Consider the following 243,888-nt stretch of genomic DNA (forward strand, 5'->3'; position numbering starts at 1 on the left):
AAATTAAATTCACTCACCTGAGGCAGACTGACAAACTGACGGCTGGCCAGCTTCGATTCTTTGTTGGAAACGGAAGCCACTGCGCATGCGCAGGCAGCGCAGCAATGTCATTCCGGCAGTCCTAGTTGTTTTCCCCCAGACTTGTTAAAATGCGATATTCACATTTGCAACGTGATAAATAAATCCAATAGTTAAAGTTGCCACCACCCATTGACTATTTGCAACAGAAAAGATGCCTTTAATGTAAACATACTACTAAATGGGTTTTAGACAGTAGGCCTAATTGTGTAAACAGTTGAACACTATATTTACACATCATGTGTCTGTAGTAACACAAAATGTGTTACGAATCTTTTAACACAAATTCTGTGTTCATTTTTAACACATAATTTTTAAGAGTGTAGCGCCGTTTAAATGAGTGCCTGTAGCTGTGAGCTGAGCTCTGAGTGTAATCTCCCATCCCCCATGCGTGGGTTCAAAACATGCGGAAATGGCTCCCTCTGCTGGCTGTAGTCTTTAGCCTCTGGCCAAACATTCCTCCTATGATGCAAATATCGTCAATTTGCATCATAGGAGGAATTTCCAGAAATAAAATGCATGAATATCTTGTCCCAGGGGGATATGAGGGGGGAAGCACAATCATTTGAATTATACTCCAGGGTTTCTACTGATGCAAAGCCATATGCTAATCGCTGAAGTAACCCTTTAAGGTGATATGGAGGATATTAGAAGGATAAACGGTAAAAGGAAACTGGCTTTACCAAACGGAAAGGCTGTAGTCAAACTGGCACTGTAACGAACGCTATCGGCAGTTTCAAAAAAGGGAAGGAGCTGCTAAAAGCTGGAGCTTTTTCAGGGGAAATCACGTCAACACATTGAATAATGCGTGCGTTTCACGGCACTTCAGTGGGCCTTTAAAGTTCTGCATAAGGGAGGGGCCCCTTTGAGAGACAGGTGGATTGCCGTTTGTCCGCTGTCTGTTAGTCATCACATCATCTCAACTCCGCCCACATCCCGACTCTTTGCCTATTTTCTGTTCACGGTGACGCTTTGCCAAGATGGCAACGGCCAGCTCGACCCTACTGATTCGCTTCACATTCACTGCTCTTCAGAATCCTATGGGTGACATCACAGACACTATGTCCATATTTATTTTACAGTCTATGGTTGCAACCGCAGGCGGTGAGTAAAACTCCTTCAAATGTTTGTCTGTATGTTGTTGGCTATTGGCACGTAAGTTCACATCAATTAAAAAACATGATCACGAATAGTTAATTTATCAATGGAGCATGCGATGTGGACTCCCCACAAGTAACGTTACACCTTTTAAAACAAAATTTTAAAAAAATACAACAATTTAACAAAAGTAGATTTTTTTTTATAATATTGTGTACGAATCAATTATTTGTACATCACCATGGAGACTTTAAAGGGGTGATGAATTGAGAAATCAACTTTCCCTTGAGGTTTTGATATATAAAAGGTCATGTAATATAAGAATATCCTGTAAGTTTCAGAGCTGAAAACTGCCTTGTTAGTCAAAGAAGAGCTTTTATAGACACCAGGCCCAAAAAAACAATCGATTTCAGAATGTGCCTCATCCTGACATCATCGTGTGGCGAAACACCGCCTCTACAGAATAATAAGCACGTGTAATTCATTAGCCCCGCCCACCGACTCATGGAGCCGTTCGGATTGCGCTATAGACAGCAGCAATAAACATCCCAAGGATAGCAAGATATTGCATTATTCCTGGTTGTGGAAAAACAAAGTACACATAAGATTCCTTAATATTAGTAATATGTAGTATTATCACAGCAGAAGCATTTGTAAACAAGTATCAGGTTGATGCTGGATTTGCAGACATACTGAGATTAAAACACAATGCCGTGCCTTCTATATTTGGATTTGACAGGAATGGTGCACACACATATGTGAGTAAAACGTGTTTTTATATGTGATAGTATTGCATTGTTACAGATCGTGTATAACAGAAAATACACTCTAAAAATTCTGGGTAAAAAAACATATGGAATAGCCAAGTTATTGGGTTGTCTTAAGCAAATATTTAACCCAACCACAGGGTTAAAACAACCCAATCACTGAGTTAAAACAATCCAATTGCTGGGTTAGTCCATATTTGACCCAACATTGGGTTAAAACAACCCAGCATTTTTTAGAGTGTACCTTAGCACAGGCTGGAGAATACTTTATTTGTTGGTTCATTGTGATTTGGGATTTGACTCAGACATGGCCAGGGCTCGCAAAGCCCTAAATCCAGACTGGCTACTAAAACAGAAGCCCGTCGGCAGGCTGGTGAATCTTAAATAATGAAATAACATTCCTTTCTGGATCTATGTTGTTCACTCTCTTGACTTCGTATTTGAAGGTCGCGCACGCGTGTGTGTGTGTGTGTGTGTGTGTGTGTGTGTGTGTGTGTGTGTGTGTGTGTGTGTGTGTGTGTGTGTGTGGTTCGCACTTATATCCAGCAATCGGGCATGCCAAGTAATACAAAAATAATATTCCAATCAATCGTAGGTAGATGAGAAATAAATCATTGTGTTAGCCCTGTGTGAGAATCATTCCGGTTGCCCCTTTCAAAACGACCTCTCCCTCATGTGAACTAAACTGACAGCGGAGCTGAAGCTCATTAAATATGCAAATCTTATCCAATCCTAGCCATGGGCATTTACTTTAGAGTCTACAGTGCGGCACGGCCATCAACACAGAGCATTCTACAAACCTGTGTAGAAAATAGCTTATTACTTATTCATTATGATGTTTTGGAGTGTAAAAACCATGTGAACGTCATTAGTTGACCTCAGACAACAGTATAATTTTTTTAAAAAGCCAGTTTATGACAACTTTAATATATTCTTTCAAAACTGCTGCATCATTAAAGAAGAAAAAATCTAATATTAAGTTGTAATTCATGCTGTCTTCATTAGAGCCAGTTGCCTATAGTCTTAAATGTGATTTTCTCAATATTAAAGTCTTGTTTGTTGAACTTCAGCATCATGTTACACAAATGTGTTTTTTAAAATGTATTTATTTATTTATTTATTTATTGTTTTACATATAATACCATACTTGCTTGTGATGCTGCTTGTCACATATTACAATCATCAGAATTAATAATTACAAGCCATCTCCAATTTTATTTATTGCAATCTATCTAAAATGTGCCTTTCCATGATCAGAGATCTAATATTTCCTTAATGTTGAGGTAATTTTAGAAAAGTCCCCTGGTTTGTGTTGATGTAGTAGCTTATTTATAAGTTCACTGTGCCTGCTCCCGTTAGCCATTTATTAAAAAGCAATTGGGAGGCACAACATATCTCGTCCTTTGGGCATATGCTTCATTTAGTCACCGAAACCTTTTACTCTTAAAAATAAAGCTCCCTTCTTTCACTCTTCTGTTTCCATCCAATCACCTAAAAATCGGATTTCAGTTCTCAGTGAAACTGGATCAGGGCCAGAGGTGCTTGAGGCAGATCTCGGTAATGGGAACTTGTTGCCAAGTCATTCCTTCCTAATTCCCTGCCTCATTACATGGGAGACTAACAAGACAAAAACAATGAGAGCAAAAAGGTCTAGACACCTGGACACCCGTAACTGAGGTGAGACCCTATATGGACATAAAGGGTGAACCCAAAATAATGAGCCACGCGGGAAGCAAAGTTAGCACAAATAAGTCCAGCTTCTGAAATATCAATGCAGTTGATGTAGAAAGTGAAAAATCATTTTGTAATTTAAAGGATTTGTCTTTTTGGCTCAGCATTTAGACTCACCTTTTTATTTCAAAGCAAATCTGAGACATCTAATCAAAAATGGACAGTGGGCATCTCATTTTCTCTGCCTCCTTCTACTTTCATCTCCTTTTATATAACACTATGGTACTCTTATTTTTCATTTCTCTAACTCCTTCTGTTTATCTTTGTTTTGTAGGAAATACTTAAGTTCAGAAACACAATATTCAAATATATTTCTAGATATATTCAGCAAATCTAGTTTGCCACGAGTGTCGTCTAGCAACTCTCAATACACTTCTGAACTGTAAAAACCAAACTCTGGTCAGGCCAATCACATTGTGTATAGAGTCGGTGGGCGGGGCTTAACATGATGACGGCAGAGTTGAGCTTGCGTGCTTGTAGTAAACACAGAAACTGGAGAACGGCGGTCTTTCGAATCAGCTTTGACCGCGACTCTGGAAGACTTGGAGTTAAGCTTTTCTCTGAGAAAAGAACGGCACTGAAGTCATTCTTAAAAGGGAAGATGTGTTCTGAGTTTTGCTGACCGGATACAGCAAATGTTTAAACTATCAACGAGCTCCGCTTCACGTTGCTCTGGTTGGTTGTAGCTCTATCGCGTGCAGAGTGAGTTTGAAAGACAACCGTTTATCCCGCCCCTCGGATTGAGCCCTGTCAATGGTGAGTTTCCAGACCAAACATCTTGATGTGGGTCTGGCTTATCAGGCTAATTATTAGGTACAATGACATATACAGTATTTCTGTAATTTAATTCAGACCGGCTCATGCACCATCCCATTAACTACAAGTGCAGAAAAACATTCACATGACCCATTGAATAAAATATTTATCTTCAGAAAGGTTTATAGCCAAATGTGTGGTCTTCATGAAATTGATATAAAAAAAAAAAACTGATTCTTACAGATATATTCCACTCACTTCCTGTGCTCTGACACATAAAAAAGATTCATCTGATCAGCAATGAAACCACATCTACTCTCCTCACCTACCTCTTGTAAATGTCACAGAAAGGATTCAGGCTGTAGAATTCTCATCACGGTCAGGCCATGCTGTATGAAACTAAACTAAAGGGAAGTAGAACAGGTGGATTTGTTGCTTTTGTGTGAGCTCTAGAGAATTCTGGATTAACCCCTTTATTATATATTCAAACACACACCACTGCTCTGCCAGCTAAAATGACGCAGTAAATATCCATACCCCCTTTTGCTGCCATGTGCTGTGGTATCTGGCACCAAGATGTTAGCAGCAGATCATTTAAGTCCTTTAAGTTTCAAGGTGGGGCCTCCATAGATCGGACTTGTTTGTTCGGCACATCCCACAGATGCTCGATTGGATAGAGAACTGGGGAATTTGAAGGCGAAGTCAACACCTCAAACTTGTCCTCCACAAACCATTCCTGAACTGTTTTTGCTTTGTGATTGGGTGCATTGTCCTGCTGAAAGAGACCACAGCCACCAGGAAATACAGTTTCTATGAAAGGGTGCACATGGTCTGCAACAATGCTTAGGTAGGTGGTACATGTCAAAGTAACATCCACATGGATGACAGGACCCAAGGTTTCCCAGCAGAACATTGCCTAAAGCATCACACCGCCTCTGCCAGCTTGCCTTCTTCCCATAGCGCATCCTAGTGCCATGTGTTCCCCAGGTAAGCAAATCACACGCACCCATCCATCCACTTGATGTAAAAGAAAAATGTGAGTCATCAGACCAGGCCACCTTCTTCCATTCCTCCGTGGTCCAGTTCTGATGCTCACGTGCCCACTGTTGGAGCTTTCGGTGGTGGACAGGGGTCAGCATGGGCACCCTGACTGGTCTGCAGCTATGGAGCCTTGTACGCAACAAACTGCGATACACTGTGTATTCTGACACCTTTCCATCAGAACCAGCAATAAATTCTTGAGCAATTTGAACTACAGTAGCTCATTTATTTGGTCGGGCCACACAGGCCATGGTTCACCACTGTTCTTCCCTTGGACCACTTTTGATAGATACTGACCACTGCAGACCAGAAGCACCCCACAAAAGCTACATTTTTGGAGATGCTCTGACCCAGTCATCTAGCCCTCACAAATTGTTCGTTGTCAAACTCTCATATCCTTACACTAGCCCATTTTTCCTGCTTCTAACACATCAACTTGGAGGACAAAATGTTCACTTACTGTCTAATATATCTCACCCACTAACAGGTGCCGTGATGAAGAGATAATCAGTTGTGTTCACCTGCCATAATGTTATGCCTGATCAATGTATATACCGTACAAACATTTAGGCTCTGTAAGTTAGTTATCATGTTTTCGCAAGTCTTATGCTAACTAAGGCTCATTTATTTAATCAAAAAGACAGTAAAAAATGTAATATTGTTAAAAAATAAAAAGAGCATTTTTGTTACATTTGTTTTTTTGTTCACGTTTTGTGTTCTTAGTCGTGTTTCCTGTTTGTCATGTGATTCCCTTGCTTTATTATGCCATGTTTCCCTTGTCTGTGTGTCATGTTCTGATTGGTTGTTCAAGTCATGTGTCCCATATTCTCATTGGTTTATTGTTTGGTTGTAAACAGGTGTTTAGTCATTATTCGCTATATATAGCCCTCATGAATCCTATATTCTCTTGTCTAGCTTTGTTCCCTGGACTTGAACTTCCAGAAAACCGCAGAGTATTGGTCTAGATTTAAACAGTCGATTCAGTGTCACATGTAACATCACTATCAAGGAGTATGTGGAGGAATCTTGTGGACTGTGCTGCCAGGTGGACTTAAATGATTTTGCCTTAAAGGGTGTTTTTCTTAATGGACTAAATGATTTTCTTAATTACCTTATGCCTGACAGTACTCACTGGACTCAGAGTCAATACATTGACTTTGCTTTGCTGCTAAATGGATCACCATTTACTGTGGGTGAAGTTGAGAAAAAGCGCTGATCTACCATTCCACTTCCTTATTTATACCCGCGCTGCGGGGCGGAGCGTGGAATGTGTGGATCGCATGCCAATCTCCATTGGCTCGTTTTGACAAACTCGAAGTAGGATTGGTCTCTGAAGTCAGATCCCAATTCGTCGGTCGGTTTCGACGTACGTCTCCGTCTCCGTGTTTACAGCTCTTCAAAAGCCTTTAGTTTTAACAACAAGAGTCTCGGGTGCATCATGAGACCATTAGCCAAGCCTCATGGGAAGTTTGGTCCACACTGACTAAGCATAATCCCCTTTATGTTTTTTTATTTTTATTTTTTATTAAATTTTAAGAGTCAGAAATAAGACACAGACATCTGAAATTCTGTGATAAAATATTCCCCTGAAATACCCCTAAAAATGCCACACACACAAGGAAAGACTATACTGGTGCTCCTCGGGTGCTGATTATATTTTATACCCTTAAAGGAGAAAATATTTTATGCATCCTAAGGAATGTTGTCCATAACTGATAAACATTGAGTACCTCCACTTATTGGTACACTGTAAAAAAAAAAAAAGTTGGTTTTTGTTGGTTTAACTTGAAAAAGTAAGTAACCTGGTTACCTTAGAGTTTATTGAAATTAAAAATTTGAGTTAATACAATGAAGGAAATTTGTTTAATAAATAGAAACTCAAAATATTTTTGTATCTGAACCACATAAAACATTTGTGGTAAAATTGAGTTTACATAGAAAATAGCACTATTTGGCATAGTTTCATTGCGTCATCAGAAATAAAACACACAATTACCCAATATACTTACAAAATCTTTTAATAATATCTTAATAAAGGTTGTCGAATCTCAATTTTCATTGTAACTCAATTTTAATTTCAATGAAATAAATTTTTTAAGGCATATTTATCACTGTAAATATTTTTTTACAGTGTAAATAAAAGCAAAAGAGGGCCAATAGCAGAGTCTCTCAAACTAAACCCCATCATAAGCCTAAACTGTCCATAGACGGTGATGATAAAATTCTAAAATATTTATCCATTGACTTTCACCCATTTTTTTTATTTTGTTTTTGCCATTGATTTTTTCCCATGAATTGAATCAAATGTTGCAATGTTGTGATTCATTTTAGAGCTGGTTGGTTTTGGTTCAAGGCTATAAACTTATTTGAAGAAAATAAATTGGGAAAAGTATTGGGTAAAGGGGACAGTGTCATGCAGAAAGCACTATAGGTCTCATATTTCTAATTATATTTGTGAGGGTATGACTTTTTTCCCCACTTAAATGTGAAGAGAATAAATGCCCATATTCAACTATAACCTGTATTTATTTACTGCATGAGGACACGGCCCTCAGCAAATAAGATTTGAAAGTAAGCTAACCAAAAGGACATCGGATCCATTACCTTTTGGGATTTTTTTTGCTCATTTGTTTCCCAGAAAACATGGATATATGGATTTGGAGACTACATGACATTTAGTGTTTCAAAGAAAGAGCACAAGACAGAATTCTACTTAACACATGGCAGTAAATCCGCTAAATCTCGTGACATTAAATAAGCAAAGTTGTAAATAAGGGGCGAGCTGGCATTGAAATGAGAGCTCTGCTTGAAGGGGAAACGGCTCTCAGTGGTAAACACACAGCGCTGGCTGTTTTCCCCTCACACACTCTACAGCCTTCATATGCTGCTGTGACAAATTTCCCAACAGCCCAGATGGGTCATCTCATCGCTACATTAGCAGTTTAACAGAGGCGATTTAAATTATTCACATCCTTCTTGAGAACATGTTGAAATTTGAGGGCTATATTTGCATAGGACATTCAAAAAAACATTTGATTTGGTCAGCATGCTGAAACCAGTGGAGACCAAAGAGAATTTAAGTAGGCTATATTCTGCAGTGCTGATGACAAACATTCCAAATGACAGCTGCATGGAGCGCCACGGCAATCAACACAGAATTGAGTGCTATAATGTTTGAGCGATATTGTAATCAAGACGCCAGTTTCCTTGCATACTGCTTTTTTTAAAATTTCAAATAAGTTCAATAATTGCTGGCTAATGCACAGATAAAGCCAAAAAACTAAATAGAAGACATGTCAAAGACAACAAAAAGGATGTTCCAATTGTTTTCGGCTATAAAGTGAATGTCAGTGGGTCAAAAACAGACCTTTAATAAAATATGTTTTGTTCCACAGAATTTGAAGTCTTGTGGGTTATAGTAAATTATGTCAGAATTTAAATTTTTTTGGGGTGTAGTATCAATTTAATACACTTAATAGTATTGTACTGTTAAAGGAAGTCTATGTAAGATTGTGGCCAAAACTGGTACTGCAATCACTTTCAAATTACTGTAGAGCGGTGTATCCCCTCTCCCCCTCCCCCTGACTTGAGGTTGCCAGATAGGCTGCCGGATCCAGCAGGAACGTTTGTAGCGCTAGCTGTGGTACCTAGAGCAGATCTGGCAACCTGGATGAAGAAACACTACTAACTTCGTGATTGGTCGATAGGTGGAGGGCGGAGCTTCAGGCCAAAACACAACATGTCAACATCAACATCAGTTGAGGGCTTCAACAACAACTTTTACATGACAATATCCTGGCCAGACTACTATTGTCAGTGATATAATTATTTGAAATTAACATGATTTCTTAATGTCTAGTGACATATCAGGGCCATTTTATGATTAATCGAAATACATTTCTTACATACAGTTCCTTTAAAGGACAACTCCGGTGAGAAATGAACCTAGGGGTAATTAACAGATGGTTACAGAGTAGATCGTTCTCTGGGATGCGTTTTCTTGAAAATCGAATGTAAACAGTTTTATCTCTAAAAACAGATTAGCTTATAATGCTTGTCTATGGGGCACAGGGTAGACACAGGGTGGTAAAATTAAATCGCTAGTTAATACCACTAACAAGGCTCAAAATAGCCTCACACTAACCCGGTAGCATAATGAGGGTCCCTACATGCAAACCGAAGCATTGAGAACTTTGTAAGAGTACAAACAGTTTAATAAGAAGATACGTTGTAAACATAGTGCCTTACGGACAGGCACCATCTCAAAAACAGTCTCGATGAATCGATCTACGAGCGCTGTTCTAAGTGAGCTGGTCGATAGGAATTAAGTTTGTGAAATGTAATAACATGGACATTTTTATTTTTATTTATTTATTTTCTCTGTTGTGTTCAGTGTTTTCTTCCGGAAACTACGGACCATATGAGATTCCAAGTCACAGTTCATCACTTAGCAGAGCTCTCGTCGCTCGATGAGTCAAGACTGTTTTCCAAGATGGCGCCTGTCCGTGAACGCATAATGCAGTATGTCTATAAACTGTCTTCTTATTAAACTGTTTGTACTCTTACAAAGATCTCAATGCTTCGGTTTGCATGTAGGGACCCTCATTATGCTACTGTGTTAGTGTGAGGCTATTTTTAGCCTTGTTAGTGGTATTAACTAGCGATTTAATTTCACTACTCTGTGCCCCATAGACAAGTGTTATAAGCTAATCTGTTTTTAAAGATAAAACTCTTTACATTCGAGTTCCATGAAAACGCATCCCAGAGAACGATCTACTCTGTAACCATCTGTTAATTACCCCTAGGTTCATTTCTCACCGGAGTTGTTCTTTAAGGTACCTTTATGGAACCCTGAACATGACTTGCCGGGAAAAACTAGTAGGCAAAATCATGTGTATGATCAACTTTGTACCCTCGATTTGCTAAAATGTGCTCAGGATTTATTAATTAGTACCCTCGATTTGCCAAATCATGCACACATTTTATAAATTGAGGGAACGAATTCGCAAATCGTGTGGACGATTTAGCAAATTAACAGAACAAATTACTAAATTGTGTGCACAATTAACTTTTTTTCTTAGATGTCTTTTGTGGGGCTCCAAACCTTTAAAAGAAATTAGTCTCAGAACATCTTTTTTAAGACATTAAAGGGTCAGTTTACCCAAAAATTAACATTCTGTCATTAATTACTCATCCTCATGCCGTTCCAAACCCGTAAGACCTTTGCTCATCTTAGGAACACAAATAAAAATATTTTTGTTGAAATCCGATGGCTCAGAAAGTCCTCCATTGGTAGTGATGACGTCCTCTCTCAAGACCCATAAAAGGCACTAAAGACAGTGGTTCTACAATCATTTTATGAAACGACGAGAAGTTTTGTGCGACAAAAATAATAATAATCAAAATAACATTATTCTTGTCTTCCATCTGGGCCGCTGACCAGAACTAACGAAGTGATGTTTTTGGTCTTGGCGTAGTGCTCAAAATGGTGCTAAAGTGTGCATTTCCTGGATGATCGAATGCCGGCTCTACGTCTATGTTCTACCTTATATGGGTGTTGAGAGAGAGGATGTCATCACTGCCAATGGAGGCCTTTCCGAGCCATCGAATTTCAACAAAAATATCTTAACTTGTGTTCCGAAGATGAGCAAAGGTCTTACGGGTTTGGAACGACATGATGGAGGGTAATTAATGACATAATTTTCATTTTTGGGACCAAGACAATATTAGGAAGATGGTCATAAAGTTATGCCTGATTGGTGTATGTACACTCACACACACACACACACACACACACACACACACACACACACACACACACACACACACACACACACACACACACACACACACACACACACACACACACACACAAAACTGTGGCTCACTGTATATTTACTCTTTTTTTGGACCATTCTCTGTCAATGGCTGTCTGGTTTCTGAAATACTCAGAACAGTTACCATGCCCCATTCAAAGTCACTTAAAGAGCAGTTGAACTGGTGTACCTAATGAAGTGGCTAGTGTTTGACACTGACATCACTTTCCAACCGGAACGCCCCCTTAGAAGAGCCCGCTGCATGACAGGATTTAATAGGGGAAACTGTGAAAATGTGAGTGAAACAAGCGATTATCAGTTTAAACAAGATGTTACTCTGTATTGTTCCTTACAACTTACCAAAGATCCATTGATCCATGGATATGGACATGCAGTCAGGAATCGTGTTTCCTGACATTTATATGTGCCTGATTTTGATGCCAGGGAAATGCATAAAGCAAATTTGCCTGTTAATGCTTTATATAAATATAATATAGGTCTAAAACTGGATGATCACTTATATCAATGTTATATTGTCATATCGTCCAGCCCAAAAACTATAGTATATGTAGTTTTTGTCAGTGTTTATTTAAAAACAACTAATTATGTAGAATATAAGTTTGTGAAATTGATAAGTTGCCAATACAATATATAACAATATATAGGGTATGATTTTACTGCGAAATGCAACATATTGACACAAAATAATAACTGCAAATCCACGTTTCGCTGCCTGGAGTCTCTTTTTTTGTAGTTTTCGGCGGTCTTTAAAAGGTCTGTTTTGTGTTTGTCACTTGTCTGGCTATCACCAGACCAAACTCAATTTAAAATTTAACATTGGTCTGGGGAGTCTGCTCTGTATTTTCTACTGCACAAGAAGCGTGATCAACGAGCATTATTCAAATGCTATAAGCAATTGGATAGTCCTTCAACCAATCAGACCACAACGGGCAACGACCCACTGCATCCGTCACCGTGTTAAACCCGCCAATAGCGGATAAGCCAGTCTGTGAGTGGTTCCCGCAAAAGTGTAACAGAAGCAGTAGAAGTGAATGTACGGGTTTCCAGACTGAGTTCCCGGGCGAAATCAAATTGCCGACAGATCAGGCTGGGTTCACCTTGTCTAGTTTGTAACAGCCGTTACACTGAAAACAATAGTCTGCCACTCAGTGGGCGTAACCGGTTGGCAGTGACATGATGTGCATACCTCAAACACAATACGTGACTTGATATGTGATGGAAATTACACTAATGCGGTAGAAACGTTCATCACATTTTTTTTGGGGGGGGGGAATTAAACGTTCTCCTGATATATATTTTGGACAAAAAAAGCTTGTGAGAGGGTAAAATTTGTACAATTTTGTGAAAGTCCACAGGTAATAAAAAACCCATGTAATTGAAGAAACACCCACATACAGCTGTGGGACCAGGTTCTTCCATGTCTCGCTCTCAAAGCACACCTTTCTCTTTTAGCCAGGGAAATAAAATAAGCTCTTAAGAAGCTGAAGTAACCATGAGCTCCTCGAACGGCTTGCTTACAATGCTTGGCGGAGCTGAGGGGTACAGAATGACTCTGTCAAGGTGAGGGAATGAGTTTCCATACGATGATTGGAGTGTGTGTGGGGGTAAGGAACTGTTTCTCCCTCTTGTGAGCAGGAACAGCTGAAGTAGAACAATCTTCAAAGAGGAAGTGCTGAGAGGTAGTTGTAATTGTTATCAGTGCCGCTTCGTCTCTCTCTCTGTCTCTCTCTCTCCATCCTAAGACGATGATACTTAGATGGGTCTTATCTGCATCACATGGTCTAAATGATTTAACTAGATAGAAATCAAGCATTCTCTGCATTCACAACAGTATGCCAGTGGAATGCTGATTATTCATTTTTTTATTTTTTTTGGTCGATTTATTTATTTATTTGAGTTTTAAAGGCTAGAATATTTCCTCTTTAAGATTCTGTGGATGTTTCCAGAATGTTAAATCCTGGGAGACGTCTGTGAGGGTCACAGAGAGGGCAGCTTTACTCTCCCGTAACAAGGAATGAAAATAAGCCGCTGTGCAGGGGAAAGGTGTTTATAAAGTTTTAGATTGCACTGTAAAGCAGAAGGGAGGCACACGTGCAGGGAGTGAGATCGAAGGCATCAAGTAAATGGTGTGAGGCTGTATGAACACGGCTAATCTGATCTTTCTGGCCAGCTCGAATTACAAAACAATAACTTTGCTGACAGCTGCTGGATGTACAGCAGGCCACACTGTGCAGATTAACTGAGAATGAGCCATGTTTGGTAACAGGTGGGATGATGACAAAGATCACGTGTTTTCTGTTTCTACAGGTCCTTCTCAAACAATTAGCATATGTGATAAAAGTTCATTATTTTCCATAATGTAATAATAAAAATTTAACTTTGATATATTTTAGATTCATTGCACACCAACTGAAATATTTCAGGTCTTTTATTGTTTTAATACTGATGATTTTGGCATACCGCTCATGAAAACCCAAAATTCCTATCTCAAAAAATTAGCATATCATGAAAAGGTTCTCTAAACGAGCTATTAACCTAATCATCTGAATCAACTAATTAACTCGAAACACCTGCAAAAGATTCCTGAGGCTTTTAAAAACTCCCAGCCTGGTTCATTACTCAAAACCGCAATCATGGGTAAGACTGCCGACCCGACCCTGTCCAGAAGGCCATCATTGACACCCTCAAGAGAGAGGGTAAGACACAGAAATACATTTCTGAACGAATAGGCTGTTCCCAGAGTGCTGTATCAAGGCACCTCAGTGGGAAGTCTGTGGCAAAAAACGCTGCACAACGAGAAGAGGTGACCGGACCCTGAGGAAGATTGTGGAGAAGGACCGATTCCAGACCTTGGGGGACCTGCGGAAGCAGTGGACTGAGTCTGGAGTAGAAACATCCAGAGCCACCGTGCACAGGCGTGTACAGGAAATGGGCTACAGGTGCCGCATTCCCCAGGTCAAGCCACTTTGGGGCTACAGAGAAGCAGCACTGGACTGTTGCTCAAATTTTGCGATGTCATTCGGAAATCACGGTGCCAGAGTCTGGAGGAAGACTGGGGAGAAGGAAATGCCAAAATGCCTGAAGTCCAGTGTCAAGTGCCCACAGTCAGTGATGGTCTGGGGTGCCATGTCAGCTGCTGGTGTTGGTCCACTGTGTTTTATCAAGGGCAGGGTCAATGCAGCTAGCTATCAGGAGATTTTGGAGCACTTCATGCTTCCATCTGCTGAAAAGCTTTATGGAGATGAAGATTTCGTTTTTCAGCATGACCTGGCACCTGCTCACAGTGCCAAAACCACTGGTAAATGGTTTACTGACCATGGTATTACTGTGCTCAATTGGCCTGCCAACTCTCCTGACCTGAACCCCGTAGAGAATCTGTGGGATATTGTGAAGAGAAAGTTGAGAGACGCAAGACCCAACACTCTGGATGAGCTTAAGGTCGCTATCGAAGCATCCTGGGCCTCCATAACACCTCAGCAGTGCCACAGGCTGATCGCCTCCATGCCACGCCGCATTGAAGCAGTCAAGTATTGAGTGCATAACTGAACATAATTATTTGAAGGTTGACTTTTTTTTCTGTGGTTCTGTGGTTATTGACAAAAATTGTCACATATGTCAATTGCACTTAACTTGTATTGAACCCAGAACACTCCTTTATTTTAAAAAGCACTAAATCTCAAGCATTTATAAGCCAGACGATGAAGTCATCAGACCAGGCCACCATCTTCCATTCGTCCGTGGTCCAGTTCTGATGCTCACGTGCTCACTGTTGGCGCTTTCGGCGATGGATAGGGGTCTGCATGGACACCCTGACTGGTCTTTAAGGAATAAACTATACTGTAGCATTTTTTTTAACCAGAATTTTGGAAGATGTTCTCTAAATGCATTGTATTAATAGTAAATGAGAAAAAAAATAGATTATTATATATAATAGATTAAGGACAGTATGTAGAAACCTAACAAAGAGGCTGAAAAATGGTCATACATGTGAATGACTTTTTTTGACTGAACTTTTTTTAATGAAGTATACAGGTCAAAATCTTTTATAACAAACAACAAATACTTCAAATTCAGACTCCTTTTATAAGCTTACAATAATACAAAAAAGTAAATGTCATCACATAAACATACCACAAATATACCTCCGGTCCACGAGCTTGTGTTGAGATTGATGCAAACAAAATCTTGCCCTTAGGACATAAAGGGCAGAAAAGAACAGTAGACATTTTTCAGTCCATTGCAGAGCATTACATTTTTTCTGCATTTCCTCTCCCGTTGATCTCGAACTGACACGATTGTTCTGATGGAGGACCTTTGCAGCTGGAAGCTCTTCTAGTTAGGTTTGGTCAGGAACTGAGTGGAGAACTCATACAGATCTTTATTGATCTTCTTCAGGGTCCTCACCTCCTCCTCTAGTTCAGACACTCGTACTTTAGTGTTCTCCCCATCACCAAACACGCTCTGACAACACCACATAGAGAGAGAGAGAGAGAGAGAGAGAGAGAGAGAGAGAGAGAGAGAGAGAGAGAGAGAGAGAGAGAGAGAGAGAGAGAGAGAGAGAGAGAGAGAGAGAGAGAGAGAGAGAGAGAGAGAAACAATAGTGTTATGACATATATTTTTGACAGACACAGAGTTCGAACACTTTTTTTTACAATGACTTTTCATGACTTTACATGCCCTTTCCAGTCATTCACAACTACAGGAGAAGGATTTTTTTTTTAGCAATTGCTAGGACGGACAGTCATTTGTATGCGAGACTGTAATCTATGTTATGAATGGATTTAAACAAACATAATATTGTACAAATATCTCCAATAACACTCTCACCAGACAAATTGATGTTACCATGGCAGGGGTATAGGCACGGAGGGTATAACATATCACTCAAACAACATTTTATGGCAACATTTGGTAATTTTGTGGCAGGAGCGACCACATTCTGTTGTTATGTTATATTATTGACTGCAATAACCACAGCTCATTATTGTACAGTAGTGAGGATATTTGCACAATATTTGCCTTTTAATGCCACTTCAGGTTCTATTAAAAAATTGAAATATGAATATGTTAAATCAGGAAAAATAATATACTAATCTTGGTTTAGGTATTTAAATGACAAAACACTTTGTCAAGAAAGCAAGCTCCAGCAAATTATTAAATATGAGGTTTATTGTATTATGCAAAACAGGCATAGAAAAACAGAGATCACAGGAAATAAAGCATACTTTTACTACTTGTCAGTTTCCCCGCCAGCATTTTTTTCCTTCTTCTTCTTCTTTTTTAGTTGACAACCACTGCAGCATTTTTGATAATTTTCACAAAACTTTTATGGCCCCCAGAATATTTTTTGTTTTATGAATATCTGAACATGCAACAGATCAAAAGAAAGAACAGAGCTTTTGCTTTTAGTCAACAACAAACCCGTTTTATGTGGCTAGCTTCATGCATTCTTTTTTATCAGCACTTGAATGTGGGAAAGTTTCATAAAAAAAGCAAAAGTTTGAACAAAAATCTGCACAAAAAAAAGAAGAAAAAAAAAATCACCTTTTTTAAAGAATACAAAATGCATAAGCAATACTTTTATCGCTTGTTTCTGTTTCAGTTACAGTGTTCCTAAAACAGTGAAACAGAAATCCTGGGTGGGGAAGCATCTCATTAAAGGACAACTCCGGTGAGAAATGACCCTAGGGGTAATTAACAGATGGTTACCGAGTAGATCGTTCTCTGGGATGCGTTTTCTTGAAAATCGAATGTAAAGAGTTTTATCTCTAAAAACAGATTAGCTTATAACGCTTGTCTATGGGGCAAAGGGTAAGTGAAATTAAATCTCTAGGAGCCATCTTGGAAAACGGTCTCGACACAAACCACGAACACTGTGCTAAGTGATGAACTGTGACTTGGAATCTCATATGTTCCGTTGTTTCTGGAAGAAAGCACTGAACGCAACAGAGAAAAATAAATAAATAAAAATAAACGTGTCCATGTAATTAGATTTCACAAACTTAATTCCTATTGACCAGCTCACTTAGAACAGCGTTCGTTTTCCAAGATGGCTGCTGTCGGTAAAGGTGTAATGTACTGTCTTTATAAAGTATCTTCTTATTAAACTGTTTGTACACTTACAAAGTTCTCAATGCTTCGGTTTGCATGTAGGGACCCTCATTATGTCACTGTGTTAGTGTGAGGCTATTTCAAGGACAATATCTTTGTGAGTACAGTCTACAGGGTTCTGGGCATTAACTGTAATAACTCCGTGTTGCAAGTACTAATCCGGTTCGGTTTTTTTTCTATAGACTGTACTCACAAAGATATAACGATTAAGATGAACTTACAAATTCGCCGGAGTTGTCCTTTAAGCCTTGTTAGTTGTATTAACTAGAGATTTAATTTCACTTACCCTGTGCCCCATAGACAAGCGCTATAAGCTAATCTGTTTTTAGAGATAAAACTCTTTACATTCGATTTTCATGAAAACGCATCCCAGAGAACGATCTACTCGGTAACCATCTGTTAATAATCATTTCTCACCGGAGTTGTCCTTTAATGACAGAAAAATCTGTTAATGTGGGGAAAGAGTTAGCATTTTTTAAACTTTGCGTACGGGCCATGCTTAATTTCTTTCCAACCCTCTTTAAGTTCTTCCCAAAGTTGAGCTTCATTGAAAGACCTGCGTTACTTATTGCAATTGTGGTTTATAATTTCCAAAAGATTTTTAATGGATATAAGCTCAGGGGACTTAGGAGGCCACTTAAACACTTTCATTATGCATAACTTTGTTCCATGCGTGGTTTGTTTGGGATCTCCAAACAGATTGTCCATACTTAGCTAGATCATGTTCAGCAGGATTCCAATTATTGCTCAAGTGCCATTAACTTTGTGGATTCCCAGCAAAATTGGTCAAGTGTCATCAACACTTGCTGCAGACATGCATCCCAAATACTATGATGTTTTCCCTGCCATGCTTAATGGTGCCACACATGCATTTGAAATGAAAAAATTACAACTGTCTCCTACTAAAGTATCTGAAAAGGTACGGCTGTAATCGCCCACATTTCAGTCCTTATGTTCTTTGGCAAGTGCAAGGTGTTTTTGCAATAGATAAAACCAATAAATGGTTTCTTTACTAGTACACAACCTCTCAATCCAGCCTCTCATAGCCATTGGCTTACAGTTCAAGAATAAATTGGAGGTTGGAGGTCTCATTCAGGTCTTTAGAAGCTGCTTTGAGATGGTCCCACATGATTTTCATCCACCTGTCAAACTGCTGACTGGTCTTCCTTGACCAGCCACAGCTGGAAAGAGTCTGCATTAAAGTGCTCTGGTGGTGCTTTAAAATAATTCTGTGGACATTGTGACCAGTCACATCCAGTACATGAGCAATATCCAAAACCGGTGGCTTGGATTTGGATATTGGATATTTGGATACCGGTGGAAGTCTTGGTTGCAGACTGCTCCTTCCATCTGGACATTTTCATGAGAACCCACAAAAAACATCCAGCAATACCTAAGCTAATGTAGTATTTTACTGAATAAAAGGCTGGTAATTTTGAGTGCAAGATTAGTAAAACCACTTGGGCTGAAAATGACGTCTTCACTTTGGTATGTTTTATTGCATAATGACAAATGATACAACTGAAATGTGGAACAGGTAAATTTGTTTAACCACTACAATAACAATACATTAATAAATATTTAAAGCTACACTATATAACTTTTCTGTATGCTAGATGGTGCCTATTCAAAACAAAGGTGTAGTTTGATGATGCCAGGTTTGAGCGCAGAATCTTTGGACATGTGGTCTTCACCTCACAGCCGGTGGAAAAGAATCGGGATAGGACTTGGGCAGAGATCACGGGTAACACTTTACAATACGACTCCCTCAGATGTCATAACATAACAATACAGGTGCACTAATATTCATTAATTCATGCACAGATAATCATGAGTTAATGTATCACTAATGGTGAACTAACCCATTTATTAATGATTACTGCATCAGCAACTAATGAAGATTCTACATGATTAATAGATTAAGTAATCATTACATTGTTATTAGTTAAATGTCATAATGTATTAATTCCTTAATAACATATTATATTAACTAATAATGTAAATTAATGTGTTAATTAACACAATGGGTCAAAGCCATGCATTTCAACTTCGAGTTGTCTGCTTTAATTATTCATTAGCTAATGATTTATAAAGGTGTCATTATGTTATGAATTGTAATTCAGGTTATGGGTTTTGAATTATTTTTGTATTAGTTAATAGTCATGTGCCCCAACAAGTAAAATCATACTGATATCTTTATAAATCATTAGCTAATGATTAATTAAAGCAGACATCTGGAAGTTGAGATGCATGGCTTTGACCCATTATTTATAATATGTTATAAAGGAATTAATACAATATGACACACTTAACTAATAACAATTTAATGATTACTTAATCTATTAATCATGTAGAATGTTCATTAGTTGCTAATGCAGTAATCATTAATAAATGGGTTAGTTCACCATTAGTAATACATTAACTCATGATTATCTGTGCATTAGTTAAGCATGAATTAATGCATATTAGTGCACCTGTATTGTAAAGTGTTACCAAATCATGTTGATGGATGCGGTTATTAACTGTAGTATAAAGCAGAACAGGGCCGAGTGTTGAAGGAGCTAAGCAAGGCCACTGGAGCGATTGTTACGAAACACACGGCTCGCAAGCAGTGGGACTTTTATTATGACGGGACACAGTTGTCGGCGCCATTTCTGCTTTTCCGGTCATGAGTATGAGGTAACACAGCTCTGTTTGTCATATTAGATACATTTAAGCGTGGTAAAAATGATGGTATGACGTTATTAGGGTTAGGGTTAGGGTTAGGGGTTAGGGTTAGGATGCTGTGACACTTGTTACACTGGTAAGAGTAAAGCTTTATGCCAAATTAAACCGGAAACCGAGGGTAACGCAGATATGAAGCAATTGACAGGCGACTTCCTCAGACGCCCCGGCTCCTTGGTTAAAATAGCAATTTTCTCACAAAAATAGTTGAAAACATTTAGGATACTGTAAAAACTCAACTTAACAAAACACTGGCCTGGTGGTTTTTGGATATTTTACAGCAAAAATACTACATAGTGCATCTTTAATAACAAGTTAAAAGACAAATATCCTAAGCCCACTTTTGGCACTGCATCATAGCACAACACACCCGAACCCAACATAACCCAACATAACCCAACATAACCCAACAAAACCCAACACAACACAACACAACACAACACAACACAACACAACACAACATAACATAACATAACATAACATAACATAACATAACATAACATAACATAACATAACATAACATAACATAACATAACATAACATAACATAACATAACATAACATAACACAACACAACACAACACAACACAACACAACACAACACAACACAACACAACACAACACACAACATAACATAACATAACAACAACATACAACACAACACAACACAACACAAGTTCTTCAACTTGACTATAACTATAAAACCGATTTGTTTTTAATATTTAGGTGAAAAGTCAAATTATTTTCTGTGGTTATTGACAAAAAATGTCACATATGTCAATTGCACTTAACTTGTATTGAACCCAGAACAATCCTTTATTTTAAAAAGCACTAAATCTCAAGCATTTATAAGCCAGACGATGAACTGTGTGTAAATGAGGAGATGAGTTTTTTTTCATGTGAAATAAACCCTGCACCTGGGTTTAGGATTCAAGTTCCATCATAGATTTTTGCCGAGGTCATCAAATCCCGTTTTAGAACATCCCTAATCTAGCGGAGAAAATATTGACATTCCCTTTGTGCTCGATTCCTCCATGCAGGCAAACGCCGAGTGACAGCGATGCACATTTCCTCTAGATTAAGTGGGTGGGGGATGGCTGGTGAGGGGTAAAAAAAAAAAAAAAAATCTCTCGCTCTCCAGTTATATATTTATTTACATACATCTCCTGAATAAACACAGCGGGCTCTGAGCTTGCCGGCAGGATCCAACTCCCTTTTGAGTGAGTGAAACTAATCCACTTAATGGTCCTGCCAGAGCCGGACTCAGTTTAAAAGCGTCAGGAGATCCATGAGGATGAGGGAACAACCTCTATGGTGACCTGAACGTGTTCATAGATGGATAATAGCAACAAACCCCAAAACACCCCTCAGTCCCTCCAGATGGACGGGACTGCGGGGACCATCTGGACTCACAGTACTTTGACATTTTAAAGAGCCTAAAATAATGTATTTGGACAGAGTTATGAGCCACGCAGCCTGTGCTTCGCTTGCAGCTCCCTGTAACTAATTCCCTAAACAACTGATGTTCAATAGGCTGAAAGCATGCCGACACCCTCTTCTAATTAAGGGGCCGCATAAAACTAAGTACACCGCAATTCAGTCTCCCATTTTCAGTAGAATGAGGTACCAAAGATCCCCCCACTACTCTAAAGGCTTCCTATTTATGAGTGTTGACTTCAATAAAAATAAACTCTTAGGCTTTATGTGTTAATCAGTTCAGCTTCAAGCCCAGGGTGATCATGTTCTCCTCCGCTGGCTCTCAAATACCTCTTGACTACACTTTCAACATCCATAGAGAGTCCGAACTCTCAGATAAGAACGGCCCAGTGGAGCTGCTCTATCAGCAGTATAAATCAGTGGAGACTCTGACAGAGGTGTGCAAGTGGCTCATTTCCTGTAGAAGGAAGTGAGTGAGATGCTCTATATAAAAGATTATAGTATTGAATCAATCACATCTGTAAATCACAGCATGGGGTGTCAAATATTTAGCATAATTGATTGTTGACAAAGGAAACCCATTCCTAAATCTCTGCAGTTCCTTCTCCCATAATGAGTCAAAGTCATTATTCATTCATTCTACATTATTATATTAATTCAATGTTGTTATGTTACGTTATGGATAATGTACATTCGGACCGGACAACCACCTAGATTGACATTATCCCACTTATCACACAGCTACTTGTCACATAAGTAAATAATTAGATAATTAGTTGAACTATTTTATTAGGTCTTTAAAATGCAAAGCTTCGGCAAAGTAAGCATTTGCTAGAAACCGGCAATCTAGACGGACACTTAAGGGGCACGTTACAGTCACACCACTTATTACATGACATTTCGCCATTAAATAAGAAGTTTTAAGGAGTTGTTTAAAGTAAAAATGTTCTTGTTTCCTTGTTTCTTTCATTTCAATATAAAAGTCTTTGATAAAGATCTTATCCCATCTTATGGTGCAATAATGCATCTATACTTTAAATGAAGTCGAAATCACAACCACAAACAAACCCTTTCTTAATACCAAATATGGCATGTTATTTATATAAAATATTACTTACTGATCAATAATATTTAAATAAACAATATCAGCAATTATAAAAGTGTGTGTATATATATATATATATATATATATATATATAAATACACACACACATATATATATACACATACATACATTTTTTATAAATTTTATAAATAAATAGAAGCTTGTACAATAGGAAATAAACACAAGCAAACATTTCATTCAAAAGAACAAAAGCAGCTTTATAATATCCTACAGATTAATTAGTTAAATGAAAATATAAAGTTATGAACTATGCCATTATTCAAATAATTTGCTCTGGAACAAGTAATAGATTAATAAGACCAAAGATTGCCAGATTGATATACTCCAGTCCAAATTAATTATATCTCATGTTAAACCACATCTACACACAAGCCAGTGGCAGATGAAACGGATAAAACCGTTCTCTGCGGGCACGAGCGCTGACGACTTGGCACATCTGCGACAGCATCTTAACAAATTGTAAAATAGGCGCTATGTTTATATGAGTCATATATTTTTAGGTTTAAAGAACTACATTCACGACAGTCGTCGCAAGCGCAGTGATACAAATGGTGAAACGGTACCAGACCTGACACTGGGAGAATATCGCACGGCTGAATAAGATTCGAAAACCAGAAAGAACTATTATATTATATTATATTATAAATTTTGTCAAAATTTAGTCATATTTAGTATATTTTAACTGTCAAAAATAACACGTTAATTTTTGCAATTAATATTTTCTGTTTATAACATTAAAAAATATATATTTAATACAAAATGCAGCATACGTTTTTTCCAGTATACAGTACAGTATATTATCTGGATTCCACTCACCATCTCGTAATCTCAGCACGTGCTCTCAGACTGAATCCAGACACACGTGAGCCAAGTTTGGTGAAAATATCTCATTACCTTTAAAGTAGAAATTAAGCAGTCTAGTTTTCATTATTAAGTTGAAATAATATAAGCATTTATTTACTTTTTTAACACACACGTATTTTGAAATGGAGGAAGACTTAATTGAAAAGACTGAAGCCACACAAGCCACACACTGTGCGAGGTGGTCTCGGCCCGATAGCAAACGAACTCTGGGGCAGTTCACTTTTGGTATGAAACCAATCTGACCCAACGGATCAAATGGTATAATAATTCATTATGGGAAATGTGAAATGTGCTATATAAAAAGCAGTAGAGTCTGGATTTTTATCACAGTTAAAAACCAAAACAGCACCTCTTTATCTTAAAACGTTGTAATTGCGCTTCTCTGTGCCAGAATGCTGTCTCGATGAAGCCTTCATTTCTGCTCTGGCTGTATTATAACATTCATATAGTGTTTGCGTGTGTCTTGACACAGTTAACATCTAGACAGCGCTGGGGGATCAAGAGAGAGCGTGTTTGAATTTGCTGCACTAATATGTAGTATATAATTTATAGTATAGTGTTTGCATATCTCGACAGTTACACATAAAGCCACAATAAGCTCATGGAGCAAACTTGGTGATCATCTTGATGGATGACGCAGGAGAAACCATGCAAGTAACGTGAGTAAAACTGTCCTCTTGTAGGTCAGAAGCTCATTTTGTCACGCCTAGAAAGGTTGCCTTGTGAAAGCGAATCAAACCGAAGAAAAAAAGCAACACTGTATCAAATGAAGTCCCTGTTCTGGAACAAAGCAAATGATCTATAGGTGTGAAAGCACTGTAAGATGCCACATGAACGATATTGTATTAAGTGTTATAAAAAAGATGTTTGGGATACCACAAACAAAACTTTGTGATGCACAGTTTGATGTTGGATATTCATCCAAATTATAACTGGACGTTCCAGTGTTTCCGCTCGGACATCTTTAAGAGAAAGGATTCCCACGTCCAACATGTCCACCTCCCGGCACAGTGTGCTAAAATGAACGCATCATGGTGAAGATACAATACATGGTCCAGATTAGCCTCCGGACAGCAGGTGGACTCTGGGCATCAGTGTACATCATCCATACTTACACCAGGTAATGTGTCCAAACCGCTCACCTCAAACCAGCACGTTCACAACTTCTTCCACCCATAACAGTAGTACTGCCCGGTCCCCTGGCTGTATCGGCTCAAATGCAGAAGCAATTTAAAGTATTATGGGCTCAACAGTCCTTTCAATTTCATCTTCCTCCATTTCAAAACAAAAAGTTAAGAAATTTTTATATTATTTTTATATATTAAAATATTGTAAGTATTGCAAGGTATTGCAAGATGGTTGCGCCTTTGCTCCAAAAGCTATAACAAAACACCCTTTTTCTTTAAAATGGTCACATTAATCGTCACATTTTTTATTAAAGTGAAAATTTGTTTACTAAATAATAGGGGTGTGACAAGACACTAATCTCAAGAGACGAGAGATCAGGTTCACGAGAACGAGACGAGAGTTTTACATATTATTTTAAGAAATCCTCGATGAAATACATGACTAGAAAAATAGTTTGCAGGTGCATTTGAAATGTTTAAACTGGTAATGAATGTCATTTCTTATCATATGCAGTAAAAGACAACAAGCACTGTAAAGGTTTTTCCAAAAACTCAACTGACTGGCTTCTCTCCTGTATGATTGTCTTTTCAGACCTCAGTGCACATGAGCTTCTGTTGACCTCCTAACTGAACTCCTTTTTTCACAAATTGATTATGGATATAAAGTGCAAATACAGAAAGGCCATTAAAACTGCCAGATCTGCTTACTTCTCGACTCTCTTAGAAGAAAACAAACACAACCCTAGGTATTTATTCGATACAGTGGCTAAATTAACCAAAAATAAAGATTCAACTTCTGACGTTTGTAAACAGCACAGCAGTAATGATTTTACGAACTTCTTTACTAGTAAGATTGATAATATTAGGAATAAAATTAAAACCATGCAGCCGTCTACTACAGTATCACTTCAGATAGAGCGCTGTAGTGTCACTGAGGAAAAAATACACTCATTCGCTGCTATAGGAGAAGAAGAATTGGCTAAACTTGTTAAATCATCAAAATCAACAAGATGTATGCTTGACCCTATAGCGACTAGGATATTAAAAGAGAGCTCATTCTGCTCATTCATGACGGTGAATGTACTCTGACTCCTGCAGCGTTTGTGCCGTGACACTCGCTCGGGAACTCGTCAGTATTTAATTGTACTGCATGTTCTCCAACTGAACTGATTTTATGAAAATGAACGTGATGGGAAAGTGATCCAGTAATTCAGTAGCGATGGCTTTGGGAGTGGCCTTGTATGGCAGCGAAGCAATGCTTTCTGGAAAATGTTGCCTTTCATCCCCATGAGACAAAAATACATTTTCTGTCTTTTCTCAGTCTAGAAGGCACCAGTTTTAAAATAATTTCACATGTCTACTAAATTAATGACCCAGTTTAAATGCAGATTCATCTTTTCAGCGCTGAAGTACCCCTTTAAGAGTTACAGCCATTTAAGTGAAAGTGGCCCCATGTGGCAAACGTAAATTGCTGAATATTTAAGCCATGTTTTATTTAAATTTGTCTGTTAAGTTCTGTTAATTACCCAGGTGGGCAAAGTTATTAGCCATCTTGAAATGGCAGTTATGGGTCGATTACTCTGCTTGGCCAAGCACTAGTCTTGTGACGATTGCTCCGTCTCCTCTCTCTTCATGCTGATCATTAAAAGAATCAAAGCCAACAGGCTACAAACAGTCTCCACCGTGAAAGCCTTTCTAAAATTCAGCTCACAGTAATGACTGAATTCCGACAGCAGCAGCAAGCTTCCCCTGCTTACCTTGTCTGTGACGGCACTCATCAGAGAGTAGAGCTCCTTTGCTTTATCCAAATACGTCCCCTCCGGCTCCTGAGAGTGTGAAAAGACAAAGCAAAACTCTTTAAACATTAACACAATAGCATGTTAAGCCACAATAATGATTTAGCGTGCCAATACGGTATTTGTGTGTAGGCATTTCCCATGACGCAAGTGTCATGAAGAGGCTGTGCCAACCGTGAGAGGGTCAGTTACCAACAAGGTCTAATCATGGCTGTCACCTGCAGGCTGATCACTACTGACATTGAGTAAGTGGCCGGGGGTTTGTGGAGAGGATGACATTGTTCCAAGGGTCCAACGAGATTATTAAGGCTGACAATGAAAATCCCAGCAAGGTCAATCTCTTTTTAACAGCCCTTCCCAGATTCTGCCATCTAACTCTGCTGATTTACAGATCATCAGTGCCAGTCTGCGGAAATTTACTATTCTGCCTCGATGGATACAGTGAGTCTGCTGATTTCACAGGAAGAGGAGTAAAGCTGATGTACTCACAACGATTCCCACAACACTCACAAATGTGAAACATTGTACTCATAACATTGTAATGGTACATAATTTCTTAATATGGAGGCTTTTCTTTATTAAAAATATACGGTCAGAAAGATTTATTTAAAATAAATTCAAACTTATCAGCAGGGATGCATTACAGTTATAAAAAGTGAGAGTAAATACATTTACATTATTACAAAAGATTCCGATTTCAAATAAATGCTTAGCATTAAAGGGTTAGTTCACCCGAAAATGAATTGATGTCATTAATGACTCACCCTAATGCCGTTAGGCACCCACACCTGTAAGACCTCTGTTCATCTTCAGACACAGTTTAAGATATTTTATATTTTAGTCCCAGAGCATATGCAGTCTATGCACACTATACTGTCCATGTCCAGAAAGCTAATAAAAACATCATCAAAGTCAATATGTGACATCAGTTGGTTAATTAGAATCTCTTGAAGCATCAAAAATACATTTTGGTCCAAAAATATTAAAAACTATGACTTTATTTAGCATGTCTTCTCTTCTATTTTCCTCAAATAAAGATTCAAACGATTATAAATCAGTGAATCGATCAATGGATTGGATCGCCAATGTCATGTGATTTCAGCAGTTTGACATGTGATCTAAACTGCTAAAATCACGTGACATTGGCGATCCGAAAAAATTATCTTTTCACTGATTTATAACCGTTTGAATCTTTATTTGAGGAACACGGAAGAGAACAACTAGCCCTTTAACATTTTCAACATTGATGATAATAAGAAATGTTTCTAGAGCACCAAATCAGCATATTATAATGATTAATAAATAATCACATTACTCTGAAGACTGGGGTAATGGCTGGTGAAAAGTCAGATTTTATATTACTGGTTTTACTGTATTTTGATCAAATGCATGCAGCCTGGGTGAGGCATTCAAAAACATCTTATGTATGAATGTAAATAAATAAAAAAGTATTTCTTGTTATTTCTTCATTATACGGTATATAGATCACATTGAAATGGTCTTGTCATGACTTCAACGTCATGTTTGTTATTTAATATGAATATCAGGGCTCGACATTAAGCATGTCCACATGCTTTTCCTTCAGACAAGTAAATCAGTCATTCACTTGTCTGAGTAAAAAATGTGCTTGTCTGGAAAAAAGTCAGATTTTTGTGTTTGTGTATGTTGTAAATATAACTTATTCAGAAGCAATATTCTTACCAGTGTTCAATCAGCTTTGACATATTTAAATCTGCATATTTGTGACTATTTGTGATTTTTACGTTTCATAAAGGGCATTTTGTCCTCTAATCTTAGTAAATATAGGCTATTCTTCAGGTTTCATTTTATATTGTTAAATTTGATCTATACATTCAATTAAACCAATAAAATTAAATAATTTACACTGAAAAAATTGAGATTTGTAGTTTTGAATGGACAAATAAGATGTGGGAATGCATTTTAAAACATGAAAATAAACCTCCAGTAGGTGGCAGCAGGTGACCGACTCATGAGTGAGTCATTGAGTCGTTCATTCAAACGAATCATTCAAACGCTGACTCGTTCAGTAACACACTTGTTGCTGTGAGAGGCGTTACGGTTCTGCTGTGAACGATTTTCACGTTCATGAATGCGGTTATTAACGTTACTGTAGTGTGAAGCAGAGCAGGACAGTGTTGTGGAGCTGAGCACGGCCGCTGGAGAGATTGTTACACAAACACACGGCTAGCGAACACCGGGACTTTTATTATGACGGGACAGGACACATTTGCCGGGCGCCTGAACTGATCCGCTCTTCCGGTCATGATTATGAGGTAAAGCAGCTCTGTTTATCATATTAGATACATTTAAGTGTGTTGAAAATGATGTTATGACATTACTCCGTGCGTTCACTTCTTCACACTGCTAAGAGTCATGCGCTCCTGCCAAATAAAACGCAAAACCGAGAGTAGCGCAGATATGAGGCAATTGACAGGCGACTTCCTCAGATGCTATGCTGAAATGTCCCTGTCCTTAGTTAAAATAGCAATTTTCTCACAATTTACAAATAGTTGGAAACATTTGAGATATTGTAGATACTCAACTGAAAAAAATATATAACACTGGCCTAGTGGTTTTTGGATATTTCACTGCAAAAAAAACTCCATAGTGCACCTTTAACTATTTTTTTTTTTACTGTTCCTGTGGTGTTGAAAAACTACAATTTCTGTTAATCCTATAATTTTCTATTATAATTTATTTAAAGTGAATAAATTGTAATGAAAAATAAATAAAGTAAAATAGCTTAAGTAAATCGTAAGTGGAAGCGCATCTGTCAATTCATTGAATGTTCAAAATATGTTCAAAATACACATTGGTTGGCCTATTCATGAACACACTTTAGCAATTACACGTTTAGGGGAATAGGGCATTATTAATATACCATGGTGGGTGCTATGTGGTAGAAATGGGTAATCCGCTATCTGCCCGTCTGCCCGTGGGTCACTTCAAAACTATTTGAGATGAGGTGAAAACACACCGTGGTGGTACATTGTGAGTGGATATATTAAATCAACTTAGAATGAGTGTGACAAGTGTGTTTTCTAAATGTCCACGGGGCCAAAAGGCAACATCCATTAAAGAAACATCCAATCACATAAAACGGAGTGATTTACAATTGAGTTCAAGTGCAACTAAAAGCATTAGTTGCTTTTAAATCGAGAATTTTTTTTCTCAAAAAATTTGCTATGAAAGCCAAGCGGTCAACCTCTGCAGAGCCTTAGCCCACCACCATGAGCTGCCTAATTCAGGTCCAAATATAAGCATTCCTATATTTATGCAAAGCTAAGGACCATAACCCATCAACTCTCAAGCTTCACTTAATTAGCACATGGTGGAGCAGATCTGATGAAACCATACTGCTGACCTCCATCGGAATTTAGTCAGCCAGGCTGTTAATAGACACCCCCAACCCCACAGGTCACAATTCTTTTCGGGGTCACATGGATAAAGTCAGGACGAGTTTCGCAGTGTGCCCCACACAGCGGGGTCGTCAATTCGCCTTCGAAAATAACAACGGAAACAATTCCGAAAGAAGAAATTAATTTTCTCAGAGCAGCTTTAATTTACACGCTGTGTGGCACACCAGTCACTCCGAATGTGTGATGTTGTGTGCAGCCTCTGGGTCGCAGTCAGAATGTGTTATTTTGGTTCATGATAGAAGTATTAATGCACTTATCACAACATTTGTTTTAGGTTCCCTCTCGCTGTGCAGAGGTGAAAGAAACGTGTTTTCCAGATAGGATGTGCTCTCCCAGAGGCTGGAAGATTAGCCGCTCTGTAAACAAGCTAAGGGGGAAGGGGAGGAAGCGGAGAACAGCAGATAGGCAGAAAGAGGGAAAGATAAAAAAGCCAAAGGTTGGAGCCACAGAGCAGGTGGTGGGCAAATTTAAGACTTTGTATAAGCATTTCATTTCTATGTCTATAATTGATTTTGACAGGGGAGGAATTACAGTCACGCGCTAACAGCTGTAAACATTCATCATGTTTGAATACTGCTGGTAGTGTTATGGACCGATCCATATGTGCAACTTGCATTAAACATCTTTGACCCAATCATATCACTCACATGCAGCTGTTACGCCTTATAGGAGTGTCATTTTAACTAAAACATCTTAACTTAAGAAAAAAGACACCCACCTACTTGCCCATTCAAAGATGGTATACAGTAGGGCTGAATGACTGAATTTCATGATCGATTTACAATGTTTGTGTTGCCAATTTTAATGTGATGTATTTTCATGTACATTTAGTAGACTAAAGTGAGTCTTCTAAAGAATGTGTCATTAGGCTATCTTTGAATCTTATCGAAAAGAAATAAATGTTGGACGGGGACTTGGTTGGATTCATTGGTTGTTGACTGAATGGAGTCAGATCTGAATGCAAGCTTGTGACTGTATGAAAAGAGCAGGTTTTAAGAAGACTAAATGAAACATACCAATGGTTGAATCATTCATAATAAAAATCAATAACCTGCATTTATAAAACAGGGTGACTTTTCATTTCATGTCGAATTTAAGATGGACGTCTCTGATTTAATAATAAAAATCAATAAATAAAAATCAATAAAATAAATAAAAATAAGCAACACAATGGTATTCAACTGTGATGATAAAAGGAAATGCTTCTAGAGCTCCAAATCCAGATCACCTCTAGAATCTGCTGAATATTCAGCTTTGCCATAACATGAATAAATCACATTTGAAAGGACATTTAAATAGAAAACACAAATTTTGAATTGTAACATTATTTCACTGTCTGTCTGTCCATCCGTCTGTCTGTATAAAAATGTGTTTTTTTATTTAACTGTCCTTTAAAACTTAAATTATTTCTGTTATGGCAAAGCTGAATATTCATATAACCTGAAACGTAAAATTAAATTTATGATTGGAAAAGTCTGGCATGTGTCTAGCACACGCTTCAACTGAATTTTGCCAAATGAAACATGAATGGTTGAAGAATTCGTAATAAAAATCAATTACCTGCATTTACAAAATAGGGTGACTTTTCATTTCATGTCGAATTAAAGATGGATTTAAATCTCAGCAGTACAAAAAAAAGAGGAGAGGTGTACTAAACTGCTTCAGTGAATCAATTAAAAAAACAATATATAAGTAAATACTGCTATCACTGTATCTTTAAGACATTTATACGTAAATGTCTTTGTCAAACTTTGCATGTGACCTTTTGCATTTATCAGGGTATGCCGAGATGCTGCATACTGAATATGAATTGATAAGTAAATGTAATACCACTGCTCTAAATGAGCAATTCTGGCATTTTATAAAAAGTCTCAGAGGACCTGATCTATTTTCGCTTATATACCCCTTTTAAAATGGCCTAGAATTACCTGTGTGTTGGCTCCCAGTCTCAGACACATGCCTCCAGTGGCCGTGCCGTCACCCTGCTCGGAGGGGTTCAGGTGGCGACTGAACCGTGGCAGTGGGACGGCTGGACGACTGTCAGAAAGGAACATGTTGGCAGGTGCTGGTATGATAGCAGCATTGGTCACAGGACCTGTTGGGGAGACAAAGTGGAAAAAATATCAGTTCTCTCTGAAAACATTTTCAGTTTAGTAAAGGTCTGTGAATACTGAAATTATGAAATAAAAAAATGGTCCATTTTAACACAAAGCATTTTCTCAGCTAGTCCTGAAAACAATGTGCAAGGACATTGTGTTGTGAAAAAGCTAAACAAATCCCTCTGCAAATACTCTGCATTTCTTACATGTGTTCACACAATCAGAGGTTGCAAAAGAAGGCCAAATTAATCATTTTAATGACAAAAGAAAATATATACACATTTTCAAAGTAATAATAATAATATTCTTAATACTGCATATATACTGTATCACGACGTTATCACATTACAAACGATTTCTATTCCAAAAAAAAAAGAAAAAAAGAATAGAAGTTTCTGCTTATGTATACTTTCTCAAGTCCTCAATAAAATAAATAGAATTAAAAAAAAAAAAAATAAGCAGCACAACTGTGATACTAAAAGGAAATCCTTCTAGAGCTCCAAATCCAAATTGCCTCAGAATAACTTCGGAAGGAATCTGCTGAATATTCAGCTTTGCCATAACATGAATAAATCTCATTTTAAAGGACATTTAAATAGAAAACACAAATTTTGAATTTTCATATTATTTCACTGTCTGTCTGTCTGTCTGTTTTTTTTATTTAACTGTCCTTTAAAATGTAAATTATTGCTGTTATGGCAAAGCTGAATATTCATATAACGTGAAACGTAAAATTATATTTATATATAACACATTTATATTTATTAAAAAGATAAATGATATAAATATATAAACAGCATAAACATGAATACATTTCTTAAATAAATACATAAAAGTGTGTGTTTATACATACATACATACCAAACAGGCATAGCATTATGACCACCGTCCCAACATTGTGTTGGTCCCCCATTTTGCTGCCAAAACAGCTTTAATCATTCGAGGCATGGACTCCACTAGACCCCTTGAGTTGTGCTGTGGTATCTGGCACCAAGATATTAGCAGCAGATCTTTTAAGTTCTGTAAGTTGCGAGGTAGGGCCTCCATGGATAGGACTTGTTTGTTTAGCACATCCCAAAGATGCTCGATTGGATTGAGATCTGAAGAATTTGGATGCCAAGTCAACACCACAAACCATTTCTGAACCATTGTTGCTGGTTGTGTGCATTATTCTGCTGAAAGAGACCACAGCCACCAGGGAATACTGCTTCAATGAAAGGGTGTACATGGTCTGCAACAATGCTTTGGAAGGAGGTACGTGACAAGGTAACATCCACATGGTTGGCAGGACCAAAGTTTTCCAGCAAAACATTGCCCAAAGTATCACACTGCCTCTGCTGGCTTGCCTTCTTCCCATAGTGCATCCTGGCGCCATGTGTTCCCCAAATAAGCGATGCATACACCCGGCCATCCACATGATGTAAAATAAAGCGTGAATCATCAGACCAGGCCACCTTCTTCCATTGCTCCGTGGTCCAGTTCTGATGCTCTCATGCCCACTATTAGGGGTGGGCAGGGGTCAGCATGGGCACCCTGACTGGTAAAAAACTGTAATGCACTGTGTAACCCTTCTATCAGAACCAGCATTAACTTCTTGAGCTCATCTGTTTGATCTGACCACGCAAATCGTTACGTAAAATCCAAATTTTTCCTGCTTTTAATCAACTTTAAATGTTTACTTGCTCCCTAGTATTTCACAGCCACTAACAGGTGCCGTGATGAAGAGATAATCAGTTTTACTTCACCTGTCAGTGGTCATAATGCTATGCTTGATCTGTGTACACACACACAAACACGCAAACTCGCACGCACGCACACGCATAGATATTTACACACTTATAAAATAATTTTGTCATCATTTGCTATAATCAGGAAAGTAAACAATCAGATTGAAGTATGATTCTCACAATTTTCTGCAAGCTTTTTTCTAAGTAAATGTATGTGCCTTTTTATATATAAAAAGGACACTTGGAGACTCCAAAAGGACACCAAACAACAACTGATATAAGGAGTCCATATAATTAAAAAAAAATGCACACCAAAGCATATTAGAGAAGAAAAAAAAAAGTTTTTTCTCCTGCAGAGAAACTTTTTACATTACGTATAACCAGCATCAGCAGTGGGATGTTTTGAGGTTCCATTCAGTCTGTATTTCACATATAGGACTTGCAATCTTCAGAAACTATCACAGAATATGACATAGTTAGAGCTTGTGGTCTGTGTTTGTTGGGCGACTAAATCCAGAAAATCTCCAAGTTATGAAATGATTTTCCTACTTCAGTTCTCCCTCCTACTGAGTGCAATTGGATTGGAAACTGAGGAGATAAAACAGCAGATAATCTTTTACAACTCCAGCACTCTAAAGCACTACAGATCTCTTTACCTTCCCGCTTACAATGTCTGACATTTTTATTTGCTCATTACTGTCAGTGTAGAACATACTACCACCAAATCACTGAAACCATCCATCTGCCTGAAGCCTCTTTCATACTGACCAAAACTCAGTAGCAGGAGAAAGTTTGTTTGTTTTCATTGAGCTGACGTGGTGTCTACACACTCTCAGGAATATAACAATGTTCCCGCAGCTCACCGGAGATTAATTAACAACAACCAGGTCCAACTGAGCTTCTGGCATCTGCTGTCTACTGTCCTCTTTAAAAGAGCTGAAAACAAATCATCTGCACCAGTGAGAACTGTGGCAGACTCAAATGAACTACATGAGCTTGTGTATGAAACATGCCTTGACTGAGGGATTCAAACAAAATCTAGTGTAAACTGTTTATAGACTTTATTATAGACTGTTCCGAACTTCAGAGTTATTAAAATGCATTGGAAATGCATCAATTTACACAGCACGCACACAGTTACAACATTTTCAATTTTGTAATTGCTCTCAGCTGTTTTCAACATTGACAATGAAGGTTTTTTTGGCACCACGTCAGCATATTAGAATGATTTCTGACGGATCATGTGACACTGAAGACTGGAGTAATGATGATGAAAATTCAGCTTGAGTAAATCTGAAAATATATATTTTAATTATACATAATACATTAGTTAAAACATTAATGTTGTGAGATATTAATGTTTTGACTAACGTATTATGTAATTAATATAAAGCTGTATTTTTGGTCAAATAAATACATCCTTGGTTAGCATGAGACTTCTTTCAAAAACAAAACAAAAAACGTATTTTAACGATTGCCAAGTGCCAAGAGTGATGCCAAGTGATCCCAATTTATTTGGATAGTGTATATTTTATTGAGTATTATTATATAAATGTATATAATATAAAAATAGATATCTTTCAGGATAAATTATATTATAAACAAATTTAAGTTAAAAAAAAATTAACTGAAAAATGAAATATTTTGAAATAAATAAAATATGCAAAATGCCAAATAGAAGCAAAAGTCTAGCCAAAAATAGATGCAATAGAAGCATTTTACAGCAAAATCCTAAAACTACTGCCAGGATCTGTAGGCCTGGATTTAATTGTGAATCCTAAATTTCCAATATGGCCCTTTGGAGAGGACAAATGTTTTTTTTGTTTTTTTTTGATAACTTGCCAATGGTAATGCTAACTGCCTAAATTTTGCCACAGGTGTGTATTTTTATTGGAATTTTAATATTTAACCACCGTTTTTACTATTTTGCACTATACACAAATTACTTACACTCAGGCCCTTTTGGAAAAAAAATTCCATATTGAAACTGTTATTTTTAATCCTGTTGCTATTTAACTATAACATTATGCAATCTTTGTTAATAGGCTTTTATTCTTTTGGCAAGGCTTAATTTTTTTATTTTTTATTTTACCAGATGGTGCTTTTTGTTTTAGGTTTGGCGTATAAAGCAAATACTCACTTTATTCCTGTTTTTTGTTTATGCATATTTGCACCCAAAAAAAATCTTACTGAAAGCTAATTTTATGAGAAATCAACCTCAAATTTGAAACATAGCTTTTTTTAGATTAAGTTTTAGAGCTCAACATGCATATATATATATATATATATATATATATATATATATATATATATATATATATTTGTTTATTTTACAAAATATTATTCATAAATCATTTTCATAAACTTTAACTACTCTAACTTTTTTTTCTTCACTTTTCTTCACTTTTTTGACTTCAACAATATTCTGCCAAGAGTCTTCTTTAAAATGAGACCAAATGCCTGTGCTCCCAAGATTCATTTTTTATGACAGTTTTTCGAAATTTTTGTCCTCTATGGACCTATGTGCAACTTTTTTTAAATGATGCACAAGGGTTAAGGAAAATAAGATACATAAAAACAGAATCATGCCACCGTAAGATCTGTCATGCACCAATAAGAGCTCAAACGTTTCCATAAAAGCCCAGAAAATGCCAGTGATTTTCCATCAGAAACAGATGAAACCCCAGAAAACATAATTAAGGTAAGTATCCACACTTCAAAGACGCTGTGGAGTAACTGTTTTCAACAGCACAATTTTGTCCTGTCACCATGATATTCTCTAAAGATTAATCATTGCATAATTTCACAGAAAGAGACAGTGTGAGGAGATATATCACACAGAAGAGTTGGTTGGCAGATTAGATTAGACTCATAAACTGTGTTGGCGTTTTATAGAAAAATTAAAAAATGAGCTCCATCACTCACACGGTCTAAGACATTCTAGACGCTGATGATATCAAAAGTTAAAACTGGCCACGCAGGAAGTATCTCGCCAGACTGGAATTGTTTGTTAAGGGGTTTTTCAGTTCCCCTGGCAAAAGATGCAGGACATCATTAGATAAAAATAAGATAATAAAATAATAATAATTAAAGAAATAAAATGCATGAGTGTGTGCCCATGTGGTCTAATTAAAAGCTGGGCTCTGCTGTAAGCATGAAAACCGAAATGGAGATCAACTGCGTTCATTTGCCTTCATTTTTGTTTTGCAGCCATTAAAAAAAGTCACTTGCCTTCCCTATTTCCTCTCAAGACTTTTGGATTTAGAATTGTTGATTTATTGAGGCCAGTCAAATTAACACAAAGGCACTTTCAAAATCTGAGCTTCTGAGGTGGCCCTGTGCTTTCCGTAAAAAAAGAAAAGACGGTGATAAATAGGTTTCTTGCAGAGCAGTGGCTCAGTGAACTGTGTGTACATTAATCCCCGTTTCTCAACGATGCCAAAACAATTATGATAAAACAGGTAAGCAGTGATGCAGCGGCAGACGCCCAGAGGATGTGCTGGTCTCTCGGCAGTGCGGATTTGGCGGGAGAAACAGGCCGCTCCTCTCCAAATGCAATTAAATTATATGGGTCTTTTCATCAATTCAACCTCAACCAGAATTGTTTGGAGAGGATGCAGAGCTGTTTTATGCAAGCCTTCTTTCAGGCCTACGATACCAACATCTTGCTTTTCCACTAACTAGGCCCAAATTAAATCTTTACCTTCTTTTGCAATTTCTGCCCTTTTTGGGATATTATGTGGAATGGATTTAAGTTAGAATGTGCACGCTACACTGACATTGTTATGCTACAATAATAATAATAATAATAATAATAATAATAATAATAATAATAATAATAATAATGATAATGATAATAATAATATATTAGGGCTGGGCAAGTTAACGCGTTATTATCGCGTTAACGCATTAATTAATTAACACCGACAATTATTTTATCGCACATTAAAGTAGTTATTCATTATTATATTGAAAGACCTTTGCTCACTGCCTCTGAATACACATACAGACAAACCATTGGTCACAGGAGAATACAGTGCTGTCTCTAAGCCAAGGGCTTGACATTCTTTGTCTGGGACAAATGGGACAAATAAAATATTAAAATAACCAGAAACGCGAGAATGATTCAGATTTTTGTTTTTGTTTTTATTATATTCAATGTAAAGAGCGATTGATGGCCTACGTATAAAATAAAGCCCTAGGGTGAATATCACAAATATGCAGATTTAAGTAGGCCTATGTGAAAGCTGACAAAACACTGATGAGAATATTACTTCAGAATCAATATATGTATTCCACGCAATATGGCTTCCGTCGGATGCATTCCGTGCATCAGGGATGGAAATTAACTTGTTTGTTCACCGGCCACTGTGGCTGATGGATTTCAAAATCTACCAGCCACTCAATGTTTTAACCAGCCAGTTTCTTGTTTTTAACTGACAATGTGTAACTGCATGTGAAAATTAATACTACAAGCTCTACAATACTTAAGCTGTTTATTTAATCTCAAGTCTCAATGAAATGCTAAAATTTTCTCTTATACATAAAACCATGAACTGATATACATTTCATTAAATGAGTAGGGGTCTGTGCGTTTTTTTTTTTTTTCTGGATGTGGCATTTGGAAGATTCGTGGTCTTTTATGGCTTCCAGTTTTAGGTTTTTAGTCCCAACAATGAAACTATTAGTTTTGGCATCTTCTGAAGCGTGTTGATGACATATCGAGCAGAACATTGTCAGTAGGGATGTATTATATAATCTCTATATACAGTATATTTTGTCACTTCACATATATATTATCTTATAAAAACTTAGTACACATAAATTATATAATAACTATGAATGATGGAGTTCAATCTGGATGAAAATCTTTGGGTGCAGATTCCACGTCAGTCTGCTAAGAGCATAACAAATGAATGCAATAAATTTCACTAGCCGACAGAAATTCCACAGAAGGTGTGCATAATATGCTGTGAGTTTGCTGTAATGACAGCAGTCCTCTGAAATGTAATGATGACACGCATTTAAAATCAAGTAAATCCCCTTTGAAAGACCCCTGTGAAAACTTTTGGCATATTTTGAAAGTACTGAAATATAGTGCAGCTCCGCGTTCGTTGGGTTTTTCAGACTTGCAATGATTTGTTCAGATGGGATTTGTGAAAAATGATTGATTCCCTTCAAATTTTAATTATTAATTTGTTTGAGACTTTAGTCCGCTCCCCTATTTGCATCTCTTGTGTGTAATCAGAAGAGGAAAATGTACTCCAAAAAGATTTTCTCAGTATCTGTACAAAAAGAAATGGCAAGAATCAAGTTAAAAAGAAACCACTGATACTTATGATAAAAATAAAAGCAAACACAGGTTTAAATCTTCTTTCCCCCCCACCCCCCCCCCCCCCCACACACACACACACACAATCAAATAAAGACTACAGTATGTGTGTGTGTGTGTGTGTTGGGATAATGTGCCAACACACACACATACTGCAGTCTTTATTTGATTGCATGTGTGATTTAAACCGAACAGGAGTACAATCAAATGTGTATGAGAGATAATGTCATGATCTAAAGATGAAATGAACGATTTTCAGCTAGAGATTTTGCTGGCACGTTCAATTAACATTGGATTAATATTTTAAAATATCAATACTAGAGATGAAAAAGATTGTTTGGTGCAGCCCACATCTTGTGTCACGCTGAATTATGTTCAGTGTCACTCTTCTGGATCAAGGCTAAAAGATAACATGCAGAAGACATTTCAAACCAAGCGTCTTACACACAGGGTGAGCCTGGCTGATACTTCATTATTTGGTGTTAGAGTATGCGGGAGGCATAACATGAATGTTAATGAAGGTTTTAAGACCTAGTAGTAAAATTAAGGATGCCTGCGGGTGGATTTACAGCACTCAAACGTGGAAATGGTGAGGGAACTCCCCACATCAAACCAGGCATTCTGAGTTGATGCATTTAATGGACGTGGTAATAATTAACAGAAAAAAGACCGGTCATGTAAAAAACACAAAACTTCTGCCTACATCATGTGAGCAGCCTGCCCATACAGGCTATTTTGAACAAATGTGCACATTTTTAAATCAAATAAAAATAAATATTCTAAATGTGCATAGATTATATACAGAAAGCAAGAAAAGAGTGCTCCCTTTATAATGACTGAAGTTATCAATCACTTCATTTGCAGAGCGAGTGGCTACGATGCTCAACGCTGCAAATGGCATTGTAATTAAAAACCTTTGACAGTCTTCAGACTATGGAGCTTGAACAAAAATTAGCATGGGACCGTTTAAAATCAGCTGCCTATCAGTGGATTACCGACCATTTCCGATTACCGACCGCTGCAATTAATTACCGACCCGCACCGCAAATGATAATATTAAAACAAAGTAAATATTATTCCACCTGTTGTGTGATGATTGTGTGCTAAGCTTTAGAATGCGGCGCTGAACTTTTAGTTTCATTGGCGTCAGTTTTCGCGTCGGCTTGATGAAGAGATACTCATCTACTCATCTGCGGAGGGTAGCTGAGTATCAACAGAACTCAATTGCATGCAAGCTGGAAGAAGTAGAAGAAAGCGAGTGTACAACCAATGATTTATATAGAGATCAGTGGTGTAAACGATCTTTGCCGTTTTTAGAAACAGGGCTTATTAAACTTCTTTCTTACATTAAAATATGTGGGCAAATACATTTTTGTCTTAGTGCATGCATTGTTTTAGTTTCAGCAGGGTCCCCGCTAGCTTAGCTTAGCATAATGAATAGAATCCTATGTTGCCAGCTAGCATGTACCGAGTAAAAGTGATCAAAAAAACAAAAAAACAACACCACCTAATTACTTCCTGTGGCCTGCGTATTCACAACAAGTTCAAATAGCGTTGCAGATATCGACTAGGCGATTTCCGAGGCAGATATTGACTTGGGACTATATTATGGGGAAGCACAGGCGAAGCACTGCTACTTGGGCGCAGAGATATCACGCAACACATTGTGATCGCTCAACAGCCGGAGGACGTGAGGATGAGAGCTGTGATATCTCAGCGCACAAGTAACAGTGCTTCGCCTATATTGTAAGTCTTTTCGAGAGTGCTCTAGATTAAGTTTGATTTGTTTTTTATTCTTTAATTGTACTTATTTAGTCATTTAACAGTATTACATTATCAGCACAGTCTAGTATTTTTTCTATCTACTGTTTTTTTTACCTTTTAAAATGTACTGTATCCAAAACAATTAATTTTACATAAAATTACAAAAAAATTACATTAATGATAATGCACAAAACACACACACAAAAAAAGTATCTTACACGATTAAGAAAATGTTAAATGTTATTTGCATCAATAGGGGCATACATTTTTGGTCCAGATCTTGTATTGAAAATAAGAGTCGAGCACTCTGTAAAGTCTCCTCCAGCACATCCCAAAGTCTTTCAATGAATTTAAGGTCTGGGCTCAGATGTGCCAATTCATATGTGAAAATGATTCTTCAAGCTTCCTCCCAACCATTCTTTCACAATTTGAGCCTGATGAATCCTCAAATTTTTTTCCTGTTTGAAAAACAAAACAACAACAAACAAAAAAACAGCACATGCTAGATAGGTATGTTTGAAGCATGACAGCTGTTTTTAGCGGGTCCTCCTTAGCTGGTCATAAGCTGGTTTCAACTGCTGATAGCTCCAGCTTAGGACCAGCTCAAACCAGCTTAAACCAGCTGCCATGCTTAAAAACATACCTAACCAGCATATGCTGGTTTTCTCAACAAGGATGTGTCTTCCTACATGGCTGTTTAGGAAATGAAAAGCTACACACCACATCAATCAGGGTTACAAGAACTGTTGCCAAACATATACCATGCTAGAAACATACAGTATAATCACTGCAATAAATGATCCAATCATAGACTCTTAAGCATTTGCCTATTTAAATCGAAAAATCTACTTTTTTTTCAGACAGGCAGTGTAAAATTTTATAATTAAGTCATATGGTATAAATATATGACTCAGTTATTATAATGTATACCATATTAACTGATAATCTTGCTCTCCATTAACTGGTTCAATCAATGATTTTGAGTGTATTGTGAACAAATCATTCAGAATTTTCAGATTTACAATGACAACAACGAGGTGGCAGCACAATGAGCAGCACCACAGCAGGGGTCTGAACACGTGAACGGCCTCAGCCCAATTTATGAAGCATTTTGTGAATTATACACACCACTGAAGACAAGATGGCAATGTCTGTTCACGGCCTTGTATAATGCACTGCATTATGCTACTAGCCATTCAGCCATGCAGTTAAGTTTCATCTGCCTGAATGCAGTGTGAAATGATTTTTAAGAAAAACACCTGGAAGCAGGTTAACCGAACACTGCGTGGCGAGGCAACTTTGTAAGTAATGCCATAAACGTCTGTCTCGGGGAACGTGCCAGACTGGAAGTGACATTTCAAAGAATCTTCGAAGGTTGTCGTTTAGCAAAATGAGAGAGAAATATATCACTGCTACAAAAGCATGAACGTTTTTATAACATTTTAAACTCCATCAAATGGCGACCGGTGAAAAGTACCCAACCTCCACAAAACTGCTTACCGCCGCTAGATCTGAAGAATCAAGATAAATGTGCCAATTTGCTGGGGGGGGTTTTGACAAGGGAGTTGAATAATGCATCCAAATCAGGAGGAATCTCAAGTAGAACAAAAATATATTTTTTGTTTGTTTGTGTGTGTGGTAGAAAAAGAAAAGAGAGGAATGAGAGAAAAAGACAATGGAAAATAAGTTATGCAGATATGCACATCTACGTAATATGCTTCGATCAGTCTAGCACAAAGGTTGTTTTTGTTGTGCTAATAAATGTAAAAAAGTATTTGAAGAACAAATAGCTAATAAATAATAATGAACTCAGGGCGAAAGTAGCTCTGTTCCAAATAAGAATAAAGGCACACAACGCAAATTTAGTCAGTTTTTAAATATTTTAAAAACTTGTTTTGAAAAATATAAATATCTATATTGAATGAGTTATTTAAAAATTTAAAAATATTCATCTCACTTTGTCTGGGATTTGTTTCACTTCATCTAAGTGCATTCTGGGATTGCCTTCCTTGCAAAGAATCCATAGTGCTTTAGAATTCACTAGGGGTGTCCCCGACTAAGGATTTACATAATAAAATGTATGTATGTTACTAATTAAAATGTATACAAATTGTTTGGAATGAATAAACCTAAAAAAAATAACAAAAATAACTGCAAAAAGGCCACACTGCATTGATTTTGCATTTCACATGTCGGCGATTCTAATTAAATTGGCTAAATTGGCTGTGTGAGCACGTGCTAACATTGATGTACTGAAAAAACTATTAAAAATTAATTTACTGAATTACATTAGAACATAATACAGATATACCTTTCTAATAAAATAAAATAAAATAAAATAATAAAAAAAAAGTAAGAATCAAAACACAAGGTAGAGAACAAAAGTATGCAAAAGTGCAGGGGGATATATATTTTAAAACACAAGCCACAAATAGTACAATTAGATAACCCTGAGTGATCAATACATAAAATAAAAATAAAGAAATTATTAAAATAACGAAAGAATAGATTTGAATTGTAAACTTTGTCTTTTAACTGCAGAGACAACAAATAAACACTACACTGGAGTGGCAGTCTTTTTTGCTAAACATGTCCATCCAAAAATCTAATTACAACCGTCTGAAACGTTCCCTACCTGTTTAGAAAAAGAAAAAAAAAGAGCGCAGACATTAGCCCATTTCGCACAACAAATCCTGGGGAACTGCCGGGAAATTACCAGAATGATTTTACAGGTAAATACATTAAAAAAAAAAGCCTATGGTGTTCACACAACTAATGGCTTTTTACTGGCAAGAGACTGCTCACACATCAGCACCAAAATGCCAGTAAATGATGTAAGGTCATCTTTAAACGCTGCACCGTTGTCTTCATTCACCCGCATGAGAAGAGCTTGAGTTTCACTATCGGTTAAATTTGACAACATATTTTGACGTCTGAGAGAAAGGCATAATGGGGTGATCAAACAACACATTTTTGCGCTTTAAAACACGAGAAGTGCATAATAGTATCCAACTGAAGAGCTGTAGCGCTGATAAACGGAAAAGAAGGCTGAGTCTCCAGCGTAGCACATTTAAAAAGCTGCGAGATGTGCCGCAACAGTCAAAGATTGCGATTAAAAAGCTTACTGCAAACAGTGCAGAGTAATCAAGTAATCTCCATAAACTCCATTGAGCACCCTCAGCCTCAGTATGATCCTCGTCTCATAACGCCTCTGTAAAGATTCGACTGTGAAATGTGTTGAATTAGTCTCCTCCTATCAAAGCATCGATCTTTCAAACTTTAGTTAGCGTGTAATGTTGCTGTTAGAGCATAAATAATACCTGTAAAATTATAAAGCTCAAAGTTCAATGCCAAGCGAGATATTTTATTTAACAGAAGTTCCCTTTCAAAGCCTACAGTGAACGGCCGGTTTGGACTACAGCAGGAAGTGCAGGGATGTAATGACGTCACTAGAACCGTTTGTTGACTAACCCTCCGCCCACAAGAACACGCAAAATAGGGGGCGTGGTCTTGTTGCTCTCCCACGTGGAGAAGAGCGCGCATTCAGTGCTTGCATCTCCCCGTTATGGTAAGAGGCGGGACAATTCCGTGCAAAGTGCGCTAAGATGATATGTTGCACACTGTAAACATAATCAAAGCTTCGAAACACGCGAAGAACGGGACCTTTAAAGGTCAGCAAAACATGCCTTGAGTTTGGTCCGGCATACCGTTACACTGTCCTGTGACTCCGGCCAGGCTACATGCCTAAAGTTCTCATTACTCCTTTTAGGGACTAAGTGGTGAACTTACAAGCGCTGCTTCTGAAAGAAAAAGACCCAGTCAGTCTCTGCCACCAGTCACTGTGTGACCCCTATGCTGAAGTGACTGACAGATGGGGAATGATGAAGGGAAGGAATAGAGACGTGGTGTCCCTCCTGCTACATCACTGAACTGCCCTCTAAAATGGTTCCTTCACACAAACCTGAATAAGAGGATGCATGCCGGTTCCTTTTATACCCGTAAGTCCAGGGAGTGAAAATTTCACTAATTGTCAATGAGGTGATTGGGGCTCCTAAGTATGACTCCTAGGATCAGTCATCCACACTACATCTCATTTCTTCATATCAGGGAATGAAGGTTACAATAGTAAACAAAACGGCTCTCTAAGCCAAACTTAATATCCTAATCAGCTGAATAAGAGAGTGATGTTTAATGCAGGGTGATGTCTACTGTTGCAGGACTGATATTAGTCTCGCTCACTCCGAAAAGCAAAAGCAAAGTATACTATGGGCTTCAGATACGCACCTAAACGGTCAAACAGCCTACACACAAATATGCCGAAATGCTGTTTTGGTAAGTATCCTTTGGTAAGTATCCTCGTAAGTGTATAGAATGAATAACTTATTATAACTTATGTAGTTTTAAACCTTAAAGATTTTTGGGGCGCCTGACGTGCCTTTAATTTTCTTGTTTTTCTCACCCATTCTAGCAGTTAGCATCAAGTGCTATATATATATTGTTTTAAACAGGAGAACCTGAAGTTTCCATCTAGCTCATTTGATGTCCCAATTTTACATGTATTTATTCTGAGAATGGATTTAATTAATTTTTTTTATTTTTAAACGGCAACAAAAATGTGGTATTTTTTACTGTGAACTCAAACAGGACTTCATAAAGTTTGTATTTTTATTTTCCCTTTAGAAAGTTAGACTTGGTTGTTTTACACTTCCAGATGAAATTTACTACATGTAACAATCCCTCTAGCCTAAGCCAGACCCACATCAAGATGTCTGGTCTGGAAACTCACCATAGACAGGGCTCAATCCGAGGGACGGGATAAACGGTTGTCTTTCAAACTCCCTCTGCACGCGATAGGATAGCGCTACACCAACCAGAGCAACGAAGGTGAAGCAGAGCTCGTTGATAGATTAAACATTCGCCGTATCCGGTCGGCAAAACTCAGAACACATCTTCCCTTTTTAAGAATGACTTCAGTGCCGTTCTTTGTCCTTTTCTCAGAGAAAAGCTTAACTCCGAGTCTTCCAGAGTCGCGGTCAAAGCTGATTCGTAAGACCGGCGTTCGCCAGTTTCTGTGTTTACTAGAAGCACGCAAACGCAACTCTGCCGTCATCATGTTAAGCCCCGCCCACCGACTCTATACACGATGCGATTGGCCCGGCAAGTTAGGGGAATACAGCTCAGAAGGTGTGTTGCTAGACGACACTTGCGGGCAGATTCAATTTGCTGCCGCTAGGGTGTGTCTAGATTTCTAGGCTACAATCCCTCAGCAAGTTATAGCCATTTATCATAACATTATGATAGGTGTATTTTATTTACTGACAATGTGTCCTAAAAAGTTCAAGTAGTAAAGTAAATAGAAATATTGTTATATAATAACACAGGAACAAACATTTTGATAAAAAAATATTTTCTGTTTGGCTCAGAGAGGACCAACCCACGTGCGTTTCCTTGACAAATTAATACTGCATATTTTGATGACGCATCCATGCTGACTACGGAGCCTCCGAATGATCAATCACGAGAAAAACTTATGGAAAGTGGAGGTTCTCCTCTTTACGATGCAGTTTACAGAATACAGAATGGATTTAAAAGTTAGAACGATGGTTATTTTTAGCCATGGGCGGCTGTCTCTGTCGCTGTCTACAGATTGTGAAACTAAAGTACATCTATCCAGGTAGATAAAGTAAACATTACAACAATTAATTACTAATACCTTATTTAAATGTAAAAGTTAGTTAACATTTGTTAATGCACTATCAACTAACTTGGGGAAAAAAGAAGGAAAAAAAGATTTTTATTATCAAACATTAACAAAGATTAATACATGCTGTAAAAAACAGTGTTTATTATTTTATGTTAGATAATGCATTAACTAATGTTAACAAATTATTTTACAGTGAAGTGTTACCATAAAATCTAACATAAAATAGTTTTTAGCATAGCAGGATGCTAATGCTTAACAAATGAATTGATGCGCTTTTCCCGAGCAGCATAATTTGTTCCAAACCAGTCACTTAATTTCTGTTCAACCGTTAGAATGCTGCCTTAGAAGTCAGCTCACTATGTTTTGGAGCAATAAACACCACCGAATTAAACTTCACTGAGTCATGAAATGTAGTTTGTGTGCTGCGAACTTAGTCGAAAAGTATTTTTCTTTGTTGTGGGCAATCAGAACTGGCTAATTATCTCCCACTCAATCACATCAATTGATTCACGGGATACTGGCTCCACTCCTAGAATTACACTAATGGTGCAGGCTACTCCGACACGCGGTCATAAATCCTGTGTGCCGGCTTCCCGGGTCACATAACGCGGCGGTTGGGAGTGACAGAGAGAGGCGCAGGGAGGTGGGTAACATGCACGCTCTGCCAGCTCACTGCAGAGTCTCCTGGCATTATGGCACCCCAGAGGGAATGAGGCGCAATGGATGTAAAATTTGTGGCTCTAATTCTGCCAAATGTCCAAAGGTCTCCCTTCCAAAGACTTTGAGCTTTTTCTTTACTCTTGTTTTATACCAACCTGATATGAATGGTACTTTTCAAACTCCATTGCCATTACTATAACAGGCCTTTTTACACAACTCGCATTCAAACCTTCCCAATGGAAAAGATATATTTAAAAAAAAAAAAAAAAAAAAGCATAAATTGCCAGCTATTCATGTTAGAAGTAGGGAAACAGAAAGGAATAGCAAAAAGCCAATTGAAGAACTGAGTAAATTTTGACAGAAACAGAAACCAGGGCTCAACAATAAGGATGGACTGGGGCCAGTGTGAACGATGCACGGGACAGTTGACAGAATTGTCAATTACCTGATTGGCCCAGTATTGGCACATCCTTTTAAGCCTTGCCAATTTAAATATCAAAACACAACAAGATGCAGAGGAGAAATCAATTCAGCACTCACAAGCTGTGTGAGAAATGTTCTGTGCGCACACATCCGAAGAGCTTGCGTAGAAATCCACTCTATTTAAGTGACAACAGCCTAATATGTCTGCTTCTGTCTGTCTGTCTTGTTTGTTTTTTTGTCCGTTTTTTATGTTGACCGGCACGTCGTCCTCAATAAACCCTTCTCCGGGGTGACGACTCCGATCTTTCAAATATTCATATTCTTGTGTAATCGACGCGCCATCCTCAATAAACCCGTCTCTTGTGTGATACCCAGAAATTTTGAATATTCAGATCTTATATGATTTCTGACCTGTAAGGTTGCCAGAATAATAATCATACACTGTTTGATAATAGGCCAGAGGAGAACTGGCACCCCGACTGAGTCTGGTTTCTCCCAAGGTTTATTTTTCTCCATCATGCCCGAGTTTTGGTTCCTTGCCACTGTCGCCTTTGGCTTGACTTGCTCAGTTGGGGAAACTAAAATTATGATCCAAGTTATTCAACTAATTATACAAATTAATAAAATTAGGTCTTATTTAATTCTATAAACTATAATACTGATCTGCCAACATTGTCGCTATATGATAAATTAAAATAAGCTGATAACATCACTGTTTTCTCCAGAACGAATGTACAGCCAAATCAATTTTTTTGCAATATTGTCCTGTTTGACACTGTGAAGCTGCTTTGAAACAATCTTCATTGTAAAAGCGCTATATAAATAAAGTTGATTGATTGAAGTTAATCAAACAACAAAAGAAAAAGAAAAATCACTTACTGTTTTTGTAACTTTAATAAGGATTAAACTACATTTAATTTATACAGTGAAGAAGGCTATGTTGTGTTATTTTACATATGATTACTTTATTTAATTTCTATAACTGAAGAGTGTAATTTCAGTGGTATCTAAAATATTGGTGTCATAACCTTATTTATTACAATATAAGGTTACATGGGTCAAAAAGAACAAAAACAATAAAATCTGCAAGCAGTGATGAAAGGGCCTTTGCACCCGGGGCCACCGCCACCCGGCCTCAGGAAAATAGAGGGCGACATTCATTTAAAGGGTTACTTCAGCAATTAGCATTAAGCTATTTATCAGTAGAAACCCAGGAGTATATTCGAATGATCATGCTTTCCCCTCTCATATTCCCCTGAGACGAGAGATTTGTGTATTTAATGTCTGGAAAAAAGCCTCCAGTGATGCAAATATTGTCATTTTGCGTCATCTGAGGCTTTTTGCCCAGAGGCTAGAGACTACAGCAAATAGTAGGAGCCATTTCCACACCATTATTTTATATAGTAATAATATTTCACAATATTAGCTTTTCTGATATATTTTGATCAAATATATATATCAATATACTTTTCAAAAACATTAAAAAATAGTAATGTTTCCACACTTTTGACCGGTACTATCAGCAGGTCAGAAAACATGAACTCAATTTAAGGCCATCTCTAATAAATTTGAAAAGAACATCTCATCTGATAATCCAGTGCCAGTCAGACGGCCAGAGAGCAGGAGACGGGATGGGAATGGAGCTGTTCTGACATCTCCAGTAGGTATTAGCCATCTGAGTCTTCTCTAAACCCTCTTTTCTTTCAGAGTGCTCTTGTGTTTAGGTCAGATGGGATTAAGAGATTAGATTAGTAGTAGTTAATTGCCAGTGCTGTGTAATTAACACAGGGGTCAAAAAACCTGACCTCTTCAGCATGACAACAACTTTTGAACTAATCAATCGATGCCTGGGAAGTAACTTCCGTGTGATATTTCTAGTTGATCTAGCTACTTTTTACAACACAGTGGGGTGTAGTATGACAAAACACAGAGTTCACATTGTGTTCACAAAACTAGGATGCCCCTGCATGGCATTAAAACCTACTGTTGTTTGTCATTTTATTAAAGTAAAAATCATTATTATTATACTACTGTATATCATTACGATTGTTAAAACATTTGGGGTTGAAGATTTTTGTGTCTTATGTTTACCAGGGTTGCATTTATTTGATCAGTAATATTGTAGCCTGGATGCCAGCCGAACTTAGCCCCGCTCACAACATTTGAGGTTGGGAAGTTTGGTTTGGACTTGATCCGTTGTGGAGCAACTTTGCTCGGACCAGAGCTGTTCAGACCAATCCAATTGTCAGGGCGAGCTTTATATGATAACGGACAGATGATCTACAGTAATGTCACTTAAGAGTGCTTGTGTTGAAGTTGTTCTAATTCTAAATGGAGCACTTGTTCGTATTATGCACTCACCTTTATTATTTCTCTCAAAAATGATGATTGTGTTGGTAAGTACTCTGTGTATCCTAAAAAAAATCTTTTTACAACACAGGCAAAGATCATTTACACTCATCTTCTACTTCTTCCAGCGTGCGTGCAGTTAAGTTCTGTTGACAACTGTGTGTCGCAGTCGCTCAAGTCAACATATGTCACTTACTCCGTTGCTCTGATTGGTTGTAGGTCTATCCAATTAAGTGCAGAGGCATTTTCTTTCCTGGTTTGGTTGAAACCAATGTTATCCAATAAACCAATTTTATTTTAACATCAAATTTATATAGCAAAGCTACATTTTCAGCAGCCATTACTCCAGTCTTCAGTGTCACATGATATTAAAGAAATCATTTTAATATTCTGATTTGCTGCTTAAGTAACATTTCTTTTTATTATCAATGTTGGATACAGCTGATTAATTTTTGTGGAAACCATAACACATTTTTTTTTCAGAATTCTATAGAAAGCAGCATTTACTTGAACAGCATTTATTTGAAAAATATGTTTTATTCTAAATGTCTTCACATTTGATCAATTTGAAGGAATTCTTGCTGAATAAAAGCATTATTAATCCTTTTCAGTTGGCCAAGATATCTAAAAATCCTTTCTTTGTATTGGTCTTAAGTAATATTCTAATTTTCTCAGATACTGAGCTTGAGATTTTCCTTAGTTGTCAGTTATAATCATTAAAATTAAAAAAAATAAACATTTGAATTATATCAGTTGTGTGTAATGAATTAATATAATATACAAGGTTCACTTTTTTAACAGAATTAATGAAATAAATCAACTTTTTGATGATATTCTAATTATATGACCAGCACCTGTACATTACTAACTAACAATGAAAAATATTTCTAAAGCATATTAATCTTAGTTAATTTCAATATTTCCTTAAAAATGTACTTATTAAGTTTAAAACACTTTATCTAATAAGAACATTTAATGGAACTTAGCCAACATGAACAAGCAATGAACATTTGTATTTGAATTAACAAACATTAAGAAAAATAAATAAATACTATACAAACGTATCACTCATTGTTCGTCATGTTAGTTACTTTATTAAAAAATTACCAACCACAAACTTTTGAATGGTAATGGGGGAAAACAGATGGTGAGTGGACAGAAAAGAAACAAAAGTGTACTACCCAAGTTGCACAATGCATAAGAGCTTGGTCTGGCTATCACCAGACCAAGCTCAATTTAAAATTGAACATTGGGGAGTCTGGGGAGTCTGCTCTGTATTATCTACTGCACAAGAGGCATGATCAACTGGCATTATTCAAATAACTCTGTATGTAATTGGATAGTCCTTCAACCAATCAGACCACAAGAGGCATGATCAACGGGCAACGACCCATCGTTTCTCTATCCGTCATCGTGTTAAACCCGTTAACAGTGTATCAGGTGTATAAACCAGTCTGTGAGTGGTTCCCACAAAAGTGTATCAGAAGCAGTAGAAAACAATGTACAGCTTTCCAGACTGAGTTGCAGGGCAAAATCGAATCGCCGGCAGATAAGGCTGGGTTTACCCAGTCTACATAAGAGCACTAAATACTTCAATTAAGTCATAAGCAAATCATTGCGTGCTAGGATTGCTGTGTCAAGTTGTTTGGCAGATTGCTGGCACTGTTTAATGAGGTTTAGAGCAATTTATCGGCAGGATACAAATTTTTCTGTAATATTCTCATCTGTAAGTGATAGAAAGTCAAAGTAACGTCAGTGTTTCCATTATGCAAAACAGCTCGACTTAACGATTAAATGTCATAGCCTTCAAATACTTCAAGAAATCAAAACTCCTTGAAGCCAAAAACCTGGCAAGAGCTTGGCAAAATCCAGTAATTATTTTACTCGACATGGTAGCTAGCAAACCCAACATTGTTTCATGAAGGACTGAAAAAAGCCTTGTGCTCTCTTACTCCCAAAAATTCAGAAAAACTATCTACTCATGGTCTAGCTTCAATAATGGAATGCATTCAGCAATATGCATCAGACAGCAAGTTAATTGACTTTGGGTGCCAACTCCAAACTTACCGTCTTACAATCATGTCTAACAAACAGGGCCAGTTGAATCTGTTGAGGCAATTTTCACAATAGAAAGTTCCCCAAAACTTATTACAAGGGAAAGCCCCGTGAAGCAGCCTGAGATAAGTGCCTTTCTCAAGGGCGCAATAGTTAGCCTCATGGCTCGCTCCTTGCAGGTGTCAAACCAGCAGCCCTTCAATTACCTTCTGCGCCTTAACTACTACAACAGCCCACATTCACAACAGTAAGCTAGATAATAAAGGCTAAATAAAAAAATAAAACATTCCTGCATGATACTAAATGTTGTCCATCTTTAATTTTATTCTGGAGATAACATAAACTGAACATTTATGCCCTTCAGCCTTCTGAACATGAAATGTCTGTAAATGACACTTCAGTTCTAGCAGTTTTGGCTAAGCCGTTTGTTTGGGTCGTTCTCTTTTCGTTCTGTCATTTGACAGGCCGCCTGCTGGCTTTAATGAAGACAGATAAAAGAAGGAGTGGGGTATCATCTGCGTCTGGGGACGAGGCGTGAAACCGGGTTTAATTGCCTTCATGATCAAGAGCCTTGAGGAGAGATTCGTTGCCCCTCGTCCAGCTACTGCGAGTACACAGCACCCACTTCGAGACTCATCTCCTTGTGAAGTTCAGTCGACATCCTTGCACCCTGTCCTGGACGCTAACAGACCCAGGAGAGTGGATCTGCCACAAACTCAAATAAAGAGTCTTGACTAAAATGCAAGCAACTTATGGCGAAATGCAACAGAAACAGTGTTTTAAATTCATATAAATTACTAGAATTAACCCAATAACTGGTTTGACCTAAAAAAATGTAATCAACATTAACACTTCCTATTTCTTACACTGCTTTTATGCACTGAATGGTAGCATCTATAATCTATAATACCACTATTCCTCATAATTGTTAACAGTTCGTAAATATTACTTTTGCCCATTAATTATGGCATCTAAAAGTGTGTATCAAATTAGTACATTTGCATTCTTGCGCTCTAGCGGTTACTAAACTGAAGTGCATGCGTCTTGCAGAAGAACATTGTAGCCGGAAATACTCTCTCTGTTTATGTCTATGGCGAACCACGCAGGGGCTGTGCTCCTCCACAGCGGTACCTACCAGTCTGGCCTGAAATAGTCCCAATATAAACACTAATTATAAGTGTATTATAATTATTCAGGGTACGACAAAAACACGGTTTGGAAAACGGATTCATTTTGTACATTCTCATTATATCATTTTTGTAAACACAAAAAAAATGTACAGACAGCAGCGTTAATGCAGAGCAAATTTCACATAGAATTAAATAAACTCAAATTAACTAAGTTAAGTACAATTAACAAAGAAAATAAGTAACTTTAACTTAGCAAGTAAAAGGTTGAGTAATTTCTTTGTGAATCATTAATGACTTCAATTTCATTTTTGGTTGAACTAACCCTTTAAAGCTACACTATATAACTTTTCCGTCCGCTAGAGCAGGGGTTTTCAAACTTTTTGTGTGTGTGGACCACTATTTGTAATCAAAAAATTTTGCGGACCACCTCATAACACATAATAAAATACGTCTACACACAGTCCTGCCTGAATTAATCCGCACCACTGAATATGCTTACTAGGCTATTTTAGTAGTTGCACAATAACTTGGAATAAAATAATCGGGATAGGTCTTGGGTAGAAATCATGTTTGTTGATGTAATTATTAATGTTACTGTAGTATAAAGCAGAGCAGGACCGAGTGTTGTGGAGCTGAGCAAGGCCGCTGGAGTGATTGTTACACAAACACACAGCACGCAAGCAGTGGGACTTTTATTATGAAGGGAGTCACTGGCACCTTTGACAGGCAACTCCCTCAGATGTCCCAGCTACGTTAAAATAGCAATTTTCTCACAATTTACAAATAGTTGGAAACATTTGGGATATTGTAACACTGGCCTGGTGGTTATTGGATATTTTACTGCAAAAATACTACATAGCGCACCTTTAAATACTTGGTGCCATCAAAAACAGTGCTTCAAAATGTATGCACAATAGCAGATATTTGTCCAGTAGTTTTTACTGCTATATGGTACCAATTAAAACAGTGTTTCAAATTCATACATATTAGTACAGATAGACCGATATTAACCAATTAATAGTGTTAACTGGTAACGCCGGATGCACCATTTACAACCGTTTCTGGTCAGACTGTATGATATTCTTCTAGTAAGATGTACATTGGCTGGTTTCACAGTTCACCTCATCCCAATGAGACACGCTTCTTACATAAGAAAGTGTTCAAAAATAGCTAGATTGGACTACTCAATACTAGAACTACAAGATTGGACAAATACTCGATTAGTCCACCATCATGGTCCAAGGGATTTGGGTGGATTTATAACAAAATGCACAAAACTCTTGATCCACCATGAGATCTGTCTATTTCTAATTAATACAAAAATTCTCAGAATCGGAGAGTCAGTCTGACACATAGCACATTGCTTATTAACTAAGAACCTTTAAACCTCCCAGAGCTGTTTAATTATAGCAGGTATTTGATCAAAGGCCCTCAAAGTCAACGGGGTAATTTAGCCTGCATCAATCTGAGGATATATAAACAATACCCGCTGTAACCCCACAGCCTAACTCTCTCTCACTCTCTCTCTTTCTCTGAGTTGAGAGGACAGATAATGAACTAGAGGCTAAGGGTTATCACAATAATTTGGTTCTAATTTGTTCAAATCAAGAGAACTAAATTGCCTTTAAAATCTCTAGCCTGCTCAAAGGGCTCTGACATCTGTGGTCCTTTAGCCCTCATTGACCACCAGGGCAACAATGGCAAGAATGAAAACTAATTCATCAGCTTGATTTTTTTCTCACTGCAATACTGCTTGCCCTTCGCCTCTACATCTGACAAATTACCTTAGAGTTTTCCAGCGATGGATTTTTTTCCTTCGCACAAAATAAGTAATCAAGTAAAGGAAAGCATAGAGCATTAAGCAATTGCGTTCAAAAACAGTTCGATAACAATAGTGAAAATTAGAGATGCACCGGTCGACTGACCATAAATTGGAACTCACTGGATTTTAGTTGTATTTCGGCCGATCACTATTCTGGACTTGCAGACCAACTGCATTGCAATGATATTCCAAAATGTAATTTGTGTGGAAATATTATAAGTCTGTAAACAGGACATTAACACAGGCCAGAGACACTCTGAAGATGGATAAAAAGAAGAGAACACAGGTATGTATGTTTGGATCGTGAAATGCAGTGATTGCCTTTTTTTGTTTTAGGCCAGTTTTCCTGTTATAGAGCAAACAAACAAAACATGCATTTGTTGTAATCTTCCATGAAAAATCATGAACGGTGCATCACTACTGGAAATAACACGTGTTAAGGACTGCTGGCCATGCAATGTAATCTGGCAATGTGAGTTTCTCTGGAGTCTGCCGGAATGAAATTAATGGAAAAATTCTTTCATCCTCCCGCCCGTAACCCAGGACGACCAAAGCTCATCTGTATGTTGAAAGAGTGAAGCGAGCTAATTAGTGATTTCACCTCACGGGAGAAAAATGAGAGAGAATTCAGTAGTCCATCAGAACTGCCAAGGTCTTCACACTGACTCATTAAAAGGCTGAAGGATATTTGGAGTACTGAAGGGTTGTTACTGATACAGGATCAGGAATACAGATTCAGACAATTTTTCAGTTATTAACGTCAAAATATAAGAATTTAAAGTCAACATGAAATAGCATTTGCGTTAAATGACATTTCTTAGTGACCCGGGTATTAAGCAATAGAAACAACTGTAGAGCAGGATTTTTTGGAGCATTTATTTAGCAACATTTATTATTTATCACGTATATTCAATTATAGCATCTGTTTTGGATATATTCAAACATTGTATTTGTATATATCATGAGCATAAGTGTCAGTGACATGATGTAATTTTTGGTCCATTTGTAATTTATTAAAAAATATATTAAGGCAATTCATGCATACAATGAATACACTTGTTATATGATGAATATCCTGTTCTGAATTCAAAAATAATTTAAATAATGTTTTGGGGGCATAAAGTTACATTTTTACATATTTTATACATTTAAATTTTTTTAATTAAATTTTTTTTTTTTTTTTTTTTAATCTTTTATACTTTTAAATGTTATCAACCTATTAAAAAATCCCTAAATGCCTATTGAGTTGTTTCCCAATTCTGTTCTTGGAGGCACATCGACAGTGCACATTTTGGATGTCTCCCATATCGGACCCATCTATTTCTGAATCAGGTGTGTTTGATTAGGAAGAGTTTAAAAATATAGTGTTGGGGTTTCTCCAAGAACAGGATTGGGGAAAAAACACTGACCAACTAGGCATTAGCCAAGTATCAGCTGAAAAGAAACACTGTCTCAGGCAGTGTTCATTTTGACAGCAAATTTGGATTTAGTTTTATTCATAGTCTTTTGACTAAAATGCCATTTAGTTTGAGTCATATTTTAGTCACCTGAATTAATTGTAGTTTTAATCTAGTTTTTGTCGACTAAATATCCTAAGATTTTTAGCTCAATTGTAATGCACTGAGCATGTAAGCATTACATAACCGGCTTACATGAATACATTTCAAAAGGTACATTTTGACATAATTGTGTTTTTGACCGTTGAAGTGCAAAAAAACACAAAAGAGAGCTCAATCCACTTTTTTGCTTGCTTTTTAAAAAACACCTATATAGTTTTTTATAATTTTGTATTTCTGTTTTAGTTGGTATGTCAGTTTAAGCTAAAGCTTCAAACAAGTTTAAGTTTATTTTATTTTTTTAATTCAGTTAATAATTAATTCATACATAATAAATAATTTTTATTATTAATGGTTTTAGTTAACTATTTTAACTTTGATACTTTACTGGATGATATGTCAAATACTGTTCTTAGACTTTCCAGACTATGAATTAAACGGGAATGAATTCATGAATTAAATACAGTTTATTGTGTAGCCAAAAATGAATATATAATGACTATAAATTACTTTTAATTATAAACAAGCTCAAAATACACATTATTTACTCTTAATACTCTTATTTTGAAATGTCTGTGCCTGCACCTTTTTAATATATTACTGTATTAACATCATAAAATAAACATTGTCATTATACCTCATACATCAGTTCATAAACAATCACCTGGCATGAATGTGGGTTATTCATTGATTGAGCCGCTCTGAAGCTCTGTTGCGTGAGCCAATAGAATGCGCAACAGCGCCGCATTTCCCCGCGGTTAGATCAGCCCATTACAAATCAAATGTGAGCATCTATTACACACAGGACATCAGTTCTGACTGGATCTCTTCCCTAAAGGCCTTACTCCGCAAGAACGGAGAAAAATGTCTTACTCCCAGGGTCATTTTGTTCTCGTAACCCTGGTTTAGGAGTTCTTGTAGCTTGTTCTTATAGAAGCCCATTTCCGCCACTAAATAAAACAATTTAAATAGTAATTGCGAGTTATAACATAACAATCCTGTGATATAAAGTCAGAATTATGTAATATACAGCTCTGGAAAAAATTAAGAGACCATTTTTTCAATGTTAAGTGGTCCTTAATTTTTTTTCCCAGAGCTGTGAAGTCAGAATTCTGAGATATAAACTCTTAACTGTGTAATATAAAGTCAGAATTGTGACTATATAATGCAATAGCGAGTTTCTACCTCAAAATTTAAATTGCACCATTGCGAGTTTACATCTCAGAATTCTGACTTTATAACTTGTGAGAAAAAAAGTCGGAATTCTGTGATAAAAAGTGGCGATTACTCTATTAATTTTTTTATTTGGTGGCGGAAACGGGCTTCCAAATGTATGATTGGTCAGAAATGTAAAGTGGGCGGGGTTTATGCTGAGAAACTGAGATGTTTGGCACCTGCCTTTCTTATGAAGTAACGAACTTTGTTCTTGTTCTTGCCGCCTCGAGAAAACAAACTTATTTCTTTGTTCTTGCAGAGTATCCCAAGCTTAATTGTCCCTTTCTAACATGTCTCATTTTTATTCGTTGACAAAAATGACAGTAGATTTGTGTCATAGTTATTGTCATCCAAAACCGGTTTTTATTTAGTTATCGTCTCGTTTTCATCAGTGAAAAAAGGTTGTTGAAAATTTTCATCAGTGAAATTAACACTGGTCTCAGGGAAAGAAGCTTATTTTTCATTTGGAAGAAGTGATGTGCACTGGTGAACCGTGCACAAGACGACGTGTTAATAAAGAATGTTCTCGCCTACATTGGTTATACAAGTGTCCTAGAACTCCTCCATATTCCATATTTCCATACCTGACAGAAAGAAGAGAGAGAAAAATCTAACCCAGGGAAGCCAAACAGGAAAATGAGGTTGTTTTGTGTTCCGTGGAGGGTGAACTACTGTCAAACCCAAGCAGCGCTGACAGAACGCATTCACGGATCAGAACCACAACAGAGCACGCTGTGTCACTATCACTGCAGAATCTTATCATTCCTGTGCTACCGCCAGCCAGTCACGGCCAACGTGCGAGAGACCAGACACCTGGGCAAGCAGACTGGTCAAGCTGCCAGGGAGGAAAGAAGAGTCAGCAAGCCTGGCTGAGCACTGAAGGATGCTGGGGTGGTTGAGGGGTGATTGTATATAGGAGCAGATATTGCCTGTAGACAAGGAAATCAAGCTGAGAGAAAGAGAGCGAGCGAGAGCTTGTTGCTTACCCTTGTGGTTGATGGACCATATGCACTGCTTGCTCTGAACGTCCCACATTCTGACAGTCTCGTCATTGGAGCCAGACAGCAGGAGTGTGCCGTCCATGGACACAGACAGACATGTCACCAGATTTCTGTCCAGGAGGAGAAAGACTGTTATAGTGAAAAGTCTATGTGCAGATTTATGCAGGTTTTATATGCTCTACATGCCTGCTTATGTTTTTTAAAAATAATAATGCAGTCATAATATGGTAGTTAACATAAATGCTCCAGACATGGTGCTCGTATAGGAAAAGCAGGTTCCAATCAAACACAAAAAATGTACATTTAAAATCCTTCAATTAAAAGTTTAAGGCTGTTTATGAAAGGAGTGTAGTATGACCAAGGCTGCATTTATTTGATCAAAAATACATTAAAAACAGTAATATTGAGGAAAAACTTGATTTATTCTTGTCAAGCCTGTGAAGGAAAAGCCACAGTACATTTTCAACATCATTACTTCAGTCGTCAGTGTCACATAATACCTCAGAAATAATTAGAATATGCTGATTTGTTGCTCAGTTATCATCAATTAATATTGATACTCAACTACTAAAGTGATAGTTCACGCAAAAATGTATCTGTTTATGTTTATCTGATGTTTGTCATGAGCTACAGGGTTTAATGTAGATTTGTCTGTGCATGTTCTTTTGTTTTTTGTTTTACTCTCAGAGATTGTGTTACCATTCACATGCATTATACAACTGACAGACAGCAACGGTTGGAGTTAAAAATCTTCAATTGTGTTCTTCTGAAGAAACAAAGTCTCTCATATCTTGGAAGCCCAGGGAGTAAGAATATAAACATATATAATTTGAATTTGTGGGTGAACCTTTAATAATGGTTCTTTTTATTATTATCAATGTTGAAGAAAAAAAACAGTTGTGGCTGCCTGAAATCTGTGTGAAAACTTTGATTAAAAAAAAAAAAAAAAATCAGGATTCTTTGTGCATAAACTTCTAAACAACAGCATTTAGTTGAAATAGAAAACACAGTTGTAACATTATAAATGTCTTTCCTGTCACTTTTAATCATTTGAATGCATCTTTATTTGACAAATTATTCCTTTTTTTCCAACAGAAATATTAAGCAGAATAAAATAGTTTTCAACATTGATAATAATAAGAAATGTTTCTTGATCACTAAATCAGCATGTTAGAATGATTTCTGAATGATCACGTGATAAGACATATGCACTACTGGTCAAAAGTTTTGTATAATTATCTTATTTAAAATAGATTATTTATTTATCTTATATAAAAATATTAATAAGAGTATTTAAACTTAGTCAAAGCCACAATAAAATGTTTATCCTCTAATAAATGAACATGTGTTTGTTAAAGATACAAAGTTTTACGCCAAATGACACCCTTTCTGCCACCAGCCGCTGCCAATTCTGCAATTCTCGCTGTGTGTAACCTGAAAACCGCACAGCAAATAGAGGCTGTGATTATACCTCCTGCCTGCACCATCTTACAGGCAGAGCTTCAGCACAAAGGACAGAAAGAAGGAATTTAATCCAAAATGAGACCGCTCCAGAGAAGAAGCCAGAAACTTTCACCTTTCTTCCTTCTACTGACTGAACTTTGTGCTCCAGCAAAAAAACGCAAGACTTTTCCTGAAGTAATGACTGAGGGCAGACACATGGGTCACACAAAAGAGCAGAAAACCTCACCCGTGTCCTTTGAACACCTGATTCCCGTCGCTGTCTGACTGGAAGGTTTTATCCCGGCTTAAACTCTGCCAAGCAGGAAAGAAGGAAAGAAAAAGAACAAAGGGGAAGGAGAAACATTAATGTTTAATGTGGAGAGAACCATCCATATGCGATCATGGGTTGATAATAACGACAGCCTGCTGGCTTGGGGTCACTGTTAGAGTTACAGGTCTCGCTACATCTTACACTCGTTTATCATGTACATGTTTTTATGCCGACTGGGGCAACTGAAACAAAATAACCTTATAGTTGAGCACTGGCTAAGAATTTGTTTCATTCGAATCAATTAGCGTACAGTCTTGGTACACACACAATCACGCTCCGTCCTCCAGCCTCCATTAGGTACAAGGGGATTTAGCCCCGACTGTCTCCTAAACGGTCTGATCGATTAACTTAATGGCATTAATTAAGGAAGAGGCTGTAGGAGAAGTATGGTGGCCTGGACTGGACCATTGCTGACTCAAATCATTACATCACCTCTTTAAAGACTGGCAATAAGGAGCATCAATAATACATGACAGGAAGAGTTAAAGCCAGGAGGAGATCTCGAGACATTCTGGAAGGAAAAGCATGTCTTTCATATTCAGATTTGCACATTAATACAGACAGACATCGCACTGGTCGGAAAATAAAATCCATGTGATTAGGAGGAGGAAATAGTTGAGAGACCTTGTTATAATTCAAATAATAGAGCTGTTCAGTTTCCAGTTCAGTCCTGGAACCCAGAAGAGAATTGGCAATTTCAAGCCATGAGTTCCCTCTGGAATATCTAATGTGTTTTTAGAATAGCAGTTTTTGATTTATGATTAAAAGGAAGTTTGTGGTTTAAATTACTTGAAGAGACTTTCACAATGTGTTCAATAAAGTTAATTAAAAAACATTATACTTTGAACGTTGTACTAAAACATATCTAAAACCAATGTGTGCAATAAAACATAAAAATGTGCTAGAAGCTACCACAAGGATTTGAGTTTATGTGCTTAAAGGGGTTCTATTATGCCTTTTTACGAAGTCTTGATTGAGTTTTTTGGGTGTTCTTGAATCCTGCTTAATTGTTCAAAAAACACATTCCCATGAAGCCCCTCCTTCCGAAATACAAAATGTGCTGTAACTGGTTAGCTGGCCCAGTCTGTTGTGATTGGCACCATGTAGTTGTCTTCGTATCACCAGACCAAGCTCAATTTAATATTGAACATTGGTCTGGGGAGTCTGCTCTGCTTTCTACTGCACAAGAGGCGTGATCAACGGGCATTATTCAAATGACTATGCAATTAGAAAGTCCTTCAACCAATCAGACCACAAGAGGCATGATCAACAGGCAACGACCCATTGTTTCTCTATCCGTCGTGTTAAACCCATCAATAGAGGGCCAGGTTAGATAAGCCAGTCTATGATTGGTTCCTGCAAAAGTGTAACCGAAGCTGTTGAAATTAATGTATAGTTTTCCAGACTGAGTTGCAGGACAAAATCTAATTGCCAGCAAATAAGGCTGGGTTTACCCTGTCTAACCATTTAGAACATGTTCTGGAAATGTCATGCCCCTCACCATAACTGCAAACTCTACTTAGATGTAAACATTAAGACTGGTGTCAATTTCAAACCAATTTAAGCCTGATTCAGACTTAATGGATTGGTTCATCCAAAAATTTTAATTCTGTCATTAATTACTCATCCTCATGTCATTCCAAACCCGTAAGACCTTTCCTAATCTTCGGAGAACACAAATTACAATATTTTAGTTTGAGAGCTTTCTGACTCCACATAGACAACAACACAACGACCACCTACAAGCTCTAAAAAGGTAGAAAATGCATGGCTAAAATGGTCCATATGACTACAGTGGTTCAATCTTAATGTTATGAAGCGACAAGAATACATTTTAAAATTGTGGTATTTTAATGTGACATGATACAACAAGAATATCTAAGGAAAGTCACTGCATTCCTTTCCTTCTGATTAAAGGGGTACTTCAGCGCTGGGAAGATGAATCTGTATTTAAACTGGGTCATTAATGTAGTAGAAATTGTGGGTGTCCGAGAACTATCGGCACCTGCTTTTCTCGTGAAGTATGAATGCACTGGCCAAAACAAACTTTGTTCTCTTTCTTGCCACCTCGAGAAAACGAACAAATTTCTTTGTTCTTGCAGAGTATGTTCCAAGCTTTAAGGCTGCAACATACTCCGCAAGAAAAGTTCTCGCTCCCAGGGCTGCAAGAACAAAATGACATCATTTTGCTCTCGCAGCCCTGGTTTGGGAGTTCTCGCAGCTTTTTCTCGACACATCGCCTGAGCAGAACTTTTTTCTTGCGCGTGTCCAATAACTATTGTGTGATTGGTCAGACATTTAAAGCGGGTGGGGTTAATGCGGAGAAACGCAGATGATCAGCACCTGCTTTTCTCGTGAAGTATGGAATAATAATAATAATAATTCATTACATTTATATAGCGCTTTTCTAGGCACTCAAAGCGCTTTACATAGAAGGGGGAATCTCCTCAACCACCACCAATGTGCAGCATCCACTTGGATGATGCGACGGCAGCCATATTGCGCCAGAACGCTCACCACACACCAGCTGATTGGTGGAGAGGAGACCGAGTGATTAAGCCAATCAGGATAGGGGGAAGATTAGGAGGCCATGATGGACAGAGGCCAGTGGGCAAATTTGGCCAGGATGCCGGGGTTACACCCCTACTCTTTATCGAAGAACATCCTGGGATTTTTAACGACCACAGAGAGTCAGGACCTCGGTTTAACGTCTCATCCGAAGGACGGTGCTCTTTGACAGTACAGTGTCCCCATCACTATACTGGGGTGTTAGGACCCACACAGACCACAGGGTGAGCGCCCCCTGCTGGCCTCACTAACAGCTCTACCAGCAGCTACCTGGTTTTCCCAGTTGGTCTCCCATCCAGGTACTGACCAGGCTCGGCCCTGCTTAGCTTCAGTGGGAAACCAGTCTTGGGCTACAGGGTGATATGGCTGCTGGCTGCTGAATGTACTGTGAGAACGAACTTTGTTCTTGTTCTTGCCACCTCGAGAAAACAAACAAATGTATTTGTTCTTGCAGATTAAGTTGTAAGTAAGTTGTTCCAAGCTTTAACTGTGGGATCTTATATAGACCGGTTGTGTGCCTTTCCTAATCATGTCCAATCAACTGAATTTACCACAGGTGGACTTTTTAAGTTGTAGAAACATCTCAAGGATGATCAGTGGAAACAAGACGCACCTGAGTTGCAATGAATGTCATGGCAACGGCTGTGACTTATGTACATGTGATTTTTCAGATTTACTACAGTGATATTTAATACATCTGTAATATATCTGTAAAAAGAATCAAGTTTTGGGTATTACTCATAGTCTGTTGTAGTAATTTGGTAATGCTTTTACACTTTTAAATTGTCCTTTTAAAAGTGTACAGTACATGTCCTAGTAAAATAATGCAATTTCATTGTAACCCGTTTTTTAAATTTTTTTAAAAAAGCGTATCGCATTCATAAAGCGAAGCTTTTCCTGATTGTTCACAGTTTAACAGAAGTTATTCCCATAATTTGCACAAAGCAGCATGGGGCGTAGGAAAAAGGAAAATAGTTGTTATAGTAACTAAATGTAACGTAACAAAAATAATAATAATAAAGACTTGTTGACACTTATGTACAAATCACCAAACAGAAAGAAAAATAGATAGCATGGCCATGAAATAATAAAATGTTCCCAAGCCTAATTAATTATTTGTTAAATTGTGGTCATGTTATACTAATTAACTAAATTTACAATTGAACTAAAACATAATATCCTGTTCCTTTAATATAAACAACAAATGAAGCATCCTGAATAATATGCTGGTCACTCTTTTCAGTTACAGTGAATGGGAACCGCAAAAAACTTCCACAAGAAAAACCACCACGGATATATATGAGACACGTCCATGGTGCTTTTTCTTCAAATAAAAATAAAAAAGCCCTTTGAGTTTGCAACACCATGAAGATAAATAAATAATGCCAGGATTTTCATTTTGATCGGTTCCTTTTATCTGTTCTTGATGGGGAAAATATATTCTAAAAGCAAATTAAGCAAGCGTTTGTATACAGCAAGGCTGTTCAGAGCATGAGTTTAAGTTAAACAGATGTCTTTCTGAGGCAGAGAGCCTTGACAGGATTAGAGTTTAAAGACCTTCAGCAGTAACACTTTCTCTCTCTGTATTTTTCTCTTTGCATCTCTTAATTTTCCCTCTCTGTCTTTCGTCTTCAAACAGGAAGGGAATTCTAAGCTTTCCAGCCAGAAAGCCCTTTTCCATCTAAATATGACAAATTCAACCCTTATTCATCACAAAAGACAATCGGAAAAACAAGGGGAAGGAATTTGAGCTGAGGAAGCACTTTCAACCCTTGTAGCGGGGTGAAGAGGTCAGTGAAACTGCTGGACTGAGATAAGAAAGGTTAACAGAACTGTATAAGGTCACAACTAAATAAATAAAAAATCATAATTTTTGACATGAAATCTTATACACCATAAGGCACATCATCTAGCCCTGCATGATGAGAAGAATGTTTTGTTTTCCACAAATTTTACTGGCAAGTGATTGTATTTTGTTCAAAGGAAACTGCCTAAGCCAATCAGAACAAGAAAATTGAGGCCAATGTTTTGGAATGAAGTCAGGATGCCACATTTCAAGACTCCTAAGACTTATTGTTAGGGATGTGCAAGAGTTTATTGTGGAATACAGTGAAATGCAAGCCTGACAAGCCAGACCCACATCAAGATGTTTGGTCTGGAAACTCACCATAGACAGGGCTCAATCCGAGGGGCGGGATAAACGGTTGTCTTTCAAACTCCCTCTGCACGCGATAGGATAGCGCTACAACCAACCAGAGCAACGAAGGTGAAACGGAGCTCCTTGATAGATTAAAAATTCACCGTATCCGGTCGGCAAAACTCCGAACACATCTTCCCTTTTTAAGAATGAGCAAACCTTTCTTTGTTCTTTCCTTAGACAAAAGCTTAACTCCGAGTCTTCCAGAGTCGCGGTCAAAGCTGATTCTAAAGGCCGCCGTTCGCCATTTTCTGTGTTTACTAGAAGCACGCAAACACAGCCTGGCTGTCGTCATTATGGCCCCGCCCACCGACTCTATACACGATGTGATTGGCCCGACAAAAGTTTAGTGTTTACAGCTCAGAAGGGTATTGAGAGTTGCTAGACGACACTCGTGAGCAGATTAGATTTGCAGCCGCTAGGGTGCGTCTAGATTTCTAGGCTAGTGAAATGCAAGTTAAGTGTAGGATATGCAGCGCCAAACTGCCATACGTGAGTTTGGTTTACGCTGTGTTCATTTGTTTATTGTAATGGCTTCTGGAATTACTTGATAACGTAGGTGAAAATACAGTGCAAGGTGTGCAGCACCAATCTGCCCTTTACATAACAATAAAAGGAGAATACTATCCACATTATTCATGACGAGCCTACTGAGTTGTGAATTATGGGTGGCACTTCTGGTCTGGGCAGTTTCCATTCAAAAAGACTGAAACTAATCATTTTAAATTATTAGTTCCTCCACACATAACTCACTCATCCATATCTTTAAGGACCTTGCTTATATTGCTTATGAGTTATGATGGAACAGGAAGGGGCCATCCCCAAACTGTTCCCACAATGTTGGGTGTATGAAATTGTCCAAAATGTTTTGGTATGCTAAAGCATTTACAATTTTTTTTCACAGAACCTAAGGAGCAAAGCCCAACCCCCCACACCATAACCCCCCCTCCACCAAACTATACACTTGGCACAATGCAGTCAGGCAAGTACTGTTCTCTTGACTCACCCGCCAAACCCAGACTCGTCCATCATATTGCCAGACCAAAAGGAGTAATTTGTCACTCCAGAGAACACGTCTCCACTGCTCTTGAGTCCAGTAGCAGCATTATTTACACCACTGCATCCGACACTTGGTAATGTAAGGCTTGGATGCAGCTGCTCGGCCATGGACACCCCTTCCATGAAGCTCTCTACACACCATTCTTGAGCTAATCTGAAGGCCACAGGAAGTTTGAAGTTCTATAGCTATTGCAAAAAGTTAGTGACTTCTTCGCGCTGTCCACCTATACATTCGCTAACCCCACTCTGTGATTTTACGTGGCCTACAACTTTGTGGCTAAGTTGCTGTTATTCCCAATTAATTCCACTTTATTATAATACCACTAACAGTTAACCATGGAATATTTAGTAGTGAGGAAATTTCACAAATGGACTTATTGCACAGATGGCAACCTATCACGGTACCACGCTTGAATTCACTGAGCTCCTGAGCAAATCATTCTTTCACACGTTTGTAGAAGCATCTCCATGCCTGGGTGCTTGATTTTATACACCTGTGGCCATGGAAGTGATTGGAACACTTGAATTCAATTATGTGAATTCTCAATGCTTTGGGTGTCCCAACACTTTTAGTGTATATTACACTGATATTTACCCTGTCCCTTACTGCTGCTTCAAGTCACGATTTTGCCATTATTCATGGTCTGTTGATGCCTTGTTTTACTATTTTAAATGTCCTTTTAATGCTCGATGGTTAAAGGATGAGTAGAATAATGTCACCTAATTTTTTTTTTAAATGTATTATTGCGTTTACTGAGGAAGCCTTTCACTGATGTTTACAGCTTAACTGAAGATTGCGCAAATTCACGCAAAGCGTCATGGGGTGTAGGGATAAGGTTGATAGAATGGGAATTCTTACAGACATATCTTTGCCCATGTTGCCGTGTTTCCGCACGTTGTTACGAGAAGAGAACCTTGAAGTTAGACTTTCTGGCTAGTATGCAACTTAATTCAGTTCCTTTTGTGCAGATGCTAGTTGTAATGTTACATTTATGTTGTGTATCAAGGATATCTGATTAATCTCATATATAGATGTGTCATGTAGAACAGGCTTCAGTTTACTGGTGTTTATTCAATCAAAACATTGAGGCATTGATAATCTAGCAGTTCAATTCTTCTAGTCATATTTTAGCATATAATATTTTTAAAGCTACACTGTGTGATATTTCCCCCCATCTAGTGGTGAAAAGGTATATGACATCCAGTGAATATTAGTTTCTGTTCCTCTCAATTCCAATTTCGTTTTAACTCCTACGGTGGCCAATTTAGTCCAAGATTAACATAGCTTCCAGTTCGACCTCGTTCATTAACGCAAAAAGCGAAGCTTTAATTTACGGGTATGTCCCTCTTTGGCTAATGTACTGTCAAGATGGAGGGGCAACATGACGACCGGCATTCGAACCCCTCACCCGTATGTATTTTCAATGGCATATTATATTATAAACTTAAGAGAATACTTTATTACTTGAAAAAAGTAAATATACATTAATGAGCACATATATTTTTGAAAGAACTAAATGTTTTTAGCTAAGAATAAACTGAAAAAGTTACACAGTGAAGCTTTAAGGTCAGATTTATTGAACAGGAAAAATTAAAGTGAGTACCTATAGAGTAGTATTGCATCCTTCATATCTCCGAAAAGTCTTTAGTTTTATTATATTTATAAAAGAAATATAGGCTGTACCGAGTCTTTCCGGGAAAAACCGAGCACCTTTGGCGGAGCTAAAGAATGACGAGAGCGCAAAGTGGTGATGTCCTCAAGCGTGGAGAAACTCATGGCTATCGAGCTCAGCTAATACAGATAATTATCCAGAATCATTCAGAGGCTGAAATAAATTGAACAGAAGAAACGGCTACAGCAGGACTTCCGTCTCTGTGGTATGTACTGTATTTAGTGACCTGTCAACATTTGTGTGTCTTTACTCGCAGTTTATGAGGACATGATTCGCTTTATGGACTATTGTATGCGACTAAACCTTAGCAGTACCAAGCAAAACGGTTTTGCACGTCAGACTAGTGTAACGTTATACATAGAACAACAATGGAGTCCGTTAGCACATTTGAATGACGAAGCACGCGATCGTGTCGTTTACTGATGTTTACTCACGCAACGAGCCAACAACACAGACATTTGAAGCAGTTTTACTCACCGGCTGCTTCCAAAGCAGGACCGAACCTTTATCGCTGGGACCGCTCCGTCAAAAACACACTTCTTTGGTATGATTTGGTGAAGTCCTGACAGCAGTGAACGGTGGAGATCCACTTTTGCGACGCGACTGAAGCGTTGTGAAGCTTCCCGTCATTTCTGCGTTCAAATCGGGTCAAATGCAGCGCTGCCTTCCCGGAATGCTGTGCTGAAGCGTTGAAGTCACCCATAGGAATAAAGTGGAGCGCGGCGCCTGGATCTGCACCTGAGTGTTTACGGGCGTGCATTTCCTCTCTCGCTCTAGTGACGCGCGCGCACACCCTACCGGGAGAAGAGCCCGTACGGCCCATACAAGGACCTTCCGATTTATTAACGTCAAGTTGAGCCATACTCGAAAAAAACTCGCCGAAACGTGTGAGAAACCGGAAGGAGTATTTTTAACACAGAAATACTCCATCAAACGTCCAACATTAGTTTTTGAAACTTTGTCTATGTTTAGGATGGGAATCCAAGTCTTTAACAGTGTAAAAAGCTCAGTATGCATGAAACAGCATTTCACCCCCCCCTTTAAAGAACACAGCTAGATCATTTCCAAAATGGCCACCAATCTACCCAGAGCAGCGGAAATTAGCGCCTGATTTAAGACATGCTTTTGGGGGGGTAAATGGTGCAAAGACAAGTAAACTGATTAGTGTAAACCTTAGGATGATTAATTTAAATACTCTCCCATAAATTTTGCCGGTCAGCCACAAGAAATAACGGTGTCCATGGCTTTTCACACAAATTTTTCACTGAATGTCTTTAGTAAATCCTGACGGTAGCCCTATCGGTAATTCCCATCCCTATTTTTTATATCCCACCAAATAATCTCACTATGAAATCAACTCTAAGACAGTAGACTTTAAATTATTAAATTATTACGAGTGTAAAAAACACCATTAGAAGTCAAAGAGATTCGAGTCTATCAATAAATAGCCTTTGAACATCTTGAAAGGTTTTAGAGACATGAGAAAATAAATAAATCAGGAAACCCTGTAGACTACTAAGGCTGGCTGAGATTCCAGACGCGAGGAACAAAATGAAAAACCAAGAGGCTGAAAAAGCACGTCATTACCAGCTCATTAATGCCCTGATTAAAGTTTAAGAATGATGATGAAGGTATCAGGACAGATTGGGAATGAATCACACACAGTTTCACCCCAGTTTAAAGTTGTTTAGAAACACATGCAGAAATTCATGCTTTCTCTCACACATACATTGGCTAAAAACATGCAAATAGCTAAAACAAACAAACAAAAACAAAAAAGGCCTTAAAGGACAACTCTGGCGAATTTTTACGTTTATCTTGATCGTTAAATCTTTGTGAGTACAGTCTATAGAAGAAAAAAAAAACTAACCGAATTGGTGCTTGCAACACTGAGTTATTACAGTTAATGCCCAGAGCCCCCCTCAGCTAAAACGGCAGCTATGGGGACATAAACGTAACGGGTGTCTTTGTGCCTCTTAACAGACACAAAATGCAATAAAAATGTCTGTCTAACATGAACAAGTCCCTTACATGACAACGAGATGCGTTTAGCCACTTAGCCATTGTTTAAATTCACCTGTTTTAGCCGGGTCGCTGTGTCTCGCGCTGAAGTCCCGTGGGGACTCCGTTGTAGCCGAAAAAAAGGCAAATAGTCCAGTTGGGAAGAGCGTTGTGTGCTCTGCTCATCAGCTCGTCGGTTCTCAGAATTGAAAGTGTCCACAAGAATCGGTTTTCAATTCTGTACTGCTGATCCTGAGGACCGCTGCTCGTTCAGTTACTCGCTCATGCTCAGTATCAGCGGCTCGTGAGTTCATCAGATCTCTCAGCAAAACATGACTCAGTTCAGTGAACGGTTGGAGTTACAACATATAATTCAAGACATTAGTTTATTTCTATTCGGAGGGACTGTCACTCATGTCAGAAAGTGAGCAACTAAAGTAACCTGTGTGGTCAGCGCTGATTTGAGACGCGAACCGTTTAGAACGATTCAGTCCGATATGGTGAACTGGTTCGCCAGGTTCACTAAAAAGAACCGGTTAAAAAGAACGATTCGTTTGTGACTGGACATCAGTGATGATCCGATCGGGCTCACAAGTGAAATAGAAATGGTTCGCGTTTGTGCCTTTCTGAATTATGGCAAAAGAATGTGAAAATTTGCAGCGAACACTTGACACAGATGACTAACTTACACAGACACAACACAGCGGGCAGAAGAAAAATACCATTCCGTGGGCGAAGACGGGTGTAACAACTGTGGAGGTAATGTGAACTTTATTTCATTTGGGCACACATGGCTTGAGGAAAGATGTGCAGTAATAAAATGATCATGCTTTACACACACAACGCTCTTCCCAACTGGAATATTTGCCTTTTTTTCCGGCTACAACAACGTTCCCACTGGACTTCAGCGCGAGATACAAGCCGTCTAATACTGTTTCAATGAATTTAAACAATGGCTAAGTGGCTAAACGCATCTCGTTGTCATGTAAGGGACTTGTTCATGTCGGACAGACATTTGAATTGCATTTTGTGTCTGTTAAGAGGCACAAAGACACCCGTTTATGCCCCCATAGCTGCCGTTTTAGCTGAGGGGGGGCTCTGGGCATTAACTGTAGTAGCTCCGTGCTGCAAGCACCAATCTGATTTGTTTTGTTTTTTTTCTATAAACTGTACTCTCAAAGGTATAACGATCAAAATAAATGTAAAAATTCCCCGGAGTTGTCTTTTAAGGCCCTTTTTCTTTTTCTTTTTTTAGCTCTATATGCATGTTTTAAGCCAATGAATGTGTGAGAGAAAGCATGAATTTCTGCATGTGTTCTGTGTTACTTTAAACTGGGGTGAAACTGTGTGTGATTCATTCCTTATCTGTCCTGATACATTCATCAAGAAAATACACACTTCAAGAAGAAACATGTTTATTCATAAAAAATTCTCTCTTAAGCATCTGTCAGGCTTTTCAATATGAGCTCAGGAATAATTTAATTATAATTTAATTTAATTAATTTAATAATTAATTTATGGCCAGCGCTATAAGATAAATCTTTGTATTAAGTGCTGACTAGGAAAGGATGGGATCTCGCTGCCAAGTGTTGGTTCCTCTAAATGTTTCTTCCTTCCTTCTGCTCTTATCAAGTTTTTTTTTTTTTTTTTTTTATGTCCACAAGGCAAAAATTAAAGGATGTATACGATATATTATATTGGTACCCTATTAGTTATCAGCAAATATTGGAGTTTTTATTATTTTTTTATTAGTCTGTATTGGTCAATAGAGGATATTTAATTGTGCATGCTGATTTTTATTAAATGCAGTTTACAGCAATTAGAAAAATGCTATTTGTTCATTCAGTACATTAATTTTGTGATGCCATAACTTCGCATTTAAAGCATTTGTCAGTTATTGGCCATAAACAGTGTTTAGGAAAGTTACTTTTAAAAATAATGCATTGCAATTTTGCATTACTCCCTTAAAGGTGCCCTAGAATGAAAAATTGATTTAACCTTGCCATAGTGAAATAATAAGAGTTCAGTACATGGACATCACATACTGTGAGTCTCAAACACCATTGTGTCCTATTTCTTATGTAAATCTCGTAAATCAAAAACTCCACGGAAAAAAAAGTGCTTCTCAACATAAATCCAACTGTGACGCAAATGTTTGGGATCTTTTATATGCACGCCCCCAACATTTGCATATGACCAAACAAGCCGAATCTACTGATGGTAAATAAGACACTCGAAGATAGCAAAAACGGCTCTCATGACACATGGTTGAGGTTTATTATAATCAGATACCGCAACAAATCGTCCGTTTGTTCGGCCCATTTCAAGCAAGCTTCACTCAGCATCTTAAACTGAAGAAAGGGGCAATTACAACTGTATTCCTGCAAGCAGTAAGTAGTGATTTATTCACTTATTGACTAGCTGTTTAAACGATTTCTGATTAAATGATGCTAGTAAAGTAACGATAGGAAACTCCAAATGCCATACAGAAACTAAATAGTGTGTCTAATGACAAAGATTAATATTATTTTGTATTACAAAATACAACCGTAGATACTTTGCTAACAGATCGTTCACATGATCCTTCTAGTAAACGTCACCTTTTCCACCATACACGTTAAAACGATAGTCAATGGAGATTGCTAAAATGCAGCTTACTTGTTTATTGGGGTTTTCAGATCATCCGCGCGCAAGAGAGAGCTTGCGTGCATATGGTTGCCAGATTGGACATGTTTAGTTAAAACACTGGATAGTATGTTTTTTGTTACACTGTTTGGGGGATTTAATTACTGAAATCTGGCAACCGCACAAAAGCGAGCTCCTTCTCATGTGCGGATGATCTCAAAACGCCAAAACAAGTAGGCTGCATTTTATCAATCTTCATTTGAGATGTTCTGCTTAAAGTGTCATTTAGTCGGTCTGTGCTCTGTCAGGACGGTGTCAGAACTGCAGTGTGCTGTGAGCTGCTGAAATAATTTAACATATTGTTTCAAATCATTCTAGGGCACCTTTAATCCTCTGAATTCTGAGCTGTTTTAGAGCCCTTTGGAAGTTTTGACATGCTCTGATATTTGTTTTGTTTTTCAGTTGCTTATAAACATATTAATGGCAGTAGTGTCACTACACTGCATTCAGCACAAATCGGACTATCATAATGAGAGCAACATTTATCTACATGCTTGTATTTTTGAGAGAAAAACTTCTATGCCTGGTTTCTGAAAACAAAACTAAATGCAAGACACCAAATTATGGCCACTAAACAGACAATAGAAATGTCTTCAAGACTTTAGACTAATGAGTGATGTTGCCTAGAGTTCTTAAATCAAACTGATGTGAGAATCATTGTGCCTACTTATTCACATAAAGCATATATTGATTTGCATTTTGTAAGACACTTCTATACAAAGGCCATAAATGAAGGGATGTGAATGATCATGAATAATGATGTGATTTACACCTGAGAGAAAAAAAGAACCCATTATGAGCTGCATAATGAGCCACATAATGAATAAGCCTCATATATATTAGATTAAAAAAATAACATTAGGCTATAATATTTAAATATCAATTTGAAACAAAATACATTTTAATGGCTACACATAGCATCTGAGCAGAACTTTGCGAACAAAAGCTTTATTGATGTGACACTAGCTATTTTCAAGTAAATACTTAATAATCTGCCCAAAACAGGCCAAAGAAATCTTGTCTAAAAGATCTAACGTTTATGACATTTTATGCTGCAGCAGGATTCATATTTAAAAGTCTTTTTCTGTTTAATATTCACAGACACACTAACAGAATAAAATGTTATTCAATATGTTAATAAATTGTCTGTTGTATTCTAACAGAATAAAATAACTAACAGATTAAATGCATAAAAATATTTGTTATATTTTAACATTTAATTTTTGGAAGTTTGCGTAGTATTCTGATTGTGCATTTCACAGATATTATATATTTTTTGTAGTGCGATGAGTAAATGCATGCTCACATTTAGTCTAGAACTACTACAATAACCATCATGTTTATGATGATGCACTCCTCTGCGCTTACTGATGATTTCACTCAACATGGTGACAGGAGAGATCAAAGTAAAATATTTAGTTTTAAATGCATTACTTTACTAATTACCTGAAAAAGTAATCTGATTACATAAGTTACTTGCGATGAGTTACACCAACACTGGCCATAATAAAGCGGTACACAAATCACAAGTAACTCATGAGAAGCCATAGTGATAAATGTGAATGAGATTCGAGAGCTGCAACAAAGAAGTCTTTATTAATAAATAAAGAGATTTGTTTCTTCCACAAATCTATCATATGCCTTCATAAAACTTAGAATACAGTGCACAAGTCATATGGACTGTTTTTTGTCACTTTTGAAGCTTGACAGCCCCATGTCAACATTCACTTATATTACATGGAAAACAGCAGCATGAACATTCTACTAAAGTCATTTTATGTTCCACAAAAGAAAGTAAAACAGGTTTGGAACAACATGAGGGTGAGTAAATTACAGAGGTTTCATTTTTTTTGAACTATCCCTTTAAAAACCTTCCACATAAAGAAAAAATCCCAATACCCATGTTCTCCGTAAGCAGATATTTCCGCTGGTTGAGCTCATCCAGGTCCTCATACCCTCTCAAAGCCAAAAGCACCAGCTGGGAAATAACCTACTTCCAATGATCCAACAAAAACTACATGGGCTTTAAGTGAAACTGACAATGGCCATGACACCTGCATACGTTTCATCTGAAATTCCCTTTGAGATGAGTGCTCTGGTGTAAAGGTGAAGTGAGGTGAGAATGTGAGGAAACACATTCGTTTCGCATCCATTTTTGCCTTCCAGCACCGAGTGCTTTCTCTAAGATGCTCTGACCTGGACTGAGACGGACAGCTCAACAGAAAAATAAATAACACTTAAAAATCACTCACTTTAGTTCTCAGCAGTGCTGAGGAGACATTTGAAGGATAAGGACAGGGGATCACAAATATCAGCATATAAACGTTTCTTACCAGCACTGACTTAGTTTACTCTGAGGACTATGCGAAAGAAAAGAAATGAAAATTTGACGGAAAAAGACTCGACACTATTTATATCTAATCGCTGCCAAGCAGGAGTCCAGTTAAAATAACTGTAATCTTCTCCATCTAATGCGGTGAAGATAAGACAGGGTGCATTATTGCTCATGAACCCACAACAGGCTGCTTGTCGATGAGCTATGGGTAAATTAAATGTCTCATAAACAACTTCACAACGGTGTCAAAAACTCTATTACAAAGGTCTCATTGGACATGCTTTCAGAATAAATGCCAACAATCAGGAAATGTCGCGGTTTAAAGTGCTTACCGTGCTGCAGAGAGACACCTGAAAAATATTGCCGTCACTGCCTCCACAGAATAAGAAATACTCGCAGGGGTCGAAGGTCACTGACATGATGCTAACGTCGAAGAGGACGGACAGGAGCATCTCCCCAGAGGAAATTTCCCAAACCTATGACAGGAAGAGAGAGTGAAAGACATCAGGTTAATACAAATAAAGATATCAATGATTATGAAAACAATCTTTTTTTAGGGATGCACAATATATTGGCATATAAAGTCCTAATTCTGAGATATAAACTCGCAATTGCGTGATATAGTCACAATTCAGACTTTTTTTCTCAGTTAGAATTGTGACTTTATATCACGCAATTGCGAGTTTATATCTTAGAATTAGGACTTTGTAACTCGAGAAAAATTTTTCTGAGATAAAAGTCGCAATTACTCTTTTCATTGTTATATTTAGTGGTGGAAACAGGCTTCCATATGTTTACTATTACTGTAATATAAAAAACAAAAAAACACATTAGCGTTATTAATAATAACTAGCACTTTTATTGTTCTCATATTTCCAGCAACAATTTGGTTTAATTAAAATAATTTTCTTGTTGTCCGTGCGGAGGCTTGCACATGCATTTTGATTCTTTATATGCGCGTCTTAAGTAATGCAGTCCAATTTGTTTGATGTCAGACTTGTTTGAATTATGTAGGTAATTATTTTTATTTTTTATTTTTTTTGTACAATAGAATTTTTGGTAACATTTTACAAATAAGGTCACATTTGTTAATGCATTAACTAACACGAACAAACAGAGAGCAATAACCTTTGTTAATGTTAGTAATATAATGTTTGTGCTTATTAACAGTCCATTGCGTTATCTAATGTTAACAGACACACTTTTGTATGTGAAAATGTTGAGATTAACATGAACTAAGATTAATAAATCCTGTAGAAGTATATTGTTTATTCATTGCTGGTTAACTAAAGCTAATAAAAAAATAAGCCTTATTGTAAAGTTTTAGCATTTTTCAATAAAGTAAGTTGGCCATAGAAGTGTAAAATTAATTTGAAAAGGAATCTTCTACAATAAGCTACTGTACTGTATAGGTTTGATTCATGTTGAAAGGTTTGGGACATAGCTTTTGATGATGAGCCTTTTGTTTTTGTAATCAGGCTCTCAGTTAAATCAAATTTGTATTTAGACTTATCGGACAATATATCGACTAACGGCTTTCAAATTTAAAGAATTTTCGGTTATCGGTATCTGCCAAAATGTTCATATAAACCCTTTTTTTAATAAGATTTGCCAAGTTCTAAGAGTTGGTTTATGTTTCTTAAAATGTGTAAATATATATATATATATATATATATATATATATATATATATATATATATATATATATATATATATATATATATATATATATATATATATATATATATATATATACATATATATATATATATACATATATATATATATATATATATATATATATACAGTCTTGTTCAAAATAATAGCAGTACAATGTGACTAAACAGAATAATCAAGGTTTTTAGTATATTTTTTATTGCTACGTGGCAAACAAGTTACCAGTAGGTTCAGTAGATTGTCAGAAAACAAACAAGACCCAGCATTCATGATATGCACGCTCTTAAGGCTGTGCAATTGGGCAATTAGTTGAAGTAGTTGAAAGGGGTGTGTTCAAAAAAATAGCAGTGTCTACCTTTGACTGTACAAACTCAAAACTATTTTGTACAAACATTTTTTTTTTCTGGGATTTAGCAATCCTGTGAATTACTAAACTAATATTTAGTTGTATGACCACAGTTTTTTAAAACTGCTTGACATCTGTGTGGCATGGAGTCAACCAACTTGTGGCACCTCTCAGCTGTTATTTCCACTCCATGATTCTTTAACAACATTCCACAATTCATTCACATTTCTTGGTTTTGCTTCAGAAACAGCATTTTTGATATCACCCCACAAGTTCTCAATTGGATTAAGGTCTGGAGATTGGGCTGGCCACTCCATAACATTAATTTTGTTGGTTTGGAACCAAGACTTTGCCCGTTTACTAGTGTGTTTTGGGTCATTGTCTTGTTGAAACAACCGTTTCAAGGGCATGTCCTCTTCAGCATAGGGCAACATGACCTCTTCAAGTATTTTAACATATGCAAACTGATCCATGATCCCTGGTATGCGATAAATAGGCCCAACACCATAGTAGGAGAAACATGCCCATATCATGATGCTTGCACCTCCGCTTCACTGTCTTCACTGTGTACTGTGGCTTGAATTCAGAGTTTGGGGGTCGTCTCACAAACTGCCTGTGGCCCTTGAACCCAAAAAAAACAATTTTACTCTCATCAGTCCACAAAATGTTCCTCCATTTCTCTTTAGGCCAGTTGATGTGTTCTTTGGCAAATTGTAACCTCTTCTGCACATGCCTTTTTTTTTAACGAAGGAACTTTGCGGGGGATTCTTGAAAATAGATTAGCTTCACACAGACGTCTTCTAACTGTCACAGTACTTACAGGTAACTCCAGACTGTCTTTGATCATCCTGGAGGTGATCATTGGCTGAGCCTTTGCCATTCTGGTTATTCTTCTATCCATTTTGATGGTTGTCTTCCGTTTTCTTCCACGTCTCTCTGGTTTTGCTCTCCATTTTAAGGCATTGGAGATCATTTTAGCTGAACAGTTTATCATTTTTTGCACCTCTTTATAGGTTTTCCCCTCTCTAATCAACTTTTTAATCAAAGTACGCTGTTCTTCTGAACAATGTCTTGAACAACCCATTTTCCTCAGCTTTCAAATGCATGTTCAACAAGTGTTGGCTTCATCCTTAAATAGGGGCCACCTGATTCACACCTGTTTCTTCACAAAATTGATGACCTCAGTGATTGAATGCCACACTGCTATTTTTTTTAACACACCCCTTTCAACTACTTCAACTAATTGCCCAATTGCACAGCCTTAAGAGCGTGCATATCATGAATGCTGGATCTCATTTGTTTTCTGAGAATCTACTGAACCTACTGGTAACTTGTTTGCCACGTAGCAATAAAAAATATACTAAAAACCTTGATTATTCTGGTTAGTCACATCGTACTGCTATTATTTTGAACAAGACTGTATATATATATATATATATATATATATATATATATATATATTTACTTACACCTTAGTGTAACATTAGTTCCACTCCTTTCCATTAGCTATTCAAGCATTTATTCTAATAAAACTACAAGTATAAAACAAATAACATTTTTTTTAATGTTTTTTTTTTTTTTGCTGTATACCATCTACAAATGTTAAACCCACAAATATAATGCTACAACTGCATCTGTCAGAAAAAAAACAGCAGTGATTGAAAGCATTGAAATTAACAATAATAAAATCAATACCCATTTAAAAATAACTTTAATAATGTTTTAGTTCTAACAAGTTAGTCTTTGCTCAAAACTAACCGAAATGAAAAGCAATTTGTTTATAATCCCTGCACAGGAGAAACTTGCTGTTGTTTCCAAACAAAAGGAAAAAAAATGTTGACAGCCTTTGCTATCGACCGAAAGGATTTGAAAAAAGCATACTGGATATAGGCAAAAATCCAATATCATGCATCCCTACTCCGGGACTGCTTTCATGACACAGACTGGCAGCCACCAACAATCATCACAGAAACCTGTAAGAATACACTGAAACAGTCACAGCCTGCATTAATAAGTGCACTGATGATGTGAGTCACAAAGACCATCACCAAACGTGTCAACCAGAAGCTATGGCTGACAGCAGAGGTCTGTGGGCTCCTGAGGACCCGAGATTATGCATTCAAATCAGGTGATAAAGCAGCCCTTGAAACAGCAAGAGCCAATCTGTGTCATGGCATTAAGAAGGCAAAACAATTGTATGCACACACACACACACACACACACACACTCAAATATATACAATTCAACAACCACTTTACCAACAGCACACATGGAGCCTGTGCAAAGCCATTTGGACCATTACTGACTACAAGCCCGTCACAGGCCTGTGATGATGTCGTAGATGCCTTCGTAGATGCACTTCTACGTTTTGAAAAGCAGAATGACAGACCTGGGCAGAAAAAAAAACATAGCTCCCAATGACCAGGTGATCTTTCATTTGACATAAGACCCTATTTTAGGATTAGCTCAGGCGAAGCTAGGGGTCCTCCTGACCACATTCATGGCTCTATACTAAAAGACTGTGCCGAACAGCTGACAGATGTCCTAAAAGACATCTTCAACACCTCACTGAGCCAGGCAGCCATCCCGACATGTCTCATCACCACCACCAGTACCAAAGAAGTCATCCATGGCCTGCCTGAACGACTACCTTCCCGTAGCACTGAACCCGATCATGAAGTGCTTTGAGCGGTTAGTCATGCATCACATCAAGTGCAGTCCCCCTAACACCAAACTGTTCCAGGTTGCTTACCGTCCAAACCGTTCTACGGACATTGCAATACCCTCCCTCCACAACAGCTCATCAATAACCTGAACTTGGCGGCCCTCAACATCTTCCTCTGTATTTGGACCCTGGACTTTTTAATTAGCAGACCTCAGTCAGTTTGTGCCGGCCTCAACACCGCTAGCACTACCATGCTGAGCACAGGTGCCCCACAAGGCTGTGCGCTCAGCCCGGGGCTCTTCACGCTGCTGACACAACTGTGGCAAGCCTCATCAGCAACAATGAACAAACACTCTACAGAGAGGAAGTGGCAAACCTTGTTGAATGGTGTAGTGCAAATAACCTGTCCCTCAATCTATGGAAGAAAAATGAGGTTGCGATTAATTATGGTTGGGCATCGAGAACCGGTTCTAACTTGAAACCTTTTTAAAAAAAACGCTGCCATTGGAATCGTTTAGAAAATTTGTTTTCGATTCAAATCATCGGTTACAAACACGCAACGCATTTGGTTTCAATAGTGGCCACGGGATTTCCTGTAGATGTTCTGTAGCCTATTTTGCCGTCAATACCATAGATCTGTATGGTCAATAGACTACTGCCGCCGTTGTCTTTGCTTTATCAATAGGCAATATATTTACATTTAACATGAAGTATAGGTCTTCCCTGTACATTAATAGCAGCAGCAGTGCCGCGTCAGACACGCTTCTGGTGCGCAAAGGCAGAGAAAACGCCACGCCGACGCCCCGCGGCTGACACGCAACAGAAACGCCACGCTCACACCACGCTTGCAGTGTGTCTCCGGCTTTATCATATAAAGTGATCTCTTCAGAAGATATTTTTGAATGCCTAGACTTTCAATAGACGGACAAAAAAATATATTTTTTATATTATATTATTTTTATTTTTTATATAATTATTTTTTATATAAAAAAATTAAAATTATGATATTATATTATTATATTATATCTATTTGACAGTATATGCAGCGTTTGCACACCCTGCGATGTGACTATCATGGATGCGCATATCGCAATATCAATGCTAAAATGATATATCGTGCAGCCTTAATAGAAACAGTCCGAAATTTAAGAAATGCAATTAAAATCTTGACCTTCGCGGGAGTTCATGAGACGAGTCGCAAATCTAATTTGTGACCGAACTGCTCTTTTCTGTGATTCAGATGTAGGGCTAGACCTGTCACGATAACAAATTCTGCTGGACGATAAATTGGCCAAGAAATTATTGTGATAAGCGATAATATTGTCGTTCTGAGACCATTTTCATCTAAAATAATGATAATGGCACAATAATGAAGGTCATTTTTTTCAAAGATCAATAAACTTTTATTTCTAAAGACTATTTAACACTGAAAACAGAAAACAATTTAAATATCCACAATAAATGCTGGATGAAAAAACTGCAACGGATGAGGTGCATATTAGGGGTGACACGGTTCACAAAACCCAAGGTTTGGTTCGTATCACGGTTTTAGGGTCACGGTTTTCGGTTCTGTATGGTTCTTGTTTTTCTTTTTTTCTTTTAATCGTTAACACTCCAGAAATTTACTTTAGGATACAGTATTAAAATATCATGTAATCATGAACAAACTGAACTTGACTTGACCATCTCTGAGGAAAGCTAGGTGAGATTTTGATACAGCAAGAGAGAAGACATTGATGACATGCTTTTCATTTCTTTGGCAAAAAAAAGTTGAATGTGTGTGCTATCTCTACAGGAACTTATCTGTCTTTTTAGCACAAAGATTGAACTGAAGAATTAACTTGCATTTATCAAACTGCCAACTTCAGTGTAGCTTTAAACCTGGTTTATACTCGACGCGTCCGTACGAGCACATGGCAAAAATGACGTCAACACGGAGTGCATGAGACCCCGTTTCGCTTGGAGGTGTGCACGTCAAATTTTTTTACTCTGCGTGCGGCTCCGCAACCTAAGAAGCACGAGCTTCTGGGGAATATTGAAGACAAATGCAATATGCAATACCTTGTTAAATAATGCGATATTCGACATGCGATACGATATTGCAATTAGTGCGTAAAATCTATTTAAACTGCATTAAAAAAACATTTAAAACCTGAGAAGGATACAATTTATGTTTCACATTCTTTCTGGGAAAAGAAAATATCGCTATAACTTTTGAAAGTGAACAACAGTGTTTTAGCAAAAATGTGTGTCACTATTCGGGCAATATAATTTTAACATCACTGTAAACAAACAAAAAATAATGCAAATGTAATGCAGACATGAAACTGAACTGAAGGGATCACACATTTGAGAGGCGGCTTGTGCGCATGTTTCGGTATGTGTGTCAGACAGCAAACAGAACGAGACCGCAAGTTGTTGATTTTCGCGAGTCATTGCGTTTAATAACTCTTAAACGTCAAGCAAAGTTACATAAGTAACAGTCATGTGCCCAGTCTATTCTCTGCTATATGTGTCACAGCTTCGACCTAAAATGTACACTTCTTCACAATGTTGAAGTAGCCTACTAAAATCATTCCGATATTACGTGCTATTGCGATAAGCATATTGCGATATATACATTTGCGATATTTATATCATTTCGATATATTGCGCAGCCCTATTCAGATGAATACAAAAATGTAAAATCATTAGGTTTTTATGTTTGCAATGATCATTTAATCATGAGAGAGACAGACAGAGAAAAGAATAAAGAGACCGACAAGAGTAAATACAAAAGACAGACTTAACTAGTCAGCACCGTGCTTCTCTCAGAATGATATAACCACAAAGATCTCCATCTCTACAACATTTACACCTTTCTGTTCCAACTTCCAGCGTAATGGTAACACTTTTGCCAAAAAGTCTGATGGTGTCTAATTGGTTCAGGGGTAATGCAGTGTTATCGTCTCAGAGAAAGTGCTGAAGTGGACATTAGACAGCTCAGAAGCTCAGCTCTGGAAAGCTCAAGTTCTCCGCAGTGAGTTTGCTGAGCCAACAACAAAAACTTTTAGTCCAAGTGAAAGGTCTAATCTCGCAGAGCTAGTAGGCAGAGAACAACCATTATTCTCTAATTTACAGTTGATTTTAAAGGATCTTCAATCAATGGAAATATAACATTGAAGTGGAAGTGTTCTACTTAGAGAGCAAGAACACACTGTGTGAGCTTATACAATGAGAATTTAACAGAGGAGCCCCGATACCCTTCCCTGCACGAGTCCAGTGTGATTGATGTCCCATCATAAAGAAGACAAACTGATCGTAAAATAATTTTGGCTGAAAAGGATCAATGCTCACGACCCTGTAATAAAAAGTCAAGAGCCAAAGGAAATGGCCCATTCTCGGATAGTCACTTTTACTGACCGAGAAAAGATATGCAGAACAGAAACCATAAAATTTTATATTTTAATAATTTATGTAATTTTTTTAGGAAAAGCATGGAGATATCTAGAGAGCAGGTAGAGTGGCTGATATGCTATATACTATACAGGAGTATATAGAAATATAAAACTATAACAATTAGTTATATTATTTTAATAATAATATACTTTATTTAAAAATATACAATATTTTAGTTATACTAATTATAGAAACCTTTAAAATATAATTAAAATCCAGTTATTATATTAATTATATGATTCAGATTATAGATTTACACTTATTTATGAGCTGTGTGTGTGTGTGTGTGTGTGTGTGTGTGTGTGTGTGTGTGTGTGTGTGTGTGTGTGTGTGTGTGTGTGTGTGTGTGTGTGTGTGTGTGTGTGTGTGTGTGTGTGTGTGTGTGTGTGTGTATATATATGTGAGATAAATCATAAAATCAAGCACATGCCATTTATCTAATTAAACCCATTCATTTAGTCATCATTTGCTGTATTCAGCAAAGTAAACAATCAGATCAATGATCATTGTAAACCCCAAAAGGACACCAACTAACCAAATATAAAGAGCCCATATAATTAAATGTATACACGCCTAAGCACCTGTGAAAAAAAAAAAAACACACTACAGAAAAAAAAAACATTACAGAATTCACAGTGTGTAGATTGTGTACAGAGCAACATCAGCGTGATTGTTTTTAATTTAGACAAGTCAATCTCTGCTACTGAAGAGGACCACATGGAGACACCAAGAAAACGTCCTAAATCAGCCGCTTTGACTGCATAAACCTACAATTACTAAGGTACACATGACAAATCAAACATTGCCCTTCTCGAGTGCATGGAAACAATGCAAATGAACTCCCAACTTCTAAGATCACCGGACGCAGCTTTACGTACTTCTGTAATTTATTTGCATTAATTGCGTTTAATTATTTTAACGTGTTAAGGAATTGAAATGAATCGCATGCATTAACTTGACTGAGTCCTGACCTCAACCTGATAGTACACCTTTGGGATGAATTAGAGCGGAGACTGCGAGCCAGGCCTTCTTGTCCAACATCAGTGCCTGACCTCACAAATGCACTTCTAGAAGAATGGTCAAAAATTCTCATAAACACACTCCTAAACCTTGATGAGAGCCTTCACAGAAGAGTTGAAGCTGTTATAGCTGCAAAGGGCGGGCCAATTATTAAACCCAACGGATTAAGAAAGGGATGTCAAAAGTTTGTGTGCATGTAGAGTCCCAAAACGTATGAGAATAAAATATTACTTAAAAAAAGGATAGTTCCGGCCCCTGATTCTGATTGGTTGATGCTATGTTTGAAGCCACTGTAAAATTACTGAAAACATACAGCTGACCGCATTACAGTATCGCTGTGCCACTGGGTGGGTGTGTATGTTGTTGTGTTTGTTTGTTGTTTGGAACTGTTTCAAAATGTCATGTTTTGTTGTGAATTTTGATTTATTAGGTGGGCTAAGCGTGAATGAATGATGGAACAATATAGACAGAACAGAGGAAGAGGACAAAAAAGAAAGCAGGCATGCTGAAATTAATGAGAGAGAAATCGAAGAGCTGGAAAAGTAAAGAAATGAAGCTGGTACTGTTAAACAGACCATGTGGGCTGTTCGCTGTTTTCAGTTGTGGTGCGCAAAAAAATATTTGGTTGGAAATAAACACCCAAGTCTTGTGATCCATTATTAAACAATTGCACAATATAAATGTTGATTTAAAAAAATACATGTGTAGTATTTATAAGGATCTACTAAAATAGAATATAATATACATAACCATGTTTTCAGTGGTGTTTAAAGACCTTACATAATGAACCGTTATGTTTTATTTCTATCTACATACACCTCGGGTCCCTTTAAAAGTCGCCATTTTACGGCGTTGTGTTTCTACAGTAGCCCTAAACGTACAAACTTCTCTACAGAGCACTAGTAGTCACTCTCTGCTCTCTCCGACGACGGGGCTGTAGCATCTCCATGTACTTAGAAAGGGGATGGGTGAGCGGTGGAAGATTGCAATTCACAACCTCACTGCAAAATGCTGCTACAATTCACACACCTAACAACAGTTGTTATAAATTCACTGTAATTCACAGCTTCTTAGGGCTTATTGCTTTATTCTAAACATGTAGGGCAAAGGTCAGGTAATGTTCAACCAAATTAACTGACCATAAAAAAATCAGGCTGTCCAATGCTCTGGTCAAAGGTTACGCGGTGTGTGTGGGAAGTTCCTGCCTGAACTCTGGTCTAGTTTGTCAATCCATGCAGATGTCAGACGTTTTTAACCACATCATTAAACACCCAAAAGTGATCGGTCTGCAGTTTGACGCAGAGACACCTCTTCATCCCTCTTGTGCTAACAAGCCAAGCTCTTTGTGCGACGTGACCTCCCAGAATCCCCTCACGGCAACGTCAGACAGAATAATTAATCTATGGTGACTGACAGTCTGTAATCCACTGTAGCTGATGCTATTGAGCTCAGATGACTAATGAACAACAGTGGGACGGATTAAACATTAAAATGATCAACTTGACCGATGGCAATCTGATGGCGACCACTTTGTCTAAAGGGGACAGAACACAAATGGGAGGGAGTGACTAGAGCCAATAAATATCATCAGGGGGAAAAAAACTTGTTTTAACACTGTTTAGGTGGCTTAAAATTATACTCCTGGGCAAAAAAGGGGGGCCATGCCCAAAAAGGCTAAACACTAAACATTTAATCTTAATTTAAGGTGTCAATTTGCACAAATTACCATAATTGAGTCCGTAAAAATAGGGCACAATGTACTGTATATATATGAAGACATTTACAGTTTTACCTGTATTTTAGATTACAAATTGTATTAGTTTGCAGGTCCGCGACAAGTAAGATTTCTTAAAGGAACAAGTGAAAGAGAATTTTACTTGCCCGACGGACAAGAGACTGATTAAAACGCCAATAAAAAAAATAAAAAACTAACAAATCACCAAAATGCAAGAATGATACTGCATTAATTTAGTGTAAGTGGTGATTGCTAGTGGGTATGGATAATATATAATGTAATGAACTGACGTAAACAACACGCTGTTGACGCTCGATGACACTGACACTGATTTCATATGACAGTTCATTTTAGATGCAATATTGAGCATTTTTGTTCTATTTCAGCTGCGAAAATAGTTCCAAACAATGATTCCAAGCAACAAAGTTCTGAACAGCAAAACCATAACGCCTCTCACGTGTTCTGAATGATTCCGTGTTTGAATCAATCGGTTGAATCAAAGATTCAATGACCTGTTTGTAAACGACTACAACATTCTTAAATGAATCAGTCGTTTGAATGAATCGTTGAATTATTGAATTAATGACTCACTCATTAAGACTCACCTGCTGCCACCTACTGGTGGTTAAGTTTCATATACTTTTCAACATTTATTATGTTTATTCAAAAACACAAATCTCATAACATTATTTCATGCATTTGTCATTTTTCTGTGTGCATTTTTTTTATTTGATTGGTAACAGCCCTTTAGTGTCTTATTTTAATTTAGTGTATAGATCAAATTTAAGAATATAATATGAAACCTGAAGTGCAGCTAATATTTAATAAAATTAGGGGGGAATGCACTTTATAAAAGGTAAAATATCACAAATATGCCGATTTAAAATATGCCAAAGCTGACTGAACAATGGTGAGAATATTGCTTCAGAATAAGTTATATTTACAACAAACACCCACACCCACCCTTTTTACAGTGTAAGATATTAAGATATTGTTGGTAATTCAATGTGTTTCTTAAAAAAGAAAAGAAAAAGAAATTAATAATAATAATAATAATAATAATAATAGATAACAGTAATTATTATTAAAAGATATACTACTAGTAATTATACTACCCATAACTATATACAATGCACTAAGGATTGATGAGCTTCTGGGTTCATGAATATGAATCACGTTGTCAGTGATGGTACGGTAATAGATGAGACTGCCGTTTGCACATTCATTTCTCCACTACTGGAGAAACCAGCATATCTTCTGCTTGTTTTTAAAAGCTGAATAATTCCAAATTAACTCCATTATATTGACAGGAAAATACAACAAAAAATATTGATTACATGTAGCGCGGCAAATTCTGCATAGTATTTAAGACTCTTTCTTTTTGCCTGCGTGCAATAAACACAGCGTTCTCAGCAAAGTGACAGCGAGTTGTATGCCTTCACACTACAGTTTACAGTACGTCAAATGCAGGTACGTGGTGCATCCATTGAGCTGAATTGAAATAGTACAGATCACTTGTCAAGCGAAACTCTGAAGTGCGTTCAGTGAGTGAAAATATATCTATGCAAAACCTATACTTAGCCTCTATCTCACACACTAGCAAGTAAAATTAAGAATTTATTAGCCAGTGGTTAATAACAGACATTATTTATTCACCAAGAGTGAAGATTTAGTCGCATATGCAAGTAATTTACTTGCATTGTTGATGCTTATATCTATTAAATTATTACCTAAAATTGATAAATTAATTGTTATCTTCCCTAGGTCATTTAGCAAAAATGTAAGCAAATGCACTTAAAAAGCAATTACTCCTACTTTATTTATCAAACTCCCAATCGACAATACGCAGTAAATCGCAGCAAAAGGTGACGCTACAAATTATTAACTTAAGGGGGCCGAATAATTTTGCACGCCCAATTTTTCAGTTTTTGATTTGTTAAAAAAGTTTGAAATATCCAATACATTTTGTTCCACTTTATGATTGTGTCCAACTTGTTGATTCTTCAAAAAAAATACAGTTTTATATCTTTATGTTTGAAGCCTGAAATGTGGCAAAAGGTTGCAAAGTTCAAGGGGGCCGAATACTTTCGCAAGGCACAGTAGACAAAACTGAGACCCTAAATATTGGAGGTCAAATCTCTGAGAGGGTGATAAAACAGTGGCTTTAAGTGGCCCAAAGAGGGTATCAAGTATATGGGGATCTGTATACCCTACTTATTGCAAGATCTACTTTAAGAAAATTACCCTAAATTAATTAAATGAATCTTTAAAGATATTCAACGAATGTATTTGTCAAGTTAGAATTTCAAGTTTTATTATTGGTCTGCAGAGCTAAAACCAATGAGACATGGTTGAAGGATGTCTAAACATGGCTAAAAAGTCTCTGTCAACAGACCCTGACCTCACTTCCTTTTGTAGATAACCACAATGACAATATGGTAATGGGTAAATGGACAAGAATTACTTTAAAAATATGGAATACGGTACAATCATCACTGAAATGTACTCACGCCATTTCCTCTTTATCTAGTATAAGTACAATAAACACCTTTTTTACCATCTGAATTAGACAGGTTTTTAAAAATGGGCAAATTACATACTCAACTTTATACATCAATTCATTAGAAAAGACCATTTTAAAATCATTCGAACAATTGCAAAGAGAATTTAACTAAGCAAAAACACTGTTATAGGTATCTACAAATTATAGACTTTCTTACTAAACATAAAGATTAGGAGGGGATTATTAACCCCCATTTTTTTTATATGATTATTAAATATACAAATGGGAACACAGATAAGAGGTTTATTTCTAAACTATATCAGAGTATGCTGACAATTAACTGAAGTAATTATTTTGCATGTAAAGAACGATGGGAGGCGGAAACACAGGAGGAAATCATATTGTACAGATATATGCTTGCAGGCTCATAGGGTGTCTAATTCAAATACATGGAGAGAATTTAAATTGAAAATTATTATTAGATATTTCCGCACGCCACAAATTGTGGCATAGATGGGAGCAGGGCTTTCTTGGCGATCCTGGAGGAATTGTGGGGCACAAGGAGGCAACCATTCTCACATCTTCTGGACTTGTCCGAAGTTAAAACCATTGGGAAGATGTTTATAGAGAAATATTTAACACTGATATTCTCTTTGACCCCATTGTGGCTATTTTAGGCGCAATACCTGAGGGGATGAAGGAAAGAAGATTGAATTACCTACTTCAGATACTACTTTCAGCAGCTTTGAAATGTATAGCGTCTAAATGGCTCAAGTAAGAACCCCCCCCACACATGAACAGTAGATCCAAAGAATCAGATATTTATGGAATGGAACGAATAACTTACTCCCTTAGACTTCAGTTGAATATTTTAGAGGCTATAGATGGAGCCCAATTTCAAGAATATTACACGGTTAACAACCCACAGAGGAGTGGGCAGAAATGTACAAACTATTACAAACCTTTGTCTTGTTTGTTGTGCTTGACTTTAGAATGTGAAGATTTGTATTATTATTACAAAAATTATATTAATATTGCCTATTATTGATGTATATTTGTTAAGACATGCTGGTTCTAATAAAAATATAGTTTGAAAATTGCTGTTTCAGAAAAACATCGAAGACATAATGGGGGGGGGGGGGGGTCATTCTGACTTATCTACACTGTTAAAGAGTTGGGTTATCATGCTGAACATAGGCAAATTTTCAAAAAAACGAATTGGATGTATGATGTATGTATTTCTGTTCCAAATGCACTCCTTCAGGATTTGAATAAGTTCCGGTGTTCTGACGGAACACCATACCCATCAGAATGGGATACCTTTGGTTAAAGTGAAATTTGAGGAATTGTGCATGCGTTAAACCATCATTTCAGCATACCTAAGTGGTAAGTGTTGGTGTATTATATATACACATTACCTAATTGCATGCCTTGTACAATCACAAGAAATGTTGACAGATGTTTTCAATATACCCGTATTTTCCGGACTATAAGTCGCTCCGGAGTATACGTCGCATCAGTCAAAAAATGCGTCATGACGCGGAAAAAAACAAATATAAGTCGCACTGGACTATAAGTCGCATTAGGGCAGAGCTGGAGCCGCGCGCATGCGAGCACGCGAGCACCCGCGCGCGCATGCGAGCACCTGCTCGCGTGCACTCGCTCGTGCCCGCTTCACTGCATAACCCGAGCAGAAGAAAGAAAGTTTGAAGTGAGTGAGAAACTTGTAAGGGACAGGCAAAAAGCAGAGGTTACTTTAACTGTGATGAAGAAGAAAAAGAAATCTACTTGCGGACTGTAAGCAAGATGGCCAGAGCTGAAGGAACGAGTCCACAGATGCTTGAACTCTCTGCCGGGAGAGGCTCTGCCGCGCGAGACGAACGCTGTGAGAATCGTTCTCCGCTGCATGTTTTACTACATGCTGTTTGTATTTTGCAGAATAAGATTTTCTTCATGGGGGCATTTTGTTTGTGTTCAGTCTTTCTAAGTTGTTGTCTATGAGTAAATATTAGGCTACAGGAGCAGCATAGAGCGCATTCTCGCGGCTATATGTTTATTCTTGTCAGTCAGTATGAATTAAATTTGATATATAAGTCGCACCTGACTATAAGTCGCAGGACCAGCCAAACTATGAAAAAAAGTGTGACTTATAGTCCGGAAAATACGGTATTATTTTTAGCAAGCAGAGTCGTAAAGTATTGTACAATATGCACCTATTTGAAATTTGTATTAAAAATGTTCAACCAGTCTATAAACAATGAATGTTTTTATAATGTATTTTCTTTTAGTACGATACACAGAAATAGGTTATGAAGGGGTATGCTGGTAAGTGTGAAAAATAACTAAAAAGGATACTGTATTTTTATTTAACCAGGGGCCATCAAAAAAGCATACCGTTCACAAGCACTGGTATGCAGTTTTGACAAAGTAGGCTAAATTGACAGACCCCGCTATAAAACTCAACTTCCGGTATGCTATTCTGACAAAGTATGCTACATCAACAGAACACCGGAACATTTTGTTACACTATGGCCCTGTATGACATCATAAAGGGTGGAATTCCTTGTATGGGCACTTCTCCCGGATGAGCGCATGTGTACACACATCAACCGGAGCGAGAGAATCAACAAGCTTTGCCCGGGGTACAGATGCCATCGGCAACGCTGTCATTTAGTTTTTAAACCACAACATCAATGTCACTAAAGAAGTGTGTTTTTTTGTGATGCGCGAAAGATGAACTTCTTCAGCTTCTTCAACCCAGTGTTAAGGAAAGAGTGGATGCAGTTTGTTCTGTAAGAGTGTGTGAGTGTGAATCTTGTTACTCTTTAGCTCTGCCCACTGCACGCCTGCGGCTGTTTTCAGACAAAATTATCGTTAGCGTATCTTTTTTTTATAAATGTGATCAAACTAAAGTCTCTTCTGACCTTACTCTGTAAGTACTCAAGATTAACACTAGACTGGTAGAAACTTTGTGTTATGTACCCTTTAATTTTTTGCCAGAATATGGAAAGTTTGATTAAGAGTGTTTTAGCAGAGTTGTGTCGAGTGATGAATCACATTGAAACAGGAGTTACATAATGACGCTCCAGAGTGGTGTCTTTGAAAATCTGCTGAGAAATATAATAATAAATGCATCTCTACCACAGAGAAGCATGGAGTTGCTTTGGAGTACAGGAGACCATTGCAAAATGGCTTGCTGTCTAAAGAGGAATGATCGGATGTTATTTTTTTAAAGCTCCTGCTCAAAATTGCAAAGAAAACAAATAATTGGCTTTGAGATCAAGCCCATCAGGCTCATGTTCTGGCCCATGCAGAATCTAGGTTTGAACCCGGTAGTGAATATTAAGTCTGGTATTAAACTGAAACTAATATTTGTACTAGTCATGAAATATTTTAATCCATCAACACTGAATGAAACAACACTGATTCTTCTTCCTGTAAAATATCTACAATATTTGTGCAAGAGACCCTTTTCACAGAACGTGATGACATTTTAATTGTCATTAGCATCATGAATCCTAAAGTTTTTACTTTTTTTTCTTTTTTTTATAAATTTATAATAATAATAATAATAATAATAATAATAATAATAATAATAATAATAATAATAATAATAATACATTTTATTTTTATTGTACTTTACATTTGGAACAAATCTCAAAGTGCTACAGTTAAGATCATTTAAAAATGGGAAAAATATAAATAGATTGAATAGCTAAAAGACATAAGCTCTCCCAAAAAGAAGTGTTTTAAGTCCTTTTTTAAAAAGTCTCAAGAGCTTGAGGTGCCCTCAGATGGTCGGGTGGGCATTCCAAAACCCAGGAGCGGCAGAACAGAAAGCCCTATCACCCATAGTGCTGATGTTAGGGGATCTCATCTTGGGAAGATGAAGGAGGTACATTTTTTACGTACATTTATAATTCCATACTTTGTATTGTATTGCCTTTGCATCAAATCAAATAAAAACTATTTGCTGTGGGGGTGTTTCTAATACAGTAGATGTGGTAGGGAGTTTTTCTTTTGCTATTTGAGCAAATGGGAACACAACATATTTAATGTAGTCTCTCATGCACCGATATGAAAGTTAACCCAACTATTATGACTTCCCCTTCTGAGAAACCCATACATGTGAAAAAAAGTAAATTCATGCTAATTTCCTGACCAGTGATCTGTGATTAAAATGGTTAAGACCATTAAAAGACCACTATGTTTTTTTTGGTTTGGACAAAGTTTTGCCCAACAGTGTACAAATATTGTCATTGATAAGGGATGGCAGGGCATCTCCAGTTTCCACTGAAATGGATTTAATTAAAAAGTGCCCATACCTGAGGAAAAACCCATAAAGAAACAAAAAGCCCATTTACTAGTTGACACGTAAAAAAAAAGTCCTTTAAATTCTGTCATGGCTGCATTTTCAGTCCTATTGCCTAAACTTTTCATATAGCTTATTCATTTCACATACCTTTAGGCAGAATTTATTTATATATAAAATGCAATATACTGCAATGACTCACTCAACCCACTATCCATTATAATGAAGATGAAGTACATTCAAGGCCAGCAGATCTGTATAGCTTGAAGAGCTGAATGAAATCAGTTTCTGCCCTCAAATAAACATATAAAATTCACAAACAGACTCGGTTTAAGCTGAGAAGGAAACCAGGGCAGGTCTCAGTCATTTGACTTGAAAGCAAAACAACTTTGACATTGAACCTGATCAACAAGCTTCACCTCGTCTCTTTCTTACAGTAGATTGTACAAAATGAAAGAGCTGCACGTCCATTCGGAGACATGCCGAAGGAGACACGTGTTTTTAATTTAATATACAAACCTGATTCCCAAAAAGTTTGGACACTGTACAAATTGTGAATAAAAAAAGGAATGCAATATTTTACAAATCTCAAAAACTTATATTTTATTCACAATAGAATATAGATAACATATCAAATGTTGAAAGTGAGACATTTTGAAATGTCATGCCAAATATTGGCTCAATTTGGATTTCATGAGAGCTACACATTATAAAAAAGTTTAGACAGGTAGCAATAAGATAGCCTGGTCTTACCAGACTCTTGTACATTTCATTTGTATATAGAGTCTGGCCACTCTCCATTGACAAGGGTTTATTTCCCCGGGCACTCTGTTGAGTTTTAAAATTATTGGATCTACCCTGAGCCACTCTGGATCTGCAGGAACCAATCGCTAACGTTTGGTCGTGACGCATGTCATGCGCCCTTCGCCTGTTTCACACAAATCCGACAACATAAATGTGCACTTGTGCATGCCACCTCAGAGATAAAATCATAGGATAAAACCTAAAACTCGTGCATTCGGATTGTGATTTATTCACGGTGGATGCGAGAGTTTTGTGATCGGGAACGCGCCACTCACGTGGTCCGTAACATGATTGTATGCTGTAAATAAAATTTCATATGCTTGGTATTATATAATAAATGCTGTTATAAATAACAGACCAATTCAAATGTTTAAGTGATTTTATTTTCATTTGTTTGAGCGGTGATGAAATATATTGCTCTTGTAAATACTTGCCAGCATTTTAAAGAAATACAAGTCTAGAAATGCATCCAAATAACAGCAAAGCAACCGTATGGTGCTCTGAAGTGGTCAAAAATATTCGGACAGATTCGGACAGCTATAACATCACCACACGACCGTGTGTTTGTCAAAAGCAGTAACTCGGCCGAGGATTTTAACATGGGTGGTGAGAGACGGACAGCAATAAAATAACTGACCAGTCCCTCTAACTTAAATGATGGCAATATACCTTCCGACCCCACGAGAAACATTTACCATTCAAATACAGCAACTCCATCACTAAGAGAACGAGCTGGAAAATCAAACTTTTCCTGAATTCCCCCTGTTGGGGAGGAGGGCCACAAAATCATGGCCACCAACAAACCCCAGGAAAGATTGTTAATGATCCGGCTTTAACTTCTGGATATTCGGCAGCGGTGCCACAACGGAATGAATGGTTTTGTTTGCATCTTTCTCCGCCGCCATTACTGAACTACAACTCAAACTAGCACACAACATCAACGTCATTGTTCTCAGCCACTCCCTCTGTTCCCTGATTGGACCGGTAAAAATGTGTTTGGAGGAAACCTAAGAATACACCGCAGTCCCAGACGTAGTCCTGAAGGAAAATGACGATTGAACGGAAGTACGTAGCAATAAGAGGCCGGAAAAGTTAAATGTACATAATAGAGACAGCTGGAGGACCAATTCGCAACTTATTAGGTCAATTGGCAACATGATTGGTTATAAAAAGAGCCTCTCAGAAGACAAGATGGGCAGAGGATCACCAATTCCCCAAATGCTACGGCAAAAACTGTGGAGCAATATCAGAAAGGAGTTTCTCAGAGAAAAATTGCAAAGAGTTTGAAGTTATCATCTACATTGCATAATATCATCCAAAGATTCAGAGAATCTGGAACAATCCCTTTGTGTAAGGGTCAAGGCCGGAAAACCATACTGATGCTTCGGGCCTTTAGACGGCACTGCATCACATATAGGAATGCTACTGTAATGGAAAAATCACAACATGGGCTCAGGAATACTTCCAGAAAACTTCTATGTTGCTGGCTACAATTCTATAGTTCAAAAAAGAAGCCATCTCTAAACATGAGGTAAACATGAAGTACAGCCGTTTTCTCTGGGCCAAGGCTCATTTAAAATGGACTGTGTCAAAGTGGAAAACGATTCTGTGGTCAGACAAATCGAAATTTGACTTTTTTGGGGGGGATCTTTCATCCATAGAAAACATTTAGCGCATCATAAAGAGGAAGATGCGACAAAGAAGACCTAAGACAGCTGAGCAACTAGAAGCCTGTATTAGACAAGAATGGGAGAGCATTCCTATTCCTAAACTTGAGAAACTTATCTCCTCAGTCCACAGACGTTTGCGGACTGTTATAAAAAGAAGAGGGGATGCCATACAGTAGTAAACATGGCCTTGTCCCAACTTTTTTTTAGATGTGTTGATGCCATGAAATTTAAAATCTACTTATTTTCCCCTTAAAATTATACATTTTCTCAGTTTAAACATTTTATATGTCAGTTATGTTGTATTCTGAATAACGTATTGAAATTTGAAACTTTCACATGATTGAATTCTGTTTTATTCACAATTTGTACAGTGTCCCAACCTTTTTGGAATCAGGTTTGTATCTTGAAAAAGAACATTTCTACTTTCAGTTTTTAATTTATAAATTAATAGTTTAATTTATGTTAACAATAAAACAAACTGACAGACATAATAGGCACTCTCAAAGTGTAAGCAATTCATGATAAGCATACAATGACACAAATGAAAGCCAAGTTGGTGCAAGACCACTTCAAGTGCAAACTATCCCAAAATCAAATGAAGGACTATTGCATTTGAACCCTTTCCAGGGAGGTTTTGGCTGCATTTCAATCTAATTTAAAAGGGATCTTCAGTACTCTACGGTTCAGTTAACAGAAAGGTTTCCCTGTCGTTCAGTAAAGTGGTGGACGGGGAAGTATGCAGACAGGACTAAGTGCAGATGACGACGAAGTTCAGCACCTTGCAGCCTTGAGCCTGCTGTGGACTCACTCAGATCATCTGATCCAACACTGAACTGATTTCAGCTGAATAATGACTGTTTACCATTGACTTTTTAGAGTTGAATTGTTCTTGCATCATTGAATCATTCTCCTGTTTATCTCTGTAAAGTTGCTTTGAAACAATCTGTAAAGTGCTATATTAATAAAGGTGTCCAAAAAGTACTCTCTGACACATGGAAAGTAATTGTAAAAACATGAATTCTTGATTCACAATGTAGCATAGGTTCATACCAATGCCACTTAAATGAAACAGTCAACATAAAAATCAAACTATCTTCCCAATGGTCTTCCTTTACTCCTTTATATTTAGAAATCACTTCATTATAATGCATATTATTAACTGCGGATAAATTTAATATACAAATTTGTATACTGAATAAATCAAGAGCCCTTAAAGAGATAATGTTTTTAAAAGGGTTAAATCGTTGCCATAATCTATAGCTATGTTATAGCTAAGTTAGTAGATGGGAAAAAGTCTTTGAATTCTTAGACTTAAAATGTAAATTTGCTGGGTGCTGCCTGTTGGGTCATTTTGTTTGGTTATTTTCAAAGTGTTTGTGTGTAACCCACAGTTGGGTTAAATTTCACTGACTGTAGAAACGATGAGTCCCCTCATAAATTGCCCAGCCTGTATAACCAACTGGTTTGTATACACTTGTGTATAATATTATTACTGTACAGAAAAACAAAAAGCAGAAACCAGTTTTTCTTATGTCAGAAGTACACATAGTTTGCCCCTTTTGCTCCTGTCACTTTCTAAATATTTTATGGTGTTATTAATGTACTTTAGCTCAGCATTTAGTCAATATGAGCAGAGTTTGGGTAAATTGAGCAACCCAATCTGCTGGGTTACATCCAATAACGTGGTCCATCCAATATTTATCTAGCACTGAGTTGCCAAATAGGTTGTTTTTAACCCAGCCATTTTTAGAGTACAAAAACAAAAAAAATTGCAATATTGGTTGATACTCTGACCGATACGTAATATCACCCATCTTTATCCCTTGTCTTTTTTTTTCCACCAAAACTAAAAATGTTTGATATTATCCCTGCATCAAACCTAAAAATAGTGGACATCTTAATAAATCACGAATATAAAATACTGAAAAAACAGTAATAAACAGTAATATTGTGAAACATTATTACAACTTAAAATAATAGTTTTCTATTATAATATATACTTTATTTCTGTGATGCAAAGTTGAATTTTCCTCAGCCATACTCTTTAAAAAATATTTTTAATTTAATGTTGAAATTTTTTCCTTAATTGACACACTCTTTGCACTTCAATTTAAAAAAAAAAAGACTTTATGATATTTGGCATATTTGTTTTTGCTGTAGTTTTTAGGGGGTTATTTTTCCTGTAAAGATATCGAGATATATATCATATATCGAGATATAGCAAAATATTTTGAGATATATTTTTTGCTCCATATCGCCCAGCCCTTATAAATAAGTATATTTATTCATATAATATTCAATTAAATTTATATAAAAAAATAAACTATTAAATCACATTTTGTGTGTAATTTTTCTGTAAAAGCATTTGTGTTTTTAATCATTTTATATTGTAATAATTTCACAGTTACTCTCAAAATGAATGTAGAAACAATTTTATGAATGAAAGTCATTATCACTGATTATAATACAGCTACTGATGTCTCTATGATTTTTTTTCCCTTTATGATAGACATTCAGCATTACAGTATAATCGAAATCTATCAATTTCAACATTAAATTAAAAAAAAATTTTAAAGCCCAATACATTTTATTGGGCTTTAAAAAAATTACTTTTAATTTAAGTGAACTTAAAATAATCTTAAACCCAGTATAATAAATGTCATATTTATCTGTGGCCTTCCACAGGACAGAAATCGAATTATCAAAGTTATCAAACACTGCATAAAATAAGACTTAAATATGGTTGAATTTTTATTTAAGCTACAGTTTGCTCTGTTTCCTTTGTTCTTTGAGTAACTTTAAATGACAGACATCATTAGTGGCTTTAAGATCTGGCGCTGCTGAACATGACCAAGATGTTTGGAAACTGCTGACAGTCCACAATTAGACTAATGAACTACATTACTTGGCAGAAGAAATGTTTATTGTGATTTATTATTTATAAATGCTGGGGGTATTACGCGTATATTTTTGGATGTGTTCACATCCAGCTGTCTAGTCAGACAACGGTTGGCGAATTATGCATCAACGTCAAAATACAGTCAGATGAACCTCTAGCTATCTGCCACGAGTGATTGGAGGCATGAAGCAGCACAGCCGTCTTTGAGTCAATGAGCATCAGCCTTAAACCAGCCATGACAATATCTGCACAGGAAGCCCATGACACAAGCATCATTCAAAACAGCCGAGAGCAGAACGTGTCACAGCCTCGACCCAATTAAACAGTGCGAACCGCATTCCCACGGACACCACAAACAAATTTTTATTCGCTGACTCCTTAGGTATGGCGGCTGATTGATTCTGATACAGATAGGTCCTGAGACCCTGACAGCAGCCACAGCGTTCAAATGGCTTTCGACAGCGTGAGACGTGGCTGATTATACGGGAGCCGCGAGCGCGTTTTGTCAGGACATTCATTCCTACAAACAATCTTGGGGCGTTTGCGGAAACTTCCACATCCTGCAGCCGTGATGCCGTGGCAGTCACGGTCCAGAGAAAGAAAGGGGTGAGTCACCCTGAGGTGAACTCCCCTTTATTATTACCGCAGCCACCCACACCTCGTTCTCCCATATCTCCTCACTAGAGCTCTGCAATGACAGCAACCGGTCCTGCAAAAGCCCCATGGGGGATTGTGGGTAATGAGAGAGTGCACTCAGTGTGACATTGAACGCCTGTGTACCGCGGCGCCGCAGGCACACCTCCAGCTTAAACAAAGACTAAGCAGCCAGTCGTTCATGACAGATCCTCAGAGCATGTAGCCTGTAGATCAGTCATGCCTGTGGCTTCTTTATAATGGGCTTGATTATTGGCATAATCCTGTCAAAGCAATGTCAATGACAACAGGCATAAAGCCTGAACCAAAATCATACCGGAATATCGTTAGACGTGAAAAATAGATCAGCTTTGAAAGCTGAAGTGTTACTTACTCTGGCTTAAAGCGTGAAAGATCAAATAACTCCTCCACTTCTTCAGTGTATCAATATAAAGGGCTGGAAATTATTCAACGCCGAGGTACAATGATCACACAGGAAACACTCAAAGCGAGTCCACAGGGCGATCTCTGGCTGACCTTGGAGGGATGCTGTTGCTGCTACCTCCTTTGATATTTTAATGCTTGAGGTTTGCCGTTTCTCATCTTCGAGTTTGATCTAAAAAGTGCAGTTTATAATCTGGAATTAATCATAAGAAGCTCTGGGAGGGTTCCACCATCCATGTATGATTAAGTTAAAGAGCGATTGATTGGTTCATTCTGAGTAAATATTGTGAACAGGGTTTGAAATTAACACCCGCCAACCCGCCAACTGCGGGTGAAATCAACCGTGTCGGGTAAAGCATATCAACTCACTAGCCAATTTAGCGGCTTATGATTATTAATTAATCGAAATCATCTATACCTTTGCATGCCATCGCTATCAGAGACCTTGCCCTAAAAGGAGCCGTCTGTCCATGGCGGCCAACTATGAGAATCCAGTAAATTACGAAGACTTGTGACAGATGTATGTATGTACAGACTTCGCCTAAGGCTGGAAGATTATGTATCGTACATTTTTCAGATCACCCTCTCTCATTCTGATGCATTGTTTTTTCCTTAATTAGAAATCATTGATTCCATTTTGTTCATTCTTGAACTGAACTTTTGCCTGTATTCACAGTTTTGGACACTTTAAACTTTGAATTTGCACTTTATGAATTTTTCTGGCAAATTTATTTTCTGGCACTTTATGAATTTTACAAAAACAAGGAATCTTGAATGATATATTATATATTCAAGATTCCTTGTTTTTGTAAAATTGGAAATATCTTTACTGTTACTTTCTATCAATTTATCATGTCCTTGCTGAATAGAAATATTAATTTCTGATCAAATATGATCAGATCTAATGATCTAATTTCCACTCTAATCTAATTTCGCTGATTTCTGAAGGAAAACTGAAAACTGGAGTACTGGCTGCTGAAAATCCTCACAGGAATAATATCTTGAATCATATATTTAAATTTTAAAAATATATTTAAATTAAACACTGTTATAACTGTAATACTATTTCACAATATTACGGGTTTTACTGTATTTTTGAGCAAATAAATGCAGCATTTGTGAGCAGAATAAAACTTTTTTCACTTTTTGCTTTTTTAATGTTAAGCTCATTGCTCTTGCCCGAATAACCTTTGGAACTTTAATAAGTATTAATCTAGGTTTTATTTATTAAGACCATGCAGTGTTATTTTACATTTGGTTAGCCTACTTTAATCAATTTCTGTACCTGAAAACTACTGTAAGACCTACCTAGACTTTTTACACTATTTTGTTATCTACAAAGTAAATATGCGTAAAAAAGAAAGAAAATAGGATTGTGAAATGTGCTGTCTCCAGCCTGTTGCCATCCAATTGGTCTTTTACTGATAAAATGAATCAAATTGTACTTTCGCATCCCAAATATTTGTAAAATATTAAGACAAATGAAATTTGTCAGTTTACTACTTACTATTTTCATGAATAATAGGCATTACCATGGGTTTGTACACAGGGCAGCTCATTTATCCTGTATGCAATATTTTTGGATCTATAAAAAAAGATTGGTTGGTACATTAAAATATTTGGTCATATAGCAACAATATGAACATATAGTCAAGCCAACCACGGCATGATGTGGCAAAGCATGCATCTATTTAGATCATTCAAACCAAAAATAAGCTATTTGTTCAAAACCATCGAAAGTATAGAAAGCCACAGAAAGTATCGACATTGAGTCATAAAGTTATAAAATACATTTCCGGCTTTCCGTGTTTTCATGGTTTTATGGTAGGGGGCGCTATTACGCATCTTCTAAAAGAGTACTGAATCTCCTGATCAAAACACATGTGAAGCAGCAGAAGAAAAAAAAATTAAAATACCACGGTCGTCAACATTAAACAGCATATCAATCAAAACTACCAGAATGAAACAGAGAATGAAATTTCGACCCAGGATAAGGCATAGGACTATGCAAGCATTCGGGGTGTTGATGGACCTGATCTACTTGTTCTTCTGATCATCGTTCTGAACATGATCTAGACGTAGTCTTTAACAAAAATATGTTTTTTTCAGCTTTTTAATCAAAATGTATGAAACTTACTCACAGTCAAGTGTTGATAAAATAATAATAGTTTAAGCCAGAATAAAATGTTCTCATTCTTTGTTTAAAAGCAAAATCTCTGTTCTTTCTTTTGATCTGTTGCATGTTAAGATATTCATACTCATGAAATTTTTGCAAAAATGATGAAAAAATGCTGGTAGTGGTTGGCAAAAAAACAACATTAGCAGGAAGAGAGTTAATACCGTCTTAAACTTATATTAGTTAGGCCGTATATTGAAACACCTGGTTTTAGACCACAATAATGTATTAGTATGTGTGTAGGGCCTCCTTTTGTGGCCAATACAGCATCAGTTCGTCTTGGGAATGACTGATACAAGTACTTCACAGTAGCCAGAGGCATTTTGAGCCATTCATCTCCCTATAGTGTGGCCAGGTCAGTATGTGATGCTGGTGGAGGAAAACATGCTCCTCCAAAATAGCTCAAAGTGGCTCCAAAATATTTAGATCTGGTGACTGTGCCGGCCATGGGAGATGATCGGCTTCACTGTCATGTTCATCAAACCATTCTGTCTCAAGTCTTGCTTCTGTGTATTGGTGCATTTTCATCCTAATACACGGCACCTTCAGGGCACAATAATAGAACCATTATGTGCGCATGGTCCTCCAGAATGGTTCGGTAGTCCTTGACAGTAGAGGTCCGTGCGAGACCGCTAGGTTCTATTCCGCACCCACCCATGCCCGCTTAATATTCATTCTGTGTTCTTTCCGCTTAAAATTATTTTCTTCCCAACCCGATCGATCCCGCTAAATTTAGACCTCGTTTCCAGGTTGTAATTTCCCCTAAAGAAAAAGAGTGACTGGGATAACAAATATTAAATGCTGGCTATATAATTTTGTTACTTTTGTCTTATCATGATACTGTCAACAATGTAAAAAATTTGCATTTAGCCTATTTTTATGACCCTCAAAATTATAATTTTTTACATTCATGCAAGAACAGAATGTCGCTGACTGATGTCTCTCCTTCAAAATCCGACCACAAAAGCGGAATGCTCTGAAGGTGCTCTCATGGACGGGGTGACATATTGCCAGACTCAGAAAAGGGAACTAGGAACTGGGCAAACAGAAAGTTTTGTTCACTTTAAAGTGTTAGTTCACCCAAAAAGGAAATTGATGTCATTAATGAGTCACCCTAATGTTGTTCCACACCCGTAAGTTCTTCTTCGGAGCACAGTTTAAGATATTTTATATTTAGTCCGAGAGCTCTTCTGTTCCTTCAATGAAAGTGTATGCACACTGTAGACTATACTGTCCATGTCCAAAGAGGTAATACAAACATCATCAAAGAATCTCTCGGAGCATCGAAAATACATTTTGGTCCAAAAATAACAAAAACTACGACTTTACAAGTTTTTTTTACGACTATTCAGCATTGTCTTCTCTTCCGGGTTTGTATTCAATCCTCAAATAAAGATTAAAACGGTTATTAATCAGTGTGTTGATTCATGATTCGATCATGAATCAATACGCTGATTCATAACAGTTTGAATCTTTATTTGAGGTTTGAAAACAAACCCGGAACAGAAGACAATGCTGAATAAATTCGTAGTTTTTGTTATTTTGGATCAAAATGTATTTTTGATGCTTCAAAAGATTCTAATTAACCAACTGATGTCACATATGGACTACTTTGATGATGTTTTCTGGACATGGACAGTATAGTGGGCATACACTTCCATACGCTCTCGGACTAAAAGAAAAATATCTTAAACTGTGTTCCGAAGATGAACGGAGGTCTTACGGGTGTGGAACGTCATTAGGGTGAGTCATTAATGAAATCAATTTCATTTTTGGGTGAACTAACCCTTTAAGGGTGGTTTCACACTAGCACTTTTGGTGCGCACCCGGGTTCGATTGACGTCAGAGTTTGGTTGGTTTGGATGACTTGAAAGCAGTCTTCTGAACTCAGGTGCGCACCCGTGAACCGTACCCGAGTTGGTGGTCTGGGGTTCATTTCATGTGAACTCCGGTACGGTTCGCTGCTGATTTGAACGCAATCGTACTAAATTGCTAAAAAGTGAACCACTATTAATGACATATGAGTTGATAAAAATGTGTGTTTTGTGTGTGTTCCACTCATTTAACCTGACGAGCGTCACTGACATACTGCAAGCAGAGACCTGTAGATCTCATTACGTCATTTTTTTTGAGCATTTGCAGTGCATTCGCGGCAGATATACGCGAGTGCCATAACGTACAGAAGCTTTAGTAACAAAACCAACGGTTAAAAAAAACTACAATATAAATAAGTGACGGGAGCAGCGCTATGCATTTCGCCGCCTTCACGCGCACTGCCGTTACTAAGCAACCGGGTAAACATCTGGTGCTTTGATAACACAAACGAACCCCAGTTCGGACCCAAAAAAATATAATATGAACACAGTCCAGCGGGGGCAGGGACTGTGTGGCAGGGACAAAATCGAACTCGGGTTTGGTCCAGGCAATCGAAACCAAGTGTGATAGCACCCTGCGTCTGCGTTCAAGCGTGGAAATGTCAGAGGATTTCTGGAGCGGCTGGGCTATTGTTAAACTGCCCGCACCCATCCAAAGTACACCAGAGTTATCGATACGACCATCTTTGATTGGTAACAGCACCTGACCAATAAAGTCTAGAACTTAACTATTCTAATGATTTTTTGTTCGTTTTTTTTTTTTTTTTTTTTAGTTTTTTTAAGTATGAGTACTGTACTCTGTGTACTCCACTAGATTCACTGAGACTTGTTACAGCCCTTGCAGGCTTTCGACCTTGTTTGTTTCGTTGCTTCAATTACTCTACCCATTTGTAAGTCACTTTGGATAAAAGCGTCTGCTAAATGACTAGATGTAAATGTAAATTAAATGTACTCCCGCGCCACAAGAAAACTGATCGGTCCCGCGGGAGAGTGGGAATGCAGACCTCTCTACTTGGCAGTGACGCACCCATCAAGCACAGTGGAAGATGCCATAATATTGCAGCCCAAACCATCACTGATCCACCCTCGTGTTTCACTCTGGGCAGCAACAGTCTGGGTGTTAAGCCTCTTTGGGGCTTCTCCACACCGTAAATGCCACGGATGTGGGAAAGACAGTGAAGGTGGACTCATCAGAGAACAATATGTTTCACATTGTCCACAGCCCAATAATTGCAATGTTGGCGTCAATGAAACTGACATTTGGCATTGACACGAGTGACCAAAGGTTTGACTATAGCAGCCGGACCATAAATATAGTCTCTGTGGAGCTCTCGAAAAACAGTTTTGTTGGAGACAGAAGAGTCAAGGTGCGCATGTAATTCTGCAGTGAGTTGAGCAGATGTGCTTTTATGTTTTTTTTTGTATGCAAGCCAGGTTAGTACCTGGACATTAGGGGTGTGCAATATCACACATTACAATTGTAAATGATTAAAATGTCTCCACACACTCTGCTTTTGAAGAAATATCATTGTGCTACTGTGCATATTCAAAAAGCTTCAGTTCTGGTGCCTCCTTCACAAAATACTGTACAACACAACGTACAGTCACATGTACATTCACCCCGACTGAGCCTGGTTTCTCCCAAGGTTTATTTTTCTCCATCATGCCCTGATGGAGTTTTGGTTCCTTGCCACTGTCACCTTTGGCTTGCTCATTTTGGGACACTAAAACTTCGATCTAAGTTTTCAACTAAACATCCAAATAAAATTAATTACTAAATTAACTGTATCAACTACATTACTGATCTGCCCAAATTGTCGCTATATGATAAATTGAAATAAGTTGATAACATCACAGATTTCTCCAAAGTGACTGTACAGCCAAATCTAATTTTGTTGCAATATTTTCCTGTTTAACACCGTGAAGCTGCTTTGAAACAATCGCCATAGTAAAAGAACCATATAAATACAGGTGACTTGACATCACATGTAAACGCAGGGGTAGGGTTACACTCCTGTGACATTGCATTTATTCATAAATCGCAGAAGTGTATTTTTACATGCATTTTTAAAGCCTTGACGGTTAAACATTGCATTCGCACGCTGTTCTGACATGCGCTTTTCTGTGCCCAAAACGCCCGCACACTAAAATCCCGTCAAACAGTGCGCAAGTACTAAACTAAGTTATCTGTCCATCCATCTTATTGGACTTAAATTGTCAAATACACACAAGGTTTACCTAAACAGTTGGTCATGTCTTAAATGAACGTAACCAGTTGAGAGAAAACATGTCTGTAAATTAGATCAGTCCATAATGTCTTAAAGGTGGGGTAAGTGTTATTTCAAAACCATTTTACAAAACGGACTCGAGCCGAGTCCAATCACAAACTTGTAGCCAATATGCAGGTAAGGGGCGTGTCTACTATTGATGGTGAGAAGAGAGGCTCAGTGCACATCATTATTCAAAACAGACGACACAAATGACGGACATTACCTGAGAACTAATATATACTGGCTTTTGCTTGAATATGCTCATGTAGGATGTTCGCTTGTTTCATCATTTGTGATCGTATTGTCGCTTACTTCAGCGATGATAAAGACACGTTCATTCCACAACGTATGGAGCATCTGAATCTCCTTGCTGTCTGTTTCAAGCATCAGCCCACAAAATGTGTCCCACAAGTAAGATATTAAACTCCTAATATATGTTTGTTTCCTCTTTTCATGATCTATATAACCCTTATTCTGTCATAATTGCAATATGCCGTTAGCTGGACTGTCGCGCTCATGTAGGCTACTATCGAGTTTTCATAAGAACGGTTTGTGTTTTTCGTGATGGAAGGGGTTAGCCTGACGTGGTCATACTCAATTCTAGTCAGAATATGAGTCTGAAACTGCTTCATTGGGCTGTGATTATGGGGTGTGTTTCAACCCAACCAGGAAAGACCTCAATTGGATAGACCTACAACCAATCAGAGCAACGAAGCGACGCATTACGATAGTTGTCAAATGTCAACAGAACTCAACTGCACTGTGTTGCCAAGTCGCGTTTTTTTTTCCCGCGGGTTGTTTTCCATGTCTGCTTGTTGAAGCAACTATTATGTGATATATAGACGCATGAATGCGAATTTTAGCAGGCAACCTTGCCAAAATAGCAAACATTTTACCCCCCAAACGCCATTTTTTTCCCGGAGAACTCCCTCGAGAAGCTATTGCTTAGAGCTGGTAGTTGGCAGGTTTTGTTGTAAAAATTTGGCAACTCTGTCTGCACGCGCGCTGAAATAAACGATCTTTGCCGGTGTTGTAAAAAAAAAAAGAAGAATTTAAGGATACACAGAGAACTTACCAACATGATCATCATTTCAGAGAGAAATAGTGAAGGTGAATGCATATACAAACAAGCTCTCTGTTTAGGATTTGAACAAATATAACCTAAGCCTCTTTGATGACGTGCATGATTACGTTACTGTTGATCATCTGTCCATCATAGTCTGAAGCCCGCCCTGATGATTTCATTGGTCTGAACAGTTTCTGTTCGGGGATAATCACTCCTCTATGGATCGAGTTCAGACCGAACTTCCCGACCTAAAAATGTTGTGAGCGGGGCTGAGTTCGGCTGGCATCCAGGCTAGGAAGGGGTGACTTTCATTGAACAATAATATTCAATCTGTTACACACAGATTCTGCACTTGTCATTGCCTGGATTACGTATGTGTGGAGCGGAGCTATCAAAATAGGGCAGAGACCCTTTTGGGGGTAGGGTTTGTTTTGGTGATTTGAAATATCAACAACGGTTACCAGAAAGCACTTACCCCACCTTTAAAAAGACAGCAGCCTAATAAACTTGCTATCATTAATCATTGTTAATCAAACAAAAAAAGACAAAGGGAAAATCACTTACTGCTCTTCACTGAATAAGAAGAGCGGTTGTTTTGGCTGTACATCAGCGCTAGAAAAAAGTTAGACATGTTCATAAAATGCATGTTTGAGCGGTTTAAACTGAAAGCAACTGTCATATCTTAAAATATGGCACCATTGTTTTGTCTCAGATGCACACCAGTAATGTTCTTTTCTTAGGCATGTTTATAAAAGCTTCTTAAATGTCCTAATTTAACAAAGGCCTAATCCTTGCTTAATCTAAGAGGCTTACCCGGCCATATTGTTTTTACAATATTTTAATATGCTGGCTTTAAAATGATGGTTCAAGGCACAAAATAAACAGAAACCCAAGAAGCAGCCGCCAAAGATGTTCATCTGATTATACAAACCTACATAGAACAATTGTAAAAAACAAACGTGCACAAAATGTGTCTACCAAAAACTGGCAAACTCGAGGGCAAAGTGAATTACCATGGACTGTAGCCCAGTGATTAAGTTTAATGAAATGGAACAAATATATTTTAGAAAAGTAGTTTGTGTAATGTCTATTCAATTATTTACTCATCTGCCACGATAATGTAATGTTTTAAAATGACTTCATTTGTATATTTATTATCCTTTTAACTATCAGTCGACCATTGGACAGATTTAAAATTGTGTGAATGATCAGATACGTCTAATATTGTGAGGATGTCCATCAACAGTTTTGTTTATAGAGCAGGTGGAACAGTTCTTTCCCATACTGTCCATCACACTGGGCTCCAGCTCTCCCTCAGGGACATCATTCTCTCTGGCACTGATCATCACACAGTCTTCTCAGTCAAATCAACCTTGTTGCCTGCAGCCATCCAGGAGAAACAGCCCAGAGCAGTGAACAGCAGCACGGGGACTGCTACTTCCTGCTTATGCAGTAAGCTGGCCAGTTTGCAGTTCGCCCAGACACTCACTGACCCCCATGTCATATTCATTAGCAGGAAAATCAAATTTCAGCAAAGTTTCGAACTTGAGGAAGGTGAAGCATGCATTATTGTACATTTTAAACAAAATTACACCCTTTAAGCGTTTTAGCTGGAAGACAGGATGCTTGTAAATGCCTAACAAGGTATATAAAAAGTGCACATCAACAGAGAACAAACGCAAATGGGATGCAAACTTCCCCTGAATGACAATCCAAGGTCTCATCACAGCAAACATTCATTTAAGAGCATCGTCCGACATTAAACAAGGAAGAAAAGACAGCACATCATCAAGCCAAGTACCCCATTCATGACCCGATTTCTTGATGTTATTATGACAGTTTAGCAAGTTAAATAAGCTACAAACTGGATTACAAGTGAGACCGCTTTAGGTGCATACGGCAGAGAAATATTAATTCATAAATATTTATGCTTTTCAAGTGATTTTTCAAAAACTGAACTGAACGGATGAAGACATCAGCATATTAAATTAGCCTTCTACACAGGATACCAGGCTTCCCATTTAAAAAAAAAAAATGTTGGGAGATGGCATTGGAAAAACAGATGAGTGAGCGCAGATTAAAAAAAGTGACCTGACATTACAGTAAATGTTATTTGGGCACAAATGAAGATATTCATATTTGTTGAAAGCTGATGGCTGAGAAATGCTTCAGATAGGCCTCCATTGGCATTCAGTACATTCCCACTCACAAGACCCATTAAAGGTACTAAACACATCGATACGAAGTCCATCTTACTACAGTGGCTGTACAATAATGTTACAATGCGACGAAATTATTTATTGTGTGCAAAAAAAAAAAAATCAAAATAATGACTATCCACTAGGGATGTCAATTTTTACAAATTCCCATGATCGATCGTCGTTTAAATTAACGATCAATTAATCGATTAATCGTTAACCATAATACTGAAATATGCGTCTACAGCAGTGGCTTACAGCCGACAGCATGACAGTAGGCCTATGTGCAATGCTGCTCAAAACGCCATGTTCTTCACCAAATGAATGAGAAGGATTTTTTTTATCTAAACAAAGGGCTATGGGATTGTAAAATTAGTCGATGTTAGGGCTGGGCGATATGACGAAATATATCGTCTGGACGATAGAAAATGTCTATCGTTTTATATAAGGCTCTATCGCTTACGCCACGATAAGGCGTTTATGGCAGAATTTTACGTCAAGATGCACCTCACGCCACGGCATGCCCATGCACGCTGCAATACATAAACAAACGTGGAGGAAGACGGTAGTAGACGCGGTTCAGACCAGGGTAATTCTCAGAGTAATTATGCCAGAATAGTGGCATAAGCGCTCAAAACAAACTTCAGACACAGACGCTGCAACGGGCTTTTACGCGTGGCACACCATATAGCCATATATTCAAATATTTTAATGGCAGGTGTAGGGATGGCGAAAACTAAACATTTTCTTGACCGACCACCGAGCCTCATTAGCCGGTTGAAACCGGTTAACCGATTAGTTTAAAATATGCTGCGCTATTTGAAATAACAGCCGCGAGCCGCGCTCCCTCTGTCTCTCTCTCGCTCTCACACACACACACACACGCGCGCTGCCGCCTCCCTTCCACTCACGTCACTTTTTTAAAATCCCCCACAGTACGAAACACGAGTCCCGCAAACGCGCCGCAGAGGAGCTTATTTGTAATCAGAGGACAAATGGCTCCTTAGTTTCGAAATGGTATAGTACAAGGTGAGCGCATTGTAAATAAAGGCGTTTGTCCAGCGTTATAATAGCTCATTAGGGTGAGTCATTGCCGCGGCTCATTTAAGAAAATGACCGCTCCGAAGAGACGCCGCTTTAGTTCGAGGTAGTGCTAACAATAATAAAGAAAGACGATCAACACCTTATGTGTTACCACTGAAATGAAGATGTAATATATTTCCAAATGTAAGCCCATCTTAAGCGAAATGCAAGCTTCATACTGTCGTCTGCCCTGACTCTAACCTCGAGTGTTTACTTTTTGCAAACCTTGTGAGCGCGCAAACCCAAATGCTGTGACCTCGCGCCAAATGTTTTTATTGGTTTATTAAGTACAAACAAGCGAAAATTGAGTGCGAGGGATGTTCAATCACACAAAAAGATTTTGGAATGAGACGGCCAACTGTAGTAGCGTTTAGTCCACTGTCTATAATAGCCTAATTTAGAGATCACTTTTTTATTTATTTTAACCAACAACTTTGATCGGTTAACGTTGATACGGTCAGCCATCGGTCAAACGGTCATCGGTTAACATCTCTAGGCAGGTGTTAACTTTACCAACAGTCTTGCTTTAAAAAAAAGGTTCTAAATAAAAATAAAAATAAAAATGTAGTCCATACTACCTTTATTTGTTTTGTATATCATTTCAAACTGCATTTCCACATTGCAATTTTGTATAGACTATTCATAAACTGAATTAACAGAAAAATTGCTATATCGTTATGTATATCGTTATCGGGATATCAAATGAGCTATATCGGGATATGAAATTTTGGCCATATCGCCCAGCCCTAGTCGATGTTATTTATAATTTAATTAAATTACTTATTTAATAACCAAATATAAAATGTAATACAACACGAACGCCGCCTCAGATCTGTTATTCAGAATTTGTGGACGCACTTGCAAGAACAAGGTGCTGAAACGTCACCTAAACCCAGTTAATTCAAAACGATTTATTAAAATATTGTTTTCATTAATGTTATGTAATGTGACAGTCCCAATCATAGTTATTATTAGTCGTGCGTTGCTGTTTGAACTGCGCTTGCTGAAGCCGATGCGCTGAATCAACACTGGTAAGTTACACTGAAACTTTGCTAGCACGTTATTTGACTCAACAAAAAGCTTCCTATATGACATCAATCAGATTTATATAAAGTTAACAAAATATTACAAATTATATATCTTCACAAAATGATGCGAAAGCACAAGTGAACTTGAATTGAGTTGCTGATATTCATATTCAGAATGGGAGACGCGTGGTGTTCACGCGCTCTAGGAACAACGCTCTGAACACGGCACCTAAACCCAATGACTTTACAACCATTTATTAAAATAGTGTTCTCATTTCTGTTATATAATATGACTGTCCCAATCATCGTTATTATGCATTGCTCTGTGTGCGCTAAAGCCGAAGCACTGAATGAAAACCGGTCGCCATCACTGACTGAAGCCATTTGTTAGTGCGTTTTATTTCGCTGAAAGAAACGCATCCTATATGATTGATCACATATATAACGTCACAAAATAAATGTAATATTACAAATTACTTCAGCACAATCTGATGCGAATGCACAAGTGAACTTGAACTAAGTTACATGCGCGAGTCAGAATGCGTGACTCGTGTTGTGCACGCGCTCCTCCTGGATCAACGCAATGAAACACGGCAAATAAACCCAAATAATTAACAATCACAATGGTTTATTACAATAGTGTTCTCATTAATGTTGTGTAATATGACAGTCCCAATCATAGTCATTATTAGTGCTATTGGAGCTGCACGCTGAAGCTGATCACCGCCACGCTTTTACTACCACTCACCTCTAACATTCATTATTAACCAAATGCATCCTTATGAGATAAATCCGCTTAAGATAGGCCTGCACAAAATAAACACAATATTACAACTTACATTTGCACAAAACAAAAGGCTGCGAATGCACATGCAAGTTTGCAGTCATGATGAAGGTGTAACTCCAGCTGTAAAATGGTCTCGGGCACGCTCACATCATTTTTCCTCCCGTTTCCTCACGCACGCGCATGACCCTGCTTAATCGATGATCGATAAGTCTTATCGATCAAATGTCTTATCGACAATTAATTGATCATCGATTATTTGTTGACATCCCTACTATCCACCAAGTTATTGTCTTCCTTGTAGGTCTCGGACGTGAACTCACCTGGAAATCACACGATAGCGGCGCTCCTCCTCTTCCGGGTCATGTATTGAACGACGGATCTGCGTCATATTCTCGCGCATGCGTCAAGTTCATGTCAATAACTTGCCGGAAAAAGTTGTTATTTTGATTTTTGTGCACACAATAACTATTTTCGTCGCATTGCAACATTATTGTACAGCCACTGTAGTGAGATGGACTTCGTATCGATGTGTTTAGTACCTTTAATAGGTCTTGTGAGTGGGAATGTACTGAATGCCAATGGAGGCCTATCTGAAGCCTTTCTCAGCCATCAGCTTTCAACAAATATGAATATCTTTATTTGTGTTCTGAAGATGAACGAAGGTCTTATGGGTGTCCAACGACATGAGGGAGAGTAATTAATTAATTAATTTTCATTTTTGTGTGAACTAACCCTTTAAAAATCTCCATTTTTGTTCTAATGATGAAACAAACACACCTACATGTTGGATGCACTGGTGGTAAGCAGATAAACATCTAAATTTCATTTTTGGGTGAACTAAACATTTAAACATATACAGCTATGTTGAGGCACAGTTCATATATTTTACTCACCTTAACAGTTTGGTCCAGGGATGCGGTGGCAACACGGGCTTGTGGTCCCATCAGGCCGCAGTGGATATCGGTGATGGGGAGGGAGTGGCGGGAAAGAATGTGACGAGGTTCTGGTGTGCGAGATGAATCCAGCTGAACAACACTGAAACACAATACACCATCTTTTATTACCTTGCCATTATGAAGTCTTTATTATAAATGACATGCTCAGGACAACAATAATTAATTGTGAGTGTCATCAATCCTATCGCATTATGTGTGTGATGATGAGTTAATTAAAAATTGATGAATGTGAAATATTAAAATATGATACACTGGGTATAAGTGTAATAAAAAGATTGATATTCGAACTCTCTATGCAAACATCAACGACCTCGTAAGCTTGTGCTGTGACCTTGCAAGTATTCGTTCATTACAACTCTGTATAATGCAAGTAAATCACTTGCATATGTGCCTAATTTTCACACTAAGCAACTAAAAAAAATGTCTTTAATTAGCCAATGGCGAGTAAATTGTACGATTCCACTCGCCTGTGTATGAGTTAGAGGCAAAAAAATAAGTTTAGCGTAGATATTATTGCCTGCTGAGATATATGCAAAGTTGCTTGGCTGAGAGCAGCCTCTGTCGCTTTCTCTCACACACTCAACATGAGAGAAAAAGATACCAATGCAATGTAAAGAGAATTGACACACTTCATCTAAATGCAGGGCTCGACAATAAAGCCAAGAGGTGACAGAACTGTCGTTTTCACGTTTGTGCCACTGCTGCGTCGTTATAAAAAGTTAATCATTTCAATCGTTCAATCAATTTCAATCTTGCCAATTTAAACATAAAAGGTCAGGAACACATAAAATAGAAGTTAATTCAGTACTTGTGCACTGTGACCAGCTTTGTGCGTCCACATCTGACTTAGGGCTGCAACAACTAATCAATTAAAACGATTATTATCAACAACGATAATGATTATCGATTAGTCACGTATGCGCAGTGCCCAGAAACCTTAGCCAGATGCGTTGCTTTACAGTAGTAAATAACCCATTACTATGGACAAAACGCATAGGATAAATAGAGGACACAGGGTGAGCTGCTCCAGGACAGGTACATGATCCCAGTTGTCTGAAACATGAACATTTATATTTAATAGCCCTTCAAACTAAAGCGTTACAGCGTCTTGCCCTGTCGTGCCTTCTGTGTTTACTGCCTCTGCCGTGTTTTCCTCATCACATAAATTATATTTTATTTGTATACCCTTATCTGTAAATGTTAGAAAGTCTTGTGTGTATTTCCATTTGACATATTCTGACAACAAGCAAGTCTTGGTAAACTTCAAAGACTTTAATGAACGACCACCAATAGCCACATGCACGTCAAACTGTAAAAGTGCGCGATGATTCTCTAAAATATGCATTTTGCTAAAATATATGTTTTGTTAAGTGCAAGTGTCAAATTCGACATTAAACAGAAGAAATAATCATGTTAATGAGAGCAGTAAGAGTAAAGCCAGTGTTGCTGAAATAACTCATTAATGTAATAGAATTACTATGTTCAGATGAGTGAAAGTGTGTGTTCTTCATGCCTAGTACAAGTTAACATTTTGTACTTTTGTTTGTTTCTGATTGTAATGTTTGTATTTTAACCCTTTTTTGCTTATAATATACAGCATAGCCGACATTGATACAGTCACTATATTTGTTTTCAAGGGCTTTAAATCACACATTGTTAGGAGGACAGCATTGGCCAGGATGTGGAATAACATTGTTTAGAATAATGGATTAAAATCATCTCGACCTATTCGGTTTCTTTACAAATTTACAAACCTGACAAACGTTGTTTATTTAATTTTGTATGTTTGTTCTTTTGTGATTATTTGTGCTGTTACTTGTAGTTTGATTATTTGTTTTTATTTTATTACAGTCTGTTTACTTGTCTTTAATAATGTTTGAAATGTACACTTACATAGATCATAGATATACATTATGTAGAGGCCTCATTTGACCGATCTGCACAAGCACTAATGAGGAATCAGTATGTGTGTATATATATATATATATATATATATATATATATATATATATATATATATATATATATATATATATATATATATATATATATATATATATATATATATACATAGAATTAATTCATAATGCATAATTGTTTTATTTGCATTGTTCTTTTTTTTTTTTTTTTTTTTTATTGACATACAGACATACAAACCACAATAGTGCAGTAATTGACAATCGAGTAATTACATAATTCTAGAAGTGAAATAAAAGTGTGTTAATGTATAAGGTGTGTGTGGGTGAGTGTAGGTGTGGGTGTGTATTCATAAGCAAAATTACACATTTATTATTTATTATATTATCACTACCATCACTTATCATCATCATACCATCATCATTGTAATAATCAGTGTCCCCTTTTTTTTTTTTTTTCTTTTTTTTTTTCCTATGTAATATTTATCATTGTCACCACTTTCAATGGGTCAATAAATTTCACATAGTATAATAATAATATAAGATAATCCTCCCCCCACATCTTTTCAGTCCCTATACTTTTTATTTTATTTTTTATTTTATTTTTATGTTGTGTGTAGTGTCTAAGGTGCATTAAAAGAAGGGGGACATTGTGCGAGTGTCTCAACTTAGGACAGAGATGCTGTCCTAGAATTTGCATTGTTCTTGCATTCAATGTAAAAAGCCCTGGTGAAAAAAATGTAGCTGCTAGCCAATGGCGACTCGAGCTTCAATTTGTCCATGTAGGGTTTTAAAGGAACACGTGGACTTTTGGGGACTCTAGCTTATTCATCATATCCCCCAGAATTAGAAAAGTCCATAAATACCAATTGTCATCAATTATTGTTATTTTAAGTTACAAAATAAAGCAAACATTTTCCTATTCACATGTTGTGATGTGTATAGTTGTGATTGTGTACTAAGACCGACGGAAAATGAAAAGTTTTGATTTTCTAGACAGATATGGCTAGGAACAATACACCCATTTCCGCGTAATAATCCAGGAACTTTGCTGCTGTACCTGCAGAGGCACAATGATATTGCACAGCCCCTGAAAATAGTCCCCAGGTTGTCACGTTGGTTATGTTGACAGAAGTTAGCCAATTTTCAGGAGCTGTGTAATATCATTGTGCCGCTGCACACATAGTATGGCAGCAAAGTTCCTGGATTATTATGCAGGAATGAGAATACAGTTGAGAGTATAGTATATTTTAGCACATTTTTGAGCTCTTTTTTATCGTTACATGTGTTTCATGAGACTCTGCATCGTAAGTGCAATGCTGTACCAGGTGAGCTTCTAAACAAGTTTACTACTTCAGGAAACAGACATATGGAGGAGGTTATGTGATGGACATGTCAAAATGTATTAGATACAAGTGCACAATGGTGAAAGGGTAAGCGTTTTGGGGTCATAACATGGTATTGTGCAAGGAACTGCATAAAAAATAAGTCTTAATTAATAATCTGCCCCTGTAATCATAATTGTGTGCAAAAAGGAATGAAAGTTGATGTTTTACTGCCTCTGGTGTTTAATTCAGCTATAAACTCAAACTGCTGTGATTTCTATGTACTGGTACATGTTTTGAGTTTTGCAAATGTAAGACTGTTTTGCAAAATGTAAGGCTCCAAGTTTTTTTTCCAACACTGGTTTTTGCTTCTTTCTTTCCTTTACAGTATTGAAAGATTATTTTAAGTGTCTAATAATAATCCAATATGCACGATGAGTTGGCTTTTTTACTTTTAGCTGATTATTTATTTAACTTCAATTTTGCTTTGCAAAAATAAGGCAAACATTTCTTTTAGTAAACTGAACTTGTTAGAACGTACAATGTACTGCTAATGACTGTTGAATGTATCTGGTCAAATGATACACTTAAAGTAAACGGAGATTGCATGAAAGAGATGCAGAGAAGAGAAGAAGATCAAGATGGAAAGAAAAGGACAGAAAAAGTGAGCTGAGACAGAATTGAACCCCATTCTGTCAGCACCACTGCATGACGCAGCACTGCTGGGTAAGCTCAGGGGCCGACCTGTCTTAAACAACATCTGTGATGCACATCTGCGTTTTTATGTGAGAGAGGTTGGATAATTTCAGATCTGTACTGAATTTTACATTTGCATTAATTGAGTCTCATTTTCAAGAGTAAGTGTCAACGTTTCATTTTATCCACAGCTCACTTCTGCCGTTTTCATGCGAGTTATAAAAGCAGTCTAAAGCCCAAAGTATACTTTCCGCACTGTACGTGTAACATAATTTGTCAGCTGTCATCATCAGCAAGGTGCGTAGAACAGTGCATGTGCGCTTGAGTGCTTAAAAACAAAGTCCACTAGGCCGAACGTGTCTTTTCACACTCACTGACAAAGAAATACACTTTTAAAGGCTTGCGCTCTCAATTGTGCGTGAGACGGAGCGGAACATGGAAAATAAAGTTTGCCAGGGCCTTAAAGCAGTGTTTCTCAACTGGGTAGCTGAGGCCTACTAATCTTCCTACACCTACTAATCTAGGTGACAGTATCATTTTAAATTAAATGTAAAAAAAAAAAAAAAAAAAAAAAAAAAAAAATTGTAATCTTAACACTCAAGCATACACTCATCTAAAGGATTATTTGAAACACCATACTAATACTGTGTTTGACCCCCTTTCGCCTTCAGACCTTCCTTAATTCTACATGGCATTGATTTAACAAGGTGCCGAAAGCATTCTTTAGAAATGTTGGCCCATATTGATAGGATAGCATCTTGCAGTTGATGGAGATTTGTGGAATGCACATCCAGGGCATGAAGCTCCGTTTCCACCACATCCCAAAGATGCTCTATTGGGTTGAGATCTGGTGACTGTGGGGGCCATTTTAGTACAGTGAACTCATTGTCATGTTCAAGAAACCAATTTGCAATGATTCGAGCTTTGTGACATGGTGCATTAACTGCTGGAAGTAGCCATCAGAGGATGGGTATATGGTGGTCATAAAGGGATGGACATGGTCAGAAACAATGCTCAGGTAGGCCGTGGCATATAAACAATGCCCAATTGGCACTAATGAGCCTAAAGTGTTCCAAGAAAACATCCCCCACACCATTACACCACCACCAAAAGCCTGCACAGTGGTAACAAGGCACGATGGATCCAAGTTCTCATTCTGTTTACCAAATTCTGACTCTACCATCTGAATGTCTCAATAGAAATTGAGACTCATCAGATCAGGCAACATTTTCCAGTCTTCAACTGTCCAATTTTGGTGAGCTCATGCAAATTGTAGCCTCTTATTCCTATTTGTAGTGGAGATAAGTGGTACCCGGTGGGGTCTTCTGCTGTTGTAGCCCATCCGCCTCAAGGTTGTCCGTGTTGTGGCTTCACAAATGCTTTGCTGTATACCTCGGTTGTAACGAGTGGTTATTTCAGTCAAAGTTGCTCTTCTATCAGCTTGAATCAGTCGGCCCATTCTCCTCTGACCTCTAGCATCAACAAGGCATTTTGACTGCTGCATACTGTATGTTTTTCCCTTTTCACACCATTCTTTGTAAACCCTAGAAATGGTTGTGCAAGAAAATCCCAGTAACTGAGCAGATTGTGAAATACTCAGACCGGCCCATCTGGCACCAACAACCATGCCACGCTCAAAATTGCTTAAATCACATTTCTTTCCCATTCTGACATTCAGTTTGGAGTTCAGGAGATTTGTCTTGACCAGGACCACACACCTAAATGCATTGAAGCAACTGCCATGTGATTGGTTGATTAGATAATTGCATTAATGAGAAATTGAACAGGTGTTCCTAATAATCCTTTAGGTGAGTGTATAGCTGCACTCTTTATTGTACCCAGTTCAACATTTTTGGCTTGAGGTTGTACATTATTCTTAAAGGGTTAGTTCACCCAAAAATGAAATTTCTTTCATTAATGACTCACCCCAATGTTGTTCCACACCCGTAAGACCTCTTTTCATCCTCGGAACACAGTTTTAAGGCGGGCGTACACGGTGCGATTTTTGCTGTCCAACATTGAAAACTCCGGTGTCTGTGTTAGTGTTACACGAAAACGCGTGTGAACGCGGCTGGCTCGTGGTGCAAACAGTCGTGCCGTGTACCAGCTGATTAGATGCGATGATCAAATGAAAAGACTCGTAGCGTCTGCAATATCTCACAACCTTCCGAGTCTCCGAATTCGCACAGTGTACGCCTTCCTTAAGATATTTTATAGTCCGAGGGCTAGACGTTGGTTGGTTGGTTGGTTGGTTGGTTGGTTGGTTGGTTGGTTGGTTGGTTGGTTGGTTGGTTGGTTGGTTGGTTGGTTGGTTGGTTGGTTGGTTGGTTGGTTGGTTGGTTGGTTGGTTGGTTGGTTGGTTGGTTGGTTGGTTGGTTGGTTGGTTGGTTGGTTGGTTGGTTGGTTGGTTGGTTGGTTGGTTGGTTGGTTGGTTGGTTGGTTGGTTGGTTGGGTTGGTTGGTTGGTTGGTTGGTTGGTTGGTTGGTTGGGTTGGTTGGTTGGTTGGTTGGTTGGTTGGTTGGTTGGTTGGTTGGTTGGTTGGTTGGTTGGTTGGTTGGTTGGTTGGTTAGAATTTTTGAAGCGTCGACAATACATTTTGGTCCAAAAATAACAAAAAATACGAATTTATTCAGCATTGTCTTCTCTTCCGTGTCCCACAAATAAAGAATCAAACGGTCATGATTCAAGATTCGGATACGCGTGTCATACTGGCAAACTGTTGATATCACGTGACATGGGTGAACTAACCCTTTAAAGGCGCAGCAAGTACTTTCTTGTAACCAATGTTGATTTTTAAAATCACCAAAACAAACAGGCCCCTACCCCAAGAGTGTCTCGCCCCTATTTTGATAGGACCGCCGCACACATACATACTTAACTCAGGGAACGACTATGGGCGAGAGAAGGGAAGAGAGCGGACAGATGGCTGAAGCCCTTGGCCCCTTAAATGTATCTGATATGATAAAAATAGCTGTTTTTACCTGACCGGAAAAGCGGAAGTGCGGGCACCCGGGGACTGTGTTCCGTCCCGTCATAATAAAAGTCCCGGTACTCGCGAGCCGTTTAGAATAGGTGCCCTCCAGTGGAAGAAAAGTTGCATAGTGCACCTTTAATGTTAAAGTCATCCCTTCCACCCCAAAAACACAGTTCTCATGATAACTCAATAGCACGACAGTCCAGACCTCAACCCGATAGAACACCTTTGGGATGAATTAGAGCAGAGACTGTGAGCGAGGCCAACATCAGCGCCTGACCTCACAAATGTGCTTCTTGAACAATGGTCTTAAATTCCCATAAACACACTTCTAAACCTTGTGGAAAGCCTTCCCAAAAGAGTTGAAGCTGTAAAAGTGTGGGCCAACTCCATATTAAACACAAGGAATTAAGAATGGGATCATCTGTTGTCAAGTTCATGTGCATGTAAAGGCGGATGTCCCAAAATCGTTGTTGATACAGTGTATCATACCAAAAACAATCTAATGAAAACAAAAACGTGAAATTCTCTGTTGTGACTTTGGGTTGACATAAAAGCTTGTAAAAAATGAAAAAAACAGGAAGAGGGTGTGACCACTGCAATCAGTTTAAGCTTTCTCACTCTGTCCTGCGTCTGTTGGTGAGCCCGTGTCCCCCTCTCACAATTTAGATTCCCCTCGTTCTTTACAGCACTTCATTCTTCATGCTGCGCTGCACTTGCCGTTGTTCACTCAGCAGCAAGGTCACAGTCAACACGAGCGACGCAATTCAACTTACACAGAAACCTGAGTGCAAAACAGGGGCGACATTTACGGGCAAACACGATTAAACTGGTGACAACACGGTCTTAAGGAATCAATAAGAGCCTTGACCAGTGTTGCTAAGAATACACATGAATGTCTCCATCACACGACAAAACGTGATCCAAATGAAGTCATGTTGTTCCAGAGATGCATGAGCCAGCTGAACAACTGTCATTGAGTGGGAGAAGCTCTGCCCAGATAGTTGGGCCAATGGCATTTAAACGTGTCCACAATAAAAAAAGAAAGCATGTGCCAAGTTTTGTTTCATATCATAATTTGGAAAACTTGTATATCATGTTTGAGAAAAGTTTAAAAGTTCTTAATCATCATTTAAGGATTGAAAAATCATCACATTAAGTAATTTTAATACATTTTTGGACATTAGTGTTATTTTAGTATTAGTTTTAGTATTATTATATAATGATATTTATTAAATGAATTTATTATTGCACTGTAAAAAAATATTTAGAAAAAAAGTTACCTGGTTGCCTTAAAATTTTGAGTTCATTGAAATTCATATTTTGAGTTAATACAATGACATTTTGAGATTCGACAACCTTTATTAAAATATTATTAAAAGATTTTGTAAGCATATTGGGTAATGTGTGTGTGTGTGTGTGTTTTATTTCTGATGACGCAGTGAAACATGCCAAATAGTGCTATTTTCATGATTTTCATGATTTATGTGGTTCAGATACAATAATATTTTGAGTTTCTATTTATTAAACAAATTTCCTTCATTGTATCAACTCAAATTTTTCATTTCAATAAACTCAAAATTAAGGCAACCAGGTTACTTACTTTTTTAAGTTAAACCAACAAAAACCAACAATTGTTTTTTTACAGTGTGAGAACAAAAGCCTAAATTCAATCTGTTCATCATATAAAGGCAATCATGTCGTTTTAGAAAATTTGGATTTTCCGATTGTGTTCCGAAGATGAAAAAGTCTTATGGGTTTAGAACGACATGAGAGTGAGTAATTAATTTTTGAGTGAACAAAAACTTTTTCCTTTTTTGTTGCATGCTTTTATCATTTTTACTAGTATAGATATATATTCTTGTTTTTAGCTTTATTTTTATTTGAGTTTTAGTCATTATTTTCTTTAAGTTTAAGTTATTATGTTTATCTAAATGAATGAAAACAAATTGTTTTAGTGGTGACACTTTAAAATAATGTCTCACTTGTTAACGTTAATGCATTAGCTAACATGAATAATAATTAGAAATATATTCTCACAGCATTTATTAACCTTTTGTTAATAAAAATGGTCATGTTAGTTCACAGTACATTAACTAATGTAAACAAATAGAAATTGAGATACACTTTTAGTAAATGCTAAGATGAACATGAACTAAAATTAATAAACGGTGAAGAACTGTTGTTCACTATTAGTTCAATATTAAATAAAGTAAAACTAATGTTATCTAATAAACCTTATTGTAAAGTACTACAATTTTAGTTAACAACATCACTGAATGGGTTTTTACAACCTTGCAGTGTCAAAAAAATGTCAAATTATCAGATTAAACTACATGAATTTGAATAATAAAAGAACTACTTAACTACTTAAACTCTTGAAAAGAAAATCATATTAATTCGCCTTTAATAATTGGCTTTTTCTTCATTATGATATCAGGAGAGTTGTATCGACCTGCAGTTTATACCCCTTTAAAATAAGTGAATTTTAATTCAGAAATAAAATCATGCTCCACATAGGGAAAGGGTATATTCACTGTGCGTGGATTGCATTTTTACTGTATGTCAGAATAAATTAGTATTTAGTCATCAAAGGCAGGTTCAATAATGTTCTGTGCATTTGTGGGACATAAAATGCCATCTAGATAGGCAGCTCACTAGGCGAAACATAGCGCAGTAAACTCACACCACATGTCTGGACCTCTCAGCAGCGTGTGAGGGTCAGGGAATGTTGATTATGGTGATGGCTGAGAGGTTATTCTGTCGAGCGATACAGATACAGAATAATAGATGCGCGTCATCTTTCAAAACTCAGAGACAGACGCTGAATTATTCATCCTGGTTTGATGGCTGTGTGGGTCTCTCTTGCCTTCTTTCATATATTGCAGCCCATGGGCCTGGTATACCTTAGCTAATGCCATCAAACAAACATGACGTGCTCTGGACTTTCATTGAGGATCCCTGCGTGCCTGTCACTGAAGGAAAAAAAAGAAGCTGGTCTTCTCCTTCAACCTTCAGTTCAAAATCAGCAGTAAGGGCAGTAAAATACAGCAGGAAGCCTAAAACTGCAAGTCTTCAAAAACATAACACAAGTTTGGGCATCCCTCATTATTGATAATGCTCAGAGAGCTTTGAGGTGAATGTCTTTGCTTATCAGTCTCACCGCTTCAGCTTCAAAGGTATGTTTTTTCAGATCGATAACAATATGCAGCACAGCATAACAGAGATGGACAGATCGGCGGAACACAGAGAGCTTGGAACATCTGAAAGAAGTGCAAATAAACACCTGAGGTTACAGGAAGGAGAGCTGCCGGTTTTTAGATGTTTGAAAGTCATTTTCCACATGTTTTATATCATAATTACTCCGGTTGAGATGTTCTTAAAGCCATTTTGAAACAAAGTGGAGCTGTACGGTTGTTTATCTAGATTTATGTCTCCATCTGCACCTGTTGTAATACATTGAAAACACCCACGCTGCCATCTACTGGCCATGATATGGAAGTGAAAGCAACCTGAAGATAGTGAGGATATCTCTGGGTAAACATATTTTTTCCCCTCAAAAAAAAGTTGTTATTAACGTCATTAACATGTATAACATGGAAATGTAAATTATTAAACCTTTTTTTTTTTTGTCTGAACAGGATTTAATGTCGAGTGTCAAGAACTGTAAACAAACACAATAGTAAAACATACAAAAGCATCACAACAATAAAGATTTTAGGTTAAAATTAATTATTTTTAAATGTTTTGACCAATTTTTGACCTCACTAATTAATTTGAATTGCTGCTCCTGCATTATGACCTTTTTTATATGTACAAATATTCACTTTTCTAATATGAAGTCATAAAAACTAAAATAATTTGTATGTAAATTTACATAATAATAATTTCCATTAATTTGGAATACAGCATGTCACACAGCAGGACAGAATAACTTTCCAAAGGTTTATCATTAAAACTGCGAAGCATGTGACTAGAAGTCATTAAAATAAATTAACCAGCAGGTCTAAATACAGCTTAACTGAAATCATTCAATCTACAGAGAAATAATTAGTCTCAACTATTGGCCAAAGCACTCATTATCTTATTAATGGCAGTGTATGGGAAGACATGGCTATCAGACACACACACACACACACTAACAGGGTTTCATGTTTTATGGGGACATTCCATAGACATAATGACTGTAGAAAATGGATCCCCTAACCCACAACCCTAACAAAGACCTGACCATCATCGAGAAACGGTGGGTTATATTTTAATGTGTTACCATATTGTCCACCCGTTACCCTCTGTACATGAGCATGTCTATGTCTATATGTTTGTATATGAACGTATGTAAACATATTATTGGTCTGCTATTAAACACCATGGTTTCCAGCTAATCACAAATGTTCTAATGTGGTGTGATGTACGCAATACGGAGGAAGTCGCGTTGCATATGTGTACGTGTGTGTAGTCTGTTCTGTGTTTCAGATTCCACATCAAGGAAGATGACGCCCCGGTTCATGCTGCCAAACACCTCACGGCCCCCCATTTAAATACCCATATCTCCTCTGTCCTGCTCATTCTGCTTTTTGCTTGTTTCCGGTTGCTTGTTACTGTTTGTACACTCCCCATTAGCACAGCTTTGTGATTGTTACTGTTATTACAGTCCTTGTATACCGTGTGTTCGTTATTACTGAACCGTTCTTTGTTAGCATTGTGGTTGTAAAGTGTATGGTTGCATTTGTAGTGATCTTTCTTTTAAAGTCGTCCCGTTGTATGTGAGACTGTAAAGGGGGGGAACATGTAAGTAAGTCGCACAAAATACAGTACATTGTGCACCACGTGAAATGCCTGTTGTATTAGACTAATAGGTTAAGGATAGAGTACCACCCCTTGACTGTATGATTTGTTTATCTGGTTAGTAAGAATAGTTAAGTTAGGGCGTTTTTACGCTGAAATACTTTTTTCTTTTGAAATTTAGTTTAACTGATAAAATCTATATATATATATTTTTTTTTTATTATTATTTATTTATTTTGCACCTTCCCACCTTGTTATTGTATTGTTATTTGCTTTTGTCTTTTCACCTTAATGATACAAATCTTTAAAGGGGGGGTGAAATGCTTTTTCATGCATACTGAGCATACTGAGACTTGGATTCCCATCCTAAACATAGACAAAGTTTCAAAAACTAATGTTGGACGTTTGATGGAGTATTTCTGTGTTAAAAATACTCCTTCCGGTTTCTCACAAGTTTCTGAGAGTTTTTTTCGAGTATGGGTCAGCTTGACGTCGATAGATCGGAAGGTCCTTGTATGGGCCGTACGGGCTCTTCTCCCGGTAGGGTGCGCGCGTGTGACTAGAGCGAGAGAGGAAATGCACGCCCCATAAACACTCGCTCAGGTGGAGATCCACTCGTCTGTGCAACATGTCTGTCGCGCCGCGCTCCACTTTATTCCTATGGTTGACGTCAAGCGACTTCAACGCTTCAGCACAGCATTCCGGGAAGGCAGCACAGCATTTGAACCGATTTGAACGCAGAAATGACGGGAAGCTTCACAACATCACTTCAGTTGCGTCGCAAAAGTGGATCTCCACGGTCACTGCTGTCAGGACTTCACCAAATCAACAATTACCAAAGAAGTGTGTTTTTGACGGAGTGGTCCCAGTCGTGCTTTGGAAGCAGTCGGTGAGTAAAACTGCTTCAAATGTCTGTGCTGTTGGCAATCGTCGCGTGAGTAAACATCAGTAAACGACACGATCGTGTATAATGTTAGTTAATTTATCAATGGAGCATGTGATCTATGTGTGTGTTTAAATACATTTGTTTAGCTGACCACTATAGGTGTCAGTTTGTTTATTGGAAAACCACCCAAACATAAACCTAGCGTTCTCACAAAGCGTGCTTCGTCATTCAAATGCGCTAACGGTTACTCCATTGTTGTTCCATGTATAACGTTACACTAGTCTGACGTGTAAAACCGTTTTGCTTGCTACTGCTAATGTTTAGTCGCATACAATAGTCTATAAACCGAATCATGTCCTCATAAACTGCGAGTAAACACACACAAATTTTGACAGGCCACTAAATACAGTTCATACCACAGAGACGGACGTCCTGCTGTTGCTGTTTCTCCTGTTCAATTTATTTCAGCCTCCGGATCTGATTCTGGATCATATATGTATTAGTTGAATCTGGGTAGCGGTTTCTTCTCCACGCTTGACGACGTCACCGTTTTTTCCGCACTCGTCATTCTTTAGCTCCGCCCACACGATACGCCTCCAGGTGCTCAGTTTTTTTTCCGGAAAGACTCGGTACAGCCCATATTTCTTTTATAAATATAATAAAACTAAAGACTTTTCGGAGATATGAAGGATGCAAAACTACTCTATAGGTACTCAAGATTGACATGAGATTGACTGAAACTGAGGGTTTCACCCTCCCTTTAATTTGAGAGCCAAGATACCGTACTAGCATCTGTAAAACCGCACTCTTCAATCTTAAAAATATAAAACGTGCTCTCTTATGCAAAATGTTGAACAGTTAGTTGATGCGCTCATGACCTCAAGGCTTGATTATTGTATTGTTCTATTGGGTGGTTTCCCTGCTAGATTAATAAACAAACTCTAGCTGGTCCAAAACGCAGCCCCTCAAGTTCTCACTAGAGCCAGGAAGTATGACCATATTAGCTCGGTTCTGTCAACACTGCATTGGCTCCCTATTAAACATCTTATACATTTTAAAATCTTGCTTATTACTTACAAAAGCACTAAACAGTTTAGCTCCCCAGTACTTGAGCGAGCTCTTAACACATTATACTCCATCACGTCTATTGCGGTCTCAAAACTCTGGCCAGTTGATAATACCTAGAATATCTAAATCAACTGAGGGCGGTCGATCCTTTTCCTATTTAGCACCTAAACTCTGGAATAGTCTTCCTAGCATTGTTCGGGAAGCAGACACACTCTATCAGTTTAAATCTAGACATCTCTTTACTATGGCACATAAAACATTATCAATTTACATTATTCAAATTAGTTACATGATTGTTAGGCTGCATTAACTAGGTCAGCCGGAACCGGGAACACTTTCCATAACACCTGATGTACTCGTTTAAATCATAAGAAGAATGGCATCTACGATATTATTCTCTCTGTTTATCCCAAGGTTTACTGCAGTCCTCAGGATCCGGGCAATATCCAGATCAGATGGTGGACCTGCGCCCAGACACAACGCAGCCCTGAAGTGTCAACTAGACTCTCCCCTGTGAAACCTCATCGACACGACAGTCAGTGGCACTGATCCTCAACAAACCCGTCTCCGGCATGATGACTCTGATCTTCAACCAAATGGAACTGGACAAATATTCTAAATTTTCCGATCTAATCTGACTTGTAATGCTGCCTGAATGATAATCATGCGCTGATCTTTCGTTGGCCAGGGGAGAAATGGCCCCTGAATTTTTTGTGCATTATTTTCCTGTTATCACTGTAAAGCACTATATAAATAAAGGTGACTTGACTTTGGCATTGTACACAACAGAAAATAAAGTTTTGCCTATATACTTTTCTTTGACCAACCTTTCTTTTAAGATACACTTACACGTATTTTAATGTTATACTTCTGTTTACTCCTAGACAAATATCCACTAAAATGTACAGGATGTAACATTGTTTAACTTAAGCATTTAGGTACACTGTGTAAATTTGAACGTTTCGCCCTCTAGCGGTTAAAAAACAAAACTGCGTTCAAAACATGTTTTAGTAGTACTTCAGCTCTAAGTGACTGTATGAATCAACATGGTACTAAAAGAGAAAGAAAGAAATGATCCTACTGCTCATAAAATATTCACTACTAGGCCATGGGTGGTTCCGTGTTTTTTTTTAAAGGCTTGGTTGTGTTTATGAGGTGCAGTATAACATGTCTTAATACTTCTTGTAATGCTGCATTTTTCTTATATTTTACCTTTGTTCCACACCACTGTCTTCACTGTCCTTTGTCCTCCGAAAAACCCAATGGTCTTAGATTGGTTGGTTGGCCAAATGTAGTTTCATGTATTTTTTTTGGGCTGAAGTCCCAAGCACAGGTTGTCCGGAAACGCCACGCCTCTTACCATTACGGGCAGAAGTCAAGGGGGTAATCTAGCGCTCGGAAAGCGTTCCACCCATAGGTGCGGCCATTGCTAACCAAGCCATCACCTGCTGTTAGCATCCCTTTGGCTCCCATTCATTTTTGAGTCACTTTGACAGTGAATAACTTTACATCTGAGGCGTTTAAAGACTCCATTTGTCCATTGTTTATTTCTAAAGAAACACGACAATGCATAAAAGGCTCCGTTACCTTGTATCTTACACTATCGCCCCGCAGAAGCTGTTTTTGTAAAAATAGGCTAACGATTGCGTCATAACCAACGCGACTCTGTCGCACAGTTGAGAAATTACCGTATAGACCTGAGGAGACGCTCGCAGTCAATCTTTTACTGTCTATGAGACAGTCGGGGGGACGTGGAGACAAAGTCTGATAAAGTCAAGGGGGAAGAATGGGGAGAAGCCCATAGTGAGCCAAAAGCAACGGGAGAAAATATTTAAACAACGTGATTCAGCTTTCACTTTCCACAACTACTAGAAGACCTACAGCTGTCAGACAGGAGGCTCACGTCACATCTACGTCGTCAAGCTCAGTCTGAGCCTGCGCAGTTCGCTCAGCCATCAGGAAGTGAGTGCTCCTATGCTGACATCACTTAACGCCGTAGAAGTCAATGGGATCGCTCTGTCCATTTCTTTTACTGTCTATGGCAGAAGTCACATCTGCGGTGACTAGCAAGGGTTTATGATGTCACCAACCCGGGAAGAAGTTCGTCGTAGTCCAAACTGGACGTTTTTGTAGACAAAAAACTGCCATAACTTTAAAAGACAATATCTCTGTTTGCATTGAACTTTGCAGATACTGTTTATGCTCAAGAAGCAACGTTACACACTAACTAAAGTTAAAAAGTGAAATTGCATGCAACCACCCCTTTAAGAGATGTAACTAGTTTGGATAGAAAAGATCTCAAGCTGAAGACGTTACTATAACTATACCCATTATTAGATGCAGCACTTCCTTCAAATTGGTAACAATAAAAACAACCCATAATTAAAAATGACCCAGCGCATTCGCAATAGATAATGCTTTACAATTAAAGGTGGGATAGGTAGGACTGATCTAAAACACTTTTGTCCAAATTTGTTTAAACTTTCTTTATATGTCAATACATAATTAAAATGTAAGTACTCTGAAAAGGAGAGTATAAAAATCGAGTGACTCTAGACTTTTTAATCTGCAATAAACACCGCTCATTATTTTCGTTCGGGACGAAACAAGTGATTGGCTTGGGCGACTGTCACTCTCTCTCGCTACCATGGCGACCACTGCTTTCGCTACAGGTTCTGCCCACATGCACGCGCTCGTTTGATTTGAGCAGTTCAAGAAGCAAGAAACCAAGGCAAAATAATGGCAGAGAAAGAGCATTCAAAATTCACAGTGCAGGGTTTTACAGTCAGCGAAGGCAAACAATGCAAAAAAGGAAGACAGTACGAGAAAAGGCAATGCACAGAAAGTCTCTGGATAAACAAAGAAATCAAACCGAGTAAATATCTGCGTGGCTTTTCAACGATGGTGAGAACTGAGGGACCTAAAGGAGCTGAAAAACGACTCATTGCTGGCTGTAATTCTGCTGGACAGGTAATCTTTCATTTTGATTATACATTTTTTGGTTTATGTTTCCATGAAGCATGTATCAAGAGCACTTGAAGCTGCCTAATATAGCTAACATAACATTACTTAGCATAAAGTTACAATGTTATACACTTAGCCATTAGTAGAGATGATAAATACTCGATATGTTTAGCTCAAGATGTGTTGAATTTCGCAAAATTTAACTTTAGATAACAAAAGGCATGTGTAAAAGCTAGTACACTGCATCCAGGAACTTTTTTTAGAGCCAAGTTAGCTTTAGGTACTACTGATCAACAATACTTTCATCATGGAAACTCTTACATGCAAAACACAGTAGATGTTATGAATCTTACACGAAATTCATCTTCATTACAATATAACTGATGTTATTGGAAAAACATGATGCTACCCGTTTTTAGCTTTGCCTTATAAATATAACTTTCTCATTACCAAATCAAACAAAAATATATTTTAAACTTTACCAGTACCGGTATTCTAGCTTGATAGTGAGTACTAAAAGACATCTTATTTGTTTATATTCATACTGATAAAGTTCGATTTTTTTTATTACATGTGATTCTGACATTATGTGACTACATGCACACTGCTCGTCTGAGGTAAATAAAGCGTCTTCCAGCTGATAGGCCGGTGTAGCGCGTTCATGTGTTTTAGGGGGCGTGGCTTTGGAAAGAGCCCAGAAGGGAGAAGGTGGAGTGAATGGAAATAATGAGCTGTCTTTAAAACGGGTCGTGAGAGGTCTACAGACACTCATGTTTTATACTTTCTTTTTCAGAGTACTTACATTTTAATTATGTATTGATATAAAAAAAGTTTTTAACCAATTCCTACCTATCCTACCTTTAACTCTGTAGCCCTTTAACTTAGAGGGCTACACATGGCAATTTATCTATTCAATACAATATTCTATTCTATCACCTGTTGAGTAATAAAAACAGCATTTTTTATATGGATTTTACAACATTTCAAATCCCTCCGTTCTCACCATTTCCAAAAAGCCAAGCCAATGTTGGTTCGCGTTCGAGATTTAGCGTCATCCATGTCAAAATTTCTCACCCATTGGGACAAACTAATAGCCTAGAAATCTACACACACCCTAGCGGCAGCAAATTTAATCTGCCCGCGAGTGTCGTCTAGCAACTCTCAATACCCTTCTGAGCTGTATTCGCCTAACTCTTGCCGGGCCAATCACATCGTGTATAGAGTCGGTGGGCGGGGCCATTAATAACGACGGCCGAGTTGCGTTTGCGTGCTTCTAGTAAACACAGAAACTGGCGAACGCGGTCTTTCGAATCAGCTCGGACCGCGACTCTGGAAGACTTGGAGTTAAGCTTTTCTCTGAGAAAAGAACGGCACTGAAGTCATTCTTAAAAAGGGAAGATGTGTTCGGAGTTTTGCTGACCGGAAACGGCGAATGTTTAATCTATCAACAAGCTCTGTTTCACCTTCGTTGCTCTGGTTGGTGTAGCGCTATCCTATCGCGTGCAGAGGGAGTTTGAAAGACAACCGTTTATCCCGCCCCTCGGATTGAGCCCTGTCTATGGTGAGTTTCCAGACCAAACATCTTGATGTGGGTCTGGCTTGTCAGGCTAACAAACTAACTTATGGCACTCCCACACCATATACACACGTAAAAGTAGCCTAAAAAACCTTTCTGTTACAGATATGACGAGACATGCATGAGCGAATGGCATATGTACATATGTATAAGGGTACAACAAATACGTTTAGGATTAACATTTAAATTTTGCAAAAAATGTACATTCAAGTCATTTGATATTATTATTAATAAAAATAATAGTAGTAGTATATGTTCTAATTTAATCCTCTATCTAATTATATAACAAATCGTTTTCTTATAGTTTTTAAAGCCTTTCATTTACAGACAAAGCTACTAAATCATTGATTTGACTTCTGAAACCCTTTGCTTTGAGTTCCATGTATTGTGTTGCATTAATATTCTAGTCTATCTCTCAATATTCCAGAGATTCGGATGGAGTTCCACTACACGCTCCTGCCAAGCACTTAATACGAGAAGACAAGGAGCAATTTAACAATGTCACCTCTAAAACTGAGTCTTTAACTAAATTTATGATGTCGCTTCAAGGGCTGGGGTATTTTGAGAGAAGTATAAATAAATGTATTTATTGGAATTCTCCCCTTTTCTACCAGTTTGCCAAATATTTAAATGTTCATTACTCAAGTCAAAAAAACATACTTCAATGTGACCTCCTGCATGTGTCACATAACTGAGGAAACCTCTGCAGATTTGGTGTCACTTATTGAGATCAAGACTTCACTCATATCCACAATTAACATTGAAAAACAAGAAGGAAAGGATTAGTGAAGCGCTTAACGCACCTGGAAAGATTCCATATGAGCGCCAAATTGTCTTTCCCTCCTGACACAAAATGACTGCTGTCATCAGTGAAATGGATGCAGCTCAGGTCCTGATAGTGTCGACTCAAAATAGCAAGCAAATTTCCTGTTGACACCTATTAGAAAGTATTAAATATTAAAGGTGAATACAATATGACTCCTGTCCCAGCTTAATATGCTGAGACAGATGTAAGCAAGTCACAAGAGACAATGACAAATAAGTGTGTCCACAATAAATCTAGTCTAAAAGACCAATTACTAAATGTGCCAAGTTTAAAGAAATGCTCTGTCTCTTTGCTTTTATGTTGGATTAATATGTTTTTTTGTTTTTTGTTTTTTTAAATAGGCCAGAAAGTTTAATTTAATCTTTTGTTTTTAAATGCCATGTGGCGTAACCAGTATTTTCTTTAGGCCTTATATATATATGTGAGTGCTCAAATCTTAATTATTATTTCCAAAAAGGTTTTTAAATGTATTTTGGTTACACTTTATTTTAAGGTGTCATTGTTACAGTGCAATTACAGTACATGGCAAAAATTTGGACATTACTATTTGTAATATTTTTTTAAAGAAGTTTCTTCTGCTCATCAAGCCTGCATTTATTTGATCAAAAATTCAGGGGAAAAAAATAATATTGTGATATATTACAATTTAAGATAATTGTTTATTTAAATTTATTATACTTTAAATGATCATTTATTTCTGTGATGCAAAGCTGAATTTTCAGGATCATTCCTCCAGTCTTCAGTGTCACATGATCCTTCAGAAATCATTCTAATATGAGGATTCATTTTCAAAATTGGAAACAGTTCTGCTGCTTATTATTTTTTCATAACCTGTGATACTTTTGTATGATACTTTGATTAATAAAAAGTAAAAATTAAAATAAAAAAAGCAAATGTTTTAAAAATAGAAAGCTTTTGTAATAATATATACTACTGGTCAATAATTTGGGGTCAGTCTTTTTATTTTTATTTTTTTAAATAAATCAATAATTTTATTTAGCAAGGATGTGTTAAATTGATAAAAATTGATAGTAAAGGAGATTTATATTATTTGAAAATATGTTTTTATTTTGAATAAATGCAGTTCTTTTGAACCTTTTATTTATCTAAATATATTAGGCAGCAGAACTGTTTCCAACACTCATAATAAATCAGAATATTAGAATGATTTCTGAAGATCATGATCACTGAAGAAGACTGGAGGAATCATCCTGAAAATTCAGCTTTGCATCACAGAAATAAAAGATAATTTAAAGTATAATAAAGTGAAAACCAAATATTTTAAAATGTAATATATCACAATATATGAACTATTTTTTTTTTTTTGATCAAATAAATGTAGGCTTGACGAGCAGAAGAAACTTCTTTCAAAAACATTACAAATAGTAATGTGTCCAAACTTTTGGCCTGTACTGTACAGTCCCTGACAAAAGTCTTGTCGCTTGTGTACAAACTGACCTAAAGTGCCGCTGAAATATATTTCTAATCAATATTTTTTTACAAGAAATGGCTCATTTTAATCCCACCAGCTTTTGTGATAATGTTTCAGTGAAAAACTAAACTTTCAAAAAGTATTCTAATATTCACAGCTTGGTAAAGCCCATTGAGTCAATTTTTGCAAAGACATAAGTGTTGTCACCTTGTCATATGAGCTTCACCTGTGACTAATAATGGATCAATTAGGTCTCAAGTGTGTATAAAAAGAACCCCAGTACGCTAGACCTTCACATCAACTGCAACTAGACCTCTGCAAACATGCCTAAGATTCACCCTGAGACTAAAGTTTTGATTATCAAGAGGCTGAAGACCAGACCCACTGCTGATGTGGCAGACACCTTCAATGTGTCTGAGCATCAAGTACAGAGGATAAAAAAAAGATTTGAAGAGACTGGAGACGTTTTTGACAAGCCCAGGTCAGGCAGACCCCGCAAGACAACTGCTCGAGAGGACCGTTTGTTGGCTCGAAAATCCAAGGCCAGCCCATTTTCCACTGCAGCAGAGCTCCACGAGACCTGGTCACCTGAAGTCCCTGTGTCAACCAGAACAGTTTGTCGGATTCTGTCTCGAAATGGCCTCCATGGTCGAATCAGTGCCCAGAAGCCAGCACTAAACAAAAGACAATTGAAGAACCGTGTGGCATTTGCCAAGGCCCACAGCCTGCTAAAAGGATGGACGCAGGAAAAGTGGCAGAAGGAGGATTTTTCAGATGAATCTTCTGTTGAATTACACCACAGTCGCCGCAAATATTGCACAAGACCTACTGGAGCCAGAATGGATCCGAGATTCACCCAGAAAACCGTGAAGTTTGGTGGCGGAAAAATCATGGTCTGGGGTTACATCCAGTATGGGGGTGTGCGAGAGATCTGCAGGGTGGAAGGCAACATCAATAGTCTAAAATACCAAGAAATCTTAGCTACCTCTTATATTCCCAACCATAAAAGAGGCCAAATTCTGCAGCAGGACGGTGCTCCATCGCATACTTCCATCTCCACATCAAAGTTCCTCAAGGCGAAGAAGATCAAGATGCTCCAGGATTGGCCAGCCCAGTCACCAAACATGAACATCATTGAGCATATGTGGGGTAGGATGAAAGAGGACGCATGGAAGACGAAACCAAAGAATATTGATGATCTCTGGGAGGCATGCAAGACTGCTTTCTTAGCTATTCCTGATGACTTCATCAATAAATTGTATGAATCCTTGCCAAACCACATGGATGCAGTCCTTCAAGCTCATGGAAGTCATACAAGATATTAAATTTGGATCTCACAGCACCACAACTTAATTTGCTGACATATTTTTGTATTTGCAGTAAATTTGTTCCATTTCTGTATAGGCGACAAAACTTTTGTCTTGCCAAAATTTGACCTTTCTGTCTTGATTAAATGATAAATATTTTTTCTATGAAAATTATTCATTTCAGTGCATTAAACATCATTTGGGAGGGTTTTAGCTGTTCATATGAGCTATTTCTAACACCAATTAATTAATTAAAAGTCAGGTTAATATCAGGTATTTCTAGAAAATAGATAAGCGACAAGACTTTTGTCAGGGACTGTATATGTTAAAGAACTGAGTAATATTAATTAAGTAATTAACAAAATGTGCTTACTATAGGGTTTGGTTAAGGATTAGCTGCATGTAGTTTTACATAATTTACAATTATTACTACGGTAAGTACATGTAACAAGGACACTGTAAAAATAAAGTGTTACCTATATTTTCAAGGTAAACATTTTTTAGTTTTTTGTTTCTTTTACAAATAGTTAATTCATTCATAAATATTGAGCACTTTACAATCTGATCTAACATGTCTCTAAATATTTTATATTTATTTTATGACCTTGACACACAATCGCAGTCATTCTTTCTTTTATGATATCAGGACAGTTGCACATTTGTTCATTTATGCCCCAACAGTTTTAACTGAATGAGAACCAAGTCAAACATCAGAATCATGGAGTAAAATTGTGTAATATTCTTTGATAACCAAAACAAATCTCCTTACCTCCCACAGGTATATAGCTTCAGCAATGCCAGCCAGTACATAAAGTCCATTAGGAGATGCACAGAGACACGTAACGATCCCAGGACACACAATCTTCTGCTGAAGCTGGTCCTGAAAGGTAATGATGTGCAGAATCAAAACGGTATTCAGAGCAGAACAGCTTTGTTCTGGGCATTTAGAAAGCTGCTGCAATGTGTTCAATAAGAAATGACCAAACAATGACAAATGACCATCAGAATGTCACGTATTCAGAAGTCATAGCCATTGAAGATAACTATATTTTAGGGTTTATATTTGTTTTTGTTACAAATATTACATATTTGTAACAAAGAGCACATTTCTGGCTGGAGCAAGTTTTCTATTGTTCATATTTTTGGCAGGTCTGACAAGGTTCAATTTTAACTACACAACAGAGAGATGGTAATGGGGAAATATGGGAAAAGTTTATGTCCAGAGTTCATTCATTAAACAAACATATCAATTTAAAACAACTAAACCCTGTCTACATCTGGCTGTCAAATTTCTTATGCTCATGCTTGGTTGATTGGATGTAATCACAGTAGGATTCAAGTGTCAGAAAGATTAGGATTAGGGTCTCAGGTTAAGGATTTTAGGAATAATCTACCCCAAATTTGCATATTAGCAATATGTCGAACATACTAAGTACTTATTGTGTGTGTGTGTGTGTGTGTGTGTGCATGTTTTTGTGACATATGAGGACACAAATGTGTATAATGACATGGGTATGACATAGGCATTACAAGGAGAGGGTGAAATATGAGGAAATGTCCCCCCTTTTCAAAATGCTTATAAATCATACAGGATGCGTTGTTTTTAGAAAGTAAAAATGCAGAATGTTTCCTGTGATGGGTAGGTTTAGGGGCAGGGGCAGTGTAAGGGGATAGAAAATACGGTTTGTACAGTAGAAAATCATTCCGCCTATATGGAATGTCCCCATATTTCACAGAAATAAACGGTGTGTGTGTGTGTGTGTGTGTGTGTGTGTGTGTGTGTGTGTGTGTGTGTGTGTGTGTGTGTGTGTGTGTGTGTCACACTATCTAGATTAATGGCTACTTAATTAATCTTTATACACCGTTATTCTACGACTATGTATTAAATATTTACGCTACTAATTTTATCATGAACTGATATATGTTAATAATGCTAATAAAAAACTGGACTTTATATTTGCACTGGTGACTGCAGTATGTCTTTGACAACAGATTTTGAGTTTTGTAACATTAAGATATTTTTTTTAAAGCAGCACTTGGCAACTTTTGCTCTCGGGGTCCCCCTACAGTTGGGAAAAAATAATGTCCTCAACTACTGTGGTAAGCTCTGTCATCCTACAACAGGGGATGCCATCGCGCGTGCATTTGTTGACATGACTACCCTGATAGCCCTGAACTAATGATGCGCGGGTCGTCTCATAACCCGCGGACCCCGTATGTCTATTTAATGGTCGCGGGTGCGGGCGGGTTGTAAAAATATATACAGTGGTGCGGGGCGGGCCAAATAACTTCATAAAAGCGTCCCCGCGGGTTGGTGCAGCACTAACGTTTACACTGCAGGAGGAGTTCACATACAGGTGTTCTTCTGGCGTCGCGTGTGAAATGTCTTCCCAGGTACAGTCAGTGGCATATGTTTCAGCATGTCATGTGAATATAATTTCATGGGTTTTATTTTTTTTCACAAGCCAGCGTCAATATAGTAGTCTATTGGTTACCGTTTTACAGAATCTATATGATACTTCAATTCAATGTTTGAGTGGTAGGTAACGTTAATCACCATAGCAAGCATGACAGCATCGGTCGGGCACGCCTCCTTCAGCTCACCCCAACGAGCAAACGCTGGCCCAATGTTGATCCTCGTCCTGCCTTTAATCTGATCACTTTTCCGTTTCCTCTTATTGCTTTCCTCCAATAAAACCTTTTCTTATTTGTCTGTGCTGCTTCACGCATGACTATAACATCCAACAAACAAACGATAGTTGGGCTCGCACATCCAAATTTAAGGAAGTGTGGGTCAAGGTTATTATAGTTTTGCTTTTTGAAATTAGTTTTTATTTCAGTATCGTTTTCAATTTTGCTACAAATTTCAGTTTAGTTTTAGTTAGTTTTACAAATGGTTTTGCTAGTTTTAGTTTAGTTTTTATTTTGCAAATACATTTCTATTTAGTTTTTATTTATTTAGTTTCAGTTTTAGTTTTAGTAATTATAGTTTAGCAGAGTTACCATAATGAAGTGTAGAGTTTAATCTTACTAAACATCCTTAAGTGAAATAACTTGATAAACAAGCATTATTGTTTATACCCAGGACGGTCTTACAAAACATGCATAAAGTTGGGTCTTCACCTTTGAGCAAAAAAGCTTGAGTCAAACTATGACCTATACAACCAACGATCTGGAGATTAAAAATGAAATAAATTATATTTTGATATTAAAAAAATTATATTTGATATTTTTGACATAGGCTAATACTCAGAGGATCTATCTTAAAGAACCAAATAAATGCAACGTAAAATATAAAAGTAAAAATTATAAATTCCAGACAAACTCATTCATAACAAAGATGAAATATTGTTAAACTATTAAAAGCTTATTTTAATTTCTTCAGTAGTACAAAGTCATCTGAATACAGCCAACACACACTGTTGTGTGTGTGTGTGTGTGTGTGTGTGTGTGTGTGTGTGTGTGTGTGTTGTTCTATAATTGTAAAGGGGACCAATGTCCTCACTTATCTAGTAAAATATTATGATAACTGACTAGTGAGGACATTTGACTGGTCCTCACTAGTTAAAAAGGCTTATAAATCGGCCAAAACATGTTTTTATTTAAATCTATTATTTTGCACGTTCTTGGGATGGGTAGGTTTGGGGAGAGGGATTGGGTTAGGGGATATAAAATATCATTAACCTGATATAAAATCATTGGAAGTCCATGCAATGTCCTCACTTGTATAGTGAAACAAACGTGTGTGTGTGTGTGTGTGTCCTGGTATTCCCTACTTTGTGGGGAAATGTCTCCACACAGACAATAATATTATTAGTAGTAAATGATTATGATAACACCTTTGAGCCTGTCAATATTATGCAAACATGAAATCTCAAACGCATAGTAGGCTAGTACTTGCTACTATAGTTGCTGACTTTTGCGCCTGCGTCTCTCGTCGCGTAAGAAACTGCATTCTAAAACAGTGAGCTTAAGTTAAAAGAAGTTCAACGTGCATCTCATTACCTTGTGTTATTTCCCCTTTCACTGCCACGGACGTGTTGATTCTTTGTGAACTGCCGTTTAGGACTAGCGATGTGTTGACTGTCTGACTCTGCACGCGTCCGTCACAGGGCAGCGGTTAATCTCCTCAGATCGCTTCACGCGCAGTAGCGCAGTTGCGCAATATACAAACACTCCCTCAACCGCCACAGTCAGATTTTCCACCACATGAAATTGGGCTTATTAATTACGAAAACAAATATTTATTTTTGCTAATTATTATTTTATTTCAGTTAGTTTTTTAGTAAGAGAAGTTAGTTTCGTTTAGTTTTAGTTTTTTATTTATTCAGATTTTTTAATTTTATTTCAGTTTACGAAAATGTTTTTTGACCAATAGTTTTAGTCTTAGTTTCAGTTTTCGTTTACGAAAATAACCTTGGTGTGGGTGGTGGTGGAAGTGACGTATATGCCGTAAAGCAGTCGAATTTTGTAGTTCTTTTTGTTCTCGGGTTACTACCCGAAACCCGAAGTTTAAAAGTATGATTAAAAACGATACAGACCCCGTCAGGCTATGGCAGACGTGTCATTCAACCTAGTGTAAGTCAATGTATCATCACAAGAGTCTTGAAAATATACTATGAAGTTTGAAAAGTTACCTGGTGCTCCTTTAAAATGACCATTATATAAATGAAACAGGTTTGTTTGTTTTTTATAAACAAACGATTATAAACTTAAAATCATTATAGTGTTTTGTTTATTAAAATTTAAATAATCTAAATCATGTCAACTTTTAATAATAGATTATGGATTAGACTCCTTTATTTTTATCATTAATATTTTATGAACTTTTTTTCAAGTGCTCCACAACAGATTTATTAAATTTATTTAATAAATAGAGATATTTATTTAAAAGAGATTTATTGAATTAAAGTGCCCCATTATGGATTTTTGAATATTACCTTTCATGTAGTGCGTAACAGTTCTAAGTGAATGAAAACATCCTGCAGAGTTTAAAATCTGAAAGTGCACCGTATATAAAGTTATTGTCTTTCAAAAGTTGACTCTAAGTCAATTAAACAAATTGTTTTCTAAATGAATCACAAGCCGGTTCGTTGTAAAATCACGACAAAACATTAGCATATTACCCGTACACTTACTGCCCGCGCAGACACAGGGAAAACTTGAACCATCTCAAACACTGCAGCGGAAACTGGATAGCATCATGTGGAGAAGATGCTGTGTGCTCTACAATGTGTTTATTGTGTATCTGGCTAACCAGCTAACTCAACATTATTAATGTCTCACTGAAATACTACTGTAAATCAGCTGTAGGCTGCAGTATTACCTAAAACTGTGTCTATGCAGATTGTCTGTCATTCTTACTACTTTGAATATAGATAAAGGATGTAGCAAGATTTGTTTTGCAAACATTAGTGCTCAGCTAACGTTCTGTATGTGCTGTTATTGATATGGTTCCTGCATTTGCACCGCAATAAATTAGAAACACACACACTGGTGTGTTGACGGATGCATTCTGCAAATTTTCTCGATGGGGGATAGAGATCAGAGATAACGGCCTTGATCTCTGACATTTCCTCCGCTGTACGCAGACGCAGATTAAGGTGGTCAGGGGCAATATGCAAACATGGTGAACTGGCATATACACACACACACACACACACACACACTGAGACAGCCAATACTACAGTGTTTCCTCTACATTGCTTCAAGTGGTGGACCACCACAGTAAAAAAAAATCACCACCACAACACACAGGTAAAATAATAAACTGAACATTACAAACAAAACGCCAATACAAACAAGCACAAGGCCCAGTGCTTAGAAGCAGTCTTTTAACTAATAGAGATGCCACCAAAGCCACAAAACAATTACAAAAGAAATATGTAACTATAAACAGCAAAGCAACAGAATTCCCTGCATTCACAGTTCAACTTCAAGCTAGTCTAGTTATGTTACAGCAATTGCATCAGTGCAGAACACCGTTTTACAGAGCCAAAAATCACAACATCTTTACTGAGACACAAACCACTGTGCAATACACTAAACTAAACTGTGTGTAAAATAAAGCCATAATTAACAAAGCTGACTGGAATTCCTTCCATCCCTGCTGAGGGCGCAGGCGCGGCTGACCCACAAGCAGGTGAACAATGGCTGCTTTTCCACAGTCTGGTCAAACGGTTCTTACGCCCGTTTCTCACACACTCCATTTGCAGTGCGTATGCGGTGCGTATGTTTTTCCGTACCCGTGTTAACGGATTACAGCTTTCGCACTGCACTCGGATGCTGTCCATCCGTTCCAGGCAAGGGCGTAGATTTGGTTTGAACATTGGGGGGGGTTGAAAGTTGGTATGGCAGTTTTTTTTTAAAGAATTTTGAAAAATAATTGTTTGTATGCGTTTTGTTATTGGATAACTTATTTATTCCTATCTTCCAGCTATCTATCTCTCTAATCTATCTCTCTAATCTATCTATCTATCTATCTATCTATCTATCTATCTACACTCTAAAAAATGCTGGGTTAAAAACAACTCAAGTTGGGTTGAAAATGCACTAACCCAACAATTGAGTTGTTTTAACCCAGTGGTTGAGTTGTTTTAACCCAGTGGTTGAGTTGTTTTAACCCAGTGGTTGGGTTAAATGTTGCTTAAGACAACCCAATTGCTGGGTAAGAACAACTCAACCATTGGGTTAAAACAACCCAATTGTTGGGTTAGTGCATTTTCAACCCAACTTGGGTTGTTTTTAACCCAGCATTTTTTAGAGTGTATCTATCTATCTATCTATCCCTGCTGCTGCTATATTTACCTAAAATCTGTTACAAAACATGTTAAGAGATTTATACACCTCATAACTTTATGAAATTTGTGTATAATCATTCGTAAAATTCTAACATAGAGATTATAAAAAGAAAGAAATTAAGTATTGAAACCACCAGTAGGCGCCAGCGATTCACTGTTTTAGTGAGCCACTTAAATCGTTCATTCATCCAATTCGTTCAAAAGTCAGATTAATTTAGGCAGAAAACAACCGATGTGAATACTTTTGTCATTGATAATTACAGACACTATTGAAAAATGAACTAGCAAAACAGACGGCTGCTTTTATAACTTGTTATACTGATAGTTGTTATATATCTAAATACATTGCAATGGATTAGCTAGCTAAAATATATGTGGTGTGTACTTAGCTATTACACAATATTCTCATACCTTATTCTCAGTACATGCTTTAATTATTTTTTGCATCCCTCTCTGACCAGCAGTGAAATATAATCCACTGTGCAGTGTTTCTCTTCATTTTTTGGCGCTAACGTTACACGTGTGCTCTTCCAAACACCACTCGCGTTGTTTTGCTGAAAGTGCGACTCATTGGTTGGGCGTTACCAATCGGTTCAATGGAGGGGGAGTATTTTTTGTCTGATTTACTATGACAAACTCATATTTGATTAGCAACTAAATTATTGTTACAAAATAAATGAATTCTACATATTTTCATTTGATCTACTGTGATTTTCATGTTGAAATATTGGGGGGGTTGTAACTGATGGATTTGAAAACTGAGTGGCTTACCTCCCCCACCCCCCATCCCCCCCATAAACTATGCCCCTGGTTCCAGATGAGCCTACAGCAGTGCTGCGATCGTTTCATACAGATTAATAATAAAATGTAAAGAAATACCTGCTCGCCCTCCATAATGTGTAATAAATAGAACCAGCCTCAAAAGCCGATGCTAGCTGGCAGTCCTCTTGCTGTAAATCTAGTTTTCGACTGAATGAAGACGCAGACTTGAAGTATCCAGTCAGTTTAGGGATTTTTTTACATCTCTAATATGGTGTTGTTTTTTACCTTTGTATTTTCCATTTTTTTGCTCCACTATTGTACTTTCTTTCTGACATTTTTCCATCTTGCCCATCTAGCAATAGAACTGACGTAGCCTAAATGAAAATGACTGACATGATTTGACCAGCATCTGATTTTTGACAGATGTGACCTGAGTCACATCTATCCAATCAGCTGCTTATTTTTTTGTATGTTTCTTATGGGCCAATGATAGTCTTTTTTTTGTTCTGTTCGTGCTGAAGTAAATTTAAAATAATAAAATAAATTGTTATGCCAATCCAGGGCCCCTATAGGCCGCAGCCTACACAAGCCTGCGTCTGTGGGTGATGAAGTTGAGAGTCTAAGCTGTCAAGTGCAAATACATTGTGTATGCGCAGCTAAGATTCTCTGTCTATATTATGTTTTTGACCCAATATTGTAAACTATAAATGTACCCGATATGATAATCGTATGCATTTATACCTTTACAACCTTACACACGCCCAGATGGAAGCTTGACCATGGCAGCCTATGTCCCTGGGGTCACACCGTCTCCTACGTGACCAATTCACAGTCAAAGTATTAACTTTATTTTTCATCTTCAGTCCCCAGAGATTGATGAATATTGTCTGAACCTCTTACTGAGTGAAAGTACATCTTATCAGTATGTTTTGGGAAAGTTTCCTGATTGGAGCTAGAGCTTGAACAAATCCAGCCTTGAAGATGGAAACTGTGTATCTGTGGGTGGGTGCGTCAGACTCAGTACCCGTCGGTTATTGGACCTGACGTTCTGAGATGAACAACTGGCATGTAGGGGAGTTGAAATGACCATCTGATATGACAAACTGAAGCCGAGAAACTCTCACATAATTATGTTTTGTTTTTGTTTTTAAAGCCCAAGTAAGAACTTCCTATCCTAGTAAACAGTTGGTTATGGCTTAAAGGTGCCCTAGAATGAGTTGAAACAATATTTTAAATTCTTCTCTGATATCTGCATAGAGGGTATGTGGCTTATTTAAAGGGGTCATGTAATGGTACACGCACCTTTACAAGTTAATTGTACGTAAATGTGTGTTGGCAGTGCCTGTACACAACCATAAAGATAAAACTCCATCCAGAGGTTTCATTTTAATCTTCTTATACGTTTTCTCCTGTCTCAAATCAAGCCGTTTGACCGTGTGACTTCACCGTGTGACACCCCTCCCACGACTGTTGACTGACAGCAGCGTTTCAACACAGACCTGCCCTGAGCGAGCTCATCTCCGTCCGCCATTGTTGATGCGCTGGAGCAGAATGGCGTCTAAGCGATTGTGGTGTTCTGTTCTTAGGTGTAATAATGAACACAACAGTCATTCTGATGTTCCTAAATCTGAACCGCTGAAGATGCAGTGGTTGAGTTTTGTTTTTGAAGTCGCATGCACTGAAATGGTTTGCTGAAAACAGAGCTGTTTTTGACCAGGTTAAAAAAAAAGGGTTTTCTTGCAATACTAATGAGATTTTTTTTTATTAAAGTATATTACAAAGTTTTAATTTAGACACTAAAGAATCATAACTCTTTTTGGTTTTGCCTTATTTAAAAAAATAAAATAAAAAGTTGTTGTACAGTAATGTGGAGTTCTTCTCTGATTGGAGGTTTCAGTGCTCACAGTGAAAGCAAACACATCTCTACTGTCCAGCATGACAATGGAGAGATTTCCCAACCTTATTTGGGCCTGTTTCTTAGGAAGATGCAGATTTTGAGGAACAGCCAATTGTTTTGATTGGAAATTGATGCTTCTGATTGGCAAGTTTAGTCTTTATTATCAGTAAGAACCTGCAAAATGTAAACATTAGATCAATACTAGAACAGTCTTGATAACCCGAGATCATTTTGTGACAGTGTCATAAATTTTGCAGGATCATCTTACAGTGTGTTTGCTGCTACGACATATATAGTGAATAGCCAATAAAAATGCAGCATGAAATAGCATATTGATCGATGCAACAGTCGTGCTAAAACCATAGACTGTAAACAAATATGGATGTAGTGCCACTGTCTGAATCCCGAAACAAATATATTGGCATTATTGTTAAATAAACTTTTGCCATTGCAGTAATAAAAGCTATTATTTTTTAGCTGTTATCCGGGAGTCACTGCGAGACACTCCCAAATAACAGAAAATGGGCAAAAAGGCGGGACGTGGGCTGAGCTGACGCAATAATTGGCTATCCACCTGTCACTCAAAGTAACCACGCACTTAATTATGCAGAACTTTAAGGCTTTATAAAACATAAATTTTAAGATGGGGCTTAATGAGATTCTGCTCCCTTCTGGAGCCTGTCTCTAGTGGCCAGTGGATGAATTACAGTTTACAGTACTTCGAGAGAGATCGGCTAAAACTTAAATCTATTTACCACAAGGTCAATTTGCATGCCAAGTTGGCCTCTTTTCCCTAGCCATGACGGCCATGTCCATATTCTCCACTTTCGCTTCATCCTCTTTTTTTCTCAGCGTACATAAAAACCACAATTGCCAAAGTGGACATCTTGCTCTATTTTAGGTCTGCAGCTATCAATTATTTTTGTAATCGATTAATCTAGCACTTAATCGGTTGATTAATCAATTAATCAGATAGTAATTACTTTTTCCTTTATTAAAGAGCAATACTAAATATATAAGAGAAAATAAGACGGGTATCTTAAAATTGACATCTAATTTGTTTTCTTTTTAGAAAAATTTTATTAAGTCAGGACGGTGATCCATGTGCAAAGCTGCAAACTCCATCGCGTTCATGTGTTTGGAGTTGCTCGTATCTCCTCAGCTGATGCGTGAACTGCCGCAAATGAAACTTAAATGTTCAGCGTCGCATCCTGAAGCTCCACACACAGTTGTCTATTTACTATTAGAGGGGCAGAATGCCACACAGAAACTTTTTGGCTTTGCACCAGGCAAAATATCAATCATAATCATTACAAAAAGTAAAGATAAAGCGCCTAACAATGTCTGTGTGCGTTCATTCAAATGGCTTTTTCTCTTGTTCTTTTAAAAATGTGCCGCTTTGAGCGCTGTTGAGCGGAATCGTAAACACCTCTGACTGGCCATTGTGCTCACGCGCTCATCAAACAGGTCTGTGATTGGGAGAGAGGACCCAGCTACATTTTTTTTTGCTTCTGACGCCCAAGTCTATAACCTGCGTCGTAGCCTACGATTCATTAGGTTTCATCATCTTACAGTCTACATAATTGTACCCAAGTTTATTAGACTATAATTGTCAAACAGCGTGATTTGTAATGATCTTTTAGGATTGCCAAAATCACAGCCTGTAGCAGACATTAAAGTGACAGCATCCAAATATTCCTAATGCTGTCTGTAATGTTAATCAAACAACAAAAGACAGGGGAAAAAACGTAATGCTTGACTAAAAAACTTGTATAACTTTATTACAGTCTCCATATAAGCTCCAAAACAATAACTAAATTTATATTTAGCAGATATAAGCATTCAAAACTTACAGTCTCTCACTTCATCTAATATGGATTAATAATAAATCATTTGATGACATCACTCTGCACTTGATTTTCTGTCCAATCAATTGCTCTCTGGAATCTAAAGAGTCCCGGCCACCTACATTATAAATAGACGCTGCAGCTGAAATCGGTCACTTGTCCACACATTTAATATTTTCTACATGGTGAATGGCACAACGTGCACTAGGGGATAGTAAACAATTCAGACAGTGTTCATGTGCTTTCCATTTGGGTGAATGAAGTCTGGTTTAAAGTTAGTAGCTTTGTCCTACTGTATTAATTTGTGCTAATGCTTGCATTTGATTTGTTCTTCTTTTTTTTTTTTTTTTTTACTGTTTTGCATTACTATCTTGGAACTGTGAATTTTCAGTGGCAACTATAATGTAGTGTCATTACTGCGGAAGTTTTGCGGAATGCGATTTGAGCTACTTTTGGCAGTGATTGTTGGAGTTTGGGTTTTTGAATATCGATTGGGCTGGATTTGTTAAGACCTGGCAACCCGGCTTGACATGTCAGATGTTCGTTAACATTCTCTCTCACACACACACACACACACAGTTCTTTTTTGAATGTACATTTAAGAAGACTTGTTCTGAACAATTTTGCTTGTATTACCTACTACTTGAGTATAATGCCAGTGGTTTTTATTTTTAGTATATGCTTCAGTTTTACCCACCTTTCTCTGGATCTCCCACACGTTTATGAAGTTCTTGCAGAGTTGAGCTCCTAATATGTATTCTCCGTTCAATACTGTTAAAGATCTGGACGAGGTGTTACCCCCGCGATATGACAAGAACTCTGCCCCGGAATGAGGGTCAAAAACTGCACAGTTAAACATCTGACCCGCTGAATCTGCGGATAAAACTATCTCTGCGGGCGCCGACATGTTGGATAGACAAAGCGCGATTATTTTGGAAGGCGACGAGGGGCGGGTCTTTGCAACGTCATTTCCGATAAAGTAAGGGACTCTGGGTATTGCTGTTTTATAGGCAAAGTCTTAAAAGTCGTGAGTGAAAGGGGATTTTTGCCTTTGTCTGACTCAAATGTAAATTATTTACATTGTTAAGTACAAGACAATTCTTGAAAAGTTTTCTAGAATGTGTGTGTTGGAACATGAGCTAATGAATCGAGGATGTAAAAATGGAATCAGTTTCAGGCTTAGCCTAATGATAATTCTGTTGGGAATTTCATCATTTGTAAACAGAACACATGGAGCAAAAAAGGGGTATAGCAGACAATCAAACCTGCTTTCTCAAAATTTAAATTTCCCAAAATAAAAGTAGATATTATTAATGAACCATTTTGAAAAATCAACCGTTTTGAAAGATATTGTTAGCTGATTCTAACTGGCTAGCTAGCGGATGCTTATGTGATGTAATCAAAAGTTTGGAAGTCCAAATATTTTTATTCATGGGGCATTATACCCCATGGGGGTGTTTTCCCACTAATTTTTATACCTTGATATCACGGCTCCAATCATGGAGGACACCAGGGGCCTATACAATGAAGCCAGTTTAGCTGGCTAGCCAGATTTGTTTAAACTTACTTTGTGCCAATCCTGGGTTTTAGGTACCATTAAAGTGGTTTGGCTTTTAGCTGTGTTAATCGCCATAGTAACTTAGGCTCCACAGCTAACCTGCTCCATGCCAGGTTATGTTCTGAATGAGAGGGTGCTTCCCAATTCTTATTTGTGCATCCTCGTTACCAGTTATTATTAACAACGAATTCCAGTTATTAACTGCTTTTTATTCATTGTATAGTATTAGTTTCTATTTGTTTCTCTATTTGTTTCTTTCATTTTGTTGTGCTTTGATATAATTCTACAACTGTCAGGTGTTGTTATTTGACAAACATTTGTGTTGTAGCCTACATGTAAACATAATAATAATTATGAATAAAGTGTGGCACGATATGAAGCGGGAGGAGAATTAATGCTTGCGTCATGTTTAGTCGATAAAACACTTCCGCAAAGGATACTCCTGTGTATCCTCACTCATGACTCTTCAGGAAGCCTCCTCACTTCTCCCTCCTCGCCTCCTCACGGTGCAATTAGAGAATTGAGATCTCCTACAAGATGGCTGAGCTCCATCGGTTTCCGGGTCATATGATGGAGGACGGAGGAGCAAGGAAACGAGGAGGGATATTGAGAAGCACCCAGAGATCTCAAACTGAAATTGGACCAATCAGCTGTGAGTAAAGTGACATACCTCTAATGCAATAAAGCCACTTCCCCTGTTTCTACTGCAAATTAAAAGTCACTACATAGCAAATGGTTTTTAAAGACTAAAGCGTCTGGCTTTTAACAATGCTTATTTATATTAATATAATAAAAAAATATATTTTGAATGATTTAGATATAATTTATGTAATTATTATACCCTTAATCAATTACACATTTATCATTTTATCAATTATTAATAGGCACTTTGTTAAACTTAATATAAATAGCCTACATAAAGTCATACAAATAAGCTTTAAAATCAATAAATAAAACTATTAAAAAAGAAGCTTACTGAGCTTAAATGTTAAATTTTCTCTATATATCAACTAAACTAACTTCATAACTTGCATTGACGTATAATATTGTTTCTTTAAGTTGTCCTCTTTCACAGACAGCTCTTTTTTTCTGTGTAAATTTTTTTAAATTCTTAAATACATATTTTCAATCTTGTAATATTCTGCAAAAGAGAAATTAATCTCATTGCTTCTCTCACGAGAAGTGAATCTCAGTTCCCCTATACAGCATGTGATTGGCTGTTCACTGCTGATGTAACAGTTAAACTCCTAAACTGATCAAAGCTTCAGCATCATGGTACACTGTAAAAAAATGTTTTGGTTTTTGTTGGTTTAACTTAAAAAAGTAAGTAACCTGATTGCCTTAAAATTTTGAGTTTATTGCAATAAAAAATTTGAGTTGATACAATGATATTTGTTTAATAAATAGAAACTCAAAATATTATTGTATCTGAACCACATAAAAAAAATTATAAATCATGACAATAGTACTATTTGGCATGTTTCACTGCGTCATCAGAAATAAAACACACACAATTACCCAATATGCTTACAAAATCTTTTAATCATAGTATAATAAAGGTTGTCGAATCTCAACATTGTATCAACTAAAAAATTTAATTTCAATGAACTCAAAATTTTAACGCAACCAGGTAACTTTTTTTCTAAATAATTTTTTACAGTGTACCAACAAAGCCTTAATACAGTGGTTTGGTTTTGTCAACTTAAAACTAATCCTGTAACCCTGAGTTTGTTAAACTACCATCATGGTACAGGCCCCAGGTTTATTCTTGCCTATTTATTGTGAAAATCTCACTGTAAAAAAATATTTAGAAAAACAGTTACCTGGTTGCCTTAAAATTTTGAGTTCATTGAAATTAAAATTTTGAGTTAATACAATGAACATTTTTTGAGATTCGACAACCTTTATTTAAAAAATTATTAAAAGATTTTGTAAGCATGTTGGGTAATTGTGTGTGTTTCATTTCTGATTATGCAGTGCAACATGCCAAATAGTGCTATTTACCAGATTTATAAATTTTTTATGTGGTTCAGATACAATAATATTTTGAGTTTCTATTTATTAAACACATTTCCTTCATTGTATCAACTCAAAGTTTTAATTTCAATAAACTCAAAATTTTAAGGAAACCAGGTTACTTACTTTTTTAAGTTAAACCAACAAAAAACAACATTTTTTTTTTACAGTGTAGTGTCACATGCACTGACAACCATATAAACATTTACATCAAATTATCTGCCAATTCTATAATTTCGGTCAAATGCAAGCTATTTTCACTGTGTATAATAAAATATACAATATCGCTTCAAATGATTACTCGTAGGCTATTATGTAAAAATTCACCCCACCACCATGTTTAAAGTTTATGGCACACCCATCTCAGGGAATTTGGGATTAACTTTCTGAACCTCATGAACCAATGACAACATAAGACACGACCAGGGAATCACATGACAAAGAGGAGCGGTCCCCAATGTTTTGCTTTGGTTTCCGGTTGAACGACATGTTTCCTGGAAATGGTGTGCAACAGGGTTTGAGATACATTTTATCTTGTTTAGTGGGTGTGTCAAAAATGTAGGCAACACGTGGTATTAAACCATGTGGTATTGAAAAGACAGCTCGCACAATGTGTCCAAGTAAAGCGAGTGTTTACAATTGTGTCTGCTTCAGCTCAGTATACGCAACAATTGAAGATATAAGAAGACATGTTTGTCTTTTCAGCCTGAAATGCGAGGCAAATGTTGGATCACAATAATTAGGAATTGCAGTTTCCACAAATCCTTCCACTCGATTAGGATGTTCTCTTTTATTCTGGACTGCAAGGGCAGTGACTGTAACATTAAACGTATTTTTCAGTGTTAAACATGTATTTATACAGATTTCTGAAAATTCTTCGAAAATAATATAAGAATGGCCTTCTCAGCTGCCATAGATGCAACTCCTGCGTTATAAGAACATGGTGTTCAACCCACCACCGCTTCCGTTTACAATCAATCACCACAATAACATGAGGCCAAGGAAATCACATGACAAGCCAGGAAACGTGACTGTGACTAATAATAAGGACATGAACATGAAACAAAATCAAAAGTATGCATAACACTTACATGAGGGTTGCTGTGATGAACTTCACGCAAGTTGGATCAGCCTGGAACATTTGTTCTTAACAAATTATAGAATGTAAATAAATAAAGATTTTCAAATTGAATATTTTCATTCACTGAGATCCAATGTGCTTGATGTGAAATTGTAACAGTTCTTGGGCAGCGAATGATGACAAAGTCCACAAAAACACGAGAACAGAAAATAACCCATGTTGTTAACATGAACTTTGGCCACAATTATCATCTTGAACTGCCTATATTCACCATGTAGAGTGAGGACACTCTGAACACTAGATGCGATGGGGATGAGAGTGGCTGTTCTTTTGCTTCTTGTTTCTGTCAGTCTGACTGAAGGTATGTTTGACACTCACTTTTGTCTGTCATGGCTGATGGTATCAGTGCAAACGACACATATAACACCGCAGAGGAAGATGATAGTGAGATAAGCTTGTTTAACTTTGCAGAAGAAATATTTTTTTTTAGATGATGCTGACCTATAGGCACCATTTGGCTAAACCACAATTATAAATCCACAGGATGTAAACAAATTTGAAGAACAGCTCTTTTTTGGTGTTGTTTTTACTTTGACATATATAATTTTCTTAAAATTATGACTTCTTAATGTTTTTTCAAGGTCTCTTTCTCTTACCAAGCCTGTATTTCCTGAGAGATACAGTAAAAACAGTAATATTGTAAAAAAATTCTATTTTTTTTACGTTTCTATTTAAATATATTTAAAATGTATATTTTATCCCCGTGATAACAGAGCTGAATTTTGTCACATAGTGTTTGGGTGGTGGGTTCATGTTTCATGTTTTTAGGTTTTCATGTTCACTCCCTGCATCCCAATTCGCATACTATCCATACTAAATAGTATTCGAAAATAGAATTAGTATGTCCCAAATCGTAGTATTTTGCAAAGAGTATTCCAAAGATACCCGGATGGTTTACTATTTCAAGTCCGAATTTGAAGTATGGATCGATGTGCACTCTAACGGCTAATATTGCCCACAACCCATTGCGAGTTGGACGGGGATTCGATTATAACTACAAACGTGGATAAAAAGCGTTAAAAAACTACAAACATGACGAGATGTGCGAGTCTGACGGTTAAGTAGAGAAGTTTAGATAAAGGGGTTTGAGTGACCAACTAGCAATATTTAGCCTGACAAAAGTATATTATTCAGTGTTGTCCACATTATATTTCACCCGCAGCAGCATTGTGAACTTTTGTAATGATACGTTTGGCTATTAACTTTTAAATGCATCCTTATATTTAAACTGCAAACACATGAGGAGAGTCTCTGCATTAAAGACTAACAAATGGCAGATCAACGAGCGGCTACATTTCTCTCCGATACGGTAGGAGATTAAACTGAATGTGGAGGATTTGAACTGTGACGAATCTGACGATGCCTTACAGGGCAGTTAAACGGTGACGGGATGCACGTAACTAAGCGTCAGAGCAGAGGTGGACTGTAACTAAGTACATTTACTTAAGTACTGTACTTAAGTACACTTTTTGAGTATCTGTACTTTACTTGAGTATTATATTTTCTGGAAACTTATGACTTTTACTTCACTACATCTGAAAGACAAATATCTGACTTTTTACTCCACTACATTTCTATCAAAGTCGAAAGTCATTTCTGTAGCAGCTTTGAAAGTCAGTGGATGATTTTTTTTGTTTGTTTGGGTTTTTGCAGAAAGCCTTTCAGGAATCACTCTTGTAGTAGCCAAGAAATCTAGACGCACCCTTGTGGCAGCAAATCTAATCTGCCGCGAGTGTCATCTAGCAACTCTCAATACAGTTCTGAGCTGTATAAACCAAACTCTGGTCAGGCCAATCACATCGTGTATAGAGTTGGTGGGTGGGGCTTAACATAATGACGGCCGAGTTGCGCTTGCATGCTTCTAGTAAACACAGAAACTGGAGAACGGCGGTCTTTCAAATCAGCTTTGACCGTGACTCTGGAAGACTTGGAGTTAAGCTTTTCTCAGAGAAAAAGAACAAAAACCGGCACTGAAGTCATTCTTAAGAAGGGAAGATGTGTTCGGAGTTTTGCTTACCGGATACGGTGAAAGTTCGATCTACTAGCTCTAATGCACGTTGCTCTGGTTGGTTGTAGCGCTATCCTATCGCGTGCAGAGGAAGTTTGAAAGACAGCCCTTTATCCCGCCCCTTTGGATTGAGCCGTCAATGGGAAGTTTCCAGACCAAACATCTTGATGTGGGTTTGGCTTGTCAGGCTCTTGCAGGGTCACGTGAAGTTCAATAATTTCCCAGCAATTTTTGAACACTGATCAGTTTATAGCAAAATGGAAGAAGACGGATGTCATAATGTTCCTTTTGGCAAGTATTCACATAAACAAAGTTGATTATGTCTTAGGTTAAAGGGTAAGTTCACCCAAAAATGAAATTTATGTCATTAATGACTCTAATGTCGTTCCACACCCGTAAGACCTCCGTTCATCTTCGGAACACAGTTTAAGATATTTTATATTTAGTCTGAGAGCGTATCTAAGTGTACGCACAATATACCGTCCATGTCCAGAAAGGGAATAAAAACATCATCAAAGTAGTCCCTATGAGACATCAGTTGGTTAAATAGAATCACTTGAAGCATCGAAAATACATTTTGGTCCAAAAATAACAAAAACTACTTCTTTATTCAGCATTGTCCTCTCTACCTTGTTTGTGTTCAATCCTCAAATAAAGATACAAACGGTTATGAATCAGTGAATCGATAATGAATATTATTGGAACAAAATGTATTTTTGATGCTTCAAGAGATTCTAATTAACTAACTGATGTCACATATGGACATTTGATGTTTTTATTCCCTTTCTGGACATGGACAGTATAGTGTGCATACATTTGGATATGCTCTCGGACTAAATAAAAAAAAATTAAACTGTGTTCTGAAGATGAACGGAGGTCTTACGGGTGTGGAACGACATTAGGGTGAGGAGTTAATGACATCAATTTCATTTTTGGGTGAACTAACCCTTTAACATATACAGTTGGAGAATATCAGTTGTGTATCAGTGTATAAGATCCGTGCATTCGGCCATAAAGTGACAGCAGCTTTGTAAAGAGCTTTGTAACTTTTATACAAGTTTAAATTAGTTTAAGGTTGCCGTATGCTAGTATGCCGGATGAAACATCACTGACTGGCTTAAACCAAAGGGGGTAATAGCACTTGGAAAGCGTTCCACCCATAGGGGCGGCCATTGCTAACCAAGCCATCACCTAATGTTAGTATTCCATTGACTCCCATTCATTTTTGAGTCACTTTGACAGTGAATAACTTTACATCTGAGGCGTTTAAAGACTCGATTTGCCCATTGTTTATTTCTAAAGAAACACAACAATGCATAAAAGGCTCCATTACCTTGTATCTTACACTATCGCCCCGTAGAAGCTGTTTTTGTAAAAATAGGCTAACGATTGTGTCACAACCAACGCGAATCTGTCGCACAATTAAGAAATTACCGTATAGACAGGAGGAGATGCTCAGAAGCAATCTTTTACTGTCTATGAGGCAGTCGGGGGGACGTTGAATCGTAAAGTCTGATAAAGTCAAGTAAGTGAACCAAAAGCAACGGGAGAAAATATTTAAACAACTTGATTCAGATTTCACTTTCCACTAGATCTACTAGAAGACCTACAACTGTTAGACAGGTTGCTCACGTCACATCTACGTCGTCAAGCTCAGTCTGAGCCTGCGCAGTTCGCTCAGCCATCAGGAAGTGAGTGCCTCTGATTGGCCTCATTTTTCCGCCGTTGAAGTCATTGGGATAGCTCTGTCCATTTCTTTTACTGTCTATGCTTAAACCATGATGGCATAGTTAACATTCATACAACAACAATAAAATAATGCGCTGACATAAAAAAAGAAAAGTACTTTTGATACTTAAGTACTTTTGAAAACAAATACTTCTGTACTTTTACTTAAGTAAAAATCGTTTTTTACAACTTTCACTTGTAACGGAGTGATATTTGACCAGTAGTACTGTTACTTTTACTCAAGTAATGAAGTTATGTACTTTGTCCACCCCTGCGTCAAAGTCTGTTAAAGATGGCAAAGCAGTATGTCCCGAAGCTTGCATACTTTTCTGTTACACACTACAAAAATATATACTTTTTCTTCACAAAAAGAGTACATACTTTTAGGACGTAGTATAAGTAGGCGAATTGGGATGCAGCAACTGTCATGTTCTGTCATGCACTTCCTCGTTTGTCATGTGATCCTGCCATGTGCTCCCTTGTCTTGTGTTCTGTCATGTCATTGGTTGATTGTTTGATCATTGTTCACAGGTGTCCCTTGTCCAGTCATTAGTCTGTGTATTTTAGCCCTCATGTTTGCCATGCGTCTTTGTCTTTTATTGTGTTTGTGAAATCTGCTGTTGGTGAGATTATGTTAAGTCTTTTGTTTGTTTCGCTAAGTCTGTTTCATGGTTTGATTTAAGTTAATAAAACTGCACTTGGGTTCTAAACCTCGCCTCCAGTAGAACTGTGTTACAAATTTTGTCTTCACCGTCATGATTGCTCATAAATCATTCTAATATGCTGATTTGTTGGTCAATTAAAGATGTTTATTATCAATGTTGAAAAGCGTTTTTGCTGCTTAATATTTTTGTTTGTTTACATTTTTCAGGATTATTTAATGACTAGAACTTGTACAAGATCAGCATTTATTTGAAATGGAAATATTTTGTAACATTGTAAATGTCTTTATCTTATGATCGATTTAATCCTTTACTAATATTTCTTCCGGTTAGTCATGTGGTTCTTTCCCTCGTGTTAAGGTGCATTTTATGCCACCTCATAATTCCTGTAATTACGAGATTGTAGCTTGTAAAAAGTGGCACTTCCTCGTGGAGCTTTTAATTACAGTTTGTAGGCTGGGAATTTTTCTTTCTTTTCTTTTTTTTTTCTCTTTTTTTAATTAGAGAAAAAATAATTATAGCAAATTAACAAATTACAGTAGCTTATACAATGCAAGTGATCATAGACATACATACATGTATAGTGGGTAGAAAAACCAAACCATAACAAATAGAGAGGAAAATCAACAAAGAAAACAAAAACCAAAACAATACAATAACAAACAGAGAGGAAAACCATCAGAAAAAAAAACAACAACTGAATATAAATATAGTGATGTATGCAGGTATATTTGGTAAGTTTAAGCAATGGAGTATTAAGGGATAAGGGTAATTTGAGACTGGGAATTTTCTGAGAGTTACGGCTTGTACCACTTGACTGCTGCAGGCAGAAGCGGAAAAATGGCAGCGCTTCCAGCAGTAAAACATAAAAATAAGCAGTTATTTTGTAATATTTTAAAATACCTGAAGTTAACGTTCGCCAGTGTACACTATTTTTAATGCAAAAGTAATGTGAACATAAACAAAGAGATGTGTAACCTGTGTTTTTCCAACCTTCACCCTGTGAAAGTGCAGTGGCATGACCGTTAAACCTGTGACTTCCCATCAGTGAACTCGTACTAGATCGACGTACTCCCAGTTATGATCTCTGACATCACATAGCCTGGGCCACAACAATGGCAGCCCCTACGGATGCCGTGTTTACGAAAGTTGTACATTAAAAACCAAATCATTTATTTTAAAAAAAAGGAATTACTCTAACATTATTCATCAGCAAATGTTATGCATTAGCAGCTTTTCTAGCTTTAGCTAGTTTTCAGTCCATTGGATGCAAGAATAAATTAATACCAAATACATTTCCAAATATACAAATAATGTCTAATAAGAATAAGCTTCTCTTGCCTTATGCGCCATTTTTTTTTCTTTCTTTCCTCCGTTCACCTCAATAAGGAGTAAGCACCTTTGGTGATAAAAATTATTGTAAATGAGCAGTAAGCCCATTACAGTCAGCCATGCTTTGTTTACATCTAGTTACCACAATTCATTGCGCTCAGGCCTGGAACGCTACAAAGTCGTGAGTTTGAAGTTGTAACTTACGGGCTCAAAAACCTGCCTGGAACAGCATAAACCCTTCAGTTTCACTAATGCTCACAAATACATTTTTTTACGTAGTTGCAATGTTTTTTTTTTTTTTATCAAAATAAAACTGATTAAAAAACCGACCCCACTTCCTTGATAGTGTAGGGTTATATGTTGAACTTTATTCTTTATTCTTTATTCTACAAACAGACGCTGTAATAAGCAGTAGGCTACATAGTATTACATGACAATATCTCTTCATCTGTGATGCAAACAGAGTGAGCATAACTACGGGAAGCAGAAAGTGTCGGACTATACTTCTATTGTTTGCAGCTCGCGGCTACTCTCATTGATTGGGTGGAGATAATGTTGAACACACCTGTATTCTCATTGGTTTGTCTTGTCATGTGATACTATCCTCTGTTTGTCATTGGTTTATTGTTTCATTGTTTACAGGTGTGTCTTGTTTAGTCAGTAATTGTGTGTGTGTGTGTGTGTGTGTGTGTGTGTGTGTGTGTGTGTGTGTGTGTGTGTGTGTGTGTGTGTGTGTGTGTGTGTGTGTGTGTGTGTGTGTGTATATAGCCCTCATGTTCCCTTGTCAGTATTGTCCCTTGTACCACTGGTAGTGAGTTTGTCCATGATTAAGCTCTTGCTTTGCCAAGTCAAGTCAATGCTTTGTTTTTGTACTTTGTTCATGTTAAATAAAACTGTACTTGGGTTTACCTATGCCTCCAGTAGATCGGTTACAATGTGAAGACTGAAGAAATTATGCAAATTCATTGAAATTAGAAATTCATGAAAATTCAGCTTTGCTGTCACACAAATATATTACATTTTAAAATCTAAATAGAAATCAAGGATTTCTAAATAGAAATTGTTGTTTAAAATGTAACAGTATCAATATGGCTGTTTTTTACTGTATTTTTATCAAACAAATGTAGCTTTGGTGAGCATAAGAAACTTCTTTAAGAAACATATTTGGTGGGATCAGGTGAGTTCCAATAGTCAAACTTGCAGATTTAGTTTTTTTATGATGTAAATGTTTTTAAAGCAGCAGGATGTATACCTACAACCAGTCCACGGTGTTACAAAAAGTCATCTAACCAGGAGGAGGACTTTATTTGTGAATGGGATAAGAGAAGTCCTGAGGAGAATCAGACACACACTCTTTATATATGGTGAGTAACAAGAACACATCTCATTATCTGTATAGTTATAAAACATTCTAAACCTCAGAGTTAATGTGCCACAAGTTGTGTAACTTTTTACTCCAGTGATTATTTCTTAGGGTGGGATTATTTTTGAAAGATCAAGTTTACTCAAAAAAAACAAAAACAAAATTGTCCATTAAGTTCTCACCCTCATGTCTTTCCAAAGACTTTTTTTCATCTGTGAAACACAAATAAAGATACTATTTTAAATAAAATAGGAGAGATTTCTGTCCCCCCATTGACAGTATACGCAACTACACTTTAATGCTTCAAAAAGTTCATAAAGAGCTTATAAATGTTCACGTGAATCGAGCAGTTTAGTCCAAATTTTCTGAAGAGACTCGATTGCTTTATATGATGAACGGAGATTGAATTGAGTTGCCACAGTGTATCTAGGCTATTTTATACTTAATACTGACTCTCAATTCCTGGTGTGTGCAGGGACAGTGAAAAGAAAAGTTTTTTAATGTGTGCGAACTCTGGCACGCAATCAAAGAGACACATTTCCTTGGAGGAACTAATCATTAGAAGAAAGATGGACATATGGGTACAGACACAAGTGGGCAATCTCACCTGCAATTCTAGCAAAATCTCAGTCATCCTTGAATGCTTGGGTAAGAACACAGACTAAGAGATCTATTTAAACTGCCATTTTCTGACAGTTTAAATGATGGGATTTTTAAAGTAGGTAATAAATAGGTATATTATACATATATTATATTGCATTATAATTTAAATGTATAATAATACATCCTTTTAATAAATAGTTGCATTATATATTACACATTTAATTGCAAATAATGAATTATATTTTCAGCATAACATTTTGCATGGCATGTCGCCCCTAACATGTCACGCTCATGTTGTCAACAGTCAAATACAGTAAACCTCAGATTACCAGCATGAAAAGGACAACTGATGTCCTGACCCTCAAATTGGACAAACCAAAGGATAACAAAGGTGTTATATACGAGATCAGATGGAGGGAGAGAGGCTTCACATGGCAGAATGTAAGCCATTTCAGAAAATCTGATATTTTCATATCCTGAAGTGAATCTGTTATTTTTTTAACACTGTGTGTTCTGCAATTATAGGCGACATTCGAAACTGAGGACAGCACTAGCAAAGGTAGGAGTCCTTATTCTGTTAATACATGGTATACATGCACCGAAATAAAGTCGTTTGAGTCAGGCATTGATTTTTGCTGGTATTTATTTAAAAAAAAAAGTTAATGACTTGTATTAAATGCAATAGGGCCAATTCAAAAAATAAAAGTTTAAACTTTAAAAGATTAAAAGGGGTAATGGCATGAGATATTAAATACTGCTTCTCTTTTTAAATAAAAAAAATTCAGGGGCCTTTGAAAACATTCTGCAATTTTTTTAGAACTAATTTTTTAATGTTGTTAATGGAGCTGTTGAATACTTGATTCTCATTGTTTGGCCTTGACCAAACAAAAGATATATAACGAACTTAATTACCCATGGAAAGCATTCTCTCTTTCTCCCGTTCTCACATACAAATGCACATACAGTTCAGACACAGAAACATGTCAGTATTGCCCTGAGACTTTATCAGTAAAATAGTTTTGCAACTGAAAAGCTAGACAACTTGGTTGCGAGATATAACGTTGCTGTTCTTGAAGCAGTTAAACTTACATCTTGGCTTTGTTTTATTAGTAGAGACTGATTGTAGAGCTTATTTTCTAATGAATCAACTGAAGGTCAAGTGCATTAGATAATGAAATACAACGGACTATACATTGCTGTACTGCACATTTTTACATACAGTATGTAGGCCATAGAGTTATTCTATTCATGAAGAAAATGTGCGTACTAAATAAAGGTATTACAAATATAGTAGGGCAGATAAAGAGTAAAATGTGGGAAAGTTTGTCAAATGTGGATTTGTGTAGCACCTACTGCTCTGCAAATGCTTCCAATGGAGGTCAGTTTTTATGCAGGTTCTGATTCTTTGAGGCTTTAGCAATTTGACGTATACAGTGAGGGTGTTTACATGGACTCTTAAAGGTACAGCAGCAAATAATGGAGATGTTGGAAAATAATAATAAAAAACTAAATTACTTTTATTCATAATAAATACATTGTTTTTGGTGTGGAATGTGTGACCACTTTAAATGATTTGAGCGCAAAACATAAAAACTAACTGAGATGAATATGTCTGTAGATTCCTACAAGCTACATCTAAAGAAACAGACCATCTACCAGATCCAGCTGAGGCGGCAGGCCAAACTGCAGCCACATCTATGTAAAGACTCACTAAATGCTCTCTGGAGTGACTGGAGCCCAGTGGTGGATGTTCCCTTAGGTTTGATTTCAGCTGAATCTATCAATGAATGCTGCAATTTCACAGTGAAGTAAAAGCATTTGAAAATATTTGGTTAACTGATGTAACACCTCTCTGCAGAAATCCACCTCCCACTTGTACGCTGGGAAGAAAAAAATGGACGGATTGTACCAGGCATATTAATCTCAGCTGGGATGTAAGTATAAGAAGAACAGAGGACATCAGAAATGTTTCTGTTTGTTGGTGTGAGATGAATGAAATTTGATTTGAATGATGCTCCAATGTCAGTTTCTTTAGGAACCACCAGCTGAAGAGTCTGTTGGGGGTGTGGAGTACAGGCTGAAAGTCACCGTTTGGCCTTGTGAAAAACCCAAGAGAAAGGAAAAGTCAACTTTGAATCGAACCTATAAAACCTCAATAACCTATTCAGAGGCCAGGATTTCCTTCATTGCAACTAACAAGGTTGGAAGGTCATGTCGACAGGAGATAATAATTCCCGCTGTGGGCAGTAAGTTTGTGCTGCTGGTGTGAACTGGGAGTGTGTGAGCTTGGGTTTTTATGTATTGTATGTTAATGAATGTCAGAGTATTACAGCAGGGAGCAAGCGCAAGGTGTGGGATTTTTAGTGAAGGGGGGTCTTGAAGTGTAAAGTCTTAAATTACTCGTCATGTTACAATTTTTTTAAATTTTCAGACTGTGAAAAGCCCTCTAATATCACTAAGGCTTCTCAAACCTGCTTAGAGTGGTACAAGCTGGAAAACGGTGAAAACCGGACAAGTGCAAAGAGCTTGTTCGCCAAAAAATCATTCAAGGACATTGAAAAAGGTAGAGATAAGTCATTCCTCCAGTGTAGAGCACTATGTTCATGTGTCATATTAGCATGCTGTGTATGCTAACTCGTGTTTTTGGTTTTAATTACAGAGGTGGAGAAGTTTGTACGTCATTATTACTTTCTTTACACCATGAGAAAAAAACGGTTTCAAACTGTTGATATGTGTCCTTTTTACTGAGAACAAGGAGGTACGTTCAGACTAAGGATGCAGCGATAAGGTTCTGTCCGATAACGATAAACTGCTAACTTTTTATGTTATAAATATTTTATGTTATACCAATAAATGGGCGATATGATATTTTCATTCTCTTTTGTCTAAATAAATTCTTTAAAAAAATACTAAAAACTAAAATAAACAATGGTTCAAGCAAATCATTATAATGTGCAGCATTTTTAAGATTTGATCAAATTATATTAAGATTAAAGATTATCTTTAAGTACTGTATATTTTAGATCATGGATAAATATACAATTATGGGAAATTGTATTGGATAATTAAAATATTGGAATTTCAATTACCAATAGTGGACAATATATATTGTCCACTATTGGTAATTTAAATTCCAATATTTGCTAGTTGAAATTCCAACAGTCGCTGGTCATATTATTAGAATATCATCAAATTGATTTATTTCACTAATTCCATTCAAAAAGTGAAACTTGTATATGATATTCATTTATTACACAAAGACTGATATATTTCAAATGTTTATTTCTTGTATAAACGTCTTGGGATGTTTCTTGTCTGATTTATCATCATAAACTCATATTTGATTAGGAACAAAATTGTTACCAAATAAAATGAATTCTATATATTTTTCTTTTGATCTACTGTGATTGATTGATTGATTGTAACTGATGGATTTGAATATTGGGGGGTTACCTCAAGCAACGTGGATTGTGTGCCTCTCCTCTCTTCCTCCAGACTCTGGGACCCTAAATTACAAATGCAAAATTTATTTTTATCAGAGAACATAACTTTAGATCACTCAGCAGTCCTTTTTGTCTTTAGCCAAGGCAACATGCTTCTGACACTGTCTGTTGTTCAAGAGTGGCTTGACCCAAGGAATGCGACAGCTGAAACCCATGTCTTGCATACGTCTGTGCGTAGTGGTTTTTGAAGCATTGACTCCAGCTGCAGTCCACTCTTTTTGAATCTCCCCCACATTTTTAAATGGGTTTTGTTTCACAATCCTCTCCAGGGTGCGGTTATCCCTATGAGTTGAACTTAAACCCCGAATGAACTAACTTCTGAACTAAACTGAAAACCTTGAATAGGTTCAGGTGTGTTTGATTAGGGTTGGAACTAAACTCTGCAGGGCAGTGGCCCGCTAGGACCGGATTTGAGAAACCCTTCCCTAAAGGGACTTGATCAGGGGTCCCCAATCTCGGTCCTGGAGGGCCACTGTCCTGCAGAGTTTAGCTCCAACCCCAATCGAACGCACCTGAAACAGCTAATCAAGGCATTCCCTGCGTCCCAATTCGCATACTATCCATCCTAAATAGTATTCGAAAATAGAATTAGTATGTCCCAAATCGTAGTATGTTGAAAAGAGTATTCCAAAGATTCCCGGATGGTTTACTATTTCCGGTCCGAATTTGAAGTATGAATCGATGGGCACTCTAACGGCTGATATTGCCCACAACCCACTGCGAGGTGTATGGGGATTCGACTAGAACTACAAACGCGGATAAAAAGCGTTAAAAACTACAAACATGACGGATGTGCGAGTTCGACGGTTAAGTAGAGAAGTTTAGATAAAGGGGTTTGAGTGACCAACTATCAATATTTAACCTGACAAAAATATATTTATTCAGTGTTGTCCACATTATATTTCACCTGCAGCAGCATTGTGAACTTTTGTAATGACACGTTTGGCCATTAACTTTTAAATGCATCATTATATTTAAACTGCAAACACATGAGGAGAGTCTCTGCATTAAAGACCCACAAATGGCAGATCAACGAGCGGCTACATTTCTCTCCGATACGGTAAGAGATTAATCTGTATGTGGAGGATTTGAACTGTAACGAATCTGACGATGATTGACAGGGCAGATAAACGGTGACGGGATGCACGTAACTAAGCGACAGAGTCCGTTAAAGATGGCGAAGTAGTATGTCCCGAAGCTTGCATACTTTTCTGCTACACACTCAAAAGTATATACTTTTTCTTCACAAAAAGAGTACATACTTTTAGGACGTAGTATAAGTAGGCGAATTGGGACGCAGCAATTGATTAGCAAGGCATTGATTAGCTGTTTCAGGTGTGTTCGATTGGGGTTGGAGCTAAACTGTGCAGGACATGGCCCTCCAGGACCGAGATTGGGGACCTCTAGACTAGATGATTGAAAAAATAGCATTAACATGGAGCTGGGAATCTGAGGGATCTGGAGAGGTTCTGTATGGAGGAATGGTCTCTGATCTCTTGCCAGGCCTTCTCCAAACTCATCAGGCATTTAGAACAAGACTCAGAGCTGTTATCAGACGTAACATAAATATTTTTACTTTCCAAGGAATTTTATTTTTCAATTATATGTACTTTATCAGTGTTCTTCTTTGGAAACCTTTTACTTCACAACATTCCAAAACATAATATTGTACTTTTTACTGCACTGTGTTTCATATTAAATATAATATAATACAAATTTTACTTGAGTACAAGTAAGAAAGTACTATATTTTTAATGTAATTAAAGTTGTCATGAACTGGCTTTAAAAAATGGATACTGTTATCTGAGGTCAACTAAGGACGTGTCGTTTTTACATGAAAAAACATCACAACTAATAAGAAATAGGCTATTTTCTACACTGGCTTTGAGGCTCTCTCCAAAATGCTGGGTTTTGATGGGCGTGTCGCACTGGAGACTTGGAAGACCATGGCAAGGATTGGAAAAGATTTGCATATTTAATGAGCTTCAGCTCCACTGTCAGTTCAGTTCACTTGAGGGAGGGATTGTTTTGAAAGCGGTTACCGGAATGATTCTCTCGACCACAGGGCTCGTAAACGTCTTTATCAAACAAACACAACAATTTGGGGGCTTTGTGAGCCCTGGCCCGTATGTCTGAGTCCAGCGTGCTAAAGGTATGTTCTGTTAGACACAGCAAAACGATCTATAACAATGTAATACTATTACATATAAAAACACAATTTACTCACAAAAGTGTGCTGCACCATTCCTGTCGGATCCAATATAGTTTGTTACATTTATATAGTGCTTTTCTAGGCACCCAAAGCGCTTTACATATATAAGGGGGAATCTCCTCAACCACCACCAATGTGCAGCACCCACCTGGATGAGGCGATGGCAGCCATATTGTGTCAGAACGCTCACCACACACCAGCTAATGGTGGAGAGGAGACAGAGTGATGAAGCCAATCAGGATAGGGGGAAGATTAGGAGGCCATGATGGACAGGGACCAATGGGCAAATTTTAGCCTGGTTTTACCAGACTCTCCTACAGTTCATTTGTACATAGAGTCTGGCCACTCTCCATTGACAAGGGTTTATTTCCGCGAAGGCGGGCACCCTGTTGAGGTTTAAAACTATTGGATCTGCCCTGAGCCACTCTGGATCTGCAGGAACCAATCGCTAACGTTTGGTCGTGACGTATGTCATGCGCCCTTCGCCTGTAGGTACTGACTCCTAAGTACTGACTCCAGCTGCAGTCCACTTTTTGTGAATCTCCCCCACATTTTAAATGGGTTTTGTTTCACAACCCATTCCAGGGTGCAGTTATCCCTACTGCTTGTACATTTTTTCTACCACTTTTTTCAAGATGTTCTATCTTTTCCTTCCCTTCACCTCTCTATTAATGTGATTGGACACAGCTCTGTGAACAGCCACCCTTTTTGTAATGACCTTTTGTGTCTTGCCCTCCTTGTGCAAGGTGTCAGTGGTAGTCTTTTGGACAGCTGTCAAGTCAGCAGTCTTCCCCATGATTGTGCAGCCTACAGAACTCGACTGAGAGACGATTTAAAGGCCCTTGCAGATGTTTTGAGTTAATTAGCTGATTAGAGTGTGGCACCAGGTGTCTTCAATATTGAACCTTTTCACAATATTCTATTTTTCTAAGATAATGAATTTGTGATTTTCATTAGTTGTCAATTATAATAATCAAAATTAAAATAAAGAAACATTTAAAATATATCCGTCTGTGTGTAATGAATGAATATAATATACAAGTACATTTTTAGTGAAATAAATCAACTTTTTGATAATATACTAATTATATAACCAGCACATGTACACTGATCAGGCATAACATTATGACCACTGACAGGTGAAGTGAATAACACTGATTATCTCTTCATCATAGCACATGTTAGTGGGTGGAAAATATTAGACAGCTAGTAAACATTTTGTCCTCAAAGTTAATGTGTTAGAAATAGGAAAAATTAACAAACTTAGAAGCCTTAAAATAGATTTTTAAAAAAGCCGTTAGATACTCTGTACAAAAGTGATTAACAAATAATTTTGAATATTTTTTATGCATAACAATTTCTTTATTCATATTATTTAATTGCAAAATTCCTGTAGCTTTCTTTCTTTCTTTCTTTATATATATATATATATATATATATATATATATATATATATATATATATATATATATATATATATATATATATATATATATATATATATATATATATATATATATATATATATATATAAGCAATGCTCAGGTAGGCCGTGGCATTTAAACGATGCCCAATTGGCACTAAGGGGCCTAAAGTGTGCCAAGAAAACATCCCCCACACCATTACACCACCACCAGTCTGCACAGTGGTAACAAGGCATGATGGATCCATGCTCTCATTCTGTTTATGCCAAATTCTGAATCTACCATCTGAATGTATCAACAGAAATTGAGACTCATCAGACCAGGAAACATTTTTCCAGTCTTCAACTGTCCAAATTTGGTGAGCTCATGCAAATTGTAGCCTCTTTTTCCTATTTGTAGTGGAGATGAGTGGTACCCGGTGGGGTCTACTGCTGTTGTAGCCCATTCGCCTCAAGGTTGTGCGTGTTGTGGCTTCACAAATGCGTTGCTGCTCACCTCGGTTGTAACGAGTGGTTATTTCAGTCAAAGTTGCTCTTCTATCAGCTTGAATCAGTCGGCCCATTCTCCTCTGACCTCTAGCATCAACAAGGCATTTTCACTCACAGGACTGCCGCATACTGGATGTTTTTCCCTTTTCACACCATTCTTTGTAAATCCTAGAAATGGTTGTGCGTGAAAATCTCAGTAACTGAGCAGATGAGATGCAACTGTCATGTGATTGGTTGATTAGAATCTATTATTATTATATATATATGTAATTTTAAATTTCTTTATTATATATTTTCTATACTTGGATTAATCAAGTTAATAAAAAAAGAATGTGAAATCTCTCTCTCTACATAATCTCCAAACACAGGTACAGAAAGTCTTTGATACTGCCCAGGTTTGGAGTAAACACCTTTTTTGTCTTTATTGTGCTTGAAATAAAATAAAGGTGCTTTAAAAAATCCTTGAATCTGGTGTTCATGAAAGAGTGGAAACTCTGTTGTCTTTATGGTTGTTGTCCACCTATACTTACCTTGCCATAAACCTGTTTAAATAAACTCCTGTACCATTCGTTTTGCAACAACTTTATTGTCATTAGTATCACTTTATTCTCAAAATAGTACAGTTCTTTTCTCATAATGCTACATTACTTTTTTTATAAATGTTTTTTTTTTTCTAAAACAGAAGTATCACTGTCAAACTGCAGAATTTGTGAACAGAAAGACTGAATGCTTCTCCAGAGAAATCCTTTGATTTCAAATATATATAAAAAAAAAGTGTGCTGCTGCACATCCCTGTGTGTGTAATAAGCAGTGTCTGTGCATTGTGTACCTACAGATGCATATTACTAACGCCTTTAAATAACACAACAAATACTGCACTATTGACTTTAAACCAGGTTTCAGTTGGTCAAAGGCGAAGTCGATTTCAGTTAGCAACGCATCAATGCGGCTGAACACACCTTGTTTTCAGACCATGGGCGAACAGATGGGCACAAGTGCATTTGCTATTTAAACATCTGGATGTGAAAATGATAACTGCATCAGGCTGAAACTAGCAATAAAGATTTGTGTTGCGCCTGGCGTCGCATTGCGCCGGGTGTATGATAGGGCCCTTAAAGTGTTACTTCAGCGATTAGCATATGGCTTTGTATTAGTAGAAACCCTGGAGTATAATCAAATGATTGTGCTTCCCCCCCTGATATCCCCCTGAGACGAGAGATTTATGCATTTTATTTCTAGAAAAATTCCTCCCGTGACGCAAATTGACGATATTTGCGTCATCTTTGGAATGTTTGGCCAGAGGCTAAAGACTACAGCCAGCAGAGGGAGCCATTTCCGCATGTTTTGAACCCGCACATGGGGGATGGGAGATCACACTCAGACAGAGCTCAGCTGGCAGCTGCAGCCCTTAATTTAAACGGATGCTGAGCAATGTAAGTGTTTTAACTTCTCAAATTAATTTCTATGAAAGTTAAGCTTCCAAAGGCATGAACTGAAAACGTGTTCTGAATGTATGCTGCGAATGTGGTCGCGGTACCTCAGCTCTCATCAAGAGAGCTCATCAGCTCAATTATGACATTAAATGTAATCTGACTCCTGCAGCGTTAGTGCTGTGAGACTCACGCGGCAACTCGATCATTATATTGAACAGACACGTTCAGTATTTAATTGTACTTTCTGAATTCAGTCACTGTAATCCAGTAGTAATGGCTTTGGGAATGGCCTCACAGGGCAGCAAAGCATTCTGGGAATTGTAGTCTTTCATCCCCATGAGACAAAATACAGTCCCTGACAAAAGTCTTGTCGATTATCTATTTTCTAAAAATACCTGATATTAACCTGACTTTTAATTAATTAATTGGTGTTAGAAATAGCTCATATGAAAAGCTAAAACCCTCCCAAATTATGTTTAATGCACTGAAATAAATAATTTTCATAGAAAAAATATTTATCATTTAATCAAGACAGAAAGGTCAAATTTTGGCAAGACAAAAGTTTTGTCGCCTATACAGAAATTGAACAAATTTACTGCAAATACAAAAATATGTCAGCAAATTAAGTTGTGGTGCTGTGAGATCCAAATGTAATATCTTGTATGACTTCCATGAGCTTGAAGGACTGCATCCATGCGGTTCGGCAAGGATTCATACAATTTATTGATGAAGTCATCAGGAATAGCTAAGAAAGCAGTCTTGCATGCCTCCCAGAGTTCATCAATATTCTTTGGTTTCATCATCCATGCGTCCTCTTTCATCCTACCCCACATATGCTCAATGATGTCTGGTGACTGGGCTGGCCAATCCTGGAGCATCTTGATCTTCTTCGCCTTGAGGAACTTTGATGTGGAGATGGAAGTATGCGATGGAGCACCGTCCTGCTGCAGAATTTGGCCTCTTTTATGGTTGGGAATAAGAGGTAGCTAAGATTTCTTGGTATTTTAGACTATTGATGTTGCCTTCCACCCTGCAGATCTCTCGCACACCCCCATACTGGATGTAACCCCAGACCATGATTTTTCCGCCACCAAACTTCACTGTTTCTGGGTGAATCTCGGATCCATTCTGGCTCCAGTAGGTCTCCTGCAATATTTGCCGCGACTGTGGTGTAATTCAACAGAAGATTCATCTGAAAAATCCACCTTCTGCCACTTTTCCAGCATCCATCCTTTTAGCAGGTTGTGGGCCTTGGCAAATGCCACACGGTTTTTCAATTGTCTTTTGTTTAGTGCTGGCTTCTGGGCACTGATTCGACCATGGAGGCCATTTCGAGACAGAATCCGACAAACTGTTCTGGTTGACACAGGGACTTCAGGTGACCAGGTCTCGTGGAGCTCTGCTGCAGTGGAAAATGGGCTGGCCTTGGATTTTCGAGCCAACAAACGGTCCTCTCGAGCAGTTGTCTTGCGGGTTCTGCCTGACCTGGGCTTGTCAAAAACGTCTCCAGTCTCTTCAAATCTTTTTTTTATCCTCTGTACTTGACACTGAGACACATTGAAGGTGTCTGCCACATCAGCAGTGGATCTGGTCTTCAGCCTCTTGATAATCAAAACGTTAGTCTCAGGGTGAATCTTAGGCATGTTTGCAGAGGTCTAGTTGCAGTTGATGTGAAGGTCTAGCGTACTGGGGTTCTTTTTATACACACTTGAGACCTAATTGATCCATTATTAGTCACAGGTGAAGCTCATGACAAGGTGACAACACTGCCGTGCAAAGGCAAAAGACCTTAACTTCAATTTTGGTCAAAAATGAGTTATTGCCATTTTTGGAACAATGGACATCAGGTTTATCATGTGGAAAAATATCTTGAGTCAATTTTGTTCTTTTCTGCTAAAAATAGGATGTTGTTTTTGCCATAATTTCCAAAAGCAGAGGGAAAGCAAAGGCAGAAAACCTTAACATCAGTTAGAGTCTTTTGGCTTGGTTCCGCTGCACTTTAGAACGCTGGAATTCAGTTACGCTTGAGTTAAGGCACTCTGCCTTTGTTTTACCAAAGTTAAGATTTTTGCCGCGCTGAAGTTACAGTGTTATGCCTAAATGTAATTGAAGCACTTTTGCCACAACCATAAACAACGCGAGTGGGTTGGGCACGCCTCACGACACACCTCTGGCGAGGAGAAAACATTACGCACAGACCAACCCTAGCAGATATAACTTAGATCGCAGCTTACCTTTGTTTTTTTAAACATGGTCAAAATCCATGGAAAACAACATCCACTGAGAAGACAAATCCATTGTTTAAATCCATCATGTGCTGGCGGGCTAGTCTAATCTATCAAAGTGCAAAGTTGTCCGGAGGTTGACCACTATGAAATTGTCCCGATTAAACAGTTAAAATGCTGACAGCTAAACGGTGTAAAAGTGTGACTGTGGGGGATTCCGACAGCGGGACCTAGAACACAGTCTGCCGCTAAAGCTACTGTATGAGCTAAAAGACACAAACTGCTAGCATTGGTCACTCACTGCTGTTGTCGATAAAACAACACAGATGTGAATAAAGGTTGCGTTTACTTAAAACTGGTAAAACTCGTGGTGCATTTATATTTGTTGTAAAATACCCCTTTTGTCGTTTAACATATCATAGCTTTAAAAAAAATATTGAGAATTATTCCATATAAATTATTTTGAATAATTAATGTTGTATGAGTCAAACTAACATTTTTGCACCAGTATTTAATGTTACTAAAAATAAGACAATGAACAGGGGGTACAAATTGTTTTGGTAACACTTTACAATAAGGTTCATTAATGTATTAACTAACATGATCTAACCATGAGCAATATATTTGTTACTGTATTTGTTAATCTTTGTTAACGTTAGTTAATAATATTAAAGCTGTTCATAGTTAGTTCAGTTCACAGTGCATTAACTAATGTTAACAATATTTTATTAAAGTATTAGTAAATGTTGAAATTAACATTAATAAAGATGAATAAATGCTGTATAAACGCAGTTCATTATTATTGTTAACTAATGTTAACTAACAAACTTTATTGTAAAGTGTTACCGATGAAAAGACACCATCTTTTCTATGATGTATTAATACAGAGTTTTTTCATTAATTCTGGAAAACATACACACAATGTCATCAGATATAAGCATATTCCAATACGTTTTGTCAGAAAAGGGCGAATGGTATTTGAGAAAGGACGTCTACATATTACTGGCATAGCCAAATCAAACCTTTTAAATGTAAGAAATATTTGTGGAAGGTTACTTTATTAACCTCTTAAAGTGTTATTTTACTTAAATTAAGTACAATGATACAGTTTTAAAATGATCCAGTACAGTTGTAGCCTTCTCATCATTTTTTTATTTTGTAATATTCTATTGATGTAATATTAAGCCTTACTAGACAGAACTCACTAAATGTTATTTTAAGGCTATCATTGTTATCATATACATATTTTTATAGAGTGATAAAGTCAAAATTATCAATAAATTAGAAGTTAAGGTATTTTGCCTTTGTATGACCCATTATTGTTTTGCAGATAATGCAAAGGCAGAATACAGTAACTTCCGAATAAGGGTCAAAGGTCAAGTTTGAGCTAAAAAATATTAATGTAGATAAATATATTAATTATGATAATATTTATTAAATACACAGCCAATTACTACTTGGCAGATTTTCAGTGTTCTACCTGTCATACAATTGGCTGGACAACAAAAAAACTTTAAAGTCATTTTTCTCAGTTTCACACTCTGGTGAGTTAAGGTCTTTTGCCTTTGTAGGGCAGAACACTTATGTCTTTGCAAAAATTGACTCAATGGGCTTTACCAAGCTGTGAATATTAGAATACTTTTTGAAAGTTTAGTTTTTCACTGAAACATTATCACAAAAGCTGGTGGGATTAAAATGAGCCATTTCTTGTAAAAAAATCTTGATTAGAAATATATTTCAGCGGCACTTTAGGTCAATTTGTACACAAGCGACAAGACTTTTGTCAGGGACTATACATTTTCTGTCTTTTCTCAATCTAGAAAGCACCAAATTCGAAAATAATTTCACATTTCTACTACATTAATGACCCAGTTTAAATACAGATTCATCTTTCCAGCGCTGAAGTTCCCCTTAAAGCATAATCAAAAAGTATAGCTTTCAAGGAAAAAAAAGTCAGGTTGTATGTGTAATTTTAATGATAGTTACCAATTTAGTTACTAAACATAAACAATAGTTAAATGATTATGTTTGGAGGTCAACCGTGTCATCTCTCTCTCTCTCTCTCTCTCTCTCTCTCTCTCTCTCTCTCTCTCTCTCTCTCTCTCTCTCTCTCTCTCGTCAATATGTTATGGTTCTTTCATCAGATTTTAGTGAAAAAGGTTGACAGACATAGTAATGATAATGGAAAAGTTGCTCACAATAAAGACTGTCTTTTATCAAGTCAGAATAAGAGTAAGAGAGTCACCATTGTAAATTTATTTAAAAATATCTTTCAGAAAGTCTCTTAAAAAAAAAAAAAGCATACAGTGGTAAAACAGTGTGATCAAATTTCAAATAGCTTTAACATTTAACATCAATATCTCATTGGCATTGGTTACTCCAAACAAAAATAAATACAATTCTGAAACATCTAGAATGTAAAATCTATATATTTTTCCCTAATAAAAAAAAAAAAAAAAAAAAACACTAAAGAAAAAAGTGATCACCAATAAAGTACAGCATACATTTGTTGAATAAGGTGAATAGTTTGTCCATGTTGTCAACCAATCATTTTAAGTGGCACCGAAAAATTCTGCAACACAACACAAATACTTCATTGACTACATATTATCATCAATTTTGCATCGGCACTTCGTATTCCAAATGTAGATTTAATTGTGCTTCAAGTCCAGGGTTACAAGTGCACCTGAGCAGTGTCCTCAGAACAGTGTTGCACCAAAACATGTACCCAAATAATCCATCATCCAGGCTTCCTCTCGTCTCTGCGTGAGAAATAAACCAGAGTCGCATTAACACACAGGATACGGTTTCATTATCAACACAGGCACAACATAGACTGTAATCAAGGTAAATATTCGGAATAAGACTCATTTGAACTTACATGGCACCAAAAACAGACTGAGGCAAACAATCATGGCCATTGTAAAACTACTTGTGGTGATTCCTTGGGCTCCGCTGTCAGTGAGGTCAATATGATATTCAGGATCGTGGTGGTCCAAGTCTTTGCACTTTTTGCTGTGATAAAATAACAAAAAAGTTTTTTTTAAACATTCAGCGACAAAATGTGGTAGTTTAATCTCATCAGCAACTATAAATATGTGGTTATATTAGCACTGCATGCTTTGTATTGTGATTTTGACATTTAACAAATGCTTTAATAAAACAAGAACTCTTCCAAGAGGAATAAAAAAGAGCTAGAAGCAGTGGAAGAGATGCTGTATGACTTACAGTTGCTTCTGTAAATATTGCTTGGTGGTCTCGCAGGCCTGTGTCTGTCTCTCTGCGGCAGTTTGGAGCTGTTTAGAAGCAAGGCGCAAAGCCTCACAAGATGCGAACTCCTGGGCCTTCAGGGTCAAATTGTGCTCCAGGGCTTCAATCTGGTCTGAAATGATAATGGAAAAGCTCTCTTCAGACATTACAACTCATGTTTTGCACTCAAATCTTTTTATGTAATGCCCATTATTTGTGTAGCCCCTCGCAATGTTAGCACTCCTCTTCAAACATTCCTCAAACAATATGCCAAACATTCTTTACAAAAAAAAAATTATAAGTCCATTGGCTTATAAGGCAATGTCTGGGCACGGCTTATCAGTTTGTTTCTTAAAGGGGCCTTGATGAAGTCAGAGCACTATTTTGGTGGTAGCTGGCTGGTGTTGTTCACTTGCTGCTTTGTCTCAGATTTGACACTGGTGTTAAAATGTGGCCTTGGTGTGATACGTTTTTTCTAGACATCACACCTATCCTGTTTTGTGAAAAGTTTTTTTTAAAGGAAAAAGGAAAAGAGCCACCTAACTTTTTCCAGATAACCACTTTATCGAGCGGGTAAAAGGCAGAGCGAGGCGATTTTAATCAGCGCAGTCTCTCTCGCTTTTGTATTCCCTGTTATTTTCATATCTCATGCATTCAGGAGTCGTTTCCTGCAGTTGTTTAGCGGGCCAGGAAATCCTTTATAAATGAAACAATATTCTGGATTTGAACATATAAATTTGGATAAACACGACTGTTCTCTGCTGAAAAAAACAACCTTAGTTGGTTTTCTAGTCTTGAAAAATGTGTAATGGTCCAAGTTGGTACAAGTTGATTTAAGCTAACTTAGCTCTTTATCCGTCAGGTTTTTTTCATTTTTATTTTTTTACAATTGCCAGTCACCAACAGCTTTTTGGGCCATTTTCACAAAAATGTAATGACCCCCAGAATATTTTATTGAATGAACATCTGAACATGCAATATATCAAAAGAAAGAACAGACTCTCTGCTTTAGGGTGTTTTATTCTAGCTTTCTTAATCAACACTTTAGGTTCATAGGAAAGCAACACTTTTGAGCAAAGCTGAGAAAATCACATTTTTGTCTAATACTACATCTGGATCAGATTCAGTAGGCCTACGATGATCAAAAGATGAAGTACACTATATTGACAAAAGTTTTGAGACACTTGTCTTTACATGCATATGAACATTGATGACATCGCATTCTTATTCGCGGGGTTTAATATGGAGCTGTGAAGGCTTTCCCAAGGTTTAGGAGTGTGTGTATGGGAATTTTTGACCATTCTTCTAGAAGCGCATTTGTGAGGTCAGGCACTGATGTTGGCCGAGAAGGCCTCGCTCACAGTCTCCGCTCTAATTCTTCCCAAAGGTGTTCTATCGGGTTGAGGTCAGGACTCTGTGGAGGCCAGTCAAGTTCCAACTCACTCATCCATGTCTTTATGGACCTTGTTTTTAAGCAATGGTGCGCAGGAACAGGAAGGGGCCATCCCCAAACTGTTGCCACACAGTTGGGAGCATGAAATTGTCCAACATGTATTGGTATGCTGAAGCATTAAGAGTTCCTTTCACTGGAACTAAGGGGCCAAGGCCAAACCCTGAAAATACAATCCCATGCCATAATCTCCCTCCACCAAACTTTACACTTGACACAAAGCAGTCAGGGAAGTACTGTTCTCCTGGCAACCGCCAAACCCAGACTCGTACATCGGATTGCCAGACAGTGATTCATCATTCCAGAGAACTCAAGAGTTTCCAGAGTCCAGTTTGCCCAACTGCATCCAACGCTTTGCATTGCACTTGGTGATGTAAGGTTTGGGTGCAGCTGCTCTTAGTCTGGAGATATTGTACTTGTTCAGGAGTTGTGTAATATCGCCCCCTATCTTATAACATTGATAGCATGGAAAGCCATGAAAAATTGTCATTGGCAGGGAATCGTCATTGGCGATTGTTTAACACAAGATAACTTCTAAATGGCAAGGAACGAGTTAAGATGGTCAAAGTTGGTTTATGGTGTTAACTGTTTGAGATGGTCTACCAGCATGGTTGTAGAAGATTAATATGTTTTCCACCCTTGTCTAACTGGTCAAGATGTTCCCAGAGTCAGGACAAGTAGGGGGTTTAGCTGGTTTTACTGGGTGGCCTACTGGTGGAGACCAGTGTGACCAGCTGAAAACCACCCAATGCATTAGTCTGGTCAGGCTGGGAGACCAGTCAAGGCCATCAAACTAGCTTAGGCTGGATTAAGCTAGGTTTGTTCAGGGTTAGGGATGCTAAAATAATGATAGACGGAGCAGCAAAATCCTTTAAATTCTGGTATCCTGACACATTTTGTACTACCATTTAAACATTTGAGGCCAGTACCGTTAATTTTAATTTTTGTTTGTTCGAAATAAATTCATAATTTTATTCAGTAAGGATGTATTTAATTGATCAAATGTAACTTTAAAGATTTTTAGATTTAGAAAAATAGTTTTAAACCTTCTATTCATCAAAGAATTTTGAAAAATCATCACGGTTTCCATAAAAATATTAAGCAGCACAACTGTCTTCATTATTATTTAATTGGTAATAATAAGGAATGTATCTTGAGCACCAAATCAGCATATTAGAACAGCTTTGCCGTCACAGGAAAAAAATAAATTTTAAAATATATTAAAACAAAAAAGTTATTTTAAATTGTAATATTTCAATCTTATTAATATTTCAAATTATTTTAATTAAATAAATGCAGTCTTGGCGAGACTTTTATTAAATTACGGACCCCCAAAAACAGCAGTGTATTTTTATCTTATATTGAACTTTTTGAACTATATTGAAGTTTTCTGGGAATGTAATACATAAATGCACATTTTAACAGTATAAAAAGAAATATGACCAAAAATAGAAGAGTTTTATACAAATGATACCGCTAGTTAGTGTGCTTCATGTTATTATAACAGCCACTGTATATAATTCCATGTCACAAAACAAGTCCTGCCTATTTGTTGTCTCTTCCGAGTTTCTATGGTTACATGGGAAAATGCATCTAAGAATATCGTCAGAGGGAGAGAGCACTCCTTTCATGGCTCCTCTGATGAGAGGAAAAACTCTGACGGGAATTTTCCTACCTTTCTGCAGGCTGATTTCTGTAGTGAGGTTTCCCTCGATGAGTTTGTATTCCTCAATCCTGCTCTCCAAAACCGTGATGTTTCCATTCAGAAGGGCCTGTGGAGAAACAGGAGGTTAATTAAAAACAAGTTCATAACCGCGGTGAGGTTCGGCCGGAGAGGTTCGCACTAAGACTTTAAGGTGTGGACCGTGTGGCTGTCAGATCTCACGGGTGTGTGAGGGAACGACACCACCTCCAAAGGTCAAAAACGGCATTTGACCAAAAATCTAGGCAGAACCTCTTTTAATGCAATATAGCAGCCTTAGATAAAAAAAAAAATGTGTTGGCAGGAACATTATAACCCCAGAGACAATGTGAACATTATCAGGAAAGTTTTTTTCCAGGAAGAGCTGTGATTGATATCCTGAAGGCTCATTGGTCATAAGCTGCAGTTTATTGTTCAGATCATTTGATTTGCCAGATATTTGCATAACTGTTCAGATTTAACTTGACCCGACTTGCTCACAACTTCCCGTTGGAGCTCATTATGTGAAACAAAACCCGTTTTCATGTCTGAGTTTCATTTTTTTAAAAATGAAAATGAAAAAAAAAAAAAAAAAAAATCAGAGTAAAACATCCGAGTGTCATTATAACTCCACCATCTGTAATCTTTCTGAGGTTTAGGCTAGACAAAATAGTTTTTAAACCAAAACAAAAAGACACACTTACATTTTCTTGCTGGCTGACGTTCAAAGAGGTATTCAGAATCTGAATTTGCTCCTTGTGCTGCTCGATTTGCATCTGTAAGGCAGTCTGGTTCCTCCATCCCTGTCTCACCAGCTCCTCAAGGGCTCTTCGGTCTTTGGTCCACACGACTCTTCCTCCTTCATACTTCTCCGTTAGAGCTTGCATCTCCTTGCGACACTGACTGGCTCCTTTCATGTCAGGCGAGGTTGCCCATACCACAATAATGACGAGCGAGATGATCGACCACAGGGCCAGGAAGCCGATCACAATGTTACGAGTAGTCTGAGAAGATTTGGAGTTTGCCATCCCGAGGCACTAGGTCGCTTTCAGGTTGGAGATGTGGGCAAAGAGTGGGCTGGTGGTGGGTGTGAGTCCAGCGAAAGGCTCTCTTCTGAGCGAAATGAAACTTTTAAAGCCTGGGTTTCCCCTCCAAGCTCAGCTCAGGAAAGGGGAGTGGCTCTGCTACTGATGGTGGGACCTGCCGAGGTCCTCAGTACTCCAAACACACAGCTTGCTGCAACGTGACATCAGCGAGAGGTTATCCTCGCGTTACTGGGAAAACCAAAACCCTCCCCCCTGTTTTTTACTAAAAAAGCATGTTTCAGTTTCCATTCCTCGGTTCTGGGGAGTGTCTTGGCAGAAGTCCCGGATCTTGGCAGAGCGTGGTACCTCGACTAGGTCTTTTTTTTGAACATTTTTTAAGTGGCTCAGTGCAGGAGCAACTCAGTGTTTCCTGAACTTTTGCCAAGCACTGAGTGTCCATGCTCCTTTCAATCACACAAACACACACAGCTGCTTATAGGAGTTAAGGGGGTAGCACTTTATTTTATAGTCCTGTTCCCTGTTTACATACTATGTACTTATTATAGTAATTACAATAACTGGGTTATAACTACTGTAAAAAAAATATTGTGTTCAATTCGTTTTGACAACATGTGTTTTTACATTGTTTTAACTCATCAAAATAAGTTCAGAATTGTTAAACTTGTTTTATAAGTTAAACAACATGTAACTCATTTTTTTAAAGTCAGTTTAACATAATCTATGTTGAAATAACTTAAACATCCAAGTCGATTGTACTTAAAAATTTCAGACTGTGACTTTTTTACAGTGAACCTATCCCAAAATCTAACCTTAACCTGTAAGTACAAGTAGAGTCAAATAAATTGCAACCATTAAGGGTGTTTTAACATATATATGTTATATATGTTATAATATATATATTGGTATATACTAAATCTTCATAGACTGCACATAACAGCTCGAGCATCCTCTGCTCATTAAAGAGCAGCAGTTCTGAGCAGTGCGTGCTGGTTTGAGTTAGAATGGACCTTCGAAATTCTGCTGCTCAATGTTTCCTGCGAGTGATGAGTCATCAGTTGGGGGGTGATTACATAATGCTGAAGGGTGGTGGCTGTTTCCATGGGCCAAAACCACCCCCCAACGCCCCCCGTCCCCGTATCGAATTCCTGTGTTTGAACTTTTGCAAGATTCTGGTGCATTTGGAAACCGATTTTGTCAGACTGGAAGATTAATGGCATCTGGTGGTTTTGCACAGTTCTGGAGCTGGAAGATTATTTATTGTGTCTTGTCATTCATCCATCCATTTTCCAAACCGCTTGTTACAGAGGGTTGCGGTTGTTTCTTATTTCATTTAAAGTCCTCATGAAATCAAAATCGAGCTTTGTTAGCACATATTACAGGTCTTAGGGTGAACAATTAATCCGTGGAAGTTAATACATAGAAAAAAAAATTGTTTACCGTGGTAATCCAGAATGCAGCGGTGTGAGAGTGGTCTTTAAAGGGGGGGTGAAATGCTGTTTCATGCATACTGAGCTTTTTACACTGTTAAAGACTTGGATTCCCATCCTAAACATAGACAAAGTTTCAAAAACTAATGTTGGACGTTTGATGGAGTATTTCTGTGTCAAAAATACTCCCTCTGGTTTCTCACAAGTTTCGGAGAGTTTTTTTCGAGTATGGGTCGGCTTGACGTTAATAAGAGCGGAAGGTCCTTGTATGGTCCGTACGGGCTCTTCTCCCGGTAGGGTTAGCGCGCATGCGCGCGACTAGAGCGAGAGAGGAAATGCACGCCCATAAACACTCCACGCCACGCTCCACTTTATTCTTATGGGTGACATCAAGCAACTTCAACGCTTCAGCACAGCATTCCGGGAAGGCAGCGCTGCATTTGAACCGATTTGAAGTGACGGGATGCCATGGAGTTCACAACAATGCAGAAATGATGGGAAGCTTCACAACATCGCTTCAGTCGCGTCGCAAAGGGGATTTCCACGGTCTCTGCTGTCAGGACTTCACCAAATCATACCAAAGAAGTGTGTTTTTGACGGAGCGGTCCCAGCGATAAAGGTTCACGGCCCTGCTTTGGAAGCAGCCGGTGAGTAAAAATGCTTCAAATGTCTGTGCTGTTGGCTATCGTCACGTGAGTAAACATCAGTAAACGATACGATCGCGTGCTTCGTCATTCAAATGCGCTAATGGACTCCATTGTTGTTCTATGTATAACGTTACACTAGTCTGACGTGCAAAACCGGAAAAAAAACTAAGGTTTAGTCGCATAGAATAGTCCATAAACCGAATCATGTCCTCATAAACTGCGAGTAAACACACACAAATTTTGACAGGCCACTAAATACAGTACATACCACAGAGACGGACGTCCTGCTGTTGCTGTTTCTCCTGTTCAATTTATTTCAGCCTCTGAATGATTCTGGATCATTATTAGTATTATCAGTATTAGCTGAGATCGATAGCCATGAGTTTCTCCACGCTTGAGGACGTCACCGCTTTGTGCACATTCGTCATTCTTTAGCTCAGCCTCCACGATACGCCTCCAGGCGCTCAGTTTTTTCTGGAAAGACTGAAGGATGCAATACTACTCTATAGGTACTCAAGATTCACATGAGATTGACTGAAACTGAGTGTCCCCCCCCCCCCCCCCCTTTAATGAGCCGAAGAGATCGCACGTTACGGCTGCCATTGGCCGCTCGCATCAAATTCAAGGCACTGGTGCTCGCGTACAAAGCAACCACTGGCTCTGCACCAATATACCTATGCTGCGTCCCAATTCGCCTACTTATACTACGTCCTAAAAGTATGCACTCTTTTTGTGAAGAAAAAGTATATACTTTTGAGTGTGTAGCTGAAAAGTATGCAAGCTTCGGGACATACTACTTCGCCATCTTTAACGGACTCTGTCGCTTAGTTACGTGCATCCCGTCACCGTTTATCTGCCCTGTCAATCATCGTCAGATTCGTCACAGTTCAAATCCTCCACATACAGATTAATCTCCTACCGTATCGGAGAGAAATGTAGCCGCACGTTGATCTGCCATTTGTGGGTCTTTAATGCTGAGACTCTCCTCATGTGTTTGTAGTTAAAGTATAATGATGCATTTAAAAGTTAATGACCAAACGTGTCATTACAAAAGTTCACAATGCTGCTGCATGTGAAATATAATGTGGACAACACTGAATAAATATATTTTTGTCAGGTTAATTATTGATAGGGTCACTCAAACCCCTTTATCTAAACTTCTCTACTTAACCGCATGCTTAACCGTCGAACTCGCACACCCGTCATGTTTGTAGTTTTTTAACGCTTTTTATCCGCGTTTGTAGTTCTAATTGAATCCTCGTCCAACTCGCAATGGGTTGTGGGCAATATCAGCCGTTAGAGTGCACATCGATCCATACTGTGAATTCAGACCGGAAATAGTAAACCATCCGGGAATCTTTGGAATACTCTTTTCAACATACTACGATTTGGGACATACTAATTCTATTTTCGAATACTATTTAGGATGGATAGTATGCGAATTGGGACGCAGGGCTAGACTCGCTTGTTCAGACTTACACACCCTCCAGAAGCTTGCGTTTTGCGAGTGAACGGCGCCTCGTGGTTCCATCCCAAAGGGGCATGAAATCGCTCTCACGGACATTTTCCTGGACCGTTCCCACCTGGTGGAATGACCTGCCGATCTCAATTCGTGCTGCCGAGTCTGTAGCCATTTAAAAAAAAAAAAACATCTTAAGACACATCTTTTCCAATTGCACCTGACCAACAAAGACTAGCACTTAACTATCCAATTACATTTTCTGTTTGTTTGTCTTATATAAAAAAATATAATCCAAGCCCCTTTGATGACGTGCATAATTACGGTACTGTTGATCATCTGTTCACCTGATGATTTCATTGGTCCGAACAGTTTCTGTTTGGGGATAATTACTCCTCTATGGAGCAAGGCCAGACCGAACCGCCCGCCCTAAAAAATTTGTGGCCGGGGCTAAGTTCGGCTGGCATCCAGGCTAACACAGCGGTAGCATGCCAACACAAACACATATACTGACGATAGCGGACAATTACCTGAAAACAGAATCAAATATATATAGGCTGTACCTAGTAAAGTAACACATTACTTTTAAATTAAATTAACAAATTATCTGAGAACTTTTCCTTTTTTTTCCTTTTTCCCACTTCCCATTTCTATATACGGACACCTCTCCTGTCTGAGCCTAGAAATCTAGATGCACTTTAACAGCAGCAAATCTAATTTTTAGCCAGTGCCGTCTAGCAACTCAGTTCCGCGAGCCACTTGTAAAGAAGCTGGCAAACGGCGGTCTTTCGAATCGGCTTTGGATGCGACTCTGGAAGACTTGGAGTTAAGCTTCCCTTTGAGAAAAGAACAAAGAACGGCACTGAAGTCATTCTTAAGAAAGGAACATGTGTTCGGAGTTTTGCCGACCGGATACGGCGAAAGTTTAATCTATCAGCTAGCTCCGCTTCGCCTTCTTCGTTGCTGTGGTTGGTTGTAGCGCTATCCTATTTTGTGCAGAGGGAATTTTAAAGACATCCGTTTATCCCTCAGATTGAGCCCTCTAAAATGGTGTGTTCCCAGACCCAACATCTTGACAGGCTTGTCAGGCTACTCCTGTCCCCATCTTGAGAAAAACTGGAACTATGTTGCATTCACACTGGGCTTATTGTCGATGCTTGACGGAGAAAGTGTCTAAAGCTTGGTGCTGTCATAATGACAACAGCCACAATAGTCACATTACTTCCAGTTTGGACTGCAGCACTCTAGGCTGTTTGCATAAAGGTGTTCTGATTGGCTGACGCCTGCATTGGCACTTGAAAAGTTTAAAAATGTTCAACTTCTGCCACAAACAATTACAGTGACGCGACGGGACTGAATCCAGTTTTCAGTTCGGCAAAGCATGACTTCACCCATTCAAAGTACCTGCATCTGAAATAGCATACTTCCCTACTAGGGTGAAAACAGTATGTGACAAAAGAAGTATGTCCGAATTCACAGTTCTTAACTACTTCTTTCCAATTCTGAAGTGCGCACATGGATACTTTACTATCCCATGAGGCCATGGGAGAGGATTTATGAATGCCAGTCAAAGGACGCAACTGACACTGGTCACATGATAATGACAACATGGCGAATGTAGTACGTCCAGATTGCATTAATACTACACACATTCATACTATATAGAACATACTTTTTAGCTGTCCTTAAATATTTACTTAAATACTCAAAAAGTAATGGTTATTTTAGTTATAGACTAAATGTGAGCATGCATTTACTCATCTAACTTGCACAAAAACTGATTCAGTGTCCCTCAAAATGAATTGTTCAATGAAAATTAAACAATAAAATGCAAGTCCAGAATATTACACAAACCTGCAATAATTAAATATTTCAAATGTGTTTAATCATTATTAACCAACGTATTCACTGCTGGTCAACCAGACTTATAATCAAAAATCCCTTTAGAAAAGCATCACATTTTGCTGAAATAAGAGTTTTGAACTTTCTTCTCCTGTGTATTCTTTTGCAAACTAGAATGGCAGCGCAGCTTAAAGGTTATTACAGTACAGTCGCGAATTTCCATTTCATTCAGTCAATTTCCTATTCAATTCACTTATGGTGAGAAAGGGCCTTTACATTAGCCAAAAATATACCTTTTTGTTAAAAACAATCAAGCCCAGCCCAGGTGAGAAAAGTAACGTAACCCATTACTTTAAAAAAGTAACTAACACAGTCAGTTACTTTTTAAAGGAGTAATGCATTACTTTTAAAAGTAACCTTCTCCAACACTGATTATCAACATAATCAAAACATAATAATAATCATTTTTGTATTGCATTGAATTATAAAGGTTTAATAAACTGTTCCGTTTCAAAACTTGCTCTATTTCATATGTCAGGCTTTACAGGGCAAATGTATTGAACCCACATGTGTTCCATATTTGCTTGTTCTTTGTTTGCCCTGAAAATTTGCATGTGTACAGTGAAAATGTCAAGATCTACCCTATGCAGTAAACCCAGCCAGCAATAACAAAGCCCTCCGACAAGCATTTTGCACCAGTGCTCTGACTCACTCACTAACCTAATGAATGTGAACTGCAGCAGATCTCTAGATTCCATTTGTGACTCTTCTGGACAGAAAACATCAGGTTCAGATTCCAGATTGAGAAACCAAGAATGAGTTTTATGTACACACATTCTAACTTCAATGATCTGTTAATAATTATTAACTGAGATGATGAGAAATACAACAACCGCTTCATTCACAGTAAGACAGAAAAGGCTAAATGCATGTAACAGATTTAAACTAGGACCATACAGGTTGAGTGTGCTTGTATCTCTCATGTTTTGGTCTAAAAAAAAAAAAACGTTTTTTTAAATAATGCTTCTGATCAGTGATAAAATAACTGATACCATAAAACATGCCAGGCTATTGCTTGTTTATGTAAGGAAATGTCAAGAATGATAGAAATGTCCTATAGTGGTGACTATAAAAAATATCAACAAACATGAAAAATATTTCAAATTCTTGACGATATTTAATGAAGTAATATTCATTTAAAGACTACATGGAACATTTGTTCTTTAAAAAATAATTTGTCACATCACAGGACTATATTTATACAGTAAATATAATTATATTATAATTGTGTGCAAGTGAACTGCACTAAAGCTAAATTATGAGCCAGATCTAAAATATTGTTGACATGAATTGATCCAGGTTTAATTACATTTTATGTAAACGACAACTGATGATATGTTGACGGCTCTGACGGCAACAAGGTCGCGCTTACAGTTGAGAGAGACGCGCACCTGTGAGTTTGTGTGTGTGTGTGTGTGTGTGTGTGTGTGTGTGTGTGTGTGTGTGTGTGTGTGTGTGTGTGTGTGTGTGTGTGAGTGTGAGAGAGAGAGAGAGAGAGAGAGAGAGAGAGAGAGAGAGAGAGAGAGAGAGAGAGAGAGAGAGAGAGAGAGAGCGTGCACGCGGTGGGATGACCTACATTATGAGGAAGCAAAGTCCTGTATTGAGGACAGGTTTCAGCCAGGCCACGCCCCCGACATTATGATGCTGTTCATAATTCCTAATTCAAAACGCAAAATAAACATACTAAACGATTTGTTAAAAATCTGAAAGTTTTGTGTGACGGGTGGGTCTATCATTGTCAGTTTTCAGCATACGTGTGTCATACGGTTTTCAATTTCATTTCATTTTCATTTCAAGAATTTTCATTCCGGTGCTTCACTATGAGACAAATGAAATCAAAACGTCAGGTATTCCTAATGTTAAATTACATCATAATAACAAAATATTGCGCTGTTTCGTTAAGGTGAAAAAATACGTTGGCAGAATGGAAACTCGTTTTCGGTTATTTTTCCGAATCTTTTTATTGGTGTTTTGAGTGACTCTGGGTTCTTATAACCTCACTTCAGTAACACTTAGCCTCGGAGCAATTAGAAAAATGCAATTTATGAAGTGTTTATTGCAGGAACCCCTGTTGGTAGACGCTGGAACTACACCACCTGTGGAAGCACATTTCTCCATAAACATTCAGATAGCAAAAATAGTTGTTACAGTATGAAAACCATGACAATATATATATTTTTTATATTTCTGCTATTAAAAATGATTTATTTTATATAAAAATATAGTTGATTGGATACACAGCCCTTTAAGTCAATAGTAAAATATACTGCTAAGAAGTGTTATCATCACTTTTCAAAGTTAAAAGCCTATTTATTTCCCCTTCAAACTATGCATGAATTTTATTTTATTTTTGTTTATTTTTTGAATGCCAGAACAACAAAACAAAACTGTCTGTAAATATAAAAATATAAAATGCAGCATATACATACAGTACATATTATATAGAGGCCACGGCCACCAGGGAATACCGTTTCCATGAAAGGGTGTACATGGTCTGCAACAATGCGTTGGTAGGTACGTGTCAAAGTAACATCCACATGGATGGTAGGACTCATGGTTTCCCAGCAGAACATTGCCCAAAGCATCACACTGCCTCCGCCGGCATGCCTTCTTCTTATAGTGCATCCTGGTGCCATGTGTTCCCCAGGTAAGCATCGCACACGCACACGGCCATCCAAATGATCTAACAGAAAACGATTCATTAGACCAGGCCATCTTCTTCCATTCCTCCGTGGTCCAGTTCTGATGCTCATGTGCCCACTGTTGGGGCTTTCAGGGGTGGACAGGGGTCAGCATGGGCACCCTGACTGGTCTGCGGCTATGCAGCCCTGCAAAAAACTGATGCACGTTATATTCTGACACTTTCAATCATTATTACCATTAACTTCTTTAGCAATTTGAGTACAGTGGCTCGTCTGTTTGATCAGAGCACACGGGCCAGCCTTTACTTCCCCACGTGTGCTGCTTCACCTCCATATTTTTTTTTTTTTTTGTGTATGTATCATTTTGGGGCCATGACCCCCAATTGAGAACCACTGCATTAGATATATAAAGATTTGTGGCTGTTATGTGCGCTAAACCTCCCTTCAGCGGGGTTATTTCTCCTGAGAGCGTGTAAGGACTGAACTCACCTTCCTACAGGAAGTGGCATCATACAAACAGCCAAATTTCAACAGCACGCGGCTAAGTTCACTTATATCGATAATAGCGATAACAATGGATCTTCAAACAAGCTGCAACATAAAGATGTTTTCACTTCTGTATCTTGCCCTGCATTGTAAGTGTTTCAAAATAATATGCTCATATGCTGTATATTTAGTTTGTTATTTGATGTTTAACTAAACATATTGCTTATTTTTGTTCATGTTTTATTATTTTTGCTTTATTATTATTATTATTATTATTATTATTGTTATTATTATTATTATTATTATTATTATTATTATTATTATTATTATTATTATTATTATTATTATTATTATTTGCTTTATATATTATTATTATGTTTTATTAAACTGTAAAAAATGTTGGTTTAACTTAAAAAGTAAGTAACCTGATTGTCTTAATTTTTAGTTTATTGAAATTAAAAATTTGAGTTAATACAATGAAAGTAATTGGTTTAATAAATAGAAACTCAAAATATTATTGTATCTGAACCACTTTTTTTTTTTGATAGATCAAGAAAATAGTACAATTTGGCTGCGTCATCACAAATATAACACACACAATTACCCAATACACTTTTAATAATACAAAATCTTTTAATAATATTTTAATAAAGGTTGTAGATTCTCAAAAAAAAATAATTGTATTAACTTCAATGACGTTTTAAGGCAACCAGGTAACTTATTTTTTAAATTATTTTTTACAGTGTACTTTTAAGAATTCTATAATGTTAATTAGTTTATTTGAGGATTTTTTTTAAACTAATTGTATTATTTGCATTTTATAATAGACTATATAAACATTTCAGTGTGCATGCAAATTTCAGGCCTTTTCTGGAAGTCTTCATTGAACGTCTCTGTGGAGCAAGGTCAAAATGTCACACTTAGCTGCCCACTGATAACCAAGAGCAGCAAGGGGGTTTTGAGCTGGTACAAACAGACTCCCGGGCAGGGGCCACAGTTGATCCTCTCCTACAATGTGACCAACACTTCACTGGTGCGCTACAGCACGGGACTGGACCAGAGCAGATATGCCATCTCAACCAGGGAAGGGTTAAACCTCCGTCACCTCTTGCAAATCATCACAGCTTTACGAAATGACACTGGCACTTATTATTGCGGGTTTTCAGACAAAAACCAGACAATGCTCGACATTTAAATGCAAGTGCTTAAATATTAAATAATATTACCAATCTGTACTAAATAATTGATGATCTTTACAATGGTACTGAATCAACACTGAACTGACTTCAGCTGAACAACAGCCGAAATGCATCATTTTCCGTTTATCACTAAAGCTGCTTCTGCTTTGAAACAATCTCAAATGTATAAAGAGCTAAATAAATAAAAGTGACTTGACTTGGCTTGAATGCTGTATTACATATTATGTAAGATATTTTACTTATCCTAAATGCATCTCTGAGCAAATGAACGTTGCAGTATTTATGGAGGAAAACAAACTTGCATTTTTTTCATGCGTTCCATTTTCCATCATGAAAGCTGTCTTTTCAATGTTCAAATATTTCTGGCTTGCATTGCAAAACCTGCAAACTTTGTTCTAATTGGATTAGTTGGTTCCCAAGAGGTCTGTGCAGAAGTGTGTAGAACGTGCATCTGTCTCTGCCAGTAAACCAACGGCTCTTTCCTGTTTTTGTGTCCCTCTTAACTGAATAACAGTCAAATATGTTTTTAACACACACAGCTACTCTATGCTGTATATCATATCAAAGAAAAACACTATTCTTGTCCCGGGTTAATAATGCAACAAAAAAATGGCAATAGCAAGTATCTACTATAGATAGATAGATAGATAGATAGATAGATAGATAGATAGATAGATAGATAGATAGATAGATAGATAGATAGATAGATAGATAGATAGATAGATAGATAGATAGATAGATAGATAGATAGATAGATAGATAGATAGATAGATAGATAGATAGATAGATAGATAGATAGATAGATAGATAGATAGATAGATAGATGACAGACGGACGGACGGACGGACGGACGGACGGACGGACGGACGGACGGACAGACAGACAGACAGACAGACAGACAGACAGACAGACAGACAGACAGACAGATAGATAGATAGATAGACGAATGATAGACAGACAGATAGATAGATAGATAGATAGATAGATAGATAGATAGATAGATAGATAGATAGATAGATAGATAGATAGATAGATAGATAGATAGATAGATAGATAGATAGATAGATAGATAGATAGATAGATAGACGAATGATAGACAGACAGATAGATAGATAGATAGATAGATAGATAGATAGATAGATAGATAGATAGATAGATAGATAGATAGATAGATGGATGGATGGATGGATGGATGGATGGATGGATGGATGGATGATGGACGGACGGACGGACGGACGGACGGACGGACGGACGGACGGACGGACGGACGGACGGACGGACAGACAGACAGACAGATAGATAGATAGATAGATAGATAGATAGATAGATAGATAGATAGATAGATAGATAGATAGATAGATAGATAGATAGATAGACGAATGATAGACAGACAGACAGACAGACAGACAGACAGACAGACAGATAGATGAATGATAGACAGACAGACAGATAGATAGATAGATAGATAGATAGATAGATAGATAGATAGATAGATAGATAGATAGATAGATAGATAGATAGATAGATAGATAGATAGATAGATAGATAGACGAATGATAGACAGACAGACAGACAGACAGACAGATAGATAGATAGATAGATAGATAGATAGATAGATAGATAGATAGATAGATAGATAGATAGATAGATAGATAGACAGACAGACAGACAGACAGACAGACAGACAGACAGACAGACAGACAGACAGACAGACAGACATACAGATAGATAGATAGATAGATAGATAGATAGATAGATAGATAGATAGATAGATAGATAGATAGATAGATAGATAGATAGATAGATAGATAGATAGATAGATAGATAGATAGATAGATGACAGACGGACGGACGGACGGACGGACAGACAGACAGACAGACAGACAGACAGACAGACAGACAGACAGACAGACAGATAGATAGATAGATAGACGAATGATAGACAGACAGATAGATAGATAGATAGATAGATAGATAGATAGATAGATAGATAGATAGATAGATAGATAGATAGATAGATAGATAGATAGATAGATAGATAGATGGATGGATGGATGGATGGATGGATGGATGGATGGATGGATGGATGGATGATGGACGGACGGACGGACGGACGGACGGACGGACGGACGGACGGACGGACGGACGGACGGACGGACGGACGGACGGACGGACAGACAGACAGACAGATAGATAGATAGATAGATAGATAGATAGATAGATAGATAGATAGATAGATAGATAGATAGATAGATAGATAGATAGATAGATAGATAGATAGATAGATAGATAGATAATGGCTACCATTGCTAAAATAAATTAATAGTATCCTATTTTGCTGTTAAGACAGCAAAAAAAAAAAAATACTATAGAGAAATAACATACAATAATATTAAAAAGAAAAATAATTCAAAGACTTCCCTCAAACCCAGCTCATTTCGCCTGTGAAGGGTTCAGATAATGCTTGATTGTTTTTACATGGACCATCTGCACATGGCATTTGAGCTCATGGGACGTTCTTCCTTTAACCGCCAAACTCTGTCAACTTTATAAGAGCAACACTGAAACTAATCAAGCTTCACTGGCTCTGAGCAGCAGCTCACAATACATTTGATACATAAAGAAACAAATGAAACAGAACAAATGAATCTGAATGTAAAGGCACTGAGTATGATTATCATCATCTCTTTTCTTCTGTTACGGTAAGATTTTAAAAACAAAACCAGTAAAATCAATTAATGTCTTGATCGTGGATTATGTAGCAGCTTTTCTATTACAGCCTTGCCTCGGGCGAGAAGGACGAGATGAACCAGATGTTTAGCAGAGGACTTCGGCTCGTTGTGGAGGGTAAGAGGTGCTTCCAGCTATTACACATCCTGAAGGCAGAATGACTCAGGGAGTCTAAATGTAGTTTTGCTCCTGTTTGCTCATTTCATATAATCATCATCTTATCGACCTGCTTTTTAGTTCCACGTGGCCGTGTCGATCACCTGGTGACTCCGAAAGTGCATGTTCTTCTGCCTGTTGGAGTGCATAAGCAAAGCTCAGAGAGACTGACGCTTGTGTGTCTCATCACTGGGTTACAGTCTAAAGCGGTGAGGATCACATGGAAGGTGAACGGAGCAGCGGGCCTCAAAAAACACGCCAGCTCTCCACAAGTGCACAGAGAGCCTGGAGGTACGTTCTCTGCTGTGGGACTGTACTCGGTTCTTGCTCATAAATGGAGCTGTGAGGATACGTACAGGTGTGAGGTGGCATACAAAGGACCGTTTTACTATGAGAAGGTCGAGTCGCCTCTCTGCAGTCCTTCTGAGGGGCTGTAATTGTGTCCTTTGTTAGAGACTCTCTGAAAGGCATGAGATCCATCTGCTGTATATTTGACTGAAACATCAAAAGGGGAAAAAAGTGAAGCCTGTTTGAATTCAGATTTTTTTATATTCTGTCACATTATTTTCATTGGATTTGGCTTTGTTTTCCTTGTTCTCGTTATTCTGGTTATTTTTTGTTCATTTGTTTTATTTTATTTTATTTTTATTTTATTCTGTTTTGTTTGTTTTTAGTTTTGTTTCAGTTTGTTTGTTTTGTTCTGTTTTTGTTTGTTTTGTTTTGTTCTTGGGTCCGTTCTTATGATTTTGGATTGTTTGGTTCTTTGACGTCCTAGCAACAGGTCCATAAGCTTAAACCTGCTTGGGAGCAGACTTATTTCATGGAAACAGGATTAGATTGCATCTTGAGGATACTTAAAATCTGTCCCAGCCACTGCTTTATTAGGCTACAAGACTTTGATTACTGAACTAGGGGCAATACTATTTTAAATAATAATAATAATAATAATAATAATAATAATAATAATATAAAAATGTATTTGAAAACAATATTATATAAAATGTTGTGTTAATACTATAGACACAGCCGCGTGATTGAGAGATTTATTTCAGATGGGATAATTATGATGGCGGATATGAGGGGCTTGATGCAGCACAGATCATTTGATCTTGACCCTAAATAAACTTTAATACTGTCAGATAACAAATCTGCTTCAAATTAAATATAACATTTAATTACAACATTAATATACAAATTTAAAGGGTGTACAAATATATAAAATCGTAAATAACTGAATCTTGTTCATCAAAACAGTGCACATTTAATTTATCTAGGCCTATTATAATTTTTATGTTGGTTTGGTCGTTTGGCTGTTATAAAGGTCCAGATTTATTTATTTTTTTATTTTTTTGGGTCATTTTTTTATATGACGTCATTACGTTGCGGTTTTGCCGCCAGCCAATCGCTGCATTGCTGATCGTGGTTTTGAGTATTGATCGTATTGATGCATCTGCCCTCTTCGGGGAAGACAAGAATGCGCAGTAGGCTAATCTTAGATAACTTAATCCAGATATTTTAATCCAATCGCAATTTAGTTTGAAGAACCAAAACAGAGATCAGTTATCACGAATAAAAGATCTCTTGGATCTGTCAAATCATCAGATGTATGATTCGTCTTTCAGATGAGACGTTAAACCGAGGTCCCGACTCTCTGTGGTTGTTAAAAATCCCAGGATGTCCTGAGATAAAGAGTAGGGGTGTAACCCCGGTATCCTGGCCAAATTTTCCCATTGGCCTCTGTCCATCATGGTCTCCTAATAATCCCCATATCCTGATTGGCTTCATCGCTCTGTCTCCTCTCCACCAATCAGCTGGTGTGTGGTGAGCGTTCTGGCGCAGGCGCAAGCTGCCGTCGCATCATCCAGGTGGGTGCTGCACATTGGTGGCGGTTGAGGAGATTCCTCCTTCTATATAAAACGCTTTGCCTTTGAGTGTCTAGAAAGCGCTATATGAATGTAACAAATTATTATTTAAATTAGACGTAGCCTAGGCCTATTACGCGAGGCACGAATGACGGACTGCAGTTTTTTTTTTTTGTTTATTTGTTTTTATTTAGTTTAGTTTATTTTAGTTTAGTTTAGTTTAGTTTAGTTTAGTTTAGTTTAGTTTAGTTTAGTTTAGTTTTGTTTTGTTTTGTTTTGTTTTGTTTTCAGCCCGATACATTTTTCTGATTTTATGTGAGGCAAACAAAACAAGGCTGTTTATTATAAAAAAATAAACATTAAACATTATTATTGCTGTTGGTGGTATTGTTTCCTTTAAATTACCTTTAAAACTGTATATAGGTGTTCTATTCTGTTTTGTTTAGTTCTTTTTACATATTTCTGCTTGTAGGTCTATGTGGTAGGCTATTAACAAAATACGAGTGTTTATTGAAGAGTAGGCTACAATATTTAATCATTCAATCCAACCCATTCAACAATTTGCAGACATCAGTGTAACTTAAACTAAAGATTCACAAGGGGGCGCTAAAGGTTTAATGTAAGACCTGTTTACTAAAAATCTCAATAAAAGGTCATGAGAAGGGCAGTACAGACGCTTAACTTTCAGAAACAGTTGGCATGACACTTGTTCCTTTCAAAAATTCCCCAAGTCTAACTGGAGAATTAATATAATAAACAGGCTTAATCAATCAGTTTCCTTTGACTCCAAATGGCAAAAATGTTCTTTTGTGAGCTGGACAACACACATAAATGTTTGAGATTTATTCTCTTGAGTCAGTTTGTAATCAATTGCCCAATTGCATTTGTTTGAATTTGAAATAGAAAACATCATACACTGTTGATATATATATATATATATATATATATATATATATATATATATATATATATATATATATATATATATATATATATATATATATATATATATATATATGCACAATATGTAAAATAAATACATATTGTCCCAGCATCAATTTGATGTTGAGAGATAAAATGCCTCAATGTCCTAGTTCCTCTAGAACATTGAGGCATTAAATTATCTCTCAAGATCAAAATATCTAATACACATGTACCGTATGACGTTGAGGAATCCCATATGAATTAATTAAGGCCAAACTTCTCATGTCCTAGCGGATGGGGGAGTAGGGTCACAGTTCTGAGTATGCAGCTATAGACAGTTCTGCTGACTACACTGAAGTGTGACACGGGCACGGCACACTTTAGACCCGCTCTTGCACACATGGAGACTATCGGTTAATCATAAAGAACATAGAGAGTCTATTAAAAGTTGCACACTTTTCTTGACGTTTTTTACTTTGAGCATGTGATTGAAAGTGAATGAATCTCTACCCAATTTTTTTGACATTAACATCACTTTCATGCTGCTGAGCAGCATGTTTGTTCTTGAGTGCTTTTTATAGTCCACATGGGGAAATCCTTACTGTACAAACTGTACAAACTAGGACATGGTTTACATTTGCATGGCTACAGGAACAATAGCCTCGGGCACTTGTTTACAGCCTAAGCCACTAATCTACAGACCATCAGTGGCCTTTTAGAAATGTTGCCCGTGCAGTGGAGAATCGGTGTGTAGCCGAGGTCCTGTTAAACAGGTTCATCTCTCTGTATGAGGGACAGGCCTCAACATGCCTCACAGGTGAAGCCTGGTTAACCTAGATTAAATCTGACCTATTCAGAAAAATATTCCTTATTTCAACATCACCACGTCAAACAGAAGCATGTATCACTCGAACAACAAAAACATGATGTTTTATTAGGTCTCCATTTGGCAATACACCGCAAATATAGCTGTTTCCTTTAAACAAATCAGTATTGTAATTTTTCTTTTGTTTTATTGGTATTAATATTTGTAGAGCTATGGTAAAGTGACATGTTTAGCCAAGTATGGTGTCGAGTACGCACTTCCAAGCGTTATTGAGACTGAAATACACAACCTCCGGATTACAAGTTCTATTCTATAACCATAAGGACACAACCTCACAATATTATTGATTTAATTGTATTTTTGTAGCCTGGATGACAGCCGAACTTAGCCCCGCCCACAAAATGTTTAGTTCGGATCATATTCTGACTAGAGTTGAGTATGACCACGTCAGGCTAGCATTTTTGATTAAATAAATGCAACCATGGTGAGTATACGTAGTTTGTAAAAAAAAAAAAAAAAAAAAAACATTATCACACTATACCTTCATCCAGTAGTGCATCCTAGTGCCATGTGTTCCCCAGGTAAGCAACGCACACGCACATGGCCATCCACATCATGTAAAATAAAACATAATTCATCAGACCAGGCCATCTTCTTCCATTGCTCCGTGGTCCAGTTCTCACGTGCCCACTGTTGGGGCTTTCAGCGGTGGACAGGAGTCAGGGTACCTGTTTGAATAAGTTTCTTATTAGTTTTTTAATGTTTCTTAACATATTTTTTACAATTTAAAATTACAGTTTTGTGTTTTAACATATTGATAATAATGAAGAAATATAAATTCTGTCATTAATTCCTCACCCTCATGCCATTCCAGACTCATAAGACCTCCGTTCATCTTCGGAACACAAATGAAGATATTTTTGTTGAAATCTGATGGCTCAGAAAGGCCTTCATTGGCAGTGATGACATTTCCTCTTTTTAAAGACCTATTAAATAATCACTACTGTGGTTCTAAAATAACTTTATGAAGCAACAAGAAGTTATTGTGCGGGAAAAAAAACTAAATAAGGACTTATATAGTGATGGTCGATTTCAAAACACTGCTTCCTGAAACCTCTGAGCTTTATGAATAAGCGTATCGAATCACGATTCGGATCGCATGCCAAACGGCTGAAATCACGTGACTTTGGCAACCCAAACTGCTGATTCGATACACTTATTCATAAAGCTCCGAAGCTTTACGAAGTGTTGTTTTGAAATTTAAGTGTTGGGGTAACTCATTACAAGTAATTTGAGTTACGTAATCAGATTACCTTTTCAAGTAATTAGTAAAGTAATGCATTACTTTTAAAATATACAACACAATATGAGTTACTTTTTCAAAAAAGTAACGCAAGTTACTTTGTTTTCCCATTTATTGACTGACAGCTCTCCTGTCCCAATATTGTAATATCCAAAAATCATAAATGTGGAGTCGTTGTGTGTAAACAATGGTTAATGTATTTCTAGGCTTAATGTGACCGCACATTTAGTAATCTCATTTGCACAAAAAAAAAAGATTCAGTATTCCTCAAAATTAATAAAATCTGTGAAATGCAAACCTATCATTAAATGTTAAATAAATCAAATATTAGTATGCATTCAATCTCACTTTACTGACCGATGTAGGCTACTTGCTGATGACCTTTAATGATTCAGTTAAACCATATGCAAAAATGACTTTAAAAAAAAAAAAAGTAGTAAGAAGTAAGTGTGAAAGGGTCTTTACATTTGCTCAAAAATAAAACTTTTTTTGTTACATTTTATATATTTGTTATATATATAAAACAAGCCCAGCCCACCTGAAAAAAAGTAACGCAAAAGTAATGTAACGCATTACTTTTATTAAACAGTAACTATGGTAACAGTTAGTATCTCTTCAAGGGAGAAAAGCAATATTGCAAAAAAGCATTACTTTTCAAAGTAACCTTCTCCAACACTGGCCATCACTATCTGTCTTTATTTAGTTGTTGTTTTTTGCACACAAAACTATTCTCATCGCTTTATAAAGTTATTGTAGAACCACTGTCTTTAGCACCTTTTATAGGTCTTGAGAGAGGAAATGTCACCTTTCTGAGCCATCGGATTTACAGAAAATATCTTCATTTGTGTTCTGTAGATGATCGGAGGTCTTACGGGTCTGGAACTGGAACGGCATGAGGGTGTGTAATTAATGACAGAATCGTCATTTTGGGGTAAACTAACCTTTTAATAGGCTTATAATAAAAATATCAATACATAAAAAATTTTTTAAAAGACATATGTTAATACCCATTAATAAATATTCATTTTATATATACTTATATGTAATATAAGTATATATAAAATGATTAATAATTAATGGTACCAGAGCTGTCAATATTTCAAAAGGATGCAAAAATGCCACAAAAGTATTAAAAATGTAGTTTAGCCCATACATATTGCACTGGGCACTATATTCAAATCTCCTGATGCCATTTCATATCTATTATTTGTCCAGTGCACGATATCACAATACTGCCAAAAAGTCCCTATTTCATAGGCCTATCTGATTTAAAAGTATCCTTTTAGTTTATTTTCTTCAAAAAACAAAACAAAACAAAAGACATGAAGGAAGGAAGGAAGGAAAAGGCAAAGTTATAACAGATCACATCGGTTGTCTTTGTGAGCTCGTCTCATGTCAACACAGTCATATTAGCATCTGACAGCATGAGTGTGCTGAAACGGAGACAAACTGATGGACTATGGGAAGTGTCAGCCAGCCCACACTCACTTCCCCTCTCTCTCTCTCTCTCTCTCTCTCTCTCTCTCTCTCTCTCTCTCTCTCTCTCTCTCTCTCTCTCTCTCTAGCCCATAAGAGAGAATGGTGAGTAATGCTGGCGGTTTTCCAGGCCGCTATTTACATGTCTGCACTGTGGAAGAGAAACCGGTCTGAACCAGCGCATACCGACTCACAGGGCCTTTCCAGAGTCTGTTCACTCTCTCTCTCTCTCTCTCTCTCTCTCTCTCTCTCTCTCTCTCTCTCTCTCTCTCTCTCTCTCTGTGTCATGATTCAGATGTAGGACCAAAAGAACTTCCTTCAAGCGCTCTGGTGACATTCCGTCTCCTGGAACAGATTACCGGGAAGTGTAAGAGGACCCCCTTTTAATCCCATCTGACCGAGGGGTTGCAGAGTCCAGGTGTCTTTTTTTACTTTGTGTAATACATAATGTGTCATGGGGATGTCACAGGTCTTGATTAGCATAGGCATGTCACAAACATTTCTGAGGTAGCATGACTCAGATTTAAGAGGCACATCCATGTCAGGAAAGGAAGAAATATTCCAGACTGTCACTCTTGACCAACTGTATGCAGCTGACATAAGACAGGGTAGATACAATTTTAGAATGTGCTGTCTAAGACTCCAGTGGTGTCCCAATTGAGAATGAATCTCTCTTTTGAATCATAATGTGTGTGTGTGGGGGGGGGGGGGGGGGGGGGGTGACCTATGAGGACACATATGTGTATAATGACATGGGTATTACAAGAAGAGGGTGAAATATGAGGACATTGGCCATGTCCCCAATTTTCAATATGCTTATAAATCATACAGGATGTTTTTTGAGAAAGTAAAAATGCAGAATGTTTCCTGTGATGTGTAGGTTTAGGGGCAGGTGCAGTGTAAGGGGATAGAAAATACGGTTTGTACAGTATAAAATCCATTACGCCTGTGGAATGTCTCCATATGTCACAAAAACAAACCCCAGTGTGTGTGTGTGTGTGTGTGTGTGTGTGTGTGTGTGTGTGTGTGTGTGTGTGTGTGTGTGTGTGTGTGTGTGTGTGTGTGTGTGTGTGTGTGTGTGTGTGTGTGTGTGTGTGGAGCGTTTTTACTTAGTCGCTTTCGCAGATCCGTGTTAACGGAGATTGTTTTGACACCGTTGTCATGCCTACATGAAAAACGCAAAGGAAAAACTTTTTAGCATATCTTTTTAGTATATTACTATCGTGCAAACATAACCTCAGTTCAGTTTGCTTTCTGTTCATCTGTTATTAGCATTTGTCTTACCTCATGTTTCACACCTGTGTTTAATCAACCTTGTTGTGCCTTGTGTGTATAGCCCTCAGTAGTTAGTCATGTTCTGTTAGTCTTCTCATCATATTATGGTGTTGCTTTGCTATTTTTGTTTCATGTATATATGTATATTCTAAAGTGATTGGTTGAGCTCAAGAGAATTAAAGAAGATAAATCCTAAATCCTATCCTTTATTTACGTGTTTGCAATGCCCTTCGTGACAAATATGTGTCTGGGAGTAAAACTGTTTCAGACAATCAGTGCAGCATAATGTAAAACATAATAAGTAGTATTTAACTAAATTATTTCGCTAAACGTAAAATGACTTGGTTCTACCACACTCAAAATGATTCAGACTTCACATAGACTACAGCTCCACACTGTAAATCAGTGGTCACATGAATCTGCCTAATAGTCAAAATAGGCTTTCACAAGCAAATATTGTGTTCAGTCAGAATTAGAATAAAAGCAGACACCTTTTTACATATAGTACATTTCCCTTTAATAACCCTCATTTCAGCAAATGGAGATGCTCTACAGAGATTTCCTGTTATCTGAAGTTGTGATGGGGAGGTGGTCAGGACCTCTGACCCGCTTCAATAAGTCATCATAAGCACATCCAGGTGCAGAGGTCATTTTTCAACCCAGTAGTCCTATGGTGGCATTCATTTGTGCTTCTTCTGTACTTAATTTATAGCCTTCGGCCATTTGGTCGGGCTGCCATTTCATCAGGTTTAAAAGAATCAAAGATGTCCAAAAGGTGAGAAAATGCTTTAGTTTTGGTTCATAAAAAATAACAATAATAAAAATAAAAAAGTTTGACCAACTATTTGTCTGTGACATGCTTTTGACTGCAATCATGTTTTATTTCTGGAGATTTTGTTTTCCTTTCTTGCCACAAAACAAAACAACTAACAAAATTAAAACAAAACGACACACAAAGAAAAAAAAACGACACAAAACAAAACGACAAAACAAAATGAACCAAAGCAAAACGAAGCAAAACGAAACAAAGCAAAACAAAACGTCTCGGGTTACTATTGTAACCCTTGTTCCCTGAGAGGGAACGAGACACTGCGTCGTCGAGTGACGACACTCTGGGAACGCCCCCAGCGTGACGGCTCTGAAGTATGAATGAAATCAGCCACCAATCCGATTGGTGCAACGTCGTGACGTAACCGGCGACGGCGTACACGGAAGCTATAAGAAGGCGCCGCCCCAAACAACAGACAGCCTTTGCGATGAAGCGAGCGCTCTACGTGTAGGTGTGGCGACGAGACGCAGTGTCTCGTTCCCTCTCAGGGAACAAGGGTTACAATAGTAACCCGAGACGTTCCCTATATCGAGGGAACTCAACACTGCGTCGTCGAGTGACGACACTCTGGGAACGTCAATACCCACTATGCCACACCGAGACACGCCCATCCTGGTGTGAAGCTGGAGCCCAGGCACACTCAGGACGCAAGCACTCTAGCACCCGGCGTAGCCGGGAGGTCCAGCTTATAAAATCTTATAAAGGTGTGTGGATTAGCCCAACCCGCCGCCTCACATATCTCAATAAGTGAGGCTCCCGAAAGGAGGGCCACCGAGGAGGCCAAGCCCCTCGTAGAGTGAGCCCTCACGGCCATGGGTGAAGGCATATTGCGCACCCGATAAGCCGTGGCTATCGCCTGCACGATCCAGTTACTAATAGTCTGTCTCGCCGCAGGCAACCCTTTCTTAGGGGGGCCAAAGCACACCAGAAGCTGGTCCGATTTCCTCCATTGAGCCGACCTGTCTAGATAGATCCTCAATGCCCTAACCGGGCAGAGCAGGTGCAGCCTAGCTTCCTCTGCCGTCGCGTGAGGCGGAGGATGAAAAGCCTGAAGAAATACTGACCCCATCCCTGAAGATGGGACCTTGGGCACGTAACCCGGTCTGGGATGCAAGATAGCTTTCACCCCGCCCGGGGCAAACTCCAAGCAAGTAGGCATGACCGCCAATGCCTGGAGGTCCCCCACTCTCCTCAGAGAAGTGATGGCGAGGAGAAATGCTACCTTCAGGGTCAGATTTCTCGCCTCAGCCGACTCCAACGGTTCGAAGGGGGCCTCAGCCAACCCTTCCAGAACCACTGCCAGGTCCCAAGCCGGGACTCTGGGATGAGCCGCAGGCCTCAATCTCCTAGCCCCACGGAGAAAACGCACAACCAAGTGGTGTCTACCCAAAGGGCCCCCTTCCAAAGGCGAGTGGAAAGCCCCTATGGCTGCCACATACACCTTCAGAGTGGATGGGGTCAAACCAGCGGAGAAACGGTCTTGGAGGAACTCCAGTACTGAAGCGACTGCACAGTCAACTGGGTCCACCCCCCTTTCTCTACACCAGCTAGTGAAGACATTCCACTTTAGGCTATACAGTTTCCTCGTAGAGGGAGCCCTAGAGCTGAGAATGGTCTCAACGACCTCTTGTGGCAGACCCTCCTCTAGGTACTGTGCCCCCTCAGAGGCCAGACCCAGAGGTTCCACAACTCTGGCCTGGGGTGGAAAATCACACCCCCTGCCTGAGACAGCAAGTCCCTCCTCAGAGGGACCTGCCACGGGGTTCCGTCTAGAAGTGCCACAATGTCGGAGAACCAAGCTCGGGACGGCCACCGGGGTGCCACTAATAGGAGGCTGACGCCCTCCCGGCGGACTCGCTCTAGAACTCCCGGGAGCAGAACGATCGGGGGAAATGCGTACAGTCGCTGCCTCGGCCACGTCTGTGTCATGGCATCCAGCCCCAACGGGGCCGGAGGCCTGAGGCTGAACCACAGTGGGCAGTGGGTCGTTTCTACGGAAGCAAACAGATCCACTTCCACTGGGCCGAACCTCTTGCACATGGCCTCCACCACCTCTGGGTGGAGCCGCCACTCCCCGGGCCTCAGCCCCTGCCTCGACAGGACATCTGCTCCCTGGTTCTGGTCCCCTGGGACATACATCGCTCTGAGAGACGACAGTTTCCCCTGGGACCACAGGAGGATCTGAAGCGCCAACCTGCATAGTGGGCGTGACCTCAGACCCCCCTGGTGATTGAGATACGATACCACCGACGTATTGTCGGATCGTATCAGGACATGGTGGCCGTGAAGGTCTGGGAGAAAGCTCCTCAAAGCTTTGTAAACCGCCAACATTTCCAAGCAATTTATGTGCCAGGAGGAATGTTGGGGTCCCCACGAACCCCTCATGAACCGGCCTTCCATGACCGCGCCCCAGCCCGTGAGGGAGGCGTCTGTTGAAAGGATCTTCCTGCAACATAACGCTCCTAACACAGGCCCTTGGGACAGGAACCTCGGATCCTTCCATATAACGAGGGAACGAAGGCATCTGCGCGTTACCCTGATCATACGGAAAGGTTTTCCCCTCGAGGAAAACCCCTTGGTTCCTAGCCACCACTGGAGGGGCCTCATGTATAGCAGACCCAACGGAATTACGTTGGATGCTGCTGCCATGAGTCCCAGCAGTCTCTGAAACTGCTTCACAGTGCGGCTGTGGCCTAGCTTCACCCCTGAGACCTCCGCCAGTATAGAACCCACCCGTGCGGGAGACATGCTCGCCCGCATCGAGGTTGAGTCCCATACCACCCCGAGGAACGTGGTCCTCTGGGCGGGTATCAACACGCTCTTGGCCGTGTTCAGTCTCAGCCCCAAGCACCTGAGATGGGCTAAAACGACATATCGATGCCGAATCGCCATCTCGCGCGACTTTGCCATAATGAGCCAGTCGTCGATGTAATTCAGCACACGGATGCCCTGCAGCCTCATAGGGGCCAGAGCTGCATCCATGCACTTCGTGAAGGTGCGAGGGGAAAGAGCTAGACCGAAAGGAAGCACCCGATATTGGTACGCTTCGCCCCCGAAAGCGAACCTCAGGAACTTCCTGTGGGCAGGAAGGATGGAGACATGAAAATATGCGTCCTTTAGATCTATCGTGACGAACCAGTCCTCGAACTGGATCAGATTCACGATCATTTGAATTGTGAGCATCTTGAACCTGAATCTCCTCAGAGACCGATTCAAGTACCTCAGATCTAATATTGGACGTAAGCCTCCACCCTTTTTGGGAACAATGAAATAACGGCTGTAAAAGCCCGACTCCCTGTCTGGCGGAGGGATTTTCTCTATCGCCCCCTTGACCAGCAGAGACTGCACTTCTTGTTCCATAACCTGCCTCTGGGCCGGGGGGACCACAGTCCAGACCACCCCGCTGAACCTCGGTGGTGGAACTCTGAACTGCAATCTGTACCCCCTTCCCACTGTACTCAGGACCCAAGCAGAAATATTCGGGAGGCACATCCATGCGCCGATATATTCTACTAGGGGAACCAGCCTCTCGAGGCTGGTCTCTGGTACCCACCGAACCCCCTGCCCGACCCCCTGAAGCGGCCACCCGGCAGAGCTTAGTCGGGGAGGATTTTCGGTGTGCGCACGCATTCGCTGCCCCGCCGCAGGTCGATTTCGAGGCGGCTGGGACGGCGCACGTACGCGGGAAACCGATGAGGCCCGAAGCGTTGTTAACGGCGGGAACACAACATCGATTTCCCCAGAGCTGCGGGCTCGGAACGACCTCGGTCGTCCGCCCCCGGGAGGGCCAGCTCTGAGCGATCCTGCCGCAGCTAGGACCGCTTGCCAGAAGCCTTCTTCGCCTGAAGGACTTCCCTCAAGTCGCCCTTCGGCTTAGAAGACTTCTGGCGAGAACGTCGCCTCCTTTGCCAGGCTCCCTCGGGAGGGGCGCGGGAAGCGACGCTCTCCTTTTGCGCCTGTCTGTGGGCGCTGGTGGAGGGCCGGGACTGGCCACCAGAGACCTCCCTGCTGGCTACAGGAGGCCCCTGGCGGCGAGGGAGATACTGCCGGAAAGCCGCCGACTGTTTCCTCACCTCCTGGAATCTCTCGACAACGCTATTGACTGCGTCGCCGAAGAGACCCACAGGAGCTATCGGGGAATCCAGAAGGAAGGATTTCTCCTTCTCCTTCATCCCCGACAGGTTTAACCACAGGTGCCTCTCCACGCACACCATGCCAGCCATAGAGCGGCCGATAGCACGGGCCGTCTCTTTGGTGACGCGGAGAGACAAGTCGGTAGCTTTCCGCAGCTCTGTAATATCGTCCGGAGACGGACCCTCTCCCTCATCTAGCTCTTTGAGGAGCTCAGCTTGGTATGCCTGCAGTACCGCCATGGTGTGCAGGCAACTACCAGCTCTACCGGCCGCTCGATACGCCCTGCCCACCAGGGACGACGTGTCCCTGCATGGCTTGGTGGGCAGGACAGGGGCTTTCAGGGACGCTGCTGCCTCGGGAGACAGATAGCTCGCTAACGCCTCCTCGACGCGAGGCAGCGTCCCATAACCAGCCTCAGCAGCGCCCACGACACACCCGAAGTCGAGAACTGGGGGTGTCGATAGGCGCGACGAGTATGGTTTTCCCCATGATTTGCACAACTCGTTATGCAAATCCGGGAAAAACGGCAAGCCCCTGCGTGGCGGCTGAGCACGCTTTTTGAAGAAGCGTCCATCCAACCTGCTCACAGGCTGGACTTCCACCTCTTCCTGTGGCCAGTCGATACTGAGTTTGGCCACAGCACGTGTCAGCACGTCCACCAGCTCTTCTTGAGCGGTAGAGTGAAGAGGTGAATTCACCTGCACTCCGCCCGCCTCCAGGCTGAACTGATCTGATCCCTCGGAATCAGACAGCATCAGCACTGGGTTATCAACCTCGTGGGAAGAAGCCGCAGCGCGGGCTTCCTCACGAGGCGGAAGAGCGTCTGAATCATCGGACGAGGATTGGGAAGATGCCTCAGCATGCCCGCCTCCCGTCGCGAGATCCAGTTGTGAGCCCCAGGATCTACGCCGCCGCGCTGCCTCAACAGACGCGGGACCAGACCCACGGGGCTCGCGAGCCTGACCGCCTTCGGTGAAGACGGCCAGCCGTGAGCGCAGCACCCGGAGCGGCAGCCTCTCACACTCGCTGCAGGCGGCACCCTCAAGCGCCGCCTGAGCGTGCTGCGCTCCGAGACACTGCACACACAGCTGGTGTGTGTCCGAGCCCGTGATAAAGCGCGGGCACGGATGAACACACCTTCTAAATTGCTCGCTTGCCATGCTTATTCGAAAAAGGGACTGATATTCAGACAGACAACAGTAAATAGACAAACAATATTCACACAGAGCGCCTCGCTGAAGAGCAAAGACTGTCTGTTGTTTGGGGCGGCGCCTTCTTATAGCTTCCGTGTACGCCGTCGCCGGTTACGTCACGACGTTGCACCAATCGGATTGGTGGCTGATTTCATTCATACTTCAGAGCCGTCACGCTGGGGGCGTTCCCAGAGTGTCGTCACTCGACGACGCAGTGTTGAGTTCCCTCGATATAGGGAACAAAATGACACAAAGCAAAACAAAACGACACAAAGCAAAATGACACAAAATGAAACGACACAAAGCAAAACAAAACGACACAAAGCAAAATGACACAAAATGACACAAAACAAAACGACACATACCAAAACAAAACGAACCAAAGCAAAGCAAAGCAAAGCAAAGCAAAGCAAAGCAAAACAACACAAAGCAAAATGACACAAACGAAATAAAACAAAGCAAAGCAAAACGAAATGACACAAAGCAAAACAAAACGACACAATGCAAAGCAAAACAAAACGAAACAAAGCAAAATGACACAAAACAAAATGACACAAAGCAAAACAAAACGACACAAAGCAAAACAAAACGACACAAAGCAAAACAAAATGACACAAAGCAAAATGACACAAAACGAAATGACACAAAGCAAAACAAAACGACACAAAGCAAAACAAAATGACACAAAGCAAAATGACACAAAGTAAAACAAAACAAAACGACCCAAAGCAAAACAAAACAAAACGACAAAGCAAAATGACACGAAACGACACAAAGCAAAACAAAACGACACAAAACAAAATGACACAAAACAAAACAACGAAAAGCAAAACAAAACGACCCACAAAGAAAACAAAATGTCACAAAACAAAACGACAAAACAAAACGACACAAAGCAAAACAAAATGACGCAAAGCAAAGCAAAGCAAAACAAAACGATACAATGCAAAATTACACAAAACTAAACGACACAAAGCAAAACAAAACAAAGCAAAACGACACAAAGCAAAACAAAACAAAACAAAACAAAACAAAACAAAACAAAACAAAACAAAACAAAACAAAACAAAACAAAACAAAACAAAACAAAACAAAACAAAACGACACAAAGCAAAGCAAAACAAAACAAAACAAAACAAAACGACACAAAGCAAAGCAAAACAAAACGATACAATGCAAAACAAAACAAAGCAAAACAAAACAAAACGACACAAAGCAAAACAAAACAAAGCAAAACAAAACAAAACGACACAAAGCAAAACAAAACAAAACAACACAAAGCAAAGCAAAACAAAACAAAACGACACAAAGCAAAACAAAACAAAGCAAAACAAAACAAAACGACACAAAGCCAAACAAAACAAAACAAAACGACACAAAGCAAAACAAAACAAAACAAAGCAAAACAAAACAAAACGACACAAAGCCAAACAAAACAAAACAAAACGACACAAAGCAAAACAAAACAAAACAAAGCAAAACAAAACAAAACGACACAAAGAAAAACAAAACAAAACAACACAAAGCAAAGCAAAACAAAGCAAAACAAAATGACGCAAAGCAAAACAAAACAAAATGACACAAAGAAAAATGACACAAAGAAAAATGACACAAAGAAAAATGACACAAAGCAAAACAAAACAACACAAAGCAAAGCAAAACAAAACAACACAAAGCAAAGCAAAACAAAACGACCCAAAGCAAAGCAAAGCAAAACAAAACGACACAAAGCAAAACAAAACAAAACAACACAAAGCAAAACAACACAAAGCAAAATGACACAAAACAAAACAACACAAAGCAAAACAAAACGACACAAAACAAAACAAACAAAAACAATTTGTTAGGACTTCGTAATAAGTTGAAAGTGATCCGAACTTCGACTTAAGTTTTTAAGATAAACACCCAGCATATGTTCCTCAGAACAGCTGTGCACTGCTTCCTGCTGGGATTCTCTTTCACAAGCTCCTGTTTCCCCCAGCTGACACAATGCACATACAGACACACATACAGACACAGCCAGAATGCAGGCAGGGTCACAGAACAGACGCTTCTGGAATATTGTCCTCGCTCACTAAAGAAAGATGCCGGTGTCCTGCTTACTGTGCCAGCTAGAAGCTTCTGGAATACTGGCGCACAGCACTCCAGTATTCCAGTAACAGCATTTCGGAGGACTAAAAATGCTAACTTTTGAAAACGGTTAGTCTAGTCCCATCACTCAAAGTCACATTGTTTTTTAAGACAATTTTTTAAAATGTATTTTCTATCCAGCTGTTTTTTTTTGCGATATCCCAAAATGTGCATAAAAATGAATGGATAGAAACATGTGGCACATTGTTTTTCTTTACAAAGTGACATCGCCAACTACTGGCCTGGCAACAGAATACAGCGTTTTCAGTATTTTTCGTAGATCTGTGTTAACAGGGCTAGTTTTGATAACATTGTCTTCTGTACGGTTTTAGTACATCGCACTCGTGCCAACGTAACCTTAATTTGCCTCTTTTTTAAACACTTGTGGGGGGAACATAAATGGGGGAAGGCGTTGCATGTTTTTTCCCAGTAAGTTCGCATGCATGCCATCATACAGGTGTGTGTTATTTTTTTTATTACGTAAGGCTATTTTTGGGTTTTCCATGTACATCTTTGAGTAAGGATAATTACAGTACTCTGTCTGGACCGGCAGTTTAAAAATATCCTGAGGACATATTATAAAATCCAGAGTCTGACGTGACATTCAAATTTGGAAACTCAGGGGTTCAAACTGAGCACAATATGGGCTAGGCCAAGTTGCCCCCCTTCAAGACTGTTACATGAAAGGATAAGGTGTGAACTGAGCCTCCTTCTCTGCCTTGAGCCCCTCACCCTGGAGCACAGCCAAACAAATGCGGTGCAAACCAGAGTAAGCCAGTATGACAGATATCCCTGTAACCTCCCGCCCCTCCCACACACTACTACTCGAACCCCTCTGACCGTTCCAGACACCCTAACACACTCATGAAATCACGCTTGTATTTCCTGGCTTGCTCTTTCAGTCTCATTCTCTCGTATGTCACTTCTAGTTCTGAACACGAATATTGCTTTTCTTGCTTTGTTACACATAGCCTAATTAAAGCTACTATTTAAAAAAATATATGTTAAACAAAAAGTAGCTGAGTACACTGAGGATCTTTTAAGGGGATATTATATTTTTTAATTATATTAACTACAATATGTATCTGATCAGGCAAAATAGTATTCCTAATATTGTGTTGGTCCCCCATGTCCCTTCTAACCCGTTGAGGCATGGACTTCACTTGACCCCTGAAGGTGTGCTGTGGTATCTGGCAGCAAGATGTTAGCAGCAGATCCTTTAAGTCATGTAAGTTGCGAGGTGGAGCCTCCATGGATCGGACTTGTTTGTTCAGCAAACAAGGGATTGAGGAATTTGGAGGCCAAGTCAACACCTCAAACACTGTGCTCCTCAAATCATTCCTGAACTATTTTTGCTTTGTGGCAGGGCGCATTATCCTGCTGGAAGAGGCCACCGCCACCAGGAAATACCGTTTCTATGAAAGGGTGTACATGGTCTGAAACAATGCTTAGGTGGTACATCTCACGCGACCATCCAAATGATGTAAAAGAAAACACAACCAGGCCACCTTCTTACATTGCTCCATGGTCCAGTTCTGATGCTCACGTACCTGATGGACAGGGGTCAGCATGGACTGGTCTTCGGCTATAGAGCCTCATACGCAACAAATTACGCGATGCACTGTGTATTCTGACACCTTTCAGAACCAGCATTAACTTCTTGAGCAATTTGAGCTACAGTAGCTCGTCTGTTTGATCAGACCACAGCCTTCAATGCCCAAGTGTACCATGACCTTGTCAACAGTTCACCAATGTCCTTTCCTTGGACCACTTTTGATAGATACTGACCACTGCAGACCGGAACCCAGTCATAGCCATCACAATTTGGCCCTTGTCAAATTCGCTCAAACAACAAAAACATCATATTTCTACATCTGATATAAAAGCATTTACAGTGGATATTTTCAAACAGTGGCCTTTATAGATATAAAATGTACTGCAGGGAATAACGGAATCATTATTTATCCATTTAATTTATATCAACTGTAATATGTAACATCAAAAAAATAGTAATGTTGCATGTTGTCATACTACGCACATACCTGTTAGCAAAATAGAGAAGTTAGCATTACTATGAAGTCGAGCTACTTTAATTGTATTGAAAACTGTAGTTAAGTTAGTGGCGTCGCTACTTGTACTTATAGTTATTCCCAAAACTTTTTGTTTCTATGGTTGAAATTAATAAGCTCTTTATTAATGGCAGATTGTTCAGATAGCTCCGCATACATTCATTGGTTGTGCTTTGCCGTTTCCCAGAAATGGCCTGCCTGGAAAATACGACAATATGAAATATTTTTTTAACTGTTTACAATCTTTAGTCTTGCCTCACACATGTGCCTCTTTCTCGTAGGCTGGAACTCTGATGTCACACCTGCTTTCAATCAGGTTCCATGCTAGAGTAACTAGGGTGTTTTCCTGGAAAAGAATAGCAACTGGGCAACACTTCAGGGTAAAGACACATTTAAAATGTTTTTTTGCATTGCCGTATAATTCTAAACACATTTTAGAGAACAACAACACTGGTATGGACTGTCATTGACAGTCAAGGCGGACTTTAGCTGCAATTCGGGAATACACTGGCATCTTGTTTACTTAAAATCTAGAATAAACATGTTATAAATGTGTTTTTCAAGCTTCTATTCTGGTAAGTGACTTTACCCCCCACACACACACACACACACAGTCAACCACTGCCAGGAGTAATAGTTACAAAAATAGCATCATCCACAGACATCGGTGATGGTCAGATGTAGTGCCCTTGGCCTAGCTTTGTTCCCATCTCACCTTTAACACAGTCCGTTTTTCATCACTGCTACGGTAGTTCACACTGGACTAAATACAATGTTGGAGGTAACACATTACAAGAAACAGATTACTTTAAACAACAACTAAACTTAACTAAAACAAATTACTTTTAAAGGTGCACTATGATAGCCTGACAAGCCGGACCCACATCAAGATGTTTGGTCTGGAAACTCACCATAGACAGGGCTCAATCCGAGGGGCGGATAAACGGTTGTCTTTCAAACTCCCTCTGCACGCGATAGGATAGCGCTACACCAACCAGAGCAACGAAGGTGAAGCAGAGCTCGCTGACTGATTAAACATTCACCGTATCCGGTCGGCTAAACTCCGAACACATCTTCCCTTTTTAAGAATGACTTCGGTGCCGTTCTTTGTTCTTTTCTCAGAGAAAAGCTTAACTCCAAGTCTTCAAGAGTCGCGGTCAGAGCTGATTCGAAAGACCGCCGCCGTTCGCCAGTTTCTGTGTTTACTAGAAGCCTGCAAACGCAACTCGGCCGTCGTCATTATGGCCCCGCCCGCCAACTCTATACATGATGTGATTGGGCCGTCCAGATTTTGAGGAACACAGCTCAGAATGGTATTGAGAGTGCCTAGACGACATTTGCGGGCAAATTAAATTTGCTGCCGCTAGGGTGCGTCTAGATTTCTAGGCTAGCACTATGAAGGATTTTTGCAGTAAAATATCCACAAAAAAACAGCCCAGTGTTATATATTTAGTTCAGTCGAGTTCTTACAATATCCCAAATGTTTCCAACTATTTGTAAATTGTGAGTTTTTTGTAAATCCTCGGTTTTATTTAGCAGAAGTGCTTTACTCTTAGCAGTGTAACAAGTGTCACATCAGCCGCTGTGTAACGTCATAACACCATTTTAAACACACTTAAATGTATCTAATATGATACAGAGAGCTGCGTTACCTCATACTTATGAATGGAAAAGTGGAAATGGCGCCGGCGACTGTGTCCCGTCATAATAAAAGTCCCGCTGCTCGCGAGTCGTGTTGCGCAACAATCACTCGGCCTTTTACAAGAATGCAGCGGCCTTGCTCAGCTCCCTCAATATTTGGACCTGCTCTGCTTCATATACAGTAACGTTAATAATCACATCAATGAACTTGATTTCTGCCCAAGTCCCATCCCTATTCTCTTCCACCGGCTGTGAGGTGAAGACCACATGTCCCAAGATTCTGCGCTTAAACTTGGCATCACCAAACTCCGCCTTTGTTTTGAATAGGCGTCCTTTAGCAGATGGAAAAGTTACATAGTGTAGCTTTAAATTTACAACAACATATCTGAGTTACTTTTTCAAATAAGTAATGCAAGTTACTTTGTTTTCCCAATTATTGACTGACACCTCTCCTGTCCCCATGTTGTGACAAATCGTGAGATATGCTGCCTTCACGTGCAATCGGAAGTTTCGTACTTCCCACTTCTGCAGTCGTGATTATGAGCTCCTATTCCGATAGCCTGTAAAGGCAGCACAAGCACAGAGGCCTTGTGTGCGCTGTGTAAACATGATGGGTATTGTAGTTCTAGACTAAATTTGATCATGCATTTATCTCACTTGCACAAAACAGATTCAGAATCTCTTAAAGCCACAATTTGCTTTTTTTGCCACTAGAGGTCGCTTATTAAAAACAAAGGCGTAGCTTGATGACACCTGGATTTCGCGGAGCTTTTATTATGTTGCAGGTGAGCGCATTCGCTTTTTCTGGTCATATGTTACATCTTTCTTGTGGTTTTTGGATATTTTAATCCAGAATCTTACACAGTGTGCCTTTAAAATGAATAAAAACTGTTGCAAATGTGCAAAGTCAGAATATTACACAAACCTGCAATAACACAAATATACTTTATGTATTTAATCTCACTTTATTAACCAATGTCTTTGCTGCTGACATTTGATGATTCAATTCAATCATATGAATCAGCAAAAATAACTTGAGTTTAAAAATTACATTTGTGTTTAATTTTTATTTTTGATCTTTCGCATAGATAGTTAAAAAATGGACAGAGCGATCCCATAGACTTCAACGGCGGAAAATGAAGTCAATTAGAACTCACTTCCTGATGGCTGAGCGAACTGCGCAGGCTCAGACTGAGCTTGACGACGTAGATGTGACGTGAGCCTCCTGTCTGACAGTTTAGGTCTTCTAGTAGTTGTGGAAAGTGAAATCTGAATCACGTTGTTTAAATGTTCTGTCACGTTGCTTTTGGCTAACTATGGGCTTCTCCCCATTCTTCTCCCTTGACTTTATCAGACTTTGTCTCCGCGTCCCCCCGACTGTCTCATAGACAGTATAAGATAGCTTCTGAGTTTCTCCTCAGGTCTATACTGTAGTTTCTCAATTGTGAGACAGATTCACGTTGGTTTTGACGCAATCGTTAGCCTATTTTTACAAAAACAGCTTCTACGGGGGTATAGTGTAAGATACAAGGCAATGGAGCCATTTATGCATTGTCGTGTTTCTTTATAAATAAACAATGGACAAATTAAGTCTTTAAACGCCTCAGATGTGAAGTTATTCACTGTCAAAGTGACTCAAAAATGAATGGGAGTCAATGGGATGCTAACAGCAGGTGATGGCTTGGTTAACAATGGCTGCCCCTATGGGTGGAACGCTTTCCGAGTGCTAGATTACCCCCTTGATCTTTCGTCTCCTGCGTCTTATTCTTCTGCGATCCAGAATGACAGCACAGCTGAAAACCTTTCCGTTTGAGCTGCACCCTCTACTGGGATGGCGTGAATTTGTACATCCTTCAGCATGAGGCTTGTTCACTTTTGGCATGAAAGGGCTTTTGTTGCCAAAAATAGAACTTGTTTTGCTATTAACAAGCAAGCCCAGTAGTTTTTTTTTTTTTTTTTTTTTTTTTTTTAGCAAGCCCAGTAGTCCAGATAAAGTAACACATGCACACAACATAGAACTTTACATAAAAAATAACTAAGTAACACAAATATAATTTTTTAGGGAATAACAAATATGTGGTTTTGTTTCATTAACACAGTGTATACTTTTTTCTTGATTAACCTCGAAAGAATGGGAGTGAAATGTGACAACATGCCCCATAGGTGGGGAACGGGATTTAACCCCGGCTCGTGTCTGCTGGTTAGATCAGTCTATGATCAGCATTGAAGAATGTTCTCAACTGTTAAATAACAGATACGATTAAAATAATATCAGATTTGTCTTACTTTAAATAAACTTAATTTACTTTTGCTATGGTTAAATCAATGTTCAGTAATATCTTCCAAAGATATTTTAATTTTGACGCATATTTTTCTTTAAATAACGTCATCCTGGCATGTGTGGAAAGTTTTAAACCATGCGTGTTACTATTAACCCCGGTTGTGCCCCGCCGCCGCGCTCCCCTGCTGTGAACCAGCCTTAAGGGACAAGCATGATACTAATGTTCCAATGTCATTCTTCACTTTTTAATATGGTTAGTCAGGGTACACGCCATATTTAATTTGATGTGGGCTTGAAAATGGGGCTGTGATGGACAGAAGCACAGTGTATGCTGTTCTTACTTATCTATAGGTTGTGATTTGCAGCAACAAAGTGTAGTCATTAGTTTTTTTTAATTTGAGTTTGTTATTTGATGCAACATACTGTAAATGACAACCATTGGAAAAGTTCATATTTATGCAAATGCAACACTATACAGCAACTTCCAAAGGCACGGTGAAGCTAAAGTCATCTATGTGATTCACCATCTTATCAGCTGCTGTGCAAGGTAAAGGTATAAAAAGTATATACCTTTACAGGGAGTGCAGAATTATTAGGCAAGTTGTATTTTTGAGGATTAATTTTATTATTGAACAACAACCATGTTCTCAATGAACACAAAAAACTTATTAATATCAAAGCTGAATATTTTTGGAAGTTTTAGTTTTTAGTTTTTAGTTTTTAGTTTTAGCTATTTTAGGGGGATATCTGTGTGTGCAGGTGACTATTACTGTGCATAATTATTAGGCAACTTAACAAAAAACAAATTTATACCCATTTCAATTATTTATTTTTACCAGTGAAACCAATATAACATCTCAACATTCACAAATATACATTTCTGACATTCAAAAACCAAACAAAAACAAATCAGTGACCAATATAGCCACCTTTCTTTGCAAGGACACTCAAAAGCCTGCCATCCATGGATTCTGTCAGTGTTTTGATCTGTTCACCATCAACATTGCGTGCAGCAGCAACCACAGCCTCCCAGACACTGTTCAGAGAGGTGTACTGTTTTCCCTCCTTGTAAATCGCACATTTGATGATGGACCACAGGTTCTCAATGGGGTTCAGAACAGGTGAACAAGGAGGCCATATCATTAGATTTTCTTCTTTTATACCCTTTCTTGCCAGCCACGCTGTGGAGTACTTGGACGCGTGTGATGGAGCATTGTCCTGCATGAAAATCAAGTTTTTCTTGAAAGATCCAGACTTCTTCCTGTACCACTGCTTGAAGAAGGTGTCTTCCAGAAACTGGCAGTAGGACTGGGAGTTGAGCTTGACTCCATCCTCAACCCGAAAAGGCCCCACAAGCTCATCTTTGATGATACCAGCCCAAACCAGTACTCCACCTCCACCTTGCTGGCGTCTGAGTCGGACTGGAGCTCTCTGCCCTTTACCAATCCAGCCACGGGCCCATCCAGACCCACTCTCATTTCATCAGTCCATAAAACCTTAGAAAAATCAGTCTTGAGATATTTCTTGGCCCAGTCTTGACGTTTCAGCTTGTGTGTCTTGTTCAGTGGTGGTCGACTTTCTGCCTTTCTTACCTTGGCCATGTCTCTGAGTATTGCACACCTTGTGCTTTTGGGCACTCCAGTGATGTTGCAGCTCTGAAATATGGCCAAACTGGTGGCAAGTGGCATCTTGGCAGCTGCACGCTTGACTTTTCTCAGTTCACGGGCAGTTATTTTGCGCCTTGGTTTTTCCACACGCTTCTTGCGATCCTGTTGACTATTTTGAATGAAACGCTTGATTGTTCGATGATCACGCTTCAGAAGCTTGGCTATTTTAAGACTTCTGCATCCCTCTGCAATATTTCTCACTATTTTTGACTTTTCTGAGCCTGTCAAGTCCTTCTTTTGACCCATTTTGCCAAAGGAAAGGAAGTTGCCTAATAATTATGCACACCTGATATAGGGTGTTGATGTCATTAGACCACACCCCTTCTCATTACAGAGATGCACATCACCTAATATGCTTAATTGGTAGTAGCCTTTCCAGCCTATACAGCTTGGAGTAAGACAACATGCATAACGAGGATGATGTGGTCAAAATACTAATTTGCCTAATAATTCTGCACTCCCTGTATTTGAATCTGGGTAGCGTTTTCTTCTCCACGCTTGAGGACGTCACCGCTTTGCACGCTCGTCATTCTTTAGCTCCGCCCACACGATACACCTCCAGGCGCTCGGTTTTTTCCTGAAAGACTCGGTACAGCCCATATTTCTTTTATAAATATAATAAAACTAACGACTTTTCGGAGATATGAAGGATGCAATACTACTCTATAGGTACTTAAGATTGACTGAAACGGAGTGTTTCACCCTCCCTTTAATATATGATGCATTGGAATTTTTCACTAGAAACCGATACAAAGGGTAGAGATTATATTTGGTTTACGTTTAGGCATTCTGATACAGAAGACTTGATTTTTTTTTCCAGAAGTGTCCTTGAAAACTCGAAGACATGTCTACTTTTTTATAAACAATGACTTCTTTATGCATTCCACTGTGGAACGGATGTGGACGCACCAAATCAATGTAACATGGGGCAGCAGTTTATGGATCTTTTCCTAGTAATCAGATATCATCTGAGAGGAGTGGCCCTTGTGTGTAGCAGTCCTGGAATTCTGCTGTTGATGAGGAAAACTTATTGTGATCTGAAATGTTGAAGGATATTTCACACACCAAATTATTTTTGTGCATAGTCAAGTAAAACAAACATCATTCTTTCTCACTTTCCCAGAGATTTATACATTGTGCCCTGTGTAAACAATCCAGTGCAGTTCAATGTTCTCCGCAGAGTCTCTCTGTTTCCTCCTCAGTAACAGTTTCAAGGGACTCGACCAATCATTTACAAACAGGAAAGGCAGACTGATAGTGAGCACTTCCCCCGCACTCATGCTTTTTTGTTGTTGTTGTTTCTTTAAAGTCCCCTATGAGTGAAGCACACAAAAAGAATACAGAAAAAAAAGATTTTGTTACACATAACACATTCCCTCTAATAAGTAGGCTAAATGACTTATCATTCTAGCAATCTTTACTATGAGGAACAAACATCCATTCAAAGTTAAACCTGAAATGTGTAATTTCTGTTCCAACAGTATCATCAATTAAAATAGCAAAAATTTTGATTGTTTCCAAACGACTTTCTCAAATACTCCCCCATGCATTGGCCAAAACAAACAAATAGCCCCGCCCCAAACTCACACTATTGGTTGAGCCACTGTTGCTATGTCAGGCTGGTCGGGATTATCAGACAAAGAGCCGTGTATGGACTTTTATCTGTTCACTTCAAAAAGTTTCTATTTCCATTATTAATTATTAATTTTCCAGTCAAAATTCTTTAAAAAAACAACAACACTGCTACAAGATGAAGTTACTTGAAAAGCAACACTGCAAGTGTTTACCCAAAAATGAAAATTCTGTCATTGTTTACTGATCCTCATATCGTTCCAAACCTGTATGACTTTCTTTTTCCACATAAAAGAGATTTTGAGAAATGTCTCATAAATAGAACTTCCCTATTATATAGTAGGCAAAAGTTGCAGTATGTCCGAATTAATCATAAAACATTGGGCTTGCGGGAATTGCTGTTGTGAATTGCAATAAACTGGTACAGTAGGTTACGTGACAGACAACATGGTACGTCTGAATTCCATTCATACTACCCATATTCAGAACATTCTTTTTTTAATGGTAACAAAGTGAGTTTAAAACCTAAAGTAGGTCCTACTACAGTTTGTGGTTCAGGTTGCAGCTTCAGCATTTTCAGCATTTCCCACCAAGTGTTTGGTTACCAATACCTTTCAAAAATCTTCTCCTTGACTTGTTTTCGGAGAATGCAAGTTAAAAACAAGTTGAAAAAATGCAATCATTATTAATATAGCCTACAATCTATGAAATATATATTCATAATATCTTATGTATTGTTGCTTCTCTTGAATTTATCTTGTTTTAAAGACTTTTTAAATGGGATAAGAGAAAATATTTGAGCACTTTAACGTGTGAAGGGGGGAACATAGGAGCTAGATTTAAAATGGAATTTGTCCAAATGGAAAAAGAGTGAAATAAAGATTTTTAAAATATCAGAAAGTAAAGTGGTGAATCAATAAATCATGTATGCATGTTGTTCTTTTATAACAGGAAAAAAATATGTCAGTTTTGTTTCAGGGGACAAAACAAAAACATGATGAAAGTTATGCTCCACTGAGACAATGTGTTGTACCCGTCAGCAGACGCAGTCCCACACGTGTTGTCTTTTTAAATGTTTGTGGTGTAGTTTAAAAGGCTAGTGATGTCACTGATGAGTTTTGTTAGCAAGAGAAGGGAAATTCATGCCTTTGTCTGATTGGCTAAATATTGTTTTGTTCACTGCAGGCACATGCCTGGAGACAGGAGAGCCAATCAGAGCAGAGTGAGGTTGGGGCTGCTGCACCATATGTTGAACCAAGCTGATTTCCTGAACAACCACACAGCGCTAGTCCGGATGTCTCATGTCACACAGAACTCTCTGTGCACTAGGCCAGCTGTGCCCTTTCCTGCCCTCTTGGCTTCTCCCCTTGTTTTGCGTTAAAGGTGACCCATAATTCCCATGAGTTTGGCCCTGCTTGGGTTATTCCTCCATAACATGTCAGCTGAGAGAATACACTTACCCACAGCAGAATGACCTCGTGAGGCTCTACTACTGTTAGTCAGCCAAATGTTAAGTCACTGCACACAGCCCACAAACAAACAACAGCATGGCTTAAACATTTTTGGTAGCAACTAGAATTTAGAAGTCTATCCGAGATTATGCACTGTAGTATTTGACCCTCTGTTTCTTTGCTCCTGGTCCTGGTGTTTGTGAAGTATGGCACAATAGGGCTTTTGTACCACTCGGATTCTTGGCTTTCTTTTGTTTGGCACTGAGTACATGTGCTTTTTCCAGCAAATTTGGCACTAGTGACCTCTCTCCACCTGCTTCTCACTATAAACGAGCCTGTCAAGTCAATCTGGTTATTTTCTCTTTCCCTAGCTGGCCTCAGGCCAGAGCCACCTCTGTAGCAAGCTGCTGTGGGTGCCGCAGGATTTCGAATCTCATTCCCTACACGCCTCCATGCAGATCGATCAGTGGCCAAGGCCTTGGCTTCAGTGAGGGTGATGCGTTGGTTTCTTAGGTCACTGCCGGTTTGCTTCAGCCAGGTCTTCTTCGGCACAGCACAATGAATTTTCCAGGTCGGCGGTTGGCAGCTGCAGTGAAGTTGGTCGTCACACATCCAGCAGACGTGTCCAAACCATAGACCGTAAAAAAATATGGACGACTCGACATCATCCGTTTCCGCTTGAGTTGAAGCTTTCAGGCGGCCTGTACGGCGCTGACATCTTGGGACCGAGTCTGCGCAGTAGCGATTCTGGGACCGGAGTTGCGCAGTAGAGAGCAGGAAGTACTGCTGCGATATCAAAGCCCGCCCACCCTCTCGCAGATGCAGAACCATTAATTATGTTGGTGTGAAATAAACAGTTATGGAAAATGTAGAAATTAAAGCTTAAGCTCCAATCTGCTCCCAAAAATCCCGAAAAAAGTCTGATAGTGACTCAGTGACAACTTCACTCAGAGAAGACGTTGATCTCAGCTGTCAATCATGATGTCACCCCCCCCCCCCCCCCCGTTTTTATAGCATCAGATAACTAAAACTAAACTTTTTTTTAAACGAACACTTGAAATGAAATCATCAGGATGATAACTGCCTTCAATGACATAAACCAACTTTGGGGAAAAATATTTGAGGTGGGGGGAATCGAGGCGCGAAAGCTTCAGTTTCTGAGAGGGATACTGCATGCTTGTTCCGAACCACTGCAGATGATGCTTCTGTGTGGCCCCTTCGATTGTAGGCTGGTCACCACACTCTTTTCGGATATATTCGTTCCAGAGTTGGTCGAGGCGGGAGATACGCCGAGGATTTGTCGGAGGCATTGCATTGCATCAAGCTTGTTAAATTCCGACTTAGGGGAATCCGGGTTTCTGATCCATATTACATGATAGGAATGACCAGGGTTCAGAAGAGTTATACCGTAATTGCAGTAGTGATGTTGGCCATCTTCCACAAACACCAATTGCCAGGCCAATTCGGCTAAGAATTTCGGCAGTTGAGACAATCTTCTTTTCTTGTACCAGAAACTATAGGTAGGCCTACTTGAAGTTTTGTACTTGTTCAATTTGGACTCTCTCGAGGTGGACAGACGCTGATGAGTCTCCAGTCGTCATACCTTTGGTCTTCTCAATGTTGATTTCCGCTCCATACAGTTTGGCGAAACGGGCAACGCTGTGGAGGTCGTCGGTGCCTCCGTATCCGTATCGTCCAGGATAGAGCTGTCATGTGCAAACATAAGATCAGTCACATAGCACTTGATGCCATATCGGATTCCCTATTTGTTCTCTAATACCTTCCTCATGATTGAATTGTCATTTCCGGACACTGGTAAGGACGGAAAACTCCTCACACTCCTCACTGCGAATGCTTAGGTCGTTGAGCCGTTGTAGAAGTTCTGGAGGAGGCGGATGACTTTGGGCAGAACGTGTTTCGAACGCAATCGAACACCGATTTGAAGTCAATGACGACTATTACAATACGCTTGACACAATGGATTCTCTCCTACATCACCTGAAGAATAGAGAAGATCTGGTCGAAACAGCCTGGAGATGATGGAATCCAGCTTGCTCCTCACGGCTCATCTACTCTCGATGCCGCTGTAGTAGTGATTGGAAGACTTTCCTGTAGACTAATGCCACGGTACTTCTAACATTCATGGCTGTCACCTTTCTTGAAGAATGGCATGGGCTTTCTTCCAAGTCGATGGGATTCATTCTGATCGGCAGATTAACTTCACGAGGACATCGAGGCGTCCTTATAGAAATTCTCCACTGGTCTTGATTACTTTAGCTGCCATGCAGTCCAAGCCTGGCACCTTATTATTCTTCAAAGATAATACAGCAGCTCACACCATGTCTGCCATGCAGTTCATCATCAAGCATTATCACTGTAGGTGGCTCGACACGTGGCGGTTCTGCGGTCGGTCAGCGCAGCGAGTCTTGGCTCGTGGTCGTGTGACACGGCCTGGTTATTAAGCCAAACAATGCAGCATCACTGCTAAACTCTGAAATGAATACAAAGATAAGGGCTCTGTATGACTCATCGCTTGTTGTCTCCTCTCTCCTATGCAGGTGGCTAAAGAAATGCTTGAACCAGAACTAAGTGAACCAGAACTAAGACACAAAGGGATAGTTCACCTAGAAATTACAATCCTGTCATCATTTACTCACCCTTATGTCGTCCCAAACCTATATGACTTTTTTTCCCCAAAAGGAAGATATTTTTTAAGACTTTTCATTTTTGGGTGAACTATCCTTTTAATGTTGAGTAACTTATGCTTCAGACAAAATCTGGATAGTATTTTTTTTTCTCTGCCAGCGAAAATATTCAAAATAAGTTTTGTGTTTCATCAAGCAGACAAAAACAGTGTATGTGAATGGAGTGGAGTGACAACAATTTCCCCTCCTCCACTTCATTCAAGGGTTTGCATTTCCCGTGTGAGAGAAATCCAACTCCCAGGAACTGTCTAACAAGAGACACACCAACTTTCAAAAAAAAAAAAAATCCCACAACTAGAATCCCACAACTGTAGACCAACTTCCATTTTATGAAGTTTTCCTCTCTCCTGGAATACTAATAAAGACAAGCAGAGTTATACAAACAGCAAAACCAGGTTGTAGAAGCAGCTTACAAAGCTCAAATTGTACCTTAGTTTCAACACAAATGTTTAGCATATGCGTACAGCCAAATTCACAGCCTTTTAATAGCCATACTCCATTTGATAGGGGCTCAACACATGCTCACTAACAAGTTTCATCTGTGTACATTGCGCTATTTTCCTCCAGAAATTATAAGTGACAAAGATATTTTTGTATTCATTTAAACTAGATCTCATGTATCTCTGGACATCCTCACACAAGCGCTTGTCAGAGCGAGTGACTAGCCTATTGTTTTTCCGGGTTCCCCGTAGTTTGTTTCTGCTAGTGTGTCCATTTCTTTTCGACTGTGGGAAAAAATGGACTATCCCAGTGCTGCCACTTTGTAAAGAAACTAATTAGTGTAAAAAAGATCAAGTGGATGAATTGCTCAATAGGTGTGTGTGACATAATGACGTTATTTTAAACTATGAACCAGTTCTGCCCAGTATGCGTGTTCATGTGAACGCTCTGAAGCGATACGTCAGCATGTTAAATCACATTTGGAGCTTATGACAATTGGGCAAGGCGATGGTTTAGTTGTAAATGGTCATTTTTTAAATATTACTCTTTTTTTTTACACACACCAATTGTTTTCAAGACATCAACTTATCCACTGTGTTCATATTCTGTCATGTTCACTCTGTGTGTGTGTGTTTTCCCGTACACTTGTATACTATGGACTCACATTGTCTAAAAAAAATGTTTTTGTGTTTATCGGAAGGAAGTCATATACAGCTGGAACAATATGTTAAAATCTACTAAATCTACTAAAATCTAATATATTAAATCTACACTCTTATTATTGCACGTCTGTCTTTGTCGAGTCTACAAATGTTAACTGAGAGCTTTTGACTAGTAATGACATCATGAAAAAAACATTTATCTAAAAAAAACTGACAAAAACAAAAACATTTCTGGCAAGTGAGCCACAGAACAGGAAAAGTCAACTGATACTAAAAAAAAAAAAATGCTACACATTCAAAGTGCAGTAGATACATACTATTTATTCCTGCTGATAAATACCATAATATGACGAATATGTGCAGTTCACCCGGAGGCAACGCTGTATCAAGTGTGAACTGAGTGAGGTGATTCCAGGAAAACTCAAGAGATCATGAGCTGTGTCACAAAATGATGAAACACTGGTGTAATTCAGATGAACCTTCATTAGCTAAATTCGGAAAAACCCCATAAACTTCATAAAAACTTATGTCAACGGTTTGCATGAGCGCTAGTCTATATTGCATGATCCTTGTTTACGGACTTCTGGGAGAAGGATTAAGCATTTGAGCCATTACCTTAAAACACATTTGTTTTTAGTCAGTATATGAACTTCTCAGTGCATTTACCTTTAGATCGGCCTCCACAGCCTCTGATTTCATCTGCACGCACGAAACATAGGCCTTGTTTTTTTGTAAGATGAGACCCTCTTACAAGGTAAGGAGACCATCAAAACATTTGTTCAGCTCAAAAACATTAAAAAAGTCATGATTTCCTTCACAGGTGACAAAGATAAATATCTCAGAGGAAAAACATGAACAAACCCATTGAGAATGAATTTCTGAATGTCATGTTAGCAGGAAATCCACACCAAGGGTGTGTTTTCAAACCACCGAAACTCTGGCCACGGGACCGACAGGCCTTTCATGGAAACATCAGTTTGCTGCTGCGAGAAGGATCAGCTTGGGTAGGTCTTGATCTTCGGAATCACATCCTTACTCTATTTCTCAGTTGTGTTTGTCTCAGATGTTTCTCTAACCCTTTTTTATGTACATTAAGAGTATAAGAACTATCAAAAATGTATTTCTAAAGTTTTAAAAGCAATATTTTATCCTCCTGGGTGCCACTGTCCATGTACGAAGACATTATATTTTGGTGTTTTTCTCTGACACGTACATATCAGTTTCCTATAAAGAGCACATTCAGGGCTTTTCAGAGATACAGTATGTTTTGAGGTTTCACCAGGACAACAACGTCTTTGTCTTTAAAAATGACTAATTGATCAAATGTAGCACTTCGAATTACATAAAGTAAAATGGTATACCAAGCTACATACAAACATTCTGTTATATCTTTCATAACATAGTTGAGAATCATCTTTAAACAAATTTGGTTTAAAAAAAAATCCTGAAACCTATAAAAACTGATTGGTGAATGAAGAAAAAAAATAAAATCCCATTGGTTTTGCCTATACATGTCATGTCATTTCATGTAATTTTATTTTTTAAACAACTTAGTCCTGGAGTCCACTTACGAGGACATAGCATACAATATAAATTAAACATTATTTTTCTAGATGTTTTCCCCCCATTTGTTTCTTATGCTCTAAACAATTTTGAGAAACAAATACGAAATTCTAAACGTTCAAACTTTTAAAATTCTCAAACTTTTTTTCCCTTTGACTTTGGAGGTTAAATATTATATTTTGTTTCCATTGTATATCCGACCAACCAGACAGTTTGATTACTTGATCAACTGGAGTCATATTCGTAAACAAAAATCTCAGTCTATAGACGGTTATTTGACACTTCACTGAGAGAAGGACCTGAGAGAAATCACGTAGGAAAGGATGTTCTTTATTATTATCTGACTGTCCTGTTTGGCTGCCCTGCCCACGCTTTGTTTAACACCATTTTTTCAGGGCCGCTGTAAGTGGAGAAGGTGTAGTCTTGTTTTGGTTAGCAGCTTTCAGCAGCCAAAAGTTCTCTGTTAGTTAAAGATGCAGGCGTGCTAGTGTGACCTACATAGATGGCCAAAGGAGGTCTGTAAATTCTCATTGCACAGCCAGGACAGGGGTGATAACTTGATAACAAAGCACTTTGAAACAAGCACAGTGTTTTCCATGCTCAAAACAACAAATGTAATGGGGGAAAAACAGGCTAACCACTTTTATATACAGTGGGGCAAAAAAATATTTATTCAGCCACCAGTTGTGCAAGTTCTCCCACTTAATGAGAGAGGCATGTCCTTTTTATCATAGGTACAATTCAACTATGAGAGACAGAGTGAGCAAAAAAATCCAGAAAATCACTTTTTGAAAGTTTTCATTTGCAAAGTATGATGGAAATTAAGTATTTGGTCAATAACAAAAGTTAATCTCCTCGATTGCAGTGATGTTTTAGGGCTGTCGCTGGGTAACACGGATTTTCAACTCTCTCCAAAGATTTTCTATGGGGTGAGATCTGGAGACTGGCTAGGTCACTCCAGGACCTGGAAATGCTTCTTACAAAGCCACTCCTTCATTGCCCGGGCGGTGTGTTTGGGATCATTGTCATGCTGAAAGACCCAGCCATGTTTCATCTTCAATGCCCTTGCTGATGGAAGGAGGTTTTTACTCAAAATATCATGATACATGGCCCCATTCATTCTTTCATTCTTTCCGCAGATCAGTTGTCCTGGTCCCTTTTCAGAAAAACATGTTTCCACCCCCATGCTTCACAGTAGGTATGGTGCAATTCAGCATTCTTTCTCCTCCAAACACAACAAGTTCAGTTTTTACCAAAAAGTTATATTTTAGTTTCATTTGACCATATGACATTCTCCCAATTCTCTTCTGGATCATCCAAATGCTCTCTAGCAAACTTCAGATGGGCCCAGACATATACTGGCTTAAGCAGGGGGACATGTCTGGCACTGCAGGATTTGAGTCGACTGGCGGCATAGTGTGTTACTGATGTTAGACTTTGTTACTTTGGTCCCAGCTCTCTGTAGGTAATCTAATAGGTCCCCCCGTGTGGTTCTGGGATTTTTGCTCACCGTTCTTGTGATCATTTTGACCCCATGAATCTAGCTTGAAGCACCAGGTTGAGGGAAATTATCAGTGGTCTTGTATGTCTTCCATTTTCTAATAATTGCTCCCACAGTTGATTTCTTCACACTAAGCTGCTTACCTATTGCAGATTCAGTCTTCTCAGCCTGGTGCAGGTCTACAATTTTGTTCTTTGGTCTTGGCCATAGTGGAGTTTGGAGTCCGACTGTTTGAGGTTGTTGACACAGGTTTTTTTTATACTGATAACATGTAAAACGGGTGTCATTAATACAGGTAACGAGTGGAGGACAGAGGAGCCTCGTAAAGAAGTTGCAGGCCTGTGAGAGCCAGAAATCTTGCTTTTTTGTGACCAAATACTTATTTTCCAGCATAATTTGCAAATAAATTCTTTAAAAATCAGACAATGTGATTTTCTGGATATTTTTTCCCATTCTGTCTCTCATAGTTATGAATATGATGAAAGATACCTCTCTCATCTTTTTAAGTAGGAGAACTTGCACAACTGGTGGCAGTATAAATACATTTTTGCCCCACTGTATAAGCTAACATTAAAACTAAAACTTTCTAGATTTGGACATTTATTTAGCTACTTTTCAAATCCTGTTATATGGAGCCCTACACATGACGTGAGGGGGGAAAAAAACAAAAAAATAAAAAACAATTAATAAACATTAAAAAACGTCTAAACATAGCCCTGACGTCTAGGCTAAAACAAGGCGAAATGTGGGCTGTAAAATTTTATAGACGTCTAACCAAAGAAATAAAATTACACACTGTGTATTCATGGTTGACTTTGCTGATGGAATATCATACAAGTGTAAGTTATTTTGGCAAAACCAGCATAACCAAATTCAAGGTTATTTTGGCCAGAAGTGGGATATTCATAGCCAGACTATATTGGATCTATAGAAATGATAGATATTGCTTGCTGGGAAATAATAATATGTTGTGGGAATTAATTCTTAAAGGAATAGTTCACGCAAAACATACAATTCTGTCATCATTTATTCACCCTTCAGTTGTTCCAAACTTTTATGAACTTCTTTCTTCTGCTGAACACAAAAGAAGATATTTTAAAGAATATGGGGAACTAAACAGTTTATGGACCCCGTTGACTTCCATAGTGTGTGTGTGTGTGTGTGTGTGTGTGTGTGTGTGTGTGTGTGTGTGTGTGTGTGTGTGTGTGTGTGTGTGTGTGTGTGTGTGTGTGTGTGTGTGTGTGTGTGTTACTATGGAAGCCAATGGCGTGAACTATTCCTTTCATTCTTGGCCACACTAGACCATCCACACTTTTATGTAGATTTGACTAACACTTGTCCCTAACCAAGACTTTTCATTTTTAAATAGAAAAATCCAACATATTTTATTGGTTTAATTATTACTTTTTTTTTAATTATGATCAAAACAAAAACTGAAATAGGCCTAAACCATTTCCATTTTTATTTACTCTGCTTATATAGATTTTTACTGAAATGATGACTGTCTGTCAGAGATGAAAAGTAATGTAAACAAAAAAAGTACATTTAATCAGATAATTTTATTTATATTGTGTCTTTCAATAGAGTTGTAATTGTGTGATATTGTACAAAAAAGTAAAAATGTATAAAAATGCATGAAATTACTATGAAGTTAGGCCTAGAAAGACAAAAATGTTGGCCATTTGGTTCCACAAATGTCATAGAATGTTGTGGAAATCAAATTTGGGCAAAAAAAGACAATAAATGTCTGATTTCTTCTGTGACTTCTATGTAAATTGTTGGACATTGTTTGAAGACAAACTGAATGAACTAGCTGTAAGGGAATATGCACTATTAGGAGACATGAGACGTGACGCTCAAAGGGACATTGCAAGTCCCAAGTCTGTCATAGCTTTGAAGAACAAACATAGTGAACATGTCATCCTGATTTCCTCATCCCTTCAATATCAGGTTCAATGGTGTTTTACATTGGCAATTTCATCATTCACTGCTGCCATACTGAACTGCTTGTGCTTTAAAACAGAATACAACAAACAGCAAACATTGTAAAAAGTTGTTTGCAAATGCAAATGAACTGAGTATCAGCGAAAGTCGTCAGTGCTACAGGTATTTAACGGCTGAAAGGTCATTGAGTTTGCTGTCACGTCCAGAATATACTCTGACCTACATACACACTTTCTCTCTGCCTGTTTCCTTTTCTCTGTCCTTCAATCTTTTAATCCTGACCATCATTGGTCTACCTTCAAAGCCAGCTACAAATTCAGTCATCTTTTTATCCAGTTTTTTTGCCTACCTTCCTTCGTTATCAGATCTGTGGTCTTGTCAACATTTTAAATCTTATTGACAGTCACCACTTGAGTGTTTACGTCTGGCTATTCCCCTTGGTGCCGGTTGTTTACTTGTACATAATGTGTGTCGTCAGAGAAGCAAGAAGATCTACTCGTCTCCTGAGAGAACTATGAAAAGAAAATGTCATTATTCCCAATCCTCCGTTTTTTTCCCCTGCTACACTCTTATCATGCTACTGAGTGGGAGTGCGCCTTGTGGTCTAGTGGGATCACATTCTACCAATTATGACTAAAATTGTTCTCTTTTCTCAGTGTCTTTGTTTTGAGAGGGGGTTTGTGGATAATGATGACTGTTTGGAAAGTTTCAAATAGGGAAGGGCTGACCAGAAAGTCTTACTGACGTTAGTATGCACATGACTCAATCAGTACCTCACAGTTCAGCATTTTGGAAACAAAATGACCAGATTAAAGTTCAAGAGAATCTTCTGTTTTTACCGAGTACACTGTTAAACCATAGGTCCTCATCACTCCCTCAGGATTACCATGTGTGGGAAATGGCCTCCTATTGGCCAAAGCTGGAATAGCATGGCAGACGACTTTTTGCTCTTAAAGGGAAAGTTCACCGACAAAGAAAATACAAACTTTGTCATCATTTACCCACCTTTGCGTCGTTCCAAACGTGTGACTTTCTTTTTGTGGAAATTAAAATATTTTTGACAAACTGTTTTTGTCCATACAATGAAAGTAAATGGGATCCAAATAAACACTTGAGGGAGAGTATGTGACAGAATTAGCGTTTTTGACTGAACTAAAGAGAGTTAAGGAGAGTCATTGGTCACAGTTACACCCTGAAGCACATTTCTCCACCAAAAAAACATGAGAGCCAAGAGCAGCACAAACATCTCTGACAGCTGTTAAAAGGAATATTCAGTTAAAAAGTAACCACAGTGGTGTTTCAAACCCATGGAAATCCCTTTTTTACATAGTACTGGGTTTTTTGAAGCAGAAGTCATTATAATTTGGTAACCATATTGGTGAATATAAACTATAATAAATATATTTTATAACATAATAGCAAAAGAAAAAAATCCACAATATAGTGTTTCGGGGGGGGGGGGGGGGGGGTATTGAGAGCTTGATTACGGTGGTCAGAAAGAGAAAGATGCCAAATTTGCCATCACTCCCTCAATAGCAAGGTTATATAACACAAACTATAGATTTTTAAAAATGGTAATATGTTGATAGATTTTCATTCCTAAAAAACTCTAGCAGCTTGGATTTTCTGCTCAATCTCTCTTATGTCTTTTACAGAGGAAATAAAGTCATGCAAGTTTGGGTAACACTTTAATTTAGGGTCAAATTCTCACTATTAACTACTGCTTATTAGCACGCAATTTAGGATATTGTCTGTTTATTACTTATAAAGCACATTTTAATGCCTTGTTCTGCATGCAACATCCCCTAATCTTACCCAACACCTAAACTTAACAACTAAGCGGTAATTACGGGTTTATTGAGACAAATGTCACATTTAATAATTAGTAAATAAATGAATTGGACCCTAATCTAAAATGTGACCCAACCACAGGGAGCACAGGGAACCACAGGGGTGAGTAAACAATCTGAATTTTCTTTTTTGAATAAACAATCCCTTTAGTGGTCGTCAAACTTTTAGTACACTGGAATACTGTCTAGAGAATTACTGAAAGGAAATGGTGGTTGTTTCATAGAAGAATGCGGTTTTGCAAAAGTTTGACCAGCAGCAAAAGAGAGGGAGAAACAATCTTGGAGAACGTCCTGTTCCTCTTGTAGTGCAATTGTGCAATTGCAGTGCAAAAACTGCAAACACACATTTTGTTTATGCTTTTTCAATTCACCAAGGAAAGATATGTACGAAACCTTCTTTTCACCTGAGGTAAATACATTCCTTCTCAGCCCCTCCATACATTCCTCACAATATTTACCATAGCTTCACAGCTCTGTCTGAGACCTGGACACGGGCCAGGGGCAGAAGCAGAACACGTCGCCACGTGCAGCGCAGCCGGACAGGGAAGTAACATGCATGTGCTTTTGACGCATTTAACAATTGTCACCCATATCAACAGTGTTTGCTCATGTGCATGCAGGAATATCAGCGACACTCAATTCCTGGCCTTTGCCCCTTTTCTTGATTCACGATTGTGCCAAAAAAGTGCAGAATAGGAAATGCAAATAGCTCAAGCATAAGTTGCTTTATTATTATTGTATGCTTATTGGACAGAACATTTGCAATGATAATGATAGCACAAACGGATAAACGCCTCCTAATACCACTTCAGTTGGAAAAATCTGACTTAATCTACTTGGCAATTTGATTCAGCATAATTTTCGGGAAAACTGACAAAGATCAGTGCTGTCCAAAGAGAACAAAGCAAACAGGCAGCTGAAAATGCAATAAACAATTCAGCCTTCAGACGCTCCCAGAACCTCCAAATGTGTTTGAGATATAGCGCAACCCAAAACAAGTGCATTTTAACTCATAAACGGGCATAAACAAGGCAGAGAAATGTGTTGTTTTTCGTCTGCGCGAATGTCGGGATATTTTTGGAGATTCCTTGACTGTAATAGTATAGCCTCTTGATCTGCCCCTCAAGTTTCCTTGGTTTCCATGATGTCCCCGGCTTCACAGCAAACTGATCCGCCTGTGTGAAGTCAACAAGGGTCTCACACCCAGATGCACAGCCTTGAACGTCATGTCTCCATGTAAGGAAGTCTCTCTAAGGACAGATAGACGCAAATATCACTGCTGATTTGTTTGTGCAGTGTAATGTCCGGACTTCCTTTTGATTTCAAATGTGTGTGTTTTTTTCCCTCTCTAGACAGATTTGCCTGTAGACATATTTAGATCATAAGATGAATTTGCCAAAAACATATTTAAGGCATCATTCAGTTGCAAATATTCAATGTTCTTGAGTGTCGCTACACCTGTTTTACTGGGGTTTTGTTTTATACCAGACATACTGTTTACAGATTCATCTGTAGTAATAGGAAGGATATTCTCTGTTTGCTTTAAACCCTGTTTAACTTCTAAAACTCTAACATGAACCCCTGGAGGGTAATCCAGAAAGCAGGTTACGTGACATACCAGGATATATTTAAGGGGACTTACTGCACATACTGTGTAAGATTAATCAACACATGCTATGCCAAATGTCTTCACAATCTTTATCTAAATGTAATATTAACCTTTCCTACATCTAAAAAAAACTTTTCTTTTCGACTGACGTCAACGTGTCCTGCTGTTTTAACTCCTCCTATCCAACCACCTGTCATTAGCTGCATCCAAAATCACATCCCTTCCTACAGTTGGTCAAAAACAATATGTGACCAAACCAAAGAAGCATGTCCGAATTCACAGTACATAGACAAAGAGTGCTCGGATAACCTTCTTCTTATGGCAAGATTCTGAAGTGGATTCTTTACTATCCCATGAGGCCACGGGAGAGGATTTGTGAATGATAGTGACATAACTGACGCTGGTGGGTTAAATGATAATGACAACGCGGCGAATGGAGTACGTCCACATTCATACTACACACTCATACTACATAGAACACACTTTTTAGCATTCGTGATGTAATTACTTATTCAAAATTAAAGCTGCAAGCAGCGTTAAAAGGGCCCTCATACTCGGGGGCCCCTGAAAACAGTGAATAGTGGACGTCATGCATTTAAGCAGGTTATATGAGAAATATGGCAAAGTCACTTCAATGTGCCACATTTCATGCTGCCAGTAGCTGAATCTATGAGTATAACTGAATATTGAAAAACCACTAGGCCAGTGTTATAGATACAATATCCCAAATGTTTCCAACTATTTGTAAATTGTGAGAAAATTGCTATTTTAACTAAGGACCGGGATGTTTCAGCATTGCGTTTGAGGGAGTCGCCTGTCAATTGCGTCATATCTGCGTTTCCCTCAGTTTTATTCGGCAGAAGCGCTTTATTCTTGGCAGTGTGAACAAGTCACAGCAGCGCCGAGCGAATGCACAGAGTAACGTCATAACATCATTTTAAACACACTTAAATTTATCTAATATGATAAACAGAGCTGCTTTACCTTATAATCATGACCGGAAATAAAATCAACGAAGTGCGGGCGCCCCGCGACTGTGTCCCGTCCCGTCATAATAAAAGTCCCGGTGCTCGCAAGGCAGGTATTTGTGTAACAATCGCTCCAGCGGCCGTGCTCAGCTACACAACACTCAGTCCGGCTCTGCTTCATACTACAGTAACGTTAATAACCGCATCTATGAACATGATTTCTGCCCGAGTCCTATTTTCCCCTGGTGTGCGGTGAAGACCACATGTCCCATACTGCCCTCATACTTGGCGTCATCATACGCCTTTGTTTTGAATAGGCGCCCTCTAGTGGACGGAAAGTTGCATAGTGCACCTTTAACGGACACGCAGACACTGGCCATTGTAAATCCACAAGACTGATAGCGCACATGAAGTGGGCCCTTTGGAACAGGGCCATTGTATGCCCTTTAAAAAAATATTGTTGGCTTAACTTAAAAAAGTAAGTAATCTAGTTGCCTTAAGATTTTGAGCTCATTGAAATAAAAAATTTGAGTTGATACAATGAAGTAAATTGGAAATTGTCTCTTGAACTAAATAAAAAATTTGATAAATAAATTTGGCATACTTCACTGCGTCATCACAAATAAAACACATAATTACCCAAATATGCTTCTTTGAAAAAAAAACATCCTTTAATATTTGAATAAAGGTTATCAATTCTCAAAAATGTTCATTGTATTAACTCTTTTATCTTTAAAATTAACATTTTAAGGCAACCAGGTAACTTATTTTTTAAATATTTTTTATGCCTGCCTGATTTACAACAGCTTCTAGTTAGCGAAACTTCAGACTTTGTCTGGCTGCAACAGACACGCCCTTGAGTGAAAATTCCAAATTTAAGGCCTTAAGAAAGACCAAATGCAATACTGATCTGGTTAAATGTCTAGGAGTTAATCACAGTGTAAAACATGACCTTTTCTGTTGCCCACAGGTGGCACTATGACAACTGAATATGGCATGATGTCTTCAGGTCAGGACTCTAATTTAACAGATTGGACAATATATTATATACAGTTACAACAGCTTCCTGTTTCAAGGAAAACTCAAGCTCTTCTCAATTTAACTTCGCAAAGGCAGATTAGACTGATCTGATAAAATCTCTAGTAGTTTGTTAAAGTACAAGATCTGGAAATGGCAAAAACTGCAAACATTTTACAGAGAAAAATCTAAATCTTCCTGGTGGGTTTTCAGATTTTGCTCACAGGGACTTTTTTGTAGGTATTGGGCTTGGACCGATTTTTTTATACTTGTAAGTGAAACGTAGTGCGAACGGCGCTTTATTGAAATATTGTAGGTGGCGCTATCAAGTCATTTTGCTACACCAAATTCTGGAACCCATATCAGACGTAACTTTTTACCACTTCTGAAGCATTTACAAATTTCATGAGTTTTAGAGCGCGTCTAGGCTCTCACAAATGCGATTCATTTTTGGAGAAGAACAATAACAGACTGAACAATTCCAATAGGGTCACACTCACACCATCTGTGATGTCGGACACAGCAAAAGTCACGTTTCCTGAAAGTAAACTCAGGTCACGCCTACATATTTTTGGTCATTAAATAGGTTATTTGACTCCGTTTTGTAAAGAAAAGAACAGAGACGTCAAATCAACAGGTGAATCAGCAGTGCTGGGGCTGGAACTTCACACAAACACAAACTGTAGCCTATACTGTATATAACATTATATTCTGTAAAATAGGGCATGAAGCTCTGCCGTCTTGCTTGCTTTTGTTAGCCATGACCTCAAAGGTCTTTAAATTGTTATAAAAGGAAAAAGAAAGATCCTTGTGATACGCCTCTTTTTTATTGTGCAGGACAGGTTCTTACTTTTGTACCGTGAGTCATGTACAAAAGCACCATGGGTTATACTTCCAGGATCAGGTGATCCTAGTGCCATGTTTAAATGATAAAAAACAAACATTTCATGTCTTCCATCACAAAGGTGTGTTCATGGTGTGTTTACAGACAATTGTCCTTCGGCAGATACTGTTCTTTCTTCTTATCTGTTTGACTGAATAACTGTGTATAAGAGTATATTTGTGAGCAAGATATTCATTAGAACGGTCCTTGGCACCACATGACAATAAACTTGTGACTGCGTCTTCTACTTGAACTGTAGTAACCAATCAGTAATCATTTGTGAAGTTCTTGTTTCTGTTTCATACTTTGCAAGATATACTCATGCAAAAAAACTGAAATTTCTCCAAAGTTTAGAACATGCCTCTGAACTCATTCAGGCTTATGTTATGCGGGCGCATGTTTGTGTGTTTATTATATTAATTTGTTAAGCATTATTCTAATGAAAGATATGAAGTGTTAACAAATATCTAAATGAATCATGATATAAAATACATTATTGAACTCATCCCCATTTTTTTTTTCTTGTGCAGTTTAATTTTGATGAAGGAATTATGGAAAGCATTTTGAAAAACAACACAGGAGGAAAAAGGACACTCTGTGCCTCAGGCTCCACTTATGTTATATATAGTAAAAGCACACCCACATGAAGACTACTGTAGTCTTCTGACATGATCTTGGATGGAAAACAGTGGGTTTTATGTAATGTAAAAAGTTATGATAAATATTTGTATATGAGCGATGAACTCTAAATGCACCTTAAAGGTAACGCATTTCGATCGCTAAAACTTTTGTTGTTCTGAAATAAGCTGAAACAAATATGTTGCTTTTACTTGTAGTATTATGCTAATTAAAATATATAATAATACACCATTATAATTATTTCCAAAATCATATGAAATAAAACACCATATGTATTGTTTTTCTATTTTTATTTACTTAAAAGTGATTAACAAAAAATATACTTGTCACAAATTTCGTCAACAACAAAATCTATAAAATACATTCAGTGCCATAAACAATCACTGTCTTTAAACCTGAAGTTACACTTTTTCATCATTTGGAAATGAAGCAAGTCTGTGGTATTTTTGGAATGTTTGTAAGGACACTTCAGGGAGTCGTAACACTAGGAAAGCTTATCGTGACATAATCCCTGTAGTCGCTCATCATTATTTCTTAAAAGAAAAAAAGACACCTTGGATACACACATGGCTTTGTATTTTCCCCATTATTTGTAAAGCTAACTGTCAAGGGCTGCTCTAGCCCTGCATTTCGTTACCTTAAGCCACTGGCAAAAAATGAAGCAAAACAATGGTTTCGCGCAATGAAAAGTTATCCTTGGTTATACGGACACGTTCAGCAAGATATTATGACCTTCCAGGTCAGAAACTCGACCTCTGTCGAGCCAGATGAAACTTAAACCAACATCGAGTTGGAGCGGAGATGTTCTTTCCCACTCCGCAATTTTCTACTTCCAGGATTTACATTTGCACCCCCCCACACGCGTTATTTCCTTAAAGCTTTAGGTTTTCCCTTTTGCATAGAATAACCAGTGAACATTAAACCAATCTCTTTGGCTTACATCAACAGCAAATGTGACGTATGTCATGATACAGTTGTGGGAGATGGCATCACATATGCCTGCTAACATCTACGGTGGCAGACTGCGGCTGATTAAGAGGGACTCCCCTCATTCACAGCAAAATAAGGCACTATGGGTAGTATCTCTGAATGGCTTCCCACCCATAATTCTCTAGTGATCATGCCCAAATTCCCTGATTCTACGTACAAGTGCGACAGGCCACGAATCAAGGCACAGAACAGAGTCTGATCCCTTTTCGGGACACAAACACGGGCAGAACCTTTGTTCACCCCGGTACTGAATGTCCTCTTTGTTTGTTGAAAGGGCTCTGCCTCGCCTAGTCCAGACATCTCCTCCTCTCTCGGCCCCGCTGCAGGAACGCGAACGGCTCAAACGAGGAACAAGTACCAATCTCAGTCTCAGAGAGGCATCCAGGAGAATCAAATCTCGGCTTTTGTTTCAAACATCACGTGATGCTCAGCTGGCAGAGAGTTCAACAGGTCATGCAACGAGGACGCATACTCAGGGGCTGAGGGTTTGGGTCCACCTGTGATGAGACAAAACAAAAAGAAAAAACAGATCAGAATGCGTGGCAGATAGCAGGGAAAGAATCGACTTATAGACAGGACAAAACGCTTCATGTGTGTATGTCAAAATCAGCGCTTCCAATCGAACTCAGAATTTGATGCAAATTAATTTTACTTTGCAGGAAATTAGGAAGATGCCAATTTTTGTGCCATTGCGTGTAGTAAAATATTAATACATTTTAATGTTTGATTTACATTTTTAACTGAACAGTTAATAAAAAGATAACTGAGAGGACATTAGAAAATTAAGTCAAATTGTTGAGTAAGTTGGAGTAAGGAGAAATAGGGTGACCAAACGTCCTGTTTTCAACTCCTGTCCTGCTCCTAATATAACAATCTTCCATCCATACTTTAAATGTATTGAAATTAATAAGGAATCTTTGCGTAAACCTTGAGTATATTTGAGTATATCATTGCTAGGCCGAGTGTCCTGGTTTTCGGTAATCAAAATATGGTCACCCTATGAGAAATAAAGTCGCAATTGCGCAATATTAAAATCACTGTGCAATAAAATCAACATTGGGAGATATACATAGACATTTTAATTATTAGTTTTGTTTAGTTTTTTTATTTACTCAGGTAAACTGGCTTCCAAAAAAATAGTTTGATAAAGCAATTTTGGGGTTCCTTTCTAAAGCGTAATCTGTGTTTTGAAGCAAAACCAGTTGAGAACTGCCGTCTTATATATAAAGATGGTCTTGCACGTCTGCTCACCTCACTGTACACTGGAGGTGGGCGTAATCTAAACTCCTGCACGTAGGCCATGAGGGAGCGTTGCAGTACGCCGCTGAGGTCTTCCTCAGGTTGGACTGCTGTGGTGTTCTGGACCGCTTCCTCGTCTGTGACAACAGAGCTGTAATCTGGAGGAGCTGTGGTAAAAAAGAAAAGCGGTGAGTGACTCGTTTCACTGAATGACGTCGCTTTCAGGCTGATGAGGGGAAATGAAACCCGGGGTTGGGCATATACTTACGCTCGGGTTGCTCGGGGATGGCCATGCGAAGCCACTCCATGTTCACGCTGTACTGGCTGCTGATGCTAGACGTGCGACTGCCGAATGGATGCAGAGGGATGGTGCCCATCACCAGCGGAAGCTCCAGGGAAAGCTTGGACGTCCCAGGAACGTCAACACACACCTGTGAAAATAACAAGCGCTGTTTAATGAGATCATTCCAGCAACTCTGTCGAACGTTACGTAGCTTGAAGGTCCAACAAACTCACCCTGAGCATGTATTCTACTTTGATGATGCGACACTGCAGAATGGAGGGGCCTACAGGGGGGATTTTGATGGCTCTGCCATGCCAGGTCTCCCTGCGGTTTGCACCAACTATGTCCCCGGACAATGTGGCCACCACTGCTCGTTTTTGCTTCATGGTCCCTCTGGCAATGAAGGTCTGCGTCTGGGTGATGAAAGCTTTTGGCACCACGGAGCGAGAAGTAGCGTTATCAAATTCAGCGAAGACTGGAATCACTTCACCTGGAGAGTAACGACAACATATTAAGAATTTCTGCGGCAAGAACCAGAGTACGTCTTAAATGCGACAGTGGGTTCCCGCCCTTACCTGGTGTGTAGCCCTTGCGGTCGATCTTGGCAGTGATTGACACCTGCCCGCAGTTGCGGTACCAGATGCGGGCCATCTTTTCTTTGGTTCCCGCTTGAGGTGCCTGAAGTAAAAAGTCAGATTTAGTGCACGCGCCACCAAAATTATGAACAGATGTGACAAGGCAACAGATAATCGACGTGCTTACCAGCAAGCTGGGTGTGTTGATGTCAATGGGCTCGATAACCGTGAACTCTTTCTTGATCTTCTTGACAGTGGCCCATGGGCGATGCAGCTTAACCTTCACCCAGTATCGAATGCTGCCGTGCTTCCCTTCAAAGGATGTCACTAGTGTTCTGACAGACAAAACACTTACATTAACACTCGTTTCCTTGCGAAACTTTTCAAATAGAGCTCTCTGATAACATTCATATAGGACTAATAAAAACAGCAACACTTACTCCTCTGGCAGCTGGAAACTGAAAGGGTACTCGTGTCTCCCGGCAGGCAGGACTGTCAGTTCGCCATTATCTGGAGGGGAACAAAAGGTAAGGAAATATAATTAGACCACCAATAAATAATAAAAACACAATATCAATGGCACTTGTGTCAAAATTGCTTAACTTCAAAGATGACATCAACTGCTGATACCAGAAAACACTATAATATGTGCGTCTATCACAAAAACATTAACCTTCAGGTTTTGGTAGAACTTTGTCTAAAAATGTTTAATAGTTTTTTAATAGTTCACAGATTAACCACACTGCTGTTGTAGCACATTTACTAGTTTGCACACCACACACAATACAAATGATATTAAAAAGGATGTTTTGATTTAATCCAAGTCGTTATCAGTCACATCTCGATTCAAGTCGAAAATGTTACACTAATCGATTAGTTTTGGAAAAAACGGTCGAGTTCTGCTCTTTTTAATCAATCATCTGGTATAATGATTAACATGAACTAAAGGTAAGACTATAAAAGTCCCCACATAAGAATAGACTACTGTCATAGCTTCAGTCATCTTTCACTTTCATTATACTGAAAATAGTGGTAATGTTTTTTTTTTTAAATCACGGATGTCTCACGCGAAAAGGTAAGTCGTGCGGTTTTAGAATAAAATGACGTTTTATTTTTGGGTGAACCCCTTTAAGAGCCTATTAGCTTCACTAACAATTTGAAAGGGTTTAAACTGGGATGCTTGTACACTTTTCCACGAGCAAAAGCATCCCAAAAACAGGCTCTCTGGCTGTGAATGACTGACCTGCCTGCAGCAGCACTTCTCTCCGGTTCAGGTACTCAACTTCATCGCTGTAGTTCTGTGTGTACGCGGTGCTGGACCCAGCGCTGCGAGACTCAGTCCAGTGAACTTTAGCGAAACCTTCTGCATGCAACTTCAGCGAATCGACTTTGCTCTCCGCCGAGAGCTCGAGCACAACCTTCCCTGAGACAACATCTCCACTGCTAAACACCGGAGGACAGTCCATCTCCGGAGAATCAAACACGATGTCGAACTTTTTCAACTTGTCGAAAATCATCTTTGGCTTTGCAAAAGTTTCCCAAGTGCAGCCCTTAAAGTATGTCGCCTTCAGACGTGTAAAGTCAAACAAAGAGCGAGAGGGTGCATTCAAGTGCAAGGAAGCTGCTCTACCTTCAGCAGTTTCAAAACAAAACTGAAGCTGTGCATGTTCCCTGGTCGGCCTTTAACTCATGTGGGCGGTCTTACTGATTTTATTATGTAAGGCCTATGGCAGGAATTGCTGCCTCTGCTCATAAACATCTTAACTGGGTGTGGATGGAGAGCTCGGATGATTGATGCTTGCAGGTTCTTAGACAAAAACAAGCTGACTGAGCATGCCCGAAACCATGAGGAACCTCCCCGTGAAGAAGTTCAGCAAAACAAAAACCGGGTTCATTCCTTACTGTTTTGCTACTTTCTTGTCAATCATTTTTATGAAAGATATGTGCATAATGTGAACTTCCTTGCATATCAAATTGCTTGCTTATAAACAAATAAGGCTTTAAAAGCAAGCGATTTTAGTCTCTCGAGAAATGAGTAACGCTGCAAAAAGATTATGAATGGCAAACTTATCTGCCAAAAGGTTGTCATACCAAAGTGCAAACACACTTTTCTGAGACAGTTTGAAGAGGAAAAACAACTTGTTTCTTTGTTACCAGGGGAAAAGTTCACGTATCGCCATCTTGTGGAGGATTCACGACTCTAGTTTTAGGGACTCGTACAGTTGTCAGTGTGGCTTTTTCGCCCCCTAGTTGTGTTCAATTGAAAGTACGTTAGGACTGTCACGTCTCTGCTGCCAATAAACAAGCTGTCTATTTAGATAACGATAAGCAACCCAGGCCTCACGTATTTTTTTAACTGACATTGCGGTATGTAATCACGTACCAAAACACAAAAGTCTCATATGTGCCGTTTGGATGCATGTGCTGTTTGTATTTTCTCACAAAAGTGTCCTATTCATAAATTAGTGGTATGGTAATCAGATGCCAATAGTGATACATAGCTAGGCATGGGAGCAGATAATTGATACCAAAATGTACACAAAGGGATAACAATTGCCTACTATTGTATGATATTTATTTTAAAACAATCTATTTTTGATATGACACAAGAACTTTTAGCTGACACATGCCAGTGTCTCTCTCAAGTGATTATTAGTCATCATATTCATCAAAGAACTCTTTACTGTCAGTTGTGATATCATGGCTGCGATGGCTTATCTATCTATCAACCGCCTCATTTTTCTTTATCACCGAAAAGAAACGTTTTAGTGGAGTCTGTTTACATTCTGATAACTTTTGACAACCTGAGGGGGGGAACCATTACAAAGAGTGCACCAAGAGCACTGGTTGAACCCAGCAGAAACGACTGACAAAATGCCATGAGCACCAAGCAATTAAAATACCTTGGGTAAATTTGATTGATGAGCTTGTTTTTGTGTAAAAAATAAATGTAAAATAAATGTCACAAATTAATTAAACATGTAACAAAAAACATTTAACTTATTACAGTGAATTAAATATGAATTAAATGGTTGTCAAAATTACATTGTCTATTGATATCGTTATATAATTTGAATTGTTAGATACATTTGAGGGGGCCTAAGGTTGAGACAGTACAAAAATGTAAATTTTAAGGTGTATACAGGCTGATACCAATACATTTAGATACATTTAAAACTAGCAACTTTACATGCTAGGTATACACCGATCAGGCATAACATTATGACTAATATTGTGCTGTGCTTTTGCTGCCAAAACAGCACTGGCGCATCATCTAGCTCAAATCTTTATGCTTGCCCATTTTTCCTGCTTCGAACCCATCAACTTTGAGGACAAAATGTGTCACCCTAATATATCCCACCCACTAACAGGTGCCATGATGAAGAGATAATCAGTGGCATTCACTTCACCACTAATAATCCTATCCTTTAAAGTTTTGGGACATCATATACATGTACTGTAATCATGCTGCAAGTGTGAAAATAGACAAGTATTGAAAACAAGATCATAACATCTTAATATGTTACATTAAGGTTTTAAGTATTAGAGCACTAAAACATGATACAACTAAATCGGTGCTTTCTATTAACATCAATCCATAAGTGGCCTTTATTGTTATTTTATTTTAATGACAATAGCGGTGCTTTTATCACCTTTTGGAGAAGCATTTGGCTTGTGAAGTGCAGGTCGTTTGTGTATTCCAGCAGTTGAATAATTAACCACATCACACATTTGCTCAGCATTATCGCTCCTGTGCCAGCTGTTAAAGGTCAGGAAGAAGAAGCCGAATCAACAAAACTACAGCACAACCACCCTTGCACTTAAGAGCTTTAAAGCCTTAAAGAGACAGTTCACAATTTTGTCACCCTTGTGCTATTGCAAGCCTGTATAGCTTTCTTTCATTGTAATTTTCTTACTCACAAAAAATGTTGACCTGAAAATGTCAAGCCTTAAAAGGGCATAAATATCATCATAAAAGTGGAACAGAATGGAGAATGTTCTCTAAACATACAGGGAATGTTTTATTTATTCCTGGCTGACCAACAGAAAATGTTAGGCCGGAGACACACTGAAAGCGTGGCGTTTCTGTTGCGTGTCAGCGGCGAGGCGACTGCCTGGCGTTTTCTCCTTCTTTGCACACCAGACGCGTGTCTGACGCGGCGCTGCTGCTGCTATTAATGTACAGGGAAGCCCTATATTTCATGTTAAATATAAATATATTGCCTATTGATACAGCAAAGACAACGTTGGCAGTAGCCTATTGACCATACATATCTGTGGTATTGACGGCAAAATAGGCTACAATATTTTGTTCTGTATTGACAGGTTTAATATTTCAAAATCGATAATTATGTCATTTTTTCAGTCATAAATCACAGTCATAAATCACAGGTATATTTGTGGCAATAGCCAACAATACATTGTATAGGTCAAAATTATACATTTTTCTTTTATGCCAAAAATCATTAGGATATTAAGTTTCCATGAACATATTTTTTACATTTTTAAATATATATATCAAAAATGTATTATTAGTAGCAATATTCATTGCTGAGGACTTAATTTGGTCAACTTTAAAGGCAATTTTCTCAATATTTAGATTTTTTGCACCCTTAGATTCCATATTTTCATATAGTTGTATCTCAGCCAAATATTGTCCTATTCTAACAAACCATACATTAATGGAAAGCTTATTCAGCATTCAATTCTCAATTTCAAAAAATTGACCCTTATGTTGTCCAAGGTCACATATAAAACTACATCAACAATTCTTATTAACTGACCAAAGTCTTACAAATGTGATAAGGATACATAAAAACATCAAAGTTAGACTTTATTGTTGCTGTTAATTCCACTATTGTATTATATACAATTGTTCTACAGTCTCTACAAAGTATTTAGTTCAATTACATCAGAAGTAACTAATTAAATTACAGAAAAGTGTAATCCTTTACATTTTCAAGGGGAAAGTAATTAAAGTAACTAATTACTTAGTAACTAGTTACACCCAACACTGATTACAAGTAACGAGTTACGTAATCTGATTACTTTATTCAAGTAACTAGTAAAGTAACGCATTACTTTTTAAGATTACAACAAAATAACTATTTACTTTTTAAAATAAGTAACACAAGTTACTTTGTTATCCCATTTATGAGCTTACAGCTCTCATGTTGAGAAATCATGAGAAAGTGCAGAGGCGTTGTGTGCGCTGTGATAGCTGAGAACATGAGTTATTGTAGTTCTAGACTAAATGTGAGCATGGATTTACTGATCTCACTTGCACACAAAAAATCTAAACACCACACAAAACTCCAGTAATTAAATATGTTAATTAAAGAAAATAAATATTTGCAAACCAAACCAAGCAAAAATTACATTAGAATTTTTTATTGCTTTTTTTTTTTTTTTGATGAAGTAAGTGTTAAAGAAATTAGCATTTCCTTCAGCAGTATTGGGCTATTTCAATTTTGGTGTGACAGGGCCTTTACATTTGTCCAAAAAAATTAACTTTTGTGTTAGGCCTATAAAAAAAAAAAGAAAAGAAAAAAAGCCAAAGCCAAAGCCAAGACCAGGTGAGACAAAGTAACGCAAAAGTAACAAAGTAATGCATTATGCTACTTTTTAAGTTGCTAGCCTAAATGTCCACTTTTTAGACGAAAGATTCATTCGAATTTGAGTCGATCTGTAAATATATAGGTTGATCCAGTTTATAAAACAGCTAGGGTTACAACCGGTCACACAGCTATAAATAACAACAAAAGCTTAATTTTTTTACGAACAAAAAGGATTTGGAATATACAGGAGCTTTATGTTTTTTGTTTTTGGTGCCGATTTTGCGATATAGCTAGCCTACATAACGTTAGTCTGTTACCATTCATTGTAAGATCATTGTTATTTTTGTGTTGCACAGATAATTAAATAAAGTGAACACCCACCTTAAAGATCTAGTGAGTGGATAAATCTACGCAAACCCACCTCGGATAAGGTGCTGTCTCTTCCTGAAATAAGTTATTTTGGATGTGTAGTCGTTATAGACGGTGTTGACGCCGACACTTCGGTTTTCCAGCCAGTGAGCTGTGGCGACCCCTCTTCCCAGCACTCTCATGGTTCGGACTTTGATTTCCCGGTTGAGCTCCAGGACCACCACGCCACTGATCATCTCTCCACTGCTGTACACAGTATCATCCGGACCGTCCAGCTCAAGAGCGAAGAGTTTCAAGCTTTGGAAAGCCATAACTATGAAGCACAAAACAGAGTTTAAGCCATACTATACATAATCCATATGTGCATCTTTTGTGATTAAACGTTTTTAAATCATCTTTGATACGAAGAAGATAACAAGACGCAAGTACAAGTGCTTAATTCAAACGCTGTTACATTCATTAAAGTTCAGTGTGAACCTGTTAAAAACGTAGGCTACTAAGTTACATAGAACGTACCCTTCGCTTTTAAAACCAACAAACTACGTGCAAGTCACAACACAACAAGAGTAAAAGTTAAATGTACACTCACTGTACGTCTGGGACCGCCCATTTTTGATTGTACACCAATAAGAACAGACACGCCCATTTGTGGCTGTAACCACGCCCATCCGCTGACGTATTACGCCTCCGCTCAGATGCTTTGGACAAGAGTATAACGGGTAGGCTACTGTCTATGATAACGGTTCTTGCGTTTTTGAAGCCATAGGAAAGAAGTAATGTTGTTGTTAATCGATAAATTTGTCTTTCTAAATAATTTTAACATGTTCTGTGTATTGATGTAATGCTGCATGGGGGTTCAAACGTCTAAGACGGCATATATTTGTTTTATTTTAACCGGAAAATAAACCAAATTAAAAAAAAAAAATAATAATATTTAGAAATTGACTATTTAATATTATACCCTATTTCTAAGGTCTCAGTCTAAACAAACAGCACGAGTACTGCTGTGTGCTGTCATTAAAACAAAAAGAAATACATGCACACACACCATAAGCTATATATATATATATATATATATATATATATATATATATATATATATATATATATATATATATATATATATATATATATATATAATTTTAATATCGTCTTCAGGGCCCCACCACACACATACATGCCATTTACCAGCGTATATGATCAACCCCCTTCAAACCCAATCTCACAATCTCTAAAATTGAAATGTTGAACTAATGTTTACATACACACCAAAAAAAAAAAAAACTCAAGTTCAAGGTTACAACTTGTGACAGGAGCAGATTTTGTGTTTGTTTTGAAAACGTGAGGCTGAGTTCGACGTGGCACCATTACTCCAACATGGTTTGATAACACTCAGGCTCTGTTAAAATATGGTGCAGGTAGAGGATCATGCCACTTTAGTACACAAACACAGACCTGCATGGACAAACTGTCCTGGCAGACATCAGCTTGTTTAACTGCAGAAACTTCTGGCACTCTCCCATGATATTTTGCACATGCCATAAATGGTCCAAAGGTGCTGTGTGAGGTCAGAGAGTTAGTCGCTGTCTGACACACTTCTTGTGGTCATTAATACCATGAGCTCTGGACTGCCATTTAACCTTGAGCTTCCACATATTTGATCTGTCAGTAGGACATGTTCTGTTGTCATAACACATCTCAAAGCGCTCTTTTATGCTGATAAAAAAAAAAAAATCACTCTCGTGGTTGAGGTAATAATGTTGTGCCAAATTCTGAACTTCAATCTAAATATGATTTTGACCGGACATATCACTCTTAAAAGGTTCTATATATAACTCTATAAGCCTATTACCCTATTTCACTCTGTCAGAATTTCTTTCTTCTGCTGAACACAAAAGACGATATTTAGAAAATTGTATGTATTAGGTAACCAAACAGTTCATGGTTCCCATTGACCTCCATAGCATTTTACTCCCATTCTGTGGAAGTCAATGGTGTCCATCAACTTATTGGTTACCCATATTTTTCAAAATATCTTTTTATGTTAAACAGAAGAAAGAAATTCATAGAGGTTTAAAAAAATTGAGGGTGAATAAATGATGACAGAATTAAAACCTTTGGGCAAACTATCCAGAGAAATACACTACATGATTGCACAATACTTTTGACAGGTTATTTAATTTTTTAGTGATAAAATAAGTTTACGAGCAGTATAGATCATAAAATTTACTTTCAAAAAATTATTAATTAAAACTAAATCCATAAAGGACAACAGGATTCAATAAAAGTAAATAAAAAAACACATGACTAGGCAAAAGCAATGGAAATTTTAGGTTTCAGGATTTTTTATACCAAACATTGTATAAAGATGATTCTATCTAACTGTTATGAAAGATACATTATATTGCCAAAAGTATTGGGATACCCCCCTAAATCATTCAATTCAAAGGTGTATAAAATCAAGCACCTAGGCATGTAGACTGCTTCTACAAACATTTGTTAAAGAATGGGTCTCTCTCAGGAGCTCAGTGAATTCAAGCGTGGTACTGTGATAGGCTGCCCCCTGTGCAATAAGTCCATTTGTGAAATTTCCTCACACTACTAAATATTCTACGTTTAACTGAATGGTCAACAATAGAGAACAACAGCAACTCAGCTACAAAGTGGTAGGCCATGTAAAAATCACAGAGTACCATCAGCGCATGCTGAGGCGCACAGAAGTCAACAACTTTCTGCAGTCAATAGCTACAGACCTCTAAACTTCACGTGGCCTTCAGATTAGATCAAGAACAGTGCATTCAACATTTTTGGGTTGGCTTGGCCCCTTAGTTCCAGTGAAAGAAACTCCAAATGCTTCAACATACATTTTGGACAATTCCATGCTCCCAACTTCGTGGGAAAAGTTTGGGGATGGCCCCTTCCTGTTCCAACATGACGGCGCACCAGTGCACAAAGCAATGGACGAGTGAGTTTGGTGTGG

At 38.1% G+C, this 243,888-nt stretch overlaps 5 protein-coding genes and 2 pseudogenes across 7 annotated transcripts; 3 read left to right on the forward strand and 4 right to left on the reverse strand.

Moving 5' to 3' along the window:
• Nucleotides 1-15,310: 15,310 nt before the first annotated feature.
• Nucleotides 15,311-146,661, reverse strand: wdr18 (WD repeat domain 18). The gene is made up of 10 exons (XM_067431129.1): nucleotides 146,407-146,661; nucleotides 135,173-135,283; nucleotides 131,642-131,775; nucleotides 112,583-112,724; nucleotides 75,394-75,537; nucleotides 60,460-60,524; nucleotides 58,755-58,879; nucleotides 31,861-32,027; nucleotides 26,454-26,522; nucleotides 15,311-15,769 (listed from the first exon to the last, which is right to left on the reverse strand). The coding sequence occupies exons 1-10, from the start codon at nucleotides 146,614-146,616 to the stop codon at nucleotides 15,641-15,643; spliced, it is 1,296 nt and encodes a 431-aa protein (XP_067287230.1). The 5' UTR covers nucleotides 146,617-146,661; the 3' UTR covers nucleotides 15,311-15,640.
• On the reverse strand, nucleotides 63,369-63,485 carry LOC137058960 (5S ribosomal RNA; annotated as a pseudogene).
• A 3,925-nt stretch (nucleotides 146,662-150,586) lies between the features above and the next one.
• LOC137058265 (uncharacterized) lies at nucleotides 150,587-160,907 on the forward strand (annotated as a pseudogene).
• Nucleotides 160,908-171,617: 10,710 nt separating this feature from the next.
• On the reverse strand, nucleotides 171,618-177,067 carry si:ch211-1a19.3 (uncharacterized). Its single transcript, XM_067431186.1, has 5 exons — nucleotides 176,490-177,067; nucleotides 175,780-175,876; nucleotides 172,634-172,787; nucleotides 172,287-172,420; nucleotides 171,618-172,167 (listed from the first exon to the last, which is right to left on the reverse strand). Coding segments are annotated over exons 1-5 (711 nt in total). The 5' UTR covers nucleotides 176,814-177,067; the 3' UTR covers nucleotides 171,618-172,165.
• A 7,752-nt stretch (nucleotides 177,068-184,819) lies between these two features.
• Nucleotides 184,820-186,589, forward strand: sid1 (secreted immunoglobulin domain 1). Its single transcript, XM_067431506.1, has 2 exons — nucleotides 184,820-184,913; nucleotides 186,258-186,589. The coding sequence occupies exons 1-2, from the start codon at nucleotides 184,820-184,822 to the stop codon at nucleotides 186,587-186,589; spliced, it is 426 nt and encodes a 141-aa protein (XP_067287607.1).
• A 2,581-nt stretch (nucleotides 186,590-189,170) lies between these two features.
• Nucleotides 189,171-189,916, forward strand: si:ch211-1a19.2 (uncharacterized protein LOC100142650 homolog). The gene is made up of 3 exons (XM_067431507.1): nucleotides 189,171-189,295; nucleotides 189,373-189,440; nucleotides 189,561-189,916. Exons 1-3 carry the CDS (start codon nucleotides 189,237-189,239, stop codon nucleotides 189,914-189,916), a joined length of 483 nt encoding a protein of 160 aa, XP_067287608.1. The 5' UTR covers nucleotides 189,171-189,236.
• A 42,251-nt stretch (nucleotides 189,917-232,167) lies between these two features.
• arrdc2 (arrestin domain containing 2) lies at nucleotides 232,168-241,591 on the reverse strand. 3 transcript variants are annotated; one of them, XM_067431206.1, is made up of 9 exons: nucleotides 241,498-241,591; nucleotides 240,961-241,221; nucleotides 235,422-235,491; nucleotides 235,169-235,316; nucleotides 234,982-235,084; nucleotides 234,640-234,896; nucleotides 234,392-234,554; nucleotides 234,136-234,290; nucleotides 232,168-233,381 (listed from the first exon to the last, which is right to left on the reverse strand). In XM_067431206.1, exons 1-9 carry the CDS (start codon nucleotides 241,574-241,576, stop codon nucleotides 233,328-233,330), a joined length of 1,290 nt encoding a protein of 429 aa, XP_067287307.1. In that variant the 5' UTR covers nucleotides 241,577-241,591; the 3' UTR covers nucleotides 232,168-233,327. The 3 variants fall into 3 exon arrangements, with proteins under 3 accessions (XP_067287307.1, XP_067287309.1, XP_067287308.1); XM_067431208.1 differs by lacking the exon at nucleotides 241,498-241,591 and adding an exon at nucleotides 241,425-241,475; XM_067431207.1 differs by lacking the exons at nucleotides 240,961-241,221; nucleotides 241,498-241,591 and adding an exon at nucleotides 236,225-236,922.
• Nucleotides 241,592-243,888: the final 2,297 nt, after the last annotated feature.

Source organism: Pseudorasbora parva, chromosome 22 (genome assembly GCF_024679245.1).
Source record: "Pseudorasbora parva isolate DD20220531a chromosome 22, ASM2467924v1, whole genome shotgun sequence".
NCBI classification, from domain to species: Eukaryota; Metazoa; Chordata; class Actinopteri; order Cypriniformes; family Gobionidae; genus Pseudorasbora; species Pseudorasbora parva.

Bases quoted from the DNA above. Each gene is read 5' to 3' on its own strand.
- arrdc2 (XM_067431206.1), bottom strand. From the start codon at position 241,576: ATGGGCGTGGTTACAGCCACAAATGGGCGTGTCTGTTCTTATTGGTGT. The intron at 241,222-241,497 runs GTGAGTGTACAT...TGTGCTTCATAG, and splicing joins TGGGCGGTCCCAGACGTACA to TTATGGCTTTCCAAAGCTTG. The intron at 235,317-235,421 runs GTAAGTGTTGCT...TTTGTCTGTCAG, and splicing joins AGTTTCCAGCTGCCAGAGGA to AACACTAGTGACATCCTTTG.
- si:ch211-1a19.2 (XM_067431507.1), top strand. From the start codon at position 189,237: ATGAATCTGAATGTAAAGGCACTGAGTATGATTATCATCATCTCTTTT. The intron at 189,296-189,372 runs GTAAGATTTTAA...TTTCTATTACAG, and splicing joins ATCTCTTTTCTTCTGTTACG to CCTTGCCTCGGGCGAGAAGG. The intron at 189,441-189,560 runs GTAAGAGGTGCT...CCTGCTTTTTAG, and splicing joins ACTTCGGCTCGTTGTGGAGG to TTCCACGTGGCCGTGTCGAT.
- si:ch211-1a19.3 (XM_067431186.1), bottom strand. From the start codon at position 176,813: ATGGCAAACTCCAAATCTTCTCAGACTACTCGTAACATTGTGATCGGC. The intron at 175,877-176,489 runs GTAAGTGTGTCT...GTTTCTCCACAG, and splicing joins ACGTCAGCCAGCAAGAAAAT to GCCCTTCTGAATGGAAACAT. The intron at 172,788-175,779 runs GTAGGAAAATTC...TTATCATTTCAG, and splicing joins AGAAATCAGCCTGCAGAAAG to ACCAGATTGAAGCCCTGGAG.
- wdr18 (XM_067431129.1), bottom strand. From the start codon at position 146,616: ATGTCGGCGCCCGCAGAGATAGTTTTATCCGCAGATTCAGCGGGTCAG. The intron at 60,525-75,393 runs GTAAGCACTTTA...CCTGCTTGGCAG, and splicing joins AGGTGTCTCTCTGCAGCACG to AGTTTAAGCCGGGATAAAAC. The intron at 26,523-31,860 runs GTAATTCTAGGC...TCACACTCTCAG, and splicing joins GACTGGGAGCCAACACACAG to GAGCCGGAGGGGACGTATTT.
- sid1 (XM_067431506.1), top strand. From the start codon at position 184,820: ATGGTTTCCCAGCAGAACATTGCCCAAAGCATCACACTGCCTCCGCCG. The intron at 184,914-186,257 runs GTAAGCATCGCA...TGCAAATTTCAG, and splicing joins TGGTGCCATGTGTTCCCCAG to GCCTTTTCTGGAAGTCTTCA.